This window comes from Gallinula chloropus (assembly GCF_964237585.1).
Source record: "Gallinula chloropus genome assembly, chromosome: 19".
NCBI classification, from domain to species: domain Eukaryota; kingdom Metazoa; phylum Chordata; class Aves; order Gruiformes; family Rallidae; genus Gallinula; species Gallinula chloropus.
In genome coordinates, this window is record NC_140104.1 from 10,678,840 (window position 1) to 10,960,884 (window position 282,045).

At 48.0% G+C, this 282,045-nt stretch overlaps 8 protein-coding genes and 1 long non-coding RNA gene across 13 annotated transcripts; 5 read left to right on the forward strand and 4 right to left on the reverse strand.

Moving 5' to 3' along the window:
* Positions 1-1,710: 1,710 nt before the first annotated feature.
* Positions 1,711-19,429, reverse strand: NSRP1 (nuclear speckle splicing regulatory protein 1). The gene is made up of 7 exons (XM_084272860.1): positions 19,394-19,429; positions 18,169-18,256; positions 8,510-8,566; positions 8,016-8,147; positions 6,218-6,425; positions 5,533-5,641; positions 1,711-3,244 (listed from the first exon to the last, which is right to left on the reverse strand). Exons 1-7 carry the CDS (start codon positions 19,411-19,413, stop codon positions 2,212-2,214), a joined length of 1,647 nt encoding a protein of 548 aa, XP_084128986.1. The 5' UTR covers positions 19,414-19,429; the 3' UTR covers positions 1,711-2,211.
* Positions 19,430-20,255: 826 nt separating this feature from the next.
* On the reverse strand, positions 20,256-52,591 carry EFCAB5 (EF-hand calcium binding domain 5; the record flags this gene model as incomplete). The annotated part of the gene is made up of 20 exons (XM_084272869.1): positions 20,256-20,534; positions 21,723-21,819; positions 22,018-22,247; positions 22,789-23,042; positions 23,772-23,875; positions 25,055-25,207; positions 25,920-26,148; positions 26,892-27,064; positions 27,895-28,184; positions 31,557-31,713; positions 32,920-33,134; positions 33,560-33,652; positions 33,779-33,847; positions 34,993-35,832; positions 36,577-36,676; positions 41,274-41,429; positions 44,993-45,063; positions 46,847-46,910; positions 47,591-47,747; positions 52,026-52,591. The coding sequence occupies 20 exons, from the start codon at positions 52,589-52,591 to the stop codon at positions 20,383-20,385; spliced, it is 4,170 nt and encodes a 1,389-aa protein (XP_084128995.1). The 3' UTR covers positions 20,256-20,382.
* A 7,882-nt stretch (positions 52,592-60,473) lies between these two features.
* SSH2 (slingshot protein phosphatase 2) lies at positions 60,474-155,709 on the forward strand. Its single transcript, XM_084272907.1, has 15 exons — positions 60,474-60,674; positions 93,015-93,058; positions 122,058-122,161; positions 126,807-126,871; positions 131,556-131,677; positions 133,688-133,756; positions 134,536-134,601; positions 135,788-135,982; positions 137,746-137,839; positions 137,970-138,098; positions 140,846-140,892; positions 142,290-142,436; positions 144,802-145,002; positions 149,061-149,904; positions 151,190-155,709. The coding sequence occupies exons 1-15, from the start codon at positions 60,612-60,614 to the stop codon at positions 153,128-153,130; spliced, it is 4,131 nt and encodes a 1,376-aa protein (XP_084129033.1). The 5' UTR covers positions 60,474-60,611; the 3' UTR covers positions 153,131-155,709.
* Positions 155,710-159,086: 3,377 nt separating this feature from the next.
* Positions 159,087-166,345, forward strand: CORO6 (coronin 6). 4 transcript variants are annotated; one of them, XM_084273023.1, is made up of 12 exons: positions 159,087-159,217; positions 161,185-161,384; positions 162,014-162,136; positions 162,623-162,752; positions 162,860-163,041; positions 163,215-163,334; positions 163,572-163,691; positions 164,126-164,230; positions 164,337-164,482; positions 165,193-165,250; positions 165,354-165,584; positions 165,714-166,345. In XM_084273023.1, exons 2-12 carry the CDS (start codon positions 161,187-161,189, stop codon positions 165,834-165,836), a joined length of 1,536 nt encoding a protein of 511 aa, XP_084129149.1. In that variant the 5' UTR covers positions 159,087-159,217; positions 161,185-161,186; the 3' UTR covers positions 165,837-166,345. The 4 variants fall into 4 exon arrangements, with proteins under 4 accessions (XP_084129149.1, XP_084129147.1, XP_084129146.1 ...); XM_084273021.1 differs by lacking the exon at positions 163,572-163,691; XM_084273020.1 differs by lacking the exon at positions 163,215-163,334.
* A 1,114-nt stretch (positions 166,346-167,459) lies between these two features.
* ANKRD13B (ankyrin repeat domain 13B) lies at positions 167,460-174,561 on the reverse strand (the record flags this gene model as incomplete). Its single annotated transcript, XM_084272970.1, has 14 exons — positions 167,460-167,840; positions 168,063-168,223; positions 168,358-168,510; positions 168,615-168,772; positions 168,920-169,050; positions 169,128-169,192; positions 169,261-169,342; positions 169,438-169,504; positions 169,629-169,818; positions 169,950-170,093; positions 170,362-170,407; positions 170,495-170,619; positions 170,867-171,002; positions 174,451-174,561. The coding sequence occupies 14 exons, from the start codon at positions 174,559-174,561 to the stop codon at positions 167,460-167,462; spliced, it is 1,950 nt and encodes a 649-aa protein (XP_084129096.1).
* Positions 174,562-175,882: 1,321 nt separating this feature from the next.
* Positions 175,883-185,778, forward strand: GIT1 (GIT ArfGAP 1; the record flags this gene model as incomplete). Its single annotated transcript, XM_084273093.1, has 22 exons — positions 175,883-176,314; positions 176,595-176,679; positions 179,887-180,020; positions 180,112-180,224; positions 180,316-180,421; positions 180,526-180,612; positions 180,730-180,860; positions 180,963-181,057; positions 181,173-181,215; positions 181,770-181,818; positions 181,930-182,002; positions 182,666-182,763; positions 182,858-182,969; positions 183,060-183,187; positions 183,262-183,414; positions 183,505-183,732; positions 183,847-183,900; positions 184,183-184,269; positions 184,375-184,448; positions 184,538-184,720; positions 184,854-184,917; positions 185,043-185,778. The coding sequence occupies 22 exons, from the start codon at positions 175,883-175,885 to the stop codon at positions 185,253-185,255; spliced, it is 2,742 nt and encodes a 913-aa protein (XP_084129219.1). The 3' UTR covers positions 185,256-185,778.
* A 252-nt stretch (positions 185,779-186,030) lies between these two features.
* ABHD15 (abhydrolase domain containing 15) lies at positions 186,031-188,628 on the forward strand. Its single transcript, XM_084273288.1, has 2 exons — positions 186,031-186,889; positions 187,973-188,628. The coding sequence occupies exons 1-2, from the start codon at positions 186,057-186,059 to the stop codon at positions 188,448-188,450; spliced, it is 1,311 nt and encodes a 436-aa protein (XP_084129414.1). The 5' UTR covers positions 186,031-186,056; the 3' UTR covers positions 188,451-188,628.
* An 8,923-nt stretch (positions 188,629-197,551) lies between these two features.
* Positions 197,552-231,384, reverse strand: TAOK1 (TAO kinase 1; the record flags this gene model as incomplete). Of its 2 annotated transcripts, XM_084273326.1 has the most annotated exons (19): positions 197,552-198,013; positions 201,747-201,929; positions 203,021-203,233; positions 207,056-207,295; positions 207,798-208,001; positions 209,593-209,721; positions 210,488-210,724; positions 211,294-211,428; positions 212,635-212,838; positions 213,701-213,868; positions 215,846-215,927; positions 217,382-217,475; positions 219,976-220,067; positions 220,819-220,932; positions 221,702-221,798; positions 222,701-222,746; positions 224,047-224,148; positions 227,117-227,188; positions 231,253-231,384. In XM_084273326.1, 19 exons carry the CDS (start codon positions 231,382-231,384, stop codon positions 197,552-197,554), a joined length of 3,006 nt encoding a protein of 1,001 aa, XP_084129452.1. The 2 variants fall into 2 exon arrangements, with proteins under 2 accessions (XP_084129452.1, XP_084129453.1); XM_084273327.1 differs by lacking the exons at positions 207,056-207,295; positions 207,798-208,001.
* A 32,067-nt stretch (positions 231,385-263,451) lies between these two features.
* On the forward strand, positions 263,452-281,709 carry LOC311199268. The gene is made up of 4 exons (XR_014617741.1): positions 263,452-263,518; positions 263,847-263,938; positions 281,209-281,315; positions 281,642-281,709. It is a non-coding gene; the product is annotated as an uncharacterized lncRNA (long non-coding RNA).
* Positions 281,710-282,045: the final 336 nt, after the last annotated feature.

The window sequence follows — 282,045 nt, forward strand, 5'->3', positions numbered from 1 at the left end:
AAAAACCATAATAAACCTGTCTTAACTGGACAGTTACTCCAAAGAAATAGTTTTGTAGCTTAGCCCTGCAACAGTCCCAGGGTAAGGTCTCTCAGCCTGAATTTCTCAGATGGCAAGTGAGAATAATGCACTGTGAGTACAGATGTACTGAGAGAGGGTGAAAATTTTTAACATTATCTGAAGATATAAAAAACAATGTAGACAAAGTCACAGGAAAATAGTTTTAAAAACAGACAGTACAGAAGATCATTTGATACAGTCCTTTGCTCTCTTTTCACTAGGATAATCCAATCTGAGGTCTTTATGGGAACAGGGGGCATGGAAGCCCTCCAAAAGTGGATTAAGAATGCTTTTCGTTTCTGAATAATACAAAGATAAAACACATCTATGTTTCTATTCTCTAAAACCTGAAATAGCAAGGCAGTTTAGTTATTTTCTTGTGTGTGTTTGCATGTTATATGGCATACTGCTGTGAAGTTTTCTAAGTCTTCTTATGATAAACTCATTTTTCAGTATCTATAGCTGAGTGGATGAAATATTGAGAAATTTATTTAATTTTTTTTTTATAATTTAATCTCGTTTCTTCCTTTTACAAACCCATCTGAAAACATTTTAAGTAATTGGTATTTCTCTGGTAGCTCAACATTAAACATAATTTTTGTACAAAACCTAGTTACATTGATCCCAAATGGGCTGCACTGCAATTAAAAGTGTTCTGAGGCAACCAAATTCCTTCAGCTCACCTTCTCTTTCCTATCACACAAGTATATCCTGCCCTCTATTCCAAACAGTGAAAACGAATTTATGAAACTGGTAAATTAGGACCATGTTTGCCTTTTAAGACAAGTTTTAGCTGTACAGAACTAAGTATTCCCTCCAACTTGTACATGATGCACCTGTATTAATTTATGCAGCTGTTTAGTTACAAGTGTTGCAAGCTGATTGTAAGTCATCAGTATGTGCCTTGTACTGTAAACTGTTATTGTAATAAATTTAATATTCATAATCCATTGGTAGGCGTCTCTTGTGCCTCTTTTATGGAAAGAGCAAAGAGGAAACTCAATTCCAAGATAAAGCAAAATAGCTCAACCAGTTTACTGTAACAAGGCCTCTTTGACAAAAAGCAGAGGATTTCCTTTCGTGTTGAACCTGAGCCTGCTGCTGAAGTCTCTTTCATTCTATTCCAACAGAACAACCAACACACATTACTTTTGTTTAGACAGAACAGCGAAACCCAAGCTGATCCACACTTGGAGTAGGTGCCTAGCCACTAATGAGCTTACATATAAAACCTCAATCCATTTCAAGTGTTTATAATCCAACAGGCATAGCACTTAATTTTGTCTCATTACTCAGTCTGCAGAACAATCTATTAGACAATCCAAGCCTTTTTTAACATTAACTCACCTTACTGTAGCATAAAAGTGGTAAGTTTACTACAAAACAAAGTGAAAGAAAACACTATGAAAAGCGTTGACAATGCATTCTAAAAATTACAGCCATTGTCAGATATCCTCCTCAGCAAGTTACAGTTGTGAGATAACTTTAGTCTTGATTATGAACATTTGAACAGACTGACAAACCTAAAATGTTACCTCCAGCAGAACAAGCAGATATGACTGTTACACATGAAAAGACAAACCCATGTATCTTATTTCACACCAGACACAGTAAAATAACACAAGCATTAAAAGAGACCCATGTTTAGATCCTGTAGGTATCTTACACTTTATTTAAGTGTTTCTGTACATCAGGTCCCCAAAACCAAAGCCCACACATAAATATAAAATTCATACATCAATATGCATTTAGTTTACAAAACACCACAGTAGGTACAGAAATCTCCTAGATCATTATTCGGGCTGGTTTTCTTGGGGTTTTCCCACTCTTACAGTTACTCTCAGCGTATGTTGTTTTAACACTCTGAGGTATGTCCTAGAATCTTTAAGTACCAAGGATAAGGTACTGAAGGCCAGGGTGGACAGGGCGAGCCAAATTTAGTATTTCAACTGTATAAACAGGCTAAGGGTGTGTACCAAATGATCCATTAATTGACTTCAAAAGTTGCTGCTCTATTACAGCGCACACAACGTCTTCAATGAAAGCCAGGAATAAACAGCTAGGATATAATCTGACTTCTGTACAAGAGTCCATGCAGCACTGGCTTTTCCTCTTGGTTGAGAGACAAAGTGTTTTTGTCTCACAGGGACATTAATCTTCTTCCTTCTCGATGTAAGATTTAGTACTGACTCGAGCCATTTGCCGTGCCAAGTAGCGGTCCCTGGCTGACATGACTGTCTCTTCATTGCTGCGCTTGGCAAACTTGCTCATGCTCTCCGGTGGTTTCTGTACTTGCTCTTTCTCCTCTTTCTCCCCTTCTCCAGCTTTACGCTTCTGCTCAGATGAAATTCCAGAGCCAGACCTTCCCTTCTCATCCACCTCGCTCTCTTTTCCCTTTCTCTCTTTTCCCAGGTCAGTCTCTCCACCTTTTTCTATAGGAGCACTTTCTCTCCTCTCTCTGTATTTCTTTTCATCACTACCATATTTCTCTCTCCTCTCCTTCGCATGGTCTTCCTTTTCTCTGCACTTCTCTCCTCTCTCCTTCTCTCTGTCATGGTATCTATCTTTACCATTTCTTATTCTTTCCTTCTCTTGTTCCCTTTCTGAGCCCCTCTCTTCTCTCTCCTTTCCTTTCCTCCATTCTCTGCCATGTCCCTCCCTCTCTTTTCTTTCCTTCCCCCTTTGTTTATCATCTTGCTCTTCCCTCCTTCTGTAGTTGTCTTTATTAGTGTGATCCCCATATCTATGTCGCTCTTCCTTTTCCCTTTGGTGATCCTTTTCATGGGTCCTACTTCTCTCATAATCTTTTTCCCTGTGATGTTCATCATTTCCCCTTCTGCTTGGTCTGCTCTCCCCCCTCTTTGCAAGCTGATTTGTTTGGGCTTTTGTACGCAGCTCTTCCTCCCCACTGGATGAGCTTGGTGACCTGGAATGCCTCTGGCTCTTGGGAAGTTTAGCCTCCTCTTCGCTGCTCACAGAGCTGTTTCTCCTTTTCTTCTTTTTCAAATTTACTTTACTATCTTTGTGTCTCTTATCATCATCATCGCTACTATCAGTTCCCAAGTCAGTATCGACATCTGGATTATCCTCTTTCTTAACAGAGGGCTTCAGTCTTTGACTTTCATATGGGCATTTGTTCCTTTGGTTGGATTCTTCATAAGTGTCAGGTTTTTCTTCCTTTATCCTACATTTTTTTATGTTAGAAAAGAAAAAACAACATTACACAGCCTGAAATCTCAGACTTTTCTACAAACTCGCTTTTGGCTCAGGACTTAAGCAAAAGATGCTGCTGAAAAGTTTAAGAGAGCAAATCTATCTGCAGCTCAGGTTCCAGGAATCCAGCACAAAGGATTTCTCTTAATTATCTCTATTGATTGATTTCTATTAAGTATCTGTATCTGGCTCACTGGTGAAGCTGATGAGTTTATTTTAGATAATGAAGTTTAGATACTGACTATGGTTAAGTAGCTGTAGATTGGTATTCTTGTGTATGCTGTTGAGCAAGCTACACATTCTTTCCTATGTGTTTACCCCTCTATTCACGTCAAGTAATTATCCAGAGAAGCAGCAGGTTGTATGTTTAGTTGACAGAGGTAGATTGTTTTAATCCAATTTCTGAGGATCTCACTCTTGTGGCTAGCTCATAGATCCTTAAATACAAAAAGCTGAAGAGGACCCATTTGGGCAGAACAGAGAGAGGTTATGCTTTGTTATTCTCTTTGGACTGACAAGGATCTACGTGTTTACTCACACAAGCCACACGTCTCTTCCTTTCAATCACAGAGCTACAGTAAGAGTCTGTGGCAAATATTTGTGAATCAGCATTCCATCTAGTTAGATTGTTTGATGCATGCTTGAAAGCATGGTTAGTCTAATGACCAATGGCCAAAAGCTATGCTGAAAAATTTGATAGTTCATTTAGTAATCCAACTAATTAAAATGACAAGTCAAAGGTGGATCACTTTAGGGACAAGTGATGCAAAGTCTGAGATCTAAAAATTGAGCCGTTTTCTCTCTGTATTCTCTTGTACCACCAGAAGAAAGAATAAAATTATGATACAGAGCTGAGGTTACTTGAAAGCCTTGCTGGGAGCACCACCTACAGTACTACTTGTCTTCCCCTGAATTCATTTTATATGCAAGAGGATCACGATTCCTTAAACTTGCAAGATTGAGAAGCCATCGTTTCAGATGATCTCTACACAGCACAGAACTGCATCTTCCTGCAGACACTCTGAAAGAAGAGCTACTAAAGGAAATGGGCAACCAAGGGGGCTGACCACTCCTGCTTCTGTTTTTACAGAGATGCAACTGAGTAATTTAGATTTCATCAATAAACAGAAGAAACTGTAATACACAGAATTCATTTAACCACCTCAGCAGCAATCTCTGTGCACTACTGAAACCAGCAGGTCCACTCTTTAGTGAAAGCCCGAGACAGGATGTTCTTCCAAACTCACAGGCATACTTTATGGCAAAACTGTGGCCTCAAGTTTCTCATTTTCTGCTTAAATTCAGGAAGCTGTTCTGGTTTTCTTCCAGTCAGTAATTCTTACTTGCTATTTCTTTTACACCACTTTTTCCTATTTATTTCCAGTAAGGTGGCACATCCTTATACTAAAGATACAACCAAGAATTCCATTTTTTTAAACAGCTGAGTAACTCCACTGTGATCACATCCTTCATTTAAACTAAGAACTTGCATTCTAACCATCCAATCTCGGATCCAGAAACTCTCTTGATGAAAGATGCCTTGTCTTTATGATGGCAAGCACTTAACTAGTGATATCCAGGTTTAAGGCCTATCCCAAGTAAGGTTGAACCTGAATTAATTGTTTCAAATCATCAGTTGTTGCTGTATAGTTGTTGTTCCCCTTCACTGTATTTATCCACAGGGCAGATTTTCACCATCTCAGTGACATAAATAATTCAGTCTCCTCTCATTACTTTGCTTTAGGCTGTGCATATATTAAGATTTTAAAACATTCCCACTGGATTTCCTACACAATTCGATTCACTTCCTTTTACCACAGCATCAACACCCAATTAATTTGTTTTTTATGAACCTGTGAATGTGGAAAAAGGACAAAGCTCCACATTCTTTTCAGGAAATTCATATCATAAAATCATTTCCTATGTCTTGATCTTGATATCCATCATTTTACTGATACAAAATACCTACCTTAATGCAGATTGCTGTGTATTATGTGAGAATAACACCAAGAGCACTGCAAGTATGACTGCCCTCCTGATACTCTTCAAACAGCATCCCTGCCCTGCCTGTTTCTGTTTTACAGGCGCTCATTAGACATTTCCCAAGTAATTCAGTTAATCAGCTGTAGGCAGTAATCAGCCTACCCTATCAGAGTTTTAGTACTCCCTTTCACATTCTTATAGTGTTCCAGTGAGTTTGGTATCACAACCAGCCAGAAGCTAGTTCCTATCTGAAAGCCTTCTGGAACTGTATCCTACCTGGCTTCACGGAAGCTGCATTTAGGCATCTCTTCTTCCCCCACTGTCTGGTTTAAAAGATGTCTGTAAAATCCACTGAGATCCTTCTGTTTGGTCACATCCATGTATGCTAGGAATAAAAAAAGGTAGGTTGGATTTACTGTGCCACAAATACTAATCAGACACAACTCACAGTTGGTAAAATCACACCAAGACTGCAATCTCCACCCTGGACATTTTCAAGACCAGACTGGCAGTTCAGAGCTACCTGATTTGACCTCAGAGCAGACCATGCTTTGAGCAGGAGGCTGGAACAGATGACCTTCAGAGGTCCACTCCAACCTCATTTATCTTACGATTCAATATCCTATTCTTTAGACCAGTTCCTGTGTCTACAGAATGTCTGAAGTAAGGAGCGTAAGCAACTCTGTACCCCAGTGTACAAGTCTTCCTTCAACAACTGACCCTTCCTGAAAAATTAACAGTAGCAACCCAAATAGTCCTGACACACAAACAGGGGAGCTTCCTCTGTTCCTTCACTAACAGGTACAAAGGAAAAATCACAAAGTGGGATCTGATTCAGTATCTGCCATCCAGTCCTTTGGGATTTTACTTATCTCTGACAGAGAGACCAGATCACAAAGTTGCATCTCATGCACAAGGCCCTACTTCTTTTTGAGGGGCACTATTTCAGTGTGAATCTCACCTTCAAGAGCTGCTTCTCTTCTTTCTCTTTCCTCCTCCTCAGCCCTTTCTTGCAGCTTCTTCTTATAGGCTGAAGTGACAAAAGCCTCCTTATGAGCAAACTCTCCTCCTTCCATTTCACGCTCTTTCTGAATTTTCCTTTCCATTCTTTTTTCTTGCTCCTTCTTTCTAATCTCAGCTGCTTTGAGGATATTTTGGATGTATCTGGGCTAAAATAAGAAGGAAGAGAGGTATGATACTGAGAGTTAATTAAGGTGGCTAAGAAAACACAAGTTAGGATTGATGGAGATGTTGAAAGAAGCTGGATGTGGGAGAAAATTGACAGAAGCCAGTTGAACATACGGTCACACTGTTCAAGACCTATCTGAAAGGAAATGTTGCTCCCTTTTAGATCACTCATAAGAAATGCTTCCCAATAACCAAAGAGGTTGCTGTATTCAACCAAAACATTCAGCCCATCTTTTACTAGGATTATTTTTGCTCTGAGTGAAATTAGGGTTTTTTTGTCTTCTGTCTTTTAAAAGCCCTGTCTTTCTATTGCTGCAAAGGAGTGGGAAACTTCCCTTGATACCCACACAGCCTGACAACAGCTTTCAATAGAAACAGAGTGACAAGGAAAATATCCCTTGTCAGGGTAATTCAGCAATGCTTTGAAACTAGGCATTAGACTGTGAAAACTGGCTCATATTTCACCAATGAAAGTTAATTAATCTTCTGACAGTCCTCTGGTAAGCACACTAGTGAGTGAGGTGGGACAATTTATGTTAATTGCCTTAATAACCAGAGTCTTTATTATCAGAAGTAGCACTGTTGCTGGGTCCACCTGCCTCAAATCCTATTATCCCACTGTAACATTCTCTTCAGAAACACATGGAAACACGTGCTATATGTACATCATAAATTGGGTGGGAAACTCATAGTCAGCTGCCTTCAAGAACCGCTGGACCAGGACTCTGAAGAAGCTGATGAACTAATAGTTTTACCAAAATTCTTGCAAATTACTACCTTAAATAACAGAATTTGAGCACAATACTTGTATGCCTGAGGAGAAAATCCATCTGTTAAAGCTGAAAAGTTAATCAACCATAGTTATCATAGAATCACAAATCATAGGGGTTGGAAGGGACCTCGAGAGCCCATCGGGTCCAACCCCCTGCCAAAGCAGCTCCCCAGCTCATATTGCACAGGTCAGTGTCCAGGTGGGGCTGGAATCTCTCCAGAGATGGAGACTCCACACCCCCTGGGCAGCCTGTCCCAGGGCTCCCTCACCCTCACGGGGTAAAAGTTCTTCCCCATGTTGGTGTGGAACTCCCTGTGCTCCAACTTGCAGCCATTGCCCCTTGTCCTGTCCCCACAGACCACTGAAAAGGGGCTGCCCATTTCCCCCTGCATCCCATACTTCAGATATTTATCAACATTAATAAGGTCCCCCCTTAGTCTTCTTTTCTCCAGGCTGAACAGCCCCAGCTCTCTCAGCCTTTCCTCAGAGGGGAGATGCTCCAGGCCCTTAACCACCTTCGTAGCCCTTCTCTGGACTCTCTCCAGGAGATCCCTGTCCTTTTTTATCCCAGGGAGCCCAGCACTGGACACAATACTCCAGGTGGGGCCTGACCAGGGCAGAGTAGACGGGGAGGATCCCCTCCTGTGACCTGCTGGCCACACTCCTCTTGATGATCCCCAGGATCCCATTGGCTCTCAGCCCCCAGGGCACACTGCTGGCTCATGGCCAACCTGTCATCTACAGGTCTCTGTCAAGCATACAGAGATAACACAGACAGCATCCATTGCCAGGTATCGACCTTTTTGTCATCTTTTCCAGACAGAAACCTGGAATTACTTTCTTTCTTCTTCTGCTGCATTTCATCATAAATACTGTCATATTCATACACTGTAGCATCTTCCTCCAAAGCCTTCTGAATCTCCAATTTAGTCTGAAAGAAAAAAAGGGGGAAGGAAAAGATACCAAAAAAAAAAAAGTATTAATTTTTTACTATTTTCAAACATTTAATTCCTATATTGTTATTAACAGATCTACAGTATAAACCTATCCATTAAGACACTGTGTGTAACTTAATAACAGTCTAAACTACGAAATTCTTGGACTGTTTACCCGGATCAAGAAGATGAACAACCACACCCTCACCCTCACCAGTATGTGCAGTATAGGAAATATAGTAATATAACTCTTGACGTTGCACAATTGGTTTCTGCAATTACTTAATAAAAGAGAATAGATGCAGTAATTTCCTAATTTGCCATAGGCATGAAGAGTCCCCCCACCTTATCTTCTTACCTGTTTCATTGCTTGTTTTTTCAATGCTTCTTTCTGAAGACTTTCACCAACAGATGGCTGTAAGGAAACATTGCAGAAATAAAATTAATTACATTGACACAGTGCATATTATTTTTCTACCATTCTCATGAACAGCTATATAACAGTCCCATTACATAAGTCAGTCTCTTGCTTCAGTAGTATTTTTCTGTATGCAAGACAAAGTTCTTTCACAAGCATACAATGAATCAGCCTTTTCCAGCAGCAAAATATTGCAGTACCTCAACATACACAGGTATTTATTTTGTTAAAATTGTTTTAAGTTTAAGAACACTATTTCAACCACGTGTGTACCTCAAAAGCTGCATAAAATTTCATCCTATTTCACAAAACAACATATCCCTGTCCAAGAAATGCTCAGAAGCATAGAAGGTCTATCAACAATGATGGGTTGCAACACCTTCCTCCAACCGCTGCCAAAAAACTGGTAGAAAGACACAGCCCTCCACTATGACATGAGTCAGGTGGGTAGAGCAAGATCTTAGTGTACCAGCAGATAAAATATCCAACACAGGACAGCTAAAGCCAGTACTGAAACAAATTCCTAAGAGAAAGATGCCTGTACTACCTCTGTTCACTCCCAAACACTACAATTCTTTCAGGTATTACCATTAAAGAAAACAGAAACACCACCCCCCAAATCAACACAAATTTAATCTTCTCAGGAATTACATGGTTGTGAATAAAGGATAAATGTTATTAATTATTTTAAAATTATATTTCTAATAGTCTATGCTATAGATAGGTACTATTCAGAATATACATACTCTTCTTCCAGCATGTAAATGTCAACAGAGACATTTAGCAGTCATGAGCAGACATTCCTACTGACATCACATGGAGAAACTGTATTCATAGTAAAAACCCAAGCACCAGAAAGGATTTGGCAGTTATTTCAAGTTTGTCTGTATCATTAGCTCTGGATTTTTCAAAATAAGAATGCCAATGATTTCAACAGCATGTGCTTCAAATGTTAATGTTTCATTTCTCAAGACTGATATCCTAGAAAATACCAATACTAATCTTCCCTGAGAAAAGACATGTCCACTCCTGAAAACATTTCCTAATCATGTCTTTAAAAAAAAAGCTTTGCATTTTATTTAGTTTTGTCTTTTAATTAGTGTTGGACTAAACTGTGTATCTCTCTTTCTCAACCAACAGATAATACTGTTTATTAAACAGATTCACTATAAATGACAGGACTCAAATCCTTGTTTATGTAATTAAATATCTCTTCATCTTAAAAAGCAGAAATAGGAAGGAAAAATCCTTTTGCATTTTGGCAGCTTCCCAAGTTTTGCAACTTTGACTAATATGTACTCTCTATCACATTTTAAAAAGACAGATTGTGTAATCAGCTCTTAATAAAATTAAAAAATGGAAACCAACTAGCAGGGAGCTTGGCAGCAGAGACTAGGCTCTTCTAAATTCAAACAGAATTAGCACCATGTATATTCAAGCAGATCCCCTAAGCAACGAGGCTTTTGATTTCATTTGGTGTTTAAAATAAAGTAATACCAGGTCACAACCCCTCTTTCTTATGTTATTAAAATTTTAAGAGACATGTCAACAAGGAAGAAAACCAAGTGCTTTTCCACAATTTTTACATGACAGTCAGTAAACAGTCCAACTGTTTTTTCACTGGTTCATTTCAGAAACACGGAACAAGTTGTGCCACGAGCAGGAGAATTAATGGTGTTTCATTCTATGTGGCTTTGTGCCCTCTGTCTCTTTATTTCCCCATCATCTCCCCAGACATCCTGCCTTCTTGATTTGGCTGGTGTGCAACACTGAGACCAAAGGCCAGCCCTGTGCTGAGCAGTCAGCGGTTCCTCCTCAACAGAGAAAGATTAAAATCACAAACTCTCATCTGCTCTCTCCCTTTACCCAGCTGCCAATTTTCCTGAAGCTCAGAGGGACACGGGACCTTTGGCTCCTCTGCCACCCATCGAGGATGGTTGAGTGTTCATTTCTAAAGGAGTTTTCTTCACTATGCAAATGATGAATAATAAGACTTGCAAGCTTCTGCATAGCTTTAAAATCATTTTAAAAGTCAGAAAAAACAGTATCTCAGAGGAGTACCAAGTAATGAGAAACTCAGCAAGAGAAGGAGCTAAGGCAACACTGTCAATATTCATAGCAGTAGATATGGCATCACATCCACTGGGATCCACTGAATTCTACATACCTTTGCTCAGTTTCCATAAACATGATAGCACTTACTTCATAAAACAGACTACAATCAGAAAAAAACTCAGAATATTCAAAATACTCCTTCCTAGCCCCCTCCAAGTGAGGGACACACAGACAGGTAACAATGGGAACTCAGAAGGATGTATGTCCCAACTTTCACTGCTGCTTTATTTGCTACCTGCAGACTCAGTTAAAAACCATCTCTGCATTCAAAACATTAAACCTTGTGGTAAACTACAGGAAACAAGGCACAGCCTGATGTGTGCTTTCATGGAGTAACAACCCTGTGTGGATTCAGTTACACCCATCACTAGAAAGCTGCCTGTCTCTCTTACCCAGCTACAGACAAGCAGGTAAGGAAACAAAGCAGGCTTCAGGAAGCTCAGCCTGGCAGACACTGGCACCACGCTCACAAAGCTTGCTGATTACTTGCACTAAAATTGGATATAGTCTCCTATTTATGTAGCAGGTTGGCTGGTGGACTGGGCTAAGTGGATAGTGGATTATGTAGTTTAAAACAATCTATGAAAATCCTGGCTTCACTCATCTGGTTATTTACCTCTGGCTTTCAAGGCTGAAGTGCTGATGCTGAGAAATATTTAAAATACTGTACTCAATTTTTATGTAAGATACTTTCTTCTTAAAAAAAGCTTTGAATGAGTCAGTATAAACTTAATATAAACTACTATTTTAAACTAGCAATAGAGTACACACCAGCACTACACACAAGACCAAGACTGGCTCTTAGGGAGGACGAGTTCTCTCTTGACATACTAAGGGTCATCGCTGAAGGTTTCCTTTATCAGACACACTTACACTGGCTTTACAGAAAGGTACCTAAACAGTAAGGAATCTCCTCTGCACTATGCCAGAAAGCAAAGGCTCAGTAAAAAAGCCAAAAAAAAAACCCCAACCTCACAATTATATTGACAGAAAATGCTTTATTCCACAAAATACATGAAACACTGCTTAGAATGTTTCCCTTGACTGCTTACGTGAAATAAATGGGTTGATCTATAAAGATTACACAAGCACAAAAGCAATATATAATCCTCCTTATTGTACACAGAATTGTAAAGAAGCCCACCTGCGATTTGTTTGTCTAGAGTGGCAGTAAGTTTACAAAAACAAACACCTTCCCTAATGGTTTATGGTTGACAATTTCCTGTTGTGCTGTGAGCTCTGATAGATGAGAACTTCCCGTTCTTTTGTATTGTTTTTACTTATCAACTGCCCATTTATTAAAGGCCCCATAAGCTCAGCAATCTGTCTCATGCTTTCTGTCTCCCTGCTATTCTTTCCAAGCGCAAAGCTTATAGTTTAATATTTTCTGCAAGGACACAATGTTTTAACCCTATCCTGTGAAACTACATAGAGCCCACACAAATAAAGAAACTCTTGGAAATGAGATTCCCCAACTATCAGCCTGAGGAGACCCTGGAAGATCGCTTATACACAATGGGGGGGAGTAATAAAAGAAATAACCCCAATCTACTAACATTTCCTATTGTTCTCTTCCTTTTCTTATCTCCTTCAAGTCAGGTATCTATGAACCTCTTTCAGGTTTTTATCCTGCAGGTAATCACAGAATCACAAGGTTGGAAAAGACCTTTGAAGAACATCAAGTCCAACCATTCCCATCCTAAGCTAAACCAGATCCCTAAGTACCTCATCTGCCCCTTTTTTTGAACACATCCAGGGAAGGTGACTCAGCCCCTCCCTGGGCAGCCTGTTCCAGCCCTGACAACTCTTTCAGTAACAATTTTTTTTCTAATATCTGCTCTGACCCTGCCCTGGCCCAGCTTCATGCCATTGCCCCTTGTCCCATCTCCTGTCACCTGGCTGAAGAGACCATCACCCACCTCTCTACAACCTCCCTTCAGGTAGTTGTAAGCAGCCCTTGTAAGTTACTTCTTAAAATGTCTTCTATACATTGATCCTGCATAGGCAAAGAAGAAAATCCAAACCACTGACCAATGGTTTTCATTTGTCTTAATGACGTTCAAACCCTGACAGAGCATGTAAACAATTTACAGGTTTGTACAAAAAGCTCAATTCAAAGTTCAAAAGCAAATACTTAAAAAGGCAATTCCACAAGTGACACAACTCTGCCTTCCCACTACAACATCCCAGCCTTGCCATATCTCAGGTCCCAATGGCAGTTCCTTCTGTGTCTCCTGCTTCTGTGTCACCTAGCAGCCAGCTCCCAGCTTCCAGGCCAGATGAACCAAACAAAGGAGGGTAGAGACTATCTTGTCTTTCTCCTCATCGGGGCACTAATGGGCTCTATATTCTGCAGTTGAGAGATGTCTATAGTCTTGTCAAATTCATTTGAAATTGGTCAGGACATTAAAAAACTTAACTATGAGCAAATGCTAAGACAATGAATTGTATAAAGCTCTTTCTAGAAATCCCAAAGGAGGATAGCAAATGGTTGACCTGAAGGTGCCTAGTTGAAAGAATACTTGAGCTCTATTTACTCTGCTAATTTGTCTCGTTTCTTGGAAGAAAAAGCCAGTTGCTACTATTGGGTTTCAGAAGGAATTCCTCCTAAATTGCTGCTGTAAATGATAATTCTGTAGCAGAGGGTGCAGCACCACATTCCATATTAAGCACAATCTCAGAAAACAAGTCTTAATCTGTGACTAGGTTTGTTTTCAGTGTTGAAGCTGGTTTCTAAGAAGTTACACACTTTAATCCAAAACTGAGAATGTCTTGTAAAAAATACAACTATTTTAACAGATGCTCTAAAAGTATATGAGATGCCAAATTTGTTTTCCCCTGCTGACTGCCACAAGAAATACCAGACCAGCAAATTCTGACTTAATAGCTATTATTAATTGGAGTATCTCATACTAGCTGCACAGCCTGGTGGTTGCTACCAAAACCCCAGGCACGGTACTTACAGACAGACAATGTAAGACATGATTCCACTCCTTTTTTTAAAGCCAAAAAGATGCTTCTGCTCTAATATAACCTGCTATGAAAGACCCATCAGGGGGCTTTGACCCTTAACGCTGCCCTTCTGAATTCTCTACATCCTGCTTTGCAAGACACAGAAAACAAATTATCTTTGTTTAAAGTAAAATAAATTGTGAAGGGTAATGAAATGCTTTGGTGACATCAGGCAGGTTATATATAGTTTGATTTTAATCTCTCACTACAACCATCTAATTTTAACTGGAAACAGAGAAAAATATTTGACCAAAAAGCAGGAGCAGCAGGATAATTTGGATCAGCAAGTGAAAGCAGCACAGAGGCAGCAGTTCACAAAACCTAAAGGTTACATTTATACTGAGGCAGCCAGCCCAAGGTCACTTTATTGTGAAAGGGTGAGAGACAGATGCTTTCAGAGCAAAATTAATCTCACTGAGCCCCAGAAGTACCTGCATCCCTCCTGACAGTACAGGGAGTTCAGGGAACTCATGTAGATACCTGCATGTTTCCATGGATCGATCTTGACCCAACTTGCTGGCCCTAAGTGGGTAAGTCTCTGCTGCTGCTCACTTCACACTCTTACTTGGTAAGGAATCTCAGACTGTGAGACCACAGAATGGTTTAGGTTGGAAAAGACCCTTAAGATCGCTGAGATCTTTGGCTTCATGACACTTTGGTATCAAAACATCTCAAAATGAGCTACTTCAACTCATCTGGCTGTGAACTGTTAGGCCTTGCCCTCAGAGAGACCTGTATTACTCAAGTACAGCCAGCAAGCAGACAAGCACTAAATGTCCATGATACTCAAGCCTTCACAAGGGGGTGGGAGTGGAAAATCAAGACAGGCAACAGATGCATCTCAATCCCTACACTATACTAGTCTTGGCTCCTAGTATAAGATTAGGAGAAAGAACATAACAAAACGAGTCATGTACAGAATTAGCTCTCCTCAGCATTCCCTCCCAGCTTCCAGAAACCAGGAGTTGAGGGACTTCCTGGACTGGAGGATGCACCTGGACCATTGTTTGACACGAGAGCATCCCTTCATTTGACTAATCTTTTCTGAATCCATTAATTTTTTTGGCCACACCACAATATCCTGTGGCAATGAGTTATAATTTAATTATACTTTGTGTGGAGAAAAAAAACCCAACATTCTTTTGTTTAGATCAAACCAGTTACTTGGTAATTCCACAATATAACGTCCTACTTGTATTATGAGAAATAGCCAAGTGACTTTAGTGTCTCTGAATCATTCTTAGTTTTATATACATCCTCTTGAGTTATTCCTATATACTTCCTCCTCAAGAATCTCTAAGAGGCTCTTTAGACCACTTTAGTCTTATTTTGCATGAAAGCTGTTGCATAAACTCTGGTCATCTTCAATACTTGTTACTTTGATGGTCTCTTTTTCTTTGCCAAGTTCCAAATTGAACACAAGGATCTGCTTGTTTTCAGTTTCTTCCCTTGTGCCTGGTTAAACCCTCCATTTATCTTTCAGTCAGTCACTAAAAAACCCAACAAATCAAGCTGACACCTTCACAGAACTACCCACCCTGACCCCACGATCCCTCTCCTGAATTCAGCATCTAGTGTGGGTCTACACAGTTATTCTTTCAGCTCCACTTTACATCCTGTAGCCACAAATTGGGTTTGAAAGGCTGGTAGGTGTATGTTGGGTAATTCTGATAAAATTCCTGTTTCTTTATTGTATCTGCCATACCACTGTGGTATTTGCAACTAAATTCCAAAGATGAAATGGAACATGGAAGAGTGCACTGGGGGTAATGCCAAGCCACCTCTGGAAATGTAATGTATGAATAAAGGAACAATATTCTGGAGAAAGTGGATGAATTACAAATAACTGTCAGTCAGAATGGAAACTTATTTCTAACATATCATAGTTTGTTGCTGTCACATCTACTCTCTCCAGTAGCCTTTCCTAGGGGTAACAGCCTTCCCTCATTTTGAAGGCAACTAATTCAGAACTATTACTGGCTAGAAGTAACTGGAACCACCTGGTTTTTACTTTCTCCCACTCAACATTGTTTTTCAAGAAAATTTCCATCCCAAATGTTCTATTTCTTATGACCTAACCCAAAGATCATCTTCACCAGCAACTAACACCCATTAGCCACTGGGAAAAAAACCCACCACCTTTCCAATTCCTTCAGCAAGGGTACAGGCAAAATCTTAATGAAATATGCATAGAAATTTTTTTTTTTAAAAAAAAGGGAGTAAAATTTGGTATCTAATATATAATCACAGACCAAGTCAGGTGTGCAGATTTCCCAGCACAAACTTTATTAGAGTTTGGTTAAAAATACATAATCTCCAGACATTTGAGATGTAGTTCTGACTGATAAGGCAGCAGACAGGAAATGAAACCCCTCCCAAATGCTGCTCCTTATCTGGCAAAGCTCTGAAATTATTACTGAACTAATAAAGTAATTTTGTTTTTTTTTTTAAAATTATCTTCTTTGATAAAGGCAGTTATAAGATTATTACTTTTTTTGCTGGGTATGTACCATACTGATGAGCATGACAACTTTTAAGAGTTTTTATAGCAGAGGCTGGTAGTGAATCTGTCAGCCTTTCTGAGAGGGAGGATACTTGATCTGTTAAGCTCAAAGTTAGCAGACAGTATCATACATTATTATTAGAATTATCAGCATTCCTTATTTTGCTTCAGGTTTTAGATATTAAAAGAAAATAAGATGTAAAAACCCAAATGATAGTCCCACAGAACAAGATAAGAAGGTTCCCAGTCTACTGTGTAATGTTTAATGACAACAGATTAATTCAAGATCATTCCTGGGATCTGGAAAACATGGGGTCAGTCCCATAGCAAAAGACACCAAAATCAAACTGACAGGGCAAGTGCTCCTGCCACTGAGACCACTCTGAGACCACCACCTCTCTTAGCTGTATTTCAAGGAAAGCCCCTCTTTAGAGAGCTCAAGTGGAGGGATGCACCTCCTGAGAGTGCTGAGGACCACAGCAAAGTGAGGAAAGAGACAGGGTTTAAGACATGTTCCTGTTCTCTGTGTTTCCTCTAAGTCCTGTAAGCTGCACCAAGGCAGGTTCATGACAGGGTCTGAGGGGACATCATGAGGAAGGTTCTCAGCCTTTCCACTCCCTGTATAAAGGGAGCTCAGACCCCTTCACCAGCTGGATTCTGCAACAGCAATGGGCAAGCAGAGGCTGGGAATTGCTACATTCTGGTTTTCCCTGATATAAAAATGACAGCTACTGGTTCATTAAAAGATAAAAAATTAAGAAGAAATATTTAAATTAACAAAGATTATTTGATGCTTTATTAGCCTTAATTCTCTTCAACCTCACAAACTAAAGAGCACTGAGTGACACTCTAGAGCAGTAAGTTTCTGTAACACAGGTTCTGTTTCTAAATTTCAACTTTCTAAATGTTAAAATTGTAGATTATGGGTATAGATAAAGTTTATTTTCTGGGTTTTGTGGAAAAATAAATATGCACATAATGACACGATTAAATTATCACAAGTCATTCCAGACCAGTAAAACCCAGTAAATTATAGCATTATGTCCAGAGAGCTCCATCCATGTGCAGAGTTCATCTCCACAATCCTAAGTTTCTATTCTTTACCTGTAAACTATGAAGCTAGAGGTTTAAATCCTTAAAAAAAAATCTGGTTTAGAAGTTAGGTTTACATAAGGTATCCAAACCAGCCTGTATGTCACATGGATTCCCGGATTTTCCCCCCATACTCATGGCACTACATCCAGGAGTGTAATTTTAACAGTGGACAGCACCCTCTACAGACAGGTAGAAAGATTTAGAAGGTTGTGCTTATAAAAAAAGGACACTGTAGAAGAGAGCACTGCTGGCCTCCTGCAATACTGTCACACATCAGAGAGTAGTGAGAAACTCTGTGACCATAGAAAAGCTGTGTACTGGTGTATCAATCAGTCCAGTATTACAAATATTGCCAAGTGCTTCCACAGTTACAAGTAATTCCCATTACTTACCTTTTTTTTTTTTTTTGCTTTAGATCTTTTGGGCTGTACAGCTTTGCTTTTGTTTACAGTGAGCACAAGCATCATAAATCAGTTATATCAACTCTGGGTGGAACGAGCTAAAGGACAAAATACACTTAACAACTACACTTTGAAGTCAGTATCAGAGAAATGACTGTTATTATGGTCTTTCTATCTATGGGCATATTTACCAGAGATAGCAAATACATTTCTTTACAAGCTACATACTATTAACTCCTGCAAACAGGTTACCACAGGTGAAGAACTTTTGGAAGAGCTGACAGAAAGTAACAATCAAGTCATGGCTTCTATGTAGTTGTACTAGGGAAAACACAGATTGTATTTCACACCCAGATCCAAAATGCTGACATGTATCTGCATGACACTGCCATAAGCTGATGCAGGCATGAAGGGCTGAGAGCAAGTGATTGAAAAATATGGGGCAAATTTCATAAGAAAATGCTTGAACTGACCTCTTCATCAGAGTCATCTGCAAACACTGAGAGTTTCTTTGAGATGAGATTTTTCTGTGGCATTTTTTTGGGCATAATGAGCCCATATCTAGGGGGGAAAGAAAAAAGTTGCCTTTAATATTACAATAAAACACAAAAGATCTGCCCCACCACCCCAGCTCCACAGTCCCTCCCTGCTTGCTGAACAAAAATCCATTCACAATTTTAGACACAAAAGATGAATGTCAACATAATGTATCAAGTGCAGATCTGAGCAGCATTTCCAGCAGTGCATGCAACTTCTCCCATCTTTTTCCACACAAAGTTTCTGGATGCAATGATCTTTCTAAATGATGCCACAAATCCCTCTTGTCCAGAGTTCTCTAAGTTTTGGGGTTTTTTTTCCTCCCTCAGGGATGTAAGAAATCCCTACTGTTTAACCTCCAGAGATAGAGTCTCAGTCTACACCAGACACTGCTCCCTAACAACATTTGCTGGGCAGTAAGTTCATCTATTCTGCATGGCAAAGTAACTCATTAACTACACATGCAGACTCCTCTGCTGACAACGCCAATCTCTGGGCTCAGAAACACTAAGGGGGGACCTAATTAAAGTTTATAATTATCTTAAGCAGGGGATGCAGGGGGAATCAGCCAGCCCCTTTTCAGTGTCTGTGGGGCCAGGACAAGGGGCAATGGCTGCAAGTTGGAGCACAGGAAGTTCCACACCAACATGGGGAAGAACTTTTCCCCAGTGAGGGTGAGGGAGCCCTGGGACAGGCTGCCCAGGGAGGTGGTGGAGTCTCCTTCACTGGAGATATTCCAGACCCCCAGCTCCCTCCGACCCCGCTGCGGGCAGCCGAGGCACCAACCGCGGCATCTCGGGCCGCCTCAGGCCGGGGCTGGGGTGGTTATGGCAGATTGTGTGGGAATCCTGAGGAGAGTCTGCTTCGCTAGGGTGAAAACGACCCTCCCCTCCCCACCCCACCCCTCCCCGCGATACCGCTGCAGCTTTTCAGTGGGTTTTAAGCAGAGTTTTAAATTCAGGCCAGCGCAGCGCGGCGACACGGGAGGAGGCCGGGACGAGCCGGCCCCAATCCTGAGGCCCAGGCAGGGAGAGTGTCAGAGCTCCGGCGTAGGGCCCTCACCGGCGACCCCAGCCCCCCCCGTCCCCCAGCCGCCGCCGCCCCGAGAAGCCCGGCGACAGCACGACTCGGCCCCACCGCCCCAGCCCCGCCGTCACTCACTGCTTACTGGACGCCGCCATCTTGTCCCGGCCTCTGCCGCCGCCGCCACGTAGAGCCGCGCGCTGTTCGGCGGCTGCAGATTCCTCACAGCCGGGACTCCCGGCCCGCTCCGGGGGGTCCCGCCACACCGCAGGGGGGTCTCGCCACACCGCAGAAGCAGGAAGCGGGCAGAGAAGGCCGGAGGCTGGGAACGAGGGTTTTTTAACGGCTCATTGGCAAGCGGCGAAAGTGCCGATACAGGCAGGGCCGCCAGAGCGGCTCGCGTCGCCCTGGGCCGAGCCGGGGCGGGCCGAGCTCCTGACAGGACCGGGCTCCTCTAGGCCCGGTGGCGGGAAAGGCCCCCGGGTAGCCCTCCCCTCACAGCCGCTGACCATCGGTTTTCCCGTAGAGGGGGTGAGAAACCGCCCTGCCCCCGCCAGTCATCACCTGCTTGGAGACATCCCTTGTTGCTGACTAAAGACAGAAGAGTTTAATTTCCCAAATCGTTATTAAAAAAGTGATTCTGCCGAAAGAAACGTTACTGGAGAGATGGAATCTTGCTGCAGACAGGGCAGTTGGCTGTCATCTCAAGTTTTAACAATAAGATTTGTTTTGGGGCCATATTCAAAGCGTAGGGCTTTTCTGCAACAACCTTCAGCTAAAATTATTCCTAAAAAGTAATTTAAGGAGACTGAATCTTGAAAATCTTTGCTTTATCATGAGCTTTGTGGCTCGGTAGGTGCAAACTCTTACCTGCCTCTCTTTTTCTCATCAGAATGAACTTTAACAAACCCCAATTTCATCAAGCTTTCGAATAGCAGATACACCAGCAAAATTGTTTCCTTTAATGTTTTACTGCTTTTTTCTCAATAATCCCTAACACTTCCACCACGTTAACTACAGATACCTAACAGCAACAGTTAAGAAAACAACAGCGAATTTAATAAAAGATGTGAAATACCAGAATCATTAAGGTTACATGAGGAATTAGAGGTGTAACTGGAGGCACGTTAGAACTGGATGCCTGAAGGGGCTAAAACTGGAGCTGTTCCACTGCGCAGGCTCCTGGCGATCTCTGCGAGTGAGAGGCAGGTGTGCACCCAGCCGTACAGGCACTGGGCCAGCACTGAGCTGTGCTGCCACTCTGCTGCTCCAGGTACACCTGAAACAAAGGAGATTTAACTCTCTTGGTGCTTTTTTATTATATTTTTCCACAAGTTTAGGTTTAAGTTGTCCTTCCAACCTCTGTTACCAAACGCTAACCGCAGAGCCATACCATTAGAGGTTGCTGTATCGATGGCGTGTGCTGTTTTGTGCTCTGTTCTGTATTGCAGTGTGTGTAAGTGGAATATGTGGGAATATCCAGCACACACCACGTGTAAACACGGATGCACATTCTCAAGGGATTCCTGTATCTGTGAATTACACCTGTATTCACACCACAGATCTGTCACTACTCAGAGGAGTGAGTTCCATCCTGGGAAAACAACCTTTTGTAGCACACCAGCAGTTTGCCAAAAGCTGTGTTATTTCAGTTACGTCTACGTCCTGAAGTGGAAGAAGACTGGATGCTCTAGGCCTGCTTCGTTCTTTCCAGTGAATTGATTTAATATATGTAAGGGGAACACATGAGAAGGAACCATGACTGCATTAAGTATTCACTGCTCATCAGTAGGCAGGGTACTGTTGATAAATATCCCCAGCTAAATTAACAAGTCTTGTCCGCATTTGATTTTTAACAGGCCTCTCAGTCTGGCATTAGATCATCAAGGGAGAGATCTCAACAAGAGCAACAGTCATTTCTCTTGCAGAGATATTACAAATAATAATAGCCTCTTGACTTCTCTGGCACCAAAAAATGCCCAAATCCATTAAAGGAGAGAAAGACAGACTGAAACCCAGCTCCTGTATACGGGCAGCAAGTATATGAAGTACCTGGCAGATGGTGTTTACAAAGAGGAGGGCTCAAACTGTCCTCCCACAGTCATGTTGCTGTTTGGAGCTGGGTCAGTCTCTTGGGCAGGGTGGTCTGAGGTAGGCTTATGTACCAAAAGAACCATCATTCTTAATATATTTATCTGGGGGGTTGCAATGAGATCATGTGTTCAGGTTTCAAATCTGCTCACCTCCTTAAGGCACTGAATTTTGATTCTAAATGTAACAGATTGACTTTTATTGACCAAAAAGGACTGCAGATATTTCAGACACCTTATCTGTTGCTTGCTCTATTGTGAAATCAAAGTTAATTTGATTAAAAGGGCCTTAAAAGCACTCAGCTGAAGGTTGCCACCGACACTGTTTCATTGCTGAGCAGTGCCTGGTAATCTCACAGTGAGTTTATGACATTTACCAGTGATGCAGTCCTGTAGCAGCTCTGCTTGAATTTGTACAGATGCAGCAGTCGGATCAAAGCAACAAATCTCCCCTATCAAATTGTCATCAAGTTCCTGCAATGCAGAAAACAAAAGAGAGTTGTGAGGCAGTGAAGAACTTAAGAGAGGGTTACAGAATTAAAGATGCCTAAGTCAAGCATATAGGAAATCTGTAGTAATAAATTACTTCACTGCCAATTCACCCTTGACAAATTCCACTATGTCTTCCTGGGGGAAGAAAACCAGAAAAAAGTCAGCATTTGGAAGCCTCACCAGTATACACTGATTCCAGTCCTCAATCTTCTCTGAGCCCTTCCAGTTTGGATGGAGAAGCAATAGTACAGCCTTAATTATGTTATGCACCAGAGCTGGTGGTTCTACATAGCTCTTGATTTCAGCAAAGCTCCCAGCATGGAGTTTCTGCACACACTCACGCAGGTCCTGCAGCATCAGCCGGTAGAAGAGAATCCCTGAGTGTCTCAAATTTGCCATGTGTTCTGCCTCTGGAATCAGAAGTAAACCTTTCAAGAAGCTGCTCAGAAACATTTGCTCCTCATGACTTATATTATTGTCTGAAAAGCTCTGCCCTCTTTACAGTTTGTCACCTTGACCAAGTGATTTATTGTATACAGGTATCCTCTAAAAATGGCTCTGTGTTTTGGAAGGAGACAAACCTTGCCTCAGGGGCAAGCAGAGGGCCATGAAGGGTTCAAGTATCCAAGTAATCCTGGAGCAGTGACTTTCAAATTCTTGTGCTCTTAGCTGGGGCAGATCTAAGGAGGACATGCTAGATCCCTGAAACAACAAAGCACCTTGCTTCCCCTTCTTTGATGTTAGGGACTTAGGCACAAAATGCCCTGTGAGCAAGAGACAAAATCTAAACATTCTGTTTAGCTTTGGTTTGCTCAGGAGTAGTTTACATGTACCAAAGATTTGTATTTGTCTTCCTATATTTATAGGAATGATACTTTAGATGTGGTTTTACTGAGATTCCTAATTTCACCCCTAAAAAAAAAATCTGTCTTGGCTCTGTATGCACCATACCCAGTACATAGGTTGGTTCTCTTTCCTCTGAGGATATCTTCAGTATCTCAGAGCAGGCAGCTTGGGCCATCTTTAGCATTTTCTGTAGCTCTTTGTGTTCATGAGGTGGCAATTTCTGGTGGTGTCCAGTGCTGATATCAAATATCCCAAGAGCTTGTCCTGACAGGTCACGGAGAGGTACTGCAATGTGGTATTCCCCACAGACAGAAGTGTGAATGACCTCTGAACTGTCTATGCACCTAAATAGGTAATCCCTGAAATGAGAGTAGAGAGAGGAAAACGTACCACACTTCACCATTCTGGTTTCTTTTGGTAATCTATTTAGCACATTTTAGTAAGATGCCATTCACCTCTTGTTGTTAAAACAAAGATATTGTATTGCTAAGTCACTGTTTCCCTTAATTGAAATATTCTCATCTTTTTAAGTATCGTTCAAGTCTCATACAAAAGGGAGAAAATAGCCTTGTGGAACACAGTATTGCTTAGCCAAGGCAGTCACTGACAATGGTAAGAATTTAACCAACTCTGCTTTAAAAACAGTTTCCTGTTTATAGCCACATTGACATTTGTTCTATAGAGTTTTATAAAAAGTAAGAACATCTGCTGGAACAGCAAATGGCTGTTCATCCAACTCTGACAACAAGGATGATATGCTTAAAAGACAAGTCTGTGAGTATCTTGGCAGTGGAAGGAAACAGATAGTTGAAGGAAATGAGACTAATATGGCCAGGAAAAAGGACAGATTATTCTAAAGAGCAAAGTGCTTCAGTGTAGGCTCTAATCCTGCAGAGTTTTCACAGCAGATGTAGAGCTTGCTTGGCAGCTCAGCTGGTGAGCATTAAGTTGGAAGTGAAGTTTTTGCAGGTCTGAACTCCAAGAGAAAATACTCCTTTCCCCTTCCTAATTCAGTATCATGCGATATGCGCCAGAAGCCTTGACAGTGGGAGAGCTACAGCCAAACCCATGCAGGTGCTGGAGCCCACCTTGAGAGACTTTCCTTTCTGAGGAGAAGAACAGAAGAGCTGTGAACTTCTTTTTGTCCAGTATTATCTGTGGTGATCACCTTGCGCAGAGTGTACTCACAGGTCTGCCAGAGAGAAGAGGGAGGTTTAGCTGCATCCAAGCACTGAATGGCCATTTTGAACCTTGGAAAGGGAGGGGATTGTTTAGTTCTTAAAGGAAACTCTGCCTACATTCAAGTGCAATGGGGTGCTTTAAAGATATCTCCCAACAATGCTTGGTTTTATTCCCAGAGTGTATTGCTCAAGACTCATGAAGAATGTGCCCTGGACCTCCCTCAACCAGACTATCTAATCCATCCCCAGGCTCCACACTGAGGCACACCCACAGGCCAAGAAGAGGTTTCCCTTCTTTTTCCCATCCTCTTTGTCCTGTCATGTTTGTGTCAGTGTGACTTGATGCGTGAAAAACACAGAGGGGAGCAAATGGCTATCAGGCAGCTAGGAGGGGAACAGTGCAGGGCCTGGAATGACAACAGGAACCTGCCAACATAAACCATGCTTATCAGAGGAAGCAGCTGAATTATGGCTGCAGCAGATGTCATACAGACTTTGTGATGACACAGGATCAGTCCTAAATATTGCATACACTTTCCATCTCCTTAACTCACTTGCATGGGAAGTGACAAGCTTCCCAGGGCCTGAGCCCCTGCTTGGTGACTGGAATATCATCTGCAGGGAGGGGGCTGCTTTTACAAGCCAGCTAATGGGGAGCAGCCGCTTCCCCAGCTGGATTTACATCTCGTCTGCTGACATTATTCAGAGTGAAGAGCCATTACATTCGCTGGGACATTCTTTTCTTCCAATAAAATACCATCATTTTAACATGCACAGAATCTCCAAGGGCCCAAACAGCAAAGCTTTAGCAGGGGCTTGCAGTGTTGGCTAATGGATGGATGGATGGATGGATGTGGGTGGGGGGGTTGCTCTGTTGGTTGCTATGCAGCTGTGAGCACTGAAGTGGAAGAATATTCCCTTTTCCCATGGAGAAGGGGCTATATTAGAAGTGCTGTTGAGTTGTTTTACATGGGAGGATGAAAAAGAATGACGAATGTCCTCCTTTACATAGGGAAACTTTCCTCTCTACCTTTATAGCCCTTTTGTTGCCCAGGCAGGCATAAGAAGCTCAGGCAGACTTCAGTTTATGATGATAAAACCACTGGCAACTAGAGACAGCAGGTCCTTGCTGAAGGAGCCCTGTCAGCCCCTGACACTTACAGGTCTTTTCACTGCAGTGGTCTGCATACCTTGTCTTTGCCAGGCTCTACCAGGCACGTGGTAACAGTGTGGATGCTGGGTGTCCTTGGATACAACCACTCCAGAGCGGTAACAGTCATTTGTAGAATATTTTCCAGTGTGCAGATATGGTGGTAGGCTTTGCTGAAGGCATGACAAACTCCCTGTGAAAGCAGAATCCTCCAAATGAGCCAGACTGTTCCATATGATTTGGGGGAAGAGCTGGGGAAACGTTCGTGCATCAAAATGAAACCAAAATGGTTGCAATGAGTTACTTTAATCTGAACTTGGAAAACTGAAAAGTGACTGTGAAATGTCCCTTATCAAGGAATTCTCTAAAGCTCCAGAGTACCTGGGTCACAGCCAAGTCCTAAATTAGACCCAAGCTGTGTTAGTGGAGATAGCCCAACTGAGTGGTAACGTTGGCTTGCTGCGCTCCCTGCTGCCCGCATGATGCATCCACAGCGGGGCTGGTTCTTAAGAGCATCCCAAGGAAACCCGGAGTGCTGGGGCTCATGCTTATTCCACCATGGAACAAGGAAGGTTTCATGCCACTTTATGGAAACAAACACAAACGCGAAGTCCAGAGCTTCAGGAAGTAAAGCCAACTATCTTTGGGCTTTGCACAAAAGTGCAATTAATTTACTAGTCAGGAGAAGCTTAAATAAATTATTGATGAACTGATACCTGACAATCGATTGCAGATAAGATGCTAATGAGTAAGATATTGGTAAAGTGTTCTGCTCACACTACTTTCACCATATGCAGTAAGCAGAGGTCCACAGTTCTTTTCTTCATTGTACATCTTATGTTTACTCAGAAGCTGCACAGCCTTTTGAAGAGTGATCTAACCAACTGCTCTCTGATCACACCCACCTGATAGAAACTTATCTCCTGGGTCAGAAAGATGGTTTTCTCACCCTGGTCCCTAATTGTGTCAAGTCCTAGAATGCCAAAGACTCTCCAGCGAGCATCCTGCAGTGGCAGTACCAGGAGGGAACCTTTTCTCTCCTCCACTGGGCGGTCATAGTTCCAGAAGTGGATATTTCCATGGAGCTGAACTCTCGGCACATGGATTGGCTTTCCCTCTTCAACAGCTGCAAAGCTGAATAATAAACTTATGAGGAGGTTTGTTCAGAGTAGCACAAAACCTTTGGCAAAGCAATAAATACTGCAGCGTTGAGCTCTCCCAGCTCTTTGGCATCAGAAAAAGAAGGTGTTAGCTCCTTACTCTAGCCACATCCAGAAATACCACATTTACCACCTGCATCCCAAAGACAGTGGTAGTAAATAGGGTGCTTTTCATCCTTAGGACATTTTAACATCACCAACTAATGAAGGTAATGAAAAGGAATATAGAAGCAAGCAGCAGTTGCATTTAATGGGTTAGAAGCAGTGATATTTAAAGAAAGAGACATATACATCTGGCTCTTGGAAAGGAGAAGTAAAGAGGCATGAAAGCTGTTGATAGCGTAAACACTAGGGAAGGAAAGGCATTGTTCTCAAAAATATCCTGTGGATGTCAACTGGCGTAAGGGAATTAATTTTTAAAGAAGAAAATGTAGGCCCAGTGTAATAGACTTCTGCTGAAGGATGAGATTTATTAGACTGTGAGCTAATCTCCCCAAGGAAAGGACTGCAATCCCAAGCAGAGCGGTTCTAAGTAGACCATGCAAAGTACAAGGGCATGTATAGAATAATGAGTCATTCCCCAGCGGTCCCCAAGAGGATTTCCTCTCCGGAGTACTCCATCAACCTCTGTTGTCAGTGCACCCCAAACACTGCCTGGTTCCCCAACATTCCAAATATTTTTGAGAAAAAGGAATGGTTATTTGTAGCTTTTCTTACCTTACTCCTTTCATGTCTCTGTAAAGTATCTGGTTCAGAACATATGGAGCATCATCTGCGGTACACGCCACATAGTGTAGGAGAATCTGTCCCCGCTCTGGGGAGACCTGGTTCTCTTCCAAAAGGGCAATATATGCACTGATCTTCTTGTTATCCCCATGGGCTTCTGCATCCTAGCAACCAAATGTTTCCCATTACATTATGTACATTAGCCACTGGCCATTACATTTATTTCATGTACTTAGCGCTTGTCTCATTTTCACTGAGATGCTGCTCTGGGTCACTGGCTTTGGATGTCACACACTGACTGCATGACATGTGTGTGCCTGTGCTGTGGTCATGTCTGACCAGTGTGCTCAGTTCCAAGCAAAACCACTTGGTATTTTGATTGGCAAGGAAAATGGATTTATTTTTTTTTCTGCTGCCAAAGGGGAGCAGTTCATATAAAAATAATCCCTAATTATAACATGTGCCTAAGCAAAACTCCCATGGATTTCTACTCCTTTAGGAGATTCCTTTGAAACAATCAGAAAAACAAGTGCCAGAGGTGCTATTACAAATCTAGAGGACATTGTAAGAACACTTCAGTTACCGTGAAAGAAGTTTTGATTTGAGGACAAACATCTGAAATGGCAGCTGCAAGTAAAAATTAAACTATTCCCACTACACATTGATCATCTTTGTCCCAAACTGAGTCTGGTGTGTTTCATTTCAGAAGCTCTGAATCTACAACTGTAGATTTCCAGATTCAGTCTGAGTCAGCCCTTCAAAAAGGGGAGACATAAGTACCCATGAAACGCTTTCCATGATGGCAGAGCGTGGATGGGAATACTTGTATTGCAGATCTGGCCTTTCTGTGTGTAACCATCAGCTCTCCTGACATGTGGAAAAGTACAAGGGAATAGCCTCAGACCAGCTTCCCATGCTACCTGCGACTTCTGCTCAAAGGCATCAGTGTCACGGTCGCAACAACAATGATTCCTGTGCTTCCTGGGATGTGTACCTGGGAGAGGGCCTTAAACACTGCTCTGTAAACTGGTTCCATGCTTGCTCCGCTGGTCTCAGCTGCTTGCTGGATGCTGTGCAGCCATTTCCTCCTGGTTGAGCTCTGCAGACACTCCGTGGGACTTCGTTCCATGTTTCTGGTCAGAAATTCCACCAGGTTATCAATAGCTTCATTCTCATCCCCAGTGACCTCAGAAGCAGCTAACTCAAGGAAAGCCTGGAATGCCTTTGGAGATAGCTTCCCCACTCTGCTGAGCTGTGGGTAACAGGAGCACAGGCGTTGCTTTGCTAATAGAAGAAAGAGAAAATAAGGCAGGGACAGTCTGTTTGAATAAAATGTTCTGTTTTTCTTGTGCAAAGTATGAATTGAACCTTCAACTGGCTTTGGGTGGAGCACTCCAGTCCATCATGCTGGGTTTCTTCCCACTATCTCAAATATGTAAATTGTCATCCTGACAGGTAATTTCATGACTGGACACACCTTTCCCTCTATATGTCTCCCTTCTCACCCTCTGAGAAAGAAACCTGCAAGGCATTGCTCTGTGCCCCTCTCATAGCTCTGCAACGTACCTGAGCAATAAAGGTCAATGGCAAATAAGAAATCTGCTTGGAGTTCACAAAAATCAAGAGGGCTCTTCACATCAGAACCCAATTTTGTGGGCACCTGAGGGGCTGGTGGGACTGGGGCTGCAGGTGGGCATCCTGTGTACAGTAATGGTGGTTGAGACTTTACAGAAAAACTACTCATTGATCCCATTAAAAATGTGAAGGCCACAGTCTAGGGATGATTTCACAGATCACTCATATTCCTGGATTTTCCATTATACAATATACTTGCAAACATTCTCTTTTTCTTTCGAAGCCTTCCAAAGTAACTACCATTCTTAATTACCCTTCTTTAAGTGCCTTGGCTAAATTATGGAAGTAACATTTGTGTTGTGTTAAATTTCATGAGCAAAGAGCAATGGAAAGTAAAGCTCTGCTGAAGTCATACAGGACAACAGTGCTCTGGAATCACCCGATGTGCACCAAGAGATGTAGAGCAAAAGGAGCAAGAGAGCAAGTAATACAGGGTGTAGAAGAATAAATTAGTATGAAAAACATCCCTAAAAATTAATTGCTGCCTATTAGCTCCCAGGGGAGAGAAGATGCAAAGATGACTGCACTGAGGCTGCTCCTTCCCTTCTTCTGCAAGGCCAGGGAGTGGAGCCATGTCTCAGTCTCCTTTTGCATGTCCCAGAGACTGCAGCTGAGCTGGCCCAAGTACGGCCAAATAAGCTGCAATGGAAAGGTCTGGCAGAATATGGGAAGGGAAGAAGGGAGGAAGGAAGGGACAGAAGAAGGAAGGAAGGGAGGGAAGGAAGGGAGGGAGGAAGGGAGGGAGGGAGGAAGGCAGGCCACTGTGACTTTCAAGAATCGCTTTCCTGTATCTACTCACTCTAGTTCCCCACTTCCGAGTTGCCTGGAGGTCCTCTGAGACTTGTAATCCTGGCTGGCCATGACAATGTCAATTTACCCCATGGGTTTAATCCGTTCAGGTGTTACTTAAATCTCAGAGAGTAGCTCAAGCCCTGTACCAGTTCTCCCAAACCCAGCTGCTCCCCACACCACAGCGCTGGGCTCACGGGGGTGCTCTTGCACAGGCTTTCGAAGTTGCAGGCAGCTTCTTGGCTTCAGAAAGACGGGATTCACCGGGTGCTCTGCCCAAGCTGTGTTTGCCTGATCATGCTCCTGGCACCGCCTCTCCTGAGCACTGCCATGATTAATACTTGCATCATTATTTTTTTCCTGCATCCTGATTTCAAATCCTGTTGGACCCGAAGAGGTAAAGCAAAGGAAAGAGCGCTGTCTGTCAAGCTGCTTCCTACTAGGAAACTAAGCAGCCAAGATAAATAGGGACAAGTGTGACTTTGCTGCTAAGCAGGGAGTATTTTGTGATCAGTACATACAGCAGACTATATGAACAGTGTAATAGAAAATGGTTTCATTGATGATGCACAGGAACAGGCAGGGAGGTGCCCTGATTGTCTCCCAGTGCACCCAAGACACAGATGTTTATGGGAGTGGAGAGCTTCCTCCCAGAAGTCAGGGGGCATTTTATCACTGATTTTAGCTACAGAAGTAGCAATAGTACTAACTAGCTCCAATCATGGTGGAGCCAACTATTAGTGCTGTCCTATCCTGCCCATCATCTAAAGAACATTCAGTATTTTTTAACTTAATCCTGATTTTCTAACAGAAGTAGGATGGAGAAAATTTTGACAGTATAAAAATGTTTGGATTTTCACCTCCCCTTTTTGCTCTTTTTAAAGACAGAGAGGAATAAAGGAACACCTATGGAGTTGAACATGGCACAATCAGTGCCTTCGTTACTGAGCCAGAGCATAATGAAACATTCCCCCCATTGTATCTGTAACATTACACTTTCCATGTACAAGGAAAATCAAATAATTCTGCCCATTTTCACTCTGTGTTTTCACACAGGAAGAGTACAATGGCTGTGAACCCTTGCCCCAAGCCTGCTTGTTCCATGATGTCTTTGAAAGACCAGGTTGAAGCTGCTAGAAAGAGTTGTATGTTGCTAGTAGGCGGTATCGGTTTTGCTATGCTATCTTTCTGTTTATTTGTCCTTTAGTTTATGAGCCCTTCATGGAAGGCACTGTGTCCTTCCCTGTTTCTGTGCTGTGCTCTGGCATGCTTTGAATACAAGAGAGCTGTAAACTACCAGTTCCTTCCATGGAGGAAATGAACTGTAGCATGGCAGCATGCTCCCCACCCCACCAGCTGCCTCAAGTGACCTAAAGAATAAAGAGATTTTGGTAGTTGCCAAAATGAGCCATTTTCAATAATGTGTGGCAGAACAAGCAACAGGAAGATGTGTGTGGAGATGAATAAACCGGTCCTCTCCACCCAAGCACACAGGCAGACATGTTCTTAATTGTTAATACAGTATTTCAGAGCACCTAATGGCCACGTTAATATGTATGAGGCTGCCAGACAGGTCCAGGTGAACGTGCCTGACCCCAAGTCTACTCTGTCAAGGCCCAAATTTGCTAAGTTTATGTGGAGAAATGAACCAAAAGAGACTCAAAGTCACTATCTGAGAGCTGTGCAGCCATGTGGATTACTAAAGGCTATTTCACAGAATCACAAGGTTGGAAGAGACCTTTGAAGATCATCAAGTCCAACCATTCCAATTTGAGACCCCTAAGGCAAGCTGGTGTTCTCTCTTATGAGACACATTCCTGCAGATAGCACAGTTAAATCTATCTATTAAAAATACCTGGATAACACAGACAGGCTAGACTAAAAGTGCAAAAGGTGTCCTCAGGCTTTGCATGTGTTTTTCACAACCATATCACAACTATATACTGCATGTTACAGCTGAAATAACTTTTCAACACATCACAAAGCTTTGGGCTGCTTCTCTGACCAGGAATCTGTTGCAGAGGACTCATGCACAGGAGGAGGGGATGGAGATAGGCATTTAACATCTAGGTCTGGATAACTGTTCCTTTTCTTTTTATACACCATATACTCATGACTACTTGCAAAACCAAAAAATTACTCAAGCTTGCCAACAACCTCATTAGCCCTGTTGTTGAATGGTTTAAAGCCTACTGTGTTGATGTTATTCTCTGAGCAGAGCTGTCTCCTTACCCTTCCTCAAGGCCTCTTTTTCCATCCCCTCCTTGAATGTGCTCAGAACAGCATCCACCTCTTCCAGGTCCAGAAAGCCAGATGCATTGCTGTCCCACTTTTCAAAGAGTGCCTCCAGAAGCAGTTTCCGTTGCTCCAGGCGAAAGATGTGGTGAAGCTACAACAGAGAAACAGCCCATCTTTGATAATTCCTGGACACTGACACTCAGTGTCAACACAAATATGGCAAATACACTACCTCCTGTGGGTCAGGCCAGGTCTCTAAATACACAGCTCAGACTTGGAGATGAATCATTAAACCCAGGAGATTTTTGGAAACATTAAACATAGCCAACAGTTTGGTTTTACCAGGCAGAATCAGCACTGCAGAGGGTTATTTCCCAGTGCTAGATCTAAGGTGAGGTCAACTCAGGTAAGCACAAATTTCCCAGTATACAAATGTCTTCCCAGCAAGAAGTAATGTCAGCCCAAAGATGTGACGGTTTCTATTGTTGTATTGTGTATGTTGTTTTGCTGGTGCTGCCCTGAAGTGCGTGGGCTACAAGAAAATGCATATACAATTTGTCCTTTAAGCCCTGTCTTTGGAGAGCACACAGTGATAAATGGCTGGAGTGGAATTGTCTCAAAGGCCAAAACACTGGCAGTGTGTGTTGTGTTCAGCATGAGGACAGTGGAGCCGTCAGATCCAATATCTCATCCAAATTAGGTCAGCAGCACAGAGGGAAACTGGAAAGAGGTCTAAGGAAAATGGAGCTGGAGATGTTACTATGGACAGACTCAGCGTAAAATGGATCTGTGCTCTGAAGTGACACGGGGCACCCCCGATGCTGCGCACGAGGACGTTGCTGAAGGGGAATAGGTTTTTTAACACAAGGCAGGAGCACCTTGTAACTGAAACCCAAAGAAGCACGTGCACATTTGCATACAGCCCTGCACCCAGCAAAACCAAACATGCTTGTTTGAAAATCCTCCTCAAAGCATCCCCAGCCTCAGATGTACACGCCAGCACAGTAGGTCAGAGATCAGGTCCTTGGCTATTAGAAAGGTGAATAAGCAGAACGGAATGTTTGGAGCTCTTTCCCAATTAACTATCAACCTGCTGTCTCACTGAGTCCAGCTCTAGAACAGGCAGACAACCTCTCACAGCACAAATCTGTCATCACTCCTAGAGCTAAGGGCTAGGGAGGAGTATCCATATGAAAACAAAGGGGTAAGAGGTCTCTTGAAGAAATGGAGAATGCAAAGCTGCAAGTGAATAGCTCTGTCAGCATGAGATTAAAAGTTGACTTTGTCAGTCAGTGTCTGTAGGCATTTGCTTGTTTTTTGTTTGGATATGGGATCAGCAAAACTTATCAATATTTACTTTTTCTAGTTGTTCCATTTTTTCCTCTTCTGTCTGTTTGTACTCCTCTTTGATGAATGCAGTAAGCCTCTTCACAGCAGGCAGAGAAACGCCTTCGCCAACAAACGTCTCCATGAGCTGTACAAACTGTGGCAGGTTGAGGCAGCTTTCATCAAAGGCTTTCCTAGTACCAGAAGCCCAACGGTTCTGAATCTCTGCCATGATGGGATCTAAGTCTGAAAGGCAGAAAGCACAGTGTGTCACAGGGAGCCAAATGCTGCCCTAAAGCCAGCCACGTGGCAGATATCACCGCAGCCCTGGATCCTTCACTTCCTATCCTGTGGAAGTGTGGCTGCATGTGGGCTGACTCCATGTGAAGGCCTTAATCCACTTATACTTTTCTAATAGTATCTCTTCAGATTTGTGCTTTGGTGCAGCAAGGATGCTCTCATACAACCAGGTCAGATCACTGAACACAGGTGAGCTGTTACACAGCAAGTGGCCTTCTGAGACAAAGAGGCTGCTCTTGCCTTGAAGTCAGCTTTGGGAATTAGCAATTGTATTCTTGCTCAGACTTCCAGCTCAGAGCAGTACTGGCATGTCTGCAGGCACTGCCAGGTGCTGTGTGCCCAAGTGAGCACACAGCTTTGTGACCAAATACCTGGAAATCTTGTATTGTCACACACCCAGTCCTCTGGAATTCTCACTCCATAGCTGCTATACTTGCCACTTGCATCCCAAGTCAGAAGGTCATCTGAGGAAAGATAAAATATACCCTGTAACGACACAACCTTTATAAAAAGGCACAAGACACAGCTTTTCTAAATGTCTTTAAATACATATATCCAAACTGTAGTTTCTAAAGTAGATGAGCAGTCACCTGTCCATGGCCCTTCCAACTCCTGGCTACCTTCAGCTGCAGAAGCCTGTCTGTCTGAGCCTGCTGGACCTGCAATTTAAAAAAGAAATAATCCATGAACCAGAGTTTACTAGTCTGAGCACCCTGCTGATTAATGTCTAAAACCTACCTCTATGCTTCTGGAGCTACCCTTGTTATCAGTAGCTGTTTATTTTTACTGTCTGGAAATACTGCTTCCTGACATCACCTGATGAATGTCTCATTTCTTAAGGCCAGCCACAGCTATCACTTTAGCAAGAGCAATAAGATAACTCTTTTTTTTCCCCCCAAGACAGGTTCAGAATGATATTCAGACTTCCTGTTTCCATCTGCCTTTCTCTCAAAGAGCACTGCACAGTCACACCATCCTTTCTGTGAGAATGGGGTGGGAATCTGCTCTGAAGATGGAAGCACTACGTGTCCCAAACACTGTGGGATGTGCATCAGGAAACTGGCTGAGTGACCAGTTAGTGCTGTGTGCTGGAAGTTAACCACAGAAAGCTGTATGTACCATCAGCTTTACAGCCTTTATGTAGTAAGTCTGTCAGTAGACTGCTTTGGCAGTGGAGACCCAGTTCCTGCAGAGTTTTACACCCTGAGACACCTGAGTGTGTTCACAAGCACTAGCAAAGGAGGATGGCCCATACAGTATGTTTGGGAAAGTGGCTCTTACCAAAGAGTTGCCTGAGCACAGCCTTCCTAGAACAAGGGCCTTTGTACACAAACAAGAAGTATGATATTCCTTTGGAAACAGTGAGAGATTAAAAGAAAAAGGTTCCTGATATATGATCCAATAATGTATCTCCCTATGGGCAATCACAGTTTGTAAGTTATTAAAAGTAATTTTCAGATTTAACACACTCAGGCCCCTGTCTTGCTATACTGTTAGAGTGAAACAGGACATAAAGTTTCTCCTTCTTATAAAAATGCTGCTGCTTCAGAAAGCCCCTGTTTGAATTAAAGTGTCTGCCCAGTGCCTTGAATACAGATCACCAGGAAGTGACTCACCTGCTGCCCTGTGGGAGGAACACACTGAAACACTGTGCTGAGAGACATCCCAGCTCATCCTCTTGTGTATTCAGAAATCTCATTCAGAAATGCTTTCAATAGTTGTGGTGTGCACACCTTAGTTAAACCAGTCCAATGTATATGTTGGAAAAGATGAAGGTCTGCCAGAGTAAAGGAGACCACTTTACCTTTATCATGCTCTTGCAGAAGGTCCTCATCCTGTGGTCTTGTCTCTGAGCTTTCCTGTTGGCCAAACTGTCTGCTATGCTGCCTAGAACAATGCCCTTCTCTTGCAGGAGTTTCTTCTTTCTCTGCATCCTGTTTTGAAGCAATGACATCCACACCTGCTATAGATTTGTCTTCTGAGGTCATGGTTGTAGCTTCAGGTGTTGGTCCTGAAATTGTTTTGGTTGTCTCTGCAATCCAGTTCTCCTCCACCTGACTAACTTGTCCTTCTGAGCCAGGTTCTCTGTCTGAGATACAACAATCTGCTTCCTTGGTTGTGTCTGTACCATGCTCTCTACCCAGGCTAAATGCCTCATCCTCCACCTGTTTCTCAGATCCATGTTCTCCATCTCTACTGTGACTGTACCTGGGAGAGGCTGATCCTGGGCAAGCTTCCTCCTGCCTCCCTGCACTTGCAAACTCAGTTTGCCTCTCAGATTTGATGTCCTCCTGGAAGCTGCATTCCTCACCCTGCATTGTATCTCCATTCAAATCACTGGCTTCAAAACCAGTGTCTTTCACTACTGAAGCAGAGTCTTCTCCTTTTTTCCTCACTGTAGCATCACTCAATTCTGCTGCTTCATTTTCCTCCTCAGAAATTCCTCCAGTCTCAGGTTCAGTCCTGCTCACTTGTTCAGTGAGGTCTTCCCTGACAGCTACAGGCTGATATGCTAAAATCTCTCCCTCAGAAATGTCTGTTTGAGACAAGACAAGCTTTTCACTGAGTTCCTCACAAACTTCCTGGTCACCAAGGCCTCCCCATAAATCCAGAAGCTCCATCTCTTGCAGCTCAATTATTGGCCCTAAAATAGAACAAATATCAGTAAGTTGGTAGTTCACGTTGGTTTCATGTTCTCTGGTATTGCATAAACAATTATTTTGAAAAGGAAGAAAGGTTTTCCCTAGCAAATAGAAACTGTCAGAAGGTGCCTTCTGCAAACACACATCTCAGAAACAAAACTTCAGTGTAATGTCTTCGCCTGCAGAGAGCTGCACTTGTCAGTCTGGGTTACAGCGTATTTGTTTTGAAATAAATATCAGGTTTCATAACTCTCCTGTTAAGAAGGAAAGCTGTAATTTGCCTTGCATTGGATCTTGGCAATTAATTAATGTTGAATGTCTTTAAAATATTTCACTTTCATGTAGATGATTCTGTGTTTTTTCTTTATCCTTCCAAGTTCCTGGAGAAATACTAGTGTGGACACAAAATTAACTTCTAATATCATTTCAGGAAAAGCAGTCTTCCCTTAACCCCACATTCAAAAAGCCCTTCAGAATTTTGCAGGGAAGAAAAGTTTGGGATGCTGAAGTATTTCTGAACGTTGCATCACAATTTGCAAAACACCTTTGCAAATGATGGGGTATAGGTCACAGCATCCACCCATTCAACAGGCTCTGGTCGTGTCTGGCAACACTTATAAAATCTATATTAATGCTTATAAAATCTATATTAATGCTTATAAAATCTACATCTAATCTATCTCACTGTACAACCTCATGTGACCCCCTCGTGTTGTAACCACCACTGAAACGTCCCGTGTACTTACACTGCCGTGGGTTAGAGAATCCCCTCTTTGCAGTCCCAGGGCTGCTGTTGTAGAAGGCTGCCAGCAAGCCAAGTATTTTTTGTCTATCTAAGAGACCAATCTAGACAAAAAGATTACAATTATTTCATTTTTCCTGTGGTTCTTGGGCTTTCCATCAACATTTGCAACAGTGCAAAGGCCCCATTAGCTAAGAATTACCCGTGACTGAAAATGAGCCATTACCAGAAGATCAGGACAAATTTCAAAGCAGGGGATTTATTTCCTAGGGGGAAAAATTTCTTCTCCAGGCTTAGCTGGAACTCCTCACACGTATTCCTTCCCAGGCACATCCTCTTGCATATTCCTGACAAATTACAGTTGGGTGATTGTAACTGCTTCTGCCAACGGAGTTCTTCATGTAAAGATCAAAGCTTCAACATTTCACACTTTGGAGACAGATATTGATTGCCTGACAGTACTATGGAAGAGTTTTCATATATTATGGGCTGTGCTGTGTTATGTTAGTGACTGCACATTGTTGTTTGGCTTTGTCTCCCATTAATTCCTTTGAAACATTATGTATAGGCAAATGCCTGGGAAAATAATTAGCCTGAAAATCTGAGCTATTAGGACAACCTCCCTACTTTTCTTTAAAAATTCAAACATTTGATCAGAGGTCAGAGAGGTATCAGTAGTTCCAGTGCAGAGGAACTTGTAGTTTATTAAGTCCTTGTTACTCAGAGTGAGTGTACTCTGACAATGAAACCAGGAAAAGACAACAAAATGGGTTATTTTCAATCAGGAAATGGTGAGTTTAAAAACTAAAGCAAATCTAAACGATTACATGTTCCCCACGTTATGATGAATTCCTGTTGTCATTATTTCAGTCCTGCCACCCTTGTAATCTTCCTCCCATTAGTGAAATACAGCAGTTAATTAGAGAACAGATTTACTTAAGTTCATTATTTGTAGCAAGGAGCTTTCTGACTCAATTATTGATTTCCTTTTCACATTTTGCTCTCAGATTAAAAACTGAAAATTCACCAAGCTTTTAATTCCTTGTCAACATTTCCTGCCCTTAAGCTGAAGAAATAAAGGAAGAAATTTGTGGCTCTTTTCTGGAAATGAGCTCAAGACGACTGCATCGTTTATAATCTAAACCTGTAATTAACAGCATCGATGTGAGGAACAGAGGGTTGGAAAACGACTGAGAGATACCCAGTGCCTACCAAGGAAGCTAATACTGAAAACTAAGTGAATGCCTCACACTTTCTGTAACTGCAACACCTTTCCTCTACAGGGAATTGAATGATTTTTACAAATTCTGAGGAAAAGATCAGAACTGAAAGCACCCACCCGGTCTGGTTTTAGTGCTTCAGACTCCTATAACTTAATTCCTGCTGGTAAAAAAATGCTGGAAATGGCAGTGAAATTTCAGCCAGGTGTAGATTTGGATCAAAAAATGTCATCACATCATTCTGTCCCTAAAATTACAAGATATAGGCTCCTTCATCTCCTTGACATTAATATACAAACATCTTGCACACTCATGTGTAAACATTTCTTTATGCTCTTTGGTTTTCAGTTTAATATATCAGGTCAGATTCTGCATCGATTTAGTTGATGTACAAACACAGAGCATGTTTCTGAAGATGTTACCAGGTCACTGCATAATATTTGGATTCCCTGTTCAGTATTTCCATTACATGCACTTAATATTCCCTTTAAATTGCCTCAGCTGTTACTTGTCACAATCATCTGCTAGTTGCCTTGAAGTTGGCAGCACTAATGCAAAGCTTTGTTGTATTAAAAAGGTAAATCAATGGGTGAAGTATTATTAAAAAGAAAATTAAAATGTTGGTTTGGGATTCAGATACTTTTTTGTCATGTTAAAATAATATACTTGGAGGATTTAGATAACCTGAATTCTAGAAGAGGTGTTTTGTGACTTAGATGAAATAATGTTGGGTTTATATATTGTTGAAAAGAGTAATTTCCTAATTACTGACTATCAATCAGGGGTGTATTTTCCACCTTGTTTTAACATTTACAATTTATTCATCTTTGCCATTCTGTCTCTGTTATTTAAGGACACTTTTTCTTGTAACTTATCTTGGGAGGAACGTGTCACAGCGAAGTTATCTATAGAAGAAAGGAGTGTTATAAGGTCCTATACCCAGTTATGCTATCTTTCTGGGCTCCTAAATTTACTAGAAAAACTCTTGTTTCTTTGTACATGGTGTGTGATGGGGGAGGCTGGTAGAAGATTCCTGCCCATCAAGCCCCTTGTAGTGAGTCTTGTCAGCAGGACAGGTACAGCATCCTCTATAAATAGCAGCAGACCATCTGTGTTTGTCCATCCACCCAAAACTTGTCTCCACTTTCAACGAGTGCCAACGTTGGTGGCTGGAGAGTTGAAACATGTTGACCCAATTTTCTTGTCACCTAGATATTGGCAGGTGATGATTCTCTGTTGTTTTCAGCAGTGTTCTGTGATCTGTGAGCAACACAGACTAAACCAGGCCTGCGATTCCATCAGCGATAGGTCAGCCGTTAACCGCTTGATGCTCGAACACCACCACGTGCTTGTTGTCACCAAGCCAGATGGGGAGAGCAGACACTCAGGAAAGGTCAGGAGAAAGCAGACTTTGTTGTTGCTTGACTTCAAGAAAGGTAATCAGGAATGTCTCAAACACCATTAGTTTGAAAACTGATCTCTGACTAAATTCAGTCACCTCTGAAGATCCTGGAGTTAAAACATCCCTGAAAATCATTGCGGATTCTGTTTTCATGTATAAAAGAAACTCTACCTGATACATATGAACACAGAGAGACAATAAGCTTAAAACTCATAGAGCTATTGCCTTTTTGGGTATTGGAGCAGCAATTCAACAGTGTTCTGGTACTGGCTTGGAAAGTTTCTGCTACACTGTATAGTCAGGGCTGTTCTTGCTGAGCTGCCATCCTTCTGGATGCATGCGTTTGAAATCATAATAATGATCATGTGGATACCTTCTAATTTGACTGTAATTTAAACACTGCTTCCTCAGCTCCCTGGCCCTAATTGCAACTCACTGAGGCAGCCAGCCACACTCACCATGCAGACTGGAATAACTGCCTGCTACCAAACACATGTAAATTAGGAACTGAGACAACTGCTTCGCTGTGCTTGGCAGACCGAGTACTACAGGTAATGGATCACATTCAAGTGGCAGAAGTCCTTGGGTTAGTTTGCATCTTTTATCTTCCCCGTGGGTACAGTACAGCAGGACTTACTAGAACTATTCAAAAGAAACCAGGTCAGGTTTAAAAGGTCCACACTACAGTTTAGTGAATTCCATTTGCAGAGCAAGGCTCTGTCCAAGAGTAGAAACAGCACCCATGTCTGTGCTCTGGCCATTGTTTCCTGGGCAGAGATGGTGTCTGTGCTAGCTGCTCACTCTTATGATGTTGTGCTAGCATTTTTGGCTCTTTGCCTCTGAGATTCCACTGGGATTAGTAGCATGGAGATGGTGATTACTGCCACAGAAATAATAGGAAGAAAGTCACATTAAAACATGAAAGGGAAAGAAGGGATTCTTTCAAAATGCATGGCAAAGATAGGATTTGGCTTTAGGTATTATTCTACCCAGGAGGATCCATCATTGCTCCTTCTGACAGAGCAACAGGAAAATGAAATGTCTTCTAACTGAGAAGTAGACACATTTCTTCCCTCACCCCTCAACCAGCAGCTTGCCTGCTATTCTCTAAAACACACCATTGGTGTTGAAACATGCTCTGTAATTCCATTCTCTGCGAGGTAATGACATTATTAACATGACATTGTAGAGCACAGTTCATTCTGGGTAGCCATGCTGTAAACATCACCAGAGAAGTGCTGAGTGGAATGTATAATTTATGGAGGGGAGGAAACTGTAAGATTATGGCAGCCATCAGCTGTGCAGTAGCCAGCAACAGGCTAACTGAGGCTACTCATCAAAAGCACCATACTTTTTGGATGAAGTCCAAATTTTTAGCAATACCTTATGCCATTGGTTCTTCAGATCCTACTATTTACTGGTCAAGCTTTTTTTTCTTGAAATGGGGATGCAGGTGTACTCAGAGGATGATAGTTTGAGTTTAGAGCTGCTGAAAACCAAATTATGGCTTTTGAATTCCATTTCCAGCTCTGTAGCTGATTCATTGTATTTTAATTTCCTGTCTATAAACCACAGTTGAAGTTCACAGTACTTTTCTCAGAGAGGTTGTAAAGAAAGATTATTTTGCATTTTAAATTTAATCTATTATGAGATTTATTGATAGAAACCCTAAAGGAGTATAAATTAATGCAACCCAATTAATGCAATATATGTTACTATTGTAGTAATGTGCAGGTTTGTTAAGGTCAGTCTCTATCAGGTTATCTCCTCTGAAGTAAGGCTGAGTAGACAAATTAGCACCCAAACATTCTGCACGTGCTGTGGGAAGGGGTAGTGATCAGAAGTAGTAAAGTTTGCAGTTAACATCTTCTCCAGAATCATCCAACTTCATCCCTAAGTCAGGGTCATTCAGTTTGTAATTAGCCATCAGCTTATAGTCTATTGGCTATTTCTGTCTCTAAAAACTATGAATGTAAAGACAATGCAGCACCTATTGTGCCAAAGAAGGCAGAGACTCAGCGAAATACCAAACTGGAAGCATCACTATACTGAAATTAGGTTGAGAGCTGCTTTGCTTACCTTTCCACAATCACAATCTAGGAAGAGATCAGCAAACATTTGCCTCTGCTTATTATGCCTTATTGCTTCTTGGAAGTCATCAGCACAGTGACAGAGATGGTTCAGAATTTCTTGGAACATGTCCTTTGAAAAATGTTCTGTGTAGAAATGGACATACTATGGAGAGAGAGCAGCAGTGCAAATGGTTAGCCTTCTCTGAGTATTTTCACCTTTCTTTGAACCCTTAAAAATCTAGTGCATGCAATGAAACATATGGGAATTTGTAGTTTAATCTGCTAATGTAATGCAAGCTGGGTGCATGGATGCCATGCTGTGCACTTCCCTTTCAGAGGCAGCACTACTCTCCAGGCAGGCCTGGGACCCTGGGCAGTGCACCAATGTCTACTGAACAGTTCCTTTCCTGGCCTGGAGGTCACTCATCATGTTCAGCTGTTCAGGGATGCAGGATCAGAATCTCTCCTGTGAAATGCCATTGCTTAAACTAGATTATCTCAGGGAGGATGGAAGTTCTCCGTGGTTTTCTGCAGCATCTGGTATTCCTGACTTTACTCCCAATGAGGTATTTTGAACCATTAGTTTTTGTAGAACTGACAGTCACTCAACTCTCTAATGCAAAATGACCATTGCCCACAATTTCAGTGTTTAGAGAACCAGTCTGGATGCAATAAAAAAAGGCAAGAATCATTTGAGAATGAGCTTGCTGTCACCTAAGTCCTCTGACACTGGGAATACCACTGACTGGAGATTTATTTTTAAGTTCTAGCCTTGGAGACACTTTAACACTTTGGATTTATAGCCATGTGGTTTTTATGAGCAAAGGCAATATGGTTCTAAAAATGTGGTGTGCATGACATAAATAATAATGGCCATCAGAACAAGCCACAATCCCAAAGCCTGTGCTGAATTATTATAGCAGGTTTCTGGAGCCAGCCACAGTAACAGGGAGCCCATGCAGTTAAAAGAAGGACTTTGCAAAACACAGAATGTTTCCTGTTAGCCCATTTTTAGAGTCTGGATACCTGACATTAAGTGCTAGAACATCTTGGACTTGTCGAAATGGTTCACAAGCATTAATGAACTGACATATTAGTATATGTTATGTATTCATGTCTATGCTGCATGATTTCTAAGCATTTAGGACAAGTGGGGAAGAGAGGAAGAGCATAAAAGCAGCAGTCAGTGGCCTGAGGGGTGGTTGGTGGGAAAGAAGAACTCTGAAAGCAGTGTGTGGGTTTCCTGCACTTCAGCATAGAGAGGGTGTAGGTGGGCTGGAGAGGTAGTGGCAGATCTGGGGCTATGTGTATCTACTCGCTTTTCAGAGCTATTACAACCCAGAGCCCTGTGACAGATGAACCTTAAAGACGACAGCAGTTGGGAGGAGGGAGGTTGGACAAGCAGCTTGTTGTTTGGTATGTCATCTTGATGACACATCCACAGGCTGTGTATTAATACCGCTGTCTAACAGCTCCACTGAAGATTTTTTACAAGCGTATGTTCGACTATGTGGGCAAGAGGAACTAGTGTAGAGAGTCCTAAGCTTTCCTTAGCTGGTGTGTGTGAAGCACTCTGCTGTGTAAAGCACTGTACACATGATAAGCCTATATTATTTATCATTAACCAAGAGATTCTGACACCCATCAGAAGAAAGCTGGCACACCTCGTTCTAGCTATCCAGCAGGAGACCTGGCTGTGGTTTGTGAACACAATATCATCCATAACAACGGATCTTTGCTTTTTATTCTTGCTGATCTCAATAGAAATCGAGTAAGCCACAGGCAATCATGAAAAATAAACCTTTAACAGCCTGATTCTGACCCTGCAAAGGCAATGTATTTCCCTTGGTGTCAATACCGTTGTGTGAGACTGCTGGGGGTTCTGCATGTAAGAGCACAAAGCCTGTGAAATAAACTGTTAAGGGCTGGTCTCTGGGATTTAAATGCTTTTAATATAAAAGACCTTGTGAGCTTGTCACAAAGGATGTAAAAATTCAACATCCACTGTTTTGCATGTCCGAAAGAAACCCTGAAGCCCAACAACAACAATGTGTGAGGTCTCTCTACTGCATTTTTAACGGCCTTTAAGTAACCCAAAGCTGCACTGAATTCAAGGGGAAAAAAAAAGAAAGGCAAAGCAAAAGCACCATTTAATTTTAAGGTCCATTAAAAAGCAATGCTTTCCACATGTGAAGGGGCCTAGGACCAGCGTGAAGAAAGATCACCTCTCTTTCTGGTTTTGGTAGATGATGCAAACTGATGCACAAAGGTAAATTGTAGCTGAGGATTAGAAACAGCCCTGTCCTGAGAGCAAGGCCTGTGATTATAGACCAGTTCCCAAGGGAAGTGATGAAAGCCTCATCATTTGATTCAATTAAAACCGGGCTGGAAAAAGCATGGGGAAATATGACAACAATGTTGCACTGGCTGCTGAATCAGACAGCTTGACAGTCTGTATCTTTTGTACTTCAGATCTCTGTTGTCGTTTTTTTTAATTGAGTTAAAATAAAGAGTACACAAAATATATTTTAAAACATTTTTCCAATGCTAATGGAGCATGAATTCATTCAGTGCTTATACATGTACCAGAGGGGTTATGGATTCATGCTTCATTGCAGCGACAAAAGCAATTCTCCGGGCTCCCATTATCCACAATAGTCTTCTTAATTAAATGCAGTTATTCTGAGGTTAAATTTAAAAATACCTCATTTCATGCTTAAAAAAGCCTTCAACAAGTTATCATAAAAATGCATCTCTGTGCAAAATACTGAACATGTGAGTCTCCTGAGAGCAAAGGCGGCACAAAAATCACACATGGTTGCTTGAAATTAGTCTCTGCACAGCTGCTTTATACTCTGGTTTTCATTATTGTAACAGCACCCACTAGCACTGCTGCAACTGAGGGTCTGTCATTATTTCTATTCTAAACATCCCTTTTCACAGGTTTAATTACCCAGCCATAATATTTAGCTCTGTCACAGGTAGAAATGGTTGGCTAATCTTGGCCTGGAGAGTTTTGTCAGTAAATGTAGTTCAAACTGATTTGGTTGTTTTCAGATTGGTGAAGAGTAGAGTAATAGGGTGAAGCTTCCAACTACATTTATTGATCTTAGTGAGTTAAAAACAGGCTTCTGATGTTTCTCAGTAATAGCTTTTGATTTTATAAATGTGTATTTTTCAGCCTGGTTATGCTTCTCACACATCTACGACACCTGTGGCTGTTTGGTTATGGTTCAGGCCAGTAATACTTCAGGACAGAAATGGTAAGAGCTTCTCATTCCAGTTCATCACTTGTTTGTTTTTTCTGTGGTTAATAGAACTCAATCAGAAATAACAATACTTTGGGGACAGTAGTGATTACCTCAGGCTAATGGTTATACTGGGACACCAAACCTCCCTTTGAGCAGCCAATGCAGAACCTGCATCCGCACGATTCAGCGATGGCCTGAAACCTGCTGCTTGGAGAGGCACTTCTAGAGAGGGCACAGGCTGCAGCTCTGAGGAAAGCAAAATGCAACCCCCTTGCTGGCCAGAACAGAAGGAAGCACTGTGACAGCAGAGGATGGGTATGGAGATGGAACATGAAATGTCCTGATACAGCCGGTAACCTGGGGTGCTGGAGAAGTGAAACCCTTCACTTACTCATTTTAGCTGTTCCCAGGGAAATGCTACTACTTTGTGATAACCATCAGATTCTGAATCAGATGTTCTCATTTCATTTCTCACCTCTGTGAATTCCTCTATGTTTACTTTTTTCCCCAATGTGTCTAGGATTTCCAGCTTCCCCAGGCCGATGGCTAGTAAAAAAAGAGAAAGGAAGATTGGTATAGAAAGCAAGCAATATTATGGGTTTGCATATTGTACATGTTGTTTTGCACACCATTACATTAACTGTCTTCTCATGTTGGATTACATTTATTTGAGGTTATTCTACACAGTAGCTGAAGCATGTGGCTGTTCAGAGGCTATCTAAACCTCATTCTTACATATCTACCTCACTGAGAATCTTAGCTATTCAGAACTGTGTGGTCATATTTATTCTTGACATATGGTGCAAATTGCAATGTTTTTAACAGCACTAACAACTAATTATTGAGGGAAGAAATTATTTTTCATTTAATAGATAAAACAGCCTTAAAATTCTGGGGACATGGATTCTGTTTTGCAAGAGGAGAATCTGCAAGTCAGGAATTTTCCCTAGAAGCTCTGTGGGAATATTTTGACTGATGATGACATTTAAAACTATCTTTTGGTCAGTTTCTGGGCTGCTGTTTTGGAACTGAGAAGGTATGTCAAATGTCCACATTGACTTCTGAATGAGGTCTTTCAACACAGATGTACTACTTCTGTTGGAATTGTGCTTCTGTTCTACATTATATCAGGAATAAAAAGAAAATTAATTGTAGAATACATTTCTCTCTTGCTGCTTTAGAAATTGCCAAACTGTACGTTATTAAACTATAAACCAAAGCTGAATGTCCCATGAATGTATATTGGATGCTATTAAATGAAACATTAAGAAACAGAGGTGCACTGTTAGTGAAATATGACACAAAGCACCTCCAGCATCTGCAGAGCAAGGATCTGTACAGAAACTCCCTTCTCAATCTCTGGGCCCAGCCTGGAGAACCACAGCCACCACAGCAGGAGCCCGGGGGCTGTTTGGCATTCGCACAGCGTGCCACCAGTACAAGACTCTTACTCAGAGGAACAGTTCTGTGAGATGGAAAGGGCTGGGCAAGAGCAAGCTCCAGGCAGAGGTGACTCCAGTAACAAGCAGAAACACAGTCCAGAGGGTCCCTGCTTATCATCCCATCTTCCAGCACAAGCAAATTTGTTATTATTGATGATCATTACAGGCTATCAATGTAAAGGGCTGGCAGCAGGCTCCCTGTGGCCACTTCAATGTTCCTGGCTCTATCTCTCCAATCATCATTATTCAGGGAGGTCAAGTGAAAGCTCTGTAGAGTGGACAGGAATTATGGAAATCCTTTCCCTGCTGAGTGCTCTGATACAGAGGGTACAGTGTCACTGGCATGCCTGGGGCTGGCAAGGGGAATGTGTGGTTTGGCAGGGAGTTAGGGAAGCCTCAGCAATTTCTCTGGAACCATAAAAGGTAACAACATTGTCAGACTTCAATTTTTTCAATCCTGCCTTTCCTCCATACCTCCCAGAGTGCCAAGCTGACCATGGGATTTCCAAGACCTCCCCTGAGCGAAGGAACATCATCAGACAGAGTAGATGAGGGAGGTTGTTAAAGAGATTCTTAAAAAATTGTGACAAGCACATGGCATTGTCTGGCTAACGCAGGATGGAAGTGGAAGGGGCCTGCATCTGATCTTTCTGTCTCTGAAAGATTTTTTTAAACCTCTTTCCATTCTTTCCACGATCATATCAATGAACCACATGGTGGTTCAGTCTCTTTCCAATCTGTCTGAAGATTTGTGGTTAGTATCCTAGCTGGTATAACAACCCTTAGAGATTCTTTCTCCATTATCAGATCCATTCATGCATGCTCACAGTCTGCATCAGAATTCAGACCACAGAAATAAAACTAAAGGTGACATATTGAAAACTTACCTTTTCTCACATATGTGGGAGTAGAAGCAATGACATCTGGAAAAGACCTCAGGGCATTCTGAACCTACAAAGCAAGGTAAGAGTCAGAGGCCTGTTTCACACAGACAACAGCAGACAATTACAAAAATAAATCACCTGGAATAATTAGTTGTATGGACCAGCAGTGCTTCTTACCACACACAGGTGGGCCCTGTTAAATGTAGACCTTGCTTCTGTTGTGCTGTGTGTAACCACAGCACAATTTCCTAGGGGCCTTGTGTGACTTGTAAGAAAGATGCTCGTAGCAAGGGATGTGTTACAATTTCTGCAGATCTCATCTTTTATGAGCTGCAGTATCAATTTGTATGAGTCACAGGGGTAGAAAGAATATTTAAGGAATGCCACAGGAGAGCAAAAGTGGCTGCCCTGGACCTTTTTAAGGGGTTTCTGAGGGGTAACCAGCTGCAGAAAGGGCACCAGTGATGAGGTATATATCCAACAACCTCAGGAGTGTCTGAGTACCTTACAAGGCATTTAGCTTCCCAGGACTTCTGTGGAGGATGCAATCCTTCCATGTGCTCTTGGGGAATCAGGGTGAGGCTGAGTGGTAGACAGTGACCTGCACCCTGGCCCAGAGGGATGAGCCATTACCCATTCTTGTACCCCATGCTGCCATGCCAGGGCAGATGGCACTGTCACAGAATTCCTTTTCTGCCTGTCTGGAACAATCATGCCAATGTGTTAAAAAGGGTCATTCTTAGTTACCAGTGCAAGTGGTATCCTGCCACTGACATCCGCTGCCCACTCCTTGAACTGAACTGCCAGCGCCTCCTTTCTCAGCTCTTTCACTTGAGACTTCACATTTTCCACCTGCTCCCTCTCCTTACGCTTGTTCTTTGCCTCAGACTTCATCCTGGCCAGCCTGGAGCATATGGGAATATGGTTTATATATTTTAAGATAGATTAAGCCTACCCTGAAAAACAAGAGGAAAGGAAATAACTTCTTGCTGAAATCCTTGTCCTTCTAATACAATCAGATTTTTTTTCCCAAAGAAATACTTGGTGTTTAGAGGATGAAATCACCAGTGTGCCTCTTGGACTGGATATTAGCAAACTGTGTTTTCAGAGGGCAGTTCCAAGGAGGGGAGAGTATTTATATCCTGATATGTATCATCTCCTGAATAGTGCAACTGTGAATCTGAAGAAACAACCTCTGAGTGTCAGACACATGCCTGTGGAGAGAGCCTCTTGCATACAGCAGACATTTAAGGGAAAGGCATCAGCACAGCTCTCCTAGTTTGTGGCAGTTTTCAAAAGGGATAAATTTTGCCTTCACATTTATAATGGCATTAATCATTTATTATGTAGATTATGTAGATTTTCTTTCAATGTTAGCAGGAAAAGAGGTGCCTAATTTTGCTACACCTGCTTTACCAATAAAATTGCCTCGGTATGCATTTGTCTCAAAGCCTAAGTACCATTTCACATGAGCACTTCACTGGCAAAGAGCATTCACTGAAAGTTCTTAAGCTGTCTCACACAATAAGGTCCTTACTGCCTTAGAACAGGGATAATGCACCAATCTCTCCATCATTTTGAACACAAAGAGATCGCAAGCTTGGGCTAAAAGTGCCTCCCTTTCCTCTTCCTTCCCTTGTCTTTGCTTCTCTCATCACCCAGCCATGGTTTTCCAAATCCTCCATTTCACACAACAAAAGAACTGAATAAAGTTGATCCTGTGGAACTCATCTGCTTTGGTTTTGACTTTGTTCACTTATGAAATGGAAAAAAAAAAGAAAAAGCCTTTAAGAAGTTCAAAATCCTTAAAGCCAAAGGCTCAGTTCCTATGGGGAGAACAGTTCCTGCTCCCAGAGGTGGCTGGAATCCCTCTGTGCTGAGAAGGATATCCTGCAGCCCTTATGTAACCTTCTATAGCTCCTCAAAGGGGACCACTCATTTTCCCTACCTGAGAACACCCTAATCCAGAAACTAACAACTTCTGCTCCCTTCTTTGCCCTGTGTTTCACAGGTTGTGAGGATGGGCTGATCCTGTCCCTGCTCTCCTCCCTTCCTATGCACTCAGCTTAGAAGTTATAAACCAGTGGTATTTTCAGTAATGAAAAGAAAGGCCTGTTAAACATGTCTCAACAATACACCTGGCTCACAGTTTTATCACTGGGTACTTGTTCTTCATGGCCACTTATCACAGAGGTCTCTTAACGAATAACTGGGGTCCTTAATCAGTCGTGGACATTGTAAAGTGCCTGCTGGGGCAGTTCAGCCTCCACAGCACTTTGATAGCAGAGGAAGGGTAAAATAATTTCCTCTCTTCTGACTCCTTCACAGAGACAGAAAAGAAGAGAAACAGAGCAGGTACAGAGCAGGTACCAAGCTAAATGGACTAAAAGATTTTTCTCCAATGTGTGAAACAGGCAGAAAGAGAAATCTGGACCATTTCTAGCTGTGGCTTCTCCTCAGGAGCAGTCTGCAAGCTGAAAGCAGAGCTAAAGCCATGCTAGGAGTTGCCAAGGTGCTCAGGTGATTAATTTGGGCAGTGCTCTGCACAGGTTGCATTGTGAGCTGCACCTGCACTCTGCTGCAGTTCTGCATTTGCACTAGGGTCCTAAACCACCAGGCAGCAGCATCCCCTGCCTGGTGTCCATGCTGGGGGACAAATCATTTCCCCTCTGAACAATAATGGCAAAACAGGCTGTAACAGTGCTGGGCACTTGTTCCAAAGAGGGCTCCTTTCAGATTTAGACATTTCCAGAAAAGATGAGATGGCAGCAAGGGCGACTTCTCCCTGCAGAATAAAACATGTTCCTTCAGGAAGACAGCCGCCTGACTCCCACACAAGGATGGGTGACTCAGACTGAAGGACTACCATCCCTGGACAAATAAAGTCTCTGTTTCAGGTGTCAATCCATTTGGGTAAGGAATTTCTCCCATCTGTTCTCCTGCATGCCTTGACTCCCAGCCAGGTGGCAGTTACAGAGAGAGCAGAGGGAGCCTGGGAGAGCTCACTGGGGACTGCTAAGCTTTAGATAAGAACCACGGTGTAATCCTGCCTTCCCTGAAGGGAATGTCAGTGGCCCTGGGAGCTTCACTGGGACCAGAATTTCACTCCTCATCTTTCTGGTGCTTATGGAGAGATTTTGAGGACAGACTAGCACTTCTCTTAACATTCTTTTCCTGTTTAGAAAAGCCAGTGAATCACATTAGGAGTCTCAGTGCTACGTGGTGTCAGTAAAATCCTCTGTGCTGCTGTGATTTCAGAATCCTATGCAAATCCCACAATACAGCCATCACAAATATGTAAATCCTGAGCTGCTGAGAATATAAATCCCATGATACTACTACAAGCAGATATGGAAAAACTGCTACAGCTCTGGCTACATAAACACCCATGGTAGTGCTGTCTGAGATTGATTTCTATGAGTCTGGATGGTTCCTTCTTTTGCATCAGCTCTGCTAGCTACAAATTGAGAACCTGTCTTCAAATGTAAACATGGACTTAACAGACAAGGCCAAGATAATATGTCACTGGGAGCCAACACTTGCATTGCAGAGGAAAATCCAACCTCTCCAGAAAGGAGCTCTGATTGACAATGAAAGCTAAGAGTATTTTAGTGAGGGGGGTGGAGATTCTCCAGACAAAGGAAATGAAATAAAACAAACAAAACCCACAAAGCAAACCAAAACATCCCTCACAAATCCCAGCCCCAGGAAATTTGATGTACTTTGATTCAATTTCTTTGGCAAAATAAAAATGAGATATGGTTCTGAACTGCCTGCATCCAAGTGTCCTTCTGTGAAGCAATATGAATGGTGAAACAGCCCAAGGTGTGGCACGGGTTGCATTCCAAGCACCCTCCAGAACAGTCTGTGTGTGAGTGAAAGTTCACTGAAAAAGATGATGTTTCACCAAATCATTTGTTTCAGTAGACCAGCATTTAAACAAATAACATCTAACATCTTTTACCAGCTCTGGTTGTACTGCTGTGTGTCTGCTTATGAAGAAAAGCCAAGAACCTGTGCTCTAGCACACTGATCATGATCACTTATTTTTATCTGTGGGGAAAAAGGAAGCAAGTGACTGTATGAAATTCACTTTAGTTGTATTCACACAAGGTGTGTTCCTATGAACTGTAACAGTATGTGGACTAGAAATGTAGAGACAGAAACTCGGAGTGGTAGAGAGAGATGTAGCATATTCTTTTATTCATTATAATACTGGGAGCTTCAATTATCTTCATTTAGAGTTTATGCATAAGACATGTCAACATTTTACTTCCCTAATTCCTGACACTTAAACCCTGAAACCAATTTTCTAGCTGTATGTTCTACTTATGCAAATAGAAGAGACAGCCATTCAAATAGAAGTCATTATTCTGCAAACAGAGATATAAAGTGATCTAGTAGTGAATGAGCAATTTTGACATCATTCACAATCACCTCTGGGTCATCTATAACCACAAATGTTCACTTCTCTATTTTTCTGAATAAAGCAATTAAAATGACAGCAATATTGATTACCTAATGCACTCACATTCTAACCTTAGCATAATGTAAGATGCCATGGAACCCCTTTCCAATATTCGTTAAATATCCTACTAAAGCAAGCAGCCCAGAATACATCCCATAAATAAGCACCTTAAAATACAAAACAGCTCCTACTTTAAAGGGGAAAAAGAATCTGAAAGGAATGGCTAAAGTAAAAATCCCAAGAGAAGGAGTTTCTAGGATGTGCCAGGACATTATCAGTGTTGCTTTGGTCAAATCATCCCAAAGGAGCAAAAGAAGGTTACCTGCCTAATAAGTTTGAGAGAGTCTGGTAGAAATGATGTGAAGAGTCTTTGGTACTGAGACTTTGATAGAGCTCGTCCCAAAGAACTGCTGTCATTAACCTAAACCAGTTTGAAAACTGTTTGCGCTCCACATATATAATTAAGATAGAGTCTAAAGAGGAATTATATATTGTGAAGGGCAGAATATTGCCTTAAACAGGAATAACTAGTGTTTCCTTTTGTGTGACATGTCCTGGCACTTGTCCTGCTTCTCAGGTTTTTATGAGAGACAACTGCCATCTCTGGCACCGTTCGACACTCTGCCAGCCCAGCTGCTGTCACACCATTCCTTTAGCAAAAGAGACCAAGACACCAGCTCTGGTCTTGTGACCAGTCACACTTAGAACTCTCACCTCTCTGGTTCTGTGCCTGGAATCTCAATTTTTAGTTCATCTGTAACCATCTTCATTCCTCTCAGGTACGGGCCTGGTTTTGTAGAAGTACCATACTGAGGGTTATGTCTCATCAGGTATTCACCAAGAAAATGAATGGGGTTAAATTTGGTTGGTTCTTTTCCTGGTGCAAGCACATTCTTTCTTTCCACTTCCATTAACAGTTTTTCCACTCCTGGGATTAATGTAGGCAGGAGTTTGTCAAGCAAATAGACACGAGTATCTAGTGACTCTTTCTCTTCACTGAACCACTCTTTGGAGAGCCAGTCACAGGGTTCTCTCTTTTTAATCTTTTCTTCTTTTGCCTTTTGGGCATGAAACATCTTCACCTTTGTCTCCTGCAGCCTCAGACTCCTCTGCTGCAACTTTTCATAAAAACACCTTTTCCATGGAGCATAATTACCCAGACACGGCAGGTCATCGCTCCCTCGATTTCTCTCCATTTCTCTGGCAGTCATAGTCTCACCTCCAAGTTTGGGATGGTTTGGACCTGCAGCTTGGGCTGCTGCTTCTGGCTGAGAAGCCATTCCTCAATCACTGTGAGACAGAACAAAAGCAGTGTATTATACAGTATCCCAGCAGATGACACAGGAAGAAAGCCTATTGTTAGGAATTAAATAATACTCTTTTTCTGTATTCCTCTCTTACTCTGTTACTGCTGCTCTGTAGTCTTCAATAAATACAGCCCCTTTACTTCAAAGATCAGTAAATTATTTATAAAGATTAATTATGTATCACAACAGCCCGTGGAGACAGAGCAACTAAGTAAGTGTGCTGCTTTCTTGCGGGAGAAGAAACTGAAACACAAAAGAGAAGTGATTAGTTCCAGGTCACTTTGAGCCTCAGAAACCAAGCAGTAAACAATGCTCAGAAGTCTTGTCCCCTAATTCTAACCAGTGGGTTTCTCTTATCCCTAGTATCGTTGTTTCTGTTGAGCTCCCATGCCATGCCTCCAGGAAATCCAGTGGATATGAGACAAAGGAAGCAAGTAACGGGAAATGCCAGATGCCTAGGAGCAAGGCTTCTTTACATTCCTTCTTCTGCTTCATCCCTTGCAGAACAGTGAGGAAGTCTGTCCCATAGACTACTTCATTTCAACCTGGGCAGCTATTTTCCCCTCTGGATATTCTGTTAAGGTACCAAGGACACGGGTGTATGGGTTAACAGAGCTCCTACAGAAACTCCATACCAGGTGCTCTGTAATTAAACTGTTCACAAGCATTTAAGTCTTCTCAATTATTCTGTAAAACAGACCTACAGAGAGTTGCAGGTATCTCCCTTTACAATCTCCCCAAGTTCACTGTTTCCTTCTCAGTGTTCATTCTGTGAAGTATCAAGCAGAACTGAAGATCTGGCCTGAGCTTGCTGCCACACTGCCCTTCCCAAGCTCTTCCTGAGAAGTGCTTTGCTCTAAGGCCTGTCAGTATCCACAGCAATACCAGTGGTGTTGATATGGTTTGCTCTTCATGTTTAAGCATTTAGAGCCATTCTGAAGGGAGTTCAACCTTCCAAGAAATGCATAAATATGATCTACAGCCCTCCTGGCACATAAATGTAATTACTAATATGTTGACCTTCTGGTTCCTAACCATTGTTTGAGTCCAAATCTTGCTTGGATAGGTAGGACACTTCCCAGCACTCCATTTTTATGTCTGTTTTCTCGATGGGCTTGTTGGCATCTTCTGGTAATTTGTTTTCAAAGACGATTACCTGCTGGGCAGTGAGATGGATTTATGGCTCAAGCTGCCTGCCTGACCAACACAGAAAGTTTTAAGAAGGCAGCTGGTTTTGCCACTGAAGGACACAAGCTGTAAAGGAGTCCAGATTTATAATGGTAGAAAGGGAAACCTGTCAACCCTGTCAAAATGTTCCTTCCTTAGGTGAGTTTCTTTCAATGAGCTGTAAAACCAGACTTTTTCTGGTTCAAAGCAGGGTGTTAACCAAATGTTCTGGTCACATTCCAAATCAACTGGTTTTGTTGTGCCAAAATAAACTGTTCTTGCAGTTTCTATACTCTTATTTTTGAACATCCTTTACGAAACTGCTCTGCAGTTGCTGTGCAATGTTAAAGTGACAACTGCACTCTGCTTTATGAGGTGGCTGATGCTGAATGATGATGAATGCATTTTCTACACTGCTCTCCACCATTTGTTAAGATGATTTTGAAGATTAGTAAATGTTTATAAAGTGTCTCTATGTCTCTGAACAAAACAAAAGGAAAAACAACGGAGTGGGACTGTTCTATCTCAATCCCATGGCATTCTCCTACCTCCAAGAATGGAAGCAGGGGACAGAGAACTATGCCCACTGCTTTAAGGCAGGACAGATAAAGCAGATAGACTAGGAGGGTATGGAAAAGCATACATAAAACCCCATGGAACTGTTAAAATAAACAATAAGGAGTATTAGAATCAAGACTTGAGACTTGGAATTTCTTGAGGTTTACATGGACATGCCTCCAGTTTGTGTAAAAACACCATTGGCTTATGAACTTTAGTGTTGATTTACATGAGTTGAGAATTTGGCCCACAATATATGTAACTCTCAAGGCCTATGGTGTTCCCAAGTGAAGGCTTGATTGTACAAATAGTAGTAAGCATGGTGCAGAGAAACAAGCTTTAGAAACACCCAGGAAATTTGAAATGTGATATAAGCCTTTGTTCAAGCTGAAGGCAAGATAAGCTTTTCATTATTTAGTAGATGCCACTTTCCAGCCTCCTTTTTCTGACAGAGAAATGTTCTTGTTGGAATCCCTGCAGGTACAAAAAGATTATCTCTCAATTTTCTGTACAAACACCAGATCTGCTCATAAATAAGATTTTTATGGTTTCAATGTTATTCTGTTAGGGGATTTTGGTGGGTGGGACAGGGTTAGGAAATCCTAAAGTTTGTCTAGGTAAATATTTTGGAGATGTTTGAGTTACAAAAGTCTCTTCAAAAACACAGTTCAATCTCTCTGATGCTCTACTGCTCAGAAATTTTGCCTTTCCCTACCATGCTTTACAGAGCATATTTATCTCACCAATCACAACAAGCCCAATACCCTTTTCATACATGATCTTTTCAATACAAGTATAAAAAGACTGTCTCTTTTGCTTTCTGAAGCTTTGAAGAACTGTTTTCCTTACCTTTGGAGCAGGTATCAACATAGATCTTATTTCTCCTGCTTTCAAAAGTGGCTTTGCAAGTGAACAGGAATTTAATATATGCCCATCTGTTCTCAACCATTAAAAATCCTAAAGTGAATTAGGGATTTCTCAGACCTGCTGTGGAGCCAGGCTGTGAGTTTTACTCCTCTGTGTGTTTGCAGTTGCTAAGCAATAATCCCAAAGGTTGCTATGTCTCTTCCACCACTCAGAATTGCTGTAGGTTGTCTTTTGGCTTTGGCAGCCCAACAGACTTTTCTGTACTGAACTTAGATCACTGCATCACATGGCTGAAAATAAAGTAAAATAAAAGAGAATAAAATGAAATAAAATAAAATAAAATAAAATAAAATAAAATAAAATAAAATAAAATAAAATAAAATAAAATAAAATAAAGACTATGAATGGCAACAGACAACATTAAGGGCACAAACCAAGAGAGAATCCACAGGTGCCCAGTGACAGGAGGTTTACCTTCATATTCAAGGTTCACCAAGTCCAGAACTGGTGTGAGTCTGTACAAGCTGAACTGAGGGCTGTATTAACCAGATGTGAGAACCTGAGAGATAAAAGGGAAGGGGGAAAGTTTTTAGTGCCATTTCATTAGACTGCCTTTAAACCTGAATCTAAAGGAATTTGATGAATCACCTTTAATAATTTCTCCTGCATTCTTGAAGAGTAATATGGAACACAGGGAAAGAAGAAAGACAAAACCACCTACGACAGCCATTCTGCATTCATTTATACTAATGTAAATCAGGTGTCTGTTCAGTGATTTCCTTGGTGTTTTACAGGACTTCCAACTGAGAAATTTATGGCTATTTCTGACAGTAAAGAAGGTTTATCTAATGCTGTTTCTTCCTTTGTATTTTGCACCAGAAGAGGCATGATCCTGGATTGTCTATCTGCAGGGAGACTGAACTGTGACTTCTGTCTATGCTATTTGTCACTGGAGCAGCTGCATGGTACCCTATGCTCTAACAGAGCATTAGTCTCCATCTGCTACAGCTCCTGTCAGAATCACATTTGTTCTCTACTTTAGGAACTTGAGAGTTTTAGTTGCAGACTCAAAAATGTCATTCTCTGTCATCAAGCCACTTATTTATTATGGCACCCACAATAATTTGTAAAAAACACAAATTAATTTGTAAAACTCCTTTCCCTTCATGTACTTGGAGTCCCAACAGAAACCCAGGACAGCATTTTATGCTGCCCATTAAAAACCCCAAAAAGGTTTAGTTTAGTTTTGCTCCTAAGACCAGCCATACAAGTTAGAAAGTGAGCACAGTGTGTACAGGCTCTTTACAGGGAGGAAATCTACTCAGAAATCACAGCAACAATTGTACTTATTGGATGGTCAAAAGCCTCAATTTTTTTATCTTATTTTTATACTGTCTTTTCTGGAAAGCAGGATGCTGTAGAAATTCCTGGTGTTTGCACCCAGCAACTTTCATGTGAAAAATACACTGTAATAAATTAACTTTGCTATTTATTAGGAAAAAACCCTGTATCAGAAGGAAATACACTCATTGTGATGTATTTTTAAGATGTGTTGAAATAGAACATCAATTATGTCGATAAAACGAAGCAGAAAATGAGTGCACAGGAATCATTTCAAATGAGACTTTCAAGTGGACTGTGCTCTTTTTCCCCCAAAGCAGTTTGCACATGATGAATTCTTGTTATCTCTTCTCCCAGGTGGGCTTGGTTTGTCCCCTTTGCAACTCAGGATCGTGTTGCTGTTACAATTAACTTACAAAACTTTTTTTTTTCAGCATGAAACACAAATAAAAGAGTATTTCCCATTTTTGTAAAGTCATGTTTTAACCCCCCTCCAAATAAGAGTATACAAATAGCACTTGGAAGGAGGGGTAAAAAAGGCTCTATTTCTCTTTTTCTGCAAGTGCAATCCCGTGGGTTAAGCAAACCTTTAATCACACCCTATTTAACTTGGCTGTTATCCCTCAATGTTTTTGCTAAGCAAAGTGTATCCTTTTATTATGCCATCAAATACTTGCACTGTTGACAAAATAATGGGCTGAATATGTCATCACAGATGTTTCGCTGGAATTGCCTCTTCTATCCTTTTTTTTTGTTTGTTTTTTGCTGTGGAAGATGCATGTTGGGAGCACTCTCTTGCCTTTTTGCAGCTGATGCCAAGATTATGCAATAAAAGCCCCAACATGTAGTAATAATAAGTTGTGTTAGCCAGAGAAATGTTTGCAGTCTATTAAAGAAAGAAAATAGTCACTTTTGGAAATGCATACAAAACCAGCTCATGGATAGCTTCACATCCTTGAAATGACAGGCTGGGCTAAAGCTGCAGGTGCTGACCACAGTGCTTTCAGCACAGGGAAGAATAAGTCCACAGGCTCCCCGGTGTCTTTTTCCTACCAACCATGATGCTGTGACCACAGGCTGCCCTCTAATTGCTCTTTTCAACCAGAATACATCTGCTTTATAGCTTCCTCCTCCACATTTAAATTCTGCTGCTAAAAAACACTGCACACACAAATTATACCTTTCTAATGGCTCGGAGACCCACTGCAATCTGTGATTATTGTAGTTAATAACTGATACGTTGGACCTTTGGCTAACTGTAGGTAGCACCTCCATTATTGACTCATGGTAAACGGTTTTTAAGTGTTTGCTGTTCAAATACCCAGAAGAGCTACTGGATATATGAAAAATTACATCAAAGTCTAGTTTGGAAGCTGGTTTAAATACCCATTTACTGATACTAATCCCCACGTGACTGTTGCTCATAATCCAGAATGAAACACCAGTCGCAGGTAAGGAAACTGCTAGAATACCCTGGGAATGTGCAGCCTCCCACCTATCCTCTGCATCAGTGCAGACATATCTGAACAGAAACTACAACCCTGGAAGTAGCCTTACATTTACAGGAATCCCTGTGAGAGAAACAGAACAATAATGGAGATATGCTTTAGAGAAAGGTGAAGAGCATTAGGATTCCTGTGATATGCCAGAGAAGAAGAAACTTTCTGCTTCCTCAGTGAATCCTGCCTCCACTGAAAATCATGGCAGAAACTTCACAGCACCACGGCCTCCAACAGTGGCTGGTAACCACAAAGAATCTCTCTTCCTGCTAAGCCTCGTGATGCTTCCAATAACCAAGATGGAGCCAAGCACCTGAGTCCATACTTACGTTCCCAAACCTTCTCCAAGAGACTACTAAGTGATGCAGGCTCCTTTTTACCTGACAGAAGGAAATGCTTTGCCAGGAGACAAAGCACTTTCTCAGTTTCTCAGAAAATAAGAGGAAAATAGAGTTAGGAGAACAAACACCTTAACTGAGTAAAATATTATAAAAGGCATCTACAATGAATACAGCAGCAAACCTAAATAATCTTTCAATGTATTGAAAACAAAACAGTTCCCATGTGTTACTTTATATTGTTGATCCATGACATTTTTAGTTAAGACTTTACTTCCTCCCTGAACTGGGAACAACCTAAATAAAATGGTGACTAAAATGGTCAGGAAAAGATACTTTATGCAATTTAGTAATATTGCCAGAACAAGTAACAAATATTGATAGGAAAGAATTTCTGTTGAATAGTAGCTTTTTTTGGTAGCCAAACCCACCAGTTTTACTGGTCTGTGTCATCTGAAAGCAGGAAAATCTCTGGTACCTGCAGCTCCTGAGCAGAGAGCAGCTGTTTTCTTCCCCAAACCTGCAGCTTGCTTTATCTATAATGGCAAAAGGATGCCTGTATTTGGAATAGTCTTTCCTGATCTATATCTACTGTACAGATCTGCTCAAACCACATCTGTATTGCAGATTTGACCACACGGAGATAAGGTATTTAATAAATTAAGGGGAGGGAGGGGCTGGACAAGAGGCTGCTCAGAAGAAGATATAGTTTTATTGAGAAGCTGTGGAATAGTCAGAATATGGGGGATACTAATTTAAAAGGGGTCTGGGAGTCATTTTCTTGACCTCTTTGCCATAAATCCAAGTGGGCCACTGGTCCACCTTCCACAAATACTGTGTTTCAAAATAACAACACAATGGCTGTAAAAGGCAGGACAATAACTCTTTCTTTACCTGTGGGTTTTTCTTACACTCCCCATGTGCTCGGGGCCTCCTGGGGGCTCTTTGGGACCCTTTCACATTCCGGATCCTGGCTTTCTGTGCAGCACACTCCATACACTCAGCTTTAGTCCAGGCCTGTCCTTCATCTTCTCCTCTCCACTAGGAGGCAAAATGCCTCATTATGAGCCCAACTTCTTCATGGCAGCTCCCAGAGCCACCCCGCTCATTATCTTGACTGGGAAATGACCTACAGACACCAATGTGGCTCCTCTGCTGCTGAGATTTACAGGGGCAAAAGGGTCTTGTATGGTCCTGCCAGTCTAAAGGGCAGATGAAAGGAATGTGTACCAGGTGCTTAAAGGGAATCAAGGGGTTAATACACACTCTTTGACACAGAGTTTGCCCTGTTTGGTATTTAGAATGGCTTCTGTTTATCATATGTAGCATCATCATTAGATGCCCAAGACAATTCTTGATCCAAATTACCTCCATGCCAACATCCCCATGAATTCAGCAGCACCAGGCAGAAACCACAACACATTGGAACCTTGACAGGATTCGTCCTGTTGTCTCAGCACCCAAGCTGTCAAACAGTGTTTGCATTCAGGGGATGTTTGGATGGTTTAAACATCCTACGTACTTATTAGACTAGGTTTTTGGTGTTTGGGCTTCTGTGTTGACCTATAAATAGGTGTTACGTACTTATTAGACTAGGTTTTTGGTGTTTGGGCTTCTGTTTTGACCTATAAATAGGTATTATGTGCTGTTTTCATTACAGAAAGAGTTTCTCTTGCTCCCTAACTGAAGGAAAAGCTGCAGGATGTGAGCACGAAGGCCAGCTTTCCCAGGGGCAGGGTGCCACACAGGCACACAGCTCCCAGCAGGGTGGGATTCCAAAACACCCATCGCTTGTACATACCAGAGCCTCCTGCCGGGAAGCACACTCCGAGCGGCCACAGCCGAGCTGGCACACGTAACCAAACCTCACCTCTGGGGCTGAGAGGCCGGGGAAGGAGCCACCAAACCCCCACCTCCCGCCAGGCCCAAAGGCCGCGCGTTCCCGCCGGCGCGGGGAGGGTTAACCCGCCGCCGCGGCCCGGGGGGCGGTGCCGCGCTGACAGGTGGCGCATGCGCCCTGGTGCCTTATTGTGCCCGGCCGGCCCAGCCCCAGCGCGCCTCAGTCGGTGAGAGGCCGTTGGCGTGCGTGGAGCTGCTGCCCCCTGCGGCCGGTGCCGCGCCACCTCCGCTCCCCTCCCCGTCCTCCTCCCGTCGCCGCCGGCACTCGCCATGGAGTAAGGCCCCCGCCGGCCGGACGGGGGGGGCGGGTCCCGCCGCGCCTCGATGGCTCTGGTCACGGTGCAGCGCTCGCCTACTCCCAGCGCTACCTCCAGTCCTTGCGCCTCGGTGAGTCCGCCCGTCAGCCGCCCGGCCGGCGCTGAGGGGAGTGTGGCGGTTGGTGGCCGTTAGGGTCCGGCGCGCGGCGGTGCGCATGCGTGCGCCAGACCCTGTCTCTCCCCCCCCACCTCCCTCATCCCCCCCCCACCTCCGCCTTCTTCCCGCCGGTGGCCGGGCCTTGACAGCTCCGTGAGGGCAGCGGCGGGCGGCCGCCTCAGCGCCCCCGGGGCGGCCGCCCGCTGTCGCCCTCGGACCTCGGAAACGGGGGTCAGACACCTCCGCGGGGCCTTCTTGTCGCGGGTGCGCCGCTGTGGCCTGGTGACAAGCGAAGAGAGCCGCGGGGGTCCCGGGTGCCCCTGGGCAGGCCCAGCCTGAGGTGTGGGAGTCGGTGGGGCTCGGTACTCCCAGCCCCTCAGGCAGTGGAAGGGCTCTCGGGCACCGCAGCCCGGTCCTCGCCCCTCTGTGTGAAGGTGCCGCTGCTCCATCTGTCTAAATAAAGCAGCCTGGCTTAATTTTGTGTTCATTGTACGTGGTGGGAGAGAGGCGGGAAGCGTGTGCGGGGAAGCAAACTGACATTGTTTGCGTGAGGGTTGTTTTAAGACGATTTAATCTGACAGTACCCTCTGGGTATCTGCAGTACAGCGGCCCTTCCTTTGCCAGCAGCTGAGATGTTCTTACTGGGTTGGTGGGGTTGTGTATTTTTATTCCTTTTTTTTTTAATTTTGGAACGTTGCATAAAATCTTCACGAGGCTGTGTCAAGCCCAAGGCAGAGAGAGAAAGGCCGGATTTCAGAGCTCTCTGGGTGAGATGTGCAGGACGAGCAGATGTTCTCAGCGCTGCCCTGAATGAGGAAGTGAGGCAGGAGGCTGTAAAGGCTTCTTGCTTTCCCTTGCTCTTTAAACTTGGGACTGTTGTTTTAGTACTTCTGTATTGTAAAATCTTGCATGTTAACCCCTTAAACTGCTACCTACAGGTTACGTGGCTTGTTTCTGTTACAACTAAGGACGAGAATGAAAACAGAGCTTTCTGTGTGCTCACTTCTCAGTTAGCTTTTTTCCCTTAAAAAACCTCCTGCATTATCACACTGGTCTTGTGTCTGGTTTGCAAATGTTGGGAGGAGGGAGAAGAGTTGAAGTCCTGGTTGCTTCCGTCATAGGGGGGGTGTGGATGAAAAAGCCAGCTACTCTGAAAATACTTCTTGTTGTGTTAGGTAACCTCTTCTGAAACTAGATCAACTACTTGACAGGTCCTGCCTGCCCCAACAGCATTTTAGCTGTCAGAACATTTTTTTTTCTCTCCTCTCTTTCATTCCCATGTGTCTCTAAGGTATTTAGCAACACAGATTAATTTTGCTTCTATTTCTCTGCTATAAATATTAATGTGGTGCATTACTTCAGAGGTTGCTTCCCCCTTTTGACTTCTTTACCCTTTCCACTATTCCCTTTCTCGTACATTTCTTGAATTTAAGACATCTTGTGAGACTAGGTAGGTCCCTCTTGTCATCTTCCCTCATTTTCCCACTTGGGTGCATAACCCCTTTTATATATTGAGATATATGAATAATTAGTTGTATTCTGTAAGGATTTTCCATCCGGAACAGCCAGGCTGTTTCCCAATTAAGTTAATTGAAACTGTACTGATTTTTGGAGCACTGTGTAGGTTTTAAATACATAAACAACTGTCTCCAAAGGCTGATAAATCCAGAGAATGCAGCTTTTGGTCTATTTATCTACATTCTCTTTTTTCAATCTCATAGTACTGAGGTGTAATCTGTACCACAGGTCCTTGTAATTCCTTGGTGCCCTGTGGAGAAATAAGTGTGTGACTCTTCCTGGTCCGGTATTGCTTCTTATAATAACTTCTACTTTCTCAGACTTCTCTTGCAGTCTGAAGTGGAAATGATATTCATCGTATTTTGCCCTTAACAGCTATTGTTTGAGTACTTCTGCATTTCCTGTTATAACTTCCTAACCACACTTGAGGGTTTTGACTGCCCTTTTAGCCTCTTGTTAGATAGCTGGGGTTGGATTTTATTGTGCTTGTGAGTCTTCCTCCTCTATCACAAAGTTGCTGTTTCTGAATCAAAACTGTTGGTGTCATTTCAAGATGATGATCCTTCCTGGGCTGCTATGGGCTTGTGACCAGGGCAGTTGCCTTTTTAGTTCTTCAGAAGGCTTAGGTCCTGTGCCTGCCATGCTTGTCATTCTTATGGTTCCTTGTTGGCTTCAGCAGAGGGACTTGTTTCTTTCACTGTTAAGTGAAACTGATTCAACCAAACTGTTGTAGCCTGGTGGTACCTTCCTTCTATAAGGCTGATAATTCTACCTCCAAGTTAACCTTCCTAAGAGAAAGATCATGTTTCTGAACAATTTTTGAGTAGCATAGGGGTCTAACCCTGCTGTTTGTGAACAAGGATTATCTGGTGACTGCTGGAACTTTGCTGTTCCAGCTTGTGGGCAAGGAAGAAGCTGGTCGGTGTGTGAGCATATGGCTATGTCTAATTCTGTTTCCAGGTCACTAAGAATTTTGAGGACAGAAATGGATTCTCTTTTAAATTGCTTGATGTCTCTTTGCTTTAGACATAAAACTTCTCAGACAAGGAGAAAGAGGGAAATTGATGTCCTCAAACTGAATTTTTGCATTAAATATGCCCTACAAACAGTTATAATTGGCTCTTACGGATTCAGGGGAATAGCTGATCTGAATCACTCTGAAATTGGATGGCTTTTATTTATAGGTTTTTATCTTGTTCTTATTGCCATAGAGCATCTCATGAGCATTCATTTCAGGGTAGTTCATGCAAAGTGTTGATTATAGATTTACAGCCTTCTGGTCACTTGATGACTTGTAATATTCCCTTAATCATCTGTCCAGAGTTCTGCTCTCTGTTTGTTTTGGCCTTTGCTTATGCAGCCCCTTTTGAGAAATAAGACTGCAATCTACAGCAGAACAGTTCTCATCTGATGTGCCATCTTAACAGAAAAGAGGAGAAGGCAGGACTGTACTACAGTCAAACATAAAAATCTAACCTGTTGCTTGTTTGGGTTTTTTCCACACCCTGGATTGTTCGACCCTCTTTCCAAATAGCTGCCCCTCATTCCTTGTCTTGAGGGACAGTGTCTTGTCAAGGGTAGGGCTTTCCTATCCTTCCCTTATAGCATCTTCATTTCAGGGGGAAGAAATGATAGTATATTTTCTTTGGGTCCTTTCTTGGCAATTGTAAGATAGTGGGCAGAAGGAAATCTGAATGAATTTAACTTGCTATGTCCTTTGCTTGGAGTTTCAATTAACAAAAATGTAACATTTTAGGAAGGAGCAGGGTATTTTGCTTGGCTTGTTAGTGTGCATGCATTGTTGGTAATCCTGTCCTTTTAAAGTTACTTTTGCTGCTTGGATGTCTAAGCCATGGACCATCTCTCTGAATCTGCTGTTAGTATTAAGCTGCAGATGCCTTAGTCTGTCTGACACACGTGGAATATCTCTATTGCTCACTCCACAGCAAAGTGCGGGCACAGCAGCCGCCTTGTCAGGTCTAGGGACAAGCTGCAAGAAGGAAGTGTAGCTGAAGCAGAGGAGAGGTTGTAAAAGGTGCCTGCCTTGAAATCTTTATGAGCCTTGTTATCTAAGGCAGAGGAAGTTATTGGGTAGCTTCAGTCACCAAGCTAGCATGGGATCCATGCCATCATGGTGGGAGCAGTGGAAAACTGCTCTTTGTAGCCTTTCAAAAGACTTTTAAAATGCTCTGTATTGGGAAATAATCTATTGAAACCTGCCCTTTTAAACTATCTTTATGCACAGGTCTAAAAAAATAAATCTGTAATTTCTTTTTCGTGCTGTTTTTCCTTTGTCTATTACATCTTCCTGAGTAGTGAAGAAGCTGGGCAGACAATGTGGCCCTGACTGCTCTTGCTGTTCACTTGTCTTCCCTACCCTCAGGGAGACAATATGCTTTCATTGGAAGGGAGCAACTGACCCAGAAAGAGAGGATATGCTGCATATATTGTTCTAAAATGCATAGTTTAAAAAAAAAAAAAAGTTTAAAGCAAATGTAAACCTAAGCCATTTGACTTCCCCTCCTTAATCCCAGGAGAACAGCTTGAGCAGGAAGCACAGTCCTGCAAATGTATTTGGGAGCCTGTCATGTTTTGCTTGAGAGCTCCTCGCTGGTGGAACATGCAGGAAATATTTTCCCACTTATTTATGGGGAAGCTAAATATAACATTTCTCTGCCCCTGGTCCTGCAATTCCAATGAAACAATATGGTAACTGTGAGTTGACAGATCAATGATTAAGTACAGTTTATCTTATGTAGAACTCTTCTCTTGTTTTTCTTCTACATACTATCATCTTGATAGCTGCCACTTGTATAGGGTTGTGGAGAGTTGATTTCTGGAGGGGACTGCAATGTAGCTAGGAAAACAGAAGTTTCTTATGAAACACGTAGTAGACTTTGTGAAGTTCACAGCTATTTCTCCCACATCCTTCCCCTTCTTTTTGTTTTGTTCACGGGGGCACTGCTTTTCAACTTCTTAGTTCTGGAGTACTTGTGTCTTGAGCCAAAAGAAGCTAAGATAGCTGACCTAGAAGCTGAAGCCTGCTTTTCTTGGGGAAAGTCAGGTTTCTTGCAGTACTTTGTCAAGGTTGACCTTAAATGGCCACTGTTAGGTTAGGAGGGGAATTTTGTCTTTGTACTTACCTCACCTTCCTTTTTTTTTTTAATTCCACTGAGTACGATGCCATTTGTGGTGGCATTTCAGATGCAACCGAGCTGTATAGTTGTTCTGTCTTTCAGACCATGAGATTACATTAAAACAGAGTGAAATATACACTGAAGTTGTCACCTCTTGAATTCCAGCAACATAAATTCTTGTGTTTTGAAAAGGAGCTTGTAATTTGAAGATGCAAATAACCTGTGATTCCGTAATGAGTCGTCATGTGGCCAGTATTGATTCTCAGTTCTTTAGCAATGAAAGAAGGTTGAAAACAGCAGGGTACTGTAATAGCTGCAGTTATTCTGAGGGTCAGAGACACAGTCATTTTGAGTGGAGACTGCTATTCAAAAAGTAGTCTGATGGAAGTATTTTAGTGTAAGAGAGCTGCCTTCATGCCGGGGTAATGCCTGAGGATTTCCAGTTACAGGGGAAAAAAAATCCTGGAAGATCTATAGCTGCAACTATTCTGTCCCAGGAAATAAAAAAATAAATAAAAATAGCCTTTGGGGAGCTTAATTCAGTGTAGCTGCTCTCTGATCACAGCCTGCAGCTCAAGGTTTCATTCTTCACTCACAACAAACCACATCCTCCCTGTACCACAGTTCGACTTCATTCTGCTGAAGTGAGAGGGCTGTTTTGCAGACTGGCGATCTGGAACATCTCTATGCTGGAAGCTCTTCTTCTTGTTTCAAGAGTGTACCAGACAGGGAGGCTTCAAAAATGCTCTCCTTTTCGTTCAACTGGCATGAAGCTTTTACTGTCTTTATATGCTGATGCCATTAACAAGAAGCATGTACTGAACTGCTGGTCTTCTGTGGTTGATACTTCTTTTATATAAACTGGCCTTGCAATGCAAGAGCACTAGGCCTGTCAGCTGCATGCTTCAAGACTTGGAGTTGTTTATTTCAGCCTGTGAATTTAAGAAGAATCTCCTCCCTGTTCCATTGATTGCCTGATCATCCTTTCAATCTGTGTATTAGATAGTGGCAGTGAAGCTCCTATCCTATGTATAAAGTTTGGGGGAGTGGGAATTTTGGAAGCAAGACAATAAACAGGTGATACCTTTTGGAAGTGGTCTGTGACTTAGACAAGGCTGACAGAGTTTCTTGCCTTTTGGCTGGAAGCTATTCCTCCAGAGCACTCTGTTTTAAAGGGATGCAAAAATTATGAAGGCTAAAAGGCATTTTTGTGTTTCAGATTTGGATTGATTAAATCACTGTCAGGCATCTGCACAACGTCGTGTTGCAATAGTACAATCCTGCAGTGTGTGTTTGTGTGATTTAGTTAGCGTTTGGGCAGGCTTCTGTATGTGCAGTTTAGAGTATGTCAATAGCTTTTTTTTTGCCCAAATAGAATTGCTCTGAGTATGCATCTTATCAGTGTTGCTCATTGCGGGCTGATCTCCTCTCGGAAGGCACAAAACGTTGCGATGAGTCACACGGTTAAACAGCTTGTTGCTTCCATGCTGAGACGCACCCTTGCTGTGTGTGCCAGCAATCGTGAAGCTCCTGTGACGTGAACTTCTTCTGGCCTTGCTAAATGGAACGCCTGTGGCACCTGCTGAAAGGCATTGTGGCTGTTGGCTCCTCTTGGGGATACTTCTCCTTCTCCCGAGGAATTCAACTGAGGCTTCGCAGAAATAATGAAGTTACTGCATCAGTGTGGGCTGTTTCAGGGTGAAACCAGTGGGGAACTTAAGGCTGCAGTGTAAACTTTAACTGTGTTGAAGTAATCAAAGGCATCAGAATGCTTCATCTGACCTATTTTGAAGGAACTGTTTGTTTTATCACAGATCATACTGTCCTTGTGCTAAGCTCATACCAGAGCTCAGGAGGTGGCGTGGATGCTTGAGCTTTGACCGCTCAGCAAGTAGGGCAGTGCAGGAGATCTCAGGGAAGTAAATTCCAGAGGTGTCATCTCAGGAGTTGCGCAGGTCTGGGATTTGTGATGCCAGACTCCTTGTGTACAGCTTATCCTGTGCCTGGGAACCACAAGCAAGTCTGAGGTGAGATAAAACAGGATCTAAAGAGCAGAAGACCACAGCCTGACTCCTGGGTACCGTGGGTCCGTTGAGCCCTGTATTTTCTCTATTTAGTAGGCTTTAACACATTGCTGTATGTAGCAGCTGATACATGATACTCACACCTTAGGAGACAATCTGCAGGCTGCTTCTGCTAGTTTGCCTGTAACTGGCTTTGCTGTTGTACAAGTGGGGATGCCCCAGAGGGAATCCAGAGCAGGTTCCAAAGCCAAGAGCTTGTTCTGTCTCTTAGACCAGATGAGAAGCGATAGGGAAGAACAGCACTGTGAGGGTTTTGTTGGGGGATACTGCATTCATCTGTTAGGTCTCAAGGCCTCCTTAGCAAAAAGGCAAAAGCTGTCCAGCTAGGCACGTGAATCTTCAACTTTTAATTGGATTAAATATATGACAAGTGGATTTTAATATAGAAAACTGATCCTGTCCCAGGGGACTGTGGTTGTTCTATTATTCTTGCTGGCTGCTACCATGTCCCTTCTGTTTTGATGTACAGAATTATCACATTTAAAACTGCAGCAAGAACTTTTAAGACTTGTTCAGCTGGCTTGGTTTAGTTTCAACAGTTAACATCTGAGAAATGTGTATATTAGGATTCTTAAGAAAAAACCCCAAACCAAAACACTTTAAGCTTTTCATGTCTTTACCTTTTAGCATGATGATGAGAGGGAGGGATAGGGCATACGCCTTGCATGTGTAAAATGTTTTTTCCTTTCCAAAGGAGAGCTTTGTTGGTAGGTAGAGGTAGTCTGAGTCTTCTGCATGATGCAGGACCAACCCATTGGCTTGATCCATCTGAAGTGTGAATCTCTAAAGCTGGTGAAAAGCCTGAGTGCCAAGTGCAACATTGCAGGCATTTAAAATCCAGAGCCCCTAACTTTCACTTTCATGTGGGAAACCTGTGGGCTGCTGTCCCTCTGTCTGAAAAACAAAAAAAACCCAGATTAAAAGGACAAAGTCTTGCTCTGGCAGGAAAAGGCCAGTCCTTAGCACACTGCAATTAACAAACAGAAGAGTTTCTGTATGCAAACAGCAGTCCTTGGGAGCAGAGAGTCAGCACTTGTCTGTGGGGTGGCCTGTTTCTTGCAGGCCAGCAGGTAGCCTTTTGAGTCTGATGTTCCTTTGCAGTAGTCCTGAGTTCTGGACCATCTTCTGTAGCCAACAGGGTGTCATGCTGAAAATACAGCTGAGTAACTGTGGGACAAACAGGGAAAAGACTCTGCTTTCTCACCTACAGACAGGAGCTAAGCCTAGTTGCAAGAAGAAATCTAGGTGACAAAATAAAGGTGTTTCTGGAATAAGAATTGATTCTTTTCTTGTTCGTTGTTGTTGCTTTTTTTTCTCCTTCCCACAGTTGTCCTCAATAGTTTAAAATAGTTTAAGGACCAACAGCTCTTGGCATATTCTTCAGATGATGCTGTAACCACTGTATTATATATAATACAGCCCTTCAAAATGTGGTATTAAACAGTTAACTAGCTGCTATATTATATTGTCTTCCTGGGTGAAGCGTAAACCTTGACATGACAGCTGCCTTTGCCTTTCAAGACTGCAGAATGGTTGACAAAGACTTTATTCACTTTCTGAAGAAGTGTTTTTTTCTTATATAACATCTAGCAAGTTTCGTTACTGGGAGTTTCCTCTGTTTTTGTTTCCAGCTGAGTTGTGATGATGTAGGGCAGCAAGCTTGTGACTTCAAAAAGTGAAGTGAAATGGGAAAGTTTAGGCTCTTCTGCCCTTTTTGACATGTCTTCCTCCTTGTTGGTATTTTTCTTGGGCAGCAGTTAATACAACATGGTAGCCTGGATTTCAGCACTTAAATGGATCTCCAGACAGCTGCCACCCTGGTAGTGTAGGTCAAGTCTAATATTGCATAAACTCCTCAGTGTGGTTGCACATGGAAATAAAATATTAATATCTTATCTCTTGCTTTTTGTGTCAGCCTGCTACTGTGTCCCTCAGCACCCTACTGTGTGGTGGCTGGGGGTGACTGCCTTAGCCTTGTGCTGGGAGTGAACCTGTGCAGCTTCTGCTCTGCTCCTCAATCTTAAATAAAAGAGATGATCATGGCAAGACGATACAAACATGGCACGTGTTCAGATGCCTTCCCAAAAGTTGGGTGTAGTTATATAAAGTTTAAGGCAAGGGAGGGATTGTCAGTTAATGTTTATAGTATGACTGGGATACAGTTTGCATAGTCTCAGTGGGTGAAATGCATATTTTTCACATACACTTTACGGATCCCTGATCTCAACTTGTGCTTCACGCTGCAAAGATAACAACTGTGCCACAGGCTTCTGCAACCCACACTTCTGGTCTCTGAAGGGGATTTTTTTCTCTTTTACACATATACCAGAAACTGTTCTTGTCTGGAGGAAGCTCTATTTAACTTAGATCTGTTCATATTGACTGTAGATGGCTGAGACAGTTATTTTTGGGACAGTTTCTATCCTATGAGCGAGGAAGTTCCAGCTTGAGTTTTCCTTGAGGAGAAGTGAAAAGTTTTATGTATTTTTAGTATGTGGGGAGAAGATGGCATGAGCCAAAATAAATTGTTAAGCTTGAAGAATCACTCACATCTTGATTCTAAACTCGAGATGGCCTTGTTTAAAAAAAAAAAAATTAAAATTACAACCCCCCAAATCAACAAACTAAAAATCAAACACACACCCCTCCAAAAACAACCCCAAACCTAAACCAAAACTACTTAGCTGGTTTAAAAGTTTAAACTGGTTTAAGGCCAGATGAGTACAGAATGCTGCAAGCCAAAGGGGGCATGTGCAGAGATAGCTTGAGGTGAGAAGCAGCCTGTATTTGTCCTACTGCAGAGCCAGCAAACGAAATTCTGACATCCTGGGGTTACTTCACTCCTCTTACACTTTGCTTTGATGGTGAAGGTTTCTTTGTGTGTGCTGTGGGAAACACTGAAACACCCCGAAGCGGATGAGAGGGGTATTAGTGAAGAATCTTTTTCTGGGGGCAGAGGATGAGAAGCGATTTGCCAGCTGACTTCTGACATCAGTGGGTTTTGCTGAGGCGCAGCGTGGCTCCCCTCGGCTTGGCTGGGTTTCAGTGCCTCTGTGTGGTGTGGAAGCAGGCTGTGTACAATGTGACAACTTCCTGCTGTGAGAAGGAACCAACAGCTCTTCCAACAGGTGCAGCCTTTAGCTGTAGCCCTGTCCTGGGCCTTCAGTACTGTCAGTCTCCAACTGAGTAACTTGCTCTTGAGGGAGTAGGGGAAGAGGCCTGAGCCTGGCCTGAACCAGTTCAGAAGGCAGAACTTTGTTTGCTGCGTTGTGCTACTGGGATAAGAGAATTAGGGGGGGAATCTGTATTCAAGAGTCTGTAATCCATGATGGTGGCTCTGACAGATGGAGTAATCTTATGTTAAAGGGTGCTCTAAACCACTAAAGCTTTATAAATATTAATTTTGTTCTTTTGTTTCCTAATAAAAGGCTTTTATTCATGAAATCACTATTTATTTATTAACCTGACAAACTAATAGCAAGCTCTCTTCTTTCAGTGTATGCATGTGCCATATCACAATTCTGCTTGTCACCATAATAAGAACTTCATTCATCTGCTTTAAAATGTCATTGATAACAACCTGGCAGTGGCCCAGCTTGGAGCAAGTTAACTACAAAAGGCTGCATTGTAAACCTTTCTGAGAGTACATGCTACATTAAGTCTAAAATTATTAAAAAAAAGAGAGAGAGAAAAATGTGCAGGCTGATCTGGGCTGCATACAACTGCCAAATAGCTTCAAACCTCTGCAAAAACACAGCTCTGTCTAGAAGATTTCTGGCTGAAAATGGGATAGTTTGGAATTAAGGGCGCATTCGGCTCACTTTAAAACCTTTGAGGTATGTTGAATTTGTAAACCTCATCTTAAAATGAGAGGGAACATCTTCCTGAACTGCAGGCAGCTAAATAAGAACTTGTACATGTAAGGATCTTGTTATTTCCTTTAGTCTTTTCTTTCTTTGACTGAATGTCCAGTATAAAAAAAACACAGTCTGAAAATAAGTCATGAGCCTCCAGGAGTTAACTGCAGCCATACTGTGGGGTAGCCTGGCTTGGTTGTAGTAACCTGCCCCAGCTGCAGTGCGTACACCAAATGTATTTACTCCTGGGTAGGTTCACAGGGTGAGAACACAGTGTCTGTCACACGCTGAAGTTCAAGTGGTTGGTCTTTCTGCCAGCTCCCCTGGAGGTACCCGAGCTGCCCGTTGCTCTGGCACTCACGTGCATGGGGCTTCATGTTCATGGCAGCTTAGTGCTTTTTGGCTTTCCTGTTCTTGAAACTATTCACACAGATTTGCAGGGATTGGAAAGCACCTATAGAGACCATCTAGTCCACACACCCACCCCTGCTAGAGTAGGATTACCTAGAGCACGTTGCACAGGATTGCATCCAGATGGGTCTTGGCCATCTCCAGAGATGATGACTCCACAGCCTCTCTGGGCAGCCTGTTCCAGTGCTCTGTCACCCTCACAGTAAAGCATTTTTTTCTCATATGAAGATGGAACTTACCATGTTCTAGCAAAACTTGCAGCCTGGATGAGGGTGAACTGAATTTCCCTTGGAAGAGGCTCAGAGCTTGTGAGCTTCTTTGAGAAGCTCTCAGAGACTTTAAAATGGGCACTGCCCGGTGTCACAGGTGAGGACTGTGTGTTTTCACCCACCCCTGACTAAACTAGCTGGTCACACTGAACAGTTGAGCAGAACGAGCAGAACATGAAGCTTCAAGGCATCATCATCCAAGGTCTTCTGGGAGCAGTGTAAGCACACAGTAAATTATGAGTGTTGCTCTCATCCTACGCTGTAGAGATGTGGAAGGTTCAGGCAGCGTGGCGAAGGCCTTGCTGAGAACTGATGAGTGTGTAGTCTGAGTTTGTAACTGGAATGGGGACCACAAGAGTCTTCAAAAAAAAATTTTACAAAAAGCTACAATTTCATGCTGCTTCATTTCTGTGGTTTCTTTGTTTTGTCTCTTTCTTAAGTATAGTGTATGGACAGCGCCATGGGTTAGGGAACACTTCAACCTCCTCTTCAGAGACTTTTCGTATGTAGCCTTCTACTGAAGTCAATGGGCGTGGAGGTAAGCAGTGCTGAGTGTTTCCTGACAACATCACCACCAGCCACTCTGCAGCCTGATGTGCACAACACTCCTTGTCTCTGAGCATTGGTTTTGCTCCGAAAAAGTCGCATGCGATCACGCCGTGAAGACACTGCTTATCTGTGTGATGCAAAAAGCTGCTCCTCCTGGGTGGTATGCAGCCCAAGCAGCGAGCACCAGAGTGTGGGAGGGTTCACAGATCCTGCATGAACACTTGCCACTGAACTTCATTTCAGGGACATCTTTGTATTAAGTCAAACTAGAACATGACTCCGCAGTTGGTCTCTGAGTGAACGGGCTTTGAACTTAGGGTTGAATGTTGCTGCCTGAAGCCTTTTTGCTACCGATGCTCAACACCTTTTGCCCTGCTATTGTTTGTTTATTTTACAACTCTTGAGTTTAGTCTCTCAGTGGTTAATCATTTTATCACTAGCCACTTAGAATCGTGAGAGTTTCTTATTTCCTTGACTTTCTGTCCATTTCTGTTGAAACACAGCTTTCTCTGTTGAAACAACTTAGTTGTTGCCCTCTTCAGTTTCCATCCAGTGGCTTAAAGCCAAGGGAAGTGGAACTGTTTGAAATGACCTGATACACATAGAGATACTGACAGCTGGGCCTGGTGACTAAATTTTTATGATAAAACACAAATTCATTAGTTGAGGCTGTTGAAATCCACTGACTTTTCTGTACTCCTAATAGAAGGCTTTAAAATATCCAGCTGCAGACTGATCGTCTCCAAGCATGTGACACTGACATCAGTCCTAGAAGTGAGGCATTGAACTGCCTCCAAAAATGAGCTCATTGGGTGATATTCAATGCACCGATTTAGAAGAATATTAGCTAATTCGATTACATGGTCACCTGTACATACTGTTTTGAAAGATGGGAATTCATTCCAATTTTAGCTGCTGTCAGTCCAAATCTCACTCTTCTAACCCTAAAATCCTTTGGACAGGATGCTGTGCTCCCACTGTGTGTTGGGAGCTGGGCAGGGCAAGGCCCATCTCTAACTGTTACTAATTTTCTCCAAGACTTTGCCACATTCTTTGCTTTTCTTGTCCCTGCACCCTTCCAATTAAGTCACAGGGAGTAAGAGTTTAGGACTCTTACTAAGAAGGTCCTCTAATAAAAAAAAAAATTCCCCATGATAGGACATGGGGCAATGACAGGACAAGGGGCACTGGGTCCAAGCTGGAGCATAGGAAGTTCCATGGGAACATAAGGAGAAACTTTTTCACTGTGAGAGTGACAGCCCTGGGACAGGCTGCCCAGAGAGGTTGTGCAGCCTCCTTCTCTGGAGACATTCAGAACCTACCTACATGTGTTCCTGTGTGACCTAAGCAAGGTGATCCTGCACTCTAGCAGGGGGGTGGACTAGATGATCTTTCAAGATCCCTTCCAACCCCTAACACTCTGTGGTTTATGTTCTTATGGCTCTCGACTTGTTCAAATGGCTGCATAAAAACCAGCCATGTCCTTTCCCAGGAGCCTAGGTAGTGGTTCATCTTCAGCCTGACCTCCCATTCAGAGCTAAGTCTCTAGTCATGACCAAAATAAAACTAAACCCTGCTAGAACTGTCCTGGAGACCAGCTGCTGTGTGCCTCTTAACTTCCCCTCCTGTAGCTCGAGGTCGCTGCTTCCTCTTACGCCCCACACACAGAGCATGCGTTCAGGCACCACATCACAGTGATGGTGACCCCGAATAAACATATGTGCCCATTATTTTGTAGACTTGAAATTCTGTATGCACCTGCAATTAGAGTAGGAGTATGTTCTAGATGCTAATTTCAGAGCATCCGAGCATCTCAACGTATATTTATTTGAAACGCAGACGTAAGAGAAAGGGCTCGTGAGAATCTGTGCAGAAACATTGTTGTCTCCCTCCCCCCACCCAGTATTTTCTGCCTGTTACTGGACATTGCAGGATTGTTTGTTTTGGATGCCATTTCCTGCTGAATAGAAGTCTTTATTAAGCTGGCCATAATGTTGCTCTTTTCTGTCAAGAAATACTGCTGCTAACTTAAGACAGAGGAAGATGCTGCGTCTTACAGGGCTCTAACAATCTTGCCTAAATTGTGATCTGTAATTAAAGAATTAGACTGTGAAAAACAGAATGGAAAAATTGCTGGTGATGTACACAGAAAGCTGAGATGATTGGAAGCTCTTAAAATCCCAGCAAAGCAGCTAGGTTTGAAGAGCAAGCAGCAGAAAATGAGATGGGAAGAACGCTGTAAATGTACCCTTAGAGTAGCCAAGAAGGCTGTTTGATGTGAGCTCTGCAAAGTTCAGGGGAGAGCGTGCTCTGATGGCCAGGGTGATACCGTCTCTTCTTCCTACTTCTTGTTTACAAGCAGCTGGCGTGTTTTCAGAGTAAGCTTCTGAAATATCCCTGGTGGGGAGGAGGGTTGGGGTGACAAAATGCTTCTTTCATCTAGGAAGTTAGCTACAGCAGTAACTATTCCAGTTGGCTTAATGGCTGCTGCCTGGGTTTTGTGAACTTGGGGAATGGTGCTGGTGAGGGGTGAGGTGTCGGGGTAGCACTGGGCAGCCCCCGCTGCGCCTCAGCGCACGCTGGCGGCAGCAGGTCAGTCGCAGGCGGTGGGTGCTGCCTCTGCAAATGATGATGAAACACACTTCCCCTTCCTCCCAGTGAAATGCCTGTGGTACACGTGCCCCTTCTTTTAGTTCATCTTTATTTAACGGCAGCAAGAGTTGGGCATGGGAGTGGAGAACTGAGCCCCATCTAGCTACAGTTGGAGGGCAGGAAGAGGTGGGGAGAGAGGGAGAAGAGGAAAACAGCTTCTCCTGTGCCTGTTTTGATACTGAAGAGCTCTTTCCAGTGATTTGAGAAGGGGGTGGGGGAGAGAACCAGATGCTCTTAGGAAGTTCATACCATTGTTAATAATGTAATTCACAGATGGTGGTGAAGGCCTTGAAGAGGTTTTCATGCACTACTTATGCTCTGTAATAGATCATCACATAAGGGCTCACAAATAGAGATGACATAATCCCAAGGATGAGTCTACAGTGATCTGATAGTGGCCCTGCAGATCACTGTAACCTTTTTAAACAGTGAAGAGCCTTTAGGATCCCAGAATGTTGAGCACTACGCCAGGACTCTAATTCCTAATGAAATTTTCAGGATCAAATGTTAGTATGGCTTTGAGACTTTTCTAACAGAAGTGGCTCTTAAGAAATGAAAAATTAAGTACCTTAAATCAAGTACATGAAATCAAAAGTCTCAGACATGAGAACAGATCTTTGCTTTGTTGTTTGCTTCTGTCTTTCTGAGCGTTGCTTCTCCCTTCCTTTACCTCTTAAGATGTTTCCATGATGATATTATTATTAATATTATCTTCTTCGAGTTTAAATTGTGTTTAAGAAATTGGTTTCTTGTGATGTTTGTCATGTGAGAGTTCATGAGCCCTGAAGAATGTGCCCCTGTGATTTCAGCCATGCATTTCCCCCTACCAATGCAGACTGTATCATGTGTTCTTGCTGGTCTTGCATTTTGAGCTAAGTAGTGAAGGGGGTGAGGGGCAGAAGAAAAGGGGGACTATTTCAGGGCTAAACTACCAGAAATTCTCAGACTACTTAATTTGTGACCTTGTTCACTGGCTAAATACAATTTAGGATACCTTCCATATTTTAACAGAAATGTTTTCTGCATTAGAAGCTGGGGGTTTTTATTAGCATCCTATTTAAAAACCAGGGGGAAATGATTTGGTAAAATAAGTATCTTGAAATCTTCAGGGGGAAGAGGGTTTTTTTTAGGTTTTTATTAATTAAAACCTTGGTAAGGGCTGTGTGCTTTAACCACAAAAGTTGGAAATGACCTGCTTTGTGCCTTGTTTGTGCATGTGTCAACTGTGGTGTCCGTAAGACGTTCTCTTTTATTACTACAGTAAAATGAACAAAGTTGAAACAGCCATATCTGTGCCAGGAGTTTTATTGTTTCTCTACAATGGCCAAAGTTTTTGAGCATTAGCAGTGCTGTTAGTGAGCCTGTGTACAGCTCCTAGGCACTGCCAGTCTGATGCCTGTGTCCATCCCACCTCTGCACGGTGGACGCTGGGCCCTTCGAGGGTTTGAACACTGACACGGTCAGGCTTTGCAGCATGTTTGTTTTAAGCAGTGCTTTCAAGAATTTGGGCATCTTTCTATTTAGTTTTAATTTCCTTCCTTGATACCGTGTGATTCTGAATTTTAATATATATATATATATGTGTACTACAGTACACCTATACTGGGAGCAGTATGCTGTCCAGTCCTCTGTGCTCCCCCCTGGCCTTTGATGCAGCAGCTGCTGTTGAGTGTAAATCAGTTCTGAACTCTTTGAGATCAAGGCTTTACAGGAGAGGTGACTGTCAGCTAGAGTTACTCAGTGCCCTGGAGTTTCTGCATATAGATGCCCTGACAGTAAAGCTGTCCATCTTTAGTAACATTCATTTTTTCAGCAGATGGGCTGTGCTCCAGAGTTCATGTACCATTAGACTGGTTTTGTACTTTTTATGTCCTTGTGGGCTAATGCGTTTCTTCAGATTTGAATCCAACATCACAGGACCATTGTTGAACACACTGCTTTCTCTACCATCTTTTTTACCTCCAAGTTGGGTTTTATCTTCAGCTCTGAGTCTAGTATTTGTTGCTTTTCAATTTGGGGCTTTTTGCTTGTTCTTCACATCGTTTTAAAAAAACCAAAACTAAAACACCACTCCCCCAACCCACACATGAAGCTGTTTTGTTTAGCTTGTACAGTATTTCCATTTGGCTTGGAAAATGTGGATGTGTGAGCAGAGGGAATCCTCATTTGGCTGGTCACCCAAGCTTTCTTCAAGAGCATTAGAAGGATCTACAGCTTAAGTTCATCAGAGGGCTGACCTGTTCTAGTTTTAATGAGATTTATTATACGTGTACCTTTTGGATTCTACAGCTTTGATCTTTAAAACAATCTGTATAAACCTGTTAGGAAGGCAAAAGTGTTGACAGAAAACTGACTCTATACTGAGTCTGCCCTGTGTTGTACTACTGTAATCTGCTGTGTACTACTGTTGATTTTTGCAATTAAAATAATATCCCTTATGCCAATGGCATGTAACTTTTCAGTCTTGTTTGGCAAAATCCTTGTATTTGTGTGAATTTTATGGATACAGCTGCAATCCTAATACATGCTGGAGAAGGTGAAGGGGGTGATCTTGGCCAAACACAAGTGTGTATTTTCCCTAACATTGCCTTTGGCTTTCATTAAAGCTTGACATCAATTAATGATTTGAGATTTGTTAGCTTAAGAAACCTTGGAAGTTCTTGAGTTGCTCCAAAACAAGTTTCTGTGAACTTTCAGCTTATCAAATATCTTTGGGACTCCAAGACCTCAAAGAGGATCCAGAGATACCAGATGGGGACAGATATGCACTAGGTCTTGAGTGATGGCAGTGCTACAGAACAGGGGCAACACAAGAGGGGAAACTGGTGTCTGGAATGAGAGTATCTGGGTCAGTCGTGTCCAGAGCTGCAGGACACGTGAGATGCTGCAGTAGTCTGGTTTAACTTCTGCCAGTTTGGTGACTTCTGCGTTAAATCTCTGTGAAGATACACTTCAGCAGGCCTATAGCAGGGGTGGCCAGGGAACAGAGCGATTTGACTTGCTCCATCAAGGTTTGGCAAGCCTAATGATGAGCTGTGAAGAAAAACGTGGCTTGTCAATGACAGAATCCATTAGTTTTCCCCTGCTTGAGCTGGGTGTGTGTCCATGTAGGCCTCAAGCCCGCCGAGGCCAATGCAGCGCTGGGTGTAACGCCTTTCTTTTTTCTCTTCTTTATTTTATTTTAATATGTGTACCTATTAATGGAAGCAGGGAGCATAATGTAATCTTAAAATAGCTACTCCATGAATGCAGAAACATTCCACTTGTGACTAATCGACCATTCAGAATGAGCGGTGAAGTATGCACGGGAGACTGAGCGGCGGCTTTCCCTATCTGCTTGAATGGAGTTAGAAACGTTCCACAGCTCAGAGCTGGGCAGGTTTGGGGTTTTTTATGGGTTTGGGGTTTTTTTGTTTGGGTTTTTTTGTTCTTTTTACACTGAGATAAGCAGGTGTGGGGTAGCTGTTTGCTATCTCTTCGGTTGGGCAAGCATCTGATGGAATGGCACCTCCTCACTGCCCCTGAGACTGAGCATCTTGGAAGGACTAGGCCGATAAACAGTCCTCAAAAACAGGTTTCTTCTTCTCTTGGTTGTGAATGACTAGGAGCACAAAGAGCTTATGGTCTGAGTCCTGGCTCTAGTGCATAGCTTGAAGAGCTTGGCAAGCACCAGGGAGCCCATGTGCAGCGTTTTCTCCCTGACAGGCTGCTCTGCAGCCATGTGTGCCTCTCCAGAGCCTCAGGCCCAGCATCACTGTGAGAGTAACACATGGGGGAGTGTGGGGGCAGGATCTGTCTGGTCAGCCAGGTCACTGACCTAAAGCCTGGCTCAGCTTAAGGATTTCTCTTGGAACTGCTCGCTGCCTGCCCAGAGGGATGATGCCAGGTTACCCAGGGCTCCCTCCCAGGAACAAGCACCATCGGAAGTGGGTACGGCCTCACCTGTCAGAAAGGGACACACTTTCACACAGCCTCTCATCCTTGCTCTGTCTGTGCTACAGAAGGGAACGAGCAAGACTCTTCTCAGGATTCTTCTGCATCTTCCCTGGGTGTGTTTTGGTTTTTCTGTGGGGCATATGTCCATCTTCACTGGATTTGTGAAGGCTGTTGATAATGAGTTGTGTAATGAGTTGGTCCTCATGGTCTGTGGGTGCCAGACTGTATATTGCACCACCTCTCCTGGCAGGCTGAGCCCTGGACTGCTTGCTGCTTCCAGTGCTGCCTTCACCCTCCTGCCCATGGGGCTTCAGCACTAAGGGAGCTGCCTGAGCCACATCACCCTGTCAAAGTCTAAAGAAGTGAGATTTCTTTTCCCAACCAGTGTTGCTTTTTCCAATACTGCATGGCCTCTGTGGCTATAATTGTACAGCCATCTCATTTAGAGCTGACCTCAAAGGCAAGTTCTCCTCTCCTTCCAAAAAGGGGGATTTTCACATAAGGGCTTACACTGATTTAAGGCTTCTTTATCTTAGTATAGCATAAACCTGTTTCTACTTATCTTAAGGCAGAAGGCAACTGGGGGATTTGGATCGGGCTGGATGATTGATTCCTGCTGACTTAAACAATCCATGAGGAGTGCCTTTTGCCCTCACCTAGCTAATCTTAATTTCCTTTTCTGGCATAGGCAGCAAGTGCTTATTCTGTGCCGTCTCTTCCAGCAGGACAAAGTTCTGGGAAGTGCCATACTTTGAGCATTGGCTTCTGCAGCTCTGCTCCTCAGGTGGTTATTTATGCAAGGCATCAGCCAAAGGGAAGGGAGAGTTTTAACTGGATTAACCTCAAGAAGAGAGTGTGGGGATTTAGGGATTAAGAACCCAAAGGCAGCCAGCAATCACTGACTTAAAACCAGCTGGAAGAGAACCAATCTCTACAGACTGTAAATACAGTCCTTCCTTACCTGTGTAGTGTTGAGATTAACAGCATTTTTACCTTTGAGGTACTACAGAAGATGGTTTTAGGGATGTGGGTGCATGTAGGTTTTCTATTAAGATGTGTATATTGCTTGGAAACTGCTCATCTTCGGCCCATCTTTAAGAATAACAAGTCCTGAGTGGTTAGATGTGATTTTAAACCTGGCCCTCGGAAGGTGTGTTGGTGGCCTGCACCAATATAATGAGAACATCTGGTTTCAATAGACTCAAAGCTCTCCTAACTTCATGTACTCCCTTCTTAGACCTGCTACCCTTGCTCTAAAGTGTTTCTATATTGTCCCATATATTTTTTCCACTGATGCTGTTATGCATCCCCTGCAGGGAAAATCCTAGTAGATTAGAGGATGGATAGAAAGATTGGGAGGCGTGGGAGAGATCAACAAAAACCTGTTACTAAGGAGACACGAGTTTTAGTATTGTGCCTCTAATGGCCAGTCTGCTGAAGGGGAAACAGATGGTACAAAGGAGGTTGGGATTATACAGACACAACTGCTGGGCCACAAATCTGATGCATCTATTGAACTTCAGGGGTCAGGCAAATCCAGTCTTGTGCCAAGCCTGATGTGGTTCCTCTGCCTTTGGCACTGCATTGCTGTCATTCTGTTATTAAAGGCAGGTCTGGACAGTGGGCTGCTTTATCAGCCCATCTTGCTCCTGGGAACAGCCCAGTTTGGCATGGCATGAGGGCAAGCAGCAGTGTGGAAGTGTGTCCCTTTTGCAGGTCAGGCGGTACCCACCATGGCACTTGGATCCTGAGGGGGGGAAGTAACCAAACAAAACCCTTACTCTGGTTTAGTACAGCTTTTTCTTCTGTTACTGATGTACAGGTGTAGGAACACAACTTCTTTTCTATCCTGGGAGAATGGGAGGACGGATGGTGGCCACAGCCACTCCTGCCTTTTGACACAGCCTGGCCTTTATGGCAATATAATGTTTCTCTGAGGCTTAAATTTCAGGAGTGATGCTCCCATCTGCATGCTGCTCGCCAAGCGTCTGCTGCCTCTGCTGCTGCCCCTCCAGAGAGAGACCTGAAACGACACTGCCATTGTGGACTGAGCAGTGGGTAAACAAGCAAAGGCAGAACTCATCCTGGCCAAGGAGAAACAGGGCTGGAGTTGCTTTTGTGAGACTCCCAAGATCTGTTTTACTTGTATTTAACTTCAGGCTCTAGAGAGTGTTGCAGTACACAGGACACGGATTTGTTAATGGATGGAGAGTGCTAGATGACTACAGTACTAGAATTAATAGCTTGACAGTATTTCCTTTTTTCCTTTTCTCTCCTCCCACAGCAATTTGGACTGATACCCAAATAAACAATAACAAATAGATTTTTGGAGGAGCTGGCTGGGAGAAATAACAAAAGTCAAGGGGCACTCATTATGCAACTTTGTTCTGCTCATGTTTAATTCGTCCAGAAATCCCTATTCTTCTCCTCAGCTTCATTTTCCTTTTTTTTTTTCCTTCAGTCCCTGTTGCCAGAGGTGTCATTGTCTTTCCTGCCTTGTTTTTGGTCCCTCAGAAACTGCTTAGACCCTTGTATGTCCAGTTGGCTGTAGACACACAGCACTGAAAGCATAGACAGAACTGTACTGTGGACAATCAGTGTTCAAGAGCCTGTAAACCAGCAATAAAATGGCACGTTGGCTGAAGTTCCAGCAGCAGGAGACAAATACCTGGGTGCATTTTTTTAAGGAGTGAATGAATCTAGGTGATTTATAACTGTTACGTTCCAGTTCTAGTAGAGGTGATCCCCTGCCAGAAGTGGGGCAGCTGGGAGGCCGTTCTGCACCCTGGGGATGGAGGATGTGAACAAGGAGAACGTTTTGTACCTTGTGATTCTCCCTGCAGCCCCTTGCCAGGGAATATCTTCAGGCGTTCCTCTCCCTCTGCTCTCCAAAGACTCTGCTTTGTGTCCTGCATGTGCAGAAAGCTGCCCCCACAATTCCTTTTGAAGTCTTGCCTATAAAACACTTGGGGTTTGGGGGTGTTTTTTTCTCTACCCAAACACAGGCTAGAGGTGAAGAGACTTTCCTGCCAATTCCTCTTCTGATACAGCCTAAACTCCTGCTGCTAAACCTCTACCAGCCGCTTCTGTTCTAGATCTGTCACGGCAACAGAGCAGAGACTCCCCGGCTGGGCTCTTGCTTGAATCCAGGGTTACGCAATAGCAGCCTGCGAGTGCCAACGCAGATGCTGCTGCATCCAGAAATGCTTCACAATGGAGTTGCTTGGATACCTCTTCTCTTTTTTTTTTCTTCCCCCCCCCCCCCACCCTCACAAATGGTAGGTAACAATTTGCAACTTAGAATTGCCCCCTTGAGCACCGTTTCAGGTTAAGCAATGTTAAGAATTCGAAATATTAACGGCTTCCCCTCCATACTGCTTTTTTCAAGGTTGAATGTTGTGGAATTTGAAAAGATTACGTGTTGCTCTGCTTCAATTTCAGAGCTTTTTATTTCACCTTCTTCAGTGTTAAATAACTCGCTTGGAGAATTTTTTTTTCATCCAGAAAATTATCCTTTAGTTATTGATACAGCAGGGCAAGGGCCTTAAGTGGCCTGACTGTTGGTGCTTATAGTTCAAACAGGTCAGGAAGATTTCTGCCCTCTTCCTCATTCATCCCTGGTGTCGTACATTCGTTACGTCAAGGGGAGATTTGATGGGAGCTTGCAGGGATTGGATCTCGGAGGAGCTGAGTGGGTGAGAGTCTCTTGTACTGTTCTGGCAGGCATCCTCAGATGCTTTGCGTGTTACAGCCAAGCATTCAGCTCTAAGAGCGTGCTGCTGTGTGGGTAGGGGGTGAAGATGCTACTGAAATGGGTCTCGTAGAGGAATGTAGTTTCCTCTGTGTAATTTCAGGCAAAGTGGTGAAAAGCCCATGCCTGGTTATGCTGCTGCTGACTGGGAGTTGGAGTTTTATCAAGAGAGCTGTGCTGGTGCAGCTTCATTCAGTGGACACAGCCATGACACAGATAGGAGTGATATCCAGATAGTTCTGTTCTTGTCCCCTTATGGGAATAATAACATTCCACATAGGATGCAGGTGAAGTTGTACTGCTTTAGTGACCCTACTGCACATGCTGGGAAAAGTCAAAGCTCTGGAATTGTAACTTGGACTGTGCCTGCACAGCCCCTAGAGCAACTCCCTGGGTTTAAATGGAGGTGACTGTAGCAGGGATACAAATGAGGCTGCTGTGAGCGTGCACCAAGGTAAACTGGATGTTAACAGGAAGATGGCTGATTGCAAGACAAAGACCCTTCCCTTGCAGTGGACCTCCCTTCCTTCCACCCTCCTCCTCCTAAAATAGCCCTTCAGTATGAGGAGTGAAAACCAACTATTTCCCTCTTTTAAAAACACATGTAATGTTTGTTCATCTCAAAACTGACTCTAAACCAGAACCTGGTGCTGTGGTCTGGTTTACATCCTTATGCCTTGTAAAGCATAACAGTGTTACTCATGGATGATAAAAGATCATCAGCTTTTATCAGCATTTCCAGGTCTCCAACTTCTCTGCCTATGGCACATGAGTCAGTTTGCTCTTGAGGCTCCTTCAGCCTTGTTTAGTTGTAGCTGTTCGGGGTTTTGTTGGTTGTGGGTTGGGTGTTTTCCTTTCAAGACAGTTCAGGAGACTTTCTCTCCCAGCTTCTAAGGTGAAGATGTCAGGCCTCTGGGTGAGGAGGTGCACGTGGCCATGCTGCTTGTGAAAGCTCTTGAGTGCACTGGGAGGTTGAGGAAGGACGATGTATTAACAGGTAGTGACTGGAGAGGGTCTGAGGTGTCAATGTCCATCCTTGGTAATTGCGTAGGGACAATTTCCTGCATGTAAATGTGTCACCCTGCATGAATGGGTAATGAAGGGCTGCTCACTGCAGTAACCTGTGGAGCTAGGATTTCATTTTAATCACAGACTGTTTGTTGTGTAGAAGCCCTGCCCTGAGATTCACCAGCGTACACACACATATCTTTGAATTGGCCTTAGTCAACGCTCATGACATCAGCAGGACTTCCCAGTATGAAAACTGGGTCCAGTGCCTGTGTTTATACAGCAAGTGAGTTTTCTCACACTTGTTCCATCAGGAAATGCATTTGCTCTTGCAGGGAAACAAATGCTTCTGGATTTTAAGACTTCCAGTGGACAGCTCCATTAGTTTTGCCTAAAAGGAGATGAAGCAGGTACCCTCAAGATTCTAGCAAAGCATCATAATTATGTTAAATACCTGCCTTTTCTGTCATACTTGCACAGTGTTGAAAGGCCTTCTAAAAGTTAGAGGAAAGGTTTATTCAGAGAGACAACAGATTGTTTTCTCTTTTTTAGTGCCTCTAAGTGTCTAAAGATTTTATGCTACTACCCAGCTTTAGAGGGAAGCTGTGTCTAACACTCCTTTGGCACAGGGGTATTTGATGTGAACACGTATCTACAATGTTTGTATTTTTTCTTTTTTTTTTTTTTCCCTTGGGTGGGTCCCTGTGATTAAGGCAAAAGCTGTTGTACTCCTCATCAGACCAGCTTATTCACTGCGGAAATTCAATTGACAGTAATCTCCTTTTTAATCTGCTCTTGTGGCGCAGTGTAGTAGGCTGTGTCATGCTGTAGTTTTTCATCCTGACTCTTGTTGTACCAGTTGGAGCCTTCTCATTTCTGTCTTCAAGTGTTTGAGTTTTATTCCTGCAGTTTTTAGTCAGGCCTAACCCAAACACAGTTTGCATAAAGATCTTTGCTCCAGCGGGAAGATGAAAGCTTTGATAAGGAACTTGGGTTTTTTCTCTCTCTCTGGAGCAGAAGGACAACGTCTTTGACCTAAATATACCAATTACTGACACAGCAAAGTGATACAGAAAACAATCCGAAAGGAATGCCAACCTCTGAATGAACACTTGGCTACAGAAAGCTCCTGCCTATGTGGAACCTCAAACGCAGGAAAATGTGAGGAGGAAAACTTCATTCAAAACATTTCATGCAAATAGTGCTGGGTGAGGGAGAAATGGCTGGAGAAAGCTGCTGCTTTACCCCTTATCCCTGTTGGTCTGGGGCAGTAAAAGCACAGTGCAAAGCACAGGGCAGCTCTCCCCCTTCCTGTTTTTGGCTGAGTTTGCTCAGCTTAGGTTTTTAAAGAACTTTTATGTGAAACTTAAAGGCTTCCTGGTAGCAACTTCTATTTTTAAAAAGTATTTGATGGGAAATGTAAGTATTTCAGAAGGTGTCCAAGAACTCTAGAGTAGCTCTCTAGAGTGTACTGGGTGACTTTATTCATTAGTTTCATAATTTTTAATAACGATTAAGGTTAACCATCTCCAGAGACCAAGGGATTCTGAAGTGAACTGGCTTTCAATTCAGCTTTGAGACCTATCCTCTATAGGCATATTGCTGCCATGCTGATGGTTTCCATATTATACTGAATAATCAGTTAGTACAAACTGCTGCTGATTTCTGGTTCCCTTTGTTCTCCGTGTTGCAGCTGTGGAACTTGCAAACTCTGGCTGTCCTGGTTTTTGGTGGTCAAATCACTATTTTTAGTATCAAACTGCTGCTAGACACTGTCTGGAAATGGTACCTGTTACAGTTCAGCATCCTCCCTCCAGCCCTGGAAGTTCTAGCTGGTAAATTTGGGCTTCTTGCAAGAAAAAGGGGAACCTTTTATCAACCCAGGTTTTCGAGTCAGCCTTTGTTTCTTTTTACCACCCAGAGTGTTGTTGCTGGCACTTCAGCCTCACTGCAAATGCAGTATGTGTGGGCTTTTTGCTAACACAGTTTATTTAAGAGATTGATACAACTCAGACTACTGTATAAAAGTGTCTCTGCTACAGGAACGTGCAGTAGATATTTGTCAATCTGACTCAGACACTTGTCTGACTTTGTTCCAGGAGATGATTTGAAATTATTGACAGGACAGCCTTGTGCAGGGCCTGCTGTTGAATAGGTCAGCTATTTCATCTTGGAAGATGCTGAACTTCAGTTCAGAGGGATGTCTACACAGATCCTGGTAGATCCTGCTCCTTTAGCCTTCAAGGGTCTCTATTCAGTTGCTTTTTTGGGGCATCTAATGCCAGCCCCGTGCAGATGTTGGACACTCCAGGGCATCTCTAATGCCACCAAGTGCCTGTGTCAAGAGTTGAGCGCTAAGGAATATGAACCTGAAGTGGATGCTTTTATCTCCAGGTGACTTGCCTTGTGTTAGAGGAAAGGCTGTGGCTGCAGTAATGTACCCTCTCTGCAATACTTGACCAGACTGGGTTATCCATGGGTTGGGTAATAGCTGGGGGAAGGTGGGTTTTGTACTGACTTGCTCACTAGTTGCTGACACGCAAGGAGAGCTGCTGTATGGAGGAGCTTGCCCATACTGCACAGCTGTAAGCCAGAGATAGGCTGGGAAATTGGTGGATGCCATGAGAAGGAGTGTTTGCATGGTTTAACAACTGGATCTGTGCCTGGATGCACAGCCTCTGATTTGACTAAAGCAGCTGCCTTCTTGCCAGCAAAGGTCATGTTGGGCTCAGAGGCACTTGGTGTGTGTTTGAACAACTGGATGGGATCTAAGCAAGGAAAGGGTAAGCAGAGAACTGGAAGATTGCTCATTTAATTACAAGCCTTTTCTTTGTAGTACCTCCTTTGAGACTGGGGCCAGAGTTGTTCACATGATGGCGGCTTGACAATGTTAAGTGAAAAGCCTCTCTGATGTCTGAATCTCACTGTGGGTTTGGGGGATCTGTAGTCACTAAGTTTCTCTTGTATAAATAAGAAGCTGCCAGTGGTGCTTCACTAGGAGAAGCAAAAAGGCTTCAAGCTCTTTGCCTGGTGCAGCTTCTCACAAAATAGCTTCTGCTATTCTGCATTCCTGCTCTTGCACAATTCTCTCTCCCCCTGTTAATAAGGATCTTCTTTAGAAGAACAACATTGACTTTGAAAATTAACGCCTTCAGGAAATGAGAGTAGTTTCAGATCCACCTCTTGGTTCCTACAAGGAATTTGGGATCACTCTCTGCCAGGGTGTGCAGCTGTGGAAGGAATCCTGTGACAGGGGCAAGTAATACCTGGCCAGGATTTAGAAAATAGAGAAGGGCAGAAGAGTTCTGCAAGGTCTGAACTGTGCACATCACAACTAGGAGCAAAATGTTGACTCATGGGATGAAAACTGGAATCCTTGTCCTGTCTAAATTGTCAGTGCTCTCTTGATGTTGATGGCTGTGGCCACGCACGCTCCTGGTAAAAACACTTCCCAGGCATTGTCTGTGCAGGCAGGTATGTTGGCAGAAAATCCTATGTAACAAGCAGTTATTCAATCAGAATCTCTCTTCAGGTTTGAAAGATGCATTTTTAGGGTATAGCCTGCGTGAAGTGTTGTCTGTGTGAAATGTCCCTTGGCTAATAGAAATGTAGGGAATGGCAGATGTGTGACTTATGCTAATAATCATATCTCTCCCAGTAAAAGAATTTGCTGTGACATTCCTAATGTTAAATACAAACAGACAGCTCCAGTCCCTGGACGTAAGGCTACAGATTGAATCTTGTTTATCATTACATCAGTCTGCAAAGAGGAGATTCATAAGAGCAGAATTGTTTGCGTGACATGGAGTGACTCCCATTGTATAGAACAGAATAGCACTCAAAAATTTCTCTCCTCTCCCTTGCCCTTTTGCTGACAGATAGTTGGCAGGGGATCAAAGCACAAACAGGATTAATGTTTTGCATATTCTGTCCTACATGGCCTGAAAGGAGCAGAGATGGAATTTTTCATCTTTCACTTTAAACTGCATTTAATATCGTGGCCTAGTTTAGAGCTGTGCGACTCATTCCTTCCATTTCCCCCAAGGCCTCTGTTTCTGGTCAAGGAAAGCAGGGCATGACTCCCTCTGGAGATCATCAGTGCTGCTCAGCTTCCTCCTCCTTGCAGGCTGGAGGAGGAGGCTGGTTTGAGGCTGGAGCAATCCAGCATCCAGTGTTTGTGGAAGCTGGTTTCTCTTGCACCTATCACTGTGGTTATACCCCGGTGCTGCAGGGCAGAGGGAACCCAAGGCTGGGGCAGGAGCCAAGGTTCTTGCTACTGCGTGTGTGAAGGCAGCTTTGAAAGCTGAAGTGGGGCACTGTCACAGGTCACACCTCCGAATGGCTGGTCTGGGTGTCCAGGGGTGCTCCCCAAGCATGTTCCTTCTCAAACCACAAACTGCCTTCTCAAAGATGCCCCCAGAAAGGAAAGTGTACAGATTCTGATCTGCTTTTTGGCCGGTGCATCAATGCCCTGACAGCAGCACTTCCTCCTCCTCCTCTTTGGGAAGAAACAGAAAACAGCCCGAAAATCTGAATGTGCTCCTTTTAGTCGTGTCAATCCTGGAGGCTCTTCCCTCCTGAAGCATGATGCGTGGCCATGCATCGGGCACGACTTCTCTGTCCTGCCCTCCCCTCTAGTGGGGTGACGTGTCATTGCATCTGAGTTTGGGCTGAAGGGTGTCACAGGAGGGTTTTGTGAGGTTTTGAGCTTGCAGGATTACACAGTGACCAGAACACAGTGCAGAGAACTGTAGGACAAGGATGGTACGCTCTGCATGGCAGCACGGACTTGTGGAAGAGGAGAAACACTGGTTGGACACATGAAATCTGGGAGCACTGGCTGTATCTTCTTCAATACTGAATGCCCTCTGTCCATGAGGAGGTATGGGTGCATTAGCAGAGGAGGTGATTGATGGGGTGAAGGTGATTCAGACATCTGAATCTGACTGCTCTGTGAATACCAGGACAAAACGTTGGAAGGAGTAGGATGCAGGTTGGTCAGAGCTGCTGCTGAGAACAGGAAGAGGTTAGTGAAGGTTCGTTTTGTTCCAGAAAGCACCCAGGTACCAGCGATGGATCTCCTGCTCAAATCACACTTGTTCTGTTTGAGTAGACAGAGATATTCTGAAGAGATGTGTTCCTCACACACATCTGCTGCATTTATGCCTAATATTGGAGATCTTGTACGAGCTTCGGCAGAGACGGGTGGTAATGGGTTGGGCCATGTCCAGCCTCCTCCACGCTGAGCTCTTGAGGGTTGAATTTTGAGTGGAACTAAGATGATCCTGAAATACACTGATCATTTTCTTCTGTCATCTGTGGGACTTCGGGCTGTGGCATACCAGGCTTGCCAGTTGCTGTGCCGAGGACTTTTCTGCCATGTGGAAATGGCTATTCCATTACAATGCTGAAAAAGCTTGTGTAGCTTGGGTTCCTGAACAGCACAGTAGAGATTTCAACCACTCTTTCAGTTATTTTTCCTTAGTGTGGGTTTGAGGAACTTGTTCTTTAGGCAAATACATACTTTTGAGCTGTTTTGGCTTATTCAAAAACCACATTGTGTCTTTAGCTATCCTGCATGTACTGAAACCTCTTCCCTTCCTCTCTCACCTCTTCCTTTTGACCCCACAAGTGAACTTTTTTGTCAGCCCACAGAGAACTCATCAGAGCTTATGCTCTGGCAGGATCTGAGAACTTTGAGTGATAACAAACAGACCACAACAGGTAATGGTGTTTTCAGAAGGACTTGAGATAAATAATGGTTCATTCAAAGGAATCTAAGTGCACACCTGATGCTAGCTTCCAGGTTCTTGTCTTGCTGACCTTGTTTAGGACATTTAGAATCATAGAATGCTTTGGGTTGGAAAGGATCTTAAAGACCATCAAGTTCCAACCACCCTGCCATGGGCAGGGACACCTCTCACTAGACCAGGCTGCTCAAGGCCACATCCAACCTGGCTTTGAACACTTGCAGGAAGGGATGCATCCACCACTTCCCTGGGCAATGTGTCCCAGTGTCTCACCAAGACACAAGGACCATTTAAAAGTCTTAAATGCAGCACTCTGAATGAAAGGTGCAGCGGTTGTAGTATCTTCCTTATGGTCAAGTTTGTCATCCCCATCTAACACGACCATCCTAATGCTGTGAGGCTGTGAGGTCAGGTCGTGCAACCCAAAGTTGTAGGATGAGGCCTGAGATTGGGCAAAGCCAGTGGTGTGGTGGTGCCCTTCTCAATTTAATGGGGCTCTGTTGCTGATGATGCTGGGTGACTGACCCTTCAAAGATCTGAATCCTCATCCTGCAAACCTTCTGTGTGTTTTGTGGGTTGTTTGGGGTTTTTTTCTTTAATAGCTGCTACAAGAACTTCTAATATGGGGCTCCATTGAGGAGAACACACTGAGCTGTGTGAATGCTTACAAGATTTGTCCATTGCACTTAGCAACTAGCAGTGTAAAGGCTCCACAGCTGTCTGTTTCCACAGGCAGACCCCTAGAAGCTAGTGCTTAAAATGCTGCTGTTACTGCCTGTCAAACCAAAATAGGCCAAAACATGGAGTGAGTCCATTGAATAGCTGCTGCCCCTGAGGTGTTAAGCAACACAATTGAAATGTGCAGAGATTTTGGCTGCATGGGCAGTGTGGATCGCCAGGACAGCTGTCCAGTCTTTGGAGCTGTGGACTGCAACCAGTCTGCCTTGGATGCATCCTTGAGCCAGTGTGTTATTGCAAAAGCTTGAATAATGGAAAGTTACTGCACTGGATCCTTCTTTAGCTAGGCCAGTCTTGGGTCTGTACCCCAGAGAGTGTCCCAGAGTGTCCTGCCAGCCAGTGAACGCAGCTGACACTTCATCTGGGGAACAAGGACTTGGCTGTCTGAAGGAGCTGCTGCTGCTCTGGTGGCTGCTCTTCATCTGTGCATTTGCACCCTTCTGAGTGATGCTACGGCTTGTTTTCTGGTGGCTCTGGAATTCACTGGTGTTTTCATTTTGAAGGGGATGGGAATGCCAGCTTCCTTCTCAAATAGCTGAGCTAATTCTAAGGTATGATGAGCAGAAGGTATTCCTGCCAGCTCTTACTTGTTGTAGATGGTTGGCAGGTTTTAGCTTGAATTTGTGGTTGCAGGTGGCTCCAAGTGAACTACTTCACAGTCTCGTTCTAGCTCTGTTCTTAGAAATACAAGACCAATAGGTTATTCTAGTTATTCTCATATCTCACAGGTTCAGCTAATTGAAATGAGAACAACAGAGTATCCAGCAGGAGTTACCTGCATTTAACTCTGGCTTAAAAAATGAATCTGTGCAATAAGCACCAATAACGTAGTTCAGAAGATTCTCAGGGAAAAAAACATCCATTTACCTTAAGGAAACTGAACTTTTTCACTCCTCCCCTTTTCTGAGTTTGATGCTTTAACATGATAGTTCCTGTAGGTTTTGTAAATGTGTCTATTCCAGAATCTCCCCCTCTCCTGTTGCTTCCCATCCTCTCCTGCCCTGGGTGGCAGGTGGGTACGTGTCCTCTTTGGTGGGGCTGAACCAGTGACCCCGGTACATTCAGTTCCTCTTTTCCTTTTTCCATTGATCCTCTTTGGAATTGCCCTTTATCTCATTCCCCAGCCCATGAAATCCCTCACACACCTTCTCTTAGTTTCCATCTGTGTGCTGTGGGGTGTAAGCCAGAAAGCCCTGTGTGCAGGATAAAGCACCTTCCACATCGCGCTGAAGCCAGCTGATAGTTTCACTCTCCGCTGACATTCTGGCTTCAGTTTCAGCCCTTCCCCACGTGTCTGCAGAACAGCAACTCCCTGTGTTTTGTCCCCACTTTCCTGTTTCAGAAGTACAGTAGAAACACATTGTTTTGTGTTTATAAAGTGACCCTGGATTATAGGAGTAACCCCAGCGACAGAACATGCCGATCCGCTCTACTCCTGCCACGACACAATCTGTGCCAGTGTCCCTGCTCCTTGAGGATGTGTTCAGCCTAAAGGATGGTAGGATGAGTAGTAGAAGAATGAGAGCAGTGCATTAACTATGCTGCAGCTTGGTAAATTAAGTAGAAAAGAACTCTGTGACCCCTGAATACTTCAGAGAATTAAGTGCCCGCCACGCGACTTCATCAGCAAACCGTTAACAGCCCCATTGACTGGCAGAGGTTCCTTGCAACCACCCACTTGGCTGGTTTGTGTCTTGAAAAATGACCAAAATACACAGTGCCACACTTGCTCCTCACTGTGGATCAGTTCTGTGAGAGTCCTGCTGGACCACACGCTGCCAGCAAAGGGTGGGTGCTCGCTGGAGAGGAGAGCTGCTGCACCAGGGCAGCCCAAAGCAAAATTACCTTTTCTTTAGGAACAAAAGTACCTTTTTCCTTCCTTGTGCTGAACTCTGATTTTCTCAGGATATCTCAGCATGGTATGTGTTTAAAATGCATTGCTCCTGCAGACCTATAGGAACATGGGAGCTTTCCATGCATAAAACAGATCTGATACCCCATCTCCAGCTCCTGCCTGGCAATGCCTGCATAAACGTACTGTGAAGCAGAATTAATTGCTGAGATCTCTCTACTGAGGTATTGCTGTGGGCTCTAGCAGGTAGGCCTAGTAAAATTCCACAGCACATTAGAGATTGTGCATATTAATTTTGCATCTGAAGCAGCATAGTATGTCAAATTTCCACTTTCAGGTCTATCTGTGCCACCTCCCTCCCCCTCCCTGGTCCTATCTGGCAGGTTTATTACTTACTGGCTTTGTGGATTGTTCCACTTGATTGCTGACACTGGACTATGAATTAATCAATCTATGTGAGGGTAATAAGAAACCCCAAACCAATGGAGATGTTTTACCCAGAAGTAAACTGCGTGTTTGTCCCTCGGCCTCCCTTGTTTGGCAGGGGTCATTGGAAGGCCCTGTAAAAACATGCTAAATCCCACAGTGGCAAAAATACTGGTAATGTTGAGTTTTTAAAAGGGTTTTGAGGGAACACGAAGTGACAGCTGAGCAGAAAGTGAGTTGTGCTGTAGTGACAGCTACACCGAGCAGCAGCGAGGATTTCCTCTGCCTCCTACAATCAAACCAGGGAAATACAAGTCTTTGGAGTCTCCATGTACTGAAACATATTAACTTTTCTCTCTTTTCCTATGTATGCAGGAGGCAGACAGTGGGGAAGAAGAATGCCGGTCCCAACCCAGAAGGTAAGATTGTCACTTGAGGCTTGTGAGAGTCCTCAAGGTCATCTTCCTATGTGAAATATTCAGCAGGGGTCGGGGTGGGAGGGCAGGTTTGTTCTTGTTCTGAAACATGCATCATGTTCTGCCTACTGTTAATGTCACACCACTGCCTCATGAGAACTTTAATGAAAAATATATTCAACTCTGGCCTAAATGATGCTCCCAGGAAGGGGGCTGCTGCAGCAGGAAACAGCAAAAGTCAGATCACACTAAAAAAAGTTATATATACATATATACACACATATATAATTTTTCTATGCATATATATATGGGGAATGGATCACAAAGATGTCAGTAAGTATATTCTCCAAACTGCTGCTAGCATCCAGGAAGTGGTATCTTGCCTGCAGACATCTTCTGAATAAGATGGTGATACTCCACTTCTTTGAGTGTGTGGAGAGTTTGCTTGTGTCTTAGGAGCAGATCCTGGTTGTGGTGTTCCCCTCCAAGATCATGTGTAGTTTTTTTTCAGGATTTGCCCCATCATCAAAATATTCTGAGGGGAATAACCACTCTAATAAACTCTTGTTCTCTGCTTTAAAAGTTTGTGTTGCCATCAGGAGCTGAATTGGATAATTCCAGTTGGCAGGAGCGTCACAGGAGAGACTTCAGCAGCAGCAGTCATGCTCTTAACTGCATTCCTTCACCTCCTGGCTATGCCCTCATCACCTTTGGGATTTGTCAAAAGTTGTATTTCTAGAGGCTGAAGCACAGGGTGACCCTGTGCCATAAGGACACCTGCTTCTTAGAACACCGTGTTCAGTGGATGTGTAGATACTTGCTACTGATTCAGATAGGGTTGGGGGGGGTTAAATTGGGATTGTTTAGCATGGAGATGTGTTGTGTTTGTAAATGCCATTTTCAGATGCTTCAGGAAATATCTTTTTGGACAAATGTTTATCCCTAAAAAACCAAACAAACATTGAAACTCAACTCAGTGAAGAGTGACAGGTATTGATGGCTGTGTTCTAACAGAGCTGTAGTCTTAAGGGTAGGTTTCCTGAAGATTTATCTCCTGTCCTCTAAGCCATCAAAATAATAATTTCAGCTCAAATTAATAAAAGCAAAAGCTGTCTGTTCTAGGAGAGGTCGCTGGCAGCAGGATCACTTTCTTGTTGCAGTCAAGTTTTATGAAAGGTGTAAGATTCCCTCCAGAGGGAGAAAAGGGGAAGTGAAGGTGACATAGTTCTCACTTTATGAGAACTCTTTGGCTGTTACAGTTCTTCTTTTAATGTTGTTTCTGTTGGTAGGCAACAACAGAAGCTGTAATTTCTAGTGTTTAGTAGGCTTGAACAAGATTTGGACTTTGAGTTTGGGGTCAGCATGGGTGGATCTGCAGAAGAAACGGCTGTCAGGGTAGCACCTTCCCACCGTTTTAGTGCAGCCCTGTGTGGCACAGGAGAGGTGACTGGTCTGTTTTCTTCAGTCTTCCACCCTTAAGTGGTGACTTAAGAATTGTTGTTTCTTCATTTCACAGCTTTCATGACTGAGAGGAAAGCTGGAAAGTACAATTCCCAACGGCTCAAACTGAACTCAGCTAAACTCTGATTTTTAATTTCACTCTTAGCCTTCCAGCAGTCACAAGATCAGCTTATGACTTGATCTCAGTGTACATAATGCATTGGAGGGGACAGGAGGTATTTAATTGTTGTGGGCACTTAGCAACAATTGCAGGTTATGTCTGAAACAAGCTTTTTTAAATATATTTTAAATAACTTCCTGGGGTAGGAAATGACAACCTGCTGTTGATGTGGTGATCTGAACTGCGTGACTCCTGTTGCTGAGGTCAGAAAGCTAACTGAAACCAAGATCCTTCTTAAGGAAAACAAGGGGGTGGGTGTGAAATGTGTTTGATTACAGTAGGATAAAAATAATAGTCAAATGTGGGTAAGTCGTCAACCTGGAGTCCTGCTGTGGAAAAGCAGCAGAAGCTATAAACAGCTTCTGAGTGTATCTGAGCCTGGGTTTTCAAGGGAGCGCAGCAACTAGTAGCTATGAAAGATGGAGACAGTAAAAAGGACTGAGTTTGGCTTTAAAAGCCAAGGTACATTACCAGCAGCAGTGTCACTGAATAGTGCTCTACAGCAGCCCAGCTTTCCCAGCTACCTGCCTGGGCAAGGCCAGGCTGGTGAAGTTCTCCTGAGACATAATTCAGGTAACCTGGCTGTAGCTACAGTCAGTGTTTGGGATGGGATGTTTGCTGGTTGTAAAATTCTTCTGAGGAGGAGTCCTTTTGTCTCCTGCAGTCATGTCAAGTTGTTTCAACACTACCTCAGGGCAGCATGGTTGGCTTCTGGCATGCCCAGGCTCATCCTGTTAACTGGACATTGAATGCAAGAGCACTGCTAAGAGCATGTTTGGGTTAATAACTTACTTATATTTATAAAATAGGATGTTAGTGCATAAAGATGTTATAATTTGTAGGAGGGAATTAGCTTAAGATCTGAGCATAAGCACACAGACGTGTTTGGTGTCAGAAAACGTGATGGGTCTTGAGGCCTTCATTTCCATCCTCCTGAGCCCCTGTGTCTCTGCACAGCCTAGGGATTGCTATCTCAAATGAGACAAGTGTTCCACTGAGATCCAGCTCGACAGCATTGCTAGGTCCATGGCTAGCAATTTCTAGATAGCTTCTTGTGTCAGGTTTCTGCTCTTTATCTTCTCTCACTCATGAGATCTGGGTTATATCTTGAGGTGGAGGGGGAAGACTGGTAGCATGACAGGAGTGACTAGTGCTTGTTGAGCAGAGGCTAAGAACAGCATCAAGTCTAAAATGTTCTCCAAAGAGGCAGAGAAATTAGTTTCAAACAGGAACTTATACTTCTAGGTGTGTATATATATATATATATATATATATTATACTTCTGCCCAGGGAGGTGGTGGAGTCTCTTTCACTGGAGATATTCAAGACCCACCTGAACGCCTATCTGAGTGAGATGTCCTAGGGAGCTGCTTTGGCAGGGGGGTTGGACCCGATGAGCTCTCAAGGTCCCTTCCAACCCCTACAATTCTGTGATTCTATGATACACAAAGATCCTTCTGCCTAAAAATCTATCTGGGTGCTGACCTGTTTGTGCTCTGAGATCCAAGCCCACAGAGGTCTGATTGCCTGGACTCTAGTCCCACAGACAAGGTGAAAGGCATGTGAAAAGGTTGTTTAAACTTGAACCTGCTTTACAGAGCAGTCAGATTAGCTGATGGGTCTGCACTCACCTCTTTGGGGTTTGCCTGCATGAAGAGAGAGCATCAGTCAGTCCTCTTCCCCCAGCACTGCCTCCCTTCGGCTCCTGTGTGCGCGGAAGGTATGGGCCTTCCCATATCTCACCAAGACTCCTGTTCTGAAGGCTGTTTCTGCCAGAACCATCACAGGATGAGGAGTTTTCTGCTTTGTGTGCTAGCAGAAGCCACTTAAAGCTTTTCTCCAAAAGGTGGGAAGAGCTGTAAGATGTGCAGAAGGAGTGTTCACGTGTGATCTGCAGTTAGCCTTGGAAGATGCTTGAAATGGTACTTTCTGGCAGATTCTTTCCATCTGATGCAAAGAGAAATGCCTTGTTTTCCTACTTGAGAAAAGTACTTGAGTGTACTGAGCGTGCACCTCTTCTATAAGATTTCTGCCCATTACTAGAAACCCCACAGCAAATCAGAGCTGCAAATACCTGAAGCTGAGCAGTGAATAGGAGAAAACTATCTTGGCCTCCCCACTCGTAAAATGGTTTGGATGTTTTCCTCTCCCACCCATGCCCTGCTTTGGGGGAAGCCTGGGAGGGTCTCTGTACCCTGTCATAGCTGTGACTCTTCTTGCAGTTCATGAGCAGATTCCCAAACCCCTGATGTGGGTCCAAGTTCTTGTTCTGGAGCCCCTGATCAAGCTGGTCTACGTCACCTGTAGACATAGACCTCTTGGCTAGTGGGACTAAAACAGAGTACTGCCTAAGCAGATGTCCTGAACAAGCTATTAATTACATTTATTACCTTCATAGCTGTCTTCTAGACTTTTTTAATAGGCTATCTAGAGGCTGTACAGCTCACTGGCCTGCACATCTTCTGTACCCAGACATGCTGCTGCCACGCCAAATACACTTTTAATGGAGCATCTGTGTTAACAACGTCTTTGCATCATCCTGATGTTGTTAAAACTCAGAAAAAATACGTGTGTATTGAGCTCTGAGTTGTGTTTACACCAACTGACTACTGATGTTCAGGTTTTGTGTGTGTCTGTGCCAAGGTTGCAGGGATTCAGCATCTTTGTTTTGCTGACAAACGACATCTCCAGGGCCTGGGGCAGCACGGATGCTGCAGTCTGTGTTGGATTTGATGTCAGGATCTGCTAGTAGCTTTTGGGGTGTATGTTTGAAATGGGGCCTCCATTTCCACACTGTCTGTGAATTTACCAGTTCTCTGTGACTTGAAGCAGCTCTGCTGAAATGCAGCATTTGGGGCTGCGCAGTAACTGCTGCATATAAAACTGAGTGAGCTCATTGCCTAGCAAGGCTGCTGGGGACTTCAGAGCAGTTCACTGAACTTTTATAGCCTGGTGCTTGGTCAGACTAAAGTCCACTTGCTTAGGTAGAGCTAAAGAGCCTGTCTATTCCCTTCTGGTGCCACAGAAAGTTAGAAAGTCCTGCTTGAAATCTGGGGTTTGTTACTTGAAAATGTTTTCTAAAAGTGCTTGTCCACCCTCCTTCAAATCAGGCCAGGAGGGTGATGTTAAAAAAGGAAAAAATACCCAGGTCCAACACCTTTTTCAACCCAAGGAAGCTTACCTTGCCTTTTGGTTTGTTTTTTTAAATCAAAATAGTTCCTTCCAGGAGTGAACTGGGAAGGAAAGCAAATCAGATTATTGCTGTGATAACAGTTGGATATGCCAAGATGCCTCAAGGTTTCCAGCTGTGAGTAAATACCTTTGTTGGAGGAGCGGAAGAGCACAGTCTGACGCAGGATCTTACGGCTTGTAACAGTGTAAGAGCTGTAAAACAGAGAAGTGGAATCGGTGCCTGTATTTCCTTGTATAGGGCAACAGCTCTATAAATAGTAAACCAACTTTGTTTGATTTTTAAACTGAGACCCATTGTCAGCTTCTCCCTCCCTGAGGGTTACAGCAGATGTGTGCTAGGACCTGGGAGAGGGAGGGGAGCGACACCAAATTGACTGCACTTCAGAAGGCTCATTTGCAGATGTGTGAATCTGCATCCTCCTGTATCTTCTGTGACTCCTGGAGATGTGTATCATTGCCATTTGGTGCTCCTGTGGTGGGCTCCTGATGCTTCTGGTTATCCTTAAAGCCTGTCTGGTGTTACAGGAGAGACTTCCAAACACCATGCACTGTGAGTTCTAGCAGCTAAACCTTCCTCCTTTGCTTACTGCTGCAGCTGCCAAACACTTACTTTGTTGGTACTTGAACAGTAGCTGGATCTTCTAATGGGTGTGCAAGACAGCTTGTTAACTCCAGATCTTGAGTAAGAGGGACCTCTGTGTGTGGTGTACAGGAAAGCTTGTGTTTATCCATGCTGGAGATTACTAAGCTCTTATAGTATGACCCTTATCTTTGGAACGTGCTTCCTGAATCCATCTTTCTGTCTTTCCTTTCAGTGACAGCTTAGCCTCTCAGTGCCATTTACTGCAGCTGCTTGTGGAGAATGTAATACTGAGATAAGAACAGTTCTGTTCATCTGCCAGCTCTGCTCACCAGAGAAAGTTCTGTGGGCTGCACCTCAGGAGTCATGAAAGTGGGGCTGCGGTCTTCATTTCTGAGTGCCAGGTGTTTTATCACCAACCTGTGAGCAAAGATGTAGTGCTTGTAGTAAAGCTTGGGGTTGTTAGATTAGTAACAGGTATCTGCAGGGCTAGTTCACTGCAAGATCTCTCTCTGTGGTTACATGTTCAGTCCAGTCTGATGACATACCTGTGGATCACAGTAATGCCTGAGATGACTTGAGATGTGATCCCCAGGCTGAAGGATCAAGCAGACTAATGCTGTCCCTTTATCAAATTACTGGGCAAAGGTAGAGTATTATAGCAGGGAGCCTGCCCAAAATCTGAATGCTGATGGAAAGATTGTTAATGTGTCGCTCTGAGCATGTGAACAGGGGAGAAAGAGGAGCAAGGCAAAGACAAACTGGGAAGTAAAAGGAATGAAGGTGGGTCAGATCCTTCAACTGCCATAAGGGTCTGAGCGAGCCCAGAAGAGCTGCTCTCATGTACTTGGGCTCCTTCTTCTTCAGAGGTTAGCAAAGGAGCTGCTGATCAGAAGGTGCTGTAAGGATTCCATGCATGCCTGTGTCTCCTGCCCAGCTTGAACCAGGTGCTCTAAGCTAAAGGAATCTAAGTGACGGAAAGATCCCTGGTGTAAATAGAAAGGGAAACTGAAACAGACGTTGTGGTCCCTTTCAAAGTAGGGGACCTTGGCAAAGCTTCAAAGTCAAATGAGAATCCTCAGTTTTCAGAGCTGTGTGGATTTCAGACACTTCCATGTATTTTGAGAATCTGGGCCAGGGTTTCTGGACTTGCTGCCATTCAGCTCTTTGATTTCATTACATCAAAACCACTCCTTTATTAAATTAGCTAAAAAACCAAGGGTGTGGTTTTGACAGTTGAGAGGATTTAGGTATTTCTCTTCCATACTTCATTGAAATAACACATCACCCATTTTATGACCTCAGACATGTCATACAGGCCAGTTTCTTCCTTGCTGGACTTAGAGCAGTGCTGTTTGCAAGGCTCTGGATTAACTTTTTCAGTAGCAATGTAGATGTTTACAGAGAGAGCAGTTTGCTGTGAAGTAAGATGTAGTTTTTGCATCCAAAGAACTTGTTTCTTCAAAGCTCCTCTTGAATTGCTTGAATGCACATGGAAGGCAGCTCTCCAGAAAGCAGGAGGAGAAGGTGGCTGTGGGAGAAGTTCCAGCAAAAGCTGGGTCTCATCATGTTATCTCAGTCTAACATTTAGTGTTGCTTGTTGAGAGACCAGAAGGATAGATGTTGCTGCTTGGTGGCACTGCTCTGGTCCTTCCCTGCTCTTTGCTTCTGCCTCTGTAAAATGGGTGTAATTGAGCATCCATCTCTTTGTGTCAGACCCTCTAAGATTTAATGATAAGTAAACTATACAATGATTGGGCGTGGGGTTTGTGAGGGAAGAGTTTAATGAAGTGGTAATACTGCAAAATAGGTGTTGAATTCTCAGCTAAGAAGTCTAATCATTGATCATGATGGGCAACTGACCAAACGAGCTTTAAAAGCAGGGTTTTGTTCTTAGGTGATGCTTATCACCCTACCCTGTGTCTGTCTGATTTCTTTGCTCAAGAACTGAAAACACAAATACTCTTTGACAGCTTAAATAACCAAATTTAGAATGTGGCTTCCTGTTCTGACTGGTTCTTCAGGATTCAAGTACAGTTTTGCATGCTTTCCCTGTTCCTGCCTCCCCCCTCTCCTTTTTCTTTATTATTATTTTTTTTTAAACTAGATATGGGCTCCTTTTATAACTACTTTCTTAAATTTCCCTTACTGCCTGTAATAAAGCTGGGGGATGTAAGTGCTGCCTTGGTGGGTGGTATGCCTCTTACTGGGAAAACTTTCTTTCTTGCCTGTGCTCTATCTCAATCTGCCCTGCATGCGTTGGCTTGTTTCTGATCACTGCTACTGCAATGGCTTCGTGTTTTCCTGCTGAGTTGGACTGCACAACGCAGTTGGCTTTGTCTCCCAGGCTAAAAATGGCCAGGAGACTTCTGACAGATGAATTTCTCCCTCCGAGGTGGGGAGGTGGCAGGAGACAAGGCGGGAGGGTGCTGCTCTGGCGGTGTCTATCTGTTTACAGGTTTGCTGCGCTAATTTAAGGCTCTCCCCAGATAAGTCATCTGTTTGGAGCCTTAATCCACTCAGACTCATCTGGAGACTCTGTTCCTTGCTGAAAGCCACATATCCTCACAGCAACAGGATAAATTAACCCACTTCCCACCAGAAGATCAGGGTCATCAGATCCTTTGACCCTCTCAAACTGCTGCAGTGTGGCACCATCTTCAAAGCCACCACTCAGGACCCTTTTCCCCCATCAGAGCTGATGAGGAGACAGCTGTCCCTGTAGGGAAAGACCACTGGTGAGGAGAACAAAGCACCCAGCCCCACCTTTGCACACGGAAATGAACTTGCTGCCTCTGCTCTCTCTGGCTGTGCCTGTGTGAGACTCCAGCCCTGGGCTGTGGGCAGCGACGTGTTGTTTTCAAAACTCTCTTCACTTTAGGTACCTGACACAGGAAACAGCTGCACAGCAGCAAAGAACAAACTTTCCATATGCACACTGAAATGAAGGTGGCTGCGCAGGCACTGCCGTAGCTCAGCACTCTGTGGGAGAGGATGTGATGGTGGTGAGGGGGAGGTTTGTTTGCCTAACACAGCAGCTTCACAAGTTTTTTTCATAACGTCCTGAAAACGTGGGTCCAGGTTCTGCACTGCCTTATCTATTGCACTGATGCTAATAGGCCAAAATTCCTATGGCTGACATCATCCCACTGTTCCTCTTACCTTGAAGATGACTAACGTTACAGTTCTAGTACCTTCCACACATTTACCCTGCTGTGTTGGAGGAAGTGAAGAGCATTGCTTGTTTTTTCAGGGAATACCTGGACTTCAGTCCAAAGGGACTTAATACCCTTCATACCGACTGGGATGAGTTTTTAGAGAGACTATGGCAACATATCTTCATTAGGCTCTTCAGAAGGGGAGAATTAAGAGGACCAAAGAAGTCCTGCTGGCAGACATACTCTGAAATGAAGAGGTCACTGGGCCTCAGAGTAGGCTAAGGATTGAACATGCCTAAAGAGACAATTCACACTCCAGATTTAATCATCTTAGCATGTTAGCAGACACTCAGCAGGCTCCTGTGGGATAGGAGTGGGTGGAACATGGTGACACCCACACCTTTGTGTGGTCTGACAAGAAGCAGCCATTCAGCCTTCAGCTGTTGATCTTGGATGGAAACACTGGTTTGGTTAATGCCCTCTTTGCGTGTGGCCTGTGCCTGGACTGCGTGTCCAGCCGTGAGCGTGCTTCCTGCAGCTCTGGGCATGCTCATGCAAAACCTGCCCCCAGTGCCTCCTGCATTCTACTGGTGACAGACCTACTGAGGCCTCAGCTACACAAGGAGAATCCCAGCTCCATGCTGGACACAGAATGACTCTGTTACATCACTGCAGGATCAAAGCATGGTCAAATGTCCAAGGGGAGCCAAGCAGCTGAAATGACTGGTGCAAGCTGTTGTACGGCTTGAGATGCAGACACTGGGGGAGATGATGATTCTATGAATAAATCATATTGTTCTTTTACAGCATGTCATACATATGTCATGCAAGTGTAGTCCATGAGTTTGTGGGGTGGTCAGAGGTTAAATGAAATCCTGCTGCCCAACAAGGGTCATGTTGGACGGAGTGCAGATGCGGTGGTGTTTACCGCTTGCCTCTGCAGCAGGCAGCATGTGGCCCTGCTAATCCTGTGACCTCCTGGGGAGCATGAAATGCCGACCCAGAACTCAGACAGGCAGTGCCCTTTTCCCTGCAGCAAAGTGTCATTTCATGCTCTGGGCTGGGCAGCACCCAAGACCCCAGGCAGATGTATTTACCTCTTGTCAGACAGTGATTAATGGCTGTGCTCACATGCTCTATTGCAGCATGGTAGTGATTTAAACTGCTACCTGTCATCGCTGTAATTTTGTGCACTTTAAATTCTTTATGTATTTGTCCCAGCAGAGTGCACCTGCTTCCAGCAAGGAGCAGTTTCTTGGCTGTCTTGTGACCTGCTGCCTTCAACTCCGTCTGGTTGTGCATCCCCTCGAAGCCTCTTTCTGCCTGCTCTTTGCTCCCACGTGCTGAGAGATCAGGTTATTGAGTCAATACTTCTGCTCGTGGCTAAATGTAGGCTGCAACTTTGACAGAGAAACAGGCTTGTTCCTTAGGTCTGCTTTTGAAAAGCAGAATTGGAAAATAACACATGCTGTACGAATGGACAGTAGGAACTGAAACACTGATCTCACTAACGCAGCCTGAAGGCAGTGTCAGTCTCAGGCTGGTATTTCAGTCCTTAGAGCAACAAAACCAGGCTCAAGCACCTCTTACTACTGCAGGTTTCAAGATAGGAACTTTCTTGAGGATTTCCTACTTCTGTTGAGTAAAGTTTCAGAAAAGAAAAAAAAACTCTGTGATGTTTCCATCTTCGTTTGGTCTCAGCATATGGACACGCACTGCATGACTTAATTATTCCAGGACTAATTAATTTACACATCTGTTATCTATATGTCAGCTGGTTTAAGAGCATTGCTTGTAGTTAATCACTGCAGTTGTTTTGGGCAGTTTTTAAGGGCTTGTGTTTGTAATGTTAGTTGCATGTAAGAAATCTGACATCTGTCCAGACAGCACCTAAGTGCATTTAGTCTTCTACAATGTTCAAGTAAAGCCCTTCTGTTCTGTTCTAATTAATAACTTAAGTTCTGAGGGGTTTTTTTTTCAGTCTGTGAATGTGTGGTATGTGTTACTACGGAATATGAGGTTCTTGCCAGTCTCTTGACCTCTGGAAGGATTGAGTTACCCTCCATTTCTCTAATGTGCTGATTTTTCCATTGCTCCTTGCAACAGACTTCATTTCTGCCTAACAAAATGATTTTTTTTGGCACTGCAGCAAGCTGGCACTGCATTTTCTTTACAGCTGTGAGGAGCCATAACCAGTGATGTGCTCTTGGCTAGATAAGATGACATTGCTTAAATTAATGCAACCAAACCATATTCTAGCAAAATTGCAGCATCACCAACCTGGCTGCTTTGTCCTTTTCTCTGCGAATCCCTGAACCAGGATGGTCGAGACCTTTCAGACAATCTCAGTCCTGAAGCAGTTGTCATGATGCTGTGTAATTTTTTTAAACCCCCTCTCTGCTTCTCTGAAAGTTTCAGCTAATAGTTGGAAATAAAGCCCAGACTCAGTTTTCCTTTGGCTTCGAGCTCTGCTGCCTGGTCACAGGGGCGGTTGGTTTTATGCTATCGAGTAGGTGTCGTGGATAGAGGTGTGTGTGTTTGAACTTGAATCTCCCACTGCCAGCTCACTTGTGCCTTCTTAACTGGCTCTGAGCACGTGCCCTCCACACCAGATTTCGGAACAGTATCCTATTTGTGTGCCTCTCTGCTGGGACATCCTGCATTCCTATGGGAAACAGAAAACTGAGCTGGCGCCTAAGGTTTGTCCGTTGTTTTCCCACAGTCCTGGTTAAATTGCCTGGAGATTGCAGAGCTGCAAGAGGCAGGTTTTGCTTTGGGGCTGTGCTGTGTCCAGGACGGGCTGAAGCAAGCTGCCCCTCCCCAGTGCCCAGCTCTCTGAAGTTCCCCTTGTGCTGTAACATCTCAATTCCCAGCAGCCAGAGGACAAGATTTTTTGTTCTAATGAACTTCCCTTTCTTTTCTCCTGAGGGGTGATGAAACTAAAGATGAAATAGCATTGTAAGGCAGCTGCTTCTCTTCTCCTTTGGCAGAAAAGGAGTTGTCAGGTCTCTGCATATGAAAGTTACTGCCAAGAACTTATTTCCTCCATCTCCTGCCGAAGAGAAATTAAGGTCGTTTCCAAAGCACCGAGTTGTCGCTGCCTGTTTTTGCAGGGGAAAAAAAAGGCTTTTGATGTGCTGCTTCAAACCTAGTTTCAAAGTTTGCAAATCATCCCTGGCTGGTGTGGCCTAGATTTGGGGGGAGGAACGAAGCAGGGGGGGGAGGAATAACGCGCCTACCCTTGGCAGAGCCCCATTCTCCCCCGCCCTCCTGGGGAACCGTCGGTCCTTGAGCGAAGGGGAGCTCCCGCCGGCCCCTCTCTTGCCGCTGCCCCGCAGCTCCACGTGCGGGCCGGGGGAGGAGCCGCCCCGGTCCCTCCCCGGTCCCGCCCTGTGCCGGGGCCGCTCCTGCGCACTGACCGGGCGGCGAAAGGGGCGGGGGGGTAGGGGGGGCGGCCGGAGCGCGGCGGCCGCGGGGCAGAGCGGAGGCGGCGGCTCCCCATGCCGCGGGGCAGGGCGGCCGCCTCCGCGGGGAGCCGCGATGATCCCCTACTTCTCCGACAACGCCGTGATCTCCCAGGGCACCATCGCCCAGCTGTGAGTACCGGGAGAGACCGGCATCGACCGGCAAAACCTCCCCTCTTTCCTGCACCGCTCAGCCCGCCCGGGTTCCGAACGGCGGGTCCCCTTTCTCCGGGGTGCCGCCCGGGCCGCGCTTTCCCCGCTCTCTGTAGCTGATTCGGCTGCAGGTTCCCTTCGGGCAAACTTTCCCCTGGGCGCGGAGCCGGCACCGCAGCGGGAGGCGGCGGGCGGGCGGCAGCGGGGGCACCGCAGGGCTGGCATCTCTCTCCTCCGGGACCGAGGAGTTGACGGGGTTTTTTTTCCCCGATACAAGAACCCCGCGCCCCAACCATGCGGCTCGGTAAAGAGTTAGTAGCTGCCCGAGGGAACTTGGGTCAGCGCGTCCCCTCGCCGGGGCGCTGCGGGACCCCGGGGGGCGGTGCGGGGGTCTCCTCGCCGCCCCAGCAGACCCATCACGGCCGGGCTGCCGTGTCTCTAGGTGTGCAGGCTTTCCCGAGCCCACGTACCTCGGCCTCTCCTAGACCTCAAGCGGCGATTAACCGCTGGGGTTTATCGCAAGGCGGCAGATTGGGGCTGCGGATTTGGCGTTGGGGTTTGGGGGGGGGGTTTACCGGGTCGGTGCAATAGGAGCCGGACTGAGCCCTTATACCCCCAGGACCTGCAGGTCATGAGGGAAGAGATGCGAGCTGATGCCAGTTTTTAATTGCTGTCAATCTTGGGGGCAGCTCTAAAGCGCAGAGCCCCGTGCCCTGGACTAAGCCGCTTGAAAAATCAGCCTCTCCAGCTGCACACCCCCTTTGAAATGCAGATACAAGTAATCATTTAATTTGTAGACAATTAACAGGGAGTCGTAGGGTTTGGCTGGAAGGATTAAGGAGGGAAGTGGCAGCTATGGGGCGGTAGATAAGGTTTTTAGAGAGATAGTCGCTGCTGTCTTCACGTGCTTGATATTTCTTTAAAGAAACTAACGGCTCTTTTATCTCTTGGAAGCATCATGAAAGGCTTAAAAATAGTAGAATAAAACGGCAGGTCCCACCTGGAGCTGTGTTTTTGTGGCAAGAAGCTCCTGCTAGAAATTGAGCTGCCTTGCACTTCTGAAGTCGTTAGTAGATATCCCTGCTTATGCAGAGTCCTTGGACTCTGTGGCCCCTTCTCTGAGCACAAGCAATCACTGCTGCGTTGGGTAAATCAGTCAAGTCTCTCTGAGCTTTTCGAATTCTCCCCAAAATACTTGTAATTAGTCCTTTTTTTTTTATTATTCCCCTGCTCACAGTGCTGCTTGTAAACACACTGGTTTTACCTGTGCTTGCTGGTAGGTTTAACTGTGATCTGCCTGAAATGTTCCTTGGAAGCAAGGATAGGAATTGGAAATTCCCTGGGCTTTGGGAAGTAGCTGTAATTCTGGGGGAAAAAAAACCCAACCTACTATAGGCTGAAACATTTCCTTGCAGCTCAAGATGATTTACTAAGCGATATTAGGTAGCTAGGTAACAATTTAAGTGCTTTTAAGATGTTTGCTTTGTACACTGCTCAAACACTTGAGCCACAGTTCGAGACTGTACGGAAAGGGATCAAAAGAAAGGGAAAACACTGCTCGTCTCCGTGCCCTGCGTCGCTGGTAGCCCTGAGGTCTTGCATCTAGTAGGTTAAATTACTGCTTGGTTGGAAGGACCACCCTTTCCTTTTCTGGGGAGAGAGATAACTGAGTTATCAGAGGAGCTTATGCTGTCCTTTGCCTCCTGGAAGGAAAGATTAATAAGCATGAGAATGACAGAGCTTTTAGCCCACGCATAAATGTTCACCCAAGGCTGGGCACTGGATTAATAATTTGATAGCATTCTCAATCAGGACAGTGTTGTCTTTCAGGCTGGCGTAATAAAGAAGTGTGTTAAAATGCATACTCTTCATTACAAGTTCACAAAAGCTGATTAATATCAGGTGCCCTTATTTCATCGTGGCCAAGACCTAAAAATCCACATTTTGTTGTTTTGCTGTGCTAAAAGTGTGTTCTCTGTGGAGTGGGGAGGGCAGTAGTGACCCAATGTCATCAGAAACTTCTGTTTCAGTGTATTCTTTAGTAGATGTATTTGGCTCATCAGCTCTGACTTTCAGAGATCAGCAGAAATTACTCTTGTGTTGACGCTTTTAGTCAGTAATGTAGTCAGCTGCTCTGGTTCTAACTCATTTCAGGTTCACAAGGATTCAAAATCAGTGTCCGAGAGACTTGTGTTTAGCAGAATGCTCAGAACTCCCAGCTGGGAACTCGTTCCAGAAAGTCTTGCTACTCTCATTGAACCTAGTGGGAATTCTGCTGATTTACTAGTTCTATTTGTGTGCAGGATTCAAAATTTACTTTGGTCTACTAAAAACAAGGCAGCTGATGGAGAGATAGAAAGAAAAAGGCCAAAACTTCAGGCAGTCTGCAAATACCAAAGAGTTTTGAACAGAAGAAACCTGGATGAACTGCTGTGGATCGGCTCTTCCTGCCTGCAGCCGCTTCCTCTGCCGTCGGCCAAGTTTTAGGTGTCTCATTCATTGTTGGTGCCCCTGAAGTGGTTTTTTCCGTGTCCCTGTGATAACACCAGATTCCTCTGTCCCTCAGTTTTCCTCTTTATCTTGGTAGCAAAGCCGGATTGTTCAGTGATGAGGGTACTCACTTGGGATTTGGGAAGACCCGGCTCTTACATCCTTCCTGTGGGACGGTGGCCAAGTCCCACCAGGCTCATGTTCAGTCAAGGGAGCGTGGCTTGGAGATGCAGATGGATGCTTAGGTTTCCTTTTGAGCCTGAGAATTAACCACCTGGCTTTGGTGCCTGCATCCCCTTGGCATTTTTGTCCATTTTTGTCTACTTTTGTCTCTGCCTCAGCTTCCTTTCCACAAAGCAGCAGTGAGAGCCCTCCCTGAGCAGAGCTCCTGCTCAGCAGTGCCGGTTACTCCTTCATCCTCCAACACTTTGGGAGCCAGATGGATCTAAACCCATGAATAGGCGTGCTGCTTTCCATGGTTCTCCTACTTGCTTCATACCAGCCTGTTTCCTATTACAAGATGTTATTGATAGGTTTTATAAGTATTTTAAACTTTGGGAAACGAGAAGAAGGAACTAGAACAGACAGTTTCTGTGCAGGGTTGTGGGTCTATCTTAGAGAAAAGTAGAAAAACCCACAAGTTGAAGAGAGTTGCTTTCCACGAGAGGTGAAAGGTAACCACAAAATGTTCTTGCAGTCTTGGATCAGCAGCTTATTGCTCTCTCACGTCATCAGTGTTCTTGTGAGTGACAACCCTTCTGTGTCGGGTGAAGAAACGATGCTTTAGGGCGTAAGAGGAAGTTACGGGCTGGGCAGGTAGTTACAAACTGTACACCAGGTTACAGCACCTGGGAATTCAGGCTCATTGTGTTGCCACCTCCTCGCTGCAGACCGTCTTTGTGTGCCCAGCCTGCCTTGGCCCTTGTCCTTCCCTACCCCTTTCACTTACCTTTGTTAGGCAGCTGTGGCTTTTATGCTCGGAATTTTCGTGACCATCTGATTTCCAATTATGCCAAGGGCCGAGTCAAGAGCTGAGGTGTGTGGCTGCTGTTACAGTGGTGTGGAGAGCTGCTTGTTTGTTTATTTACCATGCAGGAGCCCTTACAACCTTTTTATCTGCTCTCAATGCTTCCGCTGCCAAAAACCTTGAGCATTTAGCAATTAGACTGTAATCCTCCAAGCAGCTTGTATTGGAAATCTTTAATTGCCCCTGTGCCATTGTTAGGGCTGTAGCTTCGTGTTTTACAATTGTGCTGAGTTGATATTTAAGAGTTGATGAGGAGATGCTTGGAAACAGCTGCTCAGAAGACTTGGAGATCAACAGAATGATTCCAGTTGTGCTACTGGCTCTGGTTGAAGTGGCCTTTATGAGCTGAAGGTCACCCTGGTTGGAGGTGCTTGAAATGTGAAAACAAGTTGATTAGCTCTTCATCTCTTGCAGAGCCTGGCAGGATCAGTACAGGCTTATAGCAGCTCTCTTTTCCCTTTCACAGCGTGTTACCTGCTCAGGGTTTGGATGGCTGCAGAAGATAAGCCCCCCTGCCCCACCAAGGACAGGATGGCAAAGTGTGGGCATGGGAACCTGACTCCTCACCCTTCCTTCCCGCCCCTCCGCGCAGCCCTGCTCCCCCGGCCCGCTGGATGGGCTTCCTGTTGACTGAGCAGAGTCACCGGGGATTTCTCATCTCTCTTACTTCTTTGCTGATTGTGATAACACAGATGCAGTGCCTAAAAGGCCTCTTGCTACCCACTGATTATTAGAACCTCTATGCAAATAAGTTGTGGTAATTGGGTAAAAGTAGTATGCTGTGTGCCCTGAAGTTGATCATTAACTAAGCCAGGGCTGTATTGTTCATAACTACTTTTCCTGTTTGGCTATTCCTTTTATTCCCTTGGAAGCTGTGGGTATTTGTCTCACCAATCCTTCCTGGTAGGGGGTTGGAAGAGAGGCAGAGGTGATTATCGGCCGTAAAATCAAAACTTGAGCAGCAAACTAGCATTTTAAGGACAACCCCCCAACCCCACCAACCCCTGTTGAGGGCGATGTGCCGTAGTTTGGGGGCTGCCAAGTCTGTGTTTGAAAAGGCTGTGAGTGGTAGAGTTGCCTCTGAGATTCTGTGCTTTCTTGAAACTTCTGCAGACGTTCACGTCTCTGGAAATGCTTGGGATTTTTCTAAAGACTACAAAGCAGAAGGACTTGAGTGAGATTATCAGCAGAAAAGACCTTTTTTGGGGCTGGTGGCCAGGCTGGCTGGGATGTTTTTGCAGGGCTGTACTTCCTTGTGCCTTTATCACCAGCCCCTGGCTATAATGTTACTGTGTTAGTTTTTAAACAACTTCAGGCTAACTTTCTCCAAATGCTGCTTCTAACTACTGTTTGTGGGGTCAGAGAGAATCTAAAATTCTGCATCCCCTTTTGCAACAGGCTCTGAAGAGTTGCTGTCTCCTCTGCATCGGCCTGGCAAGCAGCATTTAAATTATCAGCCCATATGGGCTTAAAACTAGTTCAAGCAAATACTTTTTCTCCAGCGTAATGGATGTGATGTGTACAGAGCAAATCTGCAACTCCAGTTTCCAGACGTGGTGTTCTGTAGTAGCTGGCTGAAAGCTCCATCTCCATGAGTTTGTGGAGTAAAACTCATCCTGTCACCAATTCCCAGTGCTTGGGCTTTGCTGAAGTATTCAGAAGACACCCCCCTTGGCTTTGCCTGTGTGCCTGGGCTGGAGCTGGGACCCAGTGGCTTGGGAAGTAATGGGAGACTGGCAGTAGTTGTCCTGGAGCTGCCTGGCGCTGTGGCATGTAGGATTAACCGAGTGTTTTGTGACAGAGAGAAGCCTTCTGGTTCAAGGGCATCGACCTACAGATGAGAGAGGCTGAGGGAAAGAAAAACTCCTTAGAGGTACATGATGAAATTAAGCTGTACCCCAGCATTCCAGAAGGCTGGGGGGGTAGTAGAGGAATCCAAGCTCGTGAGATCTCCGGGTCGGGTCAGCACCTCTTGGCATTGGCAGCTTTGCAAATTTGGGTATTTCTAAGTATATTAAGGCCACAGGCTCCTCGTTCAGTGCGTTTTCCTGTTTATCCCATACTTATCTGGCCGTCACCAACGCTGTGTTCAGACTGCTGGGCTCTCTGGGTTTATTTGCAGTAAGCCATTTAAGAAGTATGCTTTTTCTCAAAACACCTTTGTTACAAGTAGGCTAAATCCACAGACTGCTGAAGCATAAATGATTTAGTCCTTTCTTTTAAACAAATGATCTTTGTCACTTAGTAGTGAAGTCCTTAGTTAGTTCACACACTTCTCTTAATGAGGGCCAGATCGTCTCACCAGCCTGGGCTTTCTTCTCCCTGTGATCTCTGTGGTAGCTTTGCAGGTCTGGGTTTGGTTCACACTCTCTTGAACTTCCAGCTTTTCACTGGAAAAACACAGATTTGCTACATCTGAGTTGCATGGGAAGGCTCTGAATCGGAGTAAATTCCTCCCTCGGTCCAGCACCCTATTGAAGTGCCCCCCATGGGTAAGGACCCTGACCCCTGCAGAGGACTGTTGAGATGAGCTAAACATGGAATTGATTGTGCCCCAGTGTGCAGCAATCACTTGCTCCATGTTTGCCTCGCCCTGGCTTTGGAAATCACCGTGTTAATCACGTATAATAAACTCTGCTCTATTTCCTCCCGCCCTGTGCTCTGCTTGCCAGCGTGAAGAGAATGAATTTACTTGTCTGAGCCTCTTGTCCCCTGCAGCCTCTGTTCTCATGGCATCCTAACGGGATGCTTTGGAGTGGGCTGTTACCTGTGTCTTGGCTGAGCCACCTCTAGCTCATGGAGATGCCTACAGAAAGGCTGGGGAGGGACTTTTTAGAAGGGCGTGTAGTGATAGGATGAGGGGGAATGGATTTAATCAGGAGGGGGTAGATTTCGATTGAGTGTTGGGAAGAAATTCTTCCCTCTTGAGGGTGGTGAGGCCCTGGAACAGGCTGCCCAGGGAGGTGGTGGCTGCCCCGTCCCTGGAGGGGTTCAAGGCCAGGTTGAATAGGGCCTTGAGCAGCCAGGGCTGGTGAGAGGTGGCTCTGCTCATGGCAGGGGGTTGGGACTTGATGGCCTTTAAGGTCCTTTCCAGCCCAAACCATTCTGTGGTGGCCAATGGATGGACACGGGCAGCGTAGTTTGGGTACATCGTTGGTGGTTTGTGAGAGACTCCAAATGTCTTTTTAACTAGCAAATGATAAATTTATCTGTGTCAGGTCATAATTTAAGAGGATGCCTCATTCACACAAAGGTACAGATGGGAAAAGCTATCATTAGTTGTACCTTTGTCCCCTAAAATGTACTCTGCTCGTCTTCTGCTTGCTTTCTGGAACTCGATGCTGGATTAAAATCAACCCAGAATTGTTATTTTCTCCTTTTTTTCTTAAGGCCTATTGTTTGGCGGCGTGCGAAGAGCTTGTCATTGGCTTTTTGTTGTTGTTATTGTTAGGGTTGGGTTTTCTTTTCCTTTATTTGCTTTGAAAAAGAGATGGAGAAATAAAAAAACACATGTGAAGCGGACCAGCTGCATTCCTCTGTGTTGCAAGGACTGAAAGGCAGTCAGTCTAAATAAAAACAAATAATTTGTCAGCACCATTTCCAGCCCTGGTCTGGGTTTGCTGGGATGAGGAGGTTGTAAGGAAGCAAAGGGAGGAATATTCATGTGCCTGGTTAACAAGCAGGGGTGAGGAGCCCAGAACAAACACTCCCCCCACAAGGGTTTTGTGCTGATAGGTTTGGGGTGTGCATGGGAGTGGTGCAGAGCTGTCCCTCTAAATGCCAGGGTGGGTGGGTGAGCCAGGGAGCCCCTGTTTTGGAGAGTGGCCTCACTCAGCACCACCTAAGGGAGACGGGGCAGGACATCACCGAGTTCCCCAGCACAACCAGCAGAGCAAAACCCGTGACACCATTGTAACATTACTGACTCTTTTTGCCCTTAGTTCCTTCAAGAACACCATGAAACGTTTTATGAGAGGCTCCCTAGCTTGAAATTAAGCAAATATCTATTCTAGAGCGCTTTTAAAAGCTGTTTAAGAGCCTTTTCCCTAAAGTACACTCTGTTCTTGTGGGAGGTTGCTCTGGCTCTCTGATACTCAGCAATGTTTAGTATTCCATTGGTCTTTAATGTGTGGTTTTTAAAGGGGTTTGCATGCTTCCACGAAATATGAAGACCTGAGTTAACCACTGAAAATTTGCTGCCAAGCTGCCTAAAGTGCTAATTCTGATGAAATTCAGCACCTGACTTCTGCAGGGATAAACACATCTGGAATCTTTACTCTTCGGAGTTCAAACTCTTGTAAAATAAAACTTCATTTAGCGTGTTTCCACTCGGAGTCTTAGTCAGCAAGATGTCAGGGGGGGGTTTACGTGGAGTTAGAAACTCCTTAAAAGCATTTTGAAGTTAAACACAGACATGTCCTTTAGCTGAAAGTCACATTAAGGTGCTAAGAGAGTAGGTTTGTTTGCAGCTGTACTGAGATATCGCAGATGTAAAGCTTCACAGAGTGATGCTTCAAGATGATGCAGGTTGCTGGGCTTCCTTTTTTATTTACTTTTGATTTTTGTAAGCAGATATCATGAAGAGCGTACGGTTCAAATGATGTGGCTTCCCAGCTTTTATTCCCAGTATCTACACAAGAACATTGCAATCTTTAGGAACAGTTTGAAGAAGTTCTCTGGTCTGCTGCTTTGAAATCTCCCAGTGCCTTTTGCCCCTCAGGCTGCCCTTCGTTTCAGCCTTTATTCAAGTTGGGAGATGTTGTGGTAGTGTCAGACATCCCACAGTCTGTCAGCTTCTGTTTAAAGTGGTATGGTGAGTGATTAATGGAAATTATTTCATGAATAAAGGACTCCTGGTAAGCTGATCTCTATTCAGAGAGCCAAAAGAAAAAAGAAGAGTCACAAGGGATGTTGTCTCCAGGAAGAACTTGCTACATCCGTGGGGGGAAGAGTTGGATTGGAAAGCAATGCTGAGTCTGCAGTTTTGAAATGCATCATAATTATATCTCAGGGTCTGATTTGGAGAGCTTTTCCTGATGGCTCCGGAGACTGATTGTCACTTACACCAGCAAAATGCTGGAGTGCTTTTCTTGGCTTCTGCTGGGGTAGGTGTGCTGTACCAGGGAGGGCTGTGTGCTCTGAGCACTGGGGGACAAAGCACCGTGTCACTTCTCTGCTGGGGAGCAGGCTGTCTCTAGAGACTGAGGTACCCCGTTCTACACAGTGTTGGGTCTGTTAACCCAAAGTGGTGCTGCTATTCCAAGCGATTCTAGCCATTCCAGCTATAAAATGTTCCTTTGATGCTTCCTCAGTGCTGATTTAAACTCCAGGGTGTTACTTACACGTTAAGTTTGTACTCCCTTAGTTGTGGCTTTGCAATTCCACACTGTGAAGTCACCAGGGTGTTTGCAGGTGTGAGCAGATCCATAGCCTGGCTCACGGGCTGTGTCAGCACGACAGGTAAAGCTCCCTGTGACGTCCCATTCCAAATCAAAACCTATTGAAAGAAATCTGGCATCTGGCTGTTCTCCCTGAAACCATTCACAAACCATCTCACGGTGCTGTTACCGCGGACTGTCCTTAGAGCTAATCGAAAGGGACAGCCAGTCCTACACTGATTCCACTGTCCCTGCTGGAAGCTGTCATTTGCAGATCAGATAGGCCTGGTGCATGGGGAGGATGCAGTAAGAATGGGGGAAAATTGAAAGTGCTGAGTGCTGCAGAAGTTAAAATACTGAACAAATAACTTCCTTCTATCTTTTTACGAGTCAAATCCAACAGCCTCTTGATGATTTTTGATGCTTTTGGTAAACAAGCATCTGTTTCTTTTTAGCACAGAGGAAAAGGCTTATTATTCAGCATTGATTGCTTTGTGTGGAGACAGAGTGGTCCTTGTTTTGGTGCTCTATTTACAGGGGTCCATTAATGTATTTACTGAGGGCAAAGTGAGGAGGCTGCCACCACAGCCAGGCGTCATTCCTCCATCCCGTGCCCTGCTCCTGGAGTTTGGGTGGTTGCAGAGCTGACACATGGCACGGGGCTGCTTCACAAGGTGGCAGGACCTCACTTTGTACCTGCCACCTCCACCATAACCAGAGAGAAACGATGGAGCAATGTCCTCCTCCACCTGCCTGACCCCGGGCTGCGGCTGCCCTGTGCTTTCCCTGGCCGGGCTTGTACCCCAGGGGAGCCGCGGCTGCCGGGGAGGGTGTGGGGCTGTGTTGGGTGCACAGAGTGCCCTGCTTTGAGTTGGGTGCCAGGGTGCTTGCCAGCTCCTGGTCAGACTGTCCCTGTCCCAGGAGACGGCCAGTGCTGGCAGCGATTCAGGCGAGTCAGTGGTCTCCTTCCATCTTTAAAGTGCTGGGCATACTTTGTCTAAATATAGGTGCCCTGGACTTGACTGGGGAGGGGAGGGACAGTATGTTGACCTTACTGTGTCTCATTTGACTTGTGTTACAGTCGTATTTAAAGCCACGGGGTCCTTCTTGTGGGATGCTGCTGGGCAGGCCAAACATGGTCAGGTCTGTGACAGTGCTGAACGGTGCACGTGCAGGGATGTCAGAGTCAACCGTGCTTATAAAATAACCTCTCTTATCAAACATAACGAAGTAGTGGGGAGACCTCAGGCTTGCTGGGTGTTCACCAACTGTGCTGGAGGATGTGTCAGCTATTGTTCAAGGTTCAAAAAGAAATGCAGGCAATGCTTTCAAACTCTGGTGGCAGAGAAGATGATTGTGCAGTTTAAAGGTGATCAACGTGGACTCTGTTAATTCCAAGAGGAAAAACGTCTGAGTCAATCAGAGGGGTGCTTTTCCCGAAGATAACTAATCAAAAAGCTTTGCCTTTTTTTCTCCTCACATCCTTGATGTGATAGATTCTCCCTAAAAACACTTCCATCAACGCGAGGAAGCTTTGTTAAAGCTGTATTTCTGAGGGCATTTTGTCCATGCCACAGCAGCTGGCTGATGGTGGGCTGAGCTGGGAGGAGTGCAGTGCGTGCTGGTTAAACACTGTGGAGTGCTCCCTTGGGTCTAACTGTCCTGCTCCAGGAGCCTGGTGGTATGCCTTAAAGTCTGTGGATGCTTAAGCAGCGTATAGCAGAAGAAGAATGTCATGTAGGGCTTTAATCTGGGAATGTCTTGACTTGCAGACCTGGAAGCCTTTGGGGACTATCATGTAAAACAAATTCCTTTCGCGGTCTTGCTTCCGGTCTGGGGCTCTTGTGTTTGGAAGTGCCTAGCATCACATTTCTTCTGTAAACACTGAGGGCCCGGATTTCTTAACAGGCATCCTAATTGTATTAGCTGCTCCCTTTCTAGTATGTGAACTGGAGGAAGATGAGTTTGTGTGCCTATCTTCAGCCGTGAATTCCAGAGCATGTCAGAGCTCTGTTTGTACAACTTGTTTCCTTTTTGGAATATTTTACATTCTGGCTGGGTTCTCTGAAGCTGGCTTCATGGCTGTCAATGGGCCATCCAACATGTGGCCTGGCGTGGCTCCTGTGGTGCCGTGCAGCAAGCCCAGCAGCCAAGTGTGTTGTTTGTGCTGTGGGGAACGAGCACGTTCCGGTGTGTAACAGCCACGCAATCCTCACGTATCGCTGTCCTCCGCTGCGGTGGTGAATCACAGCCCGCACCCAAGTTGGTATTCCTGGAAATACATCATTACCTGAAGATCCCTGCTGCAGCGGGGTATCCCAGCCCGTGCTGCCTTACGGTGGCAGCAGCAACGTTGCAGCTCTGACACATCACCCTGACCGCGTCATGAGGACATTGGGCCGCTGCTTCAAGGCTGCGGAGCGCGGGCAGGAAGCGATGCAGACGGGCTGGGCAGTGAGGTGAGGCGGGGCGGGTTGTGTGGGTGCCTCACAGCAGTGTGAGCGCGCGCAGCAGCCCTGAGGTACGCCGGAGCTGTCAGCAGCAGCAGGTGCGGGCTGAGCTCACGGTGTGAGGAGGCAGACGGTGCCTGTGCAAGGGCTCTGCGGTATTGCCCTTGGTCACAGAATCACAAGGTTGGAAAAGACCTTTAAGATCATGGAGTCCAACCATTCCAGTCCTATGCTAACCCATATCCCTCAGTACCTCATCTGTGGTGCCTCAGCCCCCTCCCTGGGCAGCCTGTGCCACATCCCCACAACTCTTTCAGGGAAGAACTTTTCCCTCACATCTGCTCTGACCCTGCCCTGGGGCAGCTTGAGGCCATTGCCCCTTGTCCTGTCGCCTATCACCTGACTGCATAGATCATCGCCCACCTCTCTGCACCCTCCTGTCAGGTCAGTGTAGGCGGTGATAAGGTCTTTCCTCAGCCTCCTCTTCTCCAGGTTGAACACCCCCAGCTCCCTCAGATTTAGGAGTTTGTATGTTGTTGGGCTGTTCGTTACTAGTATGGGGGTACACAAGGGGAATGGGAAACCCACATGGACTTCTCACTTTTATCAGAAATGATAAAATGTCTTGTTCTGGAATCTAGCTTGAAACAAAACCCAGTCTGCTCTCCTGTGCCTGTAACAAATAAATCCCAGCCCTGTCTGCAAGCGAATACATTTGATAGGAGTCCAAAGGTCAGCTCACCACTGCAGAGCAAGGCTCAGTGCACCCGGAGGCAGAGGAATGCTACAGGTGGCTGTGGTTGTCTTGGGCACAACCACAGACCCCTTGCAGCTGCGTGGGCTGAAAACTTGGGCTGCAAACAGCAGCTGTCACTGCTCCCCTTGCTGGCAGCAAGGCACCTCTGGCAGGGATGAGTTTCTCAGTTTTCTGTGCTGTCTCTAAAGGGTGCCACTGCTCTCCCCAGCACACCCGGGCTGCCCAAGATGCTTTAACTCTGACGTTTGCAAAATGGTGTCTGGAGCTCAAGCCAAACGATCCTGGTGGTGAAGGAGCACTGGTGGCATGTGTGCATGATGGGTTTTCCCAGTAGCGGGCTTGACTTGTAGACCGTTAACTCAGTAGGATGTTGAGTGGCATGAGCACTTCCTGCAGCTTTGTTGGATGGTTAGATCCTCCAAGCGTGGCTTTGCACATCTGAAGTGGTTGCTCCTCACATGCAGACACAGCTGTGCTCACCAATGCTCTTTTCTGCAAGTTGCACCCTCTCAGAATTTACCATAAAAACTTCCCTCCCTTGGAGCCAGTAAAAGAAATGCCTTGAGAGTTGCAACACCTTCAGGGTTCAGTTTCACACCCATCATCTTCACCTCTGCGTGTCTCCTAGCAAGTTAATTTTTCCTTGTTGCCTTAGCTCAGGTTCAGCAGATGTCCATGCTGGGGACCAATCCAAGAGAAAGGACAACCTTGGTGAGAAGGGATCAGTAGGTAACTTAACACAAATGAGTGAGCTGGCATTGCCGATCTTCCTGTGACGATGCCTGGCTGTGGCATTGCAGCTGAATTCCCTCTCCAGGGAGCTGCACCTTGGAGCAGAGGAAGTGCCTGTAGACAGTTCCTTTGGAAAAAAAATAACGGGGGGGTTGGGGGAGGAGAGCAAGACACAAATGCAGATGTTGCTAAAAATGTGGTTTGCGTCAAACATCTGAGATGGAGAAGGTTCCCACGCTCTGTTTGTTTTTCTCCTTGCGCTCTTTCTGAAGTTGCAAAAGTGCTGAGAGACAGCCTTTGTTGGAGAACCACTTCCCCTTTCTCTCCCGGCCCTCAGCGTTGTCACCTCTGTTGACAGTGTCACAGAGCCCTTTACGGTAAGCGTGGCCCTTGTTTTGCTCCGCGCTGGGTTTGTTTCTCCTTTTGGCTATCAGAAGCCTGGGCTCGCGTGGCCCTGCTGCCAGCTGACCCTGTTAACACACACGCCAGCACAGAGCAAGCCTGAGCTATCCTGGCCTTTTCCATTTCCCTGGCGCTGCTGTGCCGCCTTGTTTACTGGGATTGGTGTGGGTTTTGTTCCTGACTGGTACTACACAGCTCTACACAGCTGTGAGATCTGGCCTCTGCGAAGAGAACCAGGTGCCTTCTTCACTTGCCTGGGAGCAGAGGTTTAAACTGGAAGCCAAACGTTGCTCTCCTTTATATAATTCATTAATACTGTTGGCAGTTATTAAACCAGGTGCTTTAAAAATTACAGGAGGGAAACAGGGATGTTGTTTATTGAAAAACAAACTACAGCGAAGGTGTGAGGCGTTTCTCTAGGGAGGGATGCTGGAGGCGTCTGGTGGTGTGATGGAGAGATTCTGCCAGGCTGCACAAACTTCCAGCTGCATGCCCAGCCAAGGATGAAGAGTGATGCTTTATTAACCAGGACTTTTCTTGTGGCTGGGTTAAGTGAGCAAGTGGGCTGGAGTAGGCTGGTGGCAAGAGTTGGTCCTGGAGCAGGCGTGATGCCGTGCCCCAGGCCTGCCTGCGGAGGAAGGGAAAGAGCCAGGTTGGGAAGGGGAATGGGAGGGAGTAGGGAAGTGGCTTGAGAGGTGAGGAAAACAGCAGGCTGCTTGGCCTGCCTTGCTCTAACTTCTTCCACACCAGGCACAGCAAGCTCCAGTTGGAACCGCTGCTCTTGCCGAGTGAGTCCTGGCGTGCTACGAGAGCTCGCTCTCGTGTCCCCAGCTGCCCTCCCTTCACGCCTGGCTCCACGGCCTCAGGAATGAGCTCAGTGGGGAGGCACACTGCGCTGCTCCTGCCAGCATCCGATTCTGGTCTTTCCCTTGGTTTTGTGTTTTGCAGCCTATGGATTGAAGGGGGATGATAGAGCTGCACTGGCAGCAGATGTCCCCTCCTCCCCTGCAACACACTCCAGCTGCTCGTCGCGAGCACAATGTTGAGGGGGCTCTTGAGGGTGCAGCCTGGCTTAAAACCAAGGGGAAGGAGCTGGGCACACAAGATTTCTAATACCTCTTTTTTCATTTCCTGGTAGACACCTTGTGCTGTACATGTGTTCCCCAGCTGGCACCTGTTTAGCCACTGGCCTCTCAGACAGGGGCAGCCTTTTGCCATGCACAGGGGCAGCGTGTGGCAGAGGGGACTCCCAGCTGAAATCCCCAGGGCTTTAGTGCTCATGTCTCCACTGACACTTCCCATTTTCAGGGCTTGGGCTGCTGAATGCTCCCAGTTAGTCATCACCAGGGTTAACTTGCTTTATGGGCAGACTCGCCTCCCTGCTTTCAGTTAGTGCTTCTGCTGCTTATTTTGTTGTTGCTCTTTGCCTTGAATCGTAGCTGGAGGGGAAGGGTATCTCCTGCATATGGGTTGGAAACTCCAAGCCCTTCCTGGTGGCGTGGAGTCCTGCCGTGCAGATGCTTGTGTCTGCAAGTGTGAGCTGGGTGGTGGCTGTGTCCCCTTTAGGAAAATCTCCTTTTGCTCAGGAATTGGAAGTCTCCCTGGTTCCTGCACAACGCTCTTGTCATGGGGAGCTGGAGCCAGGCTTCACATTAAAATCTCAGCACAGCATCCCAGCGCTGAGTGGAGCTCAGCCACTGGGCAGCAAGTTGGGGAGCCCGGAAATAGCTCCTGTTTCATGCTGTCACTGCTGTTTAGAAACTGGGTCTTCTGAGGGGAATGTCTGTCCCTTTTTGTGCAGAAGGCTTTAAATAGTTTTGATGATGTGCCATGTAGAGTTTCTATAGAATATTTTTTGCCTGAGAGAAGAATTGGTACGAGTAGTAATTTCTGTAGGAGTTTCTTACGTCTTCCACTTCCCTTGGTTCTGTTCCCAGCATAAGACAGATCACACATCACTGGTGGCCTCAAGGTTCCTACTTTGCCACAGAGGTGAACAGGATAAACGTGGAACAGAAGCTTTTTTTCCATGGCTGTCATGCTGCAGGTTGCTTACAGCTCAGTAACTCTGACTTGGGACATATCTGTGGAAGTCTCCTCCAGAGAGGCTGTGTATAGTACAGAGGGACTGATGGTGAGCCTGGTGTGATGATAAAACTCAGCTCAGCTTTGGTACCTCTGCCAAGTTGGTTCCCTGGCTTCCACTCTCCTGGACTCTGCTCCCTTAACCAGATCTCGTGTCTCTTAATACCCAGTCTGTTTCCAAGAGTTGCTTCAGAAGGCATTGAAGCTCCAGCAGACTCTGACCGACCAGGTTTCATGAAGTATTTCAAAGGCCAGGTTGTTCTTGGGAGCTATCAGCAGTGGGTGTACACCTGCCCTTGAGTAGCTCCCAAAATGTGTCCCTGGAGCAGGGCCCACAGCAGCAGTTAGCCCCTGCTAGGTGTGCAGAGCAGGAATACCCATGAAGGGGGTGACCTAGTGTGGGTTAGTGTTCACCTGCGCTTTGTAACGGGGAATTTCTTCATATATGTGGCGGGGGTTTTACTCATTATTTCCAGGTTCTTGTCTCTTATGGGAAGGGAAGAAATAATTAGTTTGGGTGTTTGTTTAAGCAGGGAGAGGAACTCAGGAGTTCCGGGTCCCTCGTTGGGTTGAAGAGAGCAGGCCAACGTCATTTTCAAGGCACAGCGCTGCTGGGGTGCGCGATGCCAGGGACTCTCCCATCCTGTCTTATCATCTTCATCAACCATCCTGTTGACTGTAGAATTGTTTCTGGCTTTCTTCAGAGCTTGTATGACTATTTTATCAATTCTGAGAAAAGCAGAAATCCTTCATTATGCAACAGGATGGCTTAATTGCAAAAGCCATAGCGTGTCTCGATTTTTCCGTGAGCTGCAGCATCTCTGAAAGAAACTACTGGGAGATGTGCTTAAAATATCAGCTGTGCCACAGAACTTGAGGACTCTTTACTGCCCCTTTCCACAAGCCTTGCTCCTCACAGGACTTCAGAAAGGGCAAAGTCAAGGCAGCAAGTGATGTCTGCATTGAACAGCGTTACAGTTTTGCTTTTAATGTATAAGTCTTGGAGAGTTAATTATAATGCGACTCACAGGCAGTAGTTTCATGATTTCTTAATCTGTTGTGTACACTAATTTTCTTTTGGCTAACTGCTGAAGGGAGACATTTGTTTCTGCAGGGCATCAGCTGTGCCTGAACCACAAAGGTTAACAGAATCCGTAATTATAGAGATGCGTGGGCCTGCTCTATTAATCACCATTTAGAAATGTGGATCTCTCATCTTGACTTTCAAATTGAAAATATAGCCATAGGTTAATCCCTTCTCCCTGCTCAGGTTCTACCAGGCATGCATCCTGCTGTTCAGTGCTGCTCGGTTCGTGTTGTTCTCAGTTGTGCTCTGGATGTTGAAGTACTTCTGGGGGAGAAAGTTCTTTATCAACAAAGTAATTTGGTCTAAGTCGCTTCCTTGCAAAAAGCAGAGCGTGCATTCATTCCCTCAGACCTCTCTTATTCCATTGTTTTTCTCCTTTTGAAGACAACACAGAGTTTTCCTCACAGTTTGTCTCTTCCCTTGCAGCATCAGCGAAAGCTTCCTCACTGTGAAAGGTGCAGCGCTCTTCCTGCCGCGAGGAAATGGGTCGTCTGCTCCCCGGATCAGTCACAGGCGCAACAAGCATGCAGGTAACGTGTTGCACCCAAGTCTGCCTTCCTCAGGTTCTCCTCACCCAGTGACACGCATTTCAGTCTGCACCAGGTGTGGATTAAAGCTTGGGCTTGCCAGTCTCAAGGCTGCAATAATTAATGCTGATAGAAAACAAGGTTTCAGTGCTCTTGTATGTCCAGCAGAATTGGACAGCTCAGTGACATCAGGGCAACAGTCATGACATCAAAGAGTTGAGAACTCCCCAAGAGATCATCCTTTGATTCTTGCATGGGAGAGGGGCTGGAGCGTTGCCATCAAAACCTTCATGCAATGCACTGGGAAACTTGAGGTTATGATATGGGCTGAGTAATTGTCCTTGCTCATCTGAAAGTAATCGGTTATGATGGACGAAAGGGAGGAGGCTAACCTCTGTCTGGTGGTGAAGAAACCTCTGAGCAAGTCAGTGTGACTTTTCAGACATGTGAGCAGAGTGAATAATATGGAGTCAGTCAGAATTCCACCCCTTTTATCTGCTGAAAGTTTGATTTGTGTTTTTGCTTTGGCTCTTTGTTTGGAAAGTCGGTCTGAATAATGAAACTCAAACATTTCAAGGCAGGTTGTTTGTCACTCTGTGTGTGGTGCTTATTCATGGACGGTGGTTTACGGGCATCAGATAGTGTGGGGCTTTTCCCTTCCATTAAACAATCAGCAGGACAAAACCAACACTGAAACTTTTAGACTTTTGCATATGGGGCAGACACAGATACAGAGAAGCTGGAGTCAACTTCTCTTTGCCAAAAAATGACCACCAGAGGGTGATTTGGTTTGGTTCCACGTGCTGATTTCTTTGTACTTTGATACTATCCAGCTCTACCTTCCAGTTACCTACCTGATGGCCAGTCAGGTCAAAATCTGTTTACAAACATCCTTGTAGAAAGAGTTTAAGTCAAAAGGCAGTTAATTACATCCTTCCACTCAGACATAATATAAGCAGTACCCAAATTGCTTTGGGTGAGATGTGTTAATTACCAGTTGTCAAAAGAAACTAAATTGTTCTAAAACATAATTTAAAGCTGGCCTTTCTGCTTGGGACTGAAGTGAAAAGGTGTTCAGCATACACATAGAGTTAGCAGTCAGCTTATAAAAGTTTATTTTGACCTGTCTTGCTTTTTAATCTCTCCAAAAGCCTCTGCATGGTAGAAGCCCATGTGAGTTGATGTCCTGGCTTTACCTTGCAGGGGAGACCTGCTGGATGGGTTCCTTGTGACCCTGTGCCAGGCAGCACCAACAGCTTCTGAGTCTCTCTTGTTGCCTCATCTACTTGTTACAGCTGACTTGCGTGAGGTCTGGAGACCTTGGTGGAAAAATAGTTGCTTGTCTGATCAGCTCAGAGCTTTTAGAAGCCAGCTTGCCAAGAAAGCAAATCGGGTGTGTTGCAATTGCTTGCAGCAAGATGTTTGGTTTCTAAGAGGCTGGCTTGCCTTAAGGGATGGGTTTGGGGTTTGTTTTTTTTCTTAGCAGGCTATTCCTGTCTCCTCAGCTTACGGGGTGAGATTTCATGAGGCATCAAGACTTGTTCTTTCCTCAGTTTCCCTGCTCATCAGGTGGTGTGGATGGCACAGTATTTTTTGTAAGGTGCTTGGGGGTTTCACTGAAAAGAGACCTTGGTATGAGTGTGCAAGGTCTTTCTTTTCTGACAACTTGTCTGATGTATGGTATGTATCAGCAGAGCAAGACACCAAGGGATCAATGTCTCACCTTCCTAAGCAAAACATCTGTGCCATTGAATTTAAGACTGTGCTGTAGAGAGTGTGGCTTGGAGAGGCGGTTCGGCCATCGGCAGCGAGCTGGCAGAGCGCGTGGCAAAGCAAGCTGTCTCCTTTCTTGGGCTCCGTGCTCAACTTTCATTCCCATGTGTGTCATGACTTATCTCTGGCACACAAAATGAGAAGGGGGGTGGAGAGCGAACATAACTTCCCAATATGAAACTGCTGCCTATGGATGCAGTAATATTTCAAGTGGCTACAAGGGCTTTTTCTGGGAAGGTTGACGAACCTTCCTGACCTCCCTTTCCAATTCACCAGAGGCACTAGAAAGAGTACGTGCGTAACAGGAAATAATTAATGCTCATGTCCATGTCTTTAATCGTATCATCTTCAGCAGTGGCAGTGGCTGGTTGGCAGAGATGTGGTACCAGCTGTCCACACTCCTCTCACTGGGCAGCCCCGTGCCACCTGCCCGTTGGTGGGGCTTCATTTTGCACTCCCAGCAATGCAGGAGGAGGCCAGAAAAAAGGATGCAACTTCCCTGGGACTTTTGCCATCTCTGGGATACTGTAAATCACTTCTAAGATCCCCCTTTAGTTCATGTTTTACACCTAGCCTGACAGCTTGAAGGAAACAAAAGCATCTGCTCCTCGCTGGACAATGCGATAGGAAGCAGCCGGCGTGCCATGAATGCCAGCGAAGCCGACAGCTCTTCACAGGACAGGATGTGATATCTTTGTGCTGATTCTGGCATGCTAAAACTTTTCCTTTGCTTTTTCTTAGTCCAGGAAGCTTACAAAGTGCCTTGTGTTTTGGGGCCTGAAAACGTTGCAAGTCGATTAAAGCTGGCCAAGGAAGCAGGGCTTTACTTTGTAGCTGTGGAGCTCCCAAAGCTGGCAGGGCAGGCTGGGGAGTAGCAAGGAGTGCTATGAACTTCCTGAGGACAAGGGGAGTTCCTTGACTGAGCCTTGCAGAAAGGCTTGTCTTAGGAACTTCCTCTTAAAATTAAGTTCTGAGAGAATCCAGTAGTCCTGATGTTCAGTTATTGGCACCAGCAGGTGGGAACTGTTACACTTTAGGGAGGAAATAAAACCTGAGGTGAAACATCTTTTATTTCAAGCTGTCTAATGCATGAGTGCCTCGTGAGCCAGTGACTCCCAGGCTGCAGGCAGGAGGTGCCACCTGAAGCAGAAGGACCTTTGCCTGTTGAATCCAATTTTTGATGATTCCCACCACACTAGCAGGTGAAACTTGGTGGAGCTGAGCAGCATCGTTGAGATTGCACGCTGGTGTTGACATAGGCAAATCCTGTCTCCCGCTGAACCCCTGGGAGCACAAGCATCTGATGGGTGAGCTGGCCTTTCCTACGTTACCTATCTCCCTAAAGAATTGCTCCTTTAGGGAGTCACGTGCCAGCCACTCCAGCCCTGGGAACAGAGTCCTTGGGCAGGAAGCAGTTTCAGGTGCTTGTCACCAATGTATGGGACTTCCCACCACTGCCAAGTGCCTCAATTTTTCCTACCCCCAATTATAAGAACAGTCCCAGGGCATTGACTCATTCTCTGTGTGCTGGAGCGTGTTTGGAGGAGGAAGGAAGAGGAGAGCAGGGAATGCAGCATCCTGTGTAGCCCGTTCTACACAAGCTTGCCTCTGCCCCATCAGCAGAGAGGCTCCACCAGCTGCAAAAATCATTTGGAAACTGGGCACTGTGCTCTCCCTGGGCAGTGTCTCCTTTCTTCTCCTTTCCTTACCCAACGCTTCTGGATGCTGCTCCATGCCCAAGGTTTCCTCATTTCTGAAAGTCCATGAAACAGCAGGGATTCTCACATCTCTGATGAATTAGGGGATGTCAGGAAGGTTAGCCACCCTTCCTAGAAACACTCTCATAGCCGCTTGTGCTGAATACTTGCTCCAGTATCCATGCTCTTCCCCACAGCGTTGCACAAACTCGACTTCCCATGGGAGTGGGAGAGTAAAGGCTCCTCTTCTTGCTGATCCATGCCACCCACCTGGCAGCCTTGCACTCTCCTCTCTGGGAACGCAGATGAATTTTCCAGCTCATGCTAGAAAAGAATCCCATTGCTGGAGGCGTTACCACTTACTGACACCCAGGCAGCGATGTGCTTGCGTGGCAACAAAGCTCTCTTGGCTTTTCAGTGAGCTCAGGAGTAGTGCTTAGAGACAGTGCAGCGGTACCGATGCAGGTGTAGCTCACTCCTCTTTCAAACCCTTGATGCTTTAGGAACCTGGGACACTGCTCTTAAAAAAAAAAAAGACTTTAAAGTTACTGCTTGGCTCTGGGTTTTTATTATTTTTATTTTTTTTCCTTTCAGCCCAACCAGTAGCAGTGCAGCACAAAGTGTTTTCTAGGAAGAATTGTAGGTGCTTGATTTTTCACCTGGCTATTCACAGCCACTTTCGGGTGGGGTTGGTACATAAGCTTATGTGGACATGTGCTGCTCAAAGGTGGGACTAAATCTCACTTTGAAGAGGGTGGTTTTGTCCAGGTCCTAGTTCAGGAAGTTGCTGTAAAAGAAAGGGCAGAGTCCTAATTTGAAGCACGTGCCAGAATGAGATGTTGAACTGTGGGGTGGGGTCCGTTTTCACCACTCTTTGGAAGGAACAATGAGTAGTAAAACAATCTGTTTCTGTTAAAAAAAAATCACAGGATTAGCAGGACACAGTATGGTGGGACAGGTGAGCACACAGAACAAAGAGCAGTTGAGTAAGAGGTGGAGTCTTGTCATCTCAGAGCAGGTGGAAGTGACAGTACAACACTCACAGTGACATGTCCATGGGTTTCTTGGTGGAAGTTTGCTCCGGCTGCACAGCCAGCAACTTGCATGTGATTTAAAACTACTTTTAAATGTGATATTAAACTACTTTTAAGGTGCTCACCTTTCCCTCTTGCCTGCAGGAGATCTCCAGCAACACCTGCAGGCCATGTTCATACTGCTCCGCCCAGAAGACAACATCCGCCTGGTAGGCTGGCTTTTTGCTTATCTCCTGTTAACGAATATAAAGGTGAAGTTCTGCTTGACAAACACACCTGTGGAACTGATGAAAGCAGAGTGTGTGTTTGTGAGTGTGTGTGTGTGTGTGTGTTTGAGTGGTTCCCTCAGCGGGTTTGAGGAGCCTTCTTTGCAACCACAAAGGTAGAAAAGCAGCTAATAATGAAAAGCCTGATGATTTGGTTCCTCAGTGGCTACAAGACTGCCTTTGAACCAAATACTAAGTACTTACACTCTCAAAAAGTACTGGAACAATTGCCAGAGAAGCTGGGCAAATTAGCTTGGTGTCCTATTTGAAGCAAGAGTATGTGACTTATATCTGACCAGAGTGAACACCTCCTCTTCCACATTAGTTCATTTGTGTTTCTCACTCTGCTCTTCTAACTTGCTGCATCCCAAAAGGCTGCAGCTCACCAGGAAGGAGCAGCAGGATCACCCATGTTGAACCGTGTCTTTCTGCTTTTCTGGGTTGTTGTCTCCTGTTATGAGATGTCATGAAAATTAGGCATTGCTGCTTATAGCAATGCCTAAAGACCTCCAGAAGCCAAAGAAAAGCAGGGAGGAATTTGTCGAGAATGTACTGAAATGCTCTACAAGGTCAGGCATCTTTCATCACTCAGTAGTCTGAAGTTTCTCTCATGTGTTGTCTTGCTGCATCTTAGCAACATATGCCCAAAGTAGAACTGCCAGCATCAGAAGTGCTGTCCTGGCACCTCTGCTTTGCTGAATCCTCCTGAGCTGTGCAGACACTGGACTGATTGTAGGAATATAGCTAGAAACCTGCCAAGTTTACTATGGAATGCTTTAACTTCAAAAAGGACCCCCAAAAATAATTTGCCTTAAGCAAACTAAAGGACTTACTCCTAAACTTTGTCAGACACACCTTGCTGTCACTAAAATGTCAGTGAAAGTGATGGGAATGGGGGTTCTCAGCGCTTTTCAGAACCCAAGCCAGGGTTAGAACATTGGAAGCCATTGAACAAGGTATTGTTCTGCAATATCACTGGCTACATTGTGTGATTGGGGACAAATTAGCCTTAACAGCTGAATAAGGACTTTGTGGGCTGAGACATAAACCCTTTTGTTTGGAGTTACATTTGGAATGCTGAAATCTTGCATGAGGTTAAGTTCGATAGTCTACTTGAATTTAATTGATTCTTGACGAAGGAAGGGTGCGCAGAGATGCAATAGACTCTCTCAGAAAATAGTAGATACAAGTGAGATTTGAAACACAAACAGCACTGAGAAAAATGCATTCTCTCCTTGGGTTGGCTGCTGTGTCTTGGAGGGCAGACTTCACAGCTCAGGGGGCAGCAGAGGAATCTAATCCTCTATAAACCTACACTTAAACTTTGGAACAACTCTTGTTTCTGTTGGAGCTATTGGCAGATTTTTTTTTTAGCCTTCCATGAGAGCAGGATTAGAGCAATGAGATACCACTGTAAGATCAGTAGAAAGGAGAGGAAAATGATGTAAGTGTCCCAACAGATTGAACATGCTCCTCTAGCTTAGCAGGGTGGGAACTTGTTCACTGATGTGTTCAATAATAAAAGCTTCAGAAAGTTGGGTGCTTTTTTTGGTCTTCAAATCAAATTTCCCTATGAGGAATGTGTTCTTGTGTGAAACACTTACCATGTAACATGGAAGAGATTAAAGGTCAGCATGAACTTCTGGGAATGTGCTGTTCCTAAGGGCCAGTAAAATACCTCTTCACCCTTCTGACAAAACCAGAATGCAGGAGAAAATCAAGTTGGCTTGTGTTTAGGTGAGCATAAAAGAAAAAGTGTTGCTGGCCCTGAAAGGACTACAGAGAACTTCTTGTTCATGAACAGAATGTAAATGACCTCCCCAAATTGAGAAGAAAGCTAACTGTATGTAGAGGAACTTGTTGAGAAAGAACCTTCCATCTCATCATAGTTGCTAAAGCTAGACCACCCCCCCTCTATTGGGTAGGATTTCAGATATCTTCATTTAAAAGGTGTCAGACTACTGACGGACTTGTTATGCTCCTGCTGGGTGAGCATATGATATAGAGCTTAATGAAAAGGTTAGAGACCAATTTGTGATTTAATGAGCACGTTGGAGTGTTAGCAGTAGTTTGTGAGCTTGGCTGGTTTAGGACATCAAGTTTGTGGGTTTATTATTTCAGTAAATCTAATAAAACACATTATCTACTCCAGTCATGGTTCTTTGCTTTGTGGTAAGGGTGTAAGTGTGGGATAAGAAGCCGTGCTCTTCTTAATTGGTCCTCCAAAAATCCCACCCCAGTGACTTGAAGCTACATGACCTTTGGACACTCAGTCTAGGTCTAGCCACGTTCTAAAGGGTCTTGCATTAAGACCACACTTCCCATCGCCGCTAGCCAAATTGGTTTAGCGATCTAAGTTAGATTATGTTAATCCTCTTGCTGCTGGACTGTCCTCGAGAGAAGCAGAACAGAACTCAGGTGTGAATGCCCTGGACACGGAGCAGCTCTTGACCACTGGCTCCTGTTTTAGGCAAGTCTTTGTTTCTGTTGGAAGGTTTTTTTCCCTAATTTCAATAATGACTTTAACCACCAAGACCTTGGTGACTGCTTGCTCTCCTAGGTTGAAGAGCACCCTTTCTGTTTTGCTTCGAGTGGTTAGTTGTAGATACAAGCTGTCTTTGGCAGAATTCACACCTTGAAGGCCTGACCACTTTGATCCTCCGTGTTTCCAAAGGAATCCCAGTGACTCAAGGAGCAAGAAGGAAAATAAGGCTGGTTTTAGCATGACTTACCCTAAAGAGATGGGCTGGGGCACAGTCTCTCGCTGTACGAAGCACACCTGTCTGCTGGCATCAGTATTTGGGTAGTTCCTGTTAGTCTTCAGTCCTACTGGACAAGTCTAGAAGACATGGCCAACACCATCTCCTTGCCTGCACTCGCTATTCCACCCCCATCACTAGAGCTGCTGCTCCCTGCAATGCCACTGGGAAGCTTTTCCTGCCGCTCTCAGCCTAGTCTCCTGCAGTAGAGCACTCTGGTGATGTAGCAAGCTCTGTTCTGACTGCCCTGTGCTGTTTTAACCTCTGTTGTAGGCTCAGCTGCATCTTGAGGCCAAGACTTAGTGGCTAGCGGAAAGGTGATGTGTGAGGAGGTCAGAGTGGGTTTCTCTAAGCAAGGAGGTGCCATTCCGGCCTCAGGACCAACATGGAAAGAACTACAGGGCCTTACTGGGAAAAGCAACCTACTCCTGAGAGATCCCACACAATGAGCTGTTTCTGAGCCTTTGTTTTTTAGGATAAAATGGCTGTTTAATCTGTGCTCTTTGAGCTGCCAACTCCTGTGGGCCACCAGTAAGTGTCTAAACCAGCCGCACCCCCGAGACACCCTGCTTGTGTTTGAGGAATTCAGGTTCAGTTTGCCAGGGATGTCAAATACCACTTTGAGCTTCAATTGCAGGGCTGCAGGAAATTCAGGGAGTAGGGCCCGTCGCAGCAGGCAGGTGTCTGTCTGCAGCACGGGACGAGGCTGGGCTGCAACGGCTCCTCCTCGCCCACGTTTGCTCTCTGCAGGCCCGGCTCAGAGTGCAAGCAGCAGTTAAACAATGTGGTAAACATTGAGGCCAGACAACGTCTTGGGGTTGGATTAGGCCGTCCAAAGATAGGGTTCAGCATACATCATTAAGATGCTTCCTTTCTAGGAACGTCCTGGTTTCTCTAGTTGGGATCCTGCGACTAAAATAACTACAAATGGCTTGGAACAGAGTCCAAAAAGTGATGCAAGTAAAGGCTGCCTACTACAGATGTTTTTAGGCAAAACTTGCGACACTGAGCTCCCTTTCCTGGGCTCCTCGTTATCCAGCAGTGTGGCTGGAGTCAGTTCAGTCCTCACCTCATCGTGGCCTCTGCTACACTTCAGTGTAGCCTTTCAGTAGCTTCAGTGTTGGTTGGACACTCATAACTTAGCTGCACGGCTGCTTTCTGAACACTGTCAGTAGAATCTGATTTGAGGCAGTTTGGGGTGAAGTTCAGGCATCCTCCAGTCCTGCTAGAGATCTTTTTTTTTGGCACCAGGGTACCAGTGGTTGTGGTAGGAGCAGTAAGACACGATGACTTTCACTTGGCCATCTGAATCTAACCATGGATACCCCTTAGTAATGGGGAAATCTTTTCCTGCCAGGACCAGCAGGAGACCACATGTGAATTAGATCCTAGTTGTCTGTCCAGCTGCCTGGGAAGGTGGTGGAAAGAGCCTTGTTGGAAGCTGTTGTAGCACACAGTAGTTTAAATGAAAGCCCAGCTCTTGGAACAGAGCCCTCTGTGAGGTGAAGGGCATGTTCAACACCCACTCGTCCCGCAGAACATGGAATGCTCCATGAAGCTCACCAGGCTGGGACCACTTAGAGGACTATGGCAGCCAGCCTTGTAGGCTGCTGTTTAAACTCAGCCTTGGTGGGACAGAGAAGGCCTGAAGCAGGATGTGCACCAGGAATGTTCAGCTGTTGGAAAGCATTGTGTGTGAGAGAGTAAGGCGCTTCTCTCTCTCCAGCTGAGACGGACGGGCCATCCGTACTAGTGCAAACTGGGTCACTGCTTCTGCGCCTGTCACTCAGCATGAAGAGGTGGTTTGTAAGGGTCATGGGGTGTGTTTTGTTGGCTGTGCTGCTGACCTGTCCCCTTCTTTTCCTTAGGCTGTAAGACTGGAAAGTACCTACCAGAACCGCACTAGATACATGGTGGTAGTGTCCACCAACGGCAGACAAGACACCGAAGAGAGCATTGTCCTAGGAATGGATTTCTCTTCCAATGACAGGTACTCAAAGTGTCCAGGTGGGGAATGTGTTTGCCCACATGTCAAGTGTAGAAACCACTGTCTGGTGTCCATCCTTTCTGTGGAGAGGCTGATTTTCCAGCCTTGCATCTTTCTGGATGCAGAATTCCCCTGTTATCTCTTGAAGGGAGGTGGCAAATGGGAAGGCAACAGCACAGGTCGATGTTTTCTCCGTTGTTTCAAGCCTCAGGCTTGTGTGAGAACGTTAAGAGCCCTTAAGTGTCTCTGGATGGTGAGGTCCTTAAGCCCTACATCTGCACACATGCAGAGAAAGAAAGGGACACCAGAGACACTATAGAGAGGGCACATGGCTCTTAAATGGTTATAACTCCTGGCCTGTGCAAGGGAAGAAAAACCTGGATATTCAAACCATTTGGGAAGCTTTCATACACATGTTTAGTTCTAGCACAACTGCTACAGGAGTCAGTCTTGCTACTGACTCTAGATGGTAGAAACTACTTTCAGGTAGTTAGAGGGGTCACTCAAAAGTCTTTTGGCAAAGAAATGGCCTTCTAAACAGCCTGCTGATCATAGCAGCCACCATGCTTGATTTCAAGTGGCTTGATTTGGATGCTTAGCTCAGGAGACACCTGCTAAAAAGGGGGACCAGATTGATGCTGCCTCTGGCTCCTGGTTCCCCTCCTGTGCACAGCTGTAGCTCAGAGATGCTCCCGCAGCAGAGTAAGAATAACTTGTCCTTGCACAGGTTGCTGTGAGCTTGGAGCTTGCTCTTGGCTATGATAGACCAGCACAGCCACCTTTGATAACTGAGCACTCGCTGGTATCCAGCCTCTAATAACACAGCAGGGTCATTTTGGCTTTCTGCTAGAGTTACTTAGGTTCTGGATGGTCAGTCTGATACACGCTCCCCTAGCCCACTCGGTATTTATAACTCAATGTAGACTTGTTGCTATGGTCTCTGATAAGCGCTCGCTGAACAGTATCGCTAAAAATATCCTGGCCACCTTGGGAAGCCTTTTAAAAACGTGTCTTTCCATGAGCTCATCTCATGTTGTCAACAGAAATAGCATCTCCTTTTGCTGGGCACCAGTCACTCCAAGGCATGTGCATTTACAGGGCTTCATGTCTGCTGACCCTCTGAAGCCTCAAGTCTCTCCCTCTTCCTCACTTCTCATGAGCTGTGGAGGCTGACAGGGCTGTAAAGCCTTGTAGAAATTCAAGAGCAGTTAGTGCAAAGGATGAGAGCAGGAGGCACTTGAATCTAGTTCTTCAAGGTGCTGCTTTGATTATGGAGCGATTTTACAGCTTTCTGAGGCTCTGCTCTTTGACTTGGCAGCCTGTTGCGGGCTGTGTTGGGGTTCCCCCGCCTTTTTGCCATCCCTTGACTTCTGTTTTTAACTTGACTTTTGCTTAGCCTTACAGAAAGCAGGTGACTGTGAGGGTGAAGAGGTCAAAGCAGCCGAGAGAGGAGTGGGTTTGCCAAGAGGTGTCTGGCTTGGCTGGCTGTTGCATACATCCTTGAGGTGTGGGAGGGAGAAGAAGGGGCAGAAGCCAGCAGCCAGTGATGGGCTGTGATTGCTAACCGCTCATGCTGCTATTACACCAGACCCAGCTCAGTTCCCAGCAGCTGTGGCTGAAGGGCAAGCAAGAAAACAAAGCCATGGATTGCAAAATCAGAGCTAGAACCAAACCACTTGAGCCTGAGGGACTAATCTGCAAAGAAAGCCTTGAGCTTACTGAAGACAGGGAGCGCCCTCTGACCTTCTGCACAAAGCTTGTTGCTTTGAATCATGTTTGCTCTTCTCCTGGGGTGTATGTTAACCCTTTAAGCTTGCTTGCAGGAGTACTGCTATATCTGATTAACAATCCTTGCCAGGCACTTGTAGAACACTGGCTCTGTTTGTCCCTGAAGTAAAATTGGGCTTCTTCCCTTTTTTCCTAATGAGTGCAAACATCTGCAACCATTGCTGTGAAATTAGAACATCATGGTGCTGAGTAGATGTGTGCTGACCTTCTCCTTTTTTACTACAGTAGCACTTGTACAATGGGCTTGGTGCTGCCGCTGTGGAGCGACACCTTGATCCACCTGGATGGGGATGGGTGAGTGTCTTCTGGACGGGCTAGCTCAATAGCAGAGGGTCTGGGTGTGTTAGCTTACAACACAGCGTGTGGAGAAGGATTCAGATGATTGCAGAGCCCTCACAGGTCCAGCAGACCTCCTGCTGTTAGGAGCCTGTCGGGTTAGTAGGCTCAAAGGCCCTAAATCACCACGGTTGTGGCAGGGAGCACCAATAATTGACTTTACCCATGAATAAACACGCACTGACACAGTGGCTCATGTGTGTTTAAGCTGGAGTAAAGGAGCTTTTACTAGTGAGTGGGTGTGTAGTGAAAGCTCCTTAAAGGGATCCTATTATGTGTTCCTCCAGCACGCTTGCAGCAGGCTGAACATCAAATAAGAACGATGTTTCCCAGCCAAGCAGACACCTGACTTCCAGGCTCCTGTTTGTGCCAGTTACAAAAGCTCTCTGGTGCAGTTCGTGGAATGACTTTTCTTTCCTTGGTAGCTGCCCCAGGATCACTTTAGCTGGACTCTGTTGCTCCCAGCTGTGGCACTGAGTTTGTGTTGCCAAGGTAAACAGCACAGCCCAGCACTGTCCCACTGTCTTTAGTTTCGTTCCTGAACAGCAGCTGCTTTAAAAAGTTATCTTAGAGCTTTTAGTGTGCTATTTTGATCTGTTTGCTAGCTGAACTCAGCTGTGTATGCATAGGGCTGCTCCTCTGCTGTTCTAATGCCCTACAAACTATCAGTTATTAACCAAAACGCTGCTTTTGGGACACAATTTTAACTGTGTGGCTGTTTTTTTTCCTCTCTCCAGAGGGTTCAGCGTATCAACAGATAACAGGGTTCATATATTCAAGCCAGTGTCTGTGCAGGCAATGTGGTAAGTACTTGCTGTGATCTGTCCCAGTGATCCTTTTTCCAAGGTGTTTTGGCTGCTTGAGCCTTTTTTTAAAAAGCAGGTGCTGCTTTGCATTATTGGTATCTTGAGACCTACTCAAGGAGCCAGAAGTTTCCTCCAGAGACAGGGAATGAAGTTTGATACCAAAGGGGGAAAAAAAATAACAAACTATGCAAGCCCTGGTACGCTGCTGTGAGGTTCTAACTGCTGCAGCCACACCTCCAGCTCGGCTTGGGGCAGGAAGGAATGGGATCATTTTCCTTGCAAAGGGCTGCTGCTTTGAATCCCTCCAGAGCAGTGTTTCTTTGAGCATCTTTTGGAAATGTTTTTAAATTGTAATTATTTGTCATAAATGAGGAAATAGCCGCTGTATGTATTTTAGGACACTCTGTCTCCAGTGAGACATTGTGATAGTGAGAAGGAAAGAGAAGCTGCCTGCATTTTTTTTTTTCATTCCTTTTAGGGTAGCTCATGTAAGAATGTAGTGGCCATGAAAGTATTTCTGGCTCAAGCTTCTTTGCATTGCAGAAATACATCGCCTGGCAGGGTGTCACGCTACTGTGTCACCCCAGTGATTTTGACCTGGATCCTTCTGATCCCAGTCAAAGAATTAAAATGAGCTAAAAATAGGAGAGGGGGATTTGTTTCCCAGCAGCAGCTGAAGAAACTTCTGACATCCCCTGTGCAGAGAGACGGCTGACACCTAAACACCTCAGTAAAGTCAAGTCCTAAACCCTCGGTTGTGCAGCTCTCCATGTCTCATTCCTGGGTGTCCCTGCCCTGCACACAGGGAAGCTGATGGCACAGTAGGAGCTGTCAGAGCTCCCTGTCTGGACACAAACTGTGCATCTTACTTAGGGCTTCATAGTTGTAGCAGGTCATGGAGCCAGGGACACAGGTGCCTCTGCCCTCTGAGTTGTGGGCACCTTTGCTGCTATCCAGGCTTCTCTTGGTACACGTCAGTGAAGACCTGTAAGCTCTGGCAGCGTGTGGTTGTCTACACCCTTGTAGTCAACCTCCTGCTCGGCGCCGGGGGCTGTTGCATACAGCCCTGGACTTTGTACCAACTGATGGGACGTGAGCAGCATCCTGGATTCGGCTGCTGCTTTGTGCTCTGTGTCAGTCTGAGAGAGACATTGTAATCCTCCAAGTTTCATTCCCTCTCTAGGTCTGCTCTGCAGAGCTTACATAAGGCTTGTGAGGTGGCACGGAGCAACAATTACTACCCAGGGAGCCTCTTCCTCACCTGGGTCAGTTACTATGAGAGCCATATCAACTCCGACCAGTCCTCAGTCAACGAGTGGAACGCCATGCAAGATGTCCAGTCCCACCGGCCCGACTCGCCTGCTCTCTTCACAGATGTGTAAGTTGGTCTGACTCTGCTGAACCAAAGTGTTTGGCTGTCAAGCACCACGGTCTCCAAATGAAGAGACAGTTTCCACAAGAGATTATTCTTAATTAGATATTAATGAGGAGAGGTTTCCTGTTTCAGGTAATAAGCGGACCCCTGGTTAGGTAAACACCAGCCCTGGAAGTTTAGCCCTCCTGGGGCTCCCTTGCATCTCCTCCAGCCTCTGTTTTCAGCCTAGTTGTTTACTGTGGGCTTTAGGCTCACAGATCTTTGCTTCTGCAATGTAAATGCCATGTTACTAGTGAGAGACTCTGCCCATGGTGTAATCTCGTACCCAGGACTTCCTCTTTGCTGGTTTTGCCCTCTGGTTTCCAGGCCTGGTGTCTCCTGGAAGGAACAGGTTTCTCTGGACTTTGCTCTCATGCTGGCTGACATGCTGCTTTTTCACTTGGTTCATTTTGCTGTGAAGTGTTTATGTGTGGACTTCTGAGACTGTGAGCTCAGAACTATCCTCATGGGCATCCATCTGATGCGCCTAAGAATGGGGACAAAGAGCAGTGTGGTTTTTCATCCTGTGGAACAGGACAGGATGTAGGTCCCAAGCTGTCCTCAGCTAAATGCTCGGATGTCTCATGATACATGGTCCAAAACAGTGGCAGTGGTAGATAAGAAGCCAGTTTGGAAAAGCAGAATGTATAGGCTGTATCAACATCCAAGGCTTACAAACCCTGTAATTAGTAATTGCTGATGGTCCTGATACCCCATAACCTCGAAGGCAGTCTGTGTCCAGGTGTGATGCCAAATGTGAGGGCTTAGCTGCCTGGTTTGGAGTAGAAGAAATGACTTCACCAGCCCCAGCTGCTTTCCCAGTGTAATCGTGCCACTGGCTGATTTATGCTCTTGGATGTTTCCTGTTGTTGGAGTCCAGTGAGTGAATAATAACACGAAGCAGTTGTTCGGCTGTGAACAAGGCTTCACACTTGACTGTTTTTTAATGTCCAGGGAGTGTGGCTGCAAAGTCCTGGCAGGCTGTCAGATTAATCCCCTCGTTAGGTTTGCATATATAAATGTTCCATACCCCACCCTTTCCCGGGGTGGCAGCGATGGAGCGATTCCCTGGGGACACCTGGACACCCCTCTCTGAAATAACACAGCAAGCTTGAGAGGACCAGAGACTTTCCACCATCTTAATCTGTGAACCACCAGTTGGGCACTGGTGGAGCAGAGAAGTGTCTGTGCAGTTGCCATCCTGGCAGCTTTCCAGAGAAACAGGAAGGTGGTGTGAGATGTTAGTGCCAGGTCCCTTCCGAAGACGATGGGTGAGCCGGCTCTGCGCTGCTGCTCTGTTGCAACTTCCCCTGGTGTTGGGCTATTTTTGCAGCTGGTGATAAGGCCCCTGGCAGCAGAGGCTGGAGGAATGCACAGAGGCTTAGCTGCCCTCATCTCTCCATGTAAGGAGCTTTGGAGCTCTTACCTTTCCAAGAAAGGTAGGGAGAAGCTTAGATATGCTCCAGAGAGTATAATGCAGCCTTCCCAATTTAAATTTTACCAAATACCAGAGGTTCTCTGGATGACTACAGTGGATTAGGAGCGTTCAGTTGGTCTCTTTCATATACAACTGGGAATCTAAACTGAGCTTTACAGTCACCTGAATTCCCTCCAGCTGAGGACGGGTGAGCATCTGAGACACTGCAGAGTATCCAGTCTATACAGGACCTGTTCAAAATAAGTCCAGTTTGTTTCTTCTCCCAATGACTGTTGCTTTCTTCTGTTAGCCCAACTGAGCGGGAGCGCACGGAACGGCTGATTAAAACCAAGTTAAGGGAGATTATGATGCAGAAAGATTTGGAGAACATCACGTCAAAAGAGGTGAGTGGTGAGGGAACAGCACTGGAAGTATTCTTGTGCAAGCTAGAGCTGTCTACATCATGCTGTGAGGAAAAAAAAACCCAAAACACAACCTTCACGTGGCTTCCCTGTGTTCCTCCTCCCTACCCAGATACGCACCGAGCTGGAGATGCAGATGGTGTGTAACCTGCGGGAGTTCAAGGAGTTCATTGACAATGAAATGATAGTGATCCTTGGACAGATGGACAGCCCCACCCAGATATTTGATCATGTCTTTTTGGTAAGCCTAACAATGAATTCAAGAGTAAACACCCCTAACACTTCTCTCCATGTCTTGGTTGACACAGGGACCTTAGGAAGAACTTAAAGGAGGGGTTGTGTGATCCTGGGGTTACATACTCTTAAGCAAGACACGAGACACCAGTGCTGTTGAACAAACCAGCCTGGCTTCTTGGCTGAACACCAGCCAAGCTCTAGGCCCTGTCACTAGAGGATGGAAGGGAACACATTTCAATTCTAACTGCTTCTCAGGGCTGTTTCCATTGATGTCAGACCAGTTTTTTGTAGCTTTAACAGTCCAGGGTATACCCACAGGCCAAGTTCTTGGAGCACACGTGTGTTTGGGAATGGGGAGAGCTGTGTAAGGTTCAGGTGGAATGACACTCTTGTAACATGGAAAGCTTTGAGCTTACATGATCTAGAAGGAACAGAGGAACTTAACAAAGAATCCTGGAGATAAGTCTCTTAAGGAAACAAATGTTTCACCTTTTAATGTTCTGCTTGCTTAGTTGCCTTACTCGGTTGTTGGGGCCTGTCTCATTACTGCTCCTCCTTCTGTTGAGTCAGCACTCCACTGGATTTCCCAGCCCTGGAGCAACGGACACAGGTTTGGTTGGGCTGTCTGCTCTTTGAGGTTGGCTCAACATTAAACAAAGCCATTCATCTTGGACCAGCTGGCCTTTCCAAATGGAGAGAGCCTCTCCCAGTCTCTTGAAGCTTAGTGCTGTGGCTTGGAAGAGATGGTGTATGTTCATGTGAGCACAAGAAACTGGTGGGGTAGAGCCAGGAAACTTAAAGTGCCTACAATGTAATGGATTTATTGTTTTGGCAGGCTGAGTATTGTCTGGAGAGAGAGATCCACTCCTTACAGGCTCAGAGCACTAGTCAGGAGTGGTACGGGCAATTCGGTCAGCTGCAGGGCTTTGGAGTCTTTGCTCTGAGTGCATTTAATGGAACAAGACCTTTCAAATAAGGCTTGCAGGCAGCACCCAGGAGAGGAGCAAGAAGGAGGATTTGCAGCTCTCTGTGGTGAGGAGCAGTGCTGCTGGGGCTGGGCAGCACTGTAATTCAGGAGTGTGTATACTGCAAGGCCAAGTCATACGGTGAGGGAATGGAGCTGTTTCCTCCCAGGTGGAGGCAAGAGCCCTGCGGGAACCTGTGTAGGGAGTGCTAAAGTAACTAAGCAGGAAATAAGAGACCTGATGATGATGATGGTGTGTGTGGATCCAAGGACAGGAGAAAAAGCTTTCACCACTGCAGCAGTGTCCGGCGTACCCGTGGAAACTGCTGGTTCCCAGGGCTGAATCAAGTTACTCTTCCTTGGCCAGAAAGAGAAGCTACATTAAGTCTGAGGGACCAGCCTAAGTACTTCAGGAATCAAAATATGTTTCTTGGCAGATACTGAGTAGCAAATGCCCCCATAATCCTCCTTCAGATCATGTAGAGCTCTGGGCTGAGGGTAGTGGATGCAGTTGAAATCTGGGCTACTATGGCACGTAACGTTTGCCCGTCTATTCTGCTCAAAATTTGGAGTCCCATCTGTGCTGAACCCTCAAATGGTGTCCTTGTCATGATGATTTCTCTTAGGGAGCAGTTTGTTTTGGGATGAACCAGCTGCTCTTTGTATTCCTGAAGTGTCAAGACAAGACATCAGCCTTGTCCCTGGTAGCTATGGGAATGACCCAGCTCTTCGCTGTGCGTGTATGTCTAGGTGATGGCTGTGAGTGGTCAGGACTTTGCTGCAAGTGCTTTCCTGGGCACAAGTGCCTGCCTATGAGTCAGAGCTCCTGGAGCTCCCCCGTTTCAGACACAGGGTGCCTGTGCACGCTTCCTGGGGCAAGCAGCAACCTATCCCTTGGGTGGACACCACTGCTTCTGCCAGACTGGGAGGTTCCAGCTCTCAAGCTGACAGGGTTTGCATGCAGGCGATGGGTATGCTCTACAGCAGGCTCGCCCTGGATATGCCTCTCCTGGCCCTGGGGTGATGTAGAAGCCTGTGAAGCTGTGAGCATTACTGTTCCTGTGGTGGGAGTGCTGCCTGGGTCCCTCTTGCTTGCTTCTCCCCCTGAACCATCATTCTGTTCAGGAGCTGGTTTGGGGCAGAGAAGCAGATAGTTCGTGCACTTTCAAGGTGGCTTTGTCCTTGGTCAGGGTTTACAGCTTTGAGCAGGAAGCAGGCAGCTTGAAGGCCCTGTGTGTGCTGCAGAGAGGGTTAGATAGTTGGGGTTAAAGGTGTTTATTTCTCTGCTCACACAGGCTCTTACTGTGGGGAGAAGAGGTGTAACCCAAGTGATCTGATGCGGTTGCTGCCTTCTGATGTGAGCGATGAGTGCTTTGTGTATCAAGAGCACCTAGGTGTTTTTTAAATGCAGGCAGGCTCTCTGCTGTGGGGTAGAGCTGGCAGGAACCTCCAGGGAAGGGGTGGAGTGGGCCTCTCTTTGCTGAGGTTGATTTGTCAGTGGTTTGCAGGAAGTGTAAGGTGCTGGGGCCTTGCTTTGCAGAGCTGCTTGTGGCTTCACAATAGATCTGGTTAATGGAAAGAGAGAAGGTGCTGAATGTGACCCCCAGTACCACTTTTCTGTGTGCCCCTTTACTCAAAAGACACCCCTTCCCCCTCACCAAGCTCCAACACTGGGCTGCTTAGCTTCCTCTTCCAGTTTACTGGTGACAAGCCCTCCTTCCCCCCTTGAGTTGTCTGGCTGTGCCTTCCTTCTGGCTGATGTGTCCCTCTGCCTGTTTTCCCTGCAGGGCTCAGAGTGGAATGCCTCCAATTTGGAAGACTTGCAGAACAGAGGGTAAGTAGCTCCAGGCTGTCAGCTTAAAAGCAAGTGCCTGGCCTCAGCCCTTGTCTGTGCAACAAACTACTCCATACCTACTGTGTAACCTGAGTCTTACTAAAGGGTTTGCAGCTCTGAACAAGCTCTTGCTTCCTCTAAACTCCAAGTCCTACAGAGAGGCACCTTAAGTAAAAGAATCTTGTTCCCTGACCTTGAGTGGCATCCTCTTGGCCAGCAGAGGAAGCCAGTGATGTTGTAGCTACAAGCAGCAAAATGCTACGAGTAGGTAACTGGATGTTTTTTAGCTGGCTCTGTGCCCTCTGCTGCAGCCCCTTGTTCTGGGCTGAGGTCTCATGACTACAGAGGTGCTTTGGGCTCTGGACTGTGGGAGGAAAGAAAATATATAAAAGAGCATTTGTTGCTCTGAGTGGAGCCCAATGGGAAGTCAAGTCTTGTAGCACTGATGGGTTCCTCTCCCTCTTGCTCTTTCTACCTTTCAGACTTATGCTTAGTGTCCTTTCTCTAAGCTGAGTGGATCTAAGGACCAAGATTTTGCAATTAAACCATTATTTACAGGTTTGGCTTATTTGTGCCACTCCCATGGGGAAAAAACCTAATGACTTTCTTGAATTGATAGCATACTTCTGACCTGGGAGAATCAGCTCTCCTCTTTTGGCTCAGGGGGGGTCAGACAGGTCCTACTCGACTGCCGGCACTCTCATACCTGCTAGGGGAAGGGACGTCCCTCCCTTGCAGTGCTGCTGTTCTGCCTGCTATCCCAGCATGAGCACAGTTCATAAGCATCTTATGAGTAACCCTCAGGGCTAAAAATGCTGGATGTGGTGTACATAAATACCATAGGCTTTCTCTAGTGGTTTCCTTTCCAGAAAATGTAGGGATAAGGAATAAACCCTCCCCAGTGGCTCATTGTTTGTTTTATCTCTCTGTTGTTATTTTATACAGTTAAGTACAGTGTTGCTCACAAGCTTGTGCCTTCAATTCTCCTGTGCTGTTGGTGCAGCACACAGGGGGGTTCACAAAAGGGACTTGGAGAAAGCATCTGAAGAGTTTGTGCAGGAGCTCCTGTAACATGAGTGCTGCTGACAGGATAGAGAGGTGTCAGGCAAGCAGTGTAAACTGACATACTGTAGAGAAGTTTCTATCCAATGTGGAGGGAAGCCCTTTTTGTCAGAGGCTAGGCTCTAAACTGTTGATCAGACTGTCTCCATGTGCTAGCCACTGCTTCCTTGCATTAAGTCCTGGTTCCCAAGGAGGCACGTTCAGGAGTGCAACTTGAAATGCTTTGAGTTTGCTACTCACAAAGCAAGGCAAGGCTGTTGGGTAGCAGCTGTGGTAGCTCCCTGCACTGTGTTCTGCACGCTCTGCAGTTTGACCTGCTCTCTGTTTCTGCCCAGGGTGAGGTATATTCTCAATGTGACTCGGGAGATAGATAACTTCTTCCCGGGGCTCTTTGAGTACCACAACATTCGGGTGTACGACGAAGAAGCAACTGATCTTCTGGCATATTGGAATGACACCTACAAATTCATCTCCAAGGCAAAGTAAGTCTTTACAGAACAGAACAAAACGTATTTAGAAGATGTGCACTAAGCATTTTATATTTTCCTACTGATTTTCTTAACTGTTGTTCCTCCTTGCCTGCCTGGGATCAAAGCGTTTTCAGTCTGTGGTTTCTCTAGAAGGGTTAGAATTGCCTTCCACACATTTCCATTCCTGCAGGTGCTTGAACAAGGAGCAGGTAGGACTAGTGAGGGGTTTCTGCCTAGTTGCAGTCCAGGCAGACAGTGGAGGAGACCATTCCTGTCCTAAGGGAGTTAAGAGTTTGCCTGCTGCTCAGGAAATGCAAAGGATCTGCAGAGGAGGAGGAAAGGGCAGTAACGAGTCGAGCAGGGTTTAACAAAAGAAAAAGAGCAAAACCTTGTGAGCCAAACATAAACATAGGCTGTTCCCTGTGTTGGGAGGTTGTAAGATGAAGCCCACAGTCTGGAAGTGATTTCTAGTAGTGTAGTGCTCCAGAGCAAACTCTTCACTTCAGCAGAAGTAAATACCTGTGTAGGTCTCTGAGCTGTCAGTTACAGTGTGTAATCTGATAGTGGATGCTGAAAGGAAGGCCTTTTTATGGCAAATAACTGCATCCCAGTTACCTGAGCTGTCTCCAGTTAATTCAGCAACCTTCTTAAGGGACAGCTGGTCAGAAAGCAGATTGGCATACATTATGTTGCCTTTAAAGTATTATTTCCATTATAGAAGTCAGTCATCTCTTAACTGTAGCTGGTGTTTGCAATTTCTCATAGCCTCTAAAAGCTGACTGGGTTGAGCACGGCTCCAGACTTACTTTATTTAAGATGGTTTCATTAAAAGATGACACTGTATTCCCTCAAGTATGGATTTGAAATTGTTGCTGTGGAAGTGTTTTCCTGCCCTGAATACTTCCCATTGGTGTTTAAATGGTTGGGCCTCAGGGTGTGTTTGAGGTGATGTAAGTTAATATAATCATCTTCCAAATCAGGGTGATTACTGCACCCCCCTTCCTTGCCCTCCCTGCTAATTGTGTTTGGGGGGGGTTAATCACCAAAAACATTGAAGTGTTATGACTAATTTGATTTCCAAAGTTGAGAGGCTCTTAGAGCAGACTGAAGGCCACTACAGCCCAGCACACCCCGAAACAGTGCGGATGTCTCTGAGTGTCTGGGGAGTGTGGATGCAGGTACAGGCTCAGACAGCTGCCAGCAGCTGAGATGGGAGCTTGTCGAGGCACGTCCTCTGTGGCCTCTTGGTTTGTCTGGTGGGAGCTTCACATGGCTGGCAATCCAGAAAGCCCAACACTTAAAGGAGAAGATGAAAGGTGCCAAACTCGCCTTCTCAACCGGCTCCGTGCCCACGCTGCCCGGCACCCAGAGGTCACAGGGAAGGGCCGTAGCCTTCCTCGTGTTTCATGGCAGACAAATGTGTTTTAATTCCTTGGAGCAGAGTGCTGGATGCCTTTTCAGGCTCTGTACCAGCTTCACCAAGCAGAGTGGCTGCTCACTGCAGTCAAAGGCACTGTTTGCTTTGCCTTCAATAAGGAAAAAAGAAGGATTGAAGCAGAAGGATGTTCCATCTCATTGCAGCAGGGTGCTGCACTGCAGCCATCATCTGAGGGCGCTGCCTCCAGCCAAGGGGAGGTCATCTTTCCGACTTGCTTGCATTTAGACAGGTATCAGGGTGAAGGACTTGCAAACGGAGCGGGAGGGGAAGCTTTCTGCTTAGAGGTGGTACTAAGAGCTGGTGGGATCTAAAACAAACCTGCCAGGTTGGTCCGTGGAGCTTTTGGCTGAATCCACAACCGCCCTTTCAGTGTCTGGAGATGTGGATGGGAGCTAGGGAGGGTTTCAGGCACCTCACACAAGCAACGTTAGTCTTGTCCAGCCAATTACCAAACCAAATAATACACCTTCAGAAGTCTGGGGAAGAAGAATATCCTGCAGTAGACTGTCCTGAACCACCCAGTATCTTCAGGGTTGTGTTTCCAGACCGTGACACCGTGTTTATGATGGATGCCCTTTGTCTTTGAAATACTGCCTGATACCAGTGGGCCATTTGGGCTGGGTTCAGTGATGCCATATTAACCTTTAACAGTCTTCATAAATCTCTGCAAAGAGCTGGTGTTTGTCTGCTTTGCAAGAAAAGCTTCAGCAGAGCTATTAACAAAATCTGTTAAGAATATTAAGACCTTGTTCCTTGCTTTCTTTGCGGGTCTTGCTCCAGTTTGTAAATTGGATTATCAGATCTCATCCCAGACTTCCAACTGTGGCCACAGCATTAAAAATACGTTTGATAATGCTCTGGTAAAGGACTCGCCGCTTGTTTAAGCTCCTCAAGAGGCTGTGTTTTCTATTTAATGATCCTCTTTTTCTCCTGCTTCAGGAAAAATGGTTCTAAGTGCCTGGTGCACTGCAAGATGGGAGTGAGCCGCTCGGCGTCCACGGTGATTGCCTACGCCATGAAAGAATACGGCTGGAACCTGGACAGGGCTTACGACTACGTGAAGGAACGGCGCACCGTCACCAAGCCCAACCCCAGCTTCATGCGGCAGCTGGAGGAATACCAAGGCATCCTGCTGGCCAGGTGAGTGGAAGGAGTGGCCCCAGTGACTCACGTTAAGGCAGAACGCTTAAATGATTGACTCCACTATTTTAATTGGACCTTCTGTCACTGCGTTATGGAAGCTCGTGATTGTCTGGGGAAAGATAGTGCTCTGTTTCCAGCTGAGCCTGGGAAAATGGGTGTAATAAAGAGCTTTTAGGAGACTGTTTGGCTTCTAGGATGGCTGGTTTTTTGGAGAGGAGCATCCCATGAACTGCCTTCCAAATGCAGCATTGAGAGCTCTGCAGACTCCAGCGGAGATAAACGATGTCCCTGTTGCTTGTAACATCACTTGGCAGGGAACCCGCTTTGTCTCCATCGCAGCCTTTACAGTTCCCGGTTGAACATGCCCCTCCTCAACAGCTGGTCTGGTTTTATTTAGATCCCTTCCGTAAGTGTTGGTCTTAGGGGAGGGGACAGGATGTTCTGTGCATTGCAACAGCGCTGTTTATTCCTGCATGGAGTCCTGAGGCTGGGCTGGAGCTGGGCCTGGGTATGGGCAAGCGTGTTGTAATCCCAGGCTGATCACCTGATTAGCAGAAAGACATAAATATTGCATGTTTCTGAGAGAGCCACTTGTGAGCTGTGTTGAGCAATGTCTTCACAGGACCGGCTGGAAGGAGGTAGCGATGCTCTGGGGCTCACCAGATCCCGGTGTTTTGTTTAGGATCCTGCTGTGCTTTGCCAGGGAGCAGGTCTGAAGCAAGCACGGTCACCCAGGCTGAGCTTCCTGCCTCAGGAGGTGCCTTTGAGCATGTTTTGATCAAAGTAATTATCTCATAGCTTCTTAGTGCTGTTGAAAGGTGCCTTGTGGTGTTCTCCACAGCAGCTCAGGTACTTGGGTGCTCTCCTTAGGGCGTGCTTCCCACCTCTGTCTTCCAAGGGTTTTGTCCCTTTGGGTCTGTCCAAGCCAGCTACAAAGACCTCCCTTTTTCTGTGATAATGATTTAGTCCCTGATGGGGTGCACAGGATCTTTGTCCTCCATCTCTTTCCCATGCCTGCTTTCCTCTCCCCCTCCTCCCCAAACTGCCATAATGACCCTGTTTCTGTCTGAAAAAGCAGCCAAATAGCATCGAGTCTCAGGATAGATCACAGTGGAATAGATATTTTAAGAAATTACGCTCTTCGAGGCTGAAATCCTTTGAGACAGACACCACACCTGCCTTTGGTGCCTCATGTGACACTGAATGTGCTCCTGGCACCAGTTAATAAAGGTCAGTGCTTAACTCAGAGCTAGAGGTGACCTGACCAGTGTGGTGTGCTATGTAGCATGGGGCAGACTGGGAAATTAGATATCACTGGTGTGGACTGGATGGAGAAAAAGAAACTTTTCAGAAGGGAAGAGCACGCTGATGTCCTTTGCAACAGGTTAGGGAACACCTGTAAGGAGCCCTGAGCTGTTGGCAGCTGGTATATCACATCTTCAAGCCCTCAGCCCTGCGGCTGGTTCAGGTCATCTCTCAGGCTGGTAGCTGGTGGCACACCTGCAAAGCCACCCCACACAAACATTTGCAGTAAAGGATTTTTTCCTGTCTTCCAGTAATTTATTTTTCAGGAGATAAACCTTTCTTGCTGCCCAGGTCTATAGAGCATGTGGCTCCCCTCCCACTTAGGCACACCAGTGCTCCTGACCTCCACTGGAAGTCCCTGTGCAAGGGGATTACTCGTGAGGCTTTAAAAATGCAAGAGCAGTGCATTACATCTGTGTGTGCAGGGCTGAAAAGCCTGCAGTGAGCCAAGCTTCACCAAAGCAAGGAATGGCCTCCACGCTGCACAAACAGTTCCTTTTCCAGCTCCAACCTGCTTTTCCTCCTCTTTCTTCTCTGTGGTGTTTAGCTTTGCCCTCTGGCTGCCTTGTTTATTGCTGTGGTATTCCAGGACAGGTGAAAAAGAAAAAAAAAAAACAAAACAAGAACAAAACAAAAACAAACCACCCAAAAAAACCACAACAGATTCATGTGACTGCTCCGATTTCAGAGGGAAGGTATGTCAGGGCAGCCATGTGCTCGCTCACACTATCTAGTTACGGTTTTGTGTTGGGGTTATAGCAACTGGGATATGTTTTCCAGCTGTAAAATGAAAACCCCCTGCCTGCTTTGAGTCACAACAAGACGTGTGTTTTGCTCTGTGGACTGTGTCACACTTCCTGGGGTTAGTTAAACTGTCCCCTCCCTCAGGTGACAGCCACAGAAAGGCTGAGCCAGCCCTGTTTCTTCTATTAGTTATGGGTAAGTTAACAGGAAAAGAGTGTTTGGGGTCCCCTACACCTTGTGCAACTGGTCAATCAACAGCAACACCTCTGTACCAGAGCCTGGAGAGCTGGCTGCAGTGCAGTGGGGGGGCTCCTGCTCCAAGGATAAGTGGACACGAGCTGGCCAGTCCTGGTGCTGCCCCCAGACCTTGTGCCATGCCTGGCACACCAAACGCCTGTGCTGCTGTGGGCAGCTCACTGGGACGCTGCCCAGGAGGGTGGAGAGGTGGCTGTGGGCTCTCAGGAGGGGCATGGGGTCTTGTTCTCTCACCCTGTTTTTAGCACCTCTTGTAGGTTGTATGAGTGGAGGAAGCGTGAGATGAGAAGTTGGTAAGTCCGCCTGTCGCGGCGGCTGCTGACATCCCTTTGGTGTCAGGCCAGGGCTGTGCTGGGTGAGTTGGGTTTGGTGATGTGTGAGGGTCATTTTGGCTTCCAAAATCAGACGTGTGGCAGAGCCCTGGGTTGGAGCACTGCAGCACCAGGGTGTGACATGCTGTCAGAAAACAGCCACAGCTTCTCCCCGGGTTACATGAGCTGAGACACAGGAGATCTTTGGCATCCCACACAGAGCCTCAGCAACAGTTACGCCTCTCAGACAAGCCCGGTTCTGCTCCTGGTGTCAAACGTTGCTCCAAAATCCATTAGAGACAGAGCACGTGCACCCAGAGCAATGCCCTTTGGCCTCTGGCCTTGCCCCTCCCCTGCTTTGAAAGGACCTGATTCTACCCTGTGTCATTCATTAAGGTTGTAGCTAATTACGGGGTTAGAAAGCTCAGTCTGCTGTGGATTATTTTCCGTAGCTGCTGGCACCCACAGCTGAGCTGGATGCACTGTGATTAGTTCGGTAGCATCTGCTAACTAACTTCCTGCAACCAGTGGATGCGTCTGGGAGCGCCTGCTCACACCAGCAAGAGACTGGGGAGACTTTGCAAGGTCTCCGGCAGCTCCAAGGACCTTTCTGTGGTATCTGCTCTCCTCCTAGGGGCAAACGGTGGAAGCACAGCCCTGCGGCCGTGGTCACTCAGCAAAGCCGTGGCAGCTACAGCTACCTGGTGTGGCTTTGCTGGGAGAAATCGCCTCCTTTGCTCTCTGGAACCCTGGGGTGGGGGGGCACAGGCTGGATTTTTTGGCAGGTGGAGATAAGGAAGGTGATGCAATGCCACTGGCAGTTGCTTGGCATGGTGACTGCTGAGACCTTCTTGAAGGGGCTTTCCAAGAGCTTGGAGAACTCTTGAGCTTCCTTCCTGTGAAGGGAGGGTGGTGCTTTGGGCTACTTGTTGACTGCTGAGGAAGTCTTCTGTGTTTTACATGCACCCACTCACCCCATGCAACCCCTTTGGGTATGAGAGCCCAGTGCCAGTCACTGAAGCTGTTCGGAGAAGGAGCCACAAGGGAAACTGGACTTTATTCAGTGTCCACCACCCATCCAGGAGTAGGGACCCTCTCTAAGGCCATTGCTCACCTGCAAGCAAATGGAAGAGTACTTGCAGGCTGAGAGAGGACCAAATTCTGTAGTCAGTTACACATTGCATCTGTTGAGCAGACAGATAGAACACTGCTGGAGAACACGTGTGCCTGGAGCAGAACGGTGCCACTGGGAAGTGGTTTGTTACTGGATCAACTTCTCCAGCTGCAGGTTCGGTCCTGAACTCTTCAGGTGAAGCTGCAGTTGTGGTCAGTGACTCCAGTGTTTGGCAGGTTGCACGGAAACCTCCACCTCTTACAACAGGGTGAGTCTGGCCCCATGGAAACCCTGCTCAATGTTTTCATTTGCTTCTTTTCCCGCAGCAAACAGCGGCACAACAAGCTGTGGCGCTCGCACTCGGACAGTGACCTCTCCGACCATCACGAGCCCATCTGCAAGGCTGGGCTGGAGCTGAACAAGAAGGAGATCACCACCTCAGCTGACCAGATCTCAGAGGCCAAGACCAATGACAACCAGCAGCCGATGTCTCCCATTTACTCAGCTGAGCTAGACAGGGAGCAGCAGCTCCCAGAGGATGCCAACATGATTGAAGAGGTGTGTGTGAAGGAGAGAAGGATCCACCTGGAGTTTACTTGTCGGGATTTCCACGCTGAGCAGATCGAGGACAAGCTGAACCTGAACAATATCAACGGCTGTACGGCAGGATGTTGTGTAGACTCCGTCCCCCCAGATAACTGCCACACTTCTGAGGCCTTAATGCAACTCCAGCACCCCTTGGAAATAGCAGAGTTTCCTGATTTGACGGTGGATGATCTAGAAAAAGATGCCCTTAAGCCTGATGTGAACGTGCACTTGGTTCCCATGGAAGAATTCGCTTCGTGCTTGAAAGACTTTCCCCAATCCCCAAACCAAAACTCCCCCAGTCTCCAGCAGAATCCTCAGCCTGAAGTGACAGACCTCAGTACAGACAGGATTGATTTCTTCAGTGCTTTGGAGAAGTTTGTGGAGCTTTCTCAGGAGAGCCGGTCCCGTACCTGCTCCCATTCCAGGCCAGAGGAGCAAGGGAGTGGAAGGAATGGGGTGTCCAGGGTGCCTGTGCTGGAAGTGCTGCCTGTTGTGGACGGGGGTGCGGATGCTCGAAGGAACAGCTCTGGAAACTCTCCTCAAGCATCAGATGACTCTTCCACAGATGAAGAACAACAAAAGGTTAAAACACACTCACTTCTGTAGGGACTGCTGCTCAAACCTGTCTGTGGGAAGTTCTCTTGCTGTGAGGTTGCTGTGGGTGGGATTTTCTAGGCCTGCCTTTCACTGAGCAGAGTAGTTGGGGAGGGACTGCTAGATGCTTTCCCTTTTCTTCACTTTTAGTTGCTTGCCCTTTTCTGCCCTTTTCCCTTAAACATCTGCTCAGTGGCAGGGCACTGGCTGAGTTGACCTTGACCTGCTGTGCTGGTTCTCATGAGAAACTTATTTTTGAGCTGTACATCAGGAGAGCAGATAGGTGGGACTCAGCCCACCAAGGCAGCTGAGCCCTGAACAGCCAAGGCCAGCCAGCATCCTAAGCCTGTGCTGATAATTTATCTGACTTGAGAAATCCCCCCAAAAATGGGACCAAACACCTTTCCCTGGTTGGGAAGCACCAGCATTAGGATAGTAAATTAAGGCAAGTGTAGAGCTTTTGCTGATGGAGGAAGAAAATGACCCTGTACAGGTTTGGGGTGATGGAATCAGACACGTCATGGCTCACTTCTCTCCTGGGTAGAGCCACAAAATTTAGTAACCTCTCAACTGAAGTACCTTTCTCCTGTAATTGCTTTCCACCCTCCAGGGCGCTCTCAGGGATTGATGATGTCTGGGGCCATCGTTTTCTGGGAGCTTCTGTTATTTAAATTCCACACTGCATTGCTTGAATCTTTTCCATCTCCATGTGAGGCACTAAGGCTCTTCCAAATATAATAGGCCAACGCTGTCTCCAGTGATTTGGCAGAAAGAGTGTCTGTGTGGATGGAGGAGCCTCTCTGGCCATTTTCCTCCGGGAAACCAGAGCGTTTCAGTACTCAGTTGTTCTTTATGCTGTGCTTCTGTTTGCTCCTGTAAAATGAGAAGAATCTTTCATGTTTTCAGTTCAAAACTGCACTTTTATTAATAGCATTAGGGCTTGGGGGGGGGGTTGTTAACTGGACTTTTACCTTTTTTTAATAAATTTCCCTTGGAATTCATTGCAATAAAAACAAAGTTCTTAAATCTCAGTCTAGGTTAAAATCCACCCCAGAATACATTAAATTTAGTCCCAGAGACAATATTGCTTCTACATTAGTGATTATGACACTTGCAGTTCATCCCTACACGCTGGCATTTGTGCTTTTCCTTCCTCTGGGGACACACATATCTTCCCCCCACCCCCCCCATTTCCTTTAAGCCCATTTCCTTCCATTTGCTCTGTGTCAGCACAGCTGATCCAGTTTGTAATTCTCCCCTTTCTGTGTTGCAGGAGGTCCCTGAGCTGCCTGGCACAGGCCATCTCAAGAGATCCCACTCGGAAAATGCCATTTCTGTGAAGGAAATTATCACAGAGATTGAGTCCATCAACCAGGGCACGGGACCTGCCCAGCAGAAGGAGGGCTCAGCCAACCTCTCCCAGGCACCAAAGAGGAACACGGTGCATGACCTGCCTGTGGAGGCAATTTGGGCCTCAGAAAGGGTGGAACAGGGTGAAGGAGCCTGTGCTGGACAGGAGGAGAAGGAGAAGGACCCTCTGCAAGCTGAGCAAGAAGCTGCACCCTCCCTGCAGCCGTCTTCTGGTAAGTCAGACCTGGAGGAAGGAAGCCCTGGGGGTGAGCAGCAAGAGCCTCGTGGCTCCATCAATCCTGAGCCCAAATGGTGCCCCGGCTCAGTCCGGCGAGCCACCCTGGAGTTTGAGGAGCGCTTGAGACAGGAGCAAGAGCACCAGCACACACCCCCAATCTGCATCTTACCCACCCGCAAGAACTCCAGGAATGACTCTGCTGCTGAGCTCCTGCCCAGAGGGAAGAGTGAGGAGCCGCCCCTGGAGCTGGCTCCAGAGACTGATAAGGCACCGTGGGGTCCAGGCACCGAGGAGCTGCTGCCTCTTCCTGGGACAGAGCTGCTTGCAGAGCCCAGCATGGAGCAGGAGGGAACGACACAAGAGCGCAGGACAGTGGTGTCATTTGATGGGACAGAGGAGCCATCCCTGCCCTCCCTCCTCCCCAAGAGAATTGAAATCATCGAGTACACTCCCACAGTCCAGTCTGCAGAGCACCCCGATGCAAGCTGTGAGCAGGGTGGGCTGGCTGCAGCCACCCCGTCTTTAGATGAAAACTTGAACCCTTCTTTGAGCTCAGAGAAGGCACCGACCGGCCTCAGAGCTCTGCCTCTGGTGACCGTCTCGCTGCCGGAGCACGCAGCACACAAGCAGCAGGCCACCTTCACTCTGGGCAGCCCCGGAGAGGAAGGTGATGGGTTATCTCTTCACCTCGGTGCTGATTCCCCCTCTGCCCCGGTGACCTCTACACCTTCAGCCGGCGTCGATCGCTCTTCCTACCCCTGCGTAATTCAGCTGGAAGGTGTCACTGAGCAGAGCACAGGTACAGACGATGAGCCGGTTGTGCCATGTGGGGTGGAGGGAGATGTGACTCTCCCATTCAGGGACAGACCCGAGCCAGAGGGGATGCTGGCACCCCGAGGCACCTCCAGGCAGCTGAGCAGTGAGGACTTCACTGGCCAACGTGCTGAAAACGTGAACCTCCTGGACATCTCATTCCTGTGCTACGGCCTCGCGCACAGCTCCAGCAGCCACAGCGTGGAGGAGCACAGCAACAGCCCAGGGCTTGTCAAGCAGAGAGCAAAGGAAATAGAGGCTCGGATCCGGCATGCGGGACTCACTACACCCTCCCACATGAAACGATCGGCGTCCTTGGCCAAACTGGACTGCCTGGACCTCTCCAAGGACGACTTATCCGAGAGGGAGTTAGCCTCTTCCGACACCAACCCGGTGCTTCTCACCTGTGTTGCCCTCAGTCAAAGCTTTTGTGGGGGGAGGTTGGAAGGGGGCTCAGAAGGTGCTTGTGGAAAACATCACCTGTCCTCCCCAGAGCCTGCTAAGCATTTTGTGGAACAGCTCAGAACAGCCGAGTGCATTGCCCAGAGCAAGCCAGTGGAGAGGCCGCTAGCTCAGTACGCCAAAGAGTGCAGCTCCAGTCAGCAGAGCTTGTTTCCCAGTGCGGATTTGACATGGACTAGCTCTGAGGAGGGTCCTCCGCTGCTCCAGGCGCAGGTCCTGGACTCCTTGTCTCCGGCTCAAGCTCTGGCTGCCGCACCGCGGCAGGAGCACGGGAGAACTCACCCTCTGAGGAGGCTCAAAAAGACCAATGATAAAAAGCGGACAACCAATCCCCTCTACAATACTATGTGATCCTGAGCCCTCGGCTGTGATTTCTTACCGAGAACCCACGGTGTTTTGTTCACTCAAGGGGCAGGTGTAATATAAGGAACATGCACTTTATTGGTTAATTTTATATATATATATATATATATTGTCATTTTACTGTTCCTGGCGCATGTAGGTGTGGGTTGGTTCCTCTGTGTGTGACTCTGACTGCAGGACTGTTTGGGTTTTTTTTAAGTTGTTTTTTAACTCTGGTAACCTCAGACGTTTCTGTTGTTGATGTTGTTGTTGTTGTTTGCTAGTTTGTTTTAAAAGAACACCTTTCTCCTGTGAAATTGGACCTTGGCTTGCTTCGGCAAGGTGGAGTTTTGCTTAGAACCAGGTCCTAGTTCCTAACTTGAATTTTCCCCATGCCTTGAAACTGTGCTGGGCAGTTATTGGGGTGAGAACCCCCCCACCCACCCCCAAATGTGAAAGCTGTGCCAAGGTCCCTTTGTCTGGCCTTTTTCTTTTATTTCTGCGAACTGGAACTCCATGATGCTGGCAGATCACTCGCAAAGCTGCTTCAGGACAAACCCCCAGCTCAGATCCACTTGGTGCATCCCCAAAAGGAGCACGTTGGGGGTACAATCCTCCCAACAGATGGGCTCTGACGACCCTGGGCAGCCTGGCACTGAGATCAGGAGGAGAAGCCCGCAAAGCCAATGTGTTCTTTTAAAACAAATGCCTCGTTAGGGTTTTGACCCTCCCATTACTTGAATACTGCTGTGGGCCTTCCAAGTTCATGGCCATATCATCTGTCCTTACCCTCCTGCTGCCTCCCCTCCGCCTGCAAGCCCTTCTTGTCTCATGCTGCCCGAGTTCTCCTCTCCTCTGCTGTGCTCACAGGCACTTCTGGTGGCTCCCAAACCCAGAGGCTGTTGGCATTGTTACAGGACGCCCCTTCTCAATGAAAAGCTGTGTCCTCTCTGCTGTCACTCCTAACACTCGACTCAGAGGGAGGATCTTTTTTCTGCAGGTTTTTTCTTCTGTTCCCTCCCCCCAAAAATTGTATATATGGTATTTATAGAGATTTTTTTGTTGTTGTTTCTATGTTGGGTTTTCTTTTTCTTTTTAAAAACAAACAAACAAAAAAAAAAGGGCAAGCCTGCATTCTGTAAACTGGAACACCAACCCACCTTCTTCAAACCCAGTGCTGTTCATTGTAACCTGCACAGAACCGGGAGTGGATTTGACATTGTGAGCTGTCTTCCCTTCCCAAAAGTGACCCTCGCCACCAGCCTTTGCCAAATAATGTCCCTTCTCCTACAGTCCTGCGTGAACCCCCGTTGCCTGCTGCAGGAGAGGAGAGCCTGTGATTCTGCCCCTCTCCCTCCTGCCTGGAGCTGGGTTCCAGAAGTGCCAGTTGGATGGAGAAACCATCGGCCGCTCTGAGCCATTCTGCAGGTTCTTGCTTCCCTGGAGAACTTGCTGATTGAAGGGTCTGCTCCAAATTTCAGCACATGGTTCCCAAGCAGTTTGGCTAAATCAAAGCCACCAGTTTCCAGCCCTGTGTAGCAGCGAATCGTGTGCACTGTAGGAGCAGAGCAAAAGGCACTTGGCCCTGGCAGGAGAGCTCTGGGTCCTGTCTGCAGTCCCGTGGCACAAGAGTGCGTCGGAGCTGGTGCTTGGCTCTGGCCCAGTCCTGCCCCGCGGGGAGGAGCGAAGTGGAGAGAAGATGTAGAATGGCTCCAGCTGCTGAAAGCCCAACACGGAGAGGACGTGATGTGGGAGGAGCAGCAGCCAAGGCCGTGCCTAGAAAGCAGCGCTGAGGCTGCAGAGCTTTGCGCCTTCTGATGGGACAAGCTCGTCTCGAGCTGGAGGGGAGCATGTGGCACCAAGGCATGGCAGAGTATTGGGAAGCAGCATGCATCTACACTTGGGAAGGGGTGTCTCTAACCCTCCATCTTGCCCACAGCAGAGAACCTAACTGTTTTCAAGGTAATCCCACCTCGCTGCTCCCAGGGCTCCTCCTGCGCTGCCTTGCAGAGCCTGCAGCCCAGGCATGGGGCAGTCTGTGTGTCTGTCCCTTTCTGTGGGGTGTGAGCTCTGCTGGGGGCTGTCACGCATGCTGGCTGGAGCACAGCCCCAGGTAGCCCAGCAGAGCCCTGTCTTGGGTCACGTGGCATCATCCCAAGCCCTTTCAGTCACTAGAAGTCACCCCAGTCCCTGCCCAGGAGGCCAGATACTTCTTTGGGCTGCTGAAAGACATTTGGCCCCCAGTAGCCAGCTCCAGCTGGCTTGGGAGCTGGGCAGGCGGCATTGGAAAGGCCAAGTGGCTCATGTCATCTTGTGAAGGACAGTTCCAGGCCTTGCCTCCCCCGCAGACCTCACCAGATCCTGCTGCCTGCTGTTCCTCACCCCAAGGACATGTCTGCAGGCCCCTGCGTGGGCGGGAGGGACGGGGTGCACCAAGCACACCCTGTGTTGGAGGGAGTGTGCTTGGCTGGCAGCATGTCCTGGTGCCGAGGGGCTGCCTGAGAGGGCAAGGCCCCAACGTGTGACTTGTTCCCTGGAGGAGGAGGAGGAGGAGGAAGGAAGGGTTTCTTTGCCCAGCTCAACCTCAGGAGCGATGTCCCTAGGAAGTCTCTCCCCTGCAGACCAGGAATGCTGCTTCCTGCAATACTCTGCTGCTGCCCAGGAGTGGCAAAGGCCTCGGCACGGCGGTGCTTTGCTGTCCGCTTGTCCTCGGCTCCAGCCCAGCTCAACTGTGGTTTTATCTCTGGGAAGCCTGTGGACAGGTGGAGGGAGTCGGGGAAGGTGGTTGTCTTGCAGAGTGATGAAGGCCTTGGAGGTCTGGAGGCTCTGACCTGGGTGGCAGCGAGGGGAGTGGGCTGGAGGGACACAGCCCGTGTGTCCTCAGCCAGTGCCTGGGCAAGGAAGCCACCAAGCCCTTGGATTTGAACCCTCCCTGGGGACGTCTGTCCCTTCTCCATGCTCGGGGAGGGGGTGGGGGGTGGCTCAGTCCTGGTTCCTGCAGAGAGCTTCCCGGCTGGGAAGGAGCAGCACCCCCAGAGCGCTCGGCAGCCGCTCCGCCTCGCCGGTGAGAGGGCATTTAGCAGAAACACGTTGTTTTAAGGGCATTTTTGTACAAAGCAACTGTTCCTTTGGTCTCTTGAGAAGCCCTCTCAGAGGAGGACGCTTTATTGTTTACATTGACTCCTGTACAATATCTCAGCCATCGCCTGTCCCCTCGCCCGCCCCGTCTCCGGCTGTACTGTACCGTGTGAGCCTTGCACAAGCGGATAGCGTGCGTGAAACTGGTTTTGACACTGCGTTCTGTTGCACTCGATGGTGTGTGGGGGTGTGTGTGTGTGGGGGGGGGGGGGTGTGTGTGTGTCGGGTCTGCTTGAGAAGTTGTGACATGTACAAATCTTTCCCCCTTTCAGCCCTTTCCTGGGGCGCAATCCCAGCCGGTGACGGGAGGATCGGGAGGTGACCCTACCTGGCTTGGATGGTAAATGGGGCAGGGATTAGTTCTGTGTCCCTCAGCCAGTGAGGGCGTGGTGGAAGGTGTTCCACCCTGGCTCTGTCTGCTCTGGGGACCTCCTGGGAGGAGTGAGGCACTGGGAATTGGCGTGGGCATCAAGGGACAGCGCCTGCCCAGGGGCTCCAAGAGCTCGCCCAGCCCAGTGGAAGCCGTACCCACACCAGGCCCCCTGCTCCTGTCATGGTGGATCCCACCTTAACCTGGGCCCAGCTCCATGCAAACCCCCCATGCTTCTCCCTAACAGAGGGACCCTCTTATCCCCCAAGCCCTTGCTGGTGTGGGGCAGGCTGGGCAGAGGGCTCTCAGTCACCCTCCAGCAGTGCCACCAGAGCTGCTAACAGCCCACCCTGGCTGCAGACATCTCTGTTGGCACAAAAGAAGGTGCTGGTGCCTTTTATTTTCCTTTATGGAGATGTGAGGTCCGTGTGCTGGTTTGGAGGGACTGTTCTGGGGCCACACAGTCCCCCCACACTGTGTGCTGGAGCATGAGCTCTTGGGGGTGGCTGGCAGTAGAGTTGCAAACTGTGGGGGGAGCGCTTCTGTCTACCCCTCCTGGGTCTTCCTTGGTGGCTGGGATCATTCCCTTTCCCCCTAAAGACTTTATGACCGATGTGCTCAGCTGTTTTTAAATGTGAACTCCTGCACTGATGTGCAGATTCAATGTTCTTGTTACTGAATGAATAAAGTTTATTTTGAAGATGACACGGGTGTGCTGCCTCCTGGATGGGGTCTGAGCCAGGGGTGGTGGGTGCTACTGCCAGAGCATGGGCCAGCAGCAGGCTCTGAGGAGCCAGGGTGGGCTTGTGGATGGACTCATCACACCCTGAGTGATACCCTGCACAGAGACCAAGGAGCTGTGTGCCCAAGCAGCTGCTCTCCTGGCTCCCGCTGCGGTTGCAGGGAAGATGCCGGGACATGTGTATGGAAAAGTGTTGGGATGCTTCAGGTGTTCTCCCTGCACTGCTGCAAGGCTGAGGGGCTGCGGGGAGGATCCTGGGGTTTAAGCTCCAAGGGGGATGTGAGGTTTTAGCCAGACCCTGGACCAGCCACACCATGACCCACCCAGGAGCTGAGCTGGATCCCACCGAATAACCACAGCACAGTGGGGCTGGTGGGAAGCAGCCCATCTCTGGAGACTTGGTTTTGCTCCATCCTGTCCCCTGTCATGGTGCAAAGGTCTCTGTGGGTTGGCTGGCTTGGCTGGGGGGAGCAGCGAGGCTGTGACACGGGGGTACAGAGCGCATCAAACCCCTCAAACCCCTCAGGGCTCAGCCTCACCCTGCCTGCATGAAGCTTCCCCCTCAGCCAGGGCTGTGTGGGCACCAGTGCTTGGGGCCAGGGGTGCATGGCTGGGTTGGGAGTGTCCCCTGGGTGCCTTGTCTTTCCCCACACCCACCACATCGCCTGGGGAAAGGCTTCCCAGGGCCTTTTCTCCTCCTGTTTGGGTCATGTCCCAAGGCCAGAACAAGCCAGGGCCATGGTGGGACGGAGCAGGCAGGGGGGTGCCTCTGCAGCCCCCCACTCCCTGCCACCCCTTTGGCCAGGCGAGCGAGGATGTCACCTTTTCCCTGCCTTTTTGCCAGCTGCCCCCTCCTGCCCAGCTCAGCCAATGCTCGTCCGGCTCCACACGGTGCCCTTGTAGGGTCCAGGGCTTTGCTGCCTTTCCAGGAACCGCGGCTCCCCTCCCACGGGTCCCCGAGCCCTACAATCCCTTAATCCCCTTGGGCCAGGGCATCCCTGCGGGGCTGCGCTCTGCTAAATCCCAAATCTGGCTTCTGAATGTGCCTGGAACCATCCGGCTGTGCAGGACCGGGGGCTGAGGTGGGCTCACCCCCACGGGTTTGCTCCAGGGGGAGGTGGTGGCCCCACAGGGTCCAACCCGTGGTCTCTGTGGGGTTGGGCTGGCTCCAGGATGTAGGGAGACCCATCACCCCAGGGTGCAGGGGGACCTGTTGCAGGGTCCCGGTCCCACCTGAGCCCTGGGCAGAGGTGACCCCCGAGCGATGGCAGCCGGGGGGGAGGGGGGGCGGTTCGCGGGCTGGACCCACCCCTTGGTTCCCCCATGAAAAACTCTGCGTGGCAGGAGGGGGTTGGGGGGCTTCTCCTGTCTCAGTCTTCTGCTGCGCTGGGCCGAGGGCACCGGGGAGGGAGAGGAGAGGAGGGAAGGGGAGGGGAGGTGGAGGGGCACCCTTGTGCCCCCCGCTTTAGGGGAGGGAGCGAGGGCCGGCTGTGCCGGGACTGACCCCATCCCTGCGGGCAGAGCCGAGGGGGGGGCAGGCAGGGGGCCGGGGGCCGGGCAGGGTGCGGGGGCAGGCGGGGCCGGGCCGGGCCCCCCCCCCTCCCGGTGCCCGCCGCGGGGGGGTTGTGCCGGCCCCGGCGCCCGGCTCGGCTCAGCTGTTCTCTGCGGCAGCGGCACTGCGCGGTGCCGAGCCCAGCCGCGCCGGGCGGAGCGGAGCGGGGCCGCGCCGGGCCGGGCCGAGCCGAGCCGGGCCGGGCCGGGCCGGGCCGTGGGAGCGCAGCGGGGCCGGGCCGAGCCGGGCGGAGCCGAGCGGGGCGCAGCGCCGGGCAGGAGCCGCGGAGCGCAGGTGGGAGCCGGGGCGCGGGCGGGCCGGGGCCGGCGGCGGGCACCGGGAGGGAGGGAAGGGAGGGAGGGAAAGGAGGGAGGGGGGCGGCGGGGCGCTGGGCTGCGGCCCCCCGGCCCCTCGCCCGCCCGCCGCCCGGCAGGAGATGGCTATATTTGGAAAGTGACCTCCGGTCGTTCCCGAGCAGCCGCTGCGGATTCAATTGTGGCAACGTAATGGCACGGCCGGGGAGCGGGGCGCGGGGCTGTCCTGCCTGTATCCTGCCCGTATCCTGCCCGCACCTTGCCCGCACCCCGCCTCTGTCGCGCCCCTACCCTCCCCCCCACCCCAGCCCCTCGCCAGCACCCCGTCCGACCCTGCTTGGACCGTGCCCGCACCCCGCCTGCGCCCTGCTAACACGCTGCCCGCGCCCCGTCCAGCTGCCATGCCTGCGGCTCGCTAACACCCAGCCTGCACCCCACCTGCACCCCGCCTGCACCCCACCTGCACCCAGCCTGCAGACCGCTAGCACCCAGCCTGCGCCCTACCTGCACCCCACCTTAACTTTGCCTGCACCCCATTCAGCGCTGCCGAACTCTGCACCCCACCCACACACTACCCCAGCCAGCCCACACCCCGCTCAGCGCTGCCCGCACCGCATCTGCACCTCACCTGCACCCCACGCCCTGCCTGCACCTTGCCTGCACCTCGCATGCTCCCTGCACAGCCAGCCAGCCTGGGCACCCCTCCCCTGGGCACCCCAAGCTTTGCTCCCGCTGGAGATGGATGAGGTGTTGCAGAACTGTCCCCTGCAAAGCCCCCTCACTCCTCCCCGGGCAGGGGGCTGTGCCTTTGGCCATGGGGGCAATGCCAATGGTGATGGTGTCAGGGCTCCAGGCCCCCTCAGCACCTGGGTCTGACCCACACCCGCTCTGCCAGGCCAGGGGCAATGCTGAAGGACTGTAGGGTCCTCTGGGGACACCCAGAGACTGGGCAGATGTGGCTTGGCTCCGTGCCACACATGCCCTGGCCCAAGGCCACCAGCCCCACAGCCTGGGGCAGTGGTGTCCAGCCCTCAGGGCCGTGGTCTCATGGCTGGATACGGCCCCTGGCAATGGCCAGAGCCCCAGAAGAGCACAGGGGAGTCCCTGGAGTGGTCAGTGGCTCATGGGTGCTGCAAAGCCTCAGCTTTGGGTGTTTTGGGGACCTGAGAGACTCAGTGCTCCCCGGGCAGGTGCCAGGAGCGGCACAGGCTCAGGACAAAGGCAGGTGGATGCAGGCAGCGTGCCTGGCTGTGCTGAGGGCTGAGACGCCCCTGGAGCTGTGCTGAGCACAGGGGGCTCCTCTGCACCCCAGTGTGCCCATGGGGCCGTGCTGGGCCTGGCCCTTGCTCGGGATGATCATCAAGCAGGTGGGTTCGGGTGTAGAACGGGTGGCACACGCAGAACCCCGGGGGGAGGCTTGGGGTGGCCAACACCAGAGGCACAGCCTCTCTCCTGGGTCATGAGTCAAGCCAGGCAACCTGAGGCCACCAGCACAGGATGAGACACAGGAGGACAAGTCACATCCTGACACGTGGTACCTCCGTGCTGGTCCCACACTCCCCTCAGCTCGCTTCTTTGGCAGCTGCCCATGTGCCAACCCCAGTGCCAGCTGTGGGGCACGGCACAGCTGCCCGTCATGGCATGGCCATGTCCCTGCCCAGCTGTCCAGCAGCTCTGGCTGTAGGATGCCCGTGCCCAGCACTTGCAGCACCCCCCACTCCCCTGCACCAGGGCTGCCCCTGGTCCCTGCTGGGGGGTCGGCACCACGTTGGGCACCATCCTGCATGCTCATCCCCTGCCATCTCAGCGTCCCCACACTTCCCCCATGCCCAGGGTAGGGGGGGAATCTCTCAGAATGTGGAGCCTGAAGGGGCTGAAACCCCTCCATGCCGTGCTGGGGTGGGGTGAGAGGGGTCATGGTCATGGCCTGACCCTGTGCCCCCGCAGCCATGAGCCGCCGCGTGGTGCGCCAGAGCAAGTTCCGGCACGTCTTCGGGCAGCCGGTGAAGGCTGACCAGATGTACGAGGACATCCGCGTCTCCAAGGTGACGTGGGACAGCTCCTTCTGCGCTGTCAACCCCAAGTTTGTCGCCATCATCGTGGAGTCGGGCGGTGGGGGGGCCTTCATCGTCCTGCCCCTTGCCAAGGTGAGCCGGGAAGCTGGGGATGGGGGGGAGACACACAGCTGCTACCCCAGTATGCAATGGGGGAGACAGGCTGATGGGCTTTGCTTTTGAGGGGCTGCTGGGGCCCCAGAGCCCCCCAGGTTTGCCCTGACAGCTCCATCCTCACGTGGAGGCTTGGGGCACAGGCGGGGCCTGGGGTGGTGATTGACACCAGTGGGGGATGACATCCTGGGGGCAACCGAGGTGATGCAGTAAACCCCTGTTTGCTTCCTCCCTGGCCCAAATTGCTGCAGGGGCACACAATGCCCAGGGAGCATCCCAATGGGATGGGGGTCTGCCCTACCCACCACAGCAGGAGGGCTGGAAGGGGGTCCCCAGCCCATACTTCCCACGAGAGGGGACACAGAACAACCTCTCCTGGGGCACATCATTCCCCTCCATGTCCCTCCGGGTGAGCCCCACTCCCACTGCCTCAGTTTCCCCTGTCGAGGCAGGTGCAAAGTTCTGGCCACCACTGGGAACCCTTCTGTGTCCCCACTCTTGTGCCACAGCCCCACATGGTGGCCGGGCTGGGGTTTGGGGTGGGAGGGGGAGCTCCCACAGTGTCCCCCTGGCCAGGGGAGACTCATCCCAGCGCCTCGGTGTTGCAGACAGGACGGGTGGACAAGAACCACCCCCTGGTGACGGGGCACACGGCGCCTGTGCTGGACATCGACTGGTGTCCCCACAACGACAACGTCATCGCCAGCGCTTCAGAGGACACCACCGTCATGGTGAGGGGCCGGACCCTGGGCGGGAGGGGTTGGTGGGTGCTGGGGGAGCAGCACGGAGCATCTCCCCCCCTCCCTTCACTGCCTGCGAAGTGTCACTGGCCTATTTTTAGCCCCAGTGCCATGCGTTCGCGCTGGCGGCGGCTGCTCTCTCCATGATGCAGCAGTTTGTGCTAAATATACCCGCCCTGGCGACTCAGCACCCAGGAATAGCTGGGGGGGGGGGGGTGCGGGGGGGAGGATGGAGGGCTGGGGGCTGCATCCCCCTTCCCTGTGCCCACCAGCACCCCAAGTGCCAGAGATGCACCCCGGCATGCAGTCGCTGCTGCTGTCTCTGTGCCACCCCGCCTGCAGGCTGAGCCGGGGTTAACGAGGAGGTTAATTGGCTCCAAGGCGCTCAGCCGCTTAGCGCTCAGCCGCAGGGTGATCCCCAGCACCCCACCCTCCACTCCCTGTTCCACTCCCCTCCCTCCCCCCCCACCTTCCCAGGTATGGCAGATCCCCGACTACGTCCCCGTGCGCAGCATCACGGAGCCCGTGGTGACGCTGGAGGGCCACTCCAAACGGGTGGGCATCATCTCATGGCACCCCACCGCCCGCAACGTCCTGCTCAGCGCAGGTAAAGGGGTGGGGGGGGGGGGTGGGTGTCTTGGGTCACCCTCCTCTGGGTGGGGGTGGACCCTGTGGTGTGACATGTGTGACGATGTGTGGTGATGTCCTCTGCAGGCTGTGACAACCTGGTGATCCTCTGGAACGTGGGCACGGGGGAGATGCTGCTGGCGCTGGAGGACATGCACACCGACCTCATCTACAACGTGGGCTGGAACCGCAACGGCAGCCTCCTGGTCACCACCTGCAAGGACAAGAAAGTCCGCGTCATCGACCCCCGCAAGCAGCAGATCGTGGCGGTGAGTGTCCCCTGCCATGTGTGTGTGTGTGTGTGTGTGTGTCCCCACCCCCCCAAAACCATCCCACCGTGGGGTCGTGTCCCACCCCGGTGCCTGCCTGACCCTACTAACCTCCCGCACCCACACCCCCCCCCCTCTGTCTCTGGTTCTTAACCCGCTAACGGCCGGCGCAGGAGAAAACCAAACCGCACGACGGCGCCCGGCCCATCCGCGCCATCTTCATGGCCGATGGCAAGATCTTCACCACCGGCTTCAGCAAGATGAGTGAGCGGCAGCTGGGCCTCTGGGACTTGGTACGAGACGGAGGCGCCCGCCCAGCCAGCGCCGCCCCGGGGACCCTACGGAGCCGGGGACGCGCGGGGTGCCGGGGATGCTGGCGTGCCACCCGGGAGCTTCGCGCACTCCCCAGCAGCAGGACTCAGCAGCGCTTTTAGGGGACAGATCCGGACCCCCCCCACTCCATTTTCCATCACCCACACGCACACCCCCCCCCTCTGCCCAGTGCTGACTCTCTCCCCCTCCCCCCCCAGGAGAGGTTTGCCCCCCACGAAGGGCTGAGGCCCGTGCGGGCCATCTTCACGCGGGAAGGACACATCTTTACCACGGGCTTTACCAGAATGAGCCAGCGGGAGCTGGGCTTGTGGGACCCGGTAACGAGGCCGCATGGAGTGCTGCCCCCGACCCCCCGCCCCGGGAACTTGGCCCCACCGCATCCCCCATCCCCCTCCCCAGGGATGGGGTGCCCACTGCATCCCCCCTCCTCTCCCCCAGAAAAAGATGCCAAGTTCCCAAGTGTGCTGTGCTGTGCTGGGAATGGGGAGAGGGCTGGTGGGGGGTCAAGGAGTGCTGGGAGGGAGGGAAAGCCAGGGTGGTGAGCACTTGGTGATGCAGGTAAGTTGGGGGGGGGGGGGTAGGGAGTGCTGGTGTGGGGCCATGCCAAGCTGCATGCCTCAGGGATTGTGTACTCCAAAGTGGGGACGAGCTCCGTCCCCACAGTGTGCCGTGGCTAATGTGTGTGACTAACTACAATGGGGGTGTTGGGGCCACCACTCACCCCCCCTCCCCCACCACTCCGGCCCCACAGAACAACTTTGAGGATCCCATCGCCCTGCAGGAGATGGACACAAGCAACGGGGTCCTGCTGCCCTTCTACGACCCTGATTCCAGCATTGTCTACCTCTGCGGGAAGGTAATCCCCTCCCAGGGCAACCCCTCCCCTCCCTCCCTATCCCATCCCATCCCATCCCATCCCTGGGGTGCTGGGGCTGGCTGACACCCCATCCCCACACCCACAGGGGGACAGCAGCATCCGGTACTTTGAGATCACGGACGAGGCGCCCTACGTGCACTACCTGAACACCTACAGCAGCAAGGAGCCGCAGCGGGGCATGGGCTTCATGCCCAAGCGTGGGCTGGATGTCAGCAAGTGCGAGATCGCCAGGTGAGAGAATCATAGAACCCCAGACTGGGCTGGGTTGGGAGGGACCCCAAGGGTCACAGAGCTCCAACCCCCCTGCCACAGGCAGGGCCACCAACCTCCAGGCCTGGAGCTACACAAGGTTGCCCAGGGCCCCATCCAACCTGGCCTTGAACCCCCCCAGGGATGGATGGGGCACCCACCCGCTTCTCTGGGCACCCTGTTGCAGCCTCTCACCACTCTGTCTTTAAAGAACTTCCCCCTAATATCTAATCTATCCCTTCCCTCCCTCAGCTTCACTCCATTCCCCTTGTCCTGCCAGTCTCTGACCTTTAACAAGCCCATTCCCCTCCTGTTCCTCTGCTCCCTTCAGGGACTGGAAGGCTGCAATGAGGTCCCCCTGCAGCCTTCTCTTCTCCAGGCTGAACCAGCCCAGCTGCCTCAGCCTCTCTCTGTAGGGGAGCTGCTCCAGCCCTCTAATCATCTCCGTGGCTCCTCTGACCCCTCTCCAACAGTCCCACATCTTTCTTGTATTGGGGCCCCAGCTCTGGGCACAGGACTCCAGCTGCGGCCTCACAAGGGCAGAGCAGAGAGGGACAATCACCCCCCCCCTGTACCTGCTGGGCACCCCTCTGCTGATGGAGAGCTGGGGGAAAAGCTGGGGGGGGGGTAGGTTGAGAGGGAATGGTTTTTGGGGGGGGCAGCCAGTCCCTGAGCACCTCTGCCCCATGCAGGTTCTTCAAGCTCCATGAGCGCAAGTGCGAGCCCATCGTCATGACGGTGCCGCGCAAGGTGAGCTCGGGAGGTCCTGGGGGGACAGGGGGAGGTCTGGGGGTGGGGGGTGGGGGGATGTTAGCCCATCTCACTGCTGTCTCCCTCCACCCCCCCCCCGCAGTCAGACCTCTTCCAGGACGACCTGTACCCCGACACACCGGGCCCTGAGCCGGCCCTGGAAGCAGATGAGTGGCTGTCGGGGAAGGATGCGGAGCCCATCCTTATCTCGCTGCGGGACGGTTACGTCCCCGTCAAGAACCGGGAGCTGAAGGTGGTCAAGAAGAACATTCTAGACAACAAGCCCCCCCCGGGCCCCCGCCGCAGCCACTCCACCTGCGAGCCTGACCTCTCCGTGAGTGTCCTGGGGATGGGGACTTGTTCTCTCAGCCTTGGGCTGGGGCTGGGGGAGAGGGGGAGTGGGGGGGGGGGGGGGGCAGAAGGGGCTCCTCGGTGACCCTGAGGTATCCCCCCTTCCCCGCAGCAGCCAGCCTTGGAGGAGGTGCTGGAGGAGATCCGTGCCCTGAAGGAGATGGTCCAAGCGCAGGAGAAGCGCATCTCCGACCTGGAGAACAAACTCTGCCAGTTCGCCAACGGCACGGACTAGCGCGGGGCCACGGCGGGGGCGAGGACTGCCCCAGCCCCCCCGGGATTAAAGCCAAGACCCCCCCACAGGGCAGGAGCCCAGAGCCGTCTTCTTTCCCCAGGCGCCGAGGCTGCAGGGAGGGGGTCGGACACCGACACCCCCTCCCACCCACCCACTGGCATCGGTCACATCCAGCTTCCAGGGTGACCCAGCACATCTGGTCCCCACTGCAGCGCCCAGGGTGGGGGTGGGGGGAGGTGAGGGGGTTCTTATTTCAGTCTGGGGCTGCCGAGCATCCTTCCTCGGGGACCTGCAAGCCTGCCACCAGCATCCTCCCAGGACTGGGGGGGCTGCTGGCTTTCCCCTTGGCCAGCATGTGCCCAGGAATGGTGCTACACTCACTCCCTTTCGCCCCCATCAAGCCCCTCGCCTTCCCCGCACCACGTCACCCCCTGGGCGGGGGCTCCCAACCGGCTCTGTGCTCCTGGGACCCTTCTTTAATAAAGGGTTGGCCACCCGTGGGGGTGGGTACCAGCACTTGGAACTGCTGTGCTGGGGGGGGGGGGGCCCTGCCTGCACCCCACACCCCATACCCCACACCCCACACCCCTCACCATAGGCAGGGAGAGGCCGAGATGAACATGAAAGAGCATTTATTGGTGTTGGCCGTGGTTGGAGCTGCTCTGGCTCCCCCGGCCCTGGCCCAGACATCGCTTTGTGGGGGTGCATGGAGGGAAAGGGGGGGGCTATGAAAGTCCCAGGGGAACGAGCCCGGCCCCCCCTGCCCCCGCAGCCCCCGGCCCCCCGTGTGCAAAGGAGGAGCAGCCCCGGGCGGGGGGCCGGGGTTAGCACCATTTGACATAAGGTTTCTCTCGGGGTCAGTGCCCGGGACAAGGGGGTGCAGCGCTGCCAAGGTGAGGGGGAGAGGGGGGGGGGGGGCATCCGAGCAGGGCAGAGGGGTGCGAGCAAGGTGGTAAGGGGAGGGGGGGTGTGGCACTGGGCAGCCTTTCACAGGCACCCCCCATGGCTGACCCAGCGGACCCCCAGGTTGGGGTGGGGGTGGCTGTGCAACCCCACGCTGGCTGTGGGGTGTGACGGGGGCTGAGCCTTCCCCCTCCCCGTTGGCAGGCAGAGCAGCTCCCGGGTAAGTGCACTTGGTAGCGCCTGGGCAGGGGTTCGAGGAGGCTGGGCAGACCCCCGAGACCCCACGTGGCTGACAGCCCCCCCCTCCCCCATCTGGAGCAGGATGTGCCCCCCACCCACCTTCCTGGGGCAAGGGGCCGAGCAGCACCCCATTGGGCGGTTGGAGGGGGATAGGGCTGTCCCAGGGGTGGTGTACAGCCCATAGGGTTGCCCCCCCCGCCAGGTCCCTGCCGCCCCATCTATGGGGTTGTTACCTACCCCCACCTGCCCTGCTGTGGGCTGCCCCCCACCCCACACCCCACACCCCAGTACTGCCCCAGCTCTGAGGATACTCTCCCCCCTGCCAGAGCCGAATCCTGCACCCCCACCTCCTCCTTTGCCCTCCGCAGTGCTTGGGCTAGCTCCCCCCACCCTGCTCCCCACCCGCGTCCCCGTACACGGCTCCAGCCACGTCACCATCCCTGTCGGGGTGGGGTGGGGGTGCTCAGTGGGGGCTCAGCGTCACTTCTCGGTCAGCGAGAGCTGCAGGATCCGCTGCAGCTCCTCTTCCTCCTGGCGCGTCCGGCGTTCGGCCTCCTCCTGCTCCCGCGCCGACAGCGCCATGGCCAGCCGCAGCTGCTCCGCGTAGCTGGGGAACAGGGCGCTGGGCCCCCCACCACCCCCCCCTGGGGCTGGGGTGACAGGGGGCCGAGGGGCTGCTGTGTGCTGGGGAGTCCTGGGGGGTGGCAGGGTCTCAGCGGGGGTCTCCCATGGGGCTGGCACCTGCTCCCGCTCCCCCCGGGGGGGCTGGCCAGACCTTACCAACCTGTCTCCCCGGCGCCCCTCGTGCGACATGGGGTGGGTGCCCGGCTTGCTGTTGGTCAGCGCTTCCCAAATGGTCACCTGCAGCCAGCAGCAGAGCGGTGCTCGGAGAGGACTGCCCCCCCCAACCCCCATGCTGCCCACCCCACACACTCCCCCAGCACCCCAAAACCCATCCCTCCAGCATGAGCTCAGCCACTGCGGGATGCAGGGTGGGGTGAGCATCCTGGGGCAGCATCAGGACAGTGGGGCACGGGGGTCCCCCAGATGAAGGGGAAGCAGCGGGGGTGGGGTGTTGCCCACCTGGTCATACTCGCTGCCAGCTTCCAGCAGGCTCTGCTGGATGGCGAACTGCAGCAGGTCATCCTCATCCTCGCGCAGGGCGTCTTGGTGGGTGCCCACCACGCTGTACCCCCGCGGCACCTCGAACAGGGCCGGGTCCATCTCACACACTCGACATGAGGCTGCACAAAGACAGGTGCTGGCGTGGCTGAGCACCTGGGCACCTGGCTGCCTGTGTGGTCATCCCCCACTTCCCAGCCAGCCGTTCCCCCACACCCCCCCGCCCCCGCCTCCACCTTCCCAGGACCCCACATACTCAGGGAGCTGGAGCTGCTGACACTGGAGGAGTCGCTGCTGGGTGAAGGTGCCTCGCTGCTGGGGCTGTGCCGCAGGGAGCTGACGGGCTCGTCGCACCCGTTGAGGTTCCCAAAGGTGATGCGGGCATTGAGGATGTGGAAGATGGGGATTTCTGGGGGGGGGGGATGGGGGAAAAAAGCAGGAAGGGAAGCTGTCTGTGTCATGGTGCTGGCCATAAAGAACCCCCACACCCCCGCCCCCCCCCCGTCCCCATACCGATCTTGACAGGGAAGCCGGGCGGGAGGCGCAGCGTGATGAAGTCCCGCAGCTTGGCAAAGAGTGCGTTGCTTATTGCCATGAGGTCAATGATGGGGGCAACCTGCTCACAGAGGGACAGCGGGTGGTCCTCACAGAGCCACAGTTTTGCTTTGAACCTGCTGGGGACAGGCGCCAGGCTGGGGACCCCTGTCTGCCCCCCACCGTGGGGGAGCTCTGCAGTGGTCAGGAGGGACCCGGGAGGGGGGGGGGGGGGGCAGGGAGGGGGTGGTGTGTGTCCCCCAATTCACTTCTTCCCCCCTCACTTCTGCGTCTTGGTGGTGAGCTCCATGGGCCGTCCCATGTCCCGGTTGCCCAGCTCGAAGTTGGGGTTGAAGTACTCCTCGGGGGTGATGGCAGTGGGATTGGCGTGGCTCAGCGTCTGCGTGATCAGCGTCTGCAGGACAGCCCAGCAGGGTGACAGGGGGTCCAGCCGCGGGTCAACCCATCCAAAGGGACCCCCGACAGACTCACCCCATTGTTGGGCCCCACATGCTGCTCGGCGATGCCCAGGAAGGACTGGAGGGGAGTCTTACTGCCTATGGGAGAGGGGGTGAGGGCTGGAGCCAGCGCAGCGCCCTGCCCGCCCAGCCCGCACCGGCTCCACCTTTGCTCTTGCCCTTGTGCTGGTCTGAGAGGTGTTCAGTTCGCGTCCGCGTGATCAGCTCCACATTGGATGCGCCATAGACCTGGCCGAGAAGGGGAAACACCAGTGATGACTATCCCCCCCCCAAACTGACCAACATCACCCCTCCAGGAGGCTCAGATCGCCCTGCCCCCTCACCTTGGCCTCGTACCCATTCACCATTTCTGTCTTCTCGCTCCTCCAGCCCAGGATCCCGGACTTGTTCCTGGGGTGACACAAGGCACCGCGAGCGATGGATGGTGTCGCTCGGACAGCCCGAGGTGCAAGCAACTCAGGGTGGGGTGGGGCTGCCCATCCCTGGGGTGGGGTCTGTGCTGCCCCCAGCCTACCTCTCAAAGGCGATGTTCTTGGTGTCAAGCTGGGTGGTGACGACGGGGGCCGTCAGCCGCCCCATCACCTGCTCCTCGGTGGGCTGCACAGCAGCCAGCAGCACCTCCTGGTCGTGGCCGGCCAGGGCCAGCGTCTCCGAGTAGACGACTCGCCGGTCGTGGTCAATCTCCATCACCACTGCACTGGTGTCTGGGGGAAGGGCGGGGGGGATATCAGGGTACACAGGGACAGTCACAATCCACCTGGCCCCAGCACAGAACCAAGGGGGGGGGGCCCTACCCTGCTCCCTGGTGAGGGGGGACACGCTGGTGCTAGCTCACCTTGTCCCCGAAAGACAAAGCTGCGGTTGCCCCTCTGCCAGGTCATGTGGTCGAAACCCAGCAGCGTCGTGTCTACCCGCAGGTTCTGGCCGCTCTTCCACACCTTGTAGGTGTCACTGGGGCAGATCTTGGACACCAGCGGCACTGGGGAGAGATGACAATAGCCCAGCCAGGGATGGGGCCGCCCTGCACCCCTGGGTGGGCTGCCAGTGCCAAGCCGGGTGGGAGATGTGCCCAAGAAACCCAGCACCTCCGTGGGATGGGGTCCTACAAGCTTGGGGTGTAGGGAGACAAAAGGGCAGGTGTCCCCCATGCTGGAGATGGATGCTGGGGCTGGGAGCAGCACCAGAGATGGGGAAGGCTCTGCTGGGAAATTCCTGCTCCCCCCTGCTATGCTCCCCCCTAAGCTTACCCCAGCTGGTGAACTCCCACTTCATCTCCACGTAGAAGTCCTGGGCCTGCAGAGAGCACAGCGGGGTCAGGAGGAGCCCGTGCGTGGGGTGTCCCCTCCCACCCTGGCAACCCTGACGGAGGGTGGGGGGCACCTTGCGCAGCTTCTCCAGCAGGATGGGGATCCCGGCCAGGCGCTTGATGGCTCTCTGGTAGTCGCGGTAGCGCAGAACCAGCTGCACCAGCTCCAGGTCGCGGGTGCTCACGGCTTCTTGCAGGACTGCAGGGCAGAGAGGGGCAATGCCCAGGGGGGCACAACATGGCACAGCATGGCTCAGCATAGCATAGCATGGCACGGCTTGGCATGGCCAGCTGCTGCAAGGAGCCATGTGCACATAGCACCACAGGACCTGACCCCTGGGGATCTGCAGCATCAGGTTAGGCATGGCCACGCTGTGCCCACCTCCATGTCTGTGCCCAAGCCGGAGCAGCGTGGCAGGGGACGGAGGCAGCGAGATCCCACTCACCTGTCCAGCCACTGCGGTTCTCCTTGCCCACGTCGGCGCCATGCTTCAGCAGCACCCTGGCGCACTCCAGGTGGCCCAGCGTGGTGGCCAGGTGCAGCGGGGTGCGTCCTCGGGGGTCCAGCTGCTCAATGTCAGCCTGACGGGAGGTCGTGGGCTCAGGGGACACCAGGACGGCCGATCCTTGCCACCCCCCCCTCACCCAGTGCCCTCGTGCAGATGTGAGGCTCCCAGCTGGAGCAGCCAGGGGAAAGCAACCGACACTTGGCAGCATTTTGGAAAGCATCCCCTCAGCTCCCCTGAGAGACATACATGCTCTGTACCCCAAGAGGGTCTCCCTGCCCCTCCCCCAAAGCCCCTGCCAGCCCTGTGAGGAGGTGGAGAAGAGCGCTGGCTGCCAGCGCTGAGTGTGGCTCGGCAGGGTCTGGCTGGGCTGCACCTACCACACATGCATGGAGGAGGGGCGTGGGGTGGGAGGGGGGTCACGGGTGCCCCCCCGGTGCGGTGCATGGAGCTCTGCACAGCTCGATGCAGACGCAAGCTCGGGAAAAGCCCCCACCTCTGGGACTGGCCCAGTTGCCAGGCAGCAGCTGCCGGCAGCCCCCCTTCTGCCAGCCCGGGAGCGCGGCGGGCGACGTGGGCTGCGACGGGCGCACGTGTTCCCCTGCCTGAGCCGGGGGCGGGCGGCTGCGTGAGCGGAGCGGCTGCTCAGAGGATCCCCCGGGCCCTGGGGAGCTGCACGCTGGGGCTGCGATTGTTTGTGCCAAGCCTGGAGCCTGGCACCCAGCCAGCCCCGAGGAATTCCTCTCCCACCGATGGGGATGGTGGGCAGCCCGAGCACCCGTGGGCCCCACTACCCCACGTAAGGTGCAGCCCAGGGCTGGATGGAGAGGCAGAGCTGGGGTGGGAGGGCAGCCTCTGTCCCCCAGTACCCACAGAGGGACAGTCAGATGCTGCCAGGCAGGAGGCAGCAGGGATGAACCCCAAATCAGGGGCTGGAGAGTCCGCTCCCACAGGCGTAAAACTGGGGTGCAGTGCCCAAAAGTTCTGCCTGGGACCAGGCACCCTGGAGGCTTTTGGGGCTGGGCAGGGGTGGGGTGTGGGGTACAGCAAGTCACCGTCTTGCTCTCAGGCAGGTCCTGCTGTCCCTCTGCCCTGTGGGTGTCCCCATCCCTGCCCTGGCTGTGAGCATCCCTGCGCCGCTCATCCCCAGGGGCTCTGCAGGCAGGGGGGACCCCCTGGGCTGCCCACACCGCTGGAGCAAAACAGCCCCCCCCCCTGGTTCCCCGGGAAGTCAATGCGCTGCTCCAACGCTCTCCAGGCGACTGCTGCTTCTTAATTGCGCTAATGAAATGACTCTAATTAAAGCAATCGCCCCCCAGCCAGGGAACGGGTGCTGCAGGCTCAGCAGGGCTCCCCAGCCATGGACTCACCCCAGCACCGGGTTGGGACAAGGGTCCCCGCTCCAGGGACACGGTGCTGGAGCCAACCCCGGGGGACACAGCGTGACCCAGTTTTTGCTGGCGAGAGCTCAGTCCCGGGCCCTGGCACTGGGATGGCTCCAGCTCGGGGGCTGCAGCACAGACCTCCAAGTGCTGCCTGTGTCCTGTGACACCCACCCCGGGGTGGGGACAGGGGTGGCTTTGTGATGGCAGCACAGGACCGCAGCTTGGCAGCTCCTCCTGTGCCCATTGGGCACGTGGCACGGTGCATCCCCTCTGCTGGGGTTGTCCCTGGAGTGGGGGACCCCAGCACCTGCTCCCGGGTGGCAGCAGGGGACACAGGCCAGTGCTGGGTACTGCTGTCCCCGTGCAGCCCCAGGTCCCTGCCGTGAGCAATGGGGCAGGCCGTGGTGTGGGGGGGTCCTGGCACAATGGGCTCCCTGTCACTGCCGGCCACGTCCTCGTGCTGTCCCTGCCACGGGGACCTGCTGGCCCTCACTCCCCAGGTGGATGCAGGCGCGGAAGGGGGGACACAGTGATAATTCAGGGTTGACCCATACAAGGCCCTTATGGGGACATGGAGAGGAGCAGCGCTGCCAGCTGCCCCAGCACTTCCCATCCCCAAACACCTGCACATGGAGGGGGGCCATGGGGCACTGCTGCCCTGCATGGGTCCCCATGGTGGCGGGAGGGCAGACCCCCCAGGCAGGGGCTCACCCAGCCCCCAGCATCACACGCAGCCCCAGCCCCAACCTGCTTACCGGGGGGATGCTCTGGCAGGGAGAAGGGCTGAGCCATGTCCCCAGATGCCCTGGCCAGAGGTGGGGGGCTCAGCCTGGGTTGGCCCCCACCTCCTTCCCCCAAACCCCTACCTGCCTGCAGCACCCACGGGTCGTCCTGTGCACCCCTGGGACACACACAGGGATGCGCAGAGGGCTGGCTTCACTCTCACCCTGCAAATGGCAGCAGGGGCCACGGCTGAGCCCCTTGGCTGGCCGGGCTCGGGGGGGGAAAGGGGGTTGGAAATCCTCTCTGCAGGCATGCAGGGCCAGAGCCCCACTCACAGCCCCTGCATCTCCCCGCGCCTGCTGAGCTGCCGCCGCCTGCACCCAGCTTTGATCTCTGCCGCGCCGGGCTCGTGGGAAAAATGACCCCAAATTACCACGGAAATAAAACCGCTGGCGATGGGGTGGGGTGTGTGGGGTGGGTCAGGGTGATGCTGGTGCAGCCCCCCCCCCCCACCCGGCTGGCCCCCACAATGGAGGCGGGTGTGGCGGGAGCCATCGCCTGCATCCTGGCGGGAGCATCACAGCACGACGCTCCCCCCCACCCGCCCCTTTTTCATGCATTGCCAGGGTCCATCCGGCACGGCCCTCAGCACCCCAGAGTGCCGGGAGCTGGGCCGGGGGGAGCAGGGATGCTCGGCACAGCCTCGCTGCCGGCCTCCCTCCAGTGCCTGCGGTTTCCTGCGTCTTCAGGGTTGGGTTTTAATTACCTGAATTGCAACGCCACGGGGGAGAGGGAGGCTGGGAACCCGCCTGGGGACTTGCCCGTGGCCCCGCTCTGTCACAGGCCAGCTTGGGGTGGGGAGAGGGGTGAGGGGGGGGTGTCCCCGGCTGGGAGGCACGGTGGGTCCTCTCACCTGCTTGGCCTCCTGAGGCTGGGGGGCTGTGCCCCAATAGCGGCAGGGCCCTACGTCCTCCCCGAGAGGGGCTCAGCCTGAGGGTGGAGAAGGTGGGGGCTGATCCCCAGGCAGGGCTGGCAGCACCCTGAGAGGCGGGTTGGGGGTCGTGGGGGCCTGCAGAGGCCTAGCAGGGAGCCGGGGACACGTGGGAAGGGATGCTCAGCGCTGCGTGCGCCGGGGGATGCAGAGGACCCGCGGGTGGTACCCACATCTCTCTGCCAGCCCCGGGGGTAGCTGACACGGTCCCGGGGTGCGGGGGGGGAGGTGGGGGAACACACGACACACGACACGTCCAGCGCCCTGACAACCCCGGGAGAGACCCCATGCCCCCAACCATCATCCTGATCTCAAGCCTCATCCTCATCCCAGCCCCGAGCAGGAGCCCGGGCTGCAGCCCGGCGGCATTGCATCAGCCCGAGCCGAACCGGGCCATGCCCGGGGGTGCCCCCCCGCCGCCCCACCTGCTTGGCGCTGAGCTCCCGGTCCAAGTCGCGGGCGCGGTTGTGCCAGACGAGGTAGTGCAGCGGGTACCTGCCCTCCGGCCCCTTCCTGCCTGAGCAAGACGCGAGCATCCTCCGTGCATGCTGGAGCGGCGCGGCGGGCGCGGCGGGCGCGGCGCGGGGCGGAGCGGGGCGCGGGGGGGGGGGGGGGCGGCCCGGGGCGGGGCGGGCACGGCACCTCCCGCCCGGTGCTTCCCCCGCGCCCCCCTTCCCCTCCCCCCACCGCCCGGCCTCATGGGACTTGTAGTTGCCCTGCCCGGCATCGCCCCCTTCTCCCTCCTCCTCCTCCTCCTCGCCTCCCCTCCCGCAGCACTCAGCCCATCACCGCGGCTCCCGACCCCTCGGGGGTGGCTGCAAAGGGTCACTCCGCTGGCACTCAGACACCCCCCCCCCCTTTCCAAATCCTCCCCCAGGCTCATTTCCCTGCCCCCCCCCCCCCCCATGTGCCAGTGGGCCCGGGCACATGGTGGGGCAGAGGCGAAGGCAGCGGGCAGGGGCCGTGCGGGGCACCGTGCGGGGGTGGGTCCCAAGCCCCCCCCCCACCCCCGGGCAGCGGCAGGCTCAGGCCCCCGGCCCCGTTTCCTTTTCCGCCTGCGTTTCTCCGGGGCAGGCGTCGCATTTTCCGGCTGCCGCCCGAGAACAATGCGAGGCTGGGCCTCCGCCGGCTGCCTCTGCCTCCCGCCGGCGCCACGCTCCCAGCCCCCCGGCCCGCTGCCCCCCACCCTGCCACGGGGGCTGCTGCCCAGGGGGGTGATTATTCTTTGCTCAAGCCAAGATGAAGGCAGCGGTGGTCACATCTCCTTGCCCTGGTCCCCCCGTACAGCATCCCCCCCAGCTCCCCACTGGCCCTGCTGCCCCATGACGTCATGAGCCTTCTCCCCCAGCAACCAGCCGTGAGGTCACCCACGGCGCAGGCTGCGCAGCCTGGCCCATGGGGGCAGGGGGGAGGATCTGGTCCCACTCTGGTGGCTCCTGCTTGGGGTGGCTGTGCAGAAGGGGGGGTCCAGCCCCCCCTGCATGCCTGCAGGGCCCCAAGGTGATATTGGGGTGTCACCCACTGCTCCAAGTGCCTAGAGAATCCCAGAGGGGGCGACAGACCCCAAATGAGCCCCAGTCTCCCCGCCCCCCCAAATCCTCTGCTGAACGCCCCAGGGAGGCTGTAGCCCACCCCACACATCCCCAGTCCAGCATCCTGCCTGCACTTGCTGGGGTAAGGGGGGAACCCTGGTGTCCTGGGACCCCCACCCACACTCAGCCTGCCCACACCGCACCATGGGTGCCCCTGGGATGGGGCCAGGGCGGGCAGTGGGATGCACAGGAGTGGGGTGCACAGACCCAGAGCTGGCTCTGGGAACAGGACAGAGGGGTGCCCAGGACTGGGGCAGGACGCAGGATGAGCGCCCAGAGCCAGCGCTGGGGTACCCAGAGCCAGACTGGGACTGTGGTGCGCGGGACCCGGTGCCGGGGCCAGGACCAGGACCAGAAGAACCGGGGTGCCCAGGACCCAGAGCAGGGGTGTAACCAGGACCAGGGCTGCAAGCAGGACCAGAACACTGTCCTGGACTGGGACTGGGACCAAGAGGACACCCGGGACTGGGGTCAGGAGGTGCCGGGGAGCAGCACCAGGGCCAGGGGGGGATGCCCAGGACCGGGCGGGGGGTGCTGGGGGCTGGAACCAGAACGGGAGGCGGTACCGGGGACCGGCACCCGGGGCTGCCCGGAGCCAGGAGCGGTGCGGAGGCAGGTGTCGGGGCGGGTGCGGATGCGGAGGGGGGGGTTGGCGGTGGTGGCGGCGGTGGTGGTGCGGGAGCCGGGCGCGGCGCGGGTGCGGGGCGGTGCCGGTGCCGGTGCGGGGCGGTCGCGGCGGCGCTGCCGGTGGCGGGGCGGGGGCGGTGCGGCCCCTCCTCCGCCGGGGCCGGGCCTGCGCCGCTTCCTGCGGAGCCGCCGGGCGCTGGGAGCAGCCGGCAGCCCCCGGCGCGCCGCGGCCCGGGGCCCCCGCCGCCGCCCCCGCCCCGCCCCGCTGCCCGGCCCCTCGCCCCCCCCCACCATCCCCCCCCGGCGGGCCCGGGGGCGCCGCCGCCGTCCCCCCCCCCACGCTGGCGCAGAGGCCCGGGCCGGGGCCCGCCTCGCCGCTGAGGATGTCCCGGAAGGCGCCGCGGGCGGAGGTGTGCGCCGACTGCAGCGCCCCAGGTAAGGGCCGCCCCCCCCCGGCCCCGGCACCCCCCGTATCCCCCGGTGCGCCCCCGCAACGCCCCATCCCCCCGACAGCCTCCCGCGCCCCCCCATCCCCCCGGCGGGGCCCTTCGCACCTCGTGTTGCCCCCTCCCCGGAGCCCCCCCCCACACTCCTTCCACGCCCGCCCCCTCTTCCCCGAACCTGCCTTGCGCTGCCCGGTACGGCCCCAGCCACCGCGGGCTCTCTCTACCCCCGGTACAGGCCCCGCCAGCCCCCTCTGTGCCCCCGCTACGGCCGTGGGCTCTGCATGAGGTCCCTCTGCACCCCGTGGTGCCCCCCCCCCGCCCCAGTACATCCCCGGGCCCCCCCCCGTGAGCCTCCAGCGCGCCCCGCGGTGCGCTCCCCGGTATGCTTCAGGGAGCCCTTTGGCATCTCCTCCTACGCCCCTCAGTGAGGCCTCTGCACCCTTGGGTGCCCCCGGACCCCCCACCCTTCTGGTGGGTCCGCTCTGCACCCTGCACTGCACACCCTCGGGACATCCCTCGAGCCCCCTCCTCTGCCCCCCCCCCGCGTGCATTGCCCTAGTGAGGCCCCTTGGCCCCCTTGCCGCACACCCTTTAATCACCCAGTACACCCCAAATGTGACCCCAAAACCCTCTGCGCCCTCCTCGGTGGCACCCCAGGGTACCCCCATACACCACCCACAGCCTTTGCGCCCATCAGCGCTGGGGCAGCTGGCACAAGCTGGGGACATGCCGGTTGGTGCCAGAAGCACTGAGGATCCTGAGAATAGTGCAATTGGGGCGACACCCTCCTGCACCCCCCCAGCACCCCGCTGCCAGCACCCACGCTGGCCAGATCTGGGCTCGGTGGTGCCGGCAGGCTGAGCCAGGCTGGCGGCGGGTGTGCTGCAAGCCAGAGCCTGAGCCGGAGCAAGACTATTCCCATCCCCAGCAGTGCTGGTGCCCACAGACCCCATGCTGGGCAAGAGCCCATAGATGTCACGGTGTGGGGGGGACCCCCAAACCCTCATCACGGTAGGGCTGGACCCCTTTAAATCCTGCCCATGACCAGCCCATGCAGCCCCATGGCGATGAATGAACGGGGTTGAGCTTCGAGGCTCCCCGTGAGCCGGCCCCGGAAAGCTGCCCGCGAGCCAAGGCTGTGCCGAAATTATTCCGGCCACGTGCCAAAGGGCCGGATCCTGCCAGGAGCGCCAGCAACACGCGTGGGCGCGGGGCTGCCCTGCCTCCGGGTGCGTCCCCTGTGCTGGAGGGCAAGAGGGGGGTGCAGGGGGGCCTGGAGCGATGCTGAGGCTCCTGCTGGGGAGGGGGGAAATGGAAACCAGTGTTTTTCATCCCTTATCGCCCGGCAGCCATGTGAGGAAATGAGTTATAAAGTCCAGAGGCCGCTTCCTACCGCGCTGGGAGTGCTCGCCGCCACTGCCGGGGATGCGCCAGCTGGCGCTTTGTGGTGGGGTGGCCATGGGGTGCCCTGGCCCCTCTGCCCAGGCTCCCTTGGCCAAATCCCTCTGTGCTGGCCCCGTGCAGGGGTGCTGACTGGCCCCCAACACCTCCCCCCCCGGCCCAACCCAGTGCAGGGCTGAGTGCTGGTGGTCCTGGATCATCCCATGTCCTGGTGCTGGGACAGAGGTGAGCTCTGGGATCCATCCTCAGGCGTGTCCCTGTGCCAGTGCTCCCCAAGTTCCTGTGAGGCCCACCCACATCCCATTGCATCCCAGCTGCCCCTGCAGCGGGAAGGGGTGCCGCTCCGGGGGGGTACCCCGTGTCCGTCTGGCTGTGGGGCCACAGGCAGCCTCGCCAGCCGGCTCCCCCCGCGCGGAGCATCCTGTTCCCGGCAGCACCCCGTGGGCAGCGGGCGCGAAGGCGCAGATGCCGCCGCGCTGGCTGCCAAGGCGCTGCCATCTGTGTCTGCGGGGCTGCCAGGCCGGGGGGGGGGCGCTGCTCTCCCCGCCCCTGGCCACCCCACCTCAGCACCGGGGCACTTCAGCGCTGTAGGGCTGGGTGCCCCCAAAATGGCGTTCCCAGAGGCTCTCCAGGGGGTTTGGGGAGGGGGCCAGGACCCTGTGGGCAGGAAGGAAGAAGGGTTGACCCGGCCGCCCACCTGCCTTCCTCTGCGGTCATGGGGCCATTGTCATCCTCTCAGGGTCATCGCTGCCCACCAGTGTTACCACCCCCTGCCGGGCCCGGCCCCCCCACCCGTGGGGCAGTGTGGTGTTTGTGTAGGCCCTACAGAAACAAGGGGTGGCGGGGCTGGGCAGAGGCTGGCAGGGACTCCTCCAGGGAGGGGCTGCCCAGGGATGGTTTGGCATTGTCACCCTGTGCCTGGCAGTGTGTCATGGGGTGGCACAGCCACTCACTGGCTGCTACCCAGTGAGTAGGTCCCCAAATCCTGCCCTCCATGCTGCCTGGGTCTGTGGTGGCCATGCAGCCACCCTTATTGGGGGCTGGAACCTGACCCCTGGCTGGCTCTAGGACCTGGTTTTGGGGTGTGGGCCTGGGGAGCTGCTGCCTGGCTGGGAGAGGGGCCCCCACGGGTGCCGGGGCTGGTGCCAGTGCAGGGCCGGCGCGGTGGCTCAAACGGCCCTTTGTTCCGGCAGGGATACAAAGGGCTCCAGTCCGGCCAGGCCGGGGCCGGTGGATGGGGCTGGTGGGGGTCTGGCAGCGTGGCGGGGGCTGCGGCACCTGCCCCTAAAGCCTGGGTGCTCTGGGGGGCTGGCCTGGCCTGAGATGCGGATGCTGCAGCTCTGATGACCCACTGTATGTGTGAGCCCGTGGACTGGGGGTGCCCACCCATCGGGGGCACGCTGCCTCTATCCAGGACTCCCCCTCCCCAAATGCCCAGCTGTGGGCTCTTGAGGGTTCACGGCCCCAACGGGTTCTGCAGTGGATCAGGGTGCCCCTGCTTGGGGTGCACTGTCACAGCGCTGGCATCATCCCACTACCCACTGCCCTCCTCATGGGGGAGGCCAAATCCTGCCCCCCCACCCCCCTTTTGGCTGATGCCTGGTTGCTACGGGAAACCTGTGGGTTTTCCCTGGTGATGGGCTGAGCCCCTCACCGTTGCTGGGGAAACGGTCACTGTGGCAACGCACCTCCCCCTAGCAGTATGGAGGGGGGGGGGGGGGATGGGGAGGGGACTGTATGGGGAGGGGGCCTTGGTGGCGGGGACACCCGGTGATGCCCCCATGCCACCCCACAGACCCTGGCTGGGCCTCCATCAACCGCGGGGTGCTCATCTGTGACGAGTGCTGCAGCGTGCACCGCAGCCTGGGCCGCCACATCTCCATCGTCAAGCACCTACGGCACAGCCCCTGGCCCGCCACCCTGCTCCAGGTGGGTGCTGACCCCATGGGCTCATGGAGGGACACATGCAGGGACCCCCACCTCCACTCACCCCCCTACTGGGTCCTGCTCTCCCCTGCAGATGGTTCACACCTTGGCGAGCAATGGGGCCAACTCCATCTGGGAGCACTCGCTGCTGGACCCGGCCCAGGTGCAGAGCGGGCGCCGGAAGGCGAACCCCCAGGATAAAGTGCAGTAAGTGCCCCCCCATGCTGTGGGGAGCGGGTGTCTGCCCTGCCTGGGCGCTCACCCTGCAACCTGCCCCCCTCTCCCCATCCCACCTCAGCCCCACCAAGTCCGAGTTCATCCGCGCCAAGTACCAGATGCTGGCCTTCGTCCACAAGCTGCCCTGCCGCGACGACGACGGCGTCACTGCCAAGGACCTCAGCAAGGTGGAGCATGGGCTGGGGACGTGGAGACCCCCCCCCGCCTCAGCAGCTGAGGATGGATTTCAACCCTCCTTACCCACCTCTCTACCCACCCCTTCCCCCCGCAGCAATTGCACTCGAGCGTGCGGACGGGCAACCTGGAGACCTGCCTGCGCTTGCTCTCCCTGGGCGCCCAGGCCAACTTCTTCCACCCGGTGAGTGCTGGTGGGGTGTCAGAGCCCTGGGGACAGTCCTGGGCTTCATGGGTGGGGGTGGTCCTGGGGCTCCATCGCACGGAGGGGCTGTGGGGCTGAGGCTGCTGGTGCCCGCAGGAGAAGGGCACCACGCCGCTGCACGTGGCCGCCAAGGCTGGGCAGATCCTGCAGGCAGAGCTGCTGGTGGTCTACGGGGCCGACCCCGGGGCACCCGACGTGAATGGCCGGACCCCCATCGACTATGCCAGGTGAGGGTGGGAAAGGGGAGGGGGGGGGTCACCCCTCTCTGCACCACCACCTCTCTCCCTCCCAGTTTAGGGTGGGCATCACCCCTGCCCGTCTTCTCACAGGCAGGCAGCCCAGCATGAGCTGGCGGAGCGGCTGGTGGAGTGCCAGTACGAGCTGACTGACCGGCTGGCCTTCTACCTCTGCGGCAGGAAGCCGGGTGAGCGCGGGGGGTCCTGGGGGGAAAGGGGGTCCTGGGGGAAGGAAGGAGGTCATTCCTGGGGGTGCTGGGGGCAGGGCACAGGGTACCACTCACCACCCCTCTCTTCATGCAGACCACAAGAACGGGCACTACATCATCCCACAGATGGCCGACAGGTGAGCGCCCGACACCCGTGGCCCTGCTGCCATGTCCCGTGTCCCCCCCAGTGTCCCCACTGGGCCAAAAGGGGGGACCCCACTTGCCTTCCTGTGACCAGCGTTGGAGCATCCCTGGGGGAAGGGTGGTGGTGGTAGGAGGTGGGGGGATGTCCACGTGCCCGCGCGTTTAACGTCCACCTTTATCCTGTTCTTCCCTCCGCTGCCTTCTCCGGAGCGCAGGGTGCGCCCAAAGTGCATGGCACAGAGGTATTGTCTGCTCGGCTCTCGGCTCCGGGGGCCCCCCCGTGCTGCTGGCGTGGGCCCCCCCTGCGGCCGCTCAGCCCAGCCTGGCACCTGGGGGGCACCGGGGAAAGATGGGGAGGGGGTGTGTCCCGCTCGCCCCCCTGCCACCTTGTCCCCCCGTGCCTGCCTGCCTGCCAGCCCTGGTTGGTGAAGCCCCCCCCAAGCCCAGGGGTCTCTCTCATGGTGGGGTGCAGCTGGGGGCTGTCTCAGCAGGGGTGGGCCAGGAATAACTCCTACCTTGTGTCTCCTTCCCCTCCCTGCACCCCCAGTCTGGACCTCTCTGAGCTGGCCAAGGCAGCCAAGAAGAAGCTGCAAGCGGTGAGTAGGGGACGGGTCAGGACTTGGGGGGGGAAGGAGGAGGAGGAGAGGGGTCCTGTCCGCTCTCCCCCCACCCAAACCCGCCTGATGCCGTGCCCTGTCCTGCTGCAGCTCAGCAACCACCTCTTTGAGGAGTTGGCCATGGACGTCTACGATGAGGTGGACCGCCGGGAGAATGACGCGGGTGAGCGGGGTGGGTGGGATGGGGTGGGGTGCAGCCCCCCCCTCCTTCCCCCCAAGGCTTGGGACGGGCTCCCTGATGCAGGGAGGAGCAGCCAGCGGGGCCGTGGCTGAGCCCAGTGCTCCCCCCCCCGCCCCCACCCCGTGATCTGGATGCGTCCGCCGGGACCACAGGCCCCTCCTTCCTCATTCCTCCGGCCGGGAAGGTTTTCTCGGTGCGAGGGGCCGCTGCTGGGTGCCAGGGCTGGGGTGCTGCCGGAGGTGGGTGCGGACCTCCCCTGCCAAGGGATGGGGGATCAGCCTGGTTGGAGAGCCCTCGAGCTGGGGGGTAGCGGGGTGGGGGGGCTGCCGTGTTTCCATGGTGGGGTGGGCACTGACAGGCAAGCCAAACCCTCTCCCCGCTGGCTGGGGGGGGGTGCCCCAATGGGTGAGGAGCAGGGGTCCCTGTTGCAGGCGGTGGGGGGGACCCCGGCCCCATGGGGAAGGCGATTCCTGTCAGCGCGGCCGGGCTCCGCTCCCAGCCCCGGCAAGCTGGCCCTGTGCCCGCGCCTGCGTCCTGCCGGCTCCGCCGCCGGCCCCAGGCCCTGAGGCCTGCTCACTCCAGGGGTCCAGCCCCCGCAGCCTCACCACCCCTCGCAGGGGTCTGACGCCCGGCCCCTTCCCACAGTCTGGCTGACGACACAGAACCACAGCACGCTGGTGACGGAGCGCAGCGCGGTCCCCTTCCTCCCTGTCAACCCTGAGTACTCGGCCACGCGCAACCAGGTATGGTGTCCCCCCCTCAGGCTCCCAAACCCACCCCCCCATCCTCACACTTGGGCCTCTACTCACCCCCCTTTCCCTCCCTCCGTCCCCCCAGGGCCGGCAGAAGCTGGCCAGGTTCAATGCCAGAGAGTTTGCCACCTTGCTCATCGACATCCTCGGGGAAGCCAAGCGCCGGCAGCAAGGGAAGAGCCTGCTGAGCCCCACAGGTGAGGGATGAGGGGCAGCGAGGTGGGGCTGAGCATCTCCCCCCCACCCCCCCCCTGCCCTGTGCTCAGTACCCACCTGCCCTCCCCTAGACGCTCTCGACTACTCACTGCGGAGCCAGAGTGACCTGGACGACCAGCACGACTACGACAGCGTCGCTTCCGACGAGGATACAGACCAGGAGCTGCTACGCAACGCCTCCCGCAACAACCGTGCCAGGGTGAGCCCCAGACCCCTGCCCTGGATACACCCCCCCGGCTCCGGGACCCCAGCACTGAGCCCCTCTCCCTGCAGAGTATGGACTCCTCGGACCTCTCGGATGGCCCCATCACGCTGCAGGAGTACCTGGAAGTGAAGAAGGCTCTGGCTGCCTCGGAGGCCAAGGTGCAGCAGCTCATGAAGGTGAACAACAGCCTGAGTGATGAGCTGCGCCGGCTGCAGCGTGAGGTTGGTGCAGGGCTGGTGGGTTCCCCCCATATCCCCCCAGCCTTGGCATGCCCCCCATTCCTTACTGATGCAGTTTATCCCTGGCTACAGATCCACAAGCTGCAGGCAGAGAACACGCAGATCCGGCAGCAGATGGGTCCCACACACCCAACCCCAGCCCCCAGCGAGCGGCCAGAGCACGGGCACCCCCCTGGCACGGCCCCCCCGCACCGCCGGGACCGCCAGGCCTTCTCCATGTACGAGCCGGGCTCGGCGCTGAAGCCCTTTGGGCAGCCGGTGGAGGAGCTGGTGACACGGCTGCAGCCCTTCAGTGCCGGCGTGAGTGTGCTGGGGGCAGTTGGGTGGTTTTGGGATGGTGCAGGGGTGTCCCCCCAGCCCCCCGTGGTGCTGAGTCCTGTCCCCACGGGGCCGTAACCTTTCGTGTGTCGCCAGGAGGTGGAGGACGAGGCTCTGTACTCCATGCACATCCCGGCCAGCGTGTACCGGGTAAGGGGGCCGCAGCGGGGGCGGCTCCTGCATGGGACACGGTGGCCATCCTCCTCCTTGGATGTGGTCTCCCTGTCATCCTGGGATGTCCCATCCCCCCGCCACCCTGCACCCCCCGGGTCAGGCCAGGGACCTCCCCCGGGGGATGGTGGCTGCGGGACGTTCCTGCATGCAGGGCAGTGGTGTCCCCTGTGCTTGTCCTCTCCTGCACGTCACTGAGATCCGCTCCGGACCCTTCTGCACCCCCATTCAGCACCAGTTTTCCTTCTCTTCCCACTCCAGATGCGGAAAGGTCCGTCTGCCTCCTCTGTGCCCTTTCCCCCATCCTCCCCGCTGCTCTCCTGCCCGCCCGACAGTGCCCGGCACATGGTGACGTACCAGGGAGTGGGGGGAAGAGCTCCTGGGGTAGGGAGACCCCAGCCCTGCATGGGGATGGGGCTGGGCAGGGCCTGACGCTGCTTCTCTCCCCTCCAGAGCAAGCTGGACCGACACGGCAGTGGCACCGACAGTGACTATGACAACACGCAGGCGGGTGAGGTCCTCATCAGGTGAGTGCTGGGGCTGGGGGACCTCCTGGGAAACTGGGGCTGGCCAGGTGAGTGCTGACCCTGGGGGGGGTGTCGGTTGGTCCCTGCAGCATGGAGGGGAAGCGCTTCGTGGAGCTGAGCAAGGATGAGGATTTCCCCCATGAGCTGGACCTGCTGGATGGGGAGCTGGACCCCGGGCTGCCCAGCACCGAGGACGTCATCCTCAAAACCGAGCAGGTCACCAAGAACATCCAGGAGCTGCTGCGGGCGGCGCAGGAGTCCAAGCACGACAGGTAGGGCTGGGGCGTGGCCGTGGGTCCCCTCTGGCCCCCACCCCCCCAATCTGGCTGGGTTCATGTGGGGCCACCCCTGCATTTGGGAAGCCTCGTGCCTGTGCCAGTGCTCATCCCTTCTGCTTCCCCCCAGCTTTGTGCCCTGCTCCGAGAAGATCCACTCGGCTGTGACGGAGATGGCGTCGCTCTTCCCCAAGGTGGGAGGGGTTGGGGGGGGGAGGGGGGCATCACTGGATGGGGAGGGTCCCCACCAGGGGGACCAGTGGTCTCTGCCAGCTCTCCCCAGTGTGCATCCTGACCCTACTCCTCTGCCCTGCCGCAGAAGCCGGCGCTGGAGACGGTGCGGAGCTCCCTGCGGCTGCTCAACGCCAGCGCCTACCGGCTGCAGAGCGAGTGCCGCAAGACTGTGCCCCCCGAGCCGGGCACCGCCGTGGACTACCAGCTCCTGACCCAGCAGGTCATCCAGTGTGCCTACGACATCGCCAAGGCCGCCAAGCAGCTGGTCACCATCACCACCCGTGAGAAGAAGCAGTGAGCACCGGCCCACATCCCCCCACGCTCCCCCGGCCCCTGCACTCTCGGTCTGTCCCTCCCCTCCGGCAGCAGCCGGCACTTGGGGTGAGTGCAGCTGCAAGTGGCCTTTAGCCCATGGGGAGCTGGGATGTGGGGTGATTCCCCCCCACATACACACCCCCACTGCGCTGCCGCGTTGCTGGTTCTCAGCCTGGGGGGGTAGGTGCCTGCGTCCCCCTGTACAGCCCCCCCTGCCCGCCCCCGTGCAGCCCGCCCTGTGGCACGCACCTAACTTATCCTGTACAGAGCCTGTGTAGCTGTCCGTGGCGGCAGTGGCAATGTACCCTCCCCCCCACCCCGACTCCCACAAAAGCCCCTGGCCGGGCGGCTGGTACCCCCAGGGCTGCCCACAGCGTTACACTGGACCGGGGCGCCCGCAGGCCCCCATCCCTGGGCGTCCTGCCCCCCACTCCCCCCACCCGGGGCCGCGCTCCGTACTGTAAGATGTGTCCTTGTACATTTGTATCAATAAAGGTGTGAGCATCGCACGGGGCGCCGGCCTCTGCGGCGATGGGGGGGGGGTGCCATCACCCCGGTGTCTGGCTGCAGGATTCACAGCCTCCCCTGGGTGCCTGTCAGGACTTGGCCACGTGTCCTCCCATTTCACCCAGTCCCCTTGGCCCCGGCCGGCGGCCAGTCACACCATGTCCACTGCAGAGCCCCGCTCGCCCGGCCCAGGGGCTGGGCTTCCCTGCCACGGCCCTGCCTCGCTCTGTGAACCCGCAGAGCGGCAGGGCTGTGGGACGGGGATCCAGCTGCCACCATGGTGTCCCCAGAGGGGTTGGTGGCTGCAGCCGTGGCACTCGCTGGCCTGGCCCTACTGGCCTGGTGCCTGTGGTCATGGAGGCTGGAGGAGCCCGGAACCTGGGATGAGAAGATGGATGAAGAGGAGGGTATCCCCTTTCCCGCGGGGGACGGCTTGGGGAGCTGCCGGCTGCTGGGGAAGCCTTCGGCGCTGGCCCGGCACCTGACATGGAGCTTGGCACGGTGGGCAGCGCTGCAGGGGGGCTGCTGGCCGTGGCTGTGCTGGCCCCAGCTCCAGATGCTGTGGCAGCTCCTGCAGCAGCCAGAGCCAGAGCCAGTGGTGGCCCGGGAGCTCCTGCAGCTGCCTGACAGCGGGTTGGTGGCCCTGGACTGGCTGGTGGGGACGCGGGGAGCCGGGGGTGGTGGCAGAGGGGACCCCAGCCCTGTGCTGCTGCTCATCCCCAATGCTGCCGGGAAGGTGACGGGGGGGCTGCTGCAGCTGGGACTGCGGGCGCTGGAGCGGGGCTTCGTCCCTGTCATCTTCAACCGCCGGGGCCACAACGGCTGCCCCCTCACCACCCCCCGCCTCCAGCCCTTTGGGGACCCAGGGGACCTGTGTGAGGCAGTGACCTACCTGCGCTGCCGGCATCCCGCCGCCCCGCTGCTGGCCGTCAGCGAGGGCTCGGGCTCAGGGCTGCTCCTCGCCTACCTGGGGGAGAGCGGCTCCTCCAGCCACCTGGCTGCTGCCGCCTGCCTCTCCCCCATCTTCCGCGGCCGGGACTGGTTTGAGGCTGGGATGCCCTGGCTCTACGAGTGGCCGCTGCTCCTGCACCTCAAGAGGGGACTCAGCAGGTCAGTGGGGTCCTTTGGGGCTGGCTGGGGAGAGGGGTGCTGTGAGGGAGGGGGCGCTGGGACCCCCCCTTGTCCCTCCTTGGGGGGGGTGGTGGGGTGCATGTAATGGGTGCTGCCGCCGGCGCCGGGAACACCAGCGTGGGGGGGCAGAAGTGCTGAGAGCAGCAAAACATGCTGGTTAATGAACACCAGCCTGGAGCCGGCTGCCGCGGGGCCAACTCGGCCACCGCTGGGGCTGTGGCTGCATCTCGGGGTGTCCTGGCAGGGAGAGGTGTCACCTCCTCAGCAATGCTGGGTGGGGTGGCGAACCCCCTGCACTGCACGGCGCTAGGGCCCCCTCGCCCCCCCTCCTCCCCATCTCTGCACCCCCCCCCCACCTTTCCCCCACCTCGCGTGTCTGCCCTGTGGGGCTGTGGCAGTTGCCCCGCCCTTGCCCAGGGGGCTGGATGCCGGCAGCCCAAGGCCGGAGCAGGCCAAGTGCTGGCACAGGCTGGGCCAGGAGACAAACTGCCCGGTGCCAAGGCCTTGGGCAAGCGGCACCTCCCTGGGTGGTACGGAGACTTTGCAGGGGGGCGGGGGGGGGGTGTGTGGGATGGGGGGGTGCCGGAGGGGCAGCACAAAAGAGCCCCCCCCCCCCCCCCCCCCCCCCCCCCCAGCTTTGGGGCATGCAGGTGCCAGGTTTAGCCTCAGGTGCCCAGGGGGTACAGTGCTTACTGGGGGTGGGGGGAGGGCGGCGGCTGGGGCAAGTCCCTTCTGTTGGCAGGGTGGGCAGCTGGGTGTCCCCCCCGTTTCCCAATACCCATTGCAAACGCTGCTGTCACGGCAACCGAGCAAGTGCTGCCTCCTGTTGCCATGGTACCTGGGTTGGCGCTGGCTGCGCTGCAGGGAACCCCCAGCATGCCCGGCAAAGGGGGGGTGGGGTGGGATGGGACCCCCGCCTCTCCTCCACAACCCCAACCCCGCTGTGGGGGGACTCATGGCCACTCTGTGCCGTGGCTATCACAGCTTGCACCCACCCCAGCTGCTCAGGGCTGGCAGTGGCCCTGCAGCCATCACCCCACAGCAGCCACCCGGTCCCCACAGGTACGTGGGGTCCCTGGCCGAGGCGGTGGACATGGACATGCTGCTGGGCAGCCGCTCGCTGCGGGAGCTGGAGGAAACCCTCTTCTGCCGGACCAAGAGCCGCCCCACCAGCTGGGAGGCCTACTGGGAGCAGAACGAACCCTTGCGCGACGCCGACGAGGTGGCCGTGCCGGTGCTGTGCCTCTGCAGCGCCGACGACCCCGTCCGCGGCCCCCCGGCCCGCAGCCTGCCCCTGGAGCTCTTCCGCAGCAGCCCCTACTTCTTCCTGCTGCTGACCCCGCGCGGGGGGCACTGCGGCTTCCCCCACCTGGGACCGGGGGGCTGCTGGGGCCATGAGGCCGTGCTGGAGTACTTCAGGGCCATGGCTGAGTTCCTGCGGGCAGAGGAGCCGAGGAAGGGGCTGCCATGGCCTCGCAGGTGGGGGGGTGCTGCCACTGAGCCCCCTCTTTTCACCTGGCAGAGGTCCTACACCCGGTAGCCCCTGGGCAGGGGTGTGTGTGTGTGGGGGGTGGGGGGGCTCAGAAAGTCAGGCAGACACTCCGTGTACTAAAATTACTTTATTACAGTTGATTTTTGTTTTTTTTTTTTTAACATTTCCTTTGCTATGATACAAAGGATACTTACAAACAAAATATTACATATGACCTTATTTTTTTTGTTTTTCTTTCTCTTCTCTTATTTTTTTTTTTTTCTGACAACTCGGTAACAGCTTTAAATGCACAATCTATACAATTAATACAGGTTATATATGAGCTATAATGTATGTTGAACCAGAAGAATACCAGAATACTGACAATATACTGTACATTAAGCCTTACCAGTTAGTGCTCGTGGCATTTTCTACGAGAAGGAAAACGCACACCTGTAGATTCACTCATACCAGCTGGTGCTACCAGACACGGAAGCAGGAAGGAGTTTAATTCCCCTAAGTTTTTAAATCCTTCGTGGCCCATCACCGTGGCGCTGGGCCTGGAAACCTCAGACCAGTGTTCATAGTAAAAACAGCAGATATGTGTGGGGTTTGGGGTTTGGGTTTGGGTTTTTTTTTCTCTCTCTCTCTCTCTCTTAACGGTCTGTGGCACAAAACCAGGTGGCCAAAAGCCTCCCCCCAGCGCTGTGGCTGTGCTAGAGGTGGGGGATGCCCCAGAGCGGGCAGCCACGGGGCTGGGTGAGCTCTTGCTGGGGAGCCGGACCTCCTTACTGGGGGGCGGAAGAGGAGGAGGAAGAGGAAGAGGAGGAGAGGAAAAGCAGCGACAGCTTTGCTGTCATCAGTAGGCAGCTCTCGGGGGGCTCATGCAGGTGCTGAGGGGGGGGAAGAGCAACCCCTGGCACACAGCTTGGCCGAACCGCGGGGCTCAGCCCCGGCCAAACCTCGGGGGAGGTTGGGCAGGCACCTCACAGCTTGACCAGGTTGGTTGGCTTCTGTTCCACAGCCAAAGCTGGAGCTGTGCAGCTGCAGGTGTGCCCTTCCCCTCCTCACAGCGCACTGATAAGCTGAGGGTTTTTTTTTTTCCTTGTGGTTTGTATTTCTTTTTTTTTTTCAGAATTTTGATTTTTTTCTATCTCTTTTTTTAAGCACCCAGCAAGGGAAGCAGGTTTGGGGTTTCACTTCTTTTTTAGTGGATTGGTAAAAGACCTGGTGTTTGCATGGAAGCTGCAAATGGGAAATATCCATCCCCTCCTGCCCTCCCGGCCGCATCCCAGCCCAGCAAATCCCTAACTGTTGGCGGAAGGGAAACAAATAAACCCCAACCCAACCCAACAGGGGTGGAGGAGAGGAAGGGGAGGGGGGAACAGGTTGGAAAAATACCAGGTTTGAGTTAACATCGCCTTGACTCCACACAACAGCTTGTGCAAAAAGAAACAAAAAACAAACCCAAAAGAACCCACCCAAACCAACCAACTGAAAAACAACCCCAACCCCAACCAACCCCCCCCCCCCCCCCCCAAACCAGAAACATGCTGGAAATAATGAAACCAACTGAAAAGTAAGATATAAAATTAAAAATATAAATAGGATGTCTGGCTGACTGGTAGAAGAATAGGTCATTTAGGTTACAAAAAGGAATATACATTCAAGAGGCTCTGAACCCCGTGGGGGAACTTGATGTTAAACTCGTGTTAATAGTTAGGCTAGAATTCTCAAGTTTGTCTTTAAAATCTTCACAATACAAGCAAGCTATTTTTAAAAAATATACACTATACACACCTCACACAGCTTCTCCTATCCATATTACACACGTTACGCTACCTTCCCATCTGCTAAACCAAGGGGGTTCCCACAGCTGAGTGCTGGTCCCCCCCCTGCCTCCCACCTTCCCAACCCGCTGGCCCTGAGGTGTCGGAGGGGCAGCGATGGCTGCGGAGCCCCAGGCAGGTCGCTTGGCCCTCCACATCTCTCGCCACCAACCTTCTCAAGCATTTACAAGTCACCAAAGGGCTGTAGCCTTTTATGTTATACACACTTCACTTTGTAACGTTAATTATTTACATCAGGGCTGCCCCTCCCCTCCCTTCCCTCCCCCTCCCTCCCTCCCCCCCCCCCATCTTTTAGCTGTTTCTAGGCAGGTAAAAAATGTTCCTGTTCCAAGCAAGCAGGGGAAGAGCTGTGGGGGGTTAGGAGGGAAGAAAAGCTGAAGAAAGGAAGGGGGTGGTTTGCTTGCCAGAAGCCAAACCCGTACGCACACATTCGCCTTTCCTTCTCTTGATCCTTGAAGCCCCACAAGCTCCTGCCCCCTCCCCACCACCTCCGGGATGCCCAGACCTGGCGAGCTCGGCCTCAAAACTCCTCCGCTCGCAGCTTTCCTGGGATGCTCCACAAAGCATCCTCAACACACAGCCTCTGCCACAAGACAAGGAGCACAGGTCCCAACTTCTCTCCTAGGAAGCACGGAGAGGGAATCCTACCCCTCGCTTAGCGACGGGTCCTGTGGTGCAAACCAGCCGGGATAGGGATACTGAGAACCCCCCCCCAAAAAACCCACCACCACCATCGCACCCACAAACTCACCACCAACCGGCTGCGGTGGGGCTCTGCCAGAGCCCTGCAAAAAGCAGCCGGCGAGGGACGTACTTCAGCTCGTTAACAACCCTGTGCTGATTGCTAAACTCTGCTGAGCTCAGAGTTGCCATAGAAATGGGTGATCCTGGCACTAAAAGCAGGCAACGATCTCAAATCAAAGTCTTATTATTTTTTTTTCCTCTTTTTATCTTTTTTTTTCCTTTTTTTTTTTTTTTTTTGGTTTTTCCTCCAGTAGCTTTAGACGCTCTTGGGTTTGAGACAAAAGCAGCCCGAAGGGGAAAACAACATTTCCAGAGAGGTTGGAAAATCAGAGTACTTAAGCCGGTGGTATTAAACTGCAGCAAAGAACCCAAACTCGGTTCCCATTGAGTTTCGCCCCACCCCACCCACCCCAGAACAAGCCCGAAGCCGCCGCTCCGTCCCACGGCACACGGCAGCGAGTGCGGAAAGCCCCGCCGAGGGCTGGAAGCTAAGGTCCCCAGGAGAGGGGCTGCCAGGACACCCCCCTCCCCAGCCTGCTGTGGCCCCCCCCCCCCAGCTCACAACATCGAAGCACAATTCCTTACAGCATCACTCGGACACGTCTCGGGGATTAGATGCATGCTGAACTACAACTGGCAATTACAGTAGCTTTCTGCTAGCTGGCACAGACTGTATCTAGAAATTTTAGTACAAAAACTTAAAAAATACAGAAACTAGGTCAATTTGTTACCTACATATTTACAGGTAATTACAATTCTTTTCACTCACAATAATTCAACTAATTGTCAGTGAAAATTTCAAACTGTGCATGTTCTGAGGTACCCGTAACTCGAGGGTGGGGAGCAGGGCAGGGGATGGGGGGGCAAAGCGATGGGGAAGATTTTCCCCCCCCCTCCCCTCCAGGTTTGTTCACATCTGCAGGGGTAAGGCTCACCCCCTCCCCCTTGGTTACTGGTTCCTGGCCTCGGCACGTGCACTCAGAGAAAGCAAGGAGAGGGGGGACCCACATTGGGTTGGGTTGGTTTTCCCCTAGGACATGGCTTTTGGATGTTCTGAGGACACCAGACGGGTGGCAAAGCCAGCAGCCAGGCACCAAACCGTCTGCCTTCACCCCAGAGGAGCCTTTGGGGGATGCCCCAGTCTCCAGTCCCACAGCTCAGTGGTTAAGGTGCTCATCTGCCAGCAGATCCCATTTCCCACATCCCTCTCGGGCCGGTGAAGGCCGGGCTGAGGGCAGGGCCAGGGTGCAGCAGGCAGCGTCACAGCCCTGGCTGGCTGGAACCCGCTGAGCAACAGGAGCCAGGGCTATTTGCTGCCACCGCTCCCGTAGGGCGATGGTTACTACCACCACTACATCCATCAGCTTTTTGGGGTTTTTTGGCTGTAAACAGCGACCCACAACCCTCCAAAGCGCCTCATGCGTATTTCTCAACAGACTGTGGCTTAATCAACTTGTAAAAGTGCAAACTGAGACAAACAGAGCAGAGGGACGCTGAGCAGAGTCCCTGTCTGGGCATCCACCACTCCTCTATCCTTGGCCCGTGGCTCTGAACTCGCTGTCAGCCAGCACCGGACTGGGAACGTCCCAGGGGCAGGAGCGCAGCTAAAGACGACACTACTCCTTGCAAAAGGGTAAGGATGTCCCAACCAAACCCAAGCCTCTCCTAAAAAGAATGCCTCAAGAGACCTTGCAAAAGGGAAGAGGGGGAATTGCCTCCAACTTCTCTGATAGCAGAAGGAAGAGAGCTCCTGGTTGGCACACTGCCGAGCTGGGTGGGCTTCCCTGCGGGGCAAATATTGCGGCTGGATGAACGGTTGTGACTTGACACACGCGAGAATCATCTCTCCCCCACACTGCCAGATGTCTCGGTAAGGTGGGGGCTGCAGAGGACAAAGGAGAAGGTTAGAAGGGTCATCCTAGCTTGAGCAGCTCATGGTGTACAGCATGGCACTCGCCCCTTTGCCATGAGAAAGACCAAGGAAGGATTTACTAGGAACAGAGAGCAAGCATGCAGGATGACAAGGCTGCTCTCTGCTTACTGGAGTAACTGCACACAACCTTCCACAGAACAAAGAACGGACCAAAAGCATCTCTGTGTGTGTGTGTGTGTGTGTGCATGTGCTGTACACACACCACACACCCCCCTCTCCCATTTTCCCATCCAGCTCCCCCTTGGATCCCCACACAACCTGCTCTCGTTACGGGACGCACACAAAGGCAGACAGTGTTCAGAGTCCGCGGCGGCTCCAACTCCACAGTGCCAAAAGTTAGTGCCGGTGCAGCGTGCCAAGACCGTGCCGGGCTTGTGATGTCTCGTGGCGAGACGCAGCTGGGGACTCTGAGCTCAGCCTGCTGAGCACTTCACTGGCCCACACACCGCCTCCCCAGCACATCGCTACATCGCCTCAACTGCCTTCCTATCGCTGTACCATCTTGTTTTCTTCTCTGCCGTCTTTTGACTTGCCGGTACCCTCGGGGAGCTCTCCCCTTTCACAGCACACCCATAGCAGCTAGCCTACCCCCCTTCCTGCACCCCAGAAAAAGCAAGCTACAATTAACAGGGCAGTGTTGAAGTGAGGGTTTGTGACTGTGCTCAGCCCTGGCACAGCGTGTGCAGATGTCCGTGCACTTGCCCTCGAGAGCCCTGCCCCAGGGGTTGCTTCTGCTCCCAAACAGGAGCACTAAAGAAGGGGGGAACCGAAGCACCCGGACAGAAATGCACAGCATGAGGTGTGTGTGCACGTATACCCACACACACATACAGACAGAGTATATAAATATATACAAATGAGATACCATATATATATATCCAGAGAGATGTGCGTATTCAACAGAGTAATGGTAGACAGTGGTACAATACGATTTATTGCCTCTCAAGAAATGGCACGTAAGCAGGGTCGAGGGAGGGGGGGCAGAGCAGCCTCAAGTGCCAGGGGCCCCTGTCCCTGGAAAGGGTATGTGTGTTTAATTAATAAACAGCATCAACCAGGAGGAAGCAGGGTGCACCCTGTGCCGGGTACAGCTAGCTGGGCGCAGTGCACCTTCTTCTGGAGCAGGAGGGCTGGGTGGGATAGGGAGCAATGGCCGCCCGGCCCCAAAGCCAGGCAAGGAATGGCTGCAGGGAATTTTCTGTGGCAAGCTCGGGATCGTACCACACTTATTTCTTCAACCCCTTTGAAGCTCACATGCTGGGAGGAAACGCAGGTGAAAAGAGAGCTGGGGCTCCGTTTCAGCGCTGCGCCTGAGGAAGAAAGGACGTAAACGTTCCACATGGGAGGGAGAGGTGGCTGCTGACTCCCTGGGACCGTGGAGAATGAGAAAAACCCACGGTGGTCCCTTTCCACTGATTTTAGTTCAAAGGAAAAAGAAATTTGGGTGGGGAAGAGGTGAAAAGGCTGGCTCCTCTGGTTTTACCATCTGCGGGCTCTACTACACCAGAACATCAGGTCTTTGCAAAGGGGAGAGAAAAATAACCACAGAGTAAGATGTCAGGGGTCAAGCTGGTGATGGGAAAACACCGCAATGACGTTTGCAAAGTAGTCCACACAGAAGAGTTTTTCCCCAGTGTTAAATAAGAACACGAAAGATGTGGAAGCACATCTCTGCTGAGGTACTGGAGTAGTTTCCACAAGTTACAGTATTTTTAAAACCAAAAGTTAGGGCATGACTGCAACGAGGACAATACGGCGTGTAATGGGTTTTACTTTTTAAAATTAAGAGTTTGCAAACTGATTCAGAGTGTTTGCGTCTCTCTAGTGTTATTTCCTGGTTATGTATCTCAGAAGCATACCCGAGATACATGAACATCCTCAACACCAAGGGCCTCCCTTGTAGACCTCCAAGGCTCAGCCTGACCCTGAGCCCCTCTGGCTACAGCTGCGTAACGGGGCATTCTCTCTCCAAATCAGGCTGGTTTGGGACAGCTCTCCTTCCCCCACGTACACACAGGGACACACACATTTAGACCAGTTGATCTGAATCAGTTTTTGCAAACTATTTTAATTAAAATATTAACTTGTTGGAATAGTCCAGGTCTGCACATGATATACATGTAAAAATGGTTACTACACAATTCTTTTTGAATACAAAAAAAGCCAATATGGGATAGCCATCATTTGGATTCAGCATTCAGTCATGCTCGACATTACACAAAGAGATGGGTTGAGAGAATTCTGTTGAAGTAGCTCAATTTAAAAGCCAGAGACTTTGACCAAATTCAAACCGTAACAGAAGCAAAAGAATGAACCCACTGAACTTGGTGGGTATAGCCCGTCCCCGCTGTCGCCGCTGCCATTTGGGATAGAGGAGCTGAACTTCAAAACGCTGTGTTAGCACCATGCTCTGGGCACACCCTCCACACTCACATGGTATAAACCCCAACACCAGTTTGGCCTTTCGTTTCATCTCTGTCTTTCTAACCCCAGGAAAATACAGGTACCTTCCCCTGAATCAGTTTTGCTGCGTTTCAACAACACCGCAATGCAAAACAATGGCCCCAAAACCATCCGATTCCACATGAAAAACATAGCAGAGGAAAGGACAGGGCAGGTCATGGTCACCACGTGCCCCAGGGGGCAACCAGAATCACCTCTGTGGGACCACCGCCTCATCCCAGGCTTCTGTCACTGTTAGTACTACAAAGCTCCTTACTAAGGGGCTGCTCGAACATGATTTGGTAGAGTTTCCATCTTCGATTAGAGTGATATGCTACATCAAGATGCTAGAAATCCCAGTTGGATTCACTGGACACTGGCAGAGAGTTAAGGGTTGGGAGTGGATGTTAATTTAGCTAACGAAAGAACATCGCCCTGTTGAGAGTACTGAACAGCAGCGAGACACTAGAGTATTTACTATATAAATATGTCACATGGACAAACACATTCGGAAAACCTTGCTTTTGAGCCCTATAAACATATTAAAGGCAAATCCTAGAGTTAGCAGCTAGTGTTTTCTTCAACATGATTAGTGTGCAAGGAAAACATTTACAAAGAACCCTGGCTGGTCAGTCCCCAAGACGGAAATCTTTGCCTCAAGCCAAACTTTATCTACCTGCTCTTCCCCCACGCCCCCCTTCCCCAGCGCTGGCTGACCCGAGACCGCCCTGGCACTGGCACAAGAGCACGGGGACATCTCCAGTTCCCAACACTGAAGTACGACACGATGCCGTAAAGTCATTCGGTTAACGAGACTCCCTGACCCCTTTTACCACCATATGCATTTCACAACCTCATTTGCTTCCTCTCAGTAGTACAGCAGCTCCAAGGAGCCTCTGGAAGTAGTGCCTTCTCACGGGGTGTGATACGCTGCCAAAATATCACAGCATCTCAAGGGACTGTAAAAGTTGTGAAGTATTGCAGCAACGAAAAGAATAAAAAGGAGCCTCACATGCAGCAAGATCTACAGTGGTGATGTGGGTTAGTCATCAGCTGGGGAAGTCATTGGCTCAGCTCCTCCTGGTACACTGTGGCAACTAAACATTTAAACAGTTGGCTACACTCTACATGTAAACAGGAAATTGCAACAAGCCAAAAAGGTAATAAATCGGTGGCTGTAGTGTAATAATGAGAAACCTGATCAATGGCATTTTGTGACTATGGCATCCTTCAAAATACCTCTGGCATTTGAGACTGACTGGCTGAAAGTCTAACGTTTCCGAGTGGAGCAACAAGGACTACGCTGGGCTCCGAGAATCATCCCGATGCTTAGCTAAAGTGAGATGTCACAGTATTAGCTGTACAAGTGCATTGCTTACGCTCCTCTGCCCAACCTCATCTGAGCTACCGGCAGCACAGTCAGGGAGCGCCGAGGCAGGAACACGATTTCAAACCTTTCCAGCCTGTTCTCTCCGGACAGGTTTGCCTAACGCAGATCTTGGGAAGCTGACCAGTGCTTTCTGAATGTCACTTCTTACAGGACACAGAGCGGGCACTTGGGTAGAAGGGCTTTGCTGTGCCCTGGTGTCTCCCGGCCTCTCTTCTCACCCCTCTTCCTCACCTACGAGTCTTTGAAAACACCTCTTGGCAGAGGCAATACCCTAGAAATGTATCCAATTTAATGACAAATAGAAATGGAACAGAAGATCCAGCTGTTCCTCCCCTGGATGGTGGTTTAAAGGCAGGTCGCCTGGTTTTTGCAGGGTGGCAGTTCGAAATTTACGGACATGGGAGGAGGTCTCCATTCTCCCTCAGACTTCCTACGGATGGTGCGATGAGGGCAGTCTGAGGCCCTTCTGTCCTGTCAGTGTGATGACCACCAGCCAACTCTTCTGACTAATTGCATATATTTCTCAGATGCCCTCCCAAGACCCTCCGAAAAGTAAAAAAAAAAACAAAACCCCAACAACAAAAAAAAAAACCAAACGAAAAACCACCCCCCAACCCCTGCAGCCAAATACTATGACATCCCAGTTAGTAAACACAAAACGTAATGCTTTACAAAATGAATACAATATTCCATGTGCACCCAGCTTCCACACGTCAGCACCACACTGAGGAGGCTGCTGGGCTGGTGTCTGTAGGCAGTTTCTGTTGGCAGACAGCTCCAGTGGAATTGCCACCCTCAGTTATTGTTTAAGTTATGTATAAGACATGTGTGAACCATTGGATATTTGTGAAGTAACACTTGTGCTCCTGCTCATGCCCTGTTCCGTCCGTCCCCCAGAAGCTGTCCGCCTCAGAGCCTGGGGGCTGTTGCGGACCCCTATCGCACTACTTCGAGGTACCCCCTGCATGGGCCCCGAGGGGTGACCCCATGGCTGGGGTCCACCTTGCATTGGATGGCCCCAAGCTTGCGGTGGGCCACCCATGGGATGACCCCAGTGAGGTCCTGCACCCCCAGTAGGATTGTGGGACCAGCCAGAAGCTCCCGGGTAGCTGTGGCTGAACGCCTCGGGGGAGAGATTAGAAAGAACCATGTTACTAAAACCTAGCCTCATGCTTTCTGAGTCAAAGGCTTCGATCTCGCGAGCTTGACGCTCCAGCAGGCTTCGTATCCGCTCGGTACGCTCGTTCTGCAACGCCAGCATCTCCTCCTCAATCTGGGAAGGAAAAAAGAAGAGACAGTCTGTAGTAGCAGGACTCCTTTACAGGCACGGCCTCAAAACCTTCTAACAGCAGGCTAACGAGGAACCTCCCCTGCATGAGGCTGGATCTAGGTCAGATGTCCACTGACACACAAGCTGTTCCAAACACACAAGGGTCAGTCCCATCGCCCTGCGCTTGCCAACGTGCGGCGCTCACCAGTTGGAGGGTCTTGGTTCCTGCTTGCTGGTGATTACAGAAGTTTTAGGGGTGTCAAGCTGAAGTTTGCAGTGATACCAACAGCTTGACACAGATTAATCTTTTAAGATGCAGTAAAATGTACAGCTTCCACAAAAGCCCACTGGGAAAGCACCTTTAGGTACAGCCAAGCACAGCACCTCTACAGTCAGATACCTGCCAGCACAGTTTAATGTGACCTTCACTGTTCAGAGCTGAATCCAATAATGACAACTGCTACTTTCTCCAGGATTCAGTGCACGAACCCACATTCAGTTTCCTCTCCAACACTGACTGCCCAAATTTTCTTAGCTCATGTTTATCACCTCCCATCTACCCCTTTCCTAAATTGGTTTCTCATATTTCATTACCCTGATACTTTCTCCAGGATGTGTGGCTGAAGAAAGTAGGCTGCGACGCTTGAATTGTGTGGCAGATTATTAGGTAGATGATATGTAAGCTGGCAACTCCAATTTCTCCCCTGTAGCACTGTTCCAAATCAGTTTCCACTGGTACTTTGGTAGGGGCACAGGGATCAGCTCTCTATTTAGAGCAAACATGGGGCTACGGCCTCCTGACACCCATCAGACAGAGATGAAAGCCTTTCTTATTGAGATCTTTGCAGTCAGGTGGAGAACCAAAGAATCCCTCCATTGTCTCCTTGCCAGCACTGAAAAAGCTACTTTTGGCCTCAATGAAAAAGACCAAACGGGTAAAAAGAAGCAGCCAAGACTTTTAGCACAGCTCGCTGGCATCTCCCCTGCTGTCAGTGGCAATGCAGCCAAGAGGTGCTATCTTGGGCTGTGCTGAAGGTACTGGGCAGAGCGCTGTACTTGTAAGCACTCGCTTGCCTTAGTCAGGGAATATGCAAAGTGATTTCATCTGGAATTTCGGAAACAATCTACTCCAGCGTGAGTCATCTCCTGAGCCATTTGGGGCTTTCAGAAATGGCCTTACCCACAGGCCTGGCTCTTAGCACACTAGGTGAGTGACACCCACTCCCTCCCCAGAGTGGCCTTGCTCACTCCTGCTCAAAGCCAAGCAGCAGTCAGCTGGCTCGGTAAAGGCGGAAGAGGAAGATGATGCCTTCTCTGACATTAGCTCCACTCGTTTTGGCCAGTCCTGCTATCTAAGCAGAATCCTCCTCCTCCTTTTCCATAACTACAGTGTCTTCAGCACGTCCAGCCGCTCAGTTGTCAGGCTCTGTGATGGTGTAACACACAGGGCTTAGCGCGACTGAGCTGCACAGACAGGCATGCCTAACACACCACAGTAAAGAGACATCACTTCGAAATGACTTCAGGATGCAGGACTCTGAAGATGAGGTGTCTGAGGCACGAGGGAAGGAAATGAGTAAATTCTCAAGTTTTTCAAAGACACTCTTGGGACACTCTTGTTACTGGTGCAACACAAACACCACGGCACCGGGGTATAGCTTGTACGGCGTCACTGGCACTTAAAGGCTGTGCGTTGCCAGGGCTGGCTACTGCCTCCTTAGCCTAAGTCAGACATGTTTGCTCTGGTGAGTTACTATGGTGATGGGCACCATCAAAAATAGAGAGCACCATGCTGAGAAGGAAGCAGAGTCCTGTGCACACCCTAACTCCTGGGATCTGGTTTATTATTGAACATCAGGGACTGACTTTGCCACAGGCTACGTATATATTTGTGACTATAAATTCATCTTGCGCTTGTATCTGCCCTTTCTCTGCCTGCCAGGTTCATTTAGCACACAGAAGCAAACACCAGGTGACATCACTAAGTAACCACACCTGAACACTGGCAACTCAGCTCTTAGAGAAGCAGAACACCTCCCTCCCCCCAAAGAATACCCTTGCAAAAGGGAGGATGCATCTACCTTCGCACACACGTTTTCCCCAAGTGCCTGTACCCCCAGCAAGGAACAGGATCTCACTGCTCATCTGTGACTGAGTTCAATGCATGAGCACAGCCTGTACTGCTAAATAAAGGTTCCCACCTATGGGAACTGCAGGACCACCCAGCCTTTTGCTATTCTAATGCAGTAGTCACACAGGGACACAGAGAACACACACACACAGAAAAAATTAGGCTAGGTCTTCATTTGATGGGTTTTTGAAGTGATGCAGCATTGAGAAGCTTCCTATCACCACTACGGACACCAAGTGCTTCCCCTTCAATCCCGGTCCACGCTGGCAGCCTCACACAGCGTCGCTATCGGTTGATGTGTGCTTCCCTACGTCACTGGCTTCACTTCAACCTGTAATGCAGCACTGCGAGCAGCGCAGCCCAGCACATCCCGCTGCCCCAGCGCAGCCGCCTCGCCAGGACACAGGTTTCTTCCCAGAGGTGCCGGCAGCGTGTGCCACCAGAGGGCAATGCACACCCAGCGCGCAGCCGCACGCCAGCGCAGGGATGCGACAGGAGCCAAGGCCCTACGGATGGGGTCTAGAGACAGCTACTGCAGCCGCGAGTGCCTCACAGGAGCTCTGCTTTCATAAATTCGGTTACTTCCAGAGATCCCTCCCTGTCTGCTCGCAGAGACCACTGCACAACAGGGCTGCGCTGTCTTTTCGGAGACGCTGCCTCGGCTGGCCGTGAGGTGGAGCAGCTTCACTCCCACCACAGCCCCTCTACCAGCCCAGCAGCATGTGTCTCTGTCAGGCTCTGGGAGAAGTGAAGTGTGAAGAACCTCTAGGCCACAGAGCAATTGCCCTGATTTAATAATCACCAAGCAGCAAAGCTGGGAACCACGGTGTGAATTGTGATGGCCAGCATCCACAAGGCAAGTGAAAAGGGAAAAAGTTTGGAAGAGGAAGGCTGGGTTTCAGGGTCTGGTGCATTGCTCTTGCCTGGGTTTGTGTAGCCCGCTCACACATTTCTGCACACAGCACACCTGGCACTGCACAGAAAAGCATGCACTTCACCAGGGAGCACCTTCACACACACGTGGCCAATGACAGCTGAAATCTAAGGAGCAGCAGCTCACCCATGCTTGTGGGTCTGGCTACTTCTGCTCATGTAGGGAAATGCTGCAGACAGCACCATTTCTGTAACCCAACTTCCAGGTAAATGGCAGCTCCATCTCCACAGACTGACAGACAGTAAAATACTGCTACCACAAAACACAGGGTCTCAAATAAACTTTGCTCCTTGCTCCCTCCCAAAAGATACCTCCTGCTGATACCATGCAAACATCAATACAATCCCCTGGCTTTCGGTTGTTATTGTCACTGGGCAGCTCATCTGCAGCTCAAAGACAGAAAGAACAGGCCAGGCTGCTCTGCCTTCTGCCCAGAGAGGCACGGCTCCCTCTGGCACGCTTCAAACAGCTCTAACCCAGCCAGAAGCTGCTCACATAGGACAGCTGAGCTGGCAGAAAGTTTAGGCTATGTGTCACTGAGCTACCACCCCAGAGAGACAAATACCCAAATCCAGCAAGGTAAAAGCAATTTCTCTCTCTGTAGGTAAGGACAGCACAATTTAAGATCCAGAGCAGGGAGCATGCTAATGATGCTCGCCTGCCCACTTTACCTTCTGCTCAAGGAGGGCCCGACGGAGGGATACCCTCTGTTCAAGATCACGCAGCTCCCGATCATGCTGGGCTTCTGCCTGCATCTTGATTTTACTCTGATATGCATTCAGCAACTCCAATTCTTGCTGCAGCTGCATCTTCAAAACCTGGCACTCTGCTTCCTGTGCTTCATCCAAACGCAGCTGGGAAAGACAGACAATAGAGGCGTTTCACTATGGGGTAACCACTCATGACACTCCGGGGGAGGACTGCAGGGACGGGGAGAGAATGGGATGGGACTTTGTTTTCTCAGCAATACAATTGGTCTCTATTGTACTTCATTTCACCGAACAGAGGACCTACAGTGACAAAGACTGGTGACAGTGAGCCCACAGCACCGATGCAAGCGATGCTGATGAGCAGTGGTTCCTCAGGAACCGCGATCCATACTGCAGAGACCAGACTGCTGGAGGTGCTAACATCCACAGCTCTGCTTTTGCTAGAGGCAAAGAGAAGATCTCATGCTCTGTTCAACTGGATTAACCAATTACCTGTTCGTGGGAGACTGAAGTCCGTGTCCCTGCCAATGCAGGACTTCAGGTGAATGCATATAATGATGTAAACCTAAAAGCAGTGTGCTACTGCACTTTGAACCTTCCCATACACAAATTAAGCCAGCTACCCTGCCTTGCAGCATCAAATTTGTAGGGAGTGATGTGAGCAGGACACAATGTGCAAGAAGTGCAAAGAAAAGCGCACACTGGTTTGCAGTGAGGACTCAAAGCATCGCTCATGTGGCCATTCCTTCGAGAAGGAATCTCTTAAAGAAGGAGTCACAGAACTTTCACAACACTCTTAATGTTATTTCAGATTTACAGTTCAAACTCTGGACTCTTCCATGACTCAATGAGCACCTTCCACCAGTGGGACATGCTTTGGTTGGTATCGACAAATCAAAGCCTGAGTGAGTTCAGACAGCAAGCTGCACATTAGTTAACGATGCTCCATCAGGGACCGTTATGTCGTCAGACTTTGTGCAAAAGCAGTCCACTGCCCACACAGATGCATCATTTTGCATCTCTGCAACAGCAGCTTCAACTTCAACCTGCCCAAGGGGATTAGTACTTCTTTTCCTCTGCATTTAAATGCTGCTTTTTAAGTACAGAGGAACGACTGTGCGGGGCAGGGCGTGCGTAGCAAGGAAGCAGCCAGCCTGCTGTCAGGATACAGATCAGTTAAAATGCAAACATCCCTATTTGGCTGAGGAACCCTGGGTCCCTCGGAGGCGACTCACAGCTTGTGTAGAGAGCATTTCATTAATGCTGTGATCATACTGCTCAGCCAGGATAGCCAGCTTCCGGGTCTGCTCCTCCTTGAGCCGTTTGAGGACAGCTTTATGTTCACTCTTTGGCGTGGTCTCCAGCAGATGGTTTCTCAGTGCTTTGTACTGTCTGGTTTGGATCTTGCATGTATCCTGAAACTGCTTCTTTATCTGTAGTTCTTTTGACTGGAAAGATGGAGGGGACACAAACAAAGAATAAAACAGCACGTTTCAAATGGGAGAAATATCCATTCAAATGGATATTTAGGATTACATTAAGGATATGAGTTCAAGAATCCACAAATGTATATTAACATCTACAGTGCAAGGAGGGAAGCAAAATACACAAGAGGCAACGACTATTGCTGCAGCTGCTTTGACACTGCTACTGAGCGAAACAATTACAATACAGACACTTCTGTAACAAAGCTCCAGCCTAAATACAGCTGTCTCTGCACAAAGAGCCTCACATTTGTCACTGGACTGGATCCAGTCCGGGGTGTTGCTTTTCAAGAAAAGTTCTTGAGGGACAGGACTAATATTTGTTAGCCATACGTACACAGGACTCTGCTGGTATGGTACACATATATGAACAGCACTTAATGTTATGAAAAGAAGCAAATCGATGCATGGGAAGGGAGAGGGAAAAAGAGCAACACTTTTTCCATTGAGGGTTTCATGAAGAGGTATTCTAACCCTTGCTATCTAGAGCCTGGTTTTCATAAAGATACTCAGAAGTGGCCGGGAAGGATTAGAACCTTGAAGACATTCACCACGAGCAACATCAGCATTGTGCTAGTCTAGCAAACAAAACAATTCCCCAGTCCCCATGGAGGCTTACTGGAGACTGAGTTTTCCCTTTGCACTCTGCTAGCATCTCTGCGTTGTTTAGAGACGTAACTTTGTGACTGCAGGCAGGGCTGGGACACATCGATCCTGGGAAAGGTACCTGGGTCTGACTTTGCTGGGTGACCTTAAGGAAGTTTGGGGTTTTTTTTCTTTCATCTGCCTTTCCTGCCCCCAGAGCAGCTTGTGAGGGTTACTGTCACTGAGTGGTGTGAGACCCTGGAAAGGAAGGTGCTCTGGAGTTCCCTGTACCTCTCTACAGGAGGGCTGGCAGGGATGCCTCTAACCGACCTGGAACAGGCTGCCTATGGAGGGGGCTGAGTCACCATCCCTGGATGTGTGTAACAGACGGGTAGATGAGGTGCTCAGGGATATGGGTCAGCATAGGACAGGAACAGTTGGACTTGATCTTAAAGGTCTTTTCCAACCTTGTAATTCTGTGATTCTGTGAGTGACACTCAGAAGTGACGAGTGACAGTGGTGAACTGACAGCTAAGAAAAACTGTCTGCTATGGTAGGAAAAACCACTCAAAACCCCAGAGCCCTGAACCCACACATCAGAACACACTCTGGGTCATTCATGCTGCCAGCCACCATGAATGAAGCCCCGTGAAGCCCCGGGGACAGGAACAGAGCACAGGAACAGATTCCTGTCCCTTGAATAAGTTGGAAGAGCTCCGGGATCTGAACCAGCAAGGCAGGTACATGTGAGTATCTCCCATCAGCTCCTCCACTGACTGCTCCTGGCACTAGCTCAAGGCTCAGCAGGGTAGGTGATAAGTGCCACACTGGTAGCTACCTAGAAAGATGCAGTGGGATCAGACAATGTATCAGCCCCATTTAGACATCAGCATGCTTTGTGCATAAACCAACAACTCCACTTTGCTAACCTGACTCAAAAAGAACACAGGGCAGAGATGGGGCTCATTCAAACCAAACCATACATCATGGGGAGGAACACATTGCTTTTACCCTTTCTAAATTCACAGGAGATTATTCCCCTTGAGGAAACCTTTAAGGCTGTTTCTCCCTGCCCCTATGGAAAGTGTCAGCAGGTTACACATTCCCGTCAGGGCAGAGCAAAACACCAGCCATCTATTTTGTCCTCACTTTCTGTGAGGTTTTGCTTGACACCAGACTCTGTTTACAAGCTTCCAACCCAAAGGCTTTAACAACAGGAAACAGAAGGGAGGGGTAAGATTTCCAGTCAGACTTCTGACAAGATCATTTTGACCTAGAATTGTGAAATACCAGCAAGAGGGTATTTGCATCACAATTAACACGCTCAAAATAATAGCAGAGCAGTTTTCAGTGAAGGGTGAATTCTAGTTATGGGTCCTTCTGGTGCTGTAACAGCGGCAACCGACACTGACCGTTACAAAACTGCTTTCAGGACAAAGGACCTCCCTGAGCAACAAAGGGGAAGCCTGAAACGCGTGTGCCCTTGAGGGAAAACGGTGCTGGAGAGAGAAACTGAACAAACAGTCAAATTATCTGTTCAATTAAGAATACTGGCCTGCGTCAGTCAGAAGTGAGAGGAGGAGTTAATACAAGGGAACAGCCTGATAAAGGGGGGATTGTACCACAAACCCAAGGGCTGTCCAGCAGGCTGTGTTATTAGCGCTGTGTGCACGCAGAGGTGCTGGATTGACAGCTCAAGCCTGAAATCCTTCGCTAATCGCAGAACAGCCACGCAAAAGCAAAGCACAAGCTCTCTGTGCTCCCCACAAAACACTCCGGCCTTGTCCTGGCTGGGAAAGGGAAGGGCTCCAAGAGGTGAGAGCACAGGCCAAGCCTCTGCAGCCCAGAGGCCGCATCCCAACTGCCAGCAAGGGAACGGAACGGACATGCTGCCCACTCGTGCTCGCACCACATCACCTTGGGGAGGCAGAACTCATTCATGCTAATCTGGGAAGGATCAACCTAATACAGCTGCTTCAGTTTTATTCAGCTCAGAGCGCAGCGCAGCTTCCCTGTGAAGTCATCAGCTATTTATACACTATATCCTTGGAGATTCTCAACAGCAATCAGATGGTCCCTTGTTCTCACAAGCTAGGTTTTCACTATTCAATATTATTCCAATATTGACAAATCAGGTATTTGCTTTTATATATATATATATATTTTGGATGAAGTTCTATTTTTCAAGTTGTTTTTTTTCTCTGCGAGAAGATAATCTGCAGGTGGTAAAGTCTAAGTCAGATGGGAAATATCATGAAGAGGAAAGACCTAGAACAACAAAGAAACCCCATGCTCAGTATGCCATACACTCATTTTGTTACTGGCACAGCTGAACGCTGGGTGGAGAGAAGAACTCCGTCTCCTCAAAGGAAATGTACCCGGCAGCTTTGTGAAAGGCCTTATACTCCCTTCTCAGGCACTTCAGAATAAACCACTGGACTTCTTTGGATGAAGTGAAGACTTACAATGAAAACACTAAGAGCCTCAACTACAGAGGCCCTATAGTTCTGGTCAGCCACCGCAGTTACAAGGGAGCCATGAAAAACCCACGAGAGGACAACACAGCAAAGGTCAGTGGTGGAGCTTCCCGAGGACACTGCAGTTGGTGGCATCTCCCTCTCTTCCCCCACATTTGATAGCATATCAGCCTTAATATTAAAACAGTAAGAAGGTGAGCTAGCCAGGACCCATAGCACACTTCACTTTGATGCACACAGCAAGGCAGAGGTTATTTTGTTTTTAAATGGCACTGCTGCATCACAGAAAAATAGGTTTTATTCTTATGTACGAGGGGAGAAGAGAATCAGAAAGCGGTACAGGAGGGAGAGGAGGGGAAAAAGGGCACCAGAAAGGTGAAACGCATTTCAAACCACCACAAGAAGAAAGGCACGTTGCTGGGAACAATAGCTTTTGGAATAAGATGAGCACCCGGTGCTGCTTTGGCCTGCATACAGTACACCACTACCCTGCTCAGCATGGCTATGGTGTGCACGTACGGCACTGGCTGGGCTGCAGGTGCACCCTGGCAGTCACACAACCTGACAAATACCACACTTGTTTTTCATCAAGGTGTTTGTTACAGAATGAGACACCGCGTCAAAGAGACTCCACGATACCTTGGACCTGCACAACTGCAAACAAGAGTAATGTACCACTCTGCCACCACCTCCTCATGCCTGGAGCTCCTACATCACATAATACCTTCAGGCTCTTGGGCTGCTGCCGGACCTCCATGACGTGCTTACGCCTCAGCTCCCGCTCCCGGCGCTTGTTGTATTCCAGCTGGTTGGTGAGCTCGGTCTGGTGCTGGAGTCGGATCAGCTCACAGCGCATCTTCTGGATGGTACTGAGATGGCGGAACTCCAGCTCCTGCATGGACTCGTGCTGACGCAGCAGCATGGCGTGCTCCAGGTCCTTCTGCGTCTGCCTTTTGTTTAACTCCTAACAGGAGGACAGAGGGAATTATTAGATTCTTTGTACTTACTTGGATTTCCGTTCACAACATGACATTTCACTTTGATCACAAGGGCATTTCTCTCTTCCCAAGGCATTTGAGGACAGAACACAAAGTTTCTACGTCTTATCAGAAGCAGACAGCACCACCACCGGTAATTTTTCCTTCCTCATTTCACTTTTCTTCTTCCTGTTCTAGATGCTCAAGAGGATTCACAGTAAGCACTTTCTGGAAAGGACTGGAACTGTTGTGTGGAGTTTTCAGGTCTAACAGTTCTCCCACAACAGGGCACTGATGCGAACATTGGATTCTGCATGATCCCCTAAATGCCACCAGGATTACTAGACGGTGGTGCAAAGCATATCAAGCTGTTATTTTACCAAAAAACTTTGGAGGTGGTAATTAACCCCTCAGTGAGCTGAAAGCTGGTGCTCTGTAGATCCATTTCCCAGAGTAGGTTCTGGGTCCCATCTCTCTCTGTTCACTTACCTCCCGAACCAGATCCTGCTCCAGATTATGGCGGCCAAGGAGCATCCGTCTCTTAAAGCGGCGACACTCCAGCTCCAAGTACTGCCTCTGACGCCTCAGTAAGTTGGCTTCTTCCTCTGCTTGGAAATGCTGGATGTTCTCCTTCTGCTTGGAAAGCCACTCCTGCTTCTCCTTTTTTGGAGTGCTCTGGTTTTCATTCAGCTCCTGATAACAACATGGTAATTAATTGTGGAATAGCCAAATTAAGCTCCTTGGCCCTGAACAGCTGAGCAGACCTGCCTAATAAACTATGTTTCAAAGCCGTTCCACCTCATCCTCTGTCACAGCTGGTACCACCCCAGCCTCTACAGATCCCTACCTAACAGATGACCAGGACACAATCCACAGTGGCACAAATTTAACTACAGCTTCTTCTCACATTGGTTGTTTTAACTGGTCAAAATGCTGGTTCGTGCCCGCAGTTCCCAGACATATGTATTAACTCAAAAATCAAGAATGATGGCTTGCCTCTGAAAACAAAGACACTTGGAGGCCCTGCTATACTGCCTGACAAATGGTTTTAAAGACTCCCACAGGACTGAGAGAAGGAAAGCGCTGTCATTCCATTGTGCAAACAAAACTCCAGCCACATGAAGCACACCATTTCTGTGCCTGGCTTCATCAGAACACACACACATTTTGTAAGCAACTCATAAAGGCAGAGCCACCAAGATGCCATAACTTACAAGAGACTTATAGAAGGAGGTTCACAGGTGAAGATTAAGTCTGCAGCTTCCACATGTATATTAAATATTTAACACAGAGCTTGAAGCACCTTTGGCAAGACTGCTCACTCAAGCTGTGTGCTAGAGACGCCCATACAGCAACCAGACATGTCGCGATACATTTCATCTTCAGTTTGAGACAGAACCCCTCTGTATTTCATCAGTGCTTCTTACTGCTCTGTGATCTACTGCCCACTTTGAAAAAAGTCTTCATGTTACTGTAAGGAGCCCACGCTACTACAGTTTGTCAGATCTTTCTTGGCTCTACTGCTCTTTAACCTTTTTTTTTTTCTCTCCTGGGAAACATCTATGTTTGGGAATATTTCCCTTCGGAGCAAGTTCCAAAAGTTGCATCGCACAAGTTGATGGTTGAGCATTAAACAGTTCTTTGAAAAAACCCCAACCCTTATTTATAGTGCTTACAGTCTCAGGCACTCCACAAAAAGAACCAGGAAGTTTAATTCTACAGTTTCCCCACGTTTCACAAAGGTCACGATTTTCACTACAATCTAGTGATTATTAAACTATTTCACAGCTTGCTTTACTAAAATTAGGTAGTGTTTTACAGATATTTTCTGCTAAAAAAACTATAATCTGTGGGTCATCCTTAATGCTGCCACAGAAACATCACTGAAGTGCTAAGGAACTTCAGCAATTGCTGCAGTACGAGGTTGGTATCTGAAGCAATGAGGTATAAGAAAACTTAAACTACCATTTTTCATTCCTTAGGATCACCAAATTTACATGTTTCTGGCTAAAAAGTAGTATCAAACAATGGAGAAGTTTGTACTTTCACAAGCTGAACGTACAGGTGCCAGTATCTAAATAAACGTTCTTACTCTAAGGTCAAAGATATGAAACAAGTAAGTGACAGTACACACAGGTGTCTGCCCACGAAATGCAGAACCTGCTGCAACCCAAGCTGAGAGCTCTTGTGCACAGCAGCAGCATGTTCCTTTCTGAAGGTTTACCTTTCCCACCCGGTGTCACACACTGTACAACATTCACATATCTCAGGACAGATGAGTTACCTCTTTCAGCTGCTCTTTACGGAGTTTATATTCTCTCTTCTGGGACTCCAGGAAACTGTTCAATTCTTTTTTCTGTTGGGCCTGAATATGCTGTTGAAACTTCTTCTCTTCATTGGCCATCACTTTAGCCTACAGCAAACCCACCAGCACATCAGTGAGTCCTGACAGATTACAGCTCACCTTCCATTTCAGCCCCAACACCTGAACTCATGGAACAGTCACCGCGATACTCACCAGGACTTCAAATAAGCATGAGCCTCAGGAGCTCGACCACACACTCTTCTCATTCCACACCCCCTCTCCAAACACACACCAAGCAGCAGTCCTCCTCCAATGCCTCATTTCCTCAGCTCTATTGTTCAGCTAGTCTTGCCTAACCAGCTCAACATCTTATGATAAACACTTTCCTTAACCCACTGAGAGATCCAAGATGAACAAAGAATCAATAACAATCGCTGCAGGCAGCACCACTTCATTATCAATTATTTAAAAGCATAAAACCCCCATATCCATCACCAACTATACGGTGAGCGTTTACGCCCAGCTGTCACGCTCCACTGCAGGCTAACTTGCCTCCATAATACTTGGCAGCAGCCAGTCACCACCAGCATACACGTGGCCAAAGGAAGGAAAACCCTCACAGGATTTTTTCGGGGGTCAGTATACTGACATTTAGTATAACGCACTGCGATGAAGGACATACCTTTCCTCTAGTTACATAAACCCCTTAGTGTAAGGAGGTGATGTATTAGCCTTTTTCTAATTAGCAATTTGCTTGGCTCCTGAAAACAGACATGTAAGAGACTACAATGTCATCTCTTCATCAGCGAGGGGAAGTGGACAATTCAATGTAATTAACAAATAGAGACTGGTCTGCTAAGCCATAATCTCCTACCTCTTTTTCCATGGCTGCTTGGTGCTTTTTAATTAGCTTTTCCATTTCTGCAGCAAAATTGTTGCGCTGTGTTTCAAGATCTTTGTCCAACCTGAGGCGATGCTCGTCCATCTCTGCCTTCAGTTTATTCTCTAACGCCATCAGTTGCTTCTGGTGTTGCCGTCTCATACGTTTATAGCCAGACATCTGCTCTCGGAGTTCAGAGTCTTGTTCATGTTCCTGCATTTGCCTTGTCACCTAGGAAGGGTAACCACACCAGGCCGGAGCAAGTTAACGCTTCTTAATCTGCTTTTTGGCAGTCTTCAAGCCACAACAATAAGCTATTCAGTAAAGGAATATGATTTTGTGGTAATGAAAAGCACACATCCTAATGGCAGCGGAGCAGATTAAAAACTGAATTCTGCTGTAGAAGATAAGCTCTCATGGACTCCAGCTGAAAAACTCCAATTGTTGCAACTCTGGTACCAAATAATGTCTTTTTTAGCTCTCTGCACTGAGTGTGCACATATACACACATCTGCACACAAATATATACAATAGGCACATGAAAATAAAAGCCAGCTTGTTATTATAAACACTTCCCTGCATTCTGCTAGGCGAAAATATCCAATACACACAAATTACATTTGCCCAGGTGTCACATTTAAGCTTTTATTAACTTAAACTATTTCTGTGATAATATCTCAGTCAAGCAGGATAGCTCATATTCTGATGAAATCCTAACAGCTCTAAGTAGCTTCATAGCCCTACGTGCAGAGCCATCCCTCCCTGCCCACTGCTTCACCAGAAGAGAAGCCTCAACGTACCAGCGATGCTGTGCGTATAGTAGCAAAGTGCTCTCGGTTGCGATAATGAGACTTGTGGCGAGATACTTGGGGAGGAGACTGGGGTTCCGATGCCCTTGTTCGGGGATCCGATTCCTCCCTGTAATTTTCTTCCTCCTTATCAGCAATAAGGATGTGAAAGAATAATGAGAAGCTGTGTTACTAAAGGTTTTTTTATTTTGGTCTGGTTCAAATGACATTAAAAAGGAAGGAAAAAACCCACATTTTATTCAGCAGCCCTGAAAGATCCTCAATAAGCTGGAGGAGGGAATATACTGCAGCAAGAGCTCCAATCTAGGATCCTTGCTTTTGGAAATTTCATTGCACATTTTTATTACTAGGAGGAAAATTACTAATTAAAGCTGAAAATGAGAAAAATAAATGGAAAACTGAAAATGGAATTAAAGAGTTTACTTCCCCAAAACATAAAAGCTACCAAGTAGATTATGCCAAGTTTCACATAAAGAACCCAGCATCTCTGTAACCCTGAAAGACAGAGGAAGATTTTCATTACTCCCACCACAGAAAAACCTCAAAGCAAATTTAAAAAATTTGTCATGGTGTATTCCACATTCTTATTTTGAGTTTGTCATTCATCACAGAGCGATTAGTAGTTAGATATGATACACTAATTAACTCCCCGAGGAAATACCTGTGTCGGTTGCATATCTGGGTAAAGAACAAAACATTCTAACCACACCTATCATTAGCCAGGGAAACGTTACTGGTTGGAGAGAAGGAGTGATAACCCCTCCACAGGAAGAGCAGCACGGGGCAGAGGGATGCTCCTCTGCTCCTCCCTTCATCTTTCAGAGGTGAAGCAGGGGAAGTGGTTTTGCAGCTTGCACAGCCAGGTCGCTGCGTTTCGGTTTCTGAACATCTTTGTTCATTAACCAAATATTCACATGAAGTGCTGGGAAGCCAGGTGCTTCAGGGACAGATTTCAATCACTACCGAGCGGCTTAGATTTAAGAATTCACTAACCAAGAGGTAAATAAGGGGAACTCTGGTGTCCCATGAAGAAGCTCTGCAAGTTAAGGGCATCCACCTAATAAACCTAGTTGCAAGCTGCCATTCCAGCTCCCCAGGGTTAAGCAGGCAGTTTTGAAACAATGCAATTAGTAATTTTTAGTGGATCAACAGAAACAGAAGATTTTTCACTGCAACTTTCCCAAGTTTCCAGCACACGTTAATATACTGGGACATAATATTGGAACCTGCAGATAATGGCTTAGGATAGGAAGCACTCAACTGTCATTGTTGCAACCAAATCCTCTTGCCTTTTACACCCTTGAAGTTATCCAGTAAAAATCCAACGCTTACCGGCTTTAAATGAATGACAGAGCTATTTGACATCACGGTGTGGTCCCCCTCCATCATATCCAGCTCGCTCTTATCATCCGAGGCATCTGGAAGACTGTTAACACTACTGCTTTGGCTACTGGCACTGATAGACATACTAGGAATGGACTGATTACTTCCGACACTATTCACTGTTCCTGTCCTGCCGACACCATGATCTTGTTCCTAGGAGAAAGGAATCGTTAAGAAAATCCAAACCCCCCACAGCTGTATCTATGGACATGACCAAATGAAACGCTCATTCCACTCCTCTCTGAAGGCATCTACCTGCCACGTCATGGCAGTTCCCACCCTCCAGGCATTGCCATGAAACATTTCTCTTGTGGGATGCTGGGGAGAGAAAGAATCAGCCTTGTCAAGATTAACTGGCTGATGTCAGATTCTTTGCAATGGTGAGCCTGTTAACAAGCTGAACTCCATCATGTATCAGCAACGGTGTGTCACCAGAATCTGTTCTGACACCAGCATCCTCTAAGTGCTCAGCTGGGACCCTGCACCTCACACGGTTCCTTTCTGTACATGAGAGAGTTACAATCCAGAGAGTCTGAACTTCTCTGTGGTGGTTGCAGCAAGCAGTCCCAACAGAGACAAGTTTATTTCCTTGATGCCCTTTTTTTTAAACCAATTACAAATTTCTATGTTTTAGACTCAGTTCAACATTCTCGAGACAAAACTAGAAGGCTTTCAGTGGCCTTGTACTTATGGTCAAACTAGAGGTTAACTGTAGTTGCTGAAAGCGTCCTCATGAAGCCTTATAAACAGGCAAAGAACGTCAGGATTTACAGAACTGGAAGCTAACTGTTCAAGCATGAACACATGGCACAGCTTCTTGCCAGCACTAGGCATCTACCCTGTTTGTCCTTGTGTGTGCCTTGAGGTAGTGTTATTCCAAGCACAGAGAGGAAGAGAGAGCTTACAGCCAGGTGTGTAAACAGCCTCCATGCATTTTTAGCAATATCTGAGCTGTGGTTATTTAAATGACAGCATCGTTTTCTGCTTCGGTGATGAAATCCAAAGTTTCTCTCACCTCCTCCTCCTCCTGTGTTTCGACTGCAGGGCCATTGTGCGCCTCCTGGAAGAGGAGCTTCTTCATTTTACGATACTGCAGGTTGTCCAGTTCCCTCACTGCATCCTTTGTTCGCTGAATCAAGTCTATTAACACTGTTTCAGGCCGCTCCCGAAGAACAAACATGTGCTGCAGAACACACAAATAGGTGAGTGACCTCTTATGCCTCCAGCACACATGCTTTGAGGATAAAATAATGAGCTCTAATTGGGTTTGTTAGCCCTCTTCCCTGTGCAGGAGGAGAATACCCTCACAGCTTACACTGGGACTATTTTTAGACTTCATGATCCAGATAAGAGTTCAGGATGATTGCTTTCTGATGGGAGACAGCCACCAAAAAGTGAAACATAAAAAAAAAAACCCCAAAAACCCCCAAAACCAACCAGAAATGGTATTTCATGTATCATGGAAATGGGTTCAGTTTAAACCCTGACTTCTTTGGATGCTAGGGTATCTAGAGATGTTAGCTACTTGTGGTTTAGAGGGGGAAGAGCAACAAATAACATACAAATGCTAAAGGTGTTAGTCTGGTTACGCATCTCTAACCAAGTGTTAGTTAACTCATCAGACAGCTCGTACTATAAACCCCTTTTTTCCTTGTTTGGGATCAAATATTCACCATTCAGCTCGGAGTCATAAAACAGGCCAAGAACCTTCAAGCCAGGTCCTAGAGCTGTTGGCCACCTTCCACTCTTTATTCTTCAGGAAATATTCCCTGCATCTCCCTGCAAAGGTGGCTGCAGTTTGCCAAGAGGTGAAACAAGCCCTGTCTCTGTATGTCAGAAGCAGCTTTCGCAGCCTCCAGCTGAAATGTGCTGCGCCAGCATGAGTCATTATTAACACCACCGCTAGTTTCAGTGTGTTCCTTCGGAGAACCGCATTGCCATTCCTCACATGTCACATGCCCTACCTGTCCCCGTCAAGCGGCGTGCAGCTGTTTCAGACTATGGATTCCAAAGGAATACATTCACAAACGGTTCATTCCCATCAATGTTCTCTTTTAATTGCAGCGCACCGCTCGAAATAAAACCAATCTGCAGAGCTCTGAAATGGCAGGACTGCACACCCACACCAAAACCTTTCCAGGGTAATTGCATTTACTTTCTGAATGCACGGTTTTTAAAGAGGCAAAAGTCCTCTGAAGGTTTTAAGTAAAAACACAGATAAAGGTGATGCTAAAACCTTCATAAATAGCATCCATTTCCCAGTAAGGCAGGATTTTGGAAAACTGCTGTTTAGAGCAAACACAGGCAGGATAAAAATCCCCAAATATAATGTCACGGGCACCATAAAGAGAATGACAAGTTAGCAAAATCCTGAATGCCACCTGATGCCAAAAGGAAAATCCATCAAAGTCCCAAAAAGCAGCTCTAACACCTAACTCCTGAGTTGCATTTGCCTAGGAACACATCGCTTTTTTGATACCATGGACTGTGTTTCCAGACGAGAGCAAGGAAAATCAAGTGTCTGCACCATACAGCACCACAAATAAAGAGGAAAAAATAAAAAACCCAAACAAACCATAAAAACAAATCTAAGAAATAAAGCAGGAGAAAACCTACAGATGGCCGAGGCTTCTTATGTCAAGGAAAGGTATGGGGAAAGAAAACTGCCTCTTCCTCTGCCCCCTTCCCCCCAGGGATACTATTAGAACAGCGAATTTCAGTTCTACGTGTAAAGCACGTAGGTGATAGGAGAGGATAAAAAGCCTTTAGGGGTATATATAGCATAGAATAAAGAGGGAAGTAATGAAAGGTATTTGTAAACTAATGCATGGCAGCTCTGTCAGGATTAATTATAATCACTGCGAGGATAGACTGAGCTGAGGACACTGAAATTCAACAAGCTGCTGGTCATCCAGTGTGGCTTGCTGGGGCGTCCCCTGCTTTTGATGAGAATAAGGCTGGGCTGGAGTCACCGAGCACTGCCTGAGACACAGCAACACCAGGACTGCCAGCTGCATATGCTCCAGAGCACCCTCAGCTCAGAAGTGTTCAGAGAGAACATTGTCAACTGTAACCCAGTAAGGTAGGCGAGACAGAGGCGTCCCAGGGCATGGCTCCTTTTTAATACCATGTAGAAACCAAAAAGGACAAGCAAGCCAACCTTCAGAAGCTCCTCTGATGTAGGCCTGTCTTGAGGAATTTTCTGGAGGCAAGAATCTACGAAGTTTCGAAAATAATCAGACCTGTGGCAAGGAAAGTGGAAAAAAACAAACATGTATCTGAGTTAACTCCCCAGTTTAATTTTCAAAGCTCATTAAAGAATCGAGACACTCATATTTGGGCACTGCTAGTAGCAAGAGTGGGGAAAGAACCACACAGACCCAGGACTTCATACTAGAGCCTCTGACATCCCTTCTCAAGCCAAAGCCCAACACTATTAGTAGGTAGATCCCCTTAAACTCAGCTTCCAGACAAAACGTTTCAGCCTGAGGATGCAAAAATAGGGGCCAATTCAAAAGGAAATTCTGTATAAAGACAGACACCCACATATCTCAGTGAGAGCACCAATCCTGGCAGTATAAAACTGCACAAACTCTGCCAGGTCTAGTGAGAGCCCCCTGCCCCGTTCCCTCGCAGCCTGCAGGTGTTAACTGTATTAATGCCCGATTCCTGAAATGCCTTTGGCCCCTCAGACACAACTCCTTCAACTCTTGTGCAATCTGGCACCAGTAAGATTTAAAGGTCATGATTTGTTTAATAACTCCTCCCCCTCTGTAAGCTAAAATTCTGTATTTTGCCATTTCTTTCTCTGAACAGAGACTTTCAGAAAGGCAGGATTATACCCCAAAAATAGTGGCACATCAATTGTATGCATTTTATTCCTTTCCTCCCCCGCTGCTCCCTCCCCACCCCCAGAATGTGACAGGGGGTTTTGCTACTGCAATCATAGAATCATTGAATCACAGGGGTTGGAAGGGACCTTGAGAGATTATCGGGTCCAACTCCAATGTTTTGGTAAATTAAATTATTGTGGGTTTTGGTCAAAAAAATGCACAAAATGAGTTGAATGGTTTGTCAGACAGCAGGGTGTGAAACAGCCAAACCAGAAAATCTCAGAAAAAAAATATCTAAAAATAAGGTACAGTGCATTACATTAGAGGCCTAGGACTAGAGCTCAGAAAAATATAATTAGGAATTTTTTAACTGTTGAAACTAGTTTCATGTGTTTGCCCTTTCAGAACACAGTTGTTGAGACTGGGAAGCAGAAAACATTACCACTGAGCTTTATTCTTCTAAAGTTTATGTAACAGACACTTGCCACACACAAGCAGCATCTTCATCTTGCAAAGCAAGACTTTGACAAAACAAGACTTAGAAATTGACAGTGTGGTTTGTGATTAAAAAAACCCACTAAACCCCACACTTTTGGCTAGCCTGGGAGCTTCAGTAGTTTACTGACCCATGAACTGAATATTTTAGAGGATCTGATTCTTCCAGCGGCGTGTCCTGTTTTCTGCTACATTCTACACATAGTTAGTAATTGGTCAATTTTGGATATAAAACGTATAGTGAACCTACTCAGAGGCTTCCAGCTCACATCCTCCCAATAGGAACCCAGCCATTTCAAGAACTCAGCATGACAAAGCACTCCATTTACAGCAATTCCCTACAACATTCCTCCCTCAGCAATACTCACCATTCATTAGACTGTAGTGTAGGGGATTCATTCTGCGCTATGTGATATAAGGCACTCATTGCGTTCATATTAAACAAAGGAGGCTTCCTTTCCGCTACACATAAAAGAAAATAATTTTTATATAGGGAGATAGAGTCATATGGGGTTATTTTCTTTCTTTTTTTTTTTTTTTTTTTTAGTTTACATCCCTTTAAAAAGAAAAACCACATCAGCAGAATCACTATTGCCTGAACACGGAACCCCAAACCAACCCTACCCTGCAATCAGACAGATATGTTGGCACACGTCCTATACCATTGCAGAAGATGAAAGCACTTTGAAGATCAAATGCCTTGTCCTCTCGAGCTTTTAAATTACGTGGTTTATCATAGTTCAGTCCTCTGACTCATTTTAATGTACTAAAATAGGAGTAAGTTAACAGTAAGCTCTAGACTCGGTGTTTAGCCACATTCTTGGTTTCGGACCCTCCCCCCCTTTTTTTAAGCCACAGTTGCTAAAAAGCTAACAAATATTTAATTCTAGTAGGACAGCAGTGATGAAGAAAAAGCTGGTTACAAGGACCATCAAATCACACTGAACTGACTAAGCACATGGGCAGGAAGTCAGGAACAGGCCAACTCTTTATACTATTTTGGGAGTTGCATTCTCTTTGGCTCTTCTCTCCCTTTCAAGCTTGTGTTACTCTTATAGACTGACACAGCATGAAAGCTTAATGAGGAAGGAGATGATCTCACTGTAACAACAAAATTGAAGCTTCATCAGAATGTTTATGGGGTAAACCTATAAAGCTTGGCCTGGCCATAAACATTCCAGAGAGGCTGGTCAGGCCACGAGGACGTTTCTACACTAGTGAAAATGCAACAGAAGAGTTTCCTTCCTAAGGCAAGCAAAGAAATAAACACAAAACAGGGGGCAAAAAATGAACCTTTTTTTTAAATGCTGCTTTTCAATTTTGAGTTGAAAAGTAGCAGTAAATTATGTATCTGAGATCCCAGATAACAGCGGAGGGACTATGCCCTACCAACTCCTCGGAACAGGTACATCGAGGAGTACAGCCTTTCCTCAAGCGTAGCACCTTGCCTTCTCTTCAGATAACTAGCTGCTGCTATTGAGGATCACACTGGTTATCCATTAAACTATTTTACCTGATCATTCCCCCTAGCTTTTTTGTGCCCTCTTTGCTCTCCTGAATAAAATACAAATCTTGAGGAAACACTGACACCGAGCCCTCAACGAGGGCCCATTCCTAAGACTAAACATCAGCCTGAGGAGACCACTAGGCACCTCCTTTTTTGCCTTCTTCCCATGCTTCCTCAAACCAAGGCATACAAGATAACCACACCAATACAGGCTTCAATGCTCTTACCGTCCTGACCCAGCCTCACCTCCCACCATGCTAAAAGCCACAGATGAAGCCCAACGCTTCATACTGCAAAAACGCAGCGTGCAGGACGGCGCCCGGGGGCGTGGTGGCCATGAGCTCACCACATTCCTGCAGCCAGCCAAGTCTCCTTACTCCTCTCAGAGCAGGATTCTGTCATGACAGTCACACCCCTTCAACTCGCTTTCTACTGGCAACCAAAAAAAAAAAAATATAACAAAATTTAAAAGAAAAATATAAAATCTCCCTGCTCTGAAGAAAGAATCTATTCCATGTCCTGGAAGAAAATGAAGCTGACAGTTTGGAATGCCAGCCAGCATTTTTAGCTAAACTGTGCAGTTCACGTGGATTAGTGTGTTCCTGAGAGCTCTCGCCACCCGGCTGGGCTGCTCCTCCACCGAGGTCGGTTTGGAGTATGAGCAATGAGATCTGACAAGGATGGTAGGACAGCCTCAGGTGCAGCAGCAATCCTGAGAAAAACTTACAGCTAAGTGCTTCTAGAGAGCTGGATGCTGAGTAAAATCTGAGTAGTGCTGGGCACGGCGGTGCACTGCAGCCATTGAATTTTAGTTCCAAGAAAATACTACAGGTTAAATGCAATAGAAAGCCAGAGGAACACAGGCCCTTTAAACAGCCTCCTGGAGACTGTTATAATGGCAGTGCCATCGTTTCTTCTGGGTTTGATTCATGAGGTTACCACTTCAAAAATGGATTGTTTTATTTTTTAATTCTATTTTCTAGCCAAATCTATCCACAAGTGACAACACAGGCTCAATATAGCTTTGAAGCTGTCCACTTATCCCAAATGCCATTAGAGCAGGACTCGTTAATATACTTTAACTTTTCATGCAAACAGCATCAACTTGTATCACTAAAGGTATTATCACACCAGCACTTTTAACAGTTCATTTCTAAAGCAAACATTGTTTTTCAGTTCCAAAGTTAACCGCCTCTCCCACGGAACGTAAAGACCTTCAGTGATACAGCCTGGCTGTTTTCTTTGTCTCTGTTACTCTTTGGGTAATGAAAACACTGGTTCAACACACATCAAATTGGAGACCTGGTCTTGAATTCTAGAGAGCACATTTAGCTCTTTTTCCCTAAAATTCAAGTCCCAGCAAAATCAGGACAAGGAAGGAAGTATCGATCTTCCACACCGTAATTCAGCATTAAGTAGTTCCACTTTGTAAATTTTCAAAAGAAAGGAACTTACCTAACTCAATACAGGTAATTCCAAGAGACCAAACATCTACTTTGCCATCATACTGCCCTTCATCCATGGCTAAAATCACTTCTGGGGCCATCCTAAAACAGGAAATCAGTGCTTATAAAATTCTGGGCAATGCAACACATCATCATCCTCATCATCATCATCATCAGTATGTCACTGGAACAGGCTGTTTCACTGATTTCAGCTACCATAAATAAATCATTCCCCAAGGTATCAGGCACAATAATAGGAACAAAGACCAGGCACCCACACTAGTGCAAGCCTATACAGAGGCTGTGTGATGTTCTCCTGTGCTTTGCCCAGCTCTCCAGGTATGAGTATCGCCACCTTCTCGCCCTCCCACATTTCCAATAGTTTAGCTGGCTGGCCAACTCTGGTGAAATAATTATAGCATACAGTTGTGTAAACACCACAGATTAGGTGCAACAGATCAAAAGCATACAAGGGATCTGCAAAGGGTTTTGTTCAATGAACCTGGTCTTTCCTATGAAAGAGAAAACACTTCAGTTATTTCAACAACCAGACGCGGTAGGAACATATGAACTGTTAAACCACGGCGGGGGAGTGATTAAAATATAGTACAGATGATTCAATCCCACCTCTACCACTTAAAGTCAGGGTAAGCAGAACAACAAAATATTTCTATTACTTTTGGGGAACTGTATATACAAGGACTCACTATTTAATCTTTATTTGCAAAATACGTTTTATCACTACCACAAGATGATTACAAAGCTGCCTTCAGCAAGGCCCAGGTATATTAAATACCCATTAAATGATCCTTTTATTTCATAAAGACAGAAATGCATAAAACTCTTGGCTTACCAATATGGCGTCCCCACAAATGAGTTGGCAGGAGATGCTATGGAAGCAGACCCAAAGTCAGCAAGTTTCACCTGTCCTGGCTCTGTCAGCAGGATGTTTCCTGCCTTGATATCTCTGGTTGTAGAATAAAATGTCAGTATTATTCCTCTCCAAAAGAGAAAACCTCCTATAGGACTGCCTACAAAACACACCACTATTCCCACATTCAAGCTGCAGAATTCTTTCACTTCCTCCAAATACAGTTTGATAATATTTTAATGCCACCCTCAATCTTAGACTCTTAGTTTGTCTTAAAAATCAACTTAAAATGGCACACCTGGATCAGCCTCACACACAGCTCAGCAAAACCTTCTGAACCAACTGTGCCCTCGAGAAACGTTTGTCACAAAGTCCTAATACTGTAACTATTCAAGCCCTTCATCCTACTAGAATGCAGCAGGTGCTTCAAACCCAAAGCCCATTTGCATCCCATACTTACCATGTGCTTCTCAACACGTGTGCTCAAGTGAAACTAATTTTTCAAGCTTTAGTGCTCCTCCCTGGCCCAGCAATCTTTGCCTCACCAATGGCTACGAGCCGCTGAGGTGAACTCTGCCTGCCTCGCTAGCCACTGCTTCAGGGAACAATCATCCCCATACTGAGTACTGAAAGGTTTAGCAGACTCAAAGCAATTCTGCAGAAGTTACAAACACCAGCTGCACCAGGCAGGGCACAAGGAGATCTATCACCTTCTACTATTTGACTATATAAATCACTAGTTTGGGAGCATACGGATGCTGTGGGGAATCTCTGCTTACAAATATTAAACTTGGGATGAGGGGGATACAAACAACAAAGTAAATTACCTGTAAGTGTGTGAGACAGCAAAACTGTAACCACTTACCTATGGATCATATTGTGAGAATGCAAGTATGCTAATCCCTGGAGAGCACCATGGGTAATTGCTGCTATTTCCACTTCTTGCAATGGCTTTTTATGAACTTAAGGAAAGAATTTATTCAAAATTCAATGTTAACGAAAACAATGCAGTCTGCAGCATGCAAGTGAGTACTGTTAACATTGTAGCCAGAGAGAAAATCCTAAAAACTTCATTTTTACTAGGTTCAGCATGAGAAGCAAATGTAAAAATAGTTCAGGGTGTAGAGCACATTCTGTAATCAGATATAATCTAACTGTAAAGCAGCAGCTATTTACCATCACAAAGAGACTGCTCTGCAACCATAAACTACTCTCCTGTCAGTTCTGTGACCAATCTCCCAAACACCTACTGGAGACTCAACGCTCAATTTTCCATGAACGAAGCTATAACCCAAACTCTAGAACTTTACAACAATTCACACATGAATAAATAAACTGTAGCAATACAGATGACTCTCCAGCAGCTCAGCTTTTTGTCCTGAAACGCTTCTGGCAAGGATAGGAGATGAACAACTTACTGGCCACACATACATCTTCAAAGAAAGTTTCACTTCAAGAAGCCTGATAGAAAAACGACCATTTAACAAAAGACCTCATCAAGCAAACCCCTAATACTGCTGTGGTGCTATTTTAGTCAACAGGCCTCAAGTTGTTAGTAAGCATTAGGATCAACAGCCACGGTTCTCAGAAATAAATCTTGAGCTGCTATGACAGGAGAACCTAAAACTCAGAAGAAAATAAATAGCTGACTGGCAACTTTAAAATAATATGATCCAAGGAGAGACTGGGCTCTGCTGTTCTACAAAGGAACCTTTACAGCCATGCAAGGATTTGAGAAACTGAAGCTGTTGACACACAGCTCTGGCCCCAAATAAACGATATACTCAAGGACAATTCTGTGAGGCTGTAAAACCTTCTACTTCAGTACTACTGACTTTCAACCAAATAAACATGCTCAACATACCTTCTAGTAAGTCTGATGCTGATCCTAAACAATATTCCATAACAAGCTGTATGGGAAGAAATCAAAACAGTTGTTAGAAGATCTCTAATAGCAAATGGCTGTTTTCTAGATTTCTATGGAGCAATCCAGGAGTAATCACTGGTGCATGCTACTCAGGCTGCTACAAGGAAACTGTGTGCTGTTTGTAACATCAGCCCCTTCCCAGCACTGTCACACTGATCCCCCCCTGGCCAAGGGTCGCTCTAACTGGAACCAGCACAGCCCTCCTGCAGAAGGTGCCAAGTGACCAAGCTTCTCAGGAAGGCAGAAGTACACTCCCAACCAGTTATGTATTGTATTAGATACTGTATACGCACGTACATCACAGGAAAGTTAAACTGCACTTAACAAGCTTATCAGAGCATTAAAAGGTTATTCAGGGATTTACTGAAGATTTAGTCCCAGTCAGATTTCAAAAAGAAACTAAAATTTTGTCCTACAGTTTCACAGATGCCAACACATGAACAGTACTTAAAATTTAAACTATTAGTTCAGCAATATGATTTATTTAGTGTATCATACTACAAACGTTGTCACCAAGAGGTGCCACATCACACTTTCTTTGACAGAATGCTTCCTCTGCATAGCCAACTGCATCTATTCCTACACACATATTTTTATGCACATAAACCAAATTTAGTTGGGGGTTGGTTCCATAGATTAATCAAATCTATTAATTAGGAGATGACAGCCAGAGATGATAAAAAAAATCAGCAAGTTGGTGTTGTCAACAGAATGCACACACATAAAAACAGCAATGGAAGTAAACAATATGCAACAGAAGATTCAGTTAAATAACAGAAATATGAATGGCTCAAAATACACTTTATCAGGAGTTCTAACCCATTGCACTAAAGTACAACTGAACACTTACTTCTGGAACTTGTTCAGTCAATCTGTAAAGTACTGACCCATTAATACTCAATGGCACACCAAATGTGTCATTAAGTAACCTGCAAATATCTAATCAAGTTTCCATACTCACTTCCCAGGTAATAAAGTGAAAATCTCACCTTTCTTTACAGTAAGAAGAGTGATGGATACATTTGTTGCCCCCCCTCCCCCATTTTAAATACTTGGTCCATCAAGCTATATAGACCAGAACAGCAGCACAATCCTTTTACTCTGCAAGAGAAAGGGAAAATTTCCCTAAATCTTGTTTCAAAAAGCTACACCCAGGTTTGCTGAAGCATCCTTGGCTGTTCTGTGCAAGGCAAGTGTTCAGGTCCCTCTTGAAAGCCAGCTGGAGATATTTTAAAGCGCCCTCAACCAAGGCACGAGAAGTGCAGAGTGCAGCAGATGCTTACCCATGCTGTATGCTCCCGCAAGTAGCAGCCTTTATATTCTATACTGTTAGGATGTTTTATTCTTTGGAGGAACTTGACTTCCTTAATAATATCCTGCCATTTCTGTAGAAAATAAAAGGAATAGAAAGACTTTATAAAACTGTTACTTTTTGTTGTTGTGAAGTTAGTTTGTCAATTAATTATTTTAAGAGGCAAAAGTATCTTAAGGTTCCAAATCAAAATGAATTTATATCAACACCATGATGTTCACTGCTTAATCCTCAACAGATCTACCAAAAAGGCCTATCCTTACTAGTAACTGTATTACACTGGATGGGGCTTCATTTATCAGCTGACAAACATCCGACCACATTCTTGATAATGCGTTTCCGTTACCAGTTTAGTCTTTAACAAGGACCAGTACAAAACAAGTTACCTACTGGATAAGGGAAGGGTGCTGCAGGACCATTCAAACAGATAAAACAAACCCCAGGTTTATAGTAAGGGGGCTTTGACACCTTTACAGTACAGAAGAGGCCAAACCACCCTTTTCCAGTGTCTGCCCAGACACCACAGCTACTCCCCTTGGAGGAAACCACCACGCCCTCCCTCCCATTTGCTGCACATCCACACCTCTCCCAGCAAGAAAGACAAAAGCTTGTCAGTGCAACTCCAAACCTTCAACTACCAGAAAAGATTTTTCAGCTGAAACCATTTCAGGATGCAGACATCAACGTGGCTGCGCTGACAATGAAAGTGTTTTTGAGAAGGAGTTTCAGTTCTGAAGTTGATCAGAAGAAGAGAAACTCCCAACACCAACAGGTTCACAGCTGTTTTCCTGTTTCTCTCAGGTGTATGTGTGTGTGGCCAAGGTTCACACATGGACAGCAGTCCCATATACTCAAACAGTTTGGAGAACATGTACAACACCCAAATCCTCCTCAATAATGAAAAAAAAAATGGTTAGAGAAATAAATGGAACCAGGAAACCCAGTAGCCACAACTGTAGCAGCTTCTTGACTAAGCATTTCCCAACACCAGAAGAACGTCAGCACAGCTACACCAACGTGAACTCTCCCACTGACACCCTTGTTCCAGTACAAGCACAACTCAGATGCTTTTTACCTTTATCCTCAAAGGCACTAAGCAATAAAAGCCAAACCAAAAAAGCACCATGATAAACTTCTATAATGGGGAGAGGAGAAGATGTATTTGTGATTTCCTGTGTAAAAAAAATACAGCTCCACTATCAGGTTAAGGGCACGGTACTATGTATTTTGAAGGTTTAAAACTTATTTTAGAATAAAATATGTCCTCACTTTAGAGAGTAACTGTTCCCACCAACGATAAAATCTTATTGTGAAACCAAAGTAAATATAAATGATACCAGAATGCCCTTAATCAATTTTATTTACATAGACTAGATCATAACTCTAGCAAACTTCTGAATAAAACAAATAAATACAGAAGTAAAATAGAAAGTGTTTTAATCCTGGTCTTATTACTTTCTTCAAAATAAAGAAACATACGCATTGAAGACAAACAAAAGCTATTTCTGAAGCATGCACAGTTTGTTTCATTCATGTGAATAGAGTATTTATAGCTCTCAGTAATTAAAACAGTAGGACAAGTAGTAAGTACAAATTATTCCTTCATCAGTACACAGTTAAACAAGTCACCGCAGTGACAAAATAGAAACACACGCAGCAAATTTAACTATGAAACTCGAATTCAGGGCTGCTGGAGAGACACTGCCACCTCTACCTCCTACACAGCCACACACACAGAGAAAGGAAGGAGTAGTCCTGCTCCTGGCAGCGCAGATCATCAGTGCACAAAAGGCAAGCACAGAAAGCAACGAGCTGTTAGTCAAACTCATCAGAGCAAGACAGCTTCTGAGACTGGAATAGGGAGAATGCAGGGAGGGGACCATAAGTGCCTTCAACACCACGGTTACAGTAAATGCTTCTGTTGAAAAGTCATGGCATGATGTGATAGATGCCATTTACCAGAACGAACACCAAATGAGCTGCTCATGTCATGTTGGGCTTTTCAAGAATCGGTATTAGCACTTAAACATTTCAAGTATAAAATCAATTATCTCTGTTAAGCATCCTAGGGAAAAAAACCCATGCATCCAGGGTGGCCAGGAAAACACTTAATGTTTAAACCTCAGAGGCCTACTGGTACAGCCCTCTCTGCAAAGGCTGCCTTAATCCCCAGCTCTGGCAGATCCTCAGTAATTACACTGCTGCTCAGATTTTCACACCCGTTCACTCACTGCTGTTTTGTTTTTGGTTTAGCTCCTCATCAGCAGAGTTATTCCAGGGAAGGACACATTCTGCCTTACTGCCACCTTGTACAAGCAAAACTCCTGCTGAACCTTTCACTACTGCATCCATGGCAGTTCTACCTTTGTCCAGCAAGCAAAGGAACAAGGTTATTCTAAAAGGTGTTTAAAACTGAATGTTTAAGGGCAATAGACATACTAACATATAAAACTAGCACTTCTCATTTTCTTTGTCACTTTCTATGCATTTACGAGGTGCCATAAAAGTGTCTTTTGTGTCTGGGAGCACTGAGCCCTACCCATCTTTTCCAGGAAGAAGCTAAAGCAGAAATACACCCTGAAGAGTAAACTCATTTGTTTTGTTTACACAGTACCCTCATTCACTTTTGCAGTTAACAGACTTCACTTGCTGTAAAACCCAAGCTAATCATAGAATCACAGGGGTTGGAAGGGACCTCCAGAGCCCATCGGGTCCAACCCCCCTGCCAAAGCAGCTCCCCAGCTCATATTGCACAGGGCAGCGTCCAGATGGGGCTGGAATCTCTCCAGAGATGGAGACTCCACACCCCCTGGGCAGCCTGTCCCAGGGCTCTGGCACCCTCACTGGGGAAAAGTTCTTCCGCATGTTGGCGTGGAACTTCCTGTGCTCCAACTTGCAGCCATTGCCCCTTGTCCTGTCCCCACAGACACTGAAAAGGGGCTGGCCAATTCCCCCTGCATCCCATGCTTAAGATATAATTAAAGTTATCCCATGTAATAAATATTTTGCAAGGGTCTGAGTATACAACATGTTCTACGTACCTCGTTGGACTGCTTCCCACTATAGGACATTTTCTTGATGGCCACCACTTCATTGGTGCGCACATCACGTGCCTGTAACAGGAAAACACAACACATCAGTTTCTTCAGCTCACCATTTCCCATAAGACATAAACCAAACACACTCATGAAAAAGAAATCTTGAATAAATGGAAAGTTTCTTAAATTTTATTTAAGAAATCTTAAAACTTTTGTGGAGGGTTGTGACTGCTGCATCTGTTAGAAATTTCCTTCCCACGTTATGGGTCACCCTCCTGCTTGTGAGTCAAGGAACGACAGTTTGACAAGCTCAGCATCCAGCAACTCTGCAGAAATAAGAGTACAGCCACTTCTGAACTCAAACTCGCATCTCACAGAAGCGGCTCTGATACAAATAGAATGGATTTTCCCTAAATGAACCTCTCTCCCTGCCCAGGTCCATTCAAGCCCAAACAGAAGCACAGCTCAGCCTCTTGTTCCATTTTAAACATAAGCAAAGATGTCACAGGATGCACAGCAGATACCTGCTCCAGACACCAGCAGCTTTCTCCCTAAGTCAGCTACTGTGTCAGAAGGCAGGCAGATGACACACAGGGAGATGGCAGCGATCGAAGGGACCTTCAGACTCTCATTCCGACTTCCACTGTCCAGGTCCAATGATACTACAATTTTACACCACACAACAAACACACATGCTTTTTCACACTTCAAAGGCAGACTTCCTGACTTCAGACAGTGACAAGCCAAGGTAAGAGGAGATAAGTTTTGTTTCATTTAGCACCAAAGCAAACCGCCCGCCCGGGCAGCCAAGGCAGCACTGCTGCACCTTGCAGGCAGGATGGCTCTAGACAAGACCCTTCTCCTCTGTCAAGGGAAGGTGGTGGAGGAAGAGACCTCTGAGTCTCTCTGATAAGAATAATAAACTTGGATAGGAAGCTAAATGATATAAATCAGAATAACGTGCACCACAGCACTCACTGATGACTGATGAAAATGCTGATTTTAACATCTCTGTGCTATCAGGCACAGCCAGCCAGAACATGGATTAATGATGTACCAGAACTCTGCCTTCTGTAAAAAGGGGGTTTTGTCACGTTTTAATTCTGCTGTTCATGAAAGATTCCCAGAATTCCCTGTCAGTCTTTATTTCAACCAATTCTGATAAGCTTGAACTGATACTATTTTTCGTTTTCCTTCTGTTTGAGAGGGACCTTCCTACCATCTTACTGACATTACAGTACCTCTGAGGCTGGGGCAGGAGGGATGGGGACACAACTATGTTTGGGTTTTGAGACAAAAAAGGAAGAATGAAATTCTACCTCCTAGGATCTTTACTCATTAGAGGCGATCTCCAAAACACTCAAATCAGTGAAAAACTGCAATAAAACAGGCAAAGAAAATACTAGAGTAGAGCAGAAGGAACAGAGCTCTAACAAAAGAGAGTGGGTTATTCTTCTGCTCCATCTGCAGTGTTCCAGTGCAGCAGGTTTCCTGTGTCAAGTGAAGCTATTATTACACTGCAGAGTAGGGTAAGGATAATACCAACGTGATTCAAAGGTGCCAGACTTGCAGTTTCTAAGAAACTAAACCCATGAGGTGAACCAGCAAAAATCACATCAATTATGAAAGGAGAAAAAAAAAAAAACCCAAAACAACCCACAAACAAAAAAACCCAAACCCAAAACAGCTTCTATAGGATGGAACAGAAACAGGGACCAGAGTGAACGCTCTTAGCCAGCTGTCATTTAAGATCAGTGTATCATCCCTTCTCAGGATCACCCCCCTAAAGGAAAGAAAGGAAGGCACAGCTAACAACAAAAAGGCTAAACCCCATTTAAGAAAGGGCAGGGGCAGATGTCAGGATTACATGGCTTTTCCTTCTGGTTAATTACTCCCACATCTACTCATCAGCAACAGTTTTGGTCCAGGCTGTATGCAACGAAAGCAGAGCTGGCAGGATGGGGGAAACATGAGGAAGCATCCCCCTTACACCTACAGCCCTTCCTTGCTGCAGCAGGGCTGAGGCAGAGCCACCGCTGCTGCCTCCCCATGAATGGTACCACCACAGAGCTTCCTTTGCTTTTTTTAGCTTCCTTGTGATCTTGAATAACTGAAAAAAGACAGTTCCTAGAGAAAAGCCATGGAGATGTTACAACGCCAGCTAACTTAAACAATCCAAATGAATGCAGCTTGTTTTATGCCAGACGTTTATGCACATATATCCTGCTTTCCTCCAGAAATTCCATACAAAAGGATAAACATCTGGTGACCAGAGTAACTCCAGCAGTGATACAAACAAAGCATAAGCAAAGTAAAGGTGGAGTATCATATTGGCTGTGGGAATATGCTTTTAAGTGGTTGTTAACTACAATCCAGTATTCCACTGATTAGAGAAAATGGAATTGTTTGCATTTGTAGAATCAAAACCTTGTTAAAAGAAACTTCAGAGAAGATTTATTCCCCCCCCCCAGGGAATACTTTCCTCTACCTTAGCTCCTCATGCTACACAATTTACATTAAATTTCTCCCTCCACATTGTCCTTCTGGTATTTTGAACTTTTGTTTGAGGGATCAAGTATGTTACACTGAACAGTTTATGATACAAGATCTCACACCTGTGATAAGTAAGAAAGATACTCTGTAACCCAAAAATAGCAACAGGGTATCTTGTTTGCTATCATTTTCTCTCACTTGACAAAAACAGCCCCGGAAGAGGTTGGGGCAGCAGACCACTGCTCCCACTTGTCTTTCTGAGAGGGCCAGGGTAGACATCCTGCCAAAGCAGCGCAATCCAAGCGCCGTCACGTAATCACGTAATCGCACTCTCTAGTGGGCGAGTAACAAGCTATAATGAATTGGGAGTAGGAAACTTGGGGGGGAGGGGTGGTAAAAAAAAAGAAGGAGGGCCTAGAAATGAATGCCCTCTTACTTTGAACCTGCTTGCAGAGGAGTAAAAGGCCATCACAGCCCATACCCCCATGACAAGGTTCGAGCTGATGCATGGGCAGACTGTTAGCTCCCACATCACCTCTAGCCATATGCCAGCTTTCAGGTCATGCACACTTCTAGAAGCATTTCAGTGGTTCTGGAAACCTTCAGTAATATCTTCACGTAGCAGGAAGACAAATTTGTCAGTTCTCTCTCCTTTTTATATCCACTCTTTAACCAAAGTGAGTAAATGAAACGAAGGAACGGCCTCAGGTAAGCATGGCTTCGTTAGAGAATACTTCCTCCCCCAGATCTGTTCCCAGACAGTGGTGGCTCATAGTTTTAAGCAGGGAACAAAATTAAGGAGCTTTTCCTAATTAGTTCATCTGTGCTGCATTAAATTTGTGCTGGAAGGTTCCCAACATGGTCTGCTGCAATTATTAACAGTGAATAAGCATCTCATAAAATACTGACACAAATGGCTTTCTGAAGGAAAATTGGCAGGTTTGGCCACACCTCCTGTAATTAGAAAAGTGAAAAGGTTTTCTGAGGAAAATGGTTTTTTAATGAAGGTCTCTCAGTCTGCACTTGGGTTACCACAGAGCAACCTGCAAACGATGTGACCGTGAGACACCCCACCTTGGCTGAGCTACACAAGCAGCCTGGAAAAATGCTGCTGTCCAGACCTTCACATCAAGTAAGTTTCATGCAGATGGATACTGGGATTCTCCCCTGCAGTAGGGAAGGATGTGACAGGACAAATGACAACAGAAGCTCCAACATTCAGGTGTCAAAGACAAAGAATGGCTTTAAGGGAGCCTGGGGGTATGCACGAAGGGAGAGAAAACTCAACTCCTCTCAAGGGACTAGAGATGATAAGGTGACTATCAGACCAAGAGAACAGCACTGCCAGTCAGAATTGGTGAGGCAGAAGTTCATGTTTTAATTTGCAGATAAATCCCCACGTGCAGGATAACAATGTGCCTGAAAGTACCACGCAAGGGCCACACTTCCAGTTTTTCTTTTCAGTTTGTGTGCAAACCCCTTACAGATACTGCGAGTCTGCGAGCAGACTGAGACACTCCAGACACACAGAAAACATCTCAGCACCAAAGAGAACACAGAAAGAAACACAGTGGTTTCTTTCCCCCAGCACGTTCCAAAAAGTCCACATTTTAAAGGCAAAAAGACACAAGTCACAATCTACTTACAAAATAAACTGCTCCGAAGCTTCCATGGCCAATCTCTCGGAGATCTGTGAAGAGCTTTTCTGGATCTTCTTTGAAGAAGAGCTCTGCAATTTCTGGGTCCTTCAGGCTGCCCGCTCGGCTGGTTGATGGCATCCTGCTGGGCAGTTAGCCGACCGACTATCTGGGTTTAAAGTGCTGCCTCAACCCTTGGTTCATCTGTATGAATGGAGCCTCTTCAGCATGGATTACTGCAAGAAAAAGATTGCAATCCTTCACTGATTATCCTCTTCTCAAAGAGCCAGAAACAAAGCTACAGCAGAGCAGCTTCCACTTTTTTTCCAGAGCAAGCACCCCTGCAGCTGGAAGCAACACAACCTATCCGCTGGGATAATGTCACAACCCCACTGTGACAACAGTCAAGCATTTCTACAGAACACAAACAAAAATCAAAACGCAAAATGAGCCAAATTCCTTCTGCCAGCATCTGCTCAGTCACCTGCAGAGCAGTCAACAGAACCTCTCTGACCTACAGCGATGACCAGTTTGTCACTAATGAGCCCGGCGCTGCCCTGACACCCTCTGACCAGTTACACATGCTGTGTCTTAAAAGTATTGTCTGGACTTAGTGAAGTGGACGATGCAATTGCACATCCATCTATCTACCTACCTACCTCAGAGTCTTTGCAAGACAAGATACATGGTGTAAGAATGATGTGTACAACCATCACTGCTATTTATTATCCTGTATTTACATTTTTAAATTCAGTTCAGCAGTTTTCTTCTTCCACAACAGTTCAGCAGCAGCCAGTGATCAATTTTTGCTCATTTCAGTGTGAACACAGAGACCTCTCTAAAGCTTCTCTTTCCACAAGTAAAGCAGCCAGGGTCCTTTTGGGTGTTTTTTTTCTCCTATCTAAATTCAAGATCTTCCTCTTAAAGCGCCTGCTCTTCAAATTCTTATTCACAACCTCCTTCTTTAGAGGAACTGCATCCAGAACAGGAGACACCCACTTCCATGCACGATGCACACCTTTCTACTCCACTTCAGCAGATGCAAATGTACATGGTAATGGTGACTGCATGTGATACAGCCCCTACAACAGCCCACCAACAAACACTTTCTTCAGAGGAGCCTGCAGCTTCAGATGTGTGAATGGATGAAATCCCTTCTGTCTGCATCCTGAATTTGCTTTAGTTTTCTCAAAGTCTGTCTGTCTTGGAGTCTATCCAGGATAAAAGTACACTTTCAAGCAGTGCTAAAATCTTACTCCATCGATACAACAGGTGAAGCCAAACCATGACTGTGAGTAAAATGCATTTTTTTCCCCCCTTCTTAAAGGGTGGGCCTGAGTACTGGGATTTCCTCTCAATTCCCTGTAAATTGTCACTGATAAAGACAATCCTGTGTCACTGGAAAACAGCTAATCACACAGCTCATTTTTGTCAAAAAATCCCTGTCTGGTCAAGCCCTGCACTTTCTTTATTCATATTTTTTATCTCAAGTTTGGTTTCTATCTTCATAATAGACAGTAAACCCGAGTTTAACCAATGTATCATAAGGCCTATCCCTGTCCATTTGCCCTCCTTTTCTGGACACTATAAGCTCCACCTTCCTCCAAGCCTCTAACACCATCAATGAATCATTTGTTTTCCCCTCCCTGCGGAGCAATTCCTACAAGGATGGAAAAAGACACACTCCTGCATGTTTACACTCCATGGTACACTTCTCTAGACAGTTGCAGCGTGTGAAAATGCCTGTTCCTCACTAGTTCAAATAACCACCAGCATCACTACAAGGAAAGCCCAACTGTGCGAGAGGCAGCCCAGACATGCCTAGCTGCAGAGCCTGCTAAGGTCTCTTGTTTCTCTGATAAAGACACACGTGGGAAAGAGAATGTAAGGCAGGGAAGTGAAATCCAGAATCTGCATAGCTTTCCTCCAGCAGTCAGCATTTAAAAAGACTTATAACGCAGCCCACAATGTGTTTCCATGATAGCCCGTTCTCAGGGGCTAAGGAAAAGTGACATTCAAATCCCAGGGGTGGACCAAGTATAAAAACATATGTGTGTGTGTGTGTACATATATATATATATATATATAATATATATACACACAGAGAGAAAATATGTGGCTGTCCACAACTCTGCTAAGCATTTCACATCGGTGCAGGACTGTTACAGATGTCTTCAAAGCAGAGGTATCAGCACATGATCTACCCAGCTGCCACCAAAGCCAAGTGAGATGCACAGGAACGGGGCTGTGATATCTCCACCTTCCGTTGCATAACTCAGTAACTAATACCGTGTGGGAAGGGAAATAATTAGCTTCAATTCAACCCATACCCCAAGCACGCTACATTTATGAAGACTGCAAGAAAAGTTAGGTGGGGTTTTTTTTTAAATTTTATTTTCCTTTCTTTCAAAGAAGCCAACAATATTCTACTTGATTCCAGCTCTAACAAGCACATAACACTGAAAGACAACTGTTTCACATTTACAGCCCCTGACGAAACAATAGACAAAAAGCATCAGTCAGAAAAGGGAGAGAAAGGAGCTGGGGGAAGGGAGCTGATAACCAGAGCACACTCAGTATTATTGAAGGAATGTTTCTTGGATCGACAGTAATGATGTCATGTTCCATCTTTTAAGAAGCATCAGATTCTTACAAAAAGGACATTGTTGTTCAAAAGCAACTGCTGCAATCCCAGAATGCCCTTTTCCCTACATCTGTTAGTCAGAGGGGCTAGGCTTGGATAAACCTGCTAATATGGCCAAAAGTCACATGTCCCCGCGAGCGAGCGAGCGTGTGCGAGCCAGAGCGAGGAGAAAAACCTGCGCACACACAGCCGCGATGGATTATGGCTTTCTCCCCCTCCCCACCTACCCCCCTGACGCCAAACGAGCCACCAGACCCGTTCCTGGCATCATTTCTGAGCCTGTCTCTGAAATGTCATCAACAGGCAACACTTCTTACTGCTGCTAAAACTCTTACCAGGCTCATTCCCAGCACAAGCTGAAGCGTACGGGACCGGTTACTGCGCTGCCGGGCTCGCAACGGCAAAGCAGAGCCGAACTCCTCAGCTGTCATGATACACCTGCAGCTACAGCTCTATCCCCTTTAACCCTGAGAGCATCGAGACAAATTTCATTATCTTTATTCTTGCAAAGAACACTGCTTTGAAATGCACAAGAATAAAAAAAACACGAAGTATTAAAATCCATTTAACAGAACAGTCACAAAAGCGGACGCGACACCACGCTTATCGTTCGAGCTGCTCAGATGGAACAATAAAACGCATTAATGTAAATTCCATCCATAAGAAAGCTTTACACAGTCTCACTTAATAAACTGCTCCCATTTTTTATGGATGCTACAATATTAAATTCCCTCAGTCGTCTTTTTACCCAGACAACCCTCGCCTGCCAAAGCCCGGCAGCGCCAGCAGCTGAGATGCAGTGCCTCCTGCCTGGCACTAATGTCACCTGAATGCTTTGGGGACATGGAAGTGAAGTTGGGAAAAGTAGCACACAATGTGGTTATTGCATTAATTTAAATGTATTAAGAACACAGACTAGTCTTAAGATTTAAAAAAAAAAAAAACCAAAACCCTGCAACTAAACTGCACTGAAAATTAAATCATATACCAGCAGGCAGCTGGGCTTTGAAATTATGGTCAAGTTGCACTTTGGTATTTTATATTATATTCTTCCATCAGTGCAGTCTCGTTGCTACAGGATTTTTGGATCAGTGCAGCTCTCCTGTTAAACACAACTGTTCCCAGCGGATGGGATAGACAATCTCGCCTTAGACAGCTCAGATCTGGTGGCTGGATGCTGGTTGTGGCCAAGTAGGTAATAGGATACAGCACCCTCTGACTGTGTCCCTCTCTCTCTGCTGGCTGAAGAGGCAGTTCTACCTACAAGCCACCTTGCTGGCTGCTAACATTAGATGAAATGAAATCCACATCTTTTCCTAGTTGTCACTCATACAAACAGAGAATATTGCACTGCAGAAGAACAGCTACAGATCAATTCCCCTCAGAACCAACAAGGTGATGGAGGAATATGAAAAGGATTCAAGATAAACCAGGGAACGCCCAAAGCCCAAGACTGGACCAGCTCTATTTCCACACAGTAGGCTGAACTAAGTGCATTTAGTTAGAAGCTGCCATTACAAGTGTAAATGACACCGACTAGAGAGCCAAAACATTTTATCAAATCAACTACCAGTGAGTAGAACCTGCATGCATCATCCACAGAAGTCTATGAATCAATAAGATGTTACATCCCCTGTAATTATGGCTGTATTAAATGTACTCACATACACCTTGAGCCACTGACACAAGGAAGCTGAAGATGAGGACGGGGTAAGACCAGTTCTGAGTTTTCTGCTTCCCTGCCATGTCATCTCAGGCTGAAGTAAGACCCAGCCCTGTGACTAACATCCCCTGGGATCCTGCAGAGCAGAACAAGCCGCGCTCTAAACGGTCAGTTGCCATATTTAAAGTGCATATTTAAGGCTTATGCTACAGAGACCTCAGAGAAACTAACATCTGTCCACAGGAAGATATCTGACAACTGTCAGCATTGTAGAGAACTGTTTTCATGTAATAAACCAACATACTAAGAGACTGTACGAAGTCTTCCCTGCAAGGGAGAAGTGAACCTACTCACTGAGATTTCCACCTCTCCATCATGTTTTTTTTAAGTTCCCATCCAGACCAACTCAGCAAGAGCGACAGTGCCCACAGGGCATCAGGTTACCCTAAACACAGGTGGACCAAAGCATCTGTAGTTCCTTAAGATGGTTCAGAAGTTTGCAGAAACCAAGCTGTGACCATGAGCATCCAGGCTTATGGTGGATTGTCAGCACGCTTTGTCCATACAAATGAAGTTTCAACCCAACATCCTTCAGCTTCTACACACAAGAATATTATAACCAGGGTTAAACAAATGCCACCTGAGCACAAAATGGAAACAAGAGACAGATCTGTGCATCCACCACCCAGTGTCCCTGCATTTCCCAGGTACAGAGATGCACGCTGCACTGACGATGCTACACTGGCTCCTGCTCTAGTCACCAGCTATACGATATACTTAACACCATGAAACCTATAAGAACTTATCTTTAGTATCAAATACAGGTATATTATGTATTTTTTCACTGATAGAATATATGCAGCGCTTTAAAAACCAACCAACCAAGAGGAGACCAGTTACAGCACCCATGATACTGAGAGCTGTGTGCTCTACCAGCACTGACTATAATGCGAATATTCAACACAAAGCTCCTCATGCTTCACAGGTCTTCTTACTCAAACTCAGGGTTGGGGGGGGGGGGGGGGGGGGGGGAGATAAAACAACCCCACCATCAAAAAACTCAACCAACTACCACAAATAACTCCATGTAGAAACTGATATTTATATATTTAATATTTTTTTTAAAGTATCTGTATTGCACGTAGCGCAAACAGTTAAATATTTGTGTGATTTCTTCTGGGAGGGGATAACCCAAGAGCATCAAATAGATGGGGAACGAGCGTCACCGTGCAACTGTCAAAAAGGGGGAAAAGGGATTTGTTTACTCACATATGGGTCAGGACTGGGGAGATTAAATTATCCTCAGCACACTATTAAAAATTTCCTGAATGGCTTCCAGCCGACACTGAGAATTTCCAACACTATGAGAAATATGGCAAACTGGAACTACCAAAGAACTGATTTTTTTTTTCCCAAGTAGCATACAAGTCACTCCCCATTTTTGATAGACTCTGAATAAAAGCCTGTTAAGATAAAAAAAGCTAAATTAAGAATGGAAGCTGCTGCTTGTACACAAGATGTGAAGTAGCCGCTATTTCATGTATTTTCAGAAAAAAAAAAAGATCTTAAATATGACTCTTCTAGCATACCAACCAAAAATATCCACATACATGAGCTCTTTGGATATAAACCACGCAGAGGAAACCACAGCAGGACAGTCAGTATCATATAATATTGCCTGTCGGGTAGGGGAAGCTTCTCCAACACGTGTGTGAGATGCCAAAGCGGCTGTCCCAGCACAACTGGGTACCCAGACACATCACCACGACATCAAGGCTGAACTGCTGAGCTCTGATTGTTGTGTGACAGAGTAAACTACCTGGTCTACACCACTGCAAAAGGAGGCAACGATGTAGGGAGAGAGGAGACGACGTGATGAACAGCTGAGTTTTGTCTGAGGGGAAAGAGAAATACTCCTCCTTTTACTCTGAAATGCACTCTTTTCAGGCAAAACCAGAGTACCTTCTTCAGGCAAAGATCTGTTGCAATACTCATCCCTCAAAACTGAGGGGGTGCATGTGGGAGGGTCTGGCCTGGGATCAGAAGGACTGTACACCTGGTGGGGACATACTAGGAAAGATGATGGAAGGTCCAGCATCAGAATAATTGACCAATCCCACCAGGCAGTGCCTAATTAGGTGACTTCAGGAATGATGCTACTACCCTCGACTTATTTTGTGATCTACATGCAAATTTGCCTTTAAAATTTTAGCTTGATCAATCCTACAAGCGCAGGACCTTGCCCTTGGCCTTGCTGAACTTCAGGTGACACATACAGGCCCATCTCTCAAACCTGTCAAGATTCTTTGTGATCACTAGGAAAACACATTCCTGATCACTGCATCTAATTTCTCCTTCCAGTAAGCTTGGCAAAGCTATATAGCATGGTTTTTACTGCTTTCCAATTCAAAAAAACATCCTGGGCACCCACTAAGTGCCACAGACATTCCTTAAAGCCTCTCTTAACTGAGGCTGTGGTCCACTCAGTTGACTCTTCTGTTCTGACAGAAGTAGAGCAACTCTCAAGTGCCTTAACATGCACTGCACACATGGAAGATGAGTGACTCCCTGCTCAGAGCAGAAAAAGGCTGTTCCCTTGAACAGCTAAAAACCAGCTTCCCATCCACAGCAGATGATACAGAGTTGTATTCCAGGTAACTATCACAACGGGAAGTCTATCAGCATCTCCAAGCCCCTCTAATCGGGCGGCAATTTGAGTTACTTGATTCATGTGAAACCACATACCACAGACCACTTGCATACGTGGGTAAGCCTCTCCCACCAAGCTAACAACATGTTACTTTCTCTCCTCCTAGTTCTGCAATTGGGAAACCTTTCCAGAGTAGTAATTAAGGGAAAAAACCCAACAAACCACCCAGAAATTAAACAAGAAAAACCTGGAGATGAAGCGAGTGGCCCCATGCCATGCAAAAGGGGCAAGAGGCACTTGGGAACATCTCCTTTGGGATCCTACTAACTTATTACTCAATAGTGAGCTGTGATTCAGATGAAAGAACCCTGACAAAGGAATGAACTTGCTTTCCTCTCTACTCCCTTAAAATATTCTTTTTGGTACACTTGTTCTCCACACTGGATCCACTAGGACTATCTGTCACTATGGAAAAGGGAGGTGCAGATGAATGCCATTCTACAAGAGACTCTTAGAAAAATGTTTAATATTCAGGGGGAAAGAAATCCAAAATGCTGTCACAAACCTTACTGAAAAAGGAACCACCCTGAAATAGCTCCAATCACAAGCAATACAATGACACCCAGAACGGGCTGAGAAAGCTGGACTCTGGAAAGTATCTCTGGACCGTGGAAAGCCCACTGAGACACTGCCCTTCTATACACTGCTTTTCAGTCTCAAGCTTACGTACATGAGATGCTTCTCTGCTTTCTGCCAGTCCCCAGGGGAAGGTAAAAGTCAAGAGCTCCCCATCTCCAGGCCAGGAGCCCTTTCTGCCCCAAAGCCTGAAGCATGTGAGATATTACAGCTGCACTGGACACTTCCCCAACCTGTGTTACAACAGTAAGGAGCACTTCAAGTGGTCTACAACCCCTTGTATACCTGTGTAATAACAATACTGCCCACTGCACCTGAACTGAGACCCTCCTCCACAGCAGCAGTTTACGGCAGAGAACGGCCATCAAACGCTGTCCCCTCTGCATCTTCCACATTCCCTCACCCATAAACTTCCTGAAGGAACAGAGTGTAAGGATTAGTCTGCACACAGACACCGTGGTGAATTCTGGCAGCTTTTTGACAGTGTAAGCACCGATGTTCAAACAGGCTTTTCTTCCCCACCAGGGTAAATCTCTCTTTACCTGACAAAGAGCAAGCCTATCATTCCAGTAAGATCCCTCTTGCAATTTCTTTTAGAAAGATTTTTGAGGAACGGTTCTACCCTGGAAAAAAACCTCTTTGCAGATTTTTTGTTCTTTCTTTCCCTGCCTCTCTACCTGTACTTTTTCTTGTATTATGCTTCTTCACAGAACAGCCTCAGGAAGACACTTTTATGTGAGAGCACTGCCTGCATTTCTCTTATACATGCTCTTGTAGATTGTGTGGCTTGCTTTGATTTCCTCTCAAGATTCTGACACTAAAATGTCCATCATCACCTCCTTGAATTCCTTACCCCAGCACACTTTCTGAGCCCGTTGAACTGTTCTGCTTGGATGTTTACTTTCCAGGAATACCACTTGCAAAAGGGTCAGAAAGCTACGTTTCCCAAACCTCCATTGACAAGCCCAGGATCTGTTTTTCCTGGTTATTAGGATGATCTGCACCAATGAAGTCATCAGTGAAACAATTATCCTATGCTTTCCATCTACACCAAAATGGAAAAGGTCTTCTGTTTTTCTGGTTATTTCTACAATCATTCAAGTTTTCTAAGTAGTGCAGAAAATAACTAAACTCTGAAAGCTTGTTCCTGGGTTAAAGATAAGATATTCTGAACAAACTAAACCTATTTTGACAAGTTGCATATGCCAGTTATAAACAAACACAAACTTATCCAACTCTGCCAGTGCTCTGAAAACACCGGTTCCATTAACTGGCAATTTTCCCCATGTCACTCACCAAATCTACTGCTGACCCTACCTCTTAAATAACATACATGAAAGACATTACAGATGCACTTGAAAGAAAAACTAACAGTAAAATGAATCCTGTATTTTTTTCTTCCTGTGTAAATTAAAACATCCCACAGGATCAAAAATTATCCAAAGTCATGAAAGTTCAAGAAGTGCTAACCATACCCTGACATCTTCAACACTAACATCTCCTGAATGTCTTTGCTTGTGATAGTTCTGGTACATTTATTAAGAAGGTCAGCTCTAAATTTAGCAATTCCTTAGGCTAGCAAAGCTATGAGGAAGGCAACTGGAAAAAATGAAATCTTCTGTCCCCCTTCTTTTGCAATTCATGAAGTTCCCAGTGGTTGCCAACTCTTTTCCTTTACTCTGTAAAGCATGGCATTGATGTGCATTCTGTAACTGCATCACCTGCAGACAGCTCTCTGTGGCCACATCACTGGGACTGAGGAGTTTTACTCATTCCAGTGCAGGAGATGCTGTGCTGGCAGCACACTGGCCAGGAAGAGGCCAGCGAGTGGCCAGCTGAGAGGCAATTAAGTCTAGAGGCAAAAATAATGGGGAAACTCCAGCTGTCCATAAAAAAATAGTAAATTAGTCAGGTACCCTAATGGTACTCGAGTTTAAAGAACCCTTTTCTTGACCCCTAAGCAATTTTGCCCCAGAACAATAAATACAGTTAGTATAAGCAAATCAGCTGTTTTGAATTCAGCATAAATAACTCAGAAATAAGCTACTAAAGCTCACAATATAGATAATTACCCTTGAGAAAAGAAGTCATTAAAAAAGTAGCAGTACCACACACAGTTTTAGAAAGGAGGCCTGAAAGGCAGTAATTGAAAGTCTTTCTGACCAATAAGTAAAAAAAGAAAAAAAGGATGATGGCAGAGTGTGGAAGAACACCAGGACACACCACGTCCACTCCAGCCAGAGGGCAGGTCCAACCCCCCACCAAGCCACAGGTCAGAGCAAGTACAAACCTGGCGAAAGTGAAGCCAGTAGGAAGGACCTCAGGTAGAACAAAGTCAGGTACAAATGGAAAAATGCAAGATAAAATGAGAAGATTCTGCAAGAATAAACTTAAAACCCAAGCTGTGACAGCAAGGAGCCTCAGGCCATCACCCAGCTTGCTCTGCTACCAGGCTGGAAAAAAGCCACATGGGAGAGCAAGGGTACAGGAACGTAGGTAAATTATCTGCACCAAGGTGATGAGTGGGTATCAGGTATGGTGCTGTCACAGCCCATACCTCAAGCAAGCTGGTCCTTCAATGAACTCATAAATTAGATATTACTGACCTATGGAGATGAGTAAGTAGCTGCCCTAAAAGCCTGAGGATGCTCCAGAGTGATGTGCACTTTTGTCACAACTGCTGTCCCGTTCCAACAGCTGCTGCTCCAGAGAAGCTCCCCAAACTGGCTGCTGCCAAACTGAACAGAAGAATTAACTGAACAAATAAGTAGTGAACTAACATGCTAATCACTCTGTAACTGTGATACATTAAGAACTAACAAACCAAATGTTTATGCACTAGACTATATGACATTAAAATACCAGAACTCAAAAGGATATCCAAAAAGAAGGAGGCAATGTCTTGTACACAAAATCATTGAGTTAGACACAGGTGAAGAGAAACATCACCTTCTGAACTGATACAACTCTGAAAAAAGCAAGAGGTCAGACAGATAATACACATTCTGAGCAAGGGAAAAGGTCTTTGCAACCAGAGTGACCACAGATACTGTGCAAATCCTTCATAGTATTTGCATTTAAGCTCTGGAATGGGAGGGAAAGGAACCTAAGTTTTATTTAGGGAAATTGATGGTACCAGAAAGTACACCAGAACCTTAAAAAACAATGTGAACAAGTAACAGGGCAGGACATGAAAGGTGAAAAAGTAAAGAACCATCAAGTACACATCTACTCTTCAACTAAACTAACTCCCGAGCTGAGCCTTGTGCAGGCAGCTCAGCAACAGTAACTGCACAGTTAAGCAAAGACAATGGCAGACTTTTTATTTTTAAAAAAATAGGAAAATAATATACAATTTCTGGCAATACATTAAGGAAGTTTCTGCCATGGTCTGCTCCTGGCTATTATTCTTGACTCACATCTAGCAGTAAAATGGAAGGTACAGTACAAAAAGGCCTCAGAAATAGGAAGCTGTAAATGCCCAAGATGACAAACTAAGCTTGAAGGGGAAAGGCGTAAGAGTTAAAAATCATACACATAAGGAGGTCATGGCAAGTGCTCAGGCTTCAGGAACAAGGGAGAATCCATAAAATATAAGCACATTTATAACAGAGTGAAGGAATTCAACCAACCAAGCTATAAAGAGCAAAATTAACCTGCAGAAATTACTGTCAGGTACTGAGCCCAAGAGATACAAACATCCTTTTAAATTAGACATTTACAGGAGTAAGAACAACCACAGACAGGTCAGGTGAGGTATTCCTGAACACTCCCAGCACCTCTTCCCAAGCATCCAGTCGTTCCCACCACCAGGAACAACAGATAGGACCAGACAGGTGATTTTTAGATTCTGGGTGACAATTTTTACATTGCTGTTCTTCTAGGGTCAAACGAAGCATCATCAAAACACACTTTGTTATGAAAAAGGTCCCTTTTGTTTAACATGGGGGTTTATAAAACAGAAACCTGTTTATTGTCATAAACAGAAAAAAAATCTTTCTGGAAGGACTGTGCAGAAATGAGGAGAAAGTACCTAACCAGGTCCTAGCAAGGTGCACATGTGTGATGGGCTTTCATTGCTGGGCACATGAAGAAAAGCTGTTGAGGGACAGGTCACCAGTGAAAGAGAAAGCGACCACCCTAACAGAGCACATGGGAAGAGGCAATAGCAGCGTGTCATGGTTACACAGCTGCTTCCAGGAGTCTGTAGCTTTAAGGGGTTCAAACACACTTCAGCACCAAAATTCTTTAACTGTTAAATCTGTTCTACCAGATTATCTGCAGCTACAAGGGGAGTAACTTTACTGAGCAATTATTTCACACACTTGTAGAGCCCAGGAGCACCTCCTTTCCTGCTGGAATTCCCCAAAGCCATGGCAGTATGTCCAGCTCTACTCCAACTCAGGGTATTTATTTTTTCCTGTCTCCACATGACTGAACAGTTTTTTTTTAACAGCACACAGCACTGGAATGAGTCAAAGGACAACAAATCAAACCCCACCTTCTTCACTTTTTACCTATTAGAAGAAATGCTCCTCCAGTGGGTTCTGAAAAGTCTAGATACTTCTCTTCATGGCTTCCACTTAAAGTCATTTTCCCTGCATATTAAGGTAACAAGGACACCCTTTTAATTGGATGAGTTTTATCTGCTTTTGCAGGGAAAATGCTCGTGTCAGCTAACATGCAGAATGCTTTAGGTAGCAGTGGGTCAGCCCCAGAATGGTCTCAGCTGGACAGTTACCATCAGAGGACTGAAGGTCCTACTAAGCCCTGTTCTTGCTATTTTAAGTAACTATATAATAGGCTCTAACCTCAAATAGTAACCAACTCCTGAGAACTTCTCCAAGCCACTGCTGCGATTACAAGGCTGCTCCACAGCCCTGCTCCTGTATTGATTAGGAACCTAGGAACCAGTTTAAGATTAAGAACTGATTAAGTCTGATTTACATTCTGTATTTATACTGACTTACTCTCTTTCCCATGCTGTCCATAGCAGTTGAAGTAGTTTTCTTCCCTTTTCAATACTGAGGGATAAGCACAAGTACAGAGATGTGATACGGTCCCCTCAGCCTGTTAGCTGAAAAAGTGAGCCAATTTTGCCTCCTTTTAAAACAAAGCAGAGAATTCACTTCCCAGACCACTGTAAGAGCTCCTCCTCACATCTGTCCCAAACTAAGGCTTGTTTTCTTTTTCTTCAACATCCTTGACCAGAATTCCCCACATCTGTGTACTCCATGACCACAGAGCATTAAAGTTTTAAAACCACCATGTTATCAGTAGATATACTTGAGTCTTCCACATCTTTGCATGTGACAAACCCAATGTTTGTACTATCCCATTTATGTCCCTCTCACTGCAAACCCTCCAGCTCACTCAGTTCTTTTGAGTGACACTCCAGTCCTCTGGATTTGTACATCCAAGATCGAAACACCATTCAAAATTTGCCCAAGATTGGTCCTTGAAACCATTAGCAGCTTCCCTCCAGCCCAGTTCCTCCTCAGACAGGACACACTCACCTCCCTGTAGCCAGTCCCTAAGCCCTTACACCATAGCCCACTTGAAGAAACCTTCAACGTGGTGCTGTCTCCACCACATTGCTGACATTCACCTGCATGAGATGAACTGTACCCACAGTGCACCTCATCCCAGACACTGACCTGCTTTGTAGGCTCTTCAGCAGCCCTCTTTTGGCAAGGACGGTCATTCCTTCACAACCCTTCCATCCCCAAGCATGAGAAGCATGTCATGAGTAGCTTTTACATCACAAGGTATGGGTTGGCATATAACATATGTCCCTGCTGCAAATGGGGGACTGGGAGGGGTGGGATAAGAAGCACATGAGAACCAGTGTCCCTTCCGTTACTGTGCCAAGATATGCCCTGCATTTCCTCCTGGATCTCCCTGAGATGCTCTTACCATCACCTTCCCCTACTGCCACAGCTGAGCAATACCACGCTATGACCAAGCTGCCATAATGAATACGATAGATTCTGGCAAAGAATTAAAACTGAGTATCAGCCACACCTCCAAAATCCATCTAGACAGTCCACTAACAATGAGGAGGGGGCAACTTGGTCACACAACGTGGAAACAAGCCATGCACCCACAGATCAGCCAGCCCTGGCTCCCAAGTGAGAGGAAGAAGGGTGCCAGGGCAGAAGGCAAAGCATGGGCAGCAGAAACCCGCTCCCACCCCACATGCTTGTGGTCTGGCTGGTCAGCACTGGCCAGCACTCATCCTGTGGTTCCAGAAGCCAGGTGGGAACAGAGACCTCTCCGTCCCAGCATGGAAGGGCAGTTACGTGGTCTGTTTACCCACGAATTTTGTGCACATCTGCTGAAATTCCACAAACCCCAAAGTATTGATTGTAGAGACTCTGATGTCTTTCACACAGGAACAGATGTCCTGCCAGTGAGATATGAGACTGGAGCAGGAGAAGTTTCTAGGGGCCTGCTTCCCAAATCCAGGCAGTCACAGGTTGGTGTGCTACATTACAGCTGTTCGTTTGCTGACATCTCATCTCTTATGTACTTCTATACCCATCACCATAGTAACCACATTCTTCAGAACATACAATGTAATTTTTGTATCTAGTGTATTAGAACAAAATTATTAAGGTTATAAAGACAAGCACTCCAAAACTAGAATGTGTCAGAATTCAGACTGCCATCTTGCTTGCCAACCCATCTTTGATTGCTGCCTCCCTCCCCATCTCCCAAGTCACCTCTCCTACAAACCTCCAGCTCCATCTTTCCACAAGCCATAGCTCCTTCCTCCCTGATCCCTCTGCAGACCCTGTTTTGTTGAACTTCTGGCCTGATGTATTCTTATCTCCCATATGACTTTTATACCTCCTGCATTCCCACCAGGCATCCTCCTCCTCCACACTGCCTGGGTGCTCTCCAGGAATGATTCACTGAACGCAGGACAGAGAATCCCAACAGTCACAGAACCACAGAATCATTAAGGTTGGAAAAGACCTCCAAGATCATCTAATCCAATTGTCCCCCTATCACCCATATTACTAACTAAACCATGTCCCTAAGTACCTCATTCAACCTCTCCTTGAACAGCCTGAGGGACGATGACTCCACCACCTCGCTGGGCAGCCCCTTCCAACGCCCAACCACTCTTTCTGAGAAGAAACTTCTCCTCATTTCTAACCCAAATCTCCCCTGGCACAATTGCAGCCATTCCCTCTTGTCCTATCACAGGTTATCTGCAAGTAGAGGCTGACCCACAGCTCACCACAATGTCCCTTCAGGTAGTTGGAGAAAGCAATAAGGTCTCCCCTGAGCCTCCTCGTCTCCAGACTGAACAGTCCCAGTTCTCTCAGCTGCTCCTCATAAGACTTGTGCTTCAGACCCTTCACCAGCTTCTCCGCCCTTCTCTGGACAGGCTCCAGGGCCTTGATGTCTTTGGAGTGAGGGGCCCAAAACTGAACACAGTATTCGAGGTGAGGCCTCACCAATGCTGAGCACAGGGGGATGATCACCTCCCTGGTCCTGCTGGCCACACTATTTCTGATACAAGCCAGGATGCCATTGGCCTTCTGGGCCGCCTGGGCACACCGCTGGCTCATGTTCAGCAGAGTGCCAACCAACACCCCCAAGTCCTTTTCTTCTGTCTAGGAAATGGAAACAAGCAGAGCCTCTCTTGCAGGGAAAAGTCCTTCTGATCCCCCCTCCCCAGGGCTGGTGCATCTTCAGCCACTCTCTGAGGACAGCTGCCTGCTCAGTGCTGTAAAATGCCCAAGCAACACATCGTGCTGATTTATCCTCTTATTACCACAGCACATTGCAGTGTAAGAGTGGGTCTCACTAAGGAATAAGCCCCTGTTCCAGGGGGTGTTTTGCAAATACAGAGAGTCTCCAGCTTGATGGAACTTGCATAAACCATATTAACCTTGATGCTTCACCTGCCTGTATCATTACTTTACATACCAATCGCTAGGAGGAAGACACACTGCAGTGGAACATACCCAGAACATTCAGCACATCTCTTCTTACAGGTTTACTGAAAATCCATCAAATCACCCACATGGACATCCTGCTGCCTGGCTGCCTCTCTGCTAGAAAGACATTTTAAGTTGATACATCACTGCACATACACAGAAGGTCAATGAATGCATTTTTTTCTCCAAAAACTTGCTTTAAAAAAATTACCTGTCTCTTTTCTGGTTTTGGCAGTATTACTAATTGTCCTGAACAAACAGGATGAAAGAGGTAGGTCAGCATCTCCACCTCAAGCAAATACTTGGAGCAACTATTCAGAAACAAGGCCCACAAAGCAGGTTTTAATGCCCAAGGTCCATCCTGTCTAGGTCAACTCCTACTGAGTATATAGGTTTTTTTTCTCCTGTACACCAACTCCAGCTCCCAAACAAGAAATATAGCAATTTCTTCTGGCCTGAAGAGAGGAGAAAAGCACTTAAGTTGCTTGAATGTACCCAAGTAAGTATATTGAAGTATTTTAAGGCTGAAAAGGCAATTTCAGCTCATGTAGGAATACATCCATCCTAAATCTGACAGAGACCTATAATCAGAAATCGGTCTGTTCCAATAGCACAGATCCAAACACCTTTATGTTTCATGGGTTCTTTGTATGCTCACACACAAAGCTGCTTAATCCAGCTGTTCTCAGCAATCATTCACAAAAGCAAATGAATGAAAAAGAAATCATCAGCAGCCATCTCCGCTCCCACCCTTCAGTTGAGGGGAACAACAATTTGATTGCTTCAGTCAATGGACAAAACTCTTTTCTGTACCTTTAAATAAAAGGTTAATTGAGATATGGTGGAACCTGCTCTCACTTGGGCTTTCTGAAAACAAGGTTGTCCTGCCTGTTTCAAGGACTCTGGCCTCAGCTTTTGGAAGAGGTGAGGCAGGGAGCTGCCAACAGGTGACTTTTCTGAGACACACAGCAAAAGAACAGCATTGCAGAGAGCAAGCCAATTAAAATAATCTTCTATTTCTCCTTAAGCATTCGCTGCTGGCAGGGATTGAGCTCGAAGGCCTTCGTCTCAGCCAGCACCTTGCTGGATGGCAGCGGTGGCTGTTCTGAGGAGCCTCTGATCTGAAAGCAATAATGACTTGGTCAAAGCTAAACCATACTACCCAGAGGCACACATCATGCCATCTAATGAAGGGTGATGATAAAAGCTGCTACCCAGAGCTATAGCCACGTGGCACAGCTGGAGTAGGATTAAGCTGTCCAGTCTGAAGGGCTTCCTTAGGACTGTCTGCAGGTATGTGACATTGGGGTCTGGCTCTATCAGGGTACAGAAGACAAAAAGCAGCAGGGGACAAGGGCAGCCCCAAAGAGAGCAGTGAGACAGATCATGCTGGGGGATGTCAGAAATGTTCCAAATTAAATCACCTACTGGTTTGTTGTGGTGTTGATTCGGTTGGGTTTCTTCCCCAGAAACAGGGGGTGGTATTCTTTCTCTATGCTTATTTTAGCAAATGGACAATCTGCACACAACACCACACTCTTCTTACATGACACTTCCCAGAGACCCTCCGATTTCCCTGGAAAGTTTATACAAGTTTAGACAAAACAAGATGTTGGCTGCATTAGGGCATCAATACTGCTCCCATTATCTGTCCAGGTTCCCTTGAAATGGTTTTCTAGCTTACAGAATTTAAGAATCTACCTTATACACAGCTTCAACTGCAGTGAACCAGCCCTTATTCTGTGGTAGAAAGGCCAATGGTTTGACAGCCTGCAGAGTGAGGAGGACAGCTCTGCAGGACTAACATTGGCTGACTATGTCAACTCCACAGGATGGAGAAGTCCAGACCTGCAACGCCTCCATTCACAGGTACTTTGCTGTTTCTGGGGTCTTATGATGGGTCTGGAAAGGTGTGGAAAGACCAAAGCTCTGGTGACTCGGGGTTGCTCCATCTCCTTTTCAAATTTTATTCATTTTCACTCCTTTGAAGAAAGGGGATATTTTATTCAACTGCCAGGATTCACCATGTCACACCTGACCTGTGCTGCCATTACCAAGGCTCAAAAAAGCACCTACAAGAGTCCTTAGAATGGCAGCAAACATTCTTACCTTACAAACGTGTAAACTATGTGACTAAGAGGTGACCTGTCCAGGACCACACAAGTTCACAGCTAGAACAGAAAGGTCTAATGTCCCAGTTCTTATGCCAACCATTAGTTATACAGTGTCTCTGTTTCTTTTTCAAGTTTCCTGCAGGGAAAGGAGCAGTATTATTTATCTGACCTTACAATCTTCTATCTCAATAGAATTTACATTTATCATATGATGACTGAATGTTAAACCTCTGCAGAAGAGTGGGTCAGTCAGTGAGTAACAGAATTAGGACCACTGACCTCTGCTGACTCGGAGTACCAGTCTGCACACCACCAGACAACGAAGGGCTAACGGCTGCCTCTGTGCCAGCAGCTCCTTACAGGTACATGATATAAAATTCCTTTCACCTCTGTTTAGATTTCAGGAGACAAGCACCCACATCATGCACGCTCATGCTCATGCATACATCCACCTTCACATCCTTTTGGTGGTTTCAAAGGGGCAGGGAGACAAGAGGAGCCCCTCGCCCCCAGGGACTGCCTGCAAAGGGCACTAGTAGGGTCTAACAGCAGAATAACAAGGGAAATTTTTGCTCTACTGCAGTCTGCACTGCACCTACTCCAGGGATAAATAAAATTCCAATCTCCACCATCCCCAAGGCCGTCAATCTGACACCTTTTGTGAATACTAAATTCACACATACAAAGAACTTTCTCCTTTGTAGGGTTTGAAGCATCTCACACACCGTTTCCTACTGGTAACTGAACAAGCAGCATAATTTCATACCTGGCAATTTGAAGTCTCTTTTTCAGCAGTTTGGAATAATGGATTGTGTCTTTTGTTTGTCAGTGGGAACAGACAAATAAGGAAAAAAAAAAAAAAAGAAGAAAGTTTTAAGCAACATTTCCTCTAATAATAAAAGATCTATTTGCCAACTACTCCTGTTGGCTAATAAACAAAGGGAAAGTCAGATGTCCATTTTACAAAGTCTAAGGATCTTGGATTTTTGAGCTGGGAAAGTAGGACAACCTCCAGATACCTTGGGCAGATCCTGCCCTAACAACCGTGCAGCCAAAAGCGAGAACTGCTCCCTCATCGTGCATGCAGATCACCCATGCAGCCCAGCTGGACAGGGAGCTACTGAGAGCTCAACACACCATGCCTGAAAACAGTATTTACTTGTTGGACACAAGCTATAAAGAGCAACCAAGAAGTAATTAAGGTTCCTGAACACAACGGGGCAAAGAATATCAGCTCCAGTGCTGCTCGCTGCCCAGAAGATCTTACTACATCTGGACAGCTTCTCCAAGACCACCTCCCACAAACAATACTCTGAGTTTACGGCTTCCAAACACCTAAAAAAGCCTCTCTGCAGATTATTTTGCAAAGTCATTTTGAGTGAAGGAATATTTAAAGCTCTAGCCTTAAAAAAAAATGAATAAACCCATCCATATTTACATGCACTCTGTTGCTTGGTACAGCTAACAAGCTGCATGAAAGGCAGGCGCTGCGAGGCCACAAAAAAGCTCTCGTAAAGAAGGAAAAATTCAGGTATTCTTGCATTAAATTTTACCAACTTGAACAAAATCAGCCTGGTTGTATCAATCCTGCAGTTGGTTTTGGCTGCTCCCCTGACCCTGGCCAGGGCCCAACAGCAATCTTGGTGGAAGGCTGCTGTTAGTACTACCACAAAATTTATACAAACATCTGAAGCGTATGGGACAGTTCTCTGATAGAGCCCAACACAAGCGTGACAAGAAGTCACTGTGCAGTGCTTATTTAAGTATGTCCAGCGTGGTAAAACATATAGAAAGGTTACATGAAAAGAAAAAGGATCCCTGAAGCAAGGAGATATTTATAAAATGCCCGTATCTGACACATAATACGCATCACATCCTCCAGTAAGGCAGGAAGAAGTTATTTTTGAGAACTTGTTAGTAAAAACTGAGGAGAAATAACTGTGCTTCTCTGGCTCTCCTCTTCCTATTAAGCTAATTCCTATTGTATAAAGTCAGCTTGAAAGCTCCTTTCAATGAAAAAGGGGGAGGGAGGAGAGGAAGAATCAGATCTGCTTGTTTTTTGCGTTTGACATTCAGGTCTCGTCCCCCTGTTTTGTTTTCCTGGAGGACGCGGCGGCGGCGCAGACCTCGCAGAATGATGACATCACACCTACTGGGAAGGAGGAGGAAAAAAAAAAAGCCAAAGCCTAAGAGGAGGGAAGCAGCACTCCCTCAAACCAGAGCTCAGAACGATGGGCAGCTCTGCTTCTGGCTGTTAGCTTTCAGACTACTCAAAACTCAACATCTCCAGGGGTAAAGGAGTATTCCCTTCCCAGCCCTGACCCACGAGAGCAGCCCATCAAAACGGGGAGGGCAGCAGTGCTGATGCTCCCCAGGTCAGGCAGAACAACATTCAGAGGTGTTTACATGCTGTTCACCTACAGAGAGAACTCAAACACTATGCTGGTTTACACTCATTTATGCCCGTTTTCTTACTGAGTTATACAAGCAAGTGGCTTTTACCACGATGAAGCAACGCAAAGCACTGCATGTTTAAGGCGCTGTAAACTGGAAACTGCTCTTACTTAAAGGTTTTATAAAGTTATTTCTCCCATATGAGGTAAGCATTCTAAGCAGCATCTTTCCTGCAGAGCAAGTGCACATGCTACACAAGAGACAGGGGAATTGCTAGAGGTGGATGCATGCAGAAGGTAGCATCTGCAGAGAGGAAAACCCCGCCTCTTGCAGTGAAGAGGCATTGCTACCTTATTCTTATTTATTAAAACTCCAGAGAGGCCCATGCTACAACACGTGCACTGCCAGCCCCACATCACAAGGGGATTTATCTGTCATGTAACACCTGAACTCAACAGATCAACCTGACTGGCAAGCTCAAAAATAACAGGTTTTACCTGCAAAATCTTGGAAGTAAATCTCCAAGATGTTTCTTGGAGATTCGAGGCACCAAACTAGATGGTATGTGACCGTTTTCCTTGCTACTGGCAGCTTATGACACAATTTTAAACAGCAACAACAAACAGCAAAGGAAAAAAAAGAAGTATAATAGGGGATGATACTAAATACCCAGTGGTCACATGGCCCCACGGAGAGCTACTGAACAGCATGATGGTGACAAATCATTCAATAGCTCTTTGCTGTGATCTTCTGGTAATTAAATATTAAATTAAGGAGATTGCCATCTCCACCTTATGCACAAGCTAATCAGTATTAGCAGCCTGCTCAATTCAGACAGAACACTAATAATTTCTCAAAGCAGCAAAACAAACATAGCCTCACTATTAACTTAGGGACAACACTCCAACATCAGCTAACCAGGTACTATGCCTGGATTTTGTCCAGAAACATTTAAGAGATGCCATCAGACAGGATCTCTCACACCTCCCTGGGACTTAACAAGTCCTGCTATTACCATTCACCATCTAGCTTGAGAAATTCTGGCACAACAAATGATAGATTTCAGATAAAATGCATTTATGGATTTCTGTGAAGCAGCTGAAGTTTCTATAGGGTTGGACTTTAAACAGTAAAATAGTAAGACATTGGAATATGCTATCCAACTATTGTCACCTCCTGCCCCAGTGATGGAAAAGAAAATGGAGATAAGCAACTGCCATTAAGGAAGCATCAAAAGGAGGCAGTAACTCTACTCAGAGAAGGAATTATACTCCTAAATTTGAAGTCTGAAATCTGCTGTATCAGATGGGCCCCAGGAAGCATGCTGAGTCCTGCTGGGTTCACTCCAGAGACTAGTCAGGACAGACGGACAATGACCATCTCTGTAATTTTCTGTTTACATATTTACAGAACGTATTTTAGTGGTGAGACCATATGTGTCATGTCCTTAGAAATGCTAATCACAGGCATGAAATCACATATAGAAAATGCCCAAATCAGCAGGTGCTCGATGCCTTCAAACCAGAAAATAAGCAGACAAGTAGAATCACATATTATGGTGTGAGCTGTAGAATCACAACTCTCACCATACTCTACTTCCACTCCTGCTGCTCGGTACCACTCAGGCTAGTCCCTATTACCCTTGTTTCCCCAACATCTATGTAAATAGGTAGGTAGATTTTGCAACACACATGATAAACAGGTACAAACTATTTCAGATTAGCATAGGTAGCATTAGTTCCATAGCTGAAAGCAGATCCTGGAGAAAAACGTGCTAAATTTCATATTCCATGGCTGCAGCAACACAGAACAAAAATCCCTCAGAAAACCCAGGTCCCAAAATATTGAGCATTTCCACATAAATACTCACATGTCAAGGTTTTTATGGTATTTTTTGTGAGCTTAGTTTAAAAATAACATGAACGAAGCAACAAAATCCTTAGGTTTATTATTTCCAAATAAGCCCCAGCAATTTTACTGCACAGATATGCTTCAACTGAATACCAACGCTCTGAACCTCTCTGCAGAGACAGTTAAAGTAGAATCTAGAACAGATGAAAGGTGCTTGTGATGACCCAAGCGACGGCTCCCTCAGCAACGCTTACAGATTCCTGACAGGTACCTGGGCTTGAAGCTCTTCTTCCTTCCCAGCACACCAGGTGAGAAGGCTTTCAGCTCCTCACAGCAAACAGCAGTATGCCTTTGCATTCCACAATAACCAGACTGGTAAGGAGATGCGAGATTCAGATGTAGCAGGGACTGCATGAATAGGATAAAAAGATGCACTCTGCCTCCACAGATCTCCATAAAGATGTCCAGACAATCCCCAAGCCCTGCAATTATATGTGCCCAACGTTACCTCTCACTTAGGTGAGCAGTCCCTGGTTACCCCTGCATGTGACTGACTCCCAAAACGAAAAGATTTAATTTGCTGTTCACCAAATTCAGGGACTGATCTACAAAACATTAAAGGCCCCTTTCAGATTTATTTAAAAATAACAATCAGCAACAAGTTACTTCATAGTAACACCCAACAACTACGTCGAGATTTAGCCAGCTCATTCATGAACAGCATCAAATTGCCATTATGATAAGGAAAACCTACAGAACGCTCAAACGATGAAACAAAGCCACCCAGCGATGCCCTGAGTTATTAGTAGGTCAGCCAGACTCTCAGGAAGGGATCTGGGACAATGGTTCTGCCAAACTTTGAGGACTCTGCTGTTCCTCCACTCCCTGCTGTACAAGGCAGCATCTCCCACACTTCTACTTGACAACCCAGGAGGTGCTGGAGTCCTGCTGGTCAGATATTACTGGGGACAACCAAGATAAATTCTTCCAGCTCTGTCACTAGCTGGGCAAATCCCCCCTGCACCTGTACTTCAGTATCCAAACCTTATACATGTGAAAAATAAATACGCATTCATCACCCATTTACAATACCTTGAGATTTACAAGATGAAATTCAGAACTGGGAATTACTATTATTATCCTGCCAACTCAGAGAAAGGTATAAAAACATCACATACATCAGATAATCTTCCTGCGTTATAGCTCACTTAAACTTCTATTTGTGTGTTAATATTTCATTTGTCATCATATTAATATTAATGACAGCTATTTCTGGTTAAACATAAAAATATTTGTAATACCTACAAAAAGCATAGCGATTATACCAATTTATTACTTATTTTTCAATACCAGAGGGTGCAATGGGAAGACTATTCAAATGAGGAGCATCCACCCTAGTGCTGGACCAGCTGCTATGGAAAGACTCCAGCCCCATGTGATGCAGTCATCCACAATGAATGACTCCTGCGACTGGGGGGGAACAGAGGATATTTAAAATAATCTGTGAATTAATATTTATAAGATATTTAAGAAAAAGCACCTACCATTAAAGTATTTTGGAAAATGTAAGAGACTTATCTAAAGTATTTTTAAAAAACTGTGCATCAAACAACTGCAGGCCAAATCTTTTTCAGTAAACTAGCATTTCTTTAAATGTTCTTTATGTTTTTACAACTGATTATGAACTAAGGAAGGTGAATCACGTTTTTTGTAAGTAAAATATTTTCATGTTAATCTAGTATTCAAAGTGCTCTGCTTGCTATTGTCAAATCAGGAAGAAATCTTCTGCCCAGTCTTGTTTTCGCAAACAAACTTGAAACATCAATGAAATCAAAGCAGTGCTGAAGATGAGAACTTGCTTCTTCCATGACATTTTGGATAAAATATCAACCTCTTCTCATTTACAGGCTATTTTATCCTTTGGGACCCTGCACTCTGTCATCCCAGTCAGCAACAGAGTGAAATTTTGAAGTCTCTGGTGAGTTCAGGTCTGCTGTGCAGGTTGATCTTGTAAGAACATAATGATCTTCTGAGCTAGCGACTCACAGCAATATTTTCTGATAGCAGGGAGAAAAACATCTCCTGTGACTGTCATGCAATCAACTAACTCAGACCAAGCATCCTCAGGAAGCCCTCCTTCCCCACCTGCATGGGCACGAACTCCTAGTAGGGCTCTAGGCACTTGGCATGGTTTTTGGAATGGAGATGCTCCAGGATGCCTTCGCTCATGTGTTGTGTGAAATGAAGGGGAAAAAAATAATCCTCCATCCTCCACAAAGGACAGATGATCAGCATTCAGATGGGTTCGCCTGCATTCTTGCTGCAAATCGGGCAGGTCCCAGCAAGAATCAACAGGAGGTTCTACCACACACCTCCAGCCAGAGACTAACCTAGTTTTAAATACTTCAAAGCATGGGTTAGAGGGGGTTTTGTGTGGAAAGGGAAGAAGGAAAATTAAGCCAAAAACCCAGGCAAGAGTTCAGGGTTTGCCTATATGGCAATTAACCCATAATAAAAACGGAGCTTGGCATTCTCAGTAAGGCACTGTCTCTGAAACACATCATTATTTCCTCCCCATCTTTGATACAGGCTTCTAGAAGCCAGCATGAAATTTTGAGTAAGCTCCCCTATTTTTAATTAAAGTTCCAAACCTTCAGGAAAAAAAAACCCTCAATCTAAGAGCCTGCCTGCATGCTAGGATATACTGAACAAGTAGAAAGCAGGGGTTTCATACCAGCTCAGCTGATGCCAGGGAAAATCATATCACTGCAACACAGTTAGTCTTTATGGGTGGCGAAACCATGGTACTGCAGCTAGTCTGGTATGAAATTCTCAAGACAAGACTTGGATATGCAAAATAGTAGTTTAAAAAAAAAGTGGATTTAAAGGCAGAAGATGAGATGTTGTACATAGATCTTGTGCTCTGTTTGACCCTTGAAGGGGTAGACTGCTTACCTAAGGGTACGGGGCCAAAGTGTACATAAATAGATTCCAAAACTAGGGTTTAACTAGTTTGCTATCTAGGCCAAGAAACAGTTCTGGAACATATTTAACACAGTTTAATCGCATCAAATCGTGGCTGGCCCAGAACTGATTTTAACAACTGCCAACTGCTTTCAGGAACAGGCAAAGCCAAAAAGCGAAGATCACGGCGTACGGTTTATGAAGAACACCGAGGCGACCCCGAACATTCAGAACAGCAGCAGAAAAGCAGGGCACATTCAAATCCCATGATCTTTATTCAGATTGGGTTACAAGGAAGTGGGAACGGGGAGGAGCCGGTGCTTGTGACAACTGCAAGCCAGAACTAAAGGAGAAACATGTTGCACCGCCACCAGGACGCAGCTTGAGAAATCCTAATAACTGATGGTTTCCCATGGAGAAAGTTACTGCACTACTTACTGTATCCCCGTGGCCTATTTGAGAAACAGTGTTGGCAAAAATAACCTCTCTTCTCATCTCCTCGGCTGGGGGAGGGAGTGACAGTCACCAATTAAAAGGGGACTGAGGCGGGAAATAAGAATTGCATATTAAGGAGGAGGAGGGAAGGAAAAATAACAAACATGTGGAATACCACATGCAATTCTTTCCAAGAAATCCCAGCACAACGGTTCCCTGGGAATGGGCTCATGGGTCTGCAATTTGCCTTTGAGCAGCGGTATGTCAGGGATGAGGAAGGAGTGCTGGATGCTTGGAAAACAGACTGAACACATGGATGGGGAACAAGCCAAAAAACTGTTACAAGAAATGTTCCCCGTGCTTGTAGCACACTTGCATTCGCATACTCCACTTTCCCATGCTCCTGGATCCCAAAGCTCCCTTTCAGGTTAGAAACCAGCCAGGCCAGAACAAACTGAAGTTGAACCAGCAACTCAGAGAGGGGCACAGATCATAGAATCATAGAATGAATCATAGAATGGTCTGGGTTGGAAGGGACCCCAAGGATCATAGAGCTCCAACCCCCCTGCCACAGGCAGGGACAGATCCTGCAGGACCTTGGCACGGTACCTACTGATGCTCAGTGAATGGCAGCAGACTGAAGGGAAGAAAAAGGGCTCTTCAGGTTTAGCTGAAGTGTTCAAAAGGCTGAAAACAACTTTATTCACATTTTAAGAACTTGGGTATAATCCACACTGGTCTTCAGTTTGAAAGCTTATAGCTCTTGATTATAGCAAGAATCTCTGAGATTAATATTAAACATCAAAATCTACTTTTCAAATGTGGCTTGACATCACTGACATGCAGCAAAAGCTTCCAACTAAACTCACAAGCACCACTCACTCACATTTGGATAGAAGGCTGTCCTGTAAACACACTCCACTCCATGAGCGTAGGAGAAAACTGTTTTTATAAAATTACCTATCACTCTAAAGAAAATATTTGCGTGGCTGTAGCCAGGACTGTAATAAGGGTCAGTGGAAGATCACAGGCACTGAAAACTGCAGGGCCTGCCAGCTTTAAGAGTTCTGGTTTTGCTAATTTCATCCTCCAGATTTAAGTTTTCCCCAAAACAAAACATTTCTAGCCTTTTCCATTCTAAGGACAATATTCAATATGTAAATCTCATGCTGTCACCATATCCTGATCCCTAGAGAACAACCAAAACTGTTTCTAGCCAAGCAATACAACAGGCAAAACTATTAGCTACTGTCCATTTGTATGGAGAAGCCATCACCACCCTAACTCAGTTGGGCTGTTCTCACCATACCCCAAGACAAGGAAGACCTCACCTCTAAGCTGTAAGGTGCATAACCATGTATCTGGGCTCAACGAGCTCCAATTAAACTGGAGAAACTTCTCTGGTTAGATAAAACTTGTTGCTGCTTTGGCAATTTCATGTGGCTACCTTGCCTCTTCTTCTTGGCCAAGATTTAGCAGGATGTAAAAAAAAAATTAAGAAATTCAGGAGTAACAATGTACTCATTTCTGACAAAGTTTTAAGAGTTCTCAATGGCTTCCCTTTGGTAATTAAAAAAAAATAAAAGGCAAAAACCTGACATTCCAGTGATCACCATGTATTTGTTTAAAAACTGCTTTAAGAAACCATGTTTGGCAGCCATTGTGCTGTCTAATGTCCATTGTGTTTCTAAGGGCCTTCAGAAAGTACTCCTTCCTCCGTGTTTCATACCGTAAATGAGCACTTAGACTAAAAGCCAACTGTGCTTTTAAACTGCTCACCATGCTTTCCTCCCATTCAGTGCACACTTTTTCCCCTCAGACACTCTGCACATCACCTCTGATTTCATGTTTTTATATTTTAAGTTCCACTTTCAGAGGAAGGACTCTACTTTGCAGCTCTGCACAGCTGAGCTCCCTCTGGAACTTCACGAGGGGATTAGTGGTTTTCTGACCCTTTATCCATTGGGTTTGTTCCAGTCTTTTCTCCACACAGAAATCTATGTATGATGAGCAACTCCTCAGCGTGTTAAAATGAAAAGAATCCTGAAAACTAACTACTACAAGTTTTGGAAAAAGTGTCACCAACCACCTCTGTCTCCAAAAGTTTCTCTTTGGACAGGCTGTGGCTCCAGGGCAGCATAAACTGATCTAATTGCTGGCTGTCGTGGTGGAGCCCCATCCCATGTGTTGTCTCCAGCATCACCTAACTAAGCACAGAGCCATTTCAGATCACCAAGCTGGCACAAAAGTCTTTACATTTTCCCTTAGGTTAGCCTTCTGCTCCTGTGGCTCAGTGCAGGATCACAGACCAGAGCCAATGGAATGGCTCTGGAAACACAGAAAAGCATGTGGAAGACAGGAGCACACATCTAAATCACCTTCTAGAGTAAGATGAACTCACCAGCCAGCACAAGACCACATAGACCTGGGTTTCATCCTGTGTCACATTGGTCAAGAGCCAGCAGGTTGTGAGGAAGAGTAGAACGTGTTTAAGAGTTGTAACAGCAAGGCCAGCCATCAGCAGCCATCAGTCTCAGAAGGTATTAAACCACCCTTCTCTGTAGTGCTACAGGCGCTCTTGTCCAAACCATGGTTAACCAAGGGAGGGTATCTGCGTTACCCGTAACCGAAACCCCACTGCCAGACCCAGGGGAAGTTCTAATGCAGACACAATTCCAGGCCAGAGTTAAGTTCAGCTCTTCCCTTTGTTCAAGTTCACATGAGGAAAGAAACAAAAAAAGCCTTCATACTACGCAGCATAGTAGAACAGGGAAAACACCATGGCCAGCCATAACTACTGTAATTCAGAAGACAAGAGCCAGGGTCACCACTGGTAATACTAAAGATGTTTATAGCTTCTAGTATGCACTTCAGCAGAGCGATGCGTGTTTACATGGCTTTAACATGGGCAGAGAAACAACACAAAATTCTTCTGAGAGGATCTCAGTGATTATGCAAGCCTTCTCCAAAACACAGAAGACAAGTGATATTTATCATAGCTTCCTTACCACTTCTGGCTTACAAAGAGCCTGATCAGCCCCAAACATTTTCTTATTTGACAAAACATCTATACACTAAAATAAACTCATTGGAGGCATAGTTTGCAAATAACTGAAGTCAAGTTTGATCAGAGGTAGATCCTTGCAGAAGAGACAGAGAGGAGACAGCGGCAGTAGTACATTCCAGGCTGCCTTTGCTAAAAAGAGAATTAGGACCTGATAATGAAGTACCTGGAAACCACCTGATGTTCCTGTTGAGTGTGCAATGGTTGTGTCAAAGTGGAACTCACTACTGCAGAGTCAGCTACCTACAACATCTTTAAAACAAATCTCTGAATTAGTTGCTGTATCTATTGTTCTCTACAAAACATCCTCGTTACAGGAAATCCACTACTAGGATACATCTGAAGATGTAATTACTAGTGTGATATTCGCTTCTCTTCCAATGTATCTCACCCAGCACAAAAACTTAGGCTGTCCTACAACTCATTAAAAATGTTATTCTAGTGACAAAACCTGATGAATTATAATGGACAGGCAAAGATGGAAGCTGCACCAATGGAAGTGTTATTTTGATGGAACTACACATTGAAGATTCCTCAGTTTAGCTCAGAATTTAACAGAGGAACATATGAAAGAGAACTTCTCCCAATAGTCTAACTTGAACCCTAAGTCACCCTATCTGTACATAATTTTAATGCAAACATCTGGTCCTTTACATGCTGCACTTAATGTCAGCCTAATTAAAAAAAGAAAAAAAAAAATAATCCAACTATCCAGAGAGTTTTTACTTCAGGCAGTTGTTTTTCAACAGGATTAAATTTAATTTAAGCTGTTCTACCAGAACCACTTTCTCTTCAGTGAGACCTTCTTAATGGAGGAGAAAAACATCCTCTCAAGTTCAAAGGACAAATTAAGGTTCAAGTTTATCAATGTGTTTGAGTCCACAGATAAAAAGAAGAGTCCTAAAAATGGCAAACATACCAGTCAGAACTAGGCCAACGTTGTGGGGAATCTAATATGAAGGCTCAAACTAATCGTTGATTAGGTTTGCCCTTGGACATAAGTAGCAAAAACTATGACATGCTCACTATGAACAGGCACAAAGGCAAGGAAAATGTAGGCTCAAACTAGTTTCAAGGGAAACGTATCAAAAATCCTATTTACTGCAACCGAAGTTGTTATTCTGCAATCCTGAAATATGAAAACAGACCTTCACTGGTGTCAAAATACATCACAGTTTTCCACCCTGTTTTCACTATTATGACGTGTTACCTACTAAAGCTATTTTTCAGACACTGAAGACCTGAACTATACTGTTCAACTATATATATATATTAAAAAACAACATTAGACGTGGTATTTTGGGTACATTTCATTTGAAGCATTCCAAGCTGATAATCTTTATCCCAATACATAAAACAAGAGCCATGTCAACTGCACTATAAATAGCATTAATAGTAAGGAATCGATAACATCCAAACCTTTAGGTAACATCTTATTAATCCGTCCTTGGCATGCACGGCCACACTGCTGGAAGGGCTCTCAAAACGCAATCCTTCAAAAGGTGAAGGACACAATTTTGTTCAACTAGTTAACGCAACTGCTATTTAACCAACTCAGCCACTAAAATGCCACCTCATGAAACACTCCGTGCCATGATAAGCAGCAGAGACAAGCGCGATAAACACAGAACGCTTTTTCTAAGGAAATTAATGAAAAGCCCCCAAGGCTAACACCGTTCTGTCATCGTTTTTCCCTCCCCAAGGCAGGTGAAGATATACAGTTGACAACAACCATTTTAATCCCTCTTCTCTCTGCCCCCCCCCCCATTTCTTGTACCGCGCCCAGCACAATGGTACCGGCTGAATGTTACAGGCGCCCAGGTATCGCGTTCAGATTTATTTCTGCTTTCACAGCGACAAAAGGTGAACTCTTAATGCTCCAAAGATGCTTGCAGCAAGGCAGGCTGAACGGTATTTCTAAAGACATACCCACACGCGGGTTACAGAGATCCAGCCTCCATGAGATGGTTTAATCTGACAAATTAAAATGGTTGGGAAACGCTACTTGGCTAACGGAATCGGCCGCCACATGCATTGCTGAGGGGGAAGCAATAAAAAAAAAGGTCTTTAAAATAGGTCACTTTCAGCCAAATCCCACACCAGCAGCGAACAAAATGGTATTTACACTGAAAACTCACCGCTCGGGGAGGAGCGAGGGGTAGGGAAGAGAGCTCGGGGGAAGGGGAAAAAAAAAAGGGGGAGGGGGGGTGGGGGAAGAGGAGGAATCCGCGCCGGTCCCTGAGGAACCCCCCCCAAGCCCGCCAGGGGCTCCCGGCTCGGCCGACTGAAGCCCACCGGAGCCGAGCAGACAAAAAGGGGCGAAGCGCTGGGCACGCCTGGCCGAGGGGAGCCGGCAGCCCTGCCCCAGCCCTAGGCCTCTGGCGGCCCCTGACAGCGGCGGCCGCGGGGAACACCCCGCCGGCGGCGGCCGCCCCTCTGAGGGAAGCGCCATTTCGCCTCCCGCTCCCCCCCCCCCGCCGGTGCTCAGCGATCGCCGCCGGGCCGAGGCAGCGGCAGCCCCGAGTCCTGCGGCACTGCCGCAGAGCGCGGCGGGGGAGGCGCTGGCCCCACCGGGCCGCCCCCCTCCCCCCCCAACCTCTCCCCCCCCCCGCTTCTCTCCTCCTCCTCCTCCCTCACCCCTCCCGGGGGCGCCCCCGCCGCCGACCCGCCCCGGCCGAGCCCCCCGCCGCGATGCCCGCCTTACCCTCCGCCGCAGCCGGGCTGGGAGCGCCGGTCGGCCCCCCGCGGAGGAGGAGGAGGAGGAGAAGGAGTGGGGCAAGGGGCGGCGGCCCCGCGGGGGGAGGCGCCCCCGGAGGGGCGTCGGGCCCGGCCCCCGCGGGTGCCCGGGCGCGGCGGGCACAAAGGCGGCGGGGCACGGCACCTAAGATGGCAGGGCAGGCGCGGCGGAGCGCCCAGCCGCCGCCGCCACCACCACCACGGCCGCCGCCGCCTGGGCCCCGCTCGCCGAGCCGCGGCCAGGCCGCGCCGCGCCGCGGGGGCACGGCGTGCGGGAGGGCGGGCGGCGCCGGCCGTGCCTGCCGCGGCGGAGCGGGTCCCTTGGCCGGGCCGCGCCGCGCTGGGATGGCTCCCTGCCTGCCTGCCGCCTCCCCTCAGCGCCGCCCGGGCTCCGGCTGCTCCGTCGCCGCCGCTCCGCGCTGCCCGCAGCCAGCGGCCCCCGCCCGCCCCTCTCGCGAGACTTCGCCGCCCTCTCTTCTCCCCCCCCCCCCCCCAACCACCGCCGCGGCCGGCGGGAGGGGCGAGGGGCGGTGGTTGGGGGAGGAGGAGGAGCGGCGAAGCGGGGGTGGCGGGGCTGTGAGGGGGCGGCGGAGGCCCGTGAGGGGCCGTGTGAGGAGGGGTGAGGGGAGACGGGACAGTACGGGGGGCAGTTAGGGTGAGGGGTCGCTGGGAGAGAGGAGGGAGCCAGCGGCAGCCGCGGGGGGTGTTGTTGGGGGCGGCCCGAGGGCTGCACAGTGTGGGGGAAGAGGGTTTGTGGGAGCCCCGTGCGGGGCTTGGAGGGGCGAGAGTGGCCTGAGGGAGAAAATGGACGGGGGGAGTGGGTGGGGGTTGCGCGCTGCTGAGGCCGTGAGAGCTCAGCAGGGCAGGCGAGGGAGGAAGGCTCGAAGGGGCATGGGGAAACTGAGGAAGGGCGTGTGGCAGGGCCGCTGCGGGCTCTGGGGAGGCGCAGAGAGAAGGAGTGCTTGGGAACGGCCGGGAAGAGGGGGAATGAGGGCAGGGGGAGGCCTGGAAGTGGCCTCGGGGGGTGCTGTAGGTGGGGGGTTGTTGGGGGCTGGTGTGACCCAGGAGGCGGGGGTTGGGGCAGGCCAGCGGGGTGAGGATATCCGGCTGAGCCGAGCTGCCTGGATGGCCGGGAGCAGCTCAGCTACAGGCGATAATCCCAGGAGGTGGTAGGTGTCTGCTTGTGCTAAAACTCTAGTGCAACTGGCTTGACCAAGTGGGTGTGCTTCAGACTGTCTGCCCGTGGCCAAACTGTGCCCGGTTTATGGCCAGAAGAGGGGGGAAAAAATAGTATAAAATAATAATTTAAAATCTTAGGGCCAAGCGCGCGGACTCGTGGTCTTGGCTCTCAGTGGTGGGTTTTGAACTTGGTAGGTTGTTGAGCCTTTGTTGTGCTTCAGTATCTCCATCTATGAGCTAGAGATAACAGTTGGCTTCACACAGGGCTTAATTATTGTGTCTTGTAGTCACGTATTTGTTTATTTGGTTTTGATATAGATTACAGCTGGAGGAATTCTAAACAGTCCACTTCTCCTTGCCGTGGTGTTCAAGCTCATTGTGCGCCCGCCTGAGCAGAGGAAATCACTGAGGTCAGTCTCCCTCATGTTTATAGTTGCTTTCCCTTTCAGAAGTATGGAGGCAAAGGATCATCAAAATAACAATTTGTACTGACATCCTGATAATAAATTAATAGAAGCTGTTATGTAAGGTGCAAGGTCTGTAGAAGGTGTGTTTGTAGGGATCGCTTCCACTTCGAAATTCCAGATTATATCTGAAGAGACGGCGTTCCCAGTTATAAAGTACCCTGCAAATAACAATGGTTTGGAGGTGTCCCTAGTATGAAACGGTACGATTCTGTAAATCCAGCCTTACTGATAGGGCTGAAATAAAACCAGTGAACAAAACTTCCTTCCTCTTTTCCCCTAAACTAGCAGGTATTTTGTACCATATGAAAGACTTTGTATCCAGCGGGTATTGAGGATGACCTGGGTGCCGCTGAGCTAAACTTTGCATTTACCAGTAGACAAACAGAGCTACTGGGTACTGTTTAACCCTATTTATTAGTAACTGTTTAACCTGGGATGGGGGGAAACCTGAGAACAGAAGTTGCCTGTAATAACAGTGGACCACATCTCGTGTTTTGCAAGCTCATCGCGTAGCGGTCTGATACTTTTGCCTTTTCAAATCCCAATAGGAAAAATAAGACAAATGTGGATCACTTCAAACATATGTTGTTGTAAGTATTGGGAAAGGCAAACTAAAGGTTTATCTGATTATCTCAACCTTGAAGTTGGCAGCTATGACAGGAAACTTGGTTTCATTCATCTGCCAAAGATATTTGTAGCGTATCGTTTGACAAGTTAAAAGGCATTTTTGTAATGGCACAAAAATAAAACCATCCACTTTCTGCTGCTTCTGCCTTCTAAAATAACTTGGGTTTGGAGACATGCTTTTGTGGAAATTAGGACATGCTTGAGAGGTAAATATTTGTGTTTTCAAACGTTAGAACAATGGTGTTTAACGTGAATCTGATCAGCTTGGCCTGTCAATATAAATTTGTTCTTGTTTTCTCAAATTGCTGGGTATCGTTTCCTTTGGCAGATGGGAGAACTAAGTGGAGCAAGAAGAGAGGGTGATCTGCCCATGGGGTCATAAGGTGGAATTGAGAACTGGGTTCTTCTGAATCTTGATCTTGTACTGCTTCCTGCAGACAAATTGCCTTTAAAGTTCACGAATTATCAGAGTAAAAGCTTCGGTCAGTGAGGTCCATGGAGCTCACCCAGCAAACTCCAGCAGAGAGTCTGGGCTTTGGCTCTTTGTGTTGCACATCTAAAAAGATAATGGTAGTTCTAGGAAAAAGTCCTGGCTGCAGAAAAATGTGACTAATGCTTTACTGTTAACTATCAAGTATTTTACTTTAAATACTCAATCTGCATTTGATACATATGCAGTGACTGCTTCCAGAAAAAAGCAGCATCGTTTGTGGACCACCAGTTTAGACAAAATCTGCTGAAATTCTGAAGGAACAGGCAGTATAAAAGCTACAATGTTTATTGTTGCCAGCTAGACTGTCGAATGTACACGTTTCTCATGCCCTGTGCTATTGGGCATGCTTTTGCTCCTCAGATGATCACAGCAGGCATCTAGACGGTTAAATTGGTTTACCTTAGTTTGCTGATTTCCTGATGCAAATTAGTTCTTCTTTAAGTGAACTTAACCAGGTTTATGTATGTCTACACCTGGGATTTACACCAGTCTATCTATCAGGTAGCTATACCCTACCCTAAGTTCATCCTGTATGAAGGAGGTGCCAGAACATCGATAAATAAAAACTCCCAATTGCCTAGCGGTACAGCTGAGAGGCAGAACAGGTTCCAACATGTAGTTCCTAATGTTCTGCCATGGAGCTGGTTCTGGGGTAGACCCATAGGACATTCCAATGTAGACAGGACCTTTTAAGAGCATATATCAGCACTCCATAATATTGTAGGAGAGGAAGTAGAGAACAATACTGTGTCCAACGGAAACTGTGGCAAGAATTTATTCAAGGCACATTGTAATTATTCAAGCTGGGAATTTGGCCAGGACATTGGGGTTAACACCCCTACTTCTTTAGAAGTGTCATAGTTTATTTTTTTTAGTGACTTTAAGTGATGGGAAGCTTGGCTTTCTATCTCAGCCTGAATGACAGCACTTGTGGCAGTACAAGCTTCTTACAGCGATGCGAAGGTGCTGGTTCAGAACCAACCCAGGAGGCGACAGGGCCTAGTACAGTAATCATTGCTTTATAAATACTTCCAGTAGGTAAGAAAGATAAGAGTGTGATTAGGGCAGTTTCAGCTGCTGTAATCACAGCCATACCTTCTTCAGCCTTCAGTCCACTCACAGCTTTAATCTGACCTTTTTTTTTTTTTATACCAACAATTATAAATTTTAAAATAAATTGTAGAACTTGCACCAGTTGAATTTGGTTCTTAATTACAATAGCAGCTACAATCTGCAGTTGTTGTCAACGCTTTTCTTTTAGGAAATGTGTTGTCATGCAAGCAGAATGTAATTTAGCCAAATTATGGGCTTTTTTGGAAGTTCTTTTATGCCGTTGAGACTTTTAGAATGTTGACTCTATGTGTATCATAGAATCACAGACTGGTCTGGGTTGGAAGGGACCCCAAGGATCACAGAGCTCCAACCCCCTGCCACAGGCAGGGCCACCAACCTCCAGGCCTGGAGCTACACAAGGTTGCCCAGGGCCCCATCCAACCTGGCCTTGAACACCCCCAGGGACGGGGCACCCACCCCCTCTCTGGGCAGCCTGTTCCAGCATGTATCATGCACTGATGTAGAACCCAACTTCCAGCATGTTCTGTGTTTGCAGAGAAGATAAGCACTGGTGTGTTTTAGTGCCGGCCAAGTTGTGAAACGCACGAGTGAGGAATTGTTTTGCTTTTACTGCCCCATGAAACCTGCCGTCATTCCTACGGTGTAGTTGGAGCCATTATTATGGGTGACAAGGTTATACAGGAAAAACATGTTCTAGAGAACGGCTGGTCAAAATAAACGAGGTAGAATCTTCCAGATTGTTGTAATCTGGTTTAGTATCCATGAGGTAAACACTTCAGTACATTCACTGGGACGAAAATACCATGTCAGACAGTATCCCTCTGAGAGGCCGTGGCGTAATCACAAAAATGAAGCAATACTGATGTTATTACATAACCACTTTTGTATTATATGACAACTATAATAATAGTTTGCTCTTCTCTCTTTACCTTTTATTAGATAAACAAACGTGTTCCTTGCAGGGCGCTTATGAATGTCCCATGAGTCAAGGGAGTGGTTTTCCCCATTAAGAAATGGGGAAACAGTGGCACAAGAAGACGTAGTACTTACCAAGGTTGTCTGGGTAATCGGTGTCAGAGGCACGAACAGAATCTCAGCCTTCTGAGTGTCCCACTCTACCCTCTGGGCAACCAGACAAAAGTGGAAGAGTGGCTTGCAGTGTGACTCAACAGCTTTTCCTTCCTCAGCAACTGCCATCCCGGGCAATTACAAATAAATGCCAGTAGGTCATTTCCACTGGTGTCAAACTGGTTTCTGAGGGACTCTAGGTAGACACGTCTTCTGCTGGAGAGAGCTCCATTCCATGATGGATCTTTGCAGTGGTTTTGCTTTGAAATGTTTTCAGATCTTGAAAACAAATCTGTTTGCCAGCTGTACATTTCCTCTGGTTACTTTTAGGGTTGTGATGCTTGGGGACACCCAGGAATTCCTTTACCCTGCTCTGCAAGGGAGGAACAATAAACTGATGGAGCTGTTGTTTTTCAGGCCCTATTTTTATACACAGTGTATAGGATACATGCCAGTGAGCATGGAGCTGGGGAGTACACCTAGAGTATCAGTACAGTGTATCATGACCAACGCAGAACAAGGTGATGCATTGCACTTTGGTATATCAGATTGGATGCTTAAAGATAAGGGGGTGTCTCTTAACACCGTTGTAGCCAACAATGTTCTTGATTCCCTTTTAGCAGCAAAATCAAACTCTGTTGGTCCACAAACTGTTTTTGTGGGCCATGACAACTGAACGTAGGGAGGGTCTGGTCATGTATCGTGGATCTTTTCCCAACATCAGAGCTGAAGAGGGTTATACTCTAGAGTTGGTTCAAAAGGGCTGGAATGAACTGCAGGGATCAGTATCATGAAGGGCTTGACCTTGAAGAGTGACTGATGGAAAGAAGCAGTGCAGGAAAGGCTTGTGTCTTGGCTCTGGTCCTTGGATGGATGTATAAGAGGCCTTTGGCAAAGGGTGAAAGGTGACTAATAATGTGAAACTGGGAGGAAACGCATTATAGTTATGCAATCTCCAGGTGGCTTTCTTCCTCTGGGAGAAGACACCTTTTGTTAGTTGTCCAACTGACACTTGCTGCTCATGCTGTCTTCTGAACAGAAGTCTTGAACAATTATTTCTCTGCTTGAGTTAGGGAGCTTAATTTAGCTTTGTAGCAACATGACTACAACATCACCTCATTTCTTTGTTCTGCTTCTGCAGAATTTCTTTTAGATTTACTTTGCCTCTTCCCTTTCTGCTTGACACTCTTATTTTTTTTCCTGGCTGTCCAGCACCTTAGCCAAAACAAAGAAACTTTTTCTTCTCCCATGCACTTGGTGCCCACACCTCACTTTATTCCATGGTTCTGTGTGTGTCCCTTGCCATGCTTCCAAAGCTTTCATGGGCAACCTCCACTGAACTTTGCTGTGGCGGTTCAGGATGATGCTGTTGCCTGGTCTAGTGCTACTCCATGGGTTTCTCCCATGGCAGAGCCAGCAGAAGAGAGCTTGTTCTGTGCTTGACCCTGCTGGGTTATGGGTACATGTCTTAGCCCACCTTGGCTGGTGTACAGACATGTATTTACACCCGCTGGCCCGTGGATTTGCACATGCTACAGAAGTAGCCTCAAGAAGAGCAGCTTCCTGGATGATTTGAACTGCTGGAGCGAGAGTTGGTAGGAGTCTTCTGAGAACCCTTAGATTCCTCATTAGCTTGGCAGCTCTTCCAGTGATCTGCAATGAACAGCTCTCCTGTTGATCCCATCTGGATCTTGATCTTCAATTTTATAGGTAAAACAACACATTTTTGCATTGCTGTAAACATACTCCCAGGAAGCAATTCTTATTGTAATCTGTGAAGCAGTTGTGGAAGTGTGGCCTTGCCCTTCAGCAACTCTGAGATGCTGTGTTCCATTCTTGAATGAGATTCTAGACCAGAAAAAGAGTTAGACTGCATACAGATTAACAAATCTGTTGCTAGTATCTCTGGCTACTGCAGCATGACTCACCCATCAGTGCTTGTCAGTGTCTGGTGTGACCTCATTGAAAGCTTCAGCATCTCATGTGTGAAGGCAGGTTGTAATCCAGTGTGGGAATCCTAAATAGGTGGAGAATGAAGTTCTGAGACTGCATACATCATAAACATCTCCCTTGAAATCAAATGTGGCCTCACCAGAAATATTCTCAGAGCTTTCTGAGGCTCTCTCAATGCTCAGTCTGACTTACTCACGCTTCTGTTAAAAAGCACCTCTAACTATTCCAGACAGCAATAGAAATCAGTGCTGGTGGGAAAACTCAGGAGTAGATGGGACAGGTGAGGGAGGAGATGCTCTTGTTATTTGTAAGGGTGAGAAAGAGCTGATGGTTTCTTTTTATTTATCACAGTTTCTACAGGCTATTTTTTTTTCCTTTTCCCCCCATGTCAGTACTTAGGGCTTTCTGGTATGCTGGTTAAGGGAGACAGGTGAAAAAGCTGGAAGAAAGGCTGTAATAAAGGGAGTGGATGGGCGATTTAGCTTGTGGCATCTTACATGTGTAGCTTAGATATGTAGTATGATGATGAGACAAAAAGTGGGAGGCAGGAGGAGTTCAGAAATGAGATGGTTTGCTTCAGCTGGTGCTTGCTGAGTAAACATGAAGCTTGTGCTTGGTGCCTCTACCTCCTTCCCATGGGCTGTTACACACCAACAGATCAGTCTGAACTGAGCCAGCTGCTGGCATTTTAATTGCAGAACCCACATCTAGTGGCAGACCTATGGTCCTGCTGCAGAGGGAACTTGCAGTCTCTAAAAGCCCAGGCTGGCATTGTCCCACAGGTATCTGCTGCTGCTTCAATGTCTGGCTAAAAGTGAAATTCCTGGTCGCTGGTCCAACTGCTGTCCTTGGGATCTGTGACTGACTGCTCCTGTTCTATATAGATGATTTCTGGATGCAGCTGCCAGCCTGGCCTTGGCTTCCCAAAGCCACTGTCCTCTGAGCCTGAAGAGGAATCCAGAGCCTGGCCCCATGAGAGAGCAAGGATCTTGCAAAAGATCTCTGCTTCGTTAGATCACTGTGCATTCCCCTAATTACTGGGAAGGCCAGCTTCCTCTAATTAATATGATGTAGCACATAGAAAAGTAAAGAGTGGCTGGTATGACGGGACAGAAAGACACCCCACTTCTAAAAGTCTGCTGCCCTGATGACACTAAGGGATCATCCTTAGGAAATGCTTTGTGACAAAGCAGCCAGTAACTTTGCAGAAGTCACTGTGACCTCTGCTGCGCTGGGGGATGGACCCTGCCACCTGTAGACCTGCAGACCTGCTCTTCCTATCCAGACTCTTACCTGGCAAGTTTGTTCTCTCACCCTGTGCCTCAGGTGGATGGCAGTGTGATTCCTGCATTCCCTAAATATTTCTTTTCCTGAGACTGCAAGCATGGATTTTACTGGGGAGGGGGTTGTGTGTGTGCAGAGGTTCTGGTGCTTCTTTAAGGAAGGCACAGAAAGTCATAGTCGAGGCATGTATGTCATTTGTAAGGAGGAAAGAGGCAACCTTGTGCCTTTTCATCCATGATCCCTTGCCACAAAGATCAGCCAGGTACTATCTGCTTAGCTGGGTGTGATTCCAGGGTGAAGTAAGTTGATGGGAGACACACACATACATGGAAAATCCAGCTAGTTGTAGAAACAAATGGCTCTGCTGTTCATTGCCCACGTGGTGTTTGGAGACTGAGCATGGTCTCCCTTTGTGACCTGATGGGTACACAGGATGATGTACTGGTGGGCAAGAGACAGAAGGCCCACAGCAGTGGTGTCCGTGCTGCATTCAGCTGTGGGTGTGTCGGGTGGAAGGATCGATCCTGTATTTGAAGTCCTGTTGCTTGATGATTTTTCGTATCTTGGCAGAGTTTTCTGTCACATACCGAAGCATACCCTGGGTTCTAGTGGAATCCTGAGCTTCCATCCAGCTCCCACCTCATCGCTGCGCCCTGCCTTCAGCTGGAAATGCACAGGCACCATTTGTGAGGGCCTGAATATCCTGAGTCACCGGTTACCAGCTGGCTGTGTGCTGCAGTCCTCACTTCTTCCTTTACCACTGCACTCCCTAGAGGGGACTTGGGACAACTGCAGCTGTCAGGCAAAGCGGGTGATGTGCTGCTGGATCCACACACAATTGCTGGGCCACCTCTGACTACGTCTGTGGGATGAGCTGCCTGGATTTGGTACTGTGTGCCTGGTGCTTCCACACCAGAAGATGGAAGGGGTGTAGGGTTACTTAAAAGATACTTTTCATTTAGATTTACTGGTAAAATGTCTGTGCTGTGGAGGTGGTGATGGGATGTCGTCGTTAAGTAATTGGTGGAGACAAGTGATGGTTTCAGTAATGAGCTTGCAGTAAGATAAATTGTGTGGAAAATGGATGAAATCTGAGGATCTAGACAGGTGATGAAAGGTAAACGAGTTAACTCCCTATGCTGGCCAAGCTCTCCTAGCAGGAGAACAGGCCCTCCAAACAGGAGCTGACAGGATGTATGTTGAGTCCATTCTGTCCAATGCTCTTGTCATGCTGTGTGTGTCACCCTGCTTGTGCAGGGTCCTGGAGCAAAGCTGCTGAAGCTCAGCAGGGTAAGAATCCAACGTGTTGCTACGTTATTTCATCTCACCAAAATGTTTTCACCTCGCTCTTACTCCTTAGTCTTGTGCATAGCTCTGGGGGAACCCGAAACCTAAAACACTTCACTGAGCTTTTTGACCTGACAGGTCTTGACACATCACTGCTGGACACGTCTGTGTCTGATCTGAGCTGCAGCAGTTCTCTTCTGTCCTGCTAAAATAACGACATGTTCAACAGTATCATTCTGTCTGCGTCACTCCACCTGTTTACTGAAGTGTTAAACTCTTACTAAACCAATTGCAATTTACATATGATATTAAATATTAACACTTAATTTACAGAGTATATTAGTTAATGGTTAGCTGATCTCACTGGCATGAAGATTGTAACGTATATAATGCAGACTGGGACCAAATGAGTTAAAGCCACTCCTTCCACTGAGATACCCAGTGAAGCAGAGTGCTGCTCTGTAAATCAAACCTCTGTTTGTGACAGGTTGCCAGTGTTTGCCTGGCACCGTCCATCCTGTTTGCAGACAGTCATCCTGCTGTGGAGAAGAGATGTGGGTTTTGCTGACTCATGAAAACAGGTGCTAGTTGTGGCGGTAGGTAGGAAGGAAGGAGTGGCTCACTGGAGCAGGATGTAGGGTTTAGTGTGAGAACTCTTCAAGCAGAACCTCTAGAAGAAAGCATGTGTGTCGAGGGGAAACATATCAGGTGGAGTTTGAAGTCTGACTCAATGAAATTCTGGTTCCTCTTGCTGCATGAGGGGCTTGCCCCAAATGGGATAGCAGGATTAACAGTCGTGCACCTATCTGAAGTATCTTGGGAAAACACTGTGCTACAACTGCAGGCAGCAGTGGTCCTAAAAGGAGTTTTCAGTCCTAAGAGGAGGTTTCAGGGGATGGATGGTTAGCAGCTCATCAGTATCTTGCATATGCAGTGGCTCCCTTGTTCTTCCTGCATAGATTTGACTCGCCCATGCCTGTCCTAAACACACCACTTCCAGTATTTTCTTTTCTCTCCTCATTTACCTTGTATTTCCTATCCTTTGAGCTTCCTTTTGTATCTATGGGTTTAATTGTACAAAATCCAGTTGCTTTAGCTTCTACTCTGCCTGTGCTTTGCACCTGCTACGTAGTCCCAGCAAACCTGGCAACCAACCCATGGGTGCTCTAGAGGAAAAAGTTTAGGCCAGATGCCTTCTGCCCGGTGCCCTGGATGTGCCCCAGAGCTCCCAGGTATTGGTCTGTATTCAGAACAACATGTTGCTACGCAGATGGTTCCCTTCTGCTCTTCCTTCTACCTCCACAGAGTTACGTACACCTGACTACTCAGCAGGCACTGGCCTTGTGTTTATTGAACTTTTGCAAAGGTCTGGTGCACAGGAAGACCGATAAAATCTTGTCTGCTGTCTTTGTGGACTCATAATTGCACCTGACTCCTCCTAGCAAGTGAGGCAAGTGGGAGCAAGGGAGCCCACAGAACAAACAGCACCTTGCACAGACCCAGAAACAGCGAAGGCCAGAGGACAACACCGCAGAGAGCCTCTGGTACTCCAGCAGAATTCAAGAAGATGTGTTGCTCTTCTCTAAAATGATGAGAAATCAGCTCTTGGTGTGAAGAGTCCTACAGCATGGGAAGGGCAGTGAAACCTCGGTGCAAAGTCACAAGCCGTTCTCATTCACAGTTAAAGCCCCTGTTGCCCTAGGCAAACATAGAGCCTGTCAGCGTCCTGCAGCTTATGGTACAGAGATGTGACTAAAATAGCTCCACAACTTTACAATGTGGCTAAAAATAGCTTGCAGGTCAGCTGTTTTCTTAAAGGTAATGGTGACATCAGTGGGAGAGCACTCTTGCTGCTGTTCAGTGCAGGTGGGACTGGGTAAACAAAGGGGGAATGACAGCAATTTAATTAGCTGATCAGGAAAAGAGCAGTGATCAGGGGTGGGAAAGGACTAAGGAGGTACATCAAGAGATGGGCAAAAACATCAAAGGCTTGAGCAGACCCTCTGCTGCTGACCAAGATAGTTTGCACGAATCATTTCTCCCTGGGGTTTTATTTCCATGATGTAAGAGGCATTTCTGCCTTGTGGTGGCCCGTGTCAGATGTGTCACTGGGCCAGCCAGCCCACCAACTCCAACATGATTCTTGCTCCTCATTTCCAGGCAGTGAGCGCAGCCTGTGACATCACCTTGGGCCAGTGGCAGATCGAAGGCTATAGCCGTGGCGATGCCAACTGTGTTTTGCTGTAGCCATTCAACCAGGGGGCTGATCTTTTACAGTGCAGTTTGTGCATGGAGAAATCTGGATGGCCTTTAGTTCTGGGGGGAGTTCGGTATTTGTTCTTGGGCCAAAATAAAGGGGCTGTTGATGGGATGGTTATTGTAAAGCAGCATGTTTTCCTGAAGGGGCAAAGCTGCTCACCACGATCCTCAGAGTTTCAGCCTCCGTTGTGTACGCTAAGCCTGGCCATGGAGATAAGTCTTGGCCAAATTTGGAAGCGAAGTGCCTGATTTGAAACGTTACGGGAATCTAATGTAGGTTATGAGAGGTCTGCCACGCCTGCAGTCGCCTGCGCTGCTGAGGGAAGCGCGCTGCAGCAGGCAGCGCCGGCCAGAGTTCCCTTTGTGCTGCAGGTTTCTTGCCTGGTGATTTTTCTGGTGCTGAAAGAGAGGAAGGAGGTGAGAAAACTGTGAGAAAATTGAGGCCAGGTCATTACTGTCAGATGAGGACAAAGTCCTGCAGCCAGTCAGATGTGCCGGAACGCGCCTGCTGCTGCTGCTGCTAGGAAGCTTGAGAGAAATGAGACCGATAGCAGTGCGCATGTGCCTCTGGAGAAAGGAGGCTATCTGTAAGCTCTTGCAATGCTTTTCTCTGCCCAGCAACATCGTTGTTTCTTTTCCCTGTGTTCTGCTTAAGCAGCTGTTTGGCATTTGTGAACTGATCTATTCTTCACGTAGAGCCATCTCCACGCTGAGCCATCTTCCTTGTAACAGCGTTATCTGAGATGAAGGACTGATAGGACCTCATGTTTGCTTTGAGTAAGCACTACAAATAGAGCAAAAGCACTGCAGTTACTGTTCTTTTAAACAAGTGTGAGTGCCTTGTAGGACCAGCCCGTCTTCACCTATGCAAAATGCCTCCTGTTGCCTCGAAAGAGGGAGACTTCAGCCAAACGCCCCTCCAAATTGATGAGCATGGAGAGAATCATGCGTGCGGGCAGCTCCCGAAGGATTTCAGTTGTTGCTCAGCGAAGCTGAAAGTCAGCTGCCAATAAAAAAAGGAAGCTCTGCATCCCTAGGTGTGTGCTTCTAGCGCGTTCTGAAGCTACAGGCTGTATTGATTGTAGGCTGTAGTTAGGTTATTGGTAAAATCAACTCAATACCACTCCCATGGCTGTTCAGCACAGCCGTTTCTGAGCACTGCAATACAGCTCTGGACACAACCTGCTCCTTCCATGCCATGGAGCTGCTCCCTGGTCTGCCCTGCCCAGCTTGCAAATACAGCTCACCAGCCTCTGCTTCCTTGCAAATGAGCTGAGTAGGTAATGGGAGGAGGAGACAGCTCAGCACCCTGCCCATCCCAGCCAGTCCTGAAGGCTCTGTGCTTCTTCAGCTATCTGGAGTTATTTGCCATGTGAATCATGTGGATATAAAACTTTGTTGTTTCCCTAAATGCTCTGCCTTTTTGCAACAGGAGGCCGTTTCCCAGCAGGGAAAACAGGCTGAGGCTGCTGATGTGGTGGGCAGTCAGCTTGTCATTTGTATAAAACCCGGAGCCGATGCGTTGGGGCGCAGCAGTGTGCTAACGCAGGCAGAATGCACCCAGACTGGCTCCTGGCTTGATGGCGCAGATCTCCGCACGCCGCTCTCCGCCGTCCCGCAGTTTGGCGTGAGCACAGGTCCCTCTCCTTGCCTGTGCTGGCATGCCCACAGTAAACCATAATTTGCACCCAGTGCTGCTTGCCTGTGTCTCGACTGGTGGCAAACCCTCCCAAAGCAAATAGGGATTCGTCTGTCTGCACTGACTCAGCTATGCTGAAGGCAGGAATCGGAGCTAAGTCCGGTCCAGCAAAGTCTATAGGTAAAGAACAGCCTCTGCAGCACGGACTGAGGCACTTTAAAGGAACTTGCCATGTCCCAGGAAGCGCCCCAAAGTGAGCAATGCCACTTGAGGCAAGAGAACTGACCCCAGGGGCTGTTAATCTCTCAACATCTGCAGCCCTGTGGTTGTAAGCTCCGGAGGTTTGCTTCCCCTGTCTGCATTTACCAGCTAGCAAGCAGGAATTCAGAGGAACCTGGGCTATGGTTAGGAAGCGAGTACCTACTCCTTGCCTCCTCTCAGGAAGCAAGGCCCTTCGTTTACAGCCTGTTGTGGCAAGGGGCTTGCAGATAAGGAGGAAGGGCAGGAAATCTGCCGGGCTTCACTTCTTCAGCAACTCTGAATGTTTTCCATAGTCCTAACGCTGTGAGTCAGCATTTCTAGAGCCCAGGCTTGTTTACAGCAGCAGTCAGGGAGATGGTGCTAGGTAGGTGGGGTGTGGAGTTACATGTGTTGTCTAAAATGAAAAACCCTTTGCCCAGGCACAACTGGGGACGTTATCAACTGGCTTTGCAAAGAGGGACTAACTGGAAGCAAAGGTAACTGCAGCGGGGCCATTTGCAGGGTGAGGAGTTTCTTCATGTAGGGGAATGGGAGCTTCCCACAGCTTTATGTGTTGTGTTGGTCTAGTTCACTTGAAATAAATAAATAAATAAATAAAGGACCTTGCCAATATTTGGGATTATCAGTAGAGTGGGATAAAGGGTAAAGCTTCTCACCTCAAGTGGTTATGGGTTCATTTTTGAACTGACCTGGCCAGACTGGCTGTGTGGCAGGAAGGCTCCCAAAATTATACAGGTAACAGACCAAATGCTGAGGTCTCAACTCAGAGCCCATTCCTGCACTGGAATAAGGAAGATGTAAGCTATGGGATGTCTTACAGCACCGCGTGTGGGCTCTTGCCTGTGCCTGGCAGGTGAGCCTGTGTGGATCTCATGGTAAAGGGAGGCACCATGGAAAGCAGAATGGATTATTTTAGATCTGCAACCTCAGTTCTGCAAAGGTATTTATTTTGAAAATTCTAGTTTCCATAGCAATGTAGTGCTGTTCTCGCTCATTCCTCTCCTATTATTCCAATCTTAGCAGCCATTAGATAAATTATCACAGAGGCAAACTTAGCATTTTTTTATCTTGAGTGATTTCATGTATGTTGGTTCCTTAGTGAATCAGAGGCAGTTAGTCAAGGATTGACTCATATCCTTCCCCAGGGCCAACATGAGGCCTATTCCAGCACAAAGATGATAATGAAGAATGAATAGTATTAATTGGGCTTGGTTTATGAAGTCCTAGGCTACTTTCCATTAGAGTGGAGGTCTTATATCTAGAATTCTGCTTCAATTCTAGATGAGTTATGTTTTTTAGATTTCACTTGTGTTTCACTATAGCTTCATTAGGGCACAATATTCTTGTTCTGTGCATGTAGAAAATACACTTTTTTAGTAAATAAACTTTTTTCTAGGGTTATAGTATAACCCTAGAAAATATAGGGTTATAGAATAGCAGCTGTGTGCTGCTATTCTCAACCCCAGAGGTGGCTTCTGGACAGTCCCATCGTTAAGAGCCAGCCCTCATGGCTTTTCCCTTCACTCTTTCAGTATGTACAAAAAAGAAGCAGTTAAGAAAACAAAGCAAACTTCTTGTTTTTTGGGGGGGGGGTGTGATGGTGGTGGTGGTGTGTGTTTCCTGGTGGAGGAACTCCTAGCCTTAATAGTTATGCAGGTTGGAATGTAAAAATCCCAGACAACCCTGCAGCAACGATGGTGTGCAGAAGGCAAAGATGTAGAGATGATTTAGTCTGATGGTGCAGTTTGCCTTTTAAGGAGATGGTTTACTGAGGCCTTTTGCCTGTGTGAACTGGATCTCCACCTGGGGAGCTGTGCCAGAACAGCTGTGCCACCAACCCGTGGCTGGAACGGGTACTTTGTCCCGTCATTCCGTCCTTACAGCAGGTAAGCAGAGAAGGAAATTGCAGGACAACAGGAGTGGCACCATGGGCCAGGTTCCAAGATAAGGAAGTAGAGCTAAAGGTGAGGCAAGAGTGACCCTTTGACTGTCTTGTGCAGCATTGTCACTTGGTAACTGCAACACCTGAGTTTTATAAGTTGGACAGTAGATCCACTAAGCTGAGGATGCAAGAACCCCTCTGTGGAGTCAAGATATTAACAGTGACTGTTGCTTGCCTTCCCAGTCATTAAAGTTCTCTGGTGTCTTCTGTTTTCCTCCCTGTCTGGCTAGAGCCATTGGCTGTCATGTTTGTGTTCAGTTCATGAATTCTTCAGAGTAGATGGTTTTATGATGAGTAAATTCTGCCCCTCACTTCTATTTGAGCTCTCTGGGCACTGGATACCTAGCAGAAATCTCCTCCTAAATCCTAGGCAGTAGAATCTCACTCATGCTCTGAAGAATGACAGATAATAATCCTTCTACAACCTCTATTTTAGATGTTAAATATTTGCTTTTAGCTGAATTATGCCCACCCTTTGAGAATACTGACAATACCTTGCTTTTCACAATGTGTCAGTGAATGCCATATATATTTTATGCAGAGCATTAAAAGGTGGGTGCTTATCTTTTATTTTTCTCCTATGTTCCTATGTTTTGAGATAAGGTGAACAACAAAAGTTCTCCAACTGCTATCTCTAGGCTGTGCATTCTGTAATACCTTCAACACAGACTGTTTGATTCGCTCCTTCAGAGGTGAATAGTCCCAGGCTTTTTAATTTTCCTTCAGACAAGGGCTCCTCTCAGTCCTTAATCTTATAGTCAACCATTATTGCCCTGTGTCACATAATGAAACAGCAATCTTAGTCATAAATAATACCTCTCCCAAATATGATGTTCTGCCAGCGCCAGGCATTGTTAGTTTGGAGACCCCCGAGTCCAAACACAAGTATTTAAGTCCCTATGGGCCAGATGCAGACTTACCCAGTGCATAGTTAAAAATAATAATTAAAAAAAAATCTATTTATAAATCCCTGTTTCAGAATAATACATGCTTGGTATCCAAATGGCACAAGAACGAAATGTAAGTGACTGGCAACCTTGTGACGTGTTGTATAACAAGATAAAAAACTGCTTGGGATTTGTGGATTGAGCTTTTTCTCATTTGTCTTCCAGAGGTCAAAGTCCACTGCAGGCAGTGCCCGATGCAATCCCCACACCAGCCAGGCTGGGCTGCTTGCACCTTGGGTCCCAACAGCAGGGTGGTGTGTGAGAGCACCTTGGATGGTGTTTGTGCAGATGTCTTTGCGGTCCCTGTGATGCTCCTAGGAAGCAGGAGGAGATACAGAACTGTCCAAAAGCCCAAAGCCAGGATTCTCTGAAATCCCAAACAAGTAATGATGAGAGACTTGGCTGAGCCTGACCTGCTAGCCTGCCTCCCGTGCTGCTTCTTATATGTGTCCAAGAAGCTGCCTCCAATTTATCTGATTGCACTCTAGTAAACAATTTTTCATGCAGATATGGGCAGCAGATGTTACTCATGCCTGTGTGGACGCTCAGATGTGTTTACAAGAAGGGATGTTCCTCAGATCTCCTCCTATTAAACAATGGATGGAGCCACCAGACAGCAATCCCACTGGCCGCAGCCGCTCTTTTACAGCTTGCTCAGAACACTTTGAAGGGTGGTCACGCCACCCCTCTTCAGGCACTTGAGGGATTGAGTCATGAATATGAGCAAAATAAAATTAGATGGCTTAAGTGACTGCAACCCCAGCTGTGTCCCCACTGCCTGATTCCCAGAAGGGGTGTCCCCGCAGCGGGGCTGGCTGCAGGAGGCAAGTCCTGAGTTGCTGTAGTTGCAGTCTGTTCTTCAGGGCATTAATATTTGTTTGGCTCCACTGCCAAACAGTTCAGGAAGCTTAACTGGAATAAAAATGTGGACTTTTTCACTGCCTTGTAGTTTGATTTCTCAAACAGGCTCAGAGAAGCACCAGTGCTGTGACAAGGGCAGGGCAGAGGCAGGCAGAGGGAGAGATGCCCTTCCCTTTTGGGAGCAGCTAGCCCTTACGTCAGCTCTGCTGCCTCACAAAACTATGCCCTATGGTTATTTCTGGTGCTGGGCTGCCTTAATTTTCTGGAGACTGAATGAAGGATTTAACATAGTGTGCTTATGGTATTTGGGAGTTTTTAGGGAAAGAAGAAAACTAATTCAGCATGTGCTGTTAGGTGGCAATGCTTCAATTGTTAGGGCTGGGAATGGGAAGTGTCCACGTTTTCCATCCCTACAATTCAGTGAAGGGTTAAATCTTCTCCTTTTTTTTTGGCCTCTAACCTAATGTCTACTACTGAGCTGTCTCTAGAGAGAGAAGTCTTTAAAGAGATGGGCTTTGTAGCTATAAATAATGTAGAAAAATGGAGTGAGGGAGAGGCTCCACCTTACCTGAATGTAATCATAAAGGCCAGTACTGTGAGCTCCATGAGGAGAAGGCTGAGAGAAGCCCAGTCACCCCTGCCACCCCTAAACTGCTGCCTCTGAGACCCGAGTCTTCCTCCAGCATCTGAGGATCAACTGGAAAATGGTGACTGCTTTGTTCTGAAATTCATGAGGTGTGGGGGGCTACATGTGGCAAGGTTTTGGGCCACAGTATGGTTGTAAGTGCATCTGCTTGAGCACTTGTTCGGTTGGATGTGTGGGAATACAAGCCTGAACCCTCACTACAAATGAAAACATTGAGAGGGGGGTGGAATATAAATACATGCCACATGTTCTTTGTGTAAGAGCCCTGCCCAGTATCTGTAAATAGGGTAATTTTGGGTCTTCCCAATTTTCAGTCTTAGAGCAGGAGACAGCCACAAGAACTATAACAAAGCTAGCATTTTTTATTTTCACTGATTAACTTTATCATTTTCATTCTAACTCAGCTGAAAACATTTAATGGAAATTAAAAGTAGTGTCTTAAAGGGGATTGCCTTTGAAAGGAAACGATTTGTTCTTAGAAAATCACTGGAACAGCTTCTCAGTTAAACTGTATTTTATTAAGAATTCAAAACTCATCTCGGGTCCCACTCTCCCAGAAAACTTTCTCATGGCTTCTGTTGGGTTTGATTCATTCCCTGCTGCCTTCATTTTGCAGCTTTAAATGGCAGGCTCTCTGAAAAGCCATCTACCACACAGCTTTGTAAAATAAAGCTTTGAATAAATTACCCAGCTAGAAATTATGCTGACTGTGCCCAGCGTTGTGCCTGGATGTGGGAATACTTGACTCTGGGTGTGGGATTCCAAGGAAAATTACCTCTTTCCTTAGCACAAGTCCCTGCTAAGCTTGCCAAACCCAAAGAGCAGCAAGAAGGAAAGCTGCTGCAGATGCCTCCCATTCCCCTTTTCCACAGGATGCATCCCGAACGCTCGCTGAGTATTAACACACAGCAGCAACAACGTGGTGCCAACCATGGGATTAACACACACCTGCTGAAGACTACATGTCCCAACGTGACAGGTGGGTGACACCAGGCTCAGCCCTGCATGCTGGGACTTGTAGTGCCTTCCAAGCACAGCGACACTGACCCAGGGTTACCCACCTCACAGGTGGGATGCCCGTGCATTCCTGAAGGTGACAGGCTCCAGCCTGTATTATTATGGGTTTAATTTCTTTAATCTGCCTTTGCAAGCTCTACATAACACAATACTGACAACATGATGCTTTTAAGAGGTAAAAGAGTTGCTTTGTCTTTCACAAAGAGACAACCCACAGCCCTCTGTGTTTAGATTTCTGGTATCTGTGTGTCCGGAGCTGATCTGTCCCTAATTGTTTGTTTTCCTCAGAGCCTTTTGAAGTTTATGTCTCCAAGCCAGTTCCTCATATTAAAAATAAATTCTTCCAAGCCACCAACCAAATGTCAGCTGTGATTAAAGCCTGACTCCTCATTTTAAGACTTGTCTCCTAAGTAATGTGAGGTCACTCCATGAGTCAGCGTTTGAAAGGACCGTTACTCCTGAGAGCAGGAGCAAGGGTAAAGCCCAAAGCTCACAGTTGCCTGCTCAAATGGTTTGAATCGCTTTGCATTGTGCTGAAAGAAATGTAAATTCTGGGGCCTGTTTGGCACAGAATGTGTATTTCAAGTACCTCAAAACTTGGAAAAAATCCTCTATATTAACGTAGGAGTTGGTATTTCTGGTAGGAAAAGTTTTACCTCCTGTGTATTAAAGAGGAGGGTGGAGTGGGAAGT

Excerpts from the sequence above, each read along its gene's own strand:
- SSH2 (XM_084272907.1), top strand. The coding sequence starts at position 60,612 with ATGGCTCTGGTCACGGTGCAGCGCTCGCCTACTCCCAGCGCTACCTCC. Across the intron at positions 138,099-140,845 it reads TATTTGATCATGTCTTTTTG|GGCTCAGAGTGGAATGCCTC; the intron begins GTAAGCCTAACA and ends TTTTCCCTGCAG. Across the intron at positions 149,905-151,189 it reads CAGATGAAGAACAACAAAAG|GAGGTCCCTGAGCTGCCTGG; the intron begins GTTAAAACACAC and ends TCTGTGTTGCAG.
- NSRP1 (XM_084272860.1), bottom strand. The coding sequence starts at position 19,413 with ATGGCGGCGTCCAGTAAGCA. Across the intron at positions 8,567-18,168 it reads CAGATGACTCTGATGAAGAG|CCATCTGTTGGTGAAAGTCT; the intron begins GTCAGTTCAAGC and ends GTTTCCTTACAG. Across the intron at positions 8,148-8,509 it reads AAAAACAAGCAATGAAACAG|ACTAAATTGGAGATTCAGAA; the intron begins GTAAGAAGATAA and ends TTTTTCTTTCAG.
- ABHD15 (XM_084273288.1), top strand. The coding sequence starts at position 186,057 with ATGGTGTCCCCAGAGGGGTTGGTGGCTGCAGCCGTGGCACTCGCTGGC. Across the intron at positions 186,890-187,972 it reads CTCAAGAGGGGACTCAGCAG|GTACGTGGGGTCCCTGGCCG; the intron begins GTCAGTGGGGTC and ends CGGTCCCCACAG.
- CORO6 (XM_084273023.1), top strand. The coding sequence starts at position 161,187 with ATGAGCCGCCGCGTGGTGCGCCAGAGCAAGTTCCGGCACGTCTTCGGG. Across the intron at positions 161,385-162,013 it reads TCGTCCTGCCCCTTGCCAAG|ACAGGACGGGTGGACAAGAA; the intron begins GTGAGCCGGGAA and ends TCGGTGTTGCAG. Across the intron at positions 165,251-165,353 it reads TCATGACGGTGCCGCGCAAG|TCAGACCTCTTCCAGGACGA; the intron begins GTGAGCTCGGGA and ends CCCCCCCCGCAG.